The 243,793-nt window shown below is 35.7% G+C and overlaps 4 protein-coding genes and 1 pseudogene across 12 annotated transcripts; 2 read left to right on the forward strand and 3 right to left on the reverse strand.

Moving 5' to 3' along the window:
- Positions 1-56,894: 56,894 nt before the first annotated feature.
- On the reverse strand, positions 56,895-58,365 carry LOC124977583 (protein FAM220A-like; annotated as a pseudogene).
- A 61-nt stretch (positions 58,366-58,426) lies between these two features.
- Positions 58,427-58,637, reverse strand: LOC124977584 (small integral membrane protein 10-like protein 2A). The gene has a single exon (XM_047541221.1). The coding sequence runs from the start codon at positions 58,631-58,633 to the stop codon at positions 58,427-58,429; it is 207 nt and encodes a 68-aa protein (XP_047397177.1). The 5' UTR covers positions 58,634-58,637.
- Positions 58,638-82,607: 23,970 nt separating this feature from the next.
- On the forward strand, positions 82,608-91,083 carry C2H14orf28 (chromosome 2 C14orf28 homolog). Its single transcript, XM_047542417.1, has 5 exons — positions 82,608-82,966; positions 85,241-85,765; positions 87,536-87,625; positions 88,810-88,944; positions 90,615-91,083. The coding sequence occupies exons 2-5, from the start codon at positions 85,242-85,244 to the stop codon at positions 90,796-90,798; spliced, it is 933 nt and encodes a 310-aa protein (XP_047398373.1). The 5' UTR covers positions 82,608-82,966; position 85,241; the 3' UTR covers positions 90,799-91,083.
- A 28,352-nt stretch (positions 91,084-119,435) lies between these two features.
- Positions 119,436-152,503, reverse strand: Klhl28 (kelch like family member 28). 3 transcript variants are annotated; one of them, XM_047542103.1, is made up of 5 exons: positions 152,382-152,503; positions 134,081-134,979; positions 125,896-126,339; positions 123,437-123,645; positions 119,436-122,178 (listed from the first exon to the last, which is right to left on the reverse strand). In XM_047542103.1, the coding sequence occupies exons 2-5, from the start codon at positions 134,977-134,979 to the stop codon at positions 122,015-122,017; spliced, it is 1,716 nt and encodes a 571-aa protein (XP_047398059.1). In that variant the 5' UTR covers positions 152,382-152,503; the 3' UTR covers positions 119,436-122,014. The 3 variants fall into 3 exon arrangements, with proteins under 3 accessions (XP_047398059.1, XP_047398060.1, XP_047398058.1); XM_047542104.1 differs by having other exon boundaries at positions 152,402-152,462; XM_047542102.1 differs by having other exon boundaries at positions 152,303-152,414.
- A 230-nt stretch (positions 152,504-152,733) lies between these two features.
- On the forward strand, positions 152,734-240,831 carry Togaram1 (TOG array regulator of axonemal microtubules 1). 7 transcript variants are annotated; one of them, XM_047539628.1, is made up of 21 exons: positions 152,734-154,997; positions 186,959-187,109; positions 189,983-190,117; positions 193,431-193,745; positions 196,078-196,340; positions 198,958-199,190; positions 202,426-202,526; positions 207,455-207,604; positions 211,824-211,922; positions 213,080-213,255; positions 213,744-213,897; positions 218,113-218,266; positions 226,513-226,618; positions 226,904-227,139; positions 227,524-227,682; positions 231,567-231,693; positions 232,437-232,555; positions 233,862-234,051; positions 235,856-236,075; positions 238,745-238,831; positions 239,650-240,831. In XM_047539628.1, exons 1-21 carry the CDS (start codon positions 152,952-152,954, stop codon positions 239,913-239,915), a joined length of 5,487 nt encoding a protein of 1,828 aa, XP_047395584.1. In that variant the 5' UTR covers positions 152,734-152,951; the 3' UTR covers positions 239,916-240,831. The 7 variants fall into 7 exon arrangements, with proteins under 7 accessions (XP_047395584.1, XP_047395585.1, XP_047395589.1 ...); XM_047539629.1 differs by having other exon boundaries at positions 193,431-193,733; positions 239,650-240,830; XM_047539633.1 differs by having other exon boundaries at positions 152,734-154,082; positions 239,650-240,830.
- Positions 240,832-243,793: the final 2,962 nt, after the last annotated feature.

The raw sequence follows: 243,793 nt of genomic DNA on the forward strand, positions 1-243,793 counted from the left end.
TGATAAAATTATGGCATTTGTAGGCAAATGGTCGAAATTGGAGAATATCATGCTAAGTGAGATAAGCCAATCTCAAAAAACTAAAGGACGAATGATCTCGCTGATAAGCGGATGAGGACATATAATGGGGGGTGGGAGGGGCTAGCATTAGGTTTAGGGTTAGGTTTAGAGTTAGGCTAAGGAGAGCAGTAAGAATGAAGGAAAGAAGGACTGTGTAGAGGGAAAAGAGGGGTGGGAGGGGTGGGAGGGGTGGGAGGGGTGGGGGGGAGGGGAAAAATATAATAAACATCATTACCCTATGTAAACGTAAAAAAAATAAAATAAAAAAAAAAAAAAAAAAACAAATATGAGTCAAATGACTGGGAATACAAATATCTCATAATAATAACCCTGAATGTTAATGGCCTGAACTCATCAATCAAAAGACATAGACTGGCAGATTGGATTAAAAAGAAAAATCCAACAATATGCTGCCTGCAAGAGACTCATCTCATAGAAAGAGACACCCATAGTCTAAAGGTGAAAGGATGGGGAAAAACATACCATGCACACGGACACAGCAAAAAAGCTGGAGTATCCATCCTCATTTCAGATAATGTGGACTTCAAACCAAAACTAGTCAGAAGGGATAAAGAAGGACATTACATGCTGCTTAAGGGAAGCATAAATCAGCAAGACATAACAATCATAAATATCTATGCCCCGAACATTGGCTCATCCACGTACGTCAAACAAATCCTTCTCAATTCCAGAAATCAAATAGACCACAACACAATAATACTAGGCGATTTTAGCACACCTCTCTCACCACTGGATAGATCGTCCAAACAAAAATTGAATAAAGAAACTATAGATCTCAATAACACAATCAACAATTTAGACTTAACGGACATATATAGAATATACCCATCCAACAAAGAACGAATACACTTTCTTCTCAGCAGCACATGGATCCTTCTCTAAAATAGACCATATTTTATGCCACAAAGCTACTGTTAGCAAATACAAGAAGATAGAGATACTACCTTGTATTCTATCACATCATAATGGACTGAAATTAGAAATAAATGACAGAATAAAAAACAGAAACTTCTCCAATACCTGGAGATTAAACAATATGCTATTATATGATGAATGGATAACAGAAGATATTAGGAAGGAAATTAAAAAATTCTTAGAAGTAAACAAGAACAAAGACACATCACATCAAAATCTCTGGGACACTATGAAAGCAGTACTTAGAGGAAGATGTATTTCATGGGGCGCATTCAAAAAAAGAAGTAGAAATCAACAAATAAACGACTTAACACTACAGCTCAAAGCGCTAGAAAAAGAAGAGCAGACCAATACCAAAAGTAGTAGAAGACAGGAAATAGTTAAAATCAGAGCCGAAATCAACGAAATTGAAACAAAAGAAACAATTGGAAAAATGAACAAAATAAATAGTTGGTTCTTTGAAAAAATAAATAAAATTGATAAACCCTTAGCCACACTAACAAAGAGAAAGAGGGAGAAAACTCAAATTACTAAAATTCAGAATGAACAAGGAAACATCACAACAGACACGACTGAAATACAAAACATAATTAGAAGCTATTTTGAAAATCTATACTCCAACAAAACAGAAAACCTCGAAGACATCAACAAATTTCTAGAGACATATGAATTACCTAAACTGAACGAGGAGGACATACACAACTTAAATAAACCAGTTTCAAGCAATGAAATAGAAGAGGTCATCAAAAGCCTACCAACAAAGAAAAGTCCGGGACCAGATGGGTTCTCAGCTGAGTTCTACAAAACCTTTAAAGAAGAGCTCATTCCAATACTCCTCAAACTATTCCATGAAATAGAAGAGGAGGGAACCCTCCCAAACTCGTTCTATGAAGCCAATATCACCCTGATACCTAAACCAGACAGAGACACATCGAGGAAAGAAAATTTCAGACCAATATCCTTAATGAACATCGACACAAAAATTCTCAACAAAATTTTAGCAAATCGCATACAAATATATATTAAAAAGATAGTGCACCACAATCAAGTGGGTTTTATCCCAGGGATGCAAGGTTGGTTCAACATTCGGAAATCAATAAATGTCATTCACCATATCAACAGACTTAAAGTTAAGAATCACATGATTATTTCAATAGATGCAGAAAAAGCATTTGATAAAATACAGCATCCCTTCATGCTCAAAACACTAGAAAAAATTGGGGTAGTGGGAACGTTCCTTAACATTGTAAAGGCCATCTACGCTAAGCCCATGGCCAATATCATTCTAAACGGTGAAAAACTGAAAGCGTTCCCCCTAAAAACTGGAACAAGGCAGGGATGCCCTCTTTCACCACTTCTATTCAACATCGTCCTTGAGACTCTAGTCAGAGCAATTAGACAAACCAAAGAAATTAAAGGGATATGAATAGGAAAAGAAGAACTCAAACTATCCCTGTTCGCTGATGACATGATTACATATTTAGAGGAACCTGGAAATTCCACCAGAAAACTTTTAGAACTCATGAGTGAATTCAGTAAAGTAGAAGGTTACAAGATCAATGCTCATAAATCCAATGCATTTTTGTACATAAGTGATGAATCTTCAGAAAGAGAAGTTAGGAAAACTACCCCATTCACAATAGCATTGAAAAAAATAAAATACTTGGGAATCAATCTCACAAAAGAGGTGAAAGACCTCTACAATGAGAACTACAGAACACTAAAGAAAGAAATTCAAGAAAACCTTAGAAGATGGAAAGATCTCCCATGTTCCTGGATAGGCAGAATTAATATTGTCAAAATGGCTATACTACCTAAAGTGCTATACAGATTCAATGCAATTCCAATTAAAATCCCAATGATGTACCTTGCAGAAATAGAGCAAGCAATTATGAAATTCATCTGGAAGAATAAAAAACCTAGAATAGCTAAAGCAATCCTCAGTAGCAAGAGCGAAGCAGGGGGTATTGCAATACCAGATCTTCAACTCTACTACAAAGCAATAGTAACAAAAACAGCATGGTATTGGTACCAAAATAGAAAGGTAGATCAATGGTACAGAATAGAGGACATGGACACAAACCCAAATAAATATAATTTCCTCATACTAGACAAAGGGGCCAAAAATATGCAATGGAGAAAAGATACCTCTTCAACAAATGGTGCTGGGAAAACTGGAAAACCATATGCAACAGAATGAAATTAAACCCCTATCTCTCACCCTACACAAAACTCAACTCAAAATGAATCGAGGACCTCGGAATCAGACCAGAGACCCTGCATCTTATAGAAGAAAAGGTAGGTCCAAATCTTAAACTTGTTGGCTTAGGATCAGACTTCCTTAACAGGACTCCCATAGCACAAGAAATAAAAGCAAGAATCAACAACTGGTATAGATTCAAACTAAATAGCTTTCTCTCAGCAAAGGAAACTATCAGCAATGTGAAGAGAGAGCCTACAGAGTGGGAGAATATCTTTGCCAACCATACTTCAGATAGAGCGCTAATTTCCAGAATCTATAAAGAACTCAAAAAACTCTACACCAAGAATACAAATAATCCAATCAACAAATGGGCTAAGGTAATGAACAGATACTTCACAGAAGAAGATGTACAAGTAATCAACAGATATATGAAAAAATGTTCAACATCCCTAATAATAAGGGAAATGCAAATCAAAACTACCCTAACTTTTCATCTCACTCCAATTAGAATGGCGATTATCAAGAACACAAGCAACAATAGGTGTTGGCGAGGATGTGGTGAAAAAGGAACACTCATACATTGCTGGTGGGGTTGCAAATTAGTGCAGCCACTCTGGAAAGCAGTGTGGAGATTCCTCAGAAAGCTTGGAATAAAAACACCATTTGACCCAGCTATCCCACTCCTTGGCCTATACCCAAAGGACTTAAAATCAGCATATTACAGAGATACAGCCACATCAATGTTCATAGCTGCTCAGTTCACAATAGCCAGATTGTGGAACCAACCTAGATGCCCTTCAGTTGATGAATGGATAAAGAAACTGTGGCATATATATACAATGGAATATGACTCTGCAATGAAGAATGATAAAATTATGGCATTTACAGGCAAATGGATGAAATTGGAGAATATCATGCTAAGTGAGATAAGCCAATCTCAAAAAACTAAAGGACGAATGATCTCGCTGATAAGCGGATGAGGACATATAATGGGGGGTGGGAGGGGTTAGCATTAGGTTTAGGGTTAGGTTTAGGTTTAGGGATAAGGAGAGTGGTAAGAATTAAGGAAAGAAGGACTGTATAGAGGGAAAAGAGGGGTGGGAGGGGTGGGGGGGAAGGGAAAAAAAATAATCAAACATCATTGCCCTATGTAAATGTATGATTACACAAATGGTATGCCTTGACTCTATGTACAAATAGAGAAACAACATGTATCCCATTTGTATACAATAATAAAAAAAAGAAAAAAAAAGATGGTATTGAAGAGAAAATACAGGAAGTGTAAGATCACTTCAATAAAGAGGTGGAGATCATAAAAAGGAATCAAGCAGAAATCCTCTAAACAAAGGAAATAATAAACCAAACTAAAAATACAATGGAAAGTATCACCAACAGACTAGACCACTTAGAAGACAGAACCTTCAGACAATGAAGACAAAATATATACTCTTGAAAATAAAGTCAACCACACAGAGAAGATGGTAAGAAACTATGAACAGAACTTGCAAGAAATATGGGATAATATGAAAAGACCAAATTTAAGATTTATCAGAATAGATGAAGGTGTGGAGATACAAACCAAAAGAATGTACAATTTTTTCAATGATATAATATCAGAAAACTTCCCAAACCTAAAGAATGAAATGGAAAATCAACTACAAAAGGCTTACAGGACCCCAAATGTACAAAATTATAGCAGACCCTCATCAAGGCACATTATAATGAGAATGACTAAAATACAGATATGGAGAGAATTTTAAAGGCTGTGAGAGAAAAAACCAAATTACATATAAGGGGAAAACAATTCTGATTTCAGCTGATTTCTCAACCCAGAAACTCAACACCTGGAAGTCCTGGAATAACATATATCAAGCTCTGAAAGAAAATGGATGCCAACTGAAAATTTTATGTCAGCAAAATGAAGCTTCAGATTTGAAGATGACACAAAAACCTTCCATGATAAACAAAAGTTAAAAGAATTCAAAACTAGAAAGCCTGCACTACAGAATATTCTCAGCAAAATATTCCATGAGGAGGAAATGAGAAGAAAAAAAAAAAAAAAAACAATGAAAACAAGCAAAAGGAGGAACTACAATCATACACTAAAGGAAAGGTCAATCAAAGAAGAAAGTAAGTCAAGTTAAAAGCCAAAAATAAACCAAAATGACTTGGAATACAAATCGTATCTCAATAATAACCCTGAATGTGAATGGCCTAAACTCATCAACAAAAAGACTTAGACTGGCAGATTGGATTTAAAAAACAAAAGACCCCAAAATATGCTATTTTTAAGAGATATACCTCCTAGGAAAAGAAATTCACAGACTGAAGGTGAAAGGATGGGAATTCATATGGACTAAGTTAACAAACAGGGGTTTCTATCCTCATATCAGATAAAGTGGACTCCAAGCCAAAGTTAGTCAGAAGGGATAAAGTAGGACATTTTACACTGCTTAAAGGAATCATACATCAACAAGATATAACAATTGTAAGCATATATGTCCCAAATAATTGAGCATCTATGTACATCAAACAAACCCTTCTCAATTTTAAGATGAAAATAGACCACAACAAAATAATACTCGGTGACATTAACACATCTCTCTCACCACTGGATAGATCTGCCAAACAAAAATTAAACAAAGAAACTATAGAACTCAATAATACAATCAATAATTTAGACTTAATAGGCAAACATAGAGTATTTCATCCATCATCAAGTGAATACACCTTCTTCTCAGAAGCATATGGATCCTTTTTTAAAATAGACTATATGTTATGCCACAAAGCAATTCTTAGCAAATAAAAAAAGAGATATCACCCTTCATTCTATCATATCATAACAGAATGAAATTAAAAATCAATGATAAAATAAAAAATAAAAACTACTCCAACACCTGGAGACTAAATAGCATGCTATTGAATGATGAATAGAAAAAAGAAGAGAACAGGGAGGAAATAAAAAAAAATACTTAAGAAACCCAGAATAGCTAAAGCAATCCTTGGCAGAAAGAGTGAAGCAGGGGGTATTGCAATACCAGATCTTCAACTCTACTACAAAGCAATAGTAACAAAAACAGCATGGTATTTGTACCAAAATAGAAAGGCAGATCAATGGTACAGAATAGAGGACACGGACACAAACCCAAATAAATACAATTTTCTCATACTAGACAAAGGGGTCAAAAATATGCAATGGAGAAAAGATAGCCTCTTCAACAAATGGTGCTGGGAAAACTGGACATCCATATGCAACAGAATGAAAATAAACCCATATCTCTCACCGTGCACGAAACTAAACTCAAAATGGATTAAGGACCTCAGAATCAGACCAGAGACCCTGCAGATTATAGAAGAAAAAGTAGGTCCAGAGCTTCAACATGTCGGCTTAGGACCAGACTTCCTCAACAGGACTCCCATAGCACAAGAAATAAAAGCAAGAATCAATAACTGGGAGAGATTCAAACTAACAAGCTTTCTCTCAGCAAAGGAAACTATCAGCAATGTGAAGAAAGAGCCTACAGAGTGGGAGAATATCTTTGCCAATCATACTTCAGATAGAGCACTAATCTCCAGAATCTATAAAGAACTCAAAAAACTCTACACCAAGAATGCAAATAACCCAATCTACAAATGGGCTAAGGAAATGAACAGACACTTCACAGAAGAAGATCTACAAGCAATCAACAAACATATGGAAAAATGTTCAACATCTCTAGTAATAAGAGAAATGCAAATGAAAACTACCCTAAGATTCCATCTCACCCAATTAGAATGGCGATTATCAAGAATACAAGCAACAACAGGTGTTGGCGAGGATGTGGTGAAAAAGGAACACTCATACATTGCTGGTGGGGTTGCAAATTAGTGCAGCCACTCTGGAAAGCAGTGTGGAGACTCCTTAGAAAACTTGGAATGGAACCACCATTTGACCAGCTATCCCACTCCTTGGCCTATACCCAAAGGACTTAAAATCAGCATACTACAGAGATACAGCCACATCAATGTTCATAGCTGCTCAGTTCACAGTAGCCAGATTGTGGAACCAACCTAGATGTCCTTCAATTGACGAATGGATAAAGAAACTGTGGTATATATATACAATGGAATATTACTCAGCCATAAAGAATGATAAAATTATGGCATTTGCAGGCAAATGGATGAAACTGGAGAATATCATGCTAAGTGAGATAAGCCAATCTCAAAAAACCAAAGGACAAATGATATCACTAATAAGTGGATGATGACACATAATGGGGGGTGGGAGGGGTTAGTGTTAGGGTTAGAGTTAAGGTTAGGGAAGGGGGCAAGAATGGAGGAAGGAAGGACTGTATGGAGGGAAAAGAGGAGTGGGAGGGGTGGGGGGGAAGAGAAAAAAATAACAGAATGAATCAAACAACATTACCCTATGTAAATTTATGATTACACAAATGGTATGCCTTGACTCCATGTACAAATAGAGAAACAACATGTATCCCATTTGTTTACAATAATAAAAATAAATAATAAATAAATAAAAATTTTTTAAAAATATAGGAAAAAAGGTTTATCACTTGCAATTAGAGAAATGCAAATCAAAACTGCTCTAAGATTTCATCTCACTCCAGTCAGAATGGCAATTATCAAGAATACAAGCAACAATAAATATTAGCGAGAATGTGGGGGGAAAGGTACACTAACTCACACATCGCTGATGGGACTGCAAATTGGGGCAACCATTATGGAAAGCAGAATGGAGATTCCTCAGAAAACTTGGAATGGAACCACCATTTGACCAGCTATCCCACTCCTTGGTTTATACCAAAAGGACTTAAAATCAGCATACTACAGTGACACAGTCACATCAATGTTTATAGCAGCTCAATTTACGATAGCTAAACTATGGAACCAAACTAGATACCCTTCAACAGATGAATGGATAAAGAAAATGTGGTACATATACACAATGGAATATTATTCAGCCTTAAAGTAGAATGAAATTATGGCATTTGCAGGTAAATGGATGGAACTAGAGAATATCATGCTAAATGAAATAAATCAATCCCAAAAACCAAAGGGCAAATGTTTTCTCTGATAAGCAGATGCTGATCCATAGAGGGAGCTAGGTAGGGAAGAATGAAGGAACTTTGGATTATGCAGAGGGGAGTGAGCGGAGGGGTAGGGTGGTGGAGTATGTAATGATAGTAGAATGAAACAGACATTATTACCCTATATACAAGTATGATTACACTACTGGTGTGACTCAGTACCATGTACAGCCAGAGAAATGAGAAGTTATGCTCCATTTGTGTACAATGTGTGAAAATGCATTCTACAGTCTTGTATAATAAATTAAAACAAATTTTTTAAAAATTTTTTAAATAAATGTTTTAGCACAAAAATAAAAAAGAAGGTAGACAAGTTTGGATCCCAGAAAAGAGATCTGGGATGTGGTATGAATTTGGGAGTCATTCAAGAATAAGAAACTATCACCAATGTGAAGAGAGAGTCTACAGAGTGGGAGAATCTTTGCCACTCATACTTCAGATAGAGCATTAATTTCCAGAATTTATAAAGAACTCAAAAAACTCTACACCAAGAATACAAATAATCCAATCAAAAAAAATGGGCTAACGAAATGAATAGACACTTCACAGAAGAAGATCTACAAGCAATCAACAAACATATGGAAAAATGTTCAACATCTCTAGTAATAAGAGAAATGCAAATCAAAACTACCCTAAGATTCCATCTCGCCCCAATTAGAATGGTGATTATCAAGAACACAAGCAACAATAGTTGTTGGAGAGGATGTGGGGAAAAAAGTACACTCATACATTGCTGGTGGGATTGCAAATTAGTGCAGCCACTCTGGAAAGCAGTGTGGAGATTCCTCAGAAAGCTTGGAATGGAACCACCATTTGACCCAGCTATCCCATTCCTTGGCCTATACCCAAAGGACTTAAAATCAGCATACTACAGAGATACAGCCACATCAATGTTCATAGCTGCTCAGTTCACAATAGCCAGATTGTGGAAGCAACCTAGATGATGTCCTTCAATTGATGAATGGATAAAGAAACTGTGGTATATATATATATATATATATATATATATACAATGGAATATTACTCAGCCATAAAGAATGATAAAATTATGGCATTTGCAGGCAAATGGATGAAACTGGAGAATATCATGCTAAGTGAGATAAGCCAATCTCAAAAAACCAAAGGACAAATGATATCGCTAATAAGTGGATGATGACACATAATGGGGGGTGGGAGGGGTTAGTGTTAGGGTTAGAGTTGGGGTTAGGGAGGGGGGCAAGAATGGAGGAAGGAAGGACTGTATAGAGTGAAAAGAGGGGTGGGAGGGGTGGGGGGAAGGGAAAAAATAACAGAATAAATCAAACAACATTACCCTATGTAAATTTATGATTACACAAATGGTATGCCTTGACTCCATGTACAAATAGAGAAACAACATGTATCCCATTTGTTTAAAATAAAAAAAAAGAATGATAAACTTATGGCATTTGCAGGCAAATGAATGAAATTGGAGAATATCATGCTAAGTGAGATAAGCCAATCTCAAAAAACCAAAGGACAAATGATCTCGCTGATAAGCAGATGATGACACATAATGAGGGTGGGAGGTGGCAAGAATGTAGGAAAGAGGGACTGTATGGGGAAAAGAGGGGTGGTAGGGGTGGGGGGGAGGGAAAAAATAACACAATGAATCAAAAACTATTACCCTATGTAAATGTATGACTACACAAATGGTATGCCTTTACTCCATGTACAGAGAAACAACAGGTATCCCATTTGTTTACAATAAAAATAAATTTAAAAAAAGAATAAGTAATCAATGAAGCCAGAATGTTGATGTGAATATCTAGGAAATGAATATAAAGTCAAAAGAGTGGGGTCTAGAACCAGGTCCAAGGCCCTCCAAAGGCAAAGGACTGAACAGAGGGGTGAGGAAAAACATGAGTGTGGTGTTGTGGGATCTAAGGAAAGAGGGAAGCTATCACCAAAACAGAATGCTGCTGAGATGTGTGTTGAATGTGGATGGGTATGGAATGTGGAGAGTTATTTCTGGATTGAGCTGAGGGGTGAATGGGAAATACAATGATGAGAGAAATGAAAATGCACAAGTATTTTGAGATAATTTCCTAGGAGGGAAGTTGCGAGATTGGTATAGTATTTTAGGTTTTGTGAATGTTAAGGACTAAAGACTTAAGTCCCCCCAAAATTAGCATGATGATGCTCTAACCCCAAATGTGAAGGCATCAGGAGGTAAAGCCCTCAGGGGTGATTAGGTTTAGATGAGCTCTTGAGGGTGGAGCCCCCGTGATAGGATTACTGTCCTTAAAAAAGAGAAGAAAAGGGCATCAGAGTTCCCTCCCTCCACCATGTGAGACACATTGATACAAACCAGAAAGAGGCCCATCACCAAGAACCAAACCTGCAAGCACCTCAGTCTTGGAATTCTCAGCCTCCACAACTGTAAGAAATAAATGTTTAAGCTATCTGGCCTATGGTATTTTGTTAAGGTAGCTCAAGTAGACTGAGACAATGAGCCACTGCATGTTTTTATTATGTTTTATTTTGTTTGGTTTGATTTGGCTTAGTGGGAGGATATGGAAATATATTTTATAGCTAATGGAAATCATACCATCTCAAAAGACATTTTGGTCCATGTTATAGATCAAAAACCTAAGTGTCATAATGAGTGATTAGTCCTACATAATACAGCCAGTAAGTGGTTGAGTCAGGTTCCCAAGGTTAGGTTTGTCTGACTCCCAAGGTTAGGTTTGCTGTACTACATCTCAATAAATACTTATTGAAATCACCCAGAAACCACTCCAGATGCGAGAACTCCCACAAGAGATTTTATTAAGAGGACAGGCAGAATGTCTGCCTGCAGGGTGAGAGAGAGAGAGAGAAGGTGAGAGAGAGAGAGAGAGAGAGAGAGAGAGTGAAAGAGAGAGAGAGAGAGAGAATGGCAGTGGAGCTATTCTTAAGTAGTCGAATTTGGGGGCTAATAACAATGGACAAATGGCTGGCGAGGAGATAACAATCTGGGCTAACAATCTGGATCAATTACTGGCTAGGAAGTCCATGGGCTAACAATCTGGGTTGTAAAGTGGTGTGGGAGAGGGAAAATAATGGCAGCAGCAAAATAGCAGATCTGATGCCAACACTTATTCAAACCAATTTTAAGACAAGACAACATAATTCTAATCTAACTAGGGTTGGGGACAGTCTCCATACATAATGTGATGACAATACTCCACAGAAACAGAATCTGTTCTCACCTGTAGTACACCAGAAATTCTCTCTCGGCTTTAGAATCACGAGTCCATACAGTGACCAGAAAATTTAGAGTTGCCTAGAAATTTAAAACTGCCCAGAACAACCTGGAGTTGAAGAAAGTGGTGAACGAGATGGCATTTTAGAAAAGTTGGAAAGAGGGAATAAAGGCATGATCTTAGCCTTACTTATGGTTATTCCCTTCCTGGAAAGCCACAAAGAAAAAAAAACAAAAAACAAAAAAACGGAGTCACTCAATTATGTATGATCATACTGCTGTAATTCTGATAGCATCATCTCATTCCTAATCCATATGTCCTTCCTCTTATACAGATTTTTAATAGGTTGCACAAGAATGGTTACCAAGCCAGACTCAGAAAGTCAAGGGTTGAATGTTTTCTCTCATATTGGGAAGCTAGATGAAAATAAGTGGGCAGGGGAAATGGTGGGGGGAATCCCATGAAAATAGAAGGGAGATCGGCAGAGCAAAGGAAGGAGATTGAGGGGGAAGGAGGAAGGATAGGAAAAAAGAGGAATGTGGAATGAAATTGACCAAACCAATTCTATGTATATATGAATACGTCACAGTGAATTTTTACCTTTATTAGGGTTTTTTTCACTAATGTGAAAAAAAAAAACTATAAATAAATAGAGGGAGGGCCAGTAGAGTGGAGGAAGGGAAATGAGGAAAGAGGAGGGGAGGAAAAGACAGTACTAGGGACTGAAGTGGAGCAGATTATATTCCATGTTTGTATGATTATGTCAAAATGAGCCCTAATATTATGAATAACTATAAACCCTAATTAAAAAATGATCAAAATTCTCAAAATAATACACTCTCTTTGTTGTGATAATTCCTAACTGCTACTCAAATTTTAATAAGAAATATCCCAAAAAATATCTCACACATCAACTGTCCTTAAGACCCAACACCACTGGATATTTGCTCAGTGCTTTTTGTACTTCTCCAGGGAGTATTTTAAAAAGAAAAAGAACTGAAAGAATTCCATTACATGACTCTCAACCATAGCTACACATTATAATCACCTGAAAGGCTTTAAAAATGCCACTTTTAAAAGCACTGATGCCTGGGTCCTCCCCTCCAGAGAGTTGGATTCAATAGGCCTCAGGTATGGCCTATGCACTGGAATTTTTAAATTTCCCCCTGGTAGTTCAAATGTGTGGCCCTTGTCATCCACATAAGGACTCTCTGGAAGAGACCATTCTGGCAACAGTCAATATTCACCCTGAGGCAGACACCATGCTGGACACCAGAGTGCAGAGACGTAAGATCCCTATCCTAAAGGCAATTTCATTAATAAGTCTGTAAAAGAGATATACCTCAGATGACAGCACCACCAACACTCCTCTCCACTTTAACAGGATGCCATCTGTTCATTGTCAAGTTATTCAGAACAATTGGTCCTTTTTTGTCCTCAGCAGGTACATTTTTCTCCAGGATCTCCAGAGTCACAGCCCTCTACAATACACTGTCATTAAAACCTAACACCTATTGTTGCTTGTGTTCTTGATAATCGCCATTCTAATTGGGGTGAGATGGAATCTTAGGGTAGTTTTGATTTGCATTTCTCTTATTACTAGAGATGTTGAACATTTTTTCATATATCTGTTGATTGCTTGTACATCTTCTTCTGTGAAGTGTCTCTTTGTTTCCTTAGCCCATTTGTTGATTGGGTTATTTGTATTCTTGGTGTAGAGTTTTTTGAGTTCTTTATAGATTCTGGAAATTAGCGCTCTATCTGAGGTATGGTTGGCAAAAATATTCTCCCACTCTGTAGGCTCTCTCTTCACATTGCTGATAGTTTCCTTTGCTGAGAGAAAGCTATTTAGTTTGAATCTATACCAGTTATTGATTCTTGCTTTTATTTCTTGTGCTATGGGAGTCCTGTTAAGGAAGTCTGATCCTAAGCCAACAAGTTGAAGATGTGGACCTACTTTTTCTTCTATAAGATGCAGGGTCTCTGGTCTGATTTCAAGGTCCTTGATCCATTGTGAGTTGACTTTTGTGCAGGCGATTATCAAGAATACAAGCAACAATAGGTGTTGAAGAGGATGTGGGGAAAAAGGTACACTCATACATTGCTGGTGAGACTGCAAATTAGTGCAGCCACTCTGGAAAGTAGTGCGGAGATTCCTTAGAAAATTTGGAATAGACCTACCATTTGACCCAGCTATCCCACTCCTCAGCCTATACCCAAAGGACTTAAAATCAGCGTATTACAGAGATACAGCCACATCAATGTTCATAGCTGCTCAATTCACAATAGCCAGACTATGGAACCAACCTAGATGCCCTTCAATTGATGAATGGATAAAGAAACGGTGGTATATATATACAATGGAATATTACTCAGCTATAAAGAATAATAAAATTATGGCATTTGCAGGCAAATGGATGAAATTGGAGAATATCATGTTAAGTGAGATAAGCCAATCTCAAAAATCCAAAAGACGAATGATCTCACTGATAAGCAGATGATGACACATAATGGGGGTGGGAGGGGGGCAAGAATGGAGGAAGGAGGGACTGTATAGAGGGAAAAGAGAGGTGGGAGGGGTGGCGGGAAGGAAAAAAATAACAGAATGATTCAAACATCATTACTCTATGTAAATGTATGAATATGCAAATGATATGCTGTTACTCCATGTACAAACAGAAACAACATGTATCCCATTTGTTTACAATAAAAATAAATTAAAAAATAAAAAATTAAAAAATAAAGCTATGTTCTGCCACCAAGGGAAATGAAATTTAGCCTCTTAGCCAGTGGGAACATTGTGGAGGAGGGAGGATGGGGAGAAATCGGGAAGGAAGGGAGACAAAGACAGAAAGAGAAGGTGGGAGAAATCTCCAGGCCAGACACACAGATAACCATTTAATTAATTGCTTGCCAGGGATTTTGCTGGGTGTTTGGAATCAGGTCAGGAATATAAACAGTTCTTGGCTTCTCGAAGAAGATATATCTGATTATCTTCTGCCATGTCAAAGCAATTGTTCCGGTTTAAAAAAAAAAAAAAAACTAACAGGATTTCTCCATCACAATTCCCTCTAAAGGTGACTGGTCCCCTTTCCTCCTGGAACCAAGGAGGGAAGCAAGGAACAGCAAAATACCCTGTAGCAGATACTGTTCTGCCATACACTTCTCCCCACCAACCACCACTGTATTTTCTCTCCATTGAACTAGAACATGGATCTTGTGTTTGGGTGGTGTCACGGTTTGGATGTGAAAAAAAAAGCTCAAGTGTGAGACAATGCAAGAAGGTTTAGAGGAGAAATGGTTATGAGAGTCTTAACCCAATCAGTGGATTAATGCCCTGATGGGATTAACTGAGTGGTAACTGAAGGTGAGTAGGGTACAGCTTTAGGAGGTGGGTCATGGGGGCATGCCTTTGAGGGTATATATTATATGTGGCAAGTGGAGTCTTCCCTCTGCTTCCTGATTATCATGTAAGTCTTCCTGCTGCCATACTTCCGCCACGATGTTCTGCCTCATCTAGAGCCCCAAGGAATGGAGCCAGTTGGCTATGGACTAAGACCTCTGCAACCATGAACTCCCAAATAAACTTTTCCCCCTTTAAAATTGTTCTTCTCAGGTCTTTTAGTCACAGCAATGAAAAAGCTGACTAAAACAGGTGGATAGAAAGTTGAACTACCTCCTCAGGCCCAGGAATTGATCCTGATCGGTTTGAAACAGTTTATGATGATACCTTTCCACTTTGCCAGATAAGCTCTTTCACAGTCTCCACTTCAATTAAAGGTGCCATGCGACACCGTTTGGGTCAATAAATTAGAAGGGGAACTTTGAAAGTGGGCTTCAAGGAAGATTTCTCCATAATAGGAAAAAGATTTTGTCCCTTTTCTCCTTTTTCCTGCCTCAAAAGCAGATGTAGTACCTGATTCTGGGGCAGACATCCTGACACCACGAGGCAATAAGCATAAGCAGAAAAGTCACCATGTTGAAACTCGTAGAAAGAGCAAAAGAACCTGGGTCTGCATGAACAGGTTCCATTTCATCCTTAATACCCTCCATCCTACATCAATTCTTCTTCCCAAATCCTGACATTATTAACCACAAGCCCACTACCAAACATGTAGTTAGACTTACCAGAGGCCACAGCCACATAGAGACAAGCCCTGCCACAGACCTTCCCACGGGCTTCCCTTTTGCAGCCCCCCTTTGGAGGCTGGTCCCTACTGATTTCTCAAATGGAACATTAATTTAGCCATTATACAAAAGGGGTTTCTCAAGAAGTCATTCCTTTTCAGATCCTGCAATTCCCCTTGCACATCTTCATCGGCTCCTAACTTATTTAATGTATAATTCCTGTAAGTTCCTTATTTCATAACATTCATAGTGGCTCTGCTCTCCTGACTCAAAATGCTCACCTACTGCATTTCTCCCTACTCTACTTCATGGGCGAAAAGCCCTATTCTCAATTTCTTCCTCAGATCAGGTGATAAGCAGTAAGACTATCCCACCCTATTGCAGTTCATTAACCAGAGTGAACATGTGTCCCCCATTCTAGTTCCAGCTTCCCTCCTGTGATAGTGGCAAGCCTGCTGATTCCCCTACTAGGGGACCAATTAAATAAGCACTTTTCTCAGTGACAAACATTAGCTTTCCTTGGAGACAAATAAGTCTCCATGTAGAAGAAAGAACATTTTCCCAATATCAGTGCTCTGGCTTGCCGTGGAGAAATAATGGACCATCCGTTTTAGCTCAGATACACTGGAGTTCTACTCAGTTTGGCTGAGATCAGGCAGCGGCACAAAATGGTCACACAGCTGTGTCCTGTTTCCAGGTAATGTCCCAGCTCAAGTTGTTATCCTTTTGATCTAGACTCTCTCTCTCTGATGGAAAGGTTGGGGAAGGGGTGTTATTTGGCATTTCCTCCCACCATAGAGTGTGAACTGAGATCTGTGAAAATACTAAAGATTCAGTGATAAATGTAGCTGAAGAACATAAAAGATTTTGTGTTAGTTGGGACCTAAGGTTAGTAGAACCCCTATTGTGGGAAAAATATTTCCTCCTCCTCCAAGTTGAGTATCCGAATACACTCCATCCCCAAGACCACCCAATAAGAGCTATAACGAAAAGGAGAGAAAGAGCATTATCTGAGCCTATTCCAATCCCTTGACTTCAGACAAACTGGAACACAGCCCCTCCTTGCAAGGAAAAGAGAGAGAAAAGTTTTCACAGAAGTTAGAAAAATATCAACCTCATCTTACTACCAATAATTCTAGTCACAGGTTTTTAAGCACCAGAACCCAATGAATCATAACCCATAAGTCATTTTTGGTAAAATAATGAATGTTAGCACAGAAACCTCTTCATGACCATTTTGCTGAGGCAGAGCCAAGAATTGTCATTTAGATCTTTCTCAGTTATCAAAGTTGCCCAAAAATGAGTATACCTTGACCTGCTAGAATTAAAAAAAAAATGTCATCAGTAACACTCTTTAACCATAGTCTTTTCCAAAGGAACAATGATTTCTTAAAAGTTAAGCCGTAAATTTAGATATACTTAAGTACAGGTAACACTTTAACATATGAAAAAGATCATAAAGTTCAGTTGTAAAATTAACTTTTACCCCAGTGAACTTTTTGTAAGATGCTGAAATATTGCCATAAAAGGTCAAATCCTTGGTACTCCAGAGAATAAGATTGCTCAAATAAAGTTCAGGTAGAAATAGGCAAATAAATATGCTTACCTTTTGAGCAGGATGAGACTGGAATGAGTAGAAGTGGATGAAATACAGCTTGGAAAAGCATTTAAATATAACCAATATGAATCTCAGTCAACAAACTCATGTGAAATAAAAAAAAAATTGCTTCTATTTACTTTAAATTGATGTCATTTTTTTTTTTTTTTTTTTGTCCAGCAGAAAACTCAACTTGAGGCCTTCTTGGTGCTAACACACACATTTCCAAGGTTGAGATAGGATTCCCAGGTCTAACTTAACAATAATTTCCAGTGAACTACAGCTCTGGTACTAGTCTCTGCCCAAACAGGTCAGGCCTGTGAGTTGGTCTTCACCGTGTGCCTCACATCTAGCAACTTCTTCAGCTTTCTTACCACAAATGGGGATGTGAGGGTCTGCAAAGACTGGAAACCCAGTACTTGGGACATTGCCTTCAGGTTCACACAACCACCACTCTGTAATCTGGCCACCTCTTTAGGGATGTAGCCACAAGCAACACACCCTGCATACAGTACCCATTGATCTCCTTCTCCTTTCAGTCTTGTGTTGGTGTCTCCAAGCTCCTCCCAGCTTCTCCGGAACACTGCCTCCTCCCTCAAACCCTGCCACCCTTTTATTATAACAAAATCCATTTGTGGCTGATTAAACCCAGAGCCTAAGTCATTATCTAAAAGAGACTCTTCCCCCAGGGAACCTCCAATACTTCAACCTTCACACGCTACTTGCTTTATTTCTGTTACATTTTTTGAAGTCAGATAATTGTGGGTTTTAATTTTTTATTAACATGTATTAGTTACACATATTAATGAAGGACAGTGTGATATTTCAACACATGCATGTAATGTGTTCTCATTCAATCAAGACAATTAGCATTTCCCTTTCTTTTTTTAAATATTTTTTTAGTTGTCCATGGACCTTTATTTGTTGTCAATGAACCTATACTTTGTTTATATGTGGTGCTGAGAATCGAACCCAGTGTCTCACACATGCTCAGCAAGCACTCTAACACTGAGCTACAACCCTCGCCCACCTTTCCCTTTCTTTATCATTTCCTTACTTTTGAACCTTCAACCTTTTCTCTTCTAGATCTTCATGAAATACATGATAGGTTATTGGGAACTACAGTCACCTAAGCTGTAGAACTTATTCTTTCTGTGATTAAGTACCTGTTCATCCATCATTGGGTACCTAGACAGATATTTGTATTCCAAATATCTCTCCCTATAGGTCTCCCTATTCATTTACATAAAATGTAAACTAGCAGAATAATGTCAAATATATGATCAATACTAAACAAAGTTATTGAGTAAGTGTTGAACAGACAACTTAGCCTGAACATCTAGATTTCCTATCCTCTTAAAGAAGATGGTTTACTCATCCAACCCTGCCAGGAGGCAGGTGAAAATGTTTATCTGTCCACTGAATAAGAAAAGCAAAAACGTTGGTTTCCATTTTTCAAGCAGTCTGCGTGTTCTTTTCTTGCCATGTATGTTTTCAGGTTAAATGAGTTTCATGTTCCCCCCGGCTGCCGCGGAACACCCACACTCCATGTTCTGAAGCTAATTCATCCTAGGCCTGATGACCCGCAATGTTCTCCCAATGCAATACAGTGGGAGCAACGTGTAAAACCTGAGAAGAAGAAAAGGACAGGTGGTCACAAGGGGCTCCTGATCGTCGCTGTTTGTATTCTACCTCTGTTATATTTCAATCATTAAAATATATCATGGGGTTTTGGGAACTGTATGAAAACTTTCTTACTCAGAACAGTGAAAACTAGTCAATTAAAAAGGAAAAAATAGATAGGAATTAAATACAATATTGAAATTAACTCATGGGAAAGTAGTTGTTGAGAGAAAAATATCTGTTAAAAATATATCCTCATCAGTTTAGTTTTATCTAGACTAGAAAAGAAAAAAAGTAGAAATCTATTTTACAAAAAAGACAGGTGTCACATCTCTTTATTACTACGTGAGTTTACTTATAATGTATTATCAGACTTGTTGACTCAAGTTATTACTTTCTAATATAGGTTAGCTAAATTTTTGAAACAGATACCCACTCAAAGAGAATGTATTTTAAAATCCAATTGTGTATTACATTTCTTGATAAGTTTTACCGTGTTTGAAATCCATCCTCAAAGGGCATAGAATATTCTGTCCATTTGTATTTTATGTGACAAAAAACAACAGGTTCTCCACTTATTCCTAACTAAAATTGAACTGTCTAAGAATTGCAATAACTGTCAGCCTCTAAAGAGCTTATCTCGTGTTTCGCAGTTTAATTCGATTGTTTTCTGAGACAGCTTTTCCTTTTCAATTTCATAAAGATCATAAATGCTCATATTATCGTTCTTTTGTTCTCTTTCCTCAGAACTTTGTTCAATTTAATTTTTTGTCATAGTGGCCTAAAATGACCCTGTTCTTCCTTCTAACCCAAAATTCAGATGAACTGCAAGTATAGAACTATTTGACATCCTTCAGTGTATAATTACATTGATAAGATAAGAAGCACCTTAATAAGGAAAGCAATGAGTGAATCATTTATAATATTTGCAAGTGATCAAAATCATAAAAGAACAAAGTAGAGTTCATTCTCCAAATGAGTGATTCTTAAATTATGCACCCAGAGCTAGCCTAGTTATTTAAAAAAAAAAATCAAGCACAAAATGACAGAGGGCATTATTTCATCATATCAAATTCCCAGTTACAAGTGCTTTGGCCACAGATAGCCCTCAGGTAAAAAAAAAAATAAACTACTCAATAAAATTTAGAGTAAAGCAAATTTATATAACAATAAATACTTTTTGTTATTAAAACTAAAACAGTGGCTGCGGACGTAGCTCAGTGGTAAAGCCCTTGTCTTGTATGTGTGAAAAGTAGGTCCAGGGTTCAATCCCCAGCATTGCAGGAAAAAAAAAAAAAACCTAAAACAGGGATTATATGGGAAGGATGTCATCCATAATATATCACAATACATTGAAGTCTAATATTGTTATTAGGCACTACAGTAATAAAAAAAAATTTAATTGGGGCATGGGCTGGGGTTGTGGCTCTGTGTACTTGCTTAGCATGTATAAGGCACTGGGTTTGATTCTCAGCATCACATAAAAATACATTTAAAAAAAGAAAAAAATGAATAAAATAAAGGTCTATCAACAACTAAAAAATTTTTTTAACATTTTTAATTGGGGCTTAAAATTTAATTATAGCACAAATGTTAAAAAAAAAAGATACCTACAATCCAATGTTTACTGCAGCACTCTTCACAACAGTGAAGATGTGGAGTCAACCTAAGTGTCCATCAACAGATAAGTGAAAAAAGAAAATGTAGTATATATACATAATAGAATTGTTTGAGGCCATAAGAATGAAATCCTATCATTTGCAGCAAAAATGGATGAAATAGGAGAACAGTAAAGTGAAATAGGCAATCCAAGAAAGATACACTGCATTTTCTCTCTCATATGTGGAAGCTTTAAAAAAAAAAAAAAAAAAAAAAGTTGATCTGAATGTGAAACTGTGATGACTAGAATCTGAGAGATGTGGAGGGGAGGGAGATGGAAGCAGGATGGACACAGAGAAACTCAAAGAGAATAGAGAAATGCAAATCAAAACTACTGTAAGAGTTCATCTCACTCCAGTCAGAATGGCAATTATCAAGAATACAAGCAATAATAAATATTGGCGAGAATGTTGGGGGAAAGGTACACTAACTCACACATTGCTGGTAGGACTCAAATTGGGGCAACCACTATGGAAAGCAGTATAGAGATTCCTCAGAAAACTTGGAATGGAACCACCATTTGACCACTCCTCGATTTATATCCAAAGGACTTAAAAGTCAACATACTACAGTGATGCAGTCACATCAATGTTCATAGCAGCTCAATTCACAATAGATAGATTGTGGAACCAACTGAGATGCCCTTCAGTAGATGAATGGATAAAGAAATTGTGGTATATATACACAATGGAATATTACTCAGCCATAAAGAAGAATGAAATCATGGTATTTATTGGTGAATGAATGGAACTAGAGAATATCATGCTAAGTGAAATAAGCCAGTCCCAAAAAAACCAAAGGTGAAATGTTCTCTCTGATATGCAGATGCTAATTCACCATAGGGGTGGTGGGCAGGGCTAGTGAAAAATAGAGGTACTTTGGATTAGGCAGAGGGGATTGAAGGGAGGGGAGGGGGTAAGGGGGTAGGAAGGATAGTAAAATGAATCAGACATTATTACCCTATGTACATAGATGATTTACATGACCAATGTGATTCCACATCATGTACCACCAGAAGAATGAGAAGTTATACTCCATGTATACATGATGTGTCAAAATGCATTCTACCATCATGCATAACTAATTAGAACAAATTTTTAAAAACTCATCAAGAGAAAGGAAAACCTTTTTAAGGATTCTTTTACCATTAAAAAAGTGTGTCATAAAGAAGGAGATCCAGGTAGTATACCACTGCAACTTCTAGATTCAGACATAGCTATAAATGATTCACTATACACACACACGCACATCACACATAGCACATAAACACACACAGATTAACAATCTCTGAATGGTGAAATAATAATTATTTTTTTATTTTATTCTTTATTCCTTTGCATATTTACAAAATGTATTACAATGTAAAAATGTTTATTACAATAAAAAGTATTATAGTATATTACAATAACTGCATATTACCTTGGTAATAGCATCCTCCTTCTCAATCATAAACACAGAAGTATATTTTAAATCACCTTGATTCTTCAAATGATACCTACCTAATCCAATGTCTACATCTTGAAGTCTTTATTATATTTTCAGGAAAGATACCCTTAAGATTCCTCCAAGTTCACCATAGAGGACTACAGTTTAACAATCTACAGCCAGATTAGGCCCTTTTGAGACCTAAACACGTAAGAGACAAAATCCTTCAGAAGTAACTTCAAAATGACATACAAAAAAATCACATACTAAAATTGAAATAGCCTCCGTCTAAACATTCTACCTACAAAATTTTCGGGTTCAAAATTCTCTTTTCAGTAGTAAAGGCAAGTGGTTCTTAGCTGATACAGTAGGCAAGCCCATATTCCATACATTGCCTAACTCAGCTGTGTCCCTAAACAGCAGTCACCTCTGCTCTCCTACTCAGTACTACAGTAAAGACTGCAGGTTAGGGAAGTGCATTACCAGCATTCTTTATCTGTATAATTTCCTTACTTCACAAAGTCAAGTTTTCAAAATTAGTAATAACATAATCTGTAAACTGCTATTTTCTGCTTTTTAAAAATTAATTTTTTGTTCTTTGTCTGAAGCACACAAAACCATCTCCAAGACACCAGATACTATTTCATATGTAATTCCTCTTGTTTCTATCCCTTAAAAAAGCATTTCTCTATTCACAAAGCAAACCTAGATAAAAGACTGAATTCGGTGCAATTGGAATAATTTATCCAATCTAGCTACATAAACACATAAACAATAACAATTCAAATTTTTATGAATATAAACATTTTAAGACTTGACTTTGATTTAAGAAAGATACTATCAGTAGAGCGCTTGTGTGCCCCAGGAAGCAGTTTTGGCCAACACTCAGAACAAAAACAGAGACTGAATCCAGCTGTCTGAAGTAATCAGTTGTTAGCTGCTCAAGATGGGTTTGTGTTTCCATTATAAATTCACAAGTGTAGCTAACATCTAAAATGAAGGAGAGAGCTTTCAATGCTACCACATAAACTGAGTTGACAATAACAAGGAAAAAAGGAAAAGGAAGCTGTATTTGTAAACTGAAAGACCACACACACAAAAGAGAATATATCTCTGCTATTACTCTTTCATAGTGGCAGGAACTAAAGAACCCAGAACCAAACAGTTTGAGAACTCAAGAGTCTCTGGCCTCCCTGGCCTTTGAATGTAGGTGTTTATTACATATCCTATTTAATATGGGGTGAATAAGACTACTAATGCCCTAGGTCATCCAAAGTGCCATCAGTTATCACTTTCATTGTCATCTTAGCTATGAAGTATAAGTGACAATTTCTACTTTGTGGTTCTAAGAGATCTTCAAGCCATAACTCCAAAAGCAATAATTTCCTCCAATCTAATTCTCTTCATCACCCAATGTATTTCAAAATATAATTCAGGCTTTTCGTTTAATTCAAGAAAACTACTTACAGAAATGTATTAGCATACAATGTAAATGCTGCTTTATGAATGCATATTTGCATTAGCTCAGCCTTTCATGAATGTGTTCATATTGTGTTTATCACACTGAATCCATAAAGAGGTTGATTTCATACTTAGGTAAGATCTAGGGTTGTCATCTGGTATAATATGAAATGTGTGCTAAATGACTCAATCTTTCAAAATTGATCCCCCTGCCATGAGGTTTGGAAATTTCCACCATTGAAAGACTGTTGAATCTGAGAACCTCTTTGGAATCCCCTTGGAGGTTATTAAAATTAATGGATAACTAATTCTGATGAAATAGTATCAAACAATAAAAAGTCATTTATAAAAATAATTTCTCATGTAGAATAAGAATATCTAAATTTTTCTGTTTGATTAGATCACGAAACCACAACAGACCATATCTTAGAGGGTTACCACTATGGTTTAAATGTTTGTGTTCCCTCCAAAAATTCATGTTGAAACTTGATTGCTAATGCAACAGTATTAAGAAATGGTGCCTCTAGGAGGTAATTAAGCCATAAGGGCTCTGCCCTCGTGAATGGAATTAATACTTTATAAAAGGCCTGGAGGGAATGAGTTAGCCCTTCCAGGAGAGGCAGAGGTTGCACAGCTGGTTCATAGTCACTTTTCTTCTGACCCTGGATGCTGGCATCCCTACTGATCTGATCTGGTGCTGTTGCCATGTTTTACGGCAAGTTTGATGGTCTTTGAGCATCCTGCCTATCGATCTCTTATAACCTCTTAATGACAAGAGAAAGTCTGGGGTTTGTAATCCAAACTCCCAGTTAGTGATCTCCTCTACAGCTTCCAAGTGAGTTCTCTTCACCCTGTTTACAGCCTTGAAAGTAGCAAGCCAGTCTGCAACCACAGATAGTCTCTGGATCTGGTTCCAAACTTCAAGGAATCCTAAGAGTATCAGTTATGACAGGCTCAGCTCTGAAGGAAATTAAGGGTTAACTCTGCCTTCTTCTGACCGGATAGGACCTCTACTAATTTTCTTCTGCTCTCCTCTCAATTTCTATTGAGTATACCTATATGTTTCTTCCCTCAGCTCCAAACAAGATGCTGGCACCAGGGTCTGATTAAATATCACCAATTCTGAAAGTGAGTTTTTTGGAGGGTCCCTAACCTCAGGATAGGATGAGACAGGCAAAACATTCTCCTTTCTCTGCATGAGGTGGTGAAGAAAAGGCACAAAGCACCCAACACTGATGCTCCATAAACTCTTCCCTCTCACAGAAATTTCTCTCTTCCATCCTACTTGCCTTAGACTTCGCCTTTGGAATTACTCTACATTATTGTCTTCCACCAGGCAAGGTCTATATTCCATCTAGACATAGCCTTTGTTCTCAGGGATTCTGAGCAGAAAATGATTCTGAGAAATAAAAAACAAGCTGTGTATTTTAATGTCTAAAGTTATTGCCATGAATAGATATCTAATATATGACTTCCTTAGCCTATCATTTTTCACTGATCCTATGAGAAATATTTGTCTTATGGCCCCTGTTAAAGATTGCTACCACACTTAAAATCTGAAACCAAAAGCACAAAAATTAATTTAATGTTTAAGTAATGAAGAGCTATGTGAGTCAGAGAGAGTGAAATTCTGATTTTTTTTTTCAACCTAATCTTACAGAGCATTCTTGGGAAATTATTGATTCCAGAGGTGAGAGTGGGTTGAGATCAATATGAAAAGCTGTTTTGTGTTGAATGCAGAGGCAGATATTTAATGTCAGCCTTAGAAGTGTGTTCACTAAGTGAGGCAACTACCCATTATTGATAATTGTCGCTAATTAGACAGGTTTACGATCAGTTCTAACCCTAACACCAACCAAGGTTATATAATTGTCTGTTTTCCTTAGGAGTTTGGAGACTTTTATTTTTCACTCTCAATCTCCATTTTGGTCCTCTTGCAACCAATACTGCAGGAAAAATCATCGGGATTGCCTGAATTGTCACCATCCTCTTGGAAGTTAACCTTCATATGAAGAGGCTTTGAGTGTTTTCAGTTTGAGTGTTCCTCAGCATGATTTTAACCTCTATTAATTTTTTAATCATCTTTCATAATAATGGTATACAGAAGCATTTAAGACTGTATAACAAACATGACACATCTGTGAAGAAAACAAAAATAGTTAAAGTGTTATAAAGAAAGACTCTGGAACCATGACCTAAGATTTCCCAGACTGGATCAATAAAATGTGTATCGGGCTGGGGAGATAGCTCAGTCAGTAGAGTGCTTGCCTTGTAAGCACGAGGCCCTGAGTTCAATCCCCAGCACCGCGTAAAAATAAAATAAAAAATAAAATAAAATGTGTCTCTACAACTCCTGCAGTCTATCTTAGATATTCAGATTGCTTTCTATTTTTACTTAAATATAGATTATTTCACTATCATCACCTCTGATCTTAATCCAGGTTAAAAAATAGGCTTAGCAATGATAAAGATTTCCTCCTAGCTGGTCCAAATTCAAGACTATTATTCTATCTGTAGTAATCTGGAATAATTTAAATGTTTACTCTGATATATTCTTTAAAAATTTAGGGACAAAATTCAAAACCATCTGGGTTGTTCAGTTTTTATTAATGTGATTACTATCCCCCCAAAGCATCTCCTATTAGTTGCTATTCCAAATATTTTTTTCCTTTAAGATTTTTAAGAAGATATAATATATTGAAAGTATAAGAGAGTCATCCAATGGAAATAGTCTAATAGCCACATAAAATGATTAACCAAATAGCCAAGTCTTAGGTTGGCATCAAAAAACCTGATTCCACACAGAAAAAAAAAAAAAAACAGTAGCTGATGAGAGATTTATATCATTTCTTTAAATTGTCTTCACTAGCAATAGATTGGGAGAGCTAAGTTATGGAGTTATTGCAATAATCATCCCTAAACTAATGCACACTATTATTGTAGTAAGAGAACTATAATAAACTAAGTTAGAGATGTATACCTTTAAACCAGTAAAGAAGAAATATACTACAGAACTTATCAGATGAATGTAACAGTGGACATGCAAATGATTGGGCTGCTTCCACCCTTTGGCAATTTACATCATACTTAGCAAGAAAGGAGAAACAATTTGGAAAGCTCAAGTTACCAAATATTCAAAAGGCAGTGTAACTGACATCCTGAGACTACTACCCGCCCTGTAGCCATAAACTATGCAAACTCAAAATGGTTACCCTCACCTCAGATGTGAACAGAGGAAAGAGATAGCCCTACTGGTTGAGAGAATAAAGCTCTCTTCAAAGGCATCTGGGCTTGGCTCCAGACATAGCAAATACCAGGAATAAATGGAATGAATCAATGAGGTCAGTGAGTACTTTGTTTTTTGTGGGTGTATATATATATATATATATATGTGTGTGTGTGTGTGTGTGTGTGTGTGTGTGTGTGTGTGTGTGTGTGTTGCTGTAATTAGTTAGATAATTAGTTAGAAAGATGTTTATTTTGACTCATGGTTCTGGTCCAAGGTCAAGGGGTTGCATCTGGTGATGGCCTTGCTTGCAGAGTCCTGAGGCAACATATAGTGCCAAAGAGATCTAGCCAAACTGGCTTTTATAACATATCCACTCTCAGGACCGCCTATTCATCCATTAATTCACTAACTGTACAAGTAGACTAATCCATTCATAGGAGCAAAGACCTGATCTTTGAGTATTTTTAATACATCCTAACAAATAGTCTATGGAAACATTTTGGCCCTGTCTCAGAAATACCACTCCACTATTCATATCTGCATGGATCAGTTTCCTGCTCTCCAAACTCTTCTCCACACATGGCATCATTTAAGTAGAAGCTTAAAAAAATCTGCAAGTAAGATTTCAAATCATTCTGCTTAGACCATTGACTTAATTTTAGTCTAAAAATGCAATGTTTACAGCCTGTTTTTCTAGGCACCTATGTTCATCTCAGTGACCATGGAAGGGAAAAGTTCTTTAGGTAATAAGTAGAAGAACTTGATGGATAATCCCTGGGATGCATAGATTAATACTTTGAAACACCTTCCCTAACACACAAACTTCAACTAGGAATGAAGTCATTGGGCTTCACTTTCCATTTCCAATGCCATACTCAAATGCCTCTGTTTGAGGAAAATGACAAAGAACCAGAAGAGTTCTTACCCAAGCAGCTCTATAAGACAGCCACTGGGGCAGATCAACATAACTGAGAAAAAAATATGGCATCTAGGAGCAGAGTCAGTGACCGCAGACTGAAGATTGGGTCTTGCCATAGGATTAGATAAAATGAATTTGGTTACCAAACTAGGAACTGACATTTGGAGGTTCATCAGTCGCACTCCCTTTCAGTTTCCAAAGTATAGTCAAAAATGTGGGCAGGGGTGTCAAGGTGATGTTTTGCAATATCCTTCTTAACTTTTGTGAAGCTGATGTTAATGGTTGTACTCAATAAAATTGAGTTCTTGGTTTATTTAGCAAAGGGTACAAAAACTAAGCTGAGGCAAGATGATAAAGAAGGAACTCAACCACAACTTCTCAAACTCACCAAAGTTCCAAAATTGGGAGACAGAGCTCTATGTCCCTCAGTATCCAATATGAGATTAATTCATCTTCAGTAGACTGAATGTGTCCCTCTAAAATTCCCATGTGGAAGCCTAATCCCCAGTGTGATGGCATTTAGAGAAAGGGGTCTTTGGGAACTGATTAGATTACAAGGGTAGAGCTCTGTGATAAAAGAGACCCCAGAGAGCTCCCTTGCCCCTTCTGCCACATGAGTATACAGTAAGAACACAGTTGTCTGTGAACCAGTAATTTGGCCATCACCATACATCGAATCTGCCAGTACCTTGATCTTGGACTTCCCAGCTTCCATACAGTTATAAATTAAGAACTTGTTATTATACAGTCACATAGTTTATGATATTTTGTTATAGAAGGCCAAATGGACTAAGACAGTCATAATCTAAGGATGATCAAAATGTAACTCATAGTCAGGCATGGAAAGTAAATAGGAAAGGTTTATGAGAGCAGTAGACCCTTGGAAATGGGAGACCATGTCATTTTTGGAACTCTTCATAAAGAGATAGTAAGAACCCCTTTAGCAAAACTTAACGCAGCAGTATTTATAAACTGGACCAAGCCAAGAGTTGTTGGTGAAGAGCTAACTTTTACAAAGGGGAAAAGGGTACAGAAAGAGAACTTTCTGCCAAATTTTAAGATTCATTGGCCCCAGGCCTCCAAATAACTTACCTCAGATAAGAAGACACATTCTCTCTGCCACACTCTTACCTGTGTGTGGTGTATAATATATTGCTTCCACCTGAATTGAAAGTCTCCCTATATGGTTCCAGATATGCTTGATCAGCTATCAGCAAATCTATTTCTTACACAGCATATTACTCTTCTCTTCCCTGATGTGGAGGTGCTTCAGGGTCTTCATAGACAAGACACTAATACCCACAGCAAGCAATAACAAGAATGTGTCTTCACCCCTTAAAGACTTTAATATTAACAAGCTGCCTTTCTTCTCAAATGTTTTATAAGGTACATTTTTTCCCCATAACAATCAAAGAGAAAGTAAGCAGCTTGCTGAAGTCATATTTTTTTTTTAAATTCAGCAAACACTGAGCACCTACTTTTTTAAGCCCAGCATTTTTAGGAAACATCTTTTAAAAACAGCATAAATCTAAAAATCAGATGGTACTTAGCGCTAAAGTCTTCCAGAATTTTGTTGTTTTTGAAGCTGGAAGAGCTGGAGAATGTTAGGAACAGATGGTCTCAAAAGGATATCCGAAACAAGGTGCCCGGAGAATAAGAATATGATTGCTCTTACTATCTCTTGCCTAAAACATCTCAGTAAATTCCAGATTGGTGCCTCTACCTCCTATCCATTATTTCCTCTCAAATCTATTCTTCTCATGTTATCAGAGTCATCTTTCTAAAAACCAAGTCTTAGTATTTTACTTCTCCTTTTACCAGTAATCTTACATAACTTCCCAATTTCTTATCATGGGCTCCCAAGCCTTTTCTAATCTGACTCTGATCCATATTTTCAATCTCATCCCCCTTTTTTCCAGAGGCTGAAATATCTCCTCCACGCTATAAACTAGAAGTCTGAGAAATGCTATTAATTTTATTATAACTTCATATTGTCTATAGCAACTATAACAATAATATGGTAACTCATTCCTAGACCAGTCTTGCCAAAACCCCAAAAAACCAATGGCTGGACTCTGATTCAAAATTATAGCCTTAATTTAGGAACAGTGGGATTTTTAAGAAAGCTATTTAGAATGTTATTTGTGCTGCAATAAAGGAGATTTGAGCCAGTATTTTAATGAACATCACAAAATCTGCTGAGAATAAGCAGTGACCAAAAACCCTACCTAACCTACTACTACTCTGGGTTGTGGTAATGCAATGATTCAAAATGACCCCGGGGTCTTGTGCAGTCATTGCTCTCTATTTGCCAAGATAGCTATAAACAAAGTTGCAAAATAGGCAGCCTGGCTTAAGCTTAGAAAAAGGAGGTGAAAATGCTCCTTTCCTTTCTAGCATGCCCACCTCTGGCCTGGACCCTCTTTCTGCTTCTGTGCCAGACTTTCTGCATCATGCACCCGACATAATAGTTCACCTTCTCTCTTTAGCTGACTAGTGTAAATCACAGTCCCTCAATGCCCTGCTCCCAACTTGATTGGACTTTTGGTCTCAGACTTTTCCCTGTGGGTCATGCCTTTTGCTTTGGAATACCATCCGACTACAGGTGAAATATCCTCTCCTATCCCTTGATATTGGCCTTGCTTTGGACAATGAATGTTAGTGGATGTGACATGAGCAGAGACATTAAATGTGCCTTCACACTATGGCTTGTGTTTTTGTGCTCCTGTAATTTGTCATGAGAAAAATAATACAGGTAGCTGCCGGTTCGAGGAGAATGAGAAAATGGAGGTAAGCAGACATAAACACAACTGACCTCAGTCAAACCCAGCAGAGCCTCAGCTTATACACAGCACCATGAACAAAAATAAATAAATCTTTGTCTTTGTAAGACACTGAGTCTTTGAGATGGTTTGTTATACTGAATTATTAGCAATAACTGAATGTGTAATACATTAATAAATTAATTTTATTAAAGCAATAAGTCAATACTACCCTCTATATGCCGTTTTTTTTAATCTGTAAAATGGAAGAACAGCCTAACTCAATGGTTATAAAAAGAAATAAATGAGATAACAATTGTGAAGCCCTGAGGCAAGAAATTGCTCAAAGCAAAACACAATAATATAATTTTAAGGTTGTGGTCATTTTTTTAAGACATTATTTTCTTTTTTGGAACAGTTTTAGGTTTACAGCAAAATTGATAGAAAGATACAGATATAAGTAATATGTCCTCTTCCTCCCATAAATGCATAGCCTCCTCGATATCAACCTTCCCCTTAAGAATGGCATATTTGTTACAACTGATGAGGCTAACTTGGCACCTCACTATTGCCTAAAGTCCATCCTTTATGATAGGGTTCTCTCTTGGTGTTACGAAGTCTATGGGTTTGAGCAAATATACAATAACTATCTCCACAGTATCAAGAAAGTTGTGTTTTTGTTTTGTTTTGTTTTTACTATGCTAAAAATGCTCTGTGCTCCACTTATTTGTCTCTTCCTCCCCCTACCCCAAAACTCCACAGATCTTTTACTATCTCCATAGTTTTACCTTTTCCAGAATGTCATATAGATGAGGTCATATATTATGCAACCTTTTCAGATTAGCTTCTTCCACTTAGTAATATGCACTTGTTTCCTCCATGCCTTTCAAGACTGATAGCTATTTTCTTTTTAGCACTGACTAATATTCCATAGCCTGGATGTTCCTCAGATCCTCAGTTTATTCATTTACCTATTGAAAAACATCTTGGTTACTTCCAAGTTTTGGCAATTATGAATATAACTCTATTAACATCATGTATAGATTTTTGTGAGGATATAAGTCTTCAACTCTTTTGAATAAATACCAAGAGGCATGACTGCTGGTTCATATGGTAAGAATATGTTTAGCTTCATAAGAAAATCCCAAACTGTCTTCTAAAATAGATGTACTATTTCGCATCCCCAGGAGCAACCAAAGAGAGCTACTGTTGCTCCACATCTTCACCAGCATGCATTTGGTATTGTCAGTGTTCTGAATTGTGGGCATTCTAATGAATATGTAGTAATATCTCATTGTTATTTTTTTCCTAATGACATATGATGTGGAGTATTCTTTAATATGCATATTTGCCATCTGTATATCTTTGGTGAAGTGGCTTGGGTCTTTGGCCCAATGTTTAAATGTAATATTTGTTTTCTTATTATTGAGCTCTAAGAGTTCTTTTTGTATTTTGGATTTATCAAGTATATCTTTGCAAATATTTTCTCCAAACCTGTGGTTTGTCTTTTCATTTTTTGACAGTATGTTTCACAGAACAGAAATTTTTAATTTTAATTAAATTCAGTTCATAAATTCTTTCTTTTATAGATCATGTGTTTGATGCCATATCTAAAAGTCATTGCCAAAACAAGGTCATCTAAATTTTCTTCTGTTACCTTCTAGAAGTTTTGTAGTTTTGTGTTTTACATTTAGGTCTGTTAAATGTAACAGTTAATTTTTGTGGAGGATGTAAAATAGATCCCTTTTTGCATATGAATATCCAGTAGTCATTATTTAATTGTTTTACTTCCCAACCTTATTTGTGTTTTCAGATATTTTCCCAAAATAGTATGGACTTTCTAAGTACAGCTCCTAACTGAGAGACTTCTAGGTACTCTCTGCCCACTAATAAGCCACTATGCAGTGGTGCCTATTTGGGAAGGCCTGAAAGGGTAGAAAATTTATAAATGAATGGCTCAAAAGAAAGGAAACACAAGATCATTACCTTAGAGAATTTAGGAAGCAAAATACACCTGGGAGAAAATTCAGGCCAGATAGTCTCCAATAAGATTAGTAAGTAGTTTGACCAATATCTCAGAAACTAGTTGGGTTCCTTTTTAACCCTGCCCTAACTTAAAATGACCAAAATAAGCTTTAATACAGTCTTCCTAGCATTATGAATTGTCTTCCAACAAAACGTCTGATTTGAACTGCAACTCTTCAAAGTAGACCTTTGATTACTGTATCCTAGGAACTTATAAGGACTTAGAATTATCACTATTCTTCCAGGTTCCTCCCTAAAAAAATCTATTTATTTTATTAAATTCTGACTAAATATAACTGTCAAAGCCATAATGATTCCAAAATAGAGTTACCATATGATCTAGCAATCCTATTACTGGGCATATATCCAAAGGAAATGAAATCATTATTTCAAAGAGATACCTGCATTCCCATGTTTATTACAGCACTATTTGCAAAGCCAAGATATGGAACCAACCAAGGTCACCATCAACAGATGAATGGATAAGGAAAACATGATAAACACACACGATGGAATATTATTAATTCATAAAATTAGAATGAAATCCTGTCATTTATAAATGGAGGAACTGAAGGCCACTATGTTAAGTGAAATGAATCAGACACAAAAAAACAAATATCACATGTTCTTAATCATTTATGGAAACTGAAATGTTGATCTCATAGGACAGAATAAAGACATAATCACTAGAGACTGGAAAGGGAAGTGGGGAGGAATAGAAACAAGTTACTTAAGGGGTACTAAACAGGAGAAATTAGTTCTGGTTTTCTGTAGCACAATAAACTACTGGTATAGTTTACTATGATATATTTCAAAATAACTAGAAGAGTACAAAATTTCCAATCTATAAAAGTGATTCATGTTTGAGGAGATGGAAGTGCTTATTACCCTGATTTCATCATATTGTATACATGTATCAAATTATCACACCATATCCAATAATGATGTACAAATATTATGTTTCAATTAAAAACCTAAAAAGTAAAATAGGACAGAAAAAGAATGGATTTCTAATTAATTAAGAAGCACTGTGGCAAATGAAAATTGAAGAAAGATTTGAGAAGAAGTTTCAAAAGGCCCTGCAAATCACAACAAATATTCATCCCCTTATTTTATCTGTTGACCAAGCCAATCACTTTGGCTAAATCAAGACAAAAATGTGGAATGATTTAAACTGGTTTCTGAAGAACCTGAAAAGTTCTATTTCCTTTTATTAGAAAAAATGGTAGGTCAAATGTAAAGCAGTTTTCATCACTCCTTGGGCCTCAGTGTTCTGTCTCCTGCTCACAGGTATATCTACTCTGAAGGAATCTAATGTTTTTCTACAAGAAAAAAGAATGATGTGTATTAGTCATCTGTTAAGTACAATGCTAGAGGCTCACAACATCATGAAGAAAGTACAGGACCAGCTTCACGGCATGTGAAAAGTGCAGTCAGAGCACTGCATTCAGAAGTACGCTGTGCTTAGTAGAAAGGTCTACCTTAGAAATCTTGGAATTCTTAATAATTTTGTTATCTTTGAGTGTCTGTTTTGTAAATGAATTTAAATGGGACAGTTAAGCATGCATATAAACAGAGTAGAAAACTTTACATGCCCACTGTCACTTGCACCCACCATTTGCATAAAGCCTTCATGGCTTCCATAACATGCTTCTTTCACTTTGAGTCCCCCTAAAATCCAATCACAGTGAGTCCATCATAAATTTGTGCTCACGCTCCATACAACACATCTATAACCAGTGAGTGGTATTACAGGAATCGGAAGATTCACGTTTTCCTTTTGAACCAGGACTTGCTTAGAACACAGAAAGGAGGTAACCATGTTCTAGAAAACACAAAGAGCCAGGGAACCCTATTATATTCTTTTAACTCATTTTACTTCCAACACCACTAGCCCTGAATATGATGGCTTTAGAAAAAAAAAGGGAAAGATAAGAAAATATAGTTTCCTTTTCATTTCAATCCTTCCTTAGTCATCAGTAAGTTGATGAGAGTTTTAGGGAGAATATGCACATATAAAGAAGTAAAATAAAAAGTTTTGTGTAGTTCACACTGTTCTGTACAGCATGAAATATATTATGCATGTGTGAAACATGAAATTCCACTGATTCCACATGAGTTAAATGTACTTATATTTGCATTTACAATTATATATTGCAACTATATATTGGCATTAGACAATACAATGATAAATGGTAAATTCATGCAAATATTGCAGGTAGGTAAAGGTCCAAAGGAAAGGATAAGGTTGAGACTGAATCTGTTGCTTCAACTCCTGCCTACATAGTATTGTATGTTGAATTAAGACCCAACTCACGTACTACAAATTACTGTAAAGTTGGGAAAACTATTTTAGGAAACTAATTCTAGCATTCTTTTCATTAATCTGTGATCTAGTTTCTCAGCTTAACATGTCCATGAACTTGCAATTGTCAATTCAAATATAAGTTCATCGTGCCCAGTTGTCAAATAAGACTTTCAATTCTCTCAAACCCTCTTTTTTCTAAATCCCACATTCTAAGTTGCATACATTAAGTCATGTAAAATTATTAATTTTTATACTGTCATTATTATCAATCAGATGAACCAAGGAATTACGCTACTGTGAATGCAATCCCAATTCTTCTAATGACTTTTACCCTCTTTTTACCTAGTATTCCACAGCATACTATTCCCCATAGGACCTTGGCCTCCTCTAGCTTCAGCAGATGTTTTTCTGGATTCACAGTAACAACTTCTAGGCCTTCTCTCCCACCTTTCCCAGTCACATTTGCAAAGTCTGAGTCAGCAACCACATAAACTAAGAGTAAGAGGAACATAATTATTCTGCCACCAATAAATGGTCAATGAGAAAGCTATCTTCTTACCGTACCTACAGGAAAAATTGAGTTTCTAAAACCATAAAATAAAATTAGGACAAACAACCTTCTTTTTTACCTTCTGGAAGAGGAGTCACCACACACACACACACACACACACACACACACACACTTAAATATAAATTTGTATATCAAATAAATTTATATATAAACTCATTTGCTTTACCCCCTAGAATTATGAAATTGCTGCCACAGCTAGAAATGTGAAATATTTGTGTCAAAAATTTTATCACAGCAACTCTTCCTTTGAGATTTTCAGGGATGGAATATATTTTGTAGATATTTCCAGATACAGACATAAATACTACTGTCAAGAAAACTTCCTCTAAGAATGATACGGCAGAGATGTTACTGTCAGAAAAACAATGATTTCTTCAATGATAATAATCTCTGTAACATAGTCTTTAGAGCATAGGAATAACACTACATAAATATCCTTATCCAAACAACTTGAGAAGACATGCATAAACATAAACTGTATTTATAGATTTAAAATTATACTACATCAAGTCCTGAAAATATTCTTTTTGCTCTTTTAAATCCATGGAGTCTCATTGCTAACCATAGAGAGAATAAAAAGAAAAATGGAGGACACAGAGATATACAATCATGGGCTTTCTTTCAGACCAAACATAAATGTACTATATCATCACAAGGTATTTTTAAGTAGGCAGAGAAATTGTAATTCTACTTACACCAAAAATTTGTTCATCTGGTCTCCATAGCTTAAGAGTTAGAAAAAAATTCCCACATGGAAATAAATAGTAAAAATGATGGTTAATTTGGGGCATTATTATAGTTTGAATATGAGGATTTTGTTAATGCAAGAATATTCAGAGGTAAAATATTCTGAGTAGAATGGACTGACCGTGAGGTAACTGTAAGCTGGTGAGGTGTACCTAGAGGAAGCAGGCCACTGGGGGCATACTCTGGGAGGTTGCATCTTCTCTGCAGCCCCCTCCCTCTTTCTGCTCCCTGATCCTGCCATGAGCTGAGCAGATTTCCTCCACTAGGCCCTTCACACATGATGTGCTGCCTCATTTAGTGTCTAGAGCAATGGAGTCAGCCATCTATGAACTGAAACCTCTGAAACTGTGAGTCCCAAACAAACTTTTCATTCTCCAGATTGTTCTTGTCAGGTATTTTGGTCACAGCCATGAAAAGCTGACTAAAACAGGTATTAACGTGACTGTATTAAGGACTTCCTAGAGAACTGGAAAAGCATTATTTGGGGGGAATATCAGAATACTGCAGAAATAATAAAAGAACATTGCCACTTCTATCTTGCTCTGTTTGTAATTACTGATGATGAAAAGGTGCCAGTCTCCATATCATGTCACTCAAGAAGTCCCATTAAGGAGTTCAAGTGAAGCCAGGCGTGGTGGCACATGCCTGTAATCCCAGCAGCTTGGGAGGCTGAGGCAGGAGGATCTCAAGTTCAAAGCCAGCCTCAGCAAAATCGATGTGCTAAGCAAATCAGTGAGACCCTGTCTCTAAATAAAATACAAAATAGGGCTGGGGATGTGGCTCAGTGGCCAAGTACCCTTGAGTTCAATCCCTGGTACCCAAAAATAAAGAAGTTCAAGAGAGGAGAAATTAAGGCCTAAAACCATGATCCAGAACCAGCTTTCCAGTCACATGAAGAAGCAACCACTTTGGAAGCAAATCCCCAGCCTCCATCAAGCATTTGGATGACTGTAACCCTGGCTTACATCTTAACTGCAACTGAGACACCAAGCTAGAATTACCCAGGTAAACTGCTTCTGGTTTCTGACCCACAGGAACTTTAATAAGTGAACATTATTTAAAGTGATGAAGTTTTGAAGTGATTTGTTATACAGCAATAGATAACTAATACACTGACCTTCTAAGTCTGATAGGTGAAGGTTCTAACACAAGACATCTATGTCATGGTAAGGTCTGAAGTAATATACCTTTTGCTTTCCAAGTTAATAAACTAGTTTATCAGGTCACTACAAGGCGGTGAGTCTCTAGATCAATAATGCCAACTAGATATCAAACTCACAATAGCATTACTCTTAACCAAAAATAACAATTTTTTAAGTTAAAATCTTAACTTATAATGGGAAGTAGGCCAGACATTGCTTAGAATGTTAAGTACATTCATGAAATTGAGTTTAAATTCAATGGTTATTTTTTAAAGATAAAATCAGAAGGATCACTGGATAGTCTTATAGAATATGTCCACAAAGCTGTAAGAGCTGCAAATAAAATCTTTTCTCATTGTAGAGGTCTTTCACCCTCTTTCGTTAGATTAATTCCCAAGTTTTTTTTTTTTTTTGAGGCTACTGTGTATGGAGTGGTTTTCCTAATTTCTCTTTCAGAGGAATCATCACTTAAGAATAAAAATGTATTAGACTTACACGTATTGATTTTATATCCTGCTACTTTGCTGAATTCATTTATTAGTTCTAGAAGTTTTCTAGTGGAGTTTTTTGGATCTTCTAAATATAGGATCATGTCATCAGCAAATAGTGACAGCTTTAGTTCTTCTTTTCCTATTTGTATCCCTTTAATTTCTTTGGTCTGTCTAATTGCTCTGGCAAGTGTTTCAAGGACAATGTTGAATAGAAGTGGTGAAAGATGGCATCCTTGTCTTGTTCCAGTTTTTAGAGGAAATGCTTTCAGTTTTTCTTCATTAAGAATGATGTTGGCTGTGGGCTTAGCATAGATGCCTTTACAATGTTGACGTACATTCCTACTATTCCTATTTTTTCTAGTTTTTATGCATGAAGGGTTGCTGTATTTTATCAAATGCTTTCTCAGCATCAATTGAAATAATTATGTGATTCTTAACTTTAAGTCTATTGATGTGATGAATTACATTTATTGATTTCCGGATGTTGAACCAACCTTGCATCCCTGGGATAAACCCCACTTGATCATGGTGCACTATCTTTTTAATATATTTTTGTATGCGATTTGCCAGTATTTTGTTAAGGATTTTTGCATCTATGTTCATCAGAGATATTGGTCTAAAGTTTTCTTTCTTTGATGTGTCTTTGTCTACTTTTGGTATCAGAATGATATTAGCCTTGTAGAATGAATTTGAAAAGGTTTCCTCCTTTTCTATTTCCTGGAATACTTTGAGGAGTATTGGTATTAGTTCTTCTTTAAAGGTCTTGTAGAATTCAGCTGAGAATCCATCTGGTCCTGGGCTTTTCTTGGTTGGTAGGCTTTTGATGGCTTCTTCTATTTCAGTGCTTGAAATTGATCTATTTAGATTGTGTATGTCTTCCTGATTCAGTTTGGGAGGATCATATGTCTCTAAAAATTTGTCAATATCTTCGATATTTTCTATTTTGTTGGAATATAGATTTTCAAAGTAGCTTCTAATTATGTTATGTATTTCAATGGTGTCTGTCGTAATCTTTCCTTTTTCATCACGAATTCTAGTAATTTGAGTTTTTTCTCTCCTCTTTGTTAGTGTGGCTAGGGGTTTATCGATTTTGTTTAATTTTCAAAGAACCAACTTTTTGTTTTGTCAATTTTTTGAATTGTTTCTCTTGTTTCAATTTCATTGATTTCAGCTCTGATTTTAATTATTTCCTGTCTTCTACTATTTTTGTGTTGATCTGTTCTTCTTTTTCTAGGGCTTTGAGGTGTGATGTTAGGTCATTTAGTTGTTGACTTTATTTTTTTAATGTATGAGCTCAATGCAATGAACTTTCCTCTTAGTACTGTTTTCATAGTGTCCCAGAGGTTTTGATATGTTGTGTCATTGCTCTCATTTACTTCTAAGAATTTTTTTTATTTTTTCCCTGATGACTTCTGTTATCATTGCATCATTCAGTAGCATATTATTTAGTCTCCAGGTATATGAGCAGTTTTTGTTTGTTATTTTATCATTCATTTCTAATTGCATTCCACTATGGTCTGATAAGATACAGGGTAGGATCTCTATTTTTTTTGTATTTACTAATGGCTTTTTTGTGGCATAGCATATGGTCTATTTTGGAGAAGGATCCATGAGCTGCTGAGAAGAAAGTATATTCACTCGATGATGGATGAAATACTCTATAAATATCCATTAAGTCTATATCATTGATTGTATTATTCAGTCCTATGATTTCTTTGTTCAGTTTTTGTTTGGAGGATCTATCCAGTGGTGAGAGTGGTGTGTTAAAGTCCCCCACTATTAATGTGTTTTGGTCTATTTGATTCTTAAAATTGAGAAGCATTTGTTTGATATACATAGATGCTCCATTGTTTGCAGCATAAATATTTAAAAGTGTTATATCTTGCTGTTTTATGCTTCCCTTAAGCAGTATGAAATGACCTTCTTTTTCCCTTCTGACTAACTTAGGTTTGAAGTCCACTTTATCTGATATGAGGATGGAGACCCCTGATTTTTTACTCAGTCCATGTGCATATGTTTTTCCCCATCCTTTCACCTTTAGTCTGTGGATGTCTTTTTCTATGAGATGAGTCTCTTGAATGCAGTATATTGTTGGGTCTTTCTTTTTAATCCAATCTGCTAGTCTATGTCTTTTGATTATTGAATTTAGGCCATTGACATTCAAGGTTATTATTGAGATATGATTTGTATTCCTGCTTATTTTGGAATAAAATACTTGGGAATTAATCTAACAAAAGAGGTGAAAGACCTCTACAATGAAAACTACAGAACATTAAAGAAAGAAATTAAAGAAAACCTTAGAAGATGGAAAGATCTCCCATGTTCTTGGATAGGCAGAATTAACATTGTCAAAATGGCCATTCTACCAAAGGCACTATACAGATTCAATGCAATTCCAATTAAAATCCCAATGACATTCCTCATAGAAATAGAGAAAACAATCATGAACTTCACCTGGAAGAACAAGAGACCTCGAATAGCCAAAACAATCATGAATAGAAAAAGTGAAACAGGAGGTATCACAGTACCAGACATTAAACTATACTACAGAACAATAGTAACAAAAACAGCATGGTATTGGCACCAAAATAGACAGGCAGACCAATGGTACAGAATAGAAGACACAGAGACAAAACCACATAAATACAGTCACCTCATACTAGACAAAGGAGCCAAAAACATACAATGGAGAAAATATAGCCTGTTCAACAAATGGTGCTGGCAAAACTGGAAATCCATATGCAGTAAAATGAAATTAAACCTGTACCTCTCACCCTGCACAAAACTCAACTCAAAATGGATCAAAGACGTAGGAATTAGACCAGAGACCCTGCACCTAATAGAAGACAAAGTAGGCCCGAATCTTCATCATGTTGGCTTAGGATCAGACTTCCTTAACAAGACTCCCAAAGCACAAGAAATCAAAGCAAGAATCAATAAATGGGATGGACTCAAACTAAAAGCTTTTTCTCAGCAAAGGATACAATCAAGAATGTGAAGAGAGAGCCTACAGAGTGGGAGAAAATCTTTTCCACATGCACTTCAGATAGAGCACTTATCTCCAAAATTTATAAAGAACTTACAAAACTTTATACCAAAAATACAAAGAACCCAATCAATAATAAATGGGCTAAGGAACTGGACAGACACTTTACAGAAGAAGACACACAGGCAATTAATAAATATATGAAAAAGTGTTCAACATCTCTAGTAATTAGAGAAATGCAAATTAAAACAACTCTAAGATTTCATCTTACTCCAATTAGAATGACTTTTATCAAGAAAACAAACAATAATAGATGTTGGCGTGGATGTGGAGAAAAAGGCACACTTTTACATTGCTGGTAGAGTCACAAATTGGTGCAGCCACTCTGGAAAGCAGTATGGAGAATCCTAAGAAAACTTGGAATGGACCCACCTTTTGATCCAGTTATCCCACTCTTCGGTTTATACAGAAAGGACCTAAAATCAGCAAACTACAATAACACAGTCACATCAATGTTTATAGCTCAGTTCACAATAGCAAGATTGTGGAACCAACCTAGATGCCCTTCAACAGATGAATGGATAAAGAAACTCTGGTATATATACACAATGGAATACTATTGAGCCATAAATAAGAATAATATTATGGCATTTGCAAATAAATGAATGGAATTGGAGAATATCATGCTAAGTGAAATAAGCCAAGCCCAAAAAACCAAAGGTCGAATGTTTTCCCTGATAAGTGGAGGATGATATATAATGGGGGTGGAATGAGGAATGAGAGAATAATGGGGGAACTTTAGAATATGTAGAAGAAAATGAGAGGGAGGGGCATATGAAAAATGGTGGAATGAGACAGACATCATTACCCTATGTACATGTATGATTACACCAATTGTATGAATCTACATTGTGTACAACCATAGAAATGAAATTATGTATCCCATTTGTGTACAATGAATCAAAATGCAGTAAAAAAAAAAAATCTTTTCTTCAGTGTAGGAATATTTCTGTCAAAATAACTAGTCATGAGAATCAGAGCACCCTCTTCCTAGGCCATCAGAGATATATTGACAAATTGCCACCTGACTTCCCTGTTCTAATAATCATGATGCTGTGTAGTTTCTTTTGTGTTGGGCTAGCTCATTCTTGGGGTAAGGGCGCAGAGTCAAGACCCAGACTCTGGAAGTTGGGGGAAGCAGGCTTGTGGCGAGCAGCCTGCAAACTCGTTTATTGCAGGAACAGCTATACATTTTATAGGTTTCTTGCCTGATCACAATGCGCCATGGGGGATCAGACCACCAGGCTCCTATACGGCTTCTCTTGGTAACACTGAGTCAACTTGGGGCAGTTGTTTACTTTCCTAGGTAGGAGAAGTGGAATGCTTCTCCCTGCAAGTTTTCCTTACACACTTGAGACTTTCACTGCTGCCAGCCAAGAACTAGGATTTCTCCCAACAATGCTAGACTGGGGGAGGAGCTCAGTGGTAGAGTACTTGCCAAGCGTGGGCAAGGCCTTGGATTTGATAATAGTATTGCAAGAGAAAGAGAGAGAGAGAGAGAAATTAGGGATGGAGGGAGGGAAGAAAAAATCAAAGTGCCAACCAAAGTTTCAGTTATTGCAATTTTACTTCAAGCCAGATGTTGTAGTATGTCAGTTTGCAACTTACAATTTCTTCCTCATGAGATACTAGGTCAAATCCTTAAATTCCACTTCTTAGCCAAATCTTATGGTAAGAGTCTCTCAGATAATTGATTCCATGTATTTATTCTGATCTCTCTAACTTTAGAGGGGAATGTGCTCTGCTGACACAAAATATGAGCTCTGAGGATACTTCAAACCTCTCCCTCTGTCAACTCCCTGGTAATCACTGGCATGTTTCTCAAAGCCAAACAATATTATCTAGAGGACACCCTTTTAAGAGAGAGATTAGGAAGTGCTGCTTTCTGTAGATAGTGACATACTTTTGAAGCAGTTGCCCCTAAACTAGTAAAGCCTGAAAGCATAGTGGTTTCCAAGGGTATTTAATCAACAATAAAACTATAACATTTAAGAGACTCTAAGTAACGCTGAATGCATTCCTAAGTTTTTAGACAGCATTGATACGTGATCTCCCTACAATGTCTCTTCACTGCACAATCAGAAACAACCAGCTGATCTGCCCCAGCCACACCAGTAGCTTCTGCATCAACAGTGCTGCTGGAGCCCACCTATAAACAAAGCGCCCAATTTTCTTATCCCTCTAAATGCTTCCCTTCCCTCATATTAATATAAAACCACACCTATAGACCCAACCTGAAAAGTTCATACAACTTTGCTTTCCACTTTCTTTCTCCTTCTCCTCCCCCAAATTCTTTTCTCAGCTGCTTTTACCTCCAGAGAGCTAATTCATTTAGTGTCTGATAATCTGTTTAATGTGTAATCCTTCCCATTGGATTTGCATTTTTACCAGGTAAAATGTCTGACTGGACATATTTCAAGCTTCAGGGCCTCTGATAAGGTCATGGTTTTTAAACTTCAGTATGTATAAGAATCATTAAGAACTTATTTAAAATGCTATTCCCAATCTCACTCCTACAGACTTTTGATCCACAAATCTATATAGGTCCATAAACTTGCATACTCTTGGAAACAATCCAAAAACCACTTTGAGAAAGTGATTATAAAAGAAGATAACTTAGAACTTAAGAAGTCCCTGTAATCAGAAACTTCTATTGCTATAGGGCAGCAATAACTCCCTCTTTGTATCTCCAATTCCTTTCTTAAAACTATACCTGCAGTTATAGTTATTTCATTTTTTAAGAATTTTCAATAACCCCTCTGCACCCTGAAAATCCAGACCCACAATAATCCATTTTTTCAACAGGTATATAAGTTGCACCTTAGTTCAAATGGTCTCTATTTTAAAGTCAGGTTTTTATTCTCAAGTCTTGAGAGTTTTTCTAGTGACAATGAATCTGTACACCATGATTTCTGACTTGAGGCTCTTTCCTATTCTGTCTTCTCAATATTGCCTCCCAACATGAGAAGCCGTCCATCCCCAATGACCACAGACCTCTCTCACTGGTCATTCTGCCTTGATGCTAAGCATCCCTGAGTCACTATTTTTGCAAAGGTGATTAATGAATCTCTTGGACCTTTTATATTCTGAGTATTTGGACATGGAACCCAAAACACATGTTTAATAAGTTTCCCAATTGTACTTGATGTAAGAATCATTGGTATTGAGCAGTTTCTCAAAATTGTCTCACAAAAATCACCAAACACTGGGTGAAAATTAGTTTCCCAGACCTCACAGTCTGATTAATCTAATTGAGAAAGGTGAGTTTTATTTCTGACAAGTGTTCCAGGTAATTATCATAATCAGCAATTTAGGAAACCCTGGCCTAGAGTAATGATGTAAGTCTTCAACATCAAGATATCTTTCTTTCAGTTTTATACTACTTTGAACATTAAAACTAAGAGAATGAATTTAGCCACTACCAAGAAGTAATCTTCAGAAAATTAACAAGTAGGGCTGAGGAGTTAGCTCAGTTGATAGAGTGCTTGCATTGCAAGCACAAGGCCCTGGGTTCAATCCCCAGCACTGCAAAAGAAAATTAACAAGTAGCTTAAAAAAAACTTACACTTTTACTTTATTTCTCACACATGCAAATATCTTAAGTGGTGATGGATTTTTTAAAAAAATACTTGGGTTCTTAAAACTCATGTTGCAAGAATGAGATTTTTCAGTACCCTTAAAAAATTAATTACTCAAATTCTTTAAATCATGTTTCGAATTTAGGTTTACAAATACAAAATTATTTTAAACTATTCATCTTTGAAACACTATTCTAGATGCATAATTACTGCTGAAGTTTATTTTGAAAGATTCTAAGTTAAATATTAGTGGCCCAGGTCTTGCTCATGATTCCAATAAACCTCTCCCATAATAGTCCCAGAATATCTTTGGAATTTATTTTTAGTAGTACAAATCATAGATTCCCTAATAAGGTGAGATTTCATGGAGGGGTTCAACTTGGGGATTAATAAAATCAGCCACCTAGTGTCCCTCCTCTTACAATCTTACAATCCAAAAAAAATAATTTCATGGATTGCAACCATTATTACAAGATGTTTCAAATATTGAGGAATACAACTAGAAGTTGAAGGTGTAAAATTATCTCATTTATGCATGTAATTAATTAGAATTAGTCTCTCTGGTAGTGTCATTTTTGGGGAAATAATTCAAAGCACTAGTGATTTTTATAGTGTCCTCCTGAGACAGCCAGAGTACTGAAAAGAGCACTTAGTTTTGGAGAAATAAGGCCTAAGTTCAAACTTTGGCAGACATTTGCCAGCCATGTGACCTTGGGCAATGACAAAATATTTCTTCACCTGAGTTTTCTTAACCATTAAAAAGAAAGAAAGATTACAGTTCTTTTCTATTTCTGCCATGAAAAATCATTCTGAAAAATACTTTTAAATGAAACTATTAGATTGCTACACGAACTACCAACTGCTATATCATGTATTATTTTCCAGCTCTGCTTGATTCAATAGTTTAATTTCCCTTATTACAAAAAAACTATCTTTACAAAATGTTTTTTGTCCTTTTCCTATTGTGTTCTATTGCATTAATGAAAACTTTTTCACCAATATGTCTGCCAAATTCAGAGATGTTTAGCCCACTTGGCCTTTGACACTATTCAATGCTAATGCAAACTACTGATGAGGGGACTGAAAACAATTGAAAAACACAAAACTTGTGCTGACCAAGCTTCTGAAACTCTCCATCCAAAACAGCTCTGTTACTCCCAGTCTAGGCTTTATATAGCTATAGAACTTAATCCAGTAACTAAGCAGCCTTGGGCTGAGTGCTGTTACATCCTCTTCACACTTGCTGTACTAGCTTTCTATTGCTGAAACAAATTACCACAAACTGAATGACTTAAAACTACACTAATTTATTCTTTAAATTATAGAGTTTAGAAGCACTAAATGGAATTTTTACTCAGTGTCTGCTGACTAGGTTGCTTTTGGAAACCATAAAGGAAAATATTTTCTTACCTTTTCTAGCTTTGAGTAGCCACCTGCATTTCTTGGCTCATGGTGCCTTCCTCCATCTACAAAGTGAGCAGCATAGCATCTTCGAATATCTCTCTTTGGGAAGCTGTTATTCTCTACCACACTTGCTCTATCGACTCTATCAGTTGAGACAACCTTCTCAAGTTCAGTTGCAAAGCATAAATCTATCTGTCTAGATGCCCACTATATTTCTTCCAGTAAAAAATGGATATAGATGGGCACAGTGATACACGCCTGTAATCCCAGCGGCTTGGGAGTTAGAAGCAGGAGAACTGCAAGTTCAAACCCAGCCTCTGCAACTTAGCAAGGCCCTAAGCAACTTAGCAAGACCCTGTCTAAATAAAATATTAAAAAGGACTGGGAATGTGGCTCAGTGGTTACACAATCCTGGGTTCAGTGGTTACGCAATCCTGGGTTCAATTCCTAGTACCTCCCCACCAAAAAACGGATAAACACCTTTTGTTTTAATTTAAATTTTATTGCTCATCCATATGAATGAGTTAATGCCAATAAAACATTAAATGAGGGACATTATAAAGAGGTGAGAAAACACACAAAGTCAAAAATAAAAAACAAACTAAAAAGAACAAATTTTTTTAAATGAAAAACTAAAATAAAATAAAATAAACCACAACAGATGAGAGTTTAGACTTTAACCACCACAGGACCTGAATCAGACAGAGCCTGTTACCAGCTTATGAATTAATAATGTTTCAATGTGTTCATGTTGGTTATTACCACAGACTACCAGTCTGACTGTAGAACTGTTTCAGTCCAAATCAGTCTCCTCTGAAAGAAGAGAAGTAGACAGTTTTATCTCTGGGATTGAAAAGAAATGGTAAGAATATGTGGTGAGGATCTATAAAACTTTGGTTGGGACATGGTCTTTGAAGTCAGGCTCCCTAGCCAATTGCATAATCTCTCAGTGTGTGTAAAGCACTGTGACCTATGAAAGAACTGGTTTTACTGTGATGATGGGAATTTCCAACAGTCATCCAAGAATTAGTCACAATGGCTAATTTTAATGTTTCAACTTGACTGGGCTAAGGGATGCCCAGATAATGTTAAAGCAGTATTTCTGAGTGTGTCTGTGAGGGCATTTTCAGAAAAGACTAGCATTTGAATAAGTACATTGAGTAAAGAACATCCACCCTCATAATGTGTGTGGGTATCATCCAACCCACTGAGGGGGTAAACAGAAAAAAAAAAAAAAAGGCAAAGGAAGGGCAAATTCTTTCTCCCTCTATCTTCCTGAGCTGGGATATCCATTTCCTCCCACCCCTCAACAACAGATCCCCCAGTTCTCAAGACTTTGAACTCCACTGCAGTCTCCCTACACCCTTCCCCATTCCTAGGTCTTTGCATGAGAACTAGGAATTTGTAGATGGCAAAATCATAGGACTTCTTGATCTCCATAATCTCATGAGCATGAGCCAATTCCCAAAATAAAGAAATGTACATATATGTGTGTATATATATATATATATATATATATATATATATTCATTCATATACATATATGTATATATGCATATGAATATACATATACATATCCTATTGGTTATTTCTTCAGAAAATATTGACTAATACAATGGTATAAAAGAGAGCTAGGTCAGATTCTATTAACATAAAAACATAGAGTTGGGACAATTACAATGTGGATGGCAATGAAAGTCTTAGCCACATTTCAGGACTTACTGTCAGGTACCTTACTAATCAATGTATAAGATCTCATTTAATACATACAACATCCCTAGCAACTAGGTCTGCTATAATTCCTATTTCAATATGAGGTCTTTATAATCTTCTTTCCCATGCCCATACCCTACACAGTGTTGTTTCTTACCTTCCTGCCTATGTCCCACACTCTCCCCCTCCTCCCCGTACCCTCACCAACCATCCAATACATTCCCTTTGACTTTCCACTGGCCCATCTCTCCCCACAGCCTCCTGGGCTGGACTAGGAATGCTTTCTTTCTCTCTCCGTAATAGCCTGTTCATATTGCTATCACCACACATACAAAATAGTATCATACCATCTTTTAGGTATGCCTTGCCCCATTACACTGTAAGCTCTTAAGAGCCAGGCAGGGCCTTCTCTTTTTAATGCCTATATTATGTCTTCTTATATAGTAACTGGAAATATGGAAGGTTAGACAAAGGAAATTATCATAGAAACCTGCAAAAACAAGTGTGGTGTGGGTGTATGCATCTGTAGTCCCAGCTACCTGAGAGGCTGAGGTGGGAGGATTGCTTGAATCCAGCCTGGACAATGTAATAAGACACTGTCTCTAAAAACAAACACAAACAGAGACGCTTAGGAAACATAAAAATTTATTTCAAGAGCCTATACAAATCACATGTTGAAACTAATCTAGTTCCTCCACTATTTCTAAGATATTTATAGCCATGGAAGAATGCTACCTTAAATAAACAGGACACAAAATTGCACATATGTTATTGGAATTGTGTTTAGAAATCATCATAAATAGAAAACATACAAGGAAAAATATTAAAATATACTGATAGTTACATAGATGGGTAAATTGTGGGTAATTTTTATTTGTTTCTAAAACTTCTATTTTTCAAATTTTCTATTAGAAATTAGATTATTTTATATCAGATTTCATACACTGCATATCCATTTTTAAAATATAAGCAAAAATAAAAACTTAAATGACATATGTAATCTTATGAAAGATAGATGACTGATTGGTTGATTGATCTATTTTATTTAATGACTAAACCTGGCAGGAAACAATCAGGAAACAGCTCTATTTTTCCGTACCATCTCCTTTAAACTCATTCTTTCAGCTCTCTCCCCTTTCTTTGTGTATCCTAAGTGAATCTTATTGCTTTGCCAGTCACTTTTCAGCTACCTAAACATTTTATCTTCTCCGCCATCTCAGAACTGAACTAAGGATGAAAGTCCTGTGGAAGTGGGAAGGTAGAGCATGTGGCTTATTCTTTACATTCCTTGTGTCACCTTCTTCCGTTGCTCTGACTCTGACAAAGAAGTTGGACCCAATAAGAAGAAGGGATGAAAAGAAATGTCCTTTTTACCTACCTGATACTCTTGCATTAATTCCCCACTGTCAAGGCAAGCGACAAAATTCCAGTTCTCTCTTGGGATTAAGACATTATTTTCAGACCTTTTTAGAGACACCTCCCCAACTCCGTGGGTAGCTCCCACTTTACCATTCCCTGACACCAACTCCACTCCCAGTATCTGCTTCCTGGTGGTTCACCCACAGCCACTTTCTGCTGGAGCCCCTCCATCGGACAAGTAACCCTCTTGGGCGAGACGCTTTCAAGACTAGCAACACCCTCCTCAGCATCTACTTGGCTCACAGGACTTACAAATCTCTTCCCCCACCCATTTCCACTGTTGCCTTCTCTCAGGCAATTCCCCAAAGTCAGGATTTCCAAGCAAAAGATAGCCACCAGTTTTATTCTACATTTGGCCCCAAAATCCTGGCACCAGCATCCAGTTCTCACATAAAATCCCTCACATCCACACCTGTGAATTGATGCAATTCGGCAGACAAATAGCAGAAGAGTGAAATATCAATCTCCCCTTCTTACAAATTTCTCTGGAGCCCCACGGATAGGACCTCCTATGGCTCCCTTGACCTGTCTTATGGGGAACACTCAAATATCCTTCTATACAAGCTCCCTTCAAATAATTCCCCTCTCTAAAAATGTCCAGGCCTGACTTAAGTAGACTACTGATGATGACAGACCCTGGACCAGTATCTTATCTCAAGTCCTTTGGGAATGTACCAGCACTTCTCCTGAAAATAAGGGAGGCTGTGTGTCGGTGGTACATGCATGTGATCCCAGCAACTCAGGAATCTAAAGCAGGAGAGTTGCAAGTTTGAGGCCAGCCTCAGCAACTTAACAAAATTCTATCTGGGGATGTAGCTCAGTGGTAGAATGCCCCTAGGTTCAATCCCCAGTACCAAAAGGAGAAGAAAAAGAAGAAGAAGAAGAAGAAAAGAAGAAGAAGAAGAAGAAGAAGAAGAAGAAGAAGAAGAAGAAGAAGAAGAAGAAGAAGAAGAAGAAGAAGAAGGAGGAGGAGGAGGAGGAGGAAGAGGAGGAGGAGGGGGAGGGGGAGGGGGAGGGAGAGGGGGAGGGAGAGGGGGAGAGGGGAGGAGAAAGAAGGAGGAGTAGGAAGAAAGTAGGGGGAAAAAAGGGAGTACTTATTATCTATTGTCCTCAGCTTTGGGGACAAAGAATTTTATGGCAACAGAAATAGCCTGATTTAATATGTTATGCACATATGCTTTTACATAAAAGGGATTATATGTATGCATTAAAAAACATTGTGTCTCAAAATGTATTGCTGGTCTGTTGTGTCCTTGATATTGAGAGAAATAAAAATATGAATATGATAAAATCCCTGTCCTTTAAAAAGCCTGCAATCCAGTGGGGGAGATAGGACATATAAACAAATAACTGTAATAAAAAGCATTACAAATGCCATAAAAGTGACAAAAGCAAAGCATTATAGGTGATAAAGAAAGGGAGATTGCTTCTGGCACAGAGTATAGACAAACATTTATTAAGATAGGTTAAATTTCAGCCAGATTCTGAAGAATTGGTAAGATCTCTGTGAAATGAAGGTGGGACAGGAAATGGTGAGTAAAAGCACAGAGACTGAAAAGCCTTAACATTTCTTTAGAGAATACTGAGTAGTCAGTCCAGTCTTCTGCAGACTATAATATTCCACAGGGAGCCTGCAATTTTTATAACAACAATAAAGACAGTCTAGAATATTAAAAATCCCTGGCCAGATATCGACATATTATCAGGGCACTGTGAAAATGTCTCCGAACTACATCAAGAGAGATAGCTAGAGAGTCTGGACTGTTCATTTGACAATGGGGAGACATTGAAGAATTGTGAGTTAGAAAGAAACACAGAGCCATACAGGTAAAAAGGAAAGTAGCTAGGAGGCATGTGCAATGATCCCTGACTGAACTAGGATGGTGGCAGGGGGAATACAGAGGAACACACCAATTCAGGTGACAATCCACAACCTTTCAAGCATTCAGTCCATCAATCACCCTGGTAACAGCAGTAAAGCCTTGCTGGAACAAGGCTTTGGGTTGACTGTTCACTAGTGATGAAGGATTTGCTCTGAGAATAAAAATTCCCACTTCTTATCCCCCTCAAGGCCAGGGTTTTACATTTTCAAAGAGGCTGTCTAGTGTTAAGAGTCCAGGCTGAAGTCATAGAAAGAAGCAAAGTTAAGTAGCTCATAAGGGAATCCAACTCCCCAACAGAGGCAAAGGGTCAAAGGCTCATGTCAGGTTTAAATGGCTCGACAGTGTAAAGGGATGGAAAATTGACTAGCATCTTCTTGAACCTGCCTCAATAATAAGCCTACCCATCATAGGAAAGCATCAAAATGCTAAGGGGAAGTAAAGATCTATATTAATTAAGAAATAATAAATGCTACCTATGAATCGTGAATATTTAAACTTGTGATAATTTGAAATATTATTCAACACTCAATTTCTAATAATGTGTCAATCTATGAACAGGAATTCTTAATATTCTAATGTTTTTATTATCATAAAAATGCCATGCTAAGATTCTGCAGTACCATAGACCTGATCCAGCACCCCGTAGCTCCCTACAATTTCACTTTGATGTTAGATATAATTAGTGATCAAGTGTTTCAAGATTAGGTCAAAAGGGGAAATAATGAAAGGAAAAGACAGGATCACTGGCAGATGAAGGTCATCTTTGTAGAAACAGAAGCACCAACGTGCATTACCAGCAGAAAAACCCATCTATTTCTTTGACAGTACTGGACTGCCACCTGGAGGCTTAGCAGCATGACTACAACATTCAAAATACAATCAAAAACCAAAACACTCAGGTAGAATCCAGGTAAAATGGTGAAACGCAAGATTGATTGACTGATTGATTGGTTGAGTGATACTAGGTATTTAACCCAGAGGCACTTTGCCACTAAGATACAATTCCAGTTCTTTTTATGCTTTATTTTGAGGCAGGGTGTAGTTAAGTTGCTGAGGCTGGCCTTGAACCACCTCTGCCTCTACCTCCTGATCTCAGCATGAGCCACCACACCTGGCAAGAATATTTTTAGATAATTCCTACCTCAACAGGAAATATAATTAGTTTATGAATCAAAAATAAAGGTAGGGCACAAGGCCCTGGGTTCATCCCCAGCACCACCAAAAATAAAATAAAATAAAAATAAATAAATAAAGGTAGGGCGGGGGTTGTAGCTTAGTGGTAGAGTGCTTGCCTAGCATGCATGATACACTGGGTTCTATTCTCAGCAACACATATAAATAAAATAAAGGTCCACTGACAACTAAAAAAATTTTTTAAATAAATAAATAAAGGTAAAGGTGTTTTGAAATAAAGAATGTGCATTTTCCAAGAAATCTGAACTATAAGGGTTAGCAAATTAACTATGGAACTTTCAGGTGTTTAATGATCAAAATACAAATGGGGGTGGTGCTGGGACTGAAGTTCAGTGGTGGAGTGCTTTCCTAGCACGTGTGAGGTGATGGGTTCAATCCTTAGCACCACATAAAAAAAATAAACAAATAAAATAAAATCATGCTGTTCATTAAAAAAAAAAAAAGCTAACCTATAAAATGTTAATTAAGGGCTGAGGCTGGGGCTCAGTGGCTGAGCGCTTGCCTTGCATATGTGAGGCACTGTACCAGCATATGTGAGGCACTGTACCACATACAAAAATGAGCAAATAAAGGCATGCTGTCCATCTACAACTACAAAAAAAAATTTAATGTTTAAAAAATGTGAATAGAAGAAAAGATATAAATGGGTAAAAAACTGGGGGAAGAAAATAAAAGGAAGAGTCTGATGGGAAGGAAAGAGTCATTAATGACTTGAGTAGCAAAAGATGGTTCCAAATTTCTACAGAGGCAATAAATTTTCAGTAACAAGTAGCTTAGGTTGATCAAATTATAAATTATTTGCATTTTAAAACACTATTTGTAAAAATAATCCTTAATAAATTTTCATTTTAACATAAAACAATGATATAAATATAATCATGTCCCCTGATTAGCCCCCCAAAAAGAATGTATATAAATGCTAGTATTAGTTGGTAAAAGCTGAAAGGCCCTGACCCTCCCAATGGTCAGAGTTCTGAGCTTTAGGCTCCACTCACCTGTATTAGCTACTGTGTCAGAACTGAGAGGAGATTTAGAAAACTAGAAGGTAAGAAAGTGTCATCTGGATGTTGTTTGTGGTCATTCCAATCTCTAAAATGTGTAAGAACTATTCCAAATTCTTAGCCCAGGCTCAAAGGGAAGGCTAACTAAAGCCTCCCAGGATTATTGAGAATTCCTGGGGACTCAATCTCATAAATGCCTTGCACTCCATTCCATTTCTAAATCACTCAGTTCTCACCTCCTCCATCATTCCATAATAAGAAACTCTCCCTTTTCTTAATTTCTTCAAAATACCTTCACCACAAGAATGACAGAGAGTTGCTGCTGTTAATCAAGAGTTTGAGGGATACAGCACCCCAGAACTAAAAAACTAACGTCAATAGTAGATAACCCTGTTCTTTAAAAGTCTAATTTAGGGAAAACATATGCCGTTACCTCAGGGCAGGCATACAGAGGACAGGGATGACAAAGTGATCAGCTTCTTAAACCCGCCCCCATAATAAACCTATCCATTACAGAAAAACATCAGCCAGTTAGTTGCAGTTTTAAATAAATAATTTTTCTCATGATAAAGAGTCAACTCAGTTTTCTTCATGGCCCAAGAGCATGTCTTCCAGTTCTTTATTCGTACATTGGAAAAAATTACCTTATGTTTCTATAATGTCATATTTTTAAAATACTATTCTAGCTCACTGAAGTGATTTTTTAAAGTTATATGACCAAATCTTTTTATTACATACAAGTAATATGAATTGTCTTTCTATGCCTGATTTATTTCACCAAACACAATGTTCTCCAGATCCTTCTGTCTTCTCACAAGTGACAGAATTTCATGCTTTTTATGGCTGAATAGTATTCTACTGTGTGTATATACCACATTTTAAAAATCCATTTGTCTGCTCATGGACATTTAACAGTTGATCTCAAAGAAGTGGAGAGTAAAACAGTGTTCACCAGAGACCGGGGACAGTGGGTAGAAGGTGGTTGATGGGTACAATGTTACAGTTAAGATAGGAGGAATGAGTTCTGGTACCCTATAGCACATCAGAGTGAATATAATTAACAAGAATGTGCTCTATATTTAAAAATAATTATAAGAAAGTTTTTAAATGTACTCACCATAAAGAAATGATAAAAGTTCAGGCTGGGGATGTAGCTCAGTGATAAAGTACTTGCCTAAACCGACATAAATAACCTTCAATAGATGAATGGATAAAGAATGACAATGGAATATTACAGACACTTAAAGAATAAAATTATGGCATTTGAAGGTAAATGAATGGAGTTGGAGAACATTATGCTGAGTGAGATAAGCCAATCCCAAAAAGCCAAAGCCCAAATGTTTTCTCTAGTAAGTGGATGCTGATACTTTAGGGGAGTGGGGGGCAGTAAGGGAAGAATGGAGGAACTTTGGATTGGATAGAGAGGAATGAGGGGAGGGGAAGGATAGGGGGATGGGAAAGATGGTGGAATGAGATGGACATCATTGCCCTAAATACATGTATGATTGCATGAATGGTGTGACTCTACATCCTGTAGAACCAGAGAAATGAAAAGTTGTACTCCATTTGTGTACAATGAATCAAAATGCATTCTGCTGTTGTATAAAACTAAATGGAACAAATTTTAAAATGCTAGAAATTAGAAAAAAATAAATATGAATATGTACAAATGTCCATGTACCATAAAAATCACAAGAGAAAAATAATTAAAAAAAAAGATCTTAATGAAAAATTAAAGAATTTTTCCAATGCTGTTCAAAAAAAAAAAATACTTGCCTAGCATGCATAAGGCCCTGTGTTTAATCCCTAGTACCACAAAAGAGAAATGATAGCTGCTTAAGCTCATCAACATACTAATTATCCTGAGCTGATCATTACTGAATGTGCACATGAATCAAAGCAGCACATTGTACCTCATAACTATGTATAAATACTATGTGTTGATCCAAAAAATAATTTTTAAAAAGCAGTATGGAATGTAGAGTGGTTGTTGTTCATGCAACACCAATGCATCATAGAGTCTGTTTCTTTCTAAGCATTTTATAACTTTTTACACTGTACTCAACATTGACATTGCTGTCTTTCTTTTTAATTTATGCAACCTCAGCAAAACTGCAGAGCAGGGAGCACAAGGAATGTGAGAAAAAAATGTTTCCAGGGTAAAAGATGCTATGTTAAGTATGAATTAGTTATTCTAAGATTGAGAAATTAAAGTTTTTAAATCTAACAGATATGTAGTGAATTTTAAAAATTCTTTAGGCTCCTTCAGATATTACTCATATGTTCTCATTTTCTGTTCAGAGCTTGTGTACCTGTGACAAATTTCAAGTGTGGAGAGCTTCTAAAGGGGTGGGTCTGCTGTTTCTTATAGCTTCAGCTTCAAACTGAGTCACTTTTTTCTTGTTCTTTCTCCATTTCCTTCCTCCTTTTTTTAGGTAAGTATAGCTTACCTGGAAATTATATTTCTTAGCTTCAGTTTAAGGACTTATCTTGTGATGTCTGCCCTTACAAAACAAAAATAATCTTTATATGGGAGACAGAACAAGATATTTTGAATTCCAGGAACCTCTACACCTAGATTGTGGTCCCACCCGTCAAAGCTCCTATACCCATTAATATTGACATTACTGGTTCTATACAATCAACAACTGATAAATATTTTTCTATTACAGATTTCTGTTCAATGACTATTATTTTAACATCCCCTCAGCTAAAGTTTGCCCCTATCTCCAATGGGACATGAAACCTTTATTTAGCTATTTATAGAGTACCTCACAATCTTGGTAAGTGAAATTTTAACTACACTCAAGTTCCTCTAAGATCAGAAGTATGACATCACATTGATAGCATCCTCTTCCAAGGAGAGTCGCTGGAAGCACTCATTCGGAATATACAACCACTCACAAAAGAACTCAAAAAAAGAGGATGAGCTTTGTCCCACAAACAGTACAAGGCCCCCACCTCTGATTAAATTCCTGATAAACCATGACTGACATTGTCAAGAAATAGCCACAACATCTTTCAGTTCTTTATGAGTTCTAGAAACAAAATATTCATCATGGGACTGGGGTTGTAGCTCAGTGGTAGAGCACCTGCCTCGCATGTGTGAGGCACTGGGTTCAACACTTAGCATCACATAACAAAATAAAGGCACTCTGTGCATCTACAACTACAAAAAAAATTTTAATTCATCATTTAAAGGTTACTTAAGGTCATTTATGCTATTACTTGCAAATCAGTGTACTTTAAATGTTTTACCTCTGACAAAAGGCTTTAGCATCTGCACAAATTGCAATACAACAGGCATTCCCATTAGTGCCCCAGAGATTCCTTCACTGCAACCTCCCCTTTGACCTCCTAGAGTCTCTAGATAACCCCACGATGGCCTTTAGTTACCAGGGGTTTCCATACACAAAATTGCTCTCTTCAGTCCTGTGCTGTACTCCATTAGAGTAGAAACTGATGGCCACATAATGGGTTGTCCTGGAAATAGAGGGGTTTTTTTGTTTTGTTTGTTGGGTTTTTTTGGTATCAGGAATTTAACCCAGGGGCACTAAACCACTGAGCCACAACCCCAGCCCATTTGGTATTTTATTTAGAGACAAGATCTCACTGAGTTGCTTAGGACCTCACTAAGTTGCTGAGGCTAGCTTGGAACACTCGATCCTCTTTCCTCAGCCTCCCAATCCTCTGGGATTAAAGGCGTGCACCACCACGCCCAGCGGAAATAGAGGTTCTCATAGGCCCTACGTCCATTGCCCTCTGTACCCAGATGCCCATTATGTCTTTTTTTTTTTCACACGTAAAATAAGACATTTATTATGCTAAAGAACAGGTTTTATTCTCCATTTTCCCCAATACTAAAATAGCACATGGCACAGTAAAGTAGCACACAATATAAATTGATATATGCAATCAGTTATCCCCCAAATAGCTGTTTTAAGTCTCGCTTTGGGAGTCCTTAAAAACTTACACTTTTAAATGACCTTTATTAATAAAATCATCAATGAACAACAAAATGGGTCACTTTAGAAAAACCTTAGTGTAAAAGACCTCAACTCTTAGGACTTTTGTAAAGGAGATTCTTGATTTGCCTCTCTACATCTGAGCCAGAGCAGAGAGTCTCCAGTTCCTTTTCACTTAGGGTAACACTGCTAGGGTATCCTAGTTTGAGATGATTAAATTTAATATTGCAACTTTCACCATAGGGCCTCCATTTAAACAGCACTTCAAGTGGAAGGAGTGTGAGAAATCAAATTTTGCTGCAGACCAGAATTATTCTGTGAGATGCAGAAATGGCAACAGCTTGCCATGAGCTCAGCAAGGTTTAATAAAAATACAGTGGGTAGACTTTACAAATATTCACTTTCAGGAGGTGATCAGAGACAAGCTAAGGAGACAAGACAATGTCTGGGACAATAGCCCTTTGGAATGGGTAGAGATCTCAAGATACATAAAGAATTTCATGTTAAATCACCATATGCTCATCTGATATTAAACTGGATATATAAATAATCACCCGAAAGGGTTTCCCAATTCTAAGTGTCTTTTAAGCACAATTTAAAACATGCTAAAAAATTTTCTTCTGCATCCATCAGCTTTTGGTGAGTGAACTCAGTTTATTCTCTATCTGGTCACACGAACCAAAACAGGATCTGAGCAGCTGAGCTGTCTGCATCCAGACTTAATGGGAAAGAAATCATCCTAAGTCAACTTGTAAAATTAATCTACTATTTTTATTATTCTGCTTGTACCTTAACTATGGCATATGGGATCTGCTAACTGAAAAGGCTGTAGAGCCAGTAACCCCAGTGTTATCTGCAGACCATTTGAGGTACTTTTTACACATGAAAGCATTTTCTTATATTCTGTTGTTTGTTCTGAAAACATGGGCTTTAAATGGTCAAGGAAAACACATCTTGTCTCGTCGTCTAGGAGTACTTCAGGAATGGAGTGCAGTGTTGCAGGCAGCACAGAATGCAGGCAAGACAGTTCCAACTCAGAGCCTACTCCCTCGTGAAGAGCACTTGGTGGTTCACCCTTAAAAACTCCCATTTCCCACAGTTTTGGATGGACTGGCTGTCCTGACACCCAAGGCTCTCTTTTGGGGCACTGTCCTTTGTGGTTGTCTATGGCTCTGGGCCCGCTTCTTAGCCAGTCCCTCCCCAGAGCTTCCCTGACACGGAGGAACATCCCAGCAAGATGCTCTTCTGCCGAGAACAGACCCATGGCCTTGGTCGGAGCAGCTGCAGGAGCTGAATTTCTTCCCATTGATTTCTTCAAATATGGAAGCTCTTTGTTGTCATTTTGAAGCAAAAGACCAGTGTCACTCAGATCATTTTTCCTTTCCAATGATAACACCTTATTCTGTGAATTTCCATTTACGTCAGCCGCAAACTTATCCATCCAGAAAGGTACATCTGCTGGGCAAGGGCTCCCCTTCTGCGTTCTTTTTCTTAAGGCTGCATAATTGTTTGTCCCAGTCATCTCCTCCCTCCCCCTTTGCTTCTGTCAGGCAGGTGCTGAGGGTCCCTCCTCCGTCCCTCATGCTTTGTGTTCTTTGATGCAGTGAGCCTGGGGTGACACCTTTTTCAATCAGGGAAGGGCCTTCAGTGGATCTCAATATGAACCTGCAGGCGCACGTTGAGCATCATGGAAGCCACGATGTAGAGGTAGGGGAAGTTGATGCGCAGTCGCCAGGCCAGGTCGAAGAAGATAAGCAGTGTGCGGGTCAACCCCTTGCAGAAGACCCCATAGGAGCGGGCGGCGGCTGAGCGCGAGAGCCGGACAGCCAGGCCCGACAGAGCCGCCGCCATATAGAGACCGGCGCTCCCACTGCCCGCCCGCCCGCCGTCCCTCTCCGCGCCGCGTCGTCCTGGGCCTCCGCCCCCGCCGCTGGCCTGCGCCCGGCGCGCTCAGGGAACTAGGGAGGCGGCGGTAAGGCCGGCGGGCGGGCGGGCCACTGCGCCCATTATGTCTTGAGCCAAGGCAGCAGGACCCTGTAAGCTTAACAGAGCTATAGAGGACTCTGTGCTATAGAATGGAACCAAACCTGGACTATAGGGCATATTTCACCTGAAAAAGAGACTGACCTCCTCTGTTCTCTGTTTTCCCAGGTTCTGTGATGCTGAAGGAGACCAAATTTCTCGTAGGCCCCTAGATTACCTGAAAAAGCCTTTGGGATCAACTGAATAAGCAGCAATGGGAGCTCATACATTTTACAGTATTCCTCAGGTAAAAGGAAAGTGGTCCCAGATATAAAGACAAAGAGTTAGAAAACATAAAAAGCAATGAAAATGGTTAATATATGGGTGACTCAAAATGAATAATAACCATAAAAATCAATACTAATGATGATGATGATGATGATAATATCTTGTGAGGTTTTAAATATATAGAAAAAATAGCAATAAAGTTACAACAGCATATAATAAGCAAGAGGGGAAGTTAAAGTACTCCAAGTTTCTTTCATCACTTAGGAGGAAAGTAAAAGCATAAGCAACATTATACTTCAAAACGTCATAAATGCATGCTATAATTCCTAAGCTAAAGCATAAAGAATGTATACTTTCTAAACAATCATAGGGAAAATTGGAACAATAAATATAATAAGGAAGACAAAGAGATGTAGTCAAATGGTAAACTTAAAAATATATCATTATTCACGTTCTATGAAAGCTACTAAATGATCTTAATAAAGGACAAAATAAGACTGCACTCTGACTGATATAGATCAGTTGGTAAAGTGCATCCCTTGCATGTATAAGGCCCTGGGTTCAATCCCCAGCACCACACACACACACACACACACACACACACAAGAAATATAATAATAATAATAATAATAATTAGACTGCACTGATATAACAAAACCAAACTATGTGCTGTTTACAAGAAACACATCTCAAATATAAAATACAGAAAGATCAAAAGTATAACACACATAAAAAGATGTCCCATTAAACACTAACTGAAAACTGTAATATTAATTATATTACAGTTCTAAAAAACTTCAAAGCAAAAAGTATAACTAAGAGATATGGAAGGTCACTTTATCATCTTAAAAGATTCAATTCACCAGGAAGTTAAAGCAATTCTACATTTCTGTTCCCTTAGATTTTCCATCCCCTCTTTGTTAAGTTCACATGGAAAAATTAATGTCTCAATGAAATCAGAGCCACGATTCTTCCCCTTAAATTTCATATCCTATTCAATGTCAGCTGGAGGGTAACCACAGAGGCCTGGTTGAATCTATCTGCTTTCACAGCAGTGGACCTAGTAGTCCTCCCCCAAAACAGAGTGTTGTGCCTTCAGCACTACCATTGTTCAATTAATTCTACCCTGACCCCCTAGGTGTCTCATTTCTCAACTTCAAAATATCAGGAAGATAGATGAATATCAATGCCACTCCCACACCCTCAAAGTTTAGGACCAAATGTAATAGCTGCCCCTGTGGCACTTCCCAGAACAAAGCCAAGTCTTACTTGCAAACTGCAGATCTGCAGTTCAAGCTGTGGACTATAGTAAAGATACAGTGTTACCTGAGAGAGGATGTGTAGGGAAAAAAAGCGAGAGTAGAAACAAGAACTACTCTGTGGTTTCTATCTTGTAGTATGCCAGTCACTCCATGATAAACACTGGGGACTATAATTCACGAAATTAAATGTGACTGAATTCAGTTAAATCCAAGGCTTTCCGAAACTCATGGTGTTGGTTACCTGACAATCTGCTGTTGGCTTCTTTTATCCTCAGGGGCCCAAGGAGAAGAATCAAACTCTGCCAGTGTTTCTGACCAAAACTTTGTTTTCCTCTGCTTTTAATTCCCAAAACCTTGGTTAATCTTTATCCATCTAAGGGCAGCATCAAAAAATAAAAATACAGGGCTAAAGACGTAGCTCAGTGATAAGAGTATTTTCCTAGGATGCATGAGGTCCTGGGTTCAACTACCAGCACCACAAAAAATAAAATAAATAACAATTCCTTGTTATCATTTGGTTTCCTAGTACAACTGGTCCTTGTTATGGTTTAGATATGAGGTATCCCCCAAAAGCTCAAGTGTGAGACAATGCCAGAAAGCTCAGAGGTAAAATGATTGGGTTAAAGAGCCTTAACCGAATCAGTGCATTAATCCTCTGATAGGGATTAACTGGGTGAAAACTGTAGGCAGGTATGTTGTGGCTGGAGGAGGTATATCACTGGGGGCATGTCTTTGGGATATATGTTTTGTGAGGTGAGTTTGGTCTCTCTCTCTCTGCTTCTGGTGGCCATATCATAACCTGCTTTCCTCCACCATACTCTTCTACTATAATGTTCTGCATTACATGAGGCCCATAGTAGTGGAGCTGGCCTGAATACAGACTGAGACCTCTGAAACTGTGAGCTCCAAGTAAATTTTTCCTCCTTTAAAATTGTTCTTGTCAGATCTTCTGGTCACAGCAACGAAAAATCTGGCTAAAACAATCCTGATCATCTCTGGAAAACAAAACAATCCATTGGCCACTGATGAAAGACCAGAAATGCTAGGCATCCTGAATCCCAATGACTGGGAAGACTGAGGCAGGAAGAGCACAAGTTCCAGACCAGCCTTGGTAATCTAAGCCCTGTCTCAAAATTTAAAAAAAAAAGATTAAAAAGATCTGGGGTGTAGTTCAGCGATGGTGCATCCTTGAGTTCAATTCCCAATACTACAAGAAAAAAAATATATGCAAGGCATAGAAAAGAGGGGGTTAGTGCTACTAAACAGCAAAATGTAACTCTAAAACTCCTGAGCACCACAGCCCTGACGTTTTGAAGTTAGTTTTCTCTTGCCCCAACAAGAGTTTGCCCTATGTACTGTGCTCACACATTTGAAGCTGCCTCTGCAGGTTTACAACGAACTAAAGAAGTTCTCCTCACCTCAAGAAAATACTTCTCTCCCCGTCAAGACCAGACCCCTGCTTGCTCAGGCTGCAATCTCAGTCAAGTCTTCTCTGACCTCAAAATGAACCCTTTTTATTGCCAAACCCAGTCAGAGTTCTATTCCAGCAATACCATCTGCTGCAGCTGGCTGCCACAATTTAAGCCAGCTGCTACATGCTACACAAAAGCCAATGTCTTCCCACACAGCACTGTGAATCCAAAGTTCAGACTCTCTGTTTATACTCACTCAGCTCCACCTTCAACAGCGGTACTTAGGAATGTAAGGTGGAGATTAGATGTATTAAGCAAGTATTAAGTTCAAAACCTGCCCTACTACTCACCTCTCCTGCCTATACATTTTCATCTAAAAGAGTTGTAGTTAAACAACAGTAATAGATGAGGAAATTACCATTTTATTAACAAGAAAACCAACATCCAGTAATTCCCTATGCTAAGTTTGAAAGAAGCTGGATTGAAGAGTGAGCATTTAGCTCTGGAGGCCTAAGGAGGCTTCCCATCTCCTCCCCCAAAATCTAAAATGACTATATCTGCAGAAGAAACTCTACAATTATGTAACAACCCAATGGCAGACCTGGAAGGAGGAAAAAGAGAGAGATACAGACAGATCTTGTCTAGAGAGCACACACACAATCCAAAATACAGAAGAAACAAATAAAAGATGCCTACAAAGACAGGACCTACTAGGATGTGCTCAACACATTAAGGACAGAACAAAATTGGACACCACACATAATCAACAATATTTCAAGTCTTAATTTCAGCTGAGATAACATAGTACTATAGACTGGGAGACTTATAAACAATAGAAATTTATTTATCACAGGTCTGGAGGCTGGAAGTTCAAGACCAACAGTTAGTTGTGGTGAAGGCCCTCTTCTGGGTTGCAGACTGCTGACTTTTTACTGTATTTTCACATGGTAAGAAAGGCAAATGAGCTCCCTTGGGCTTATTTTTTAAGCACTATTCCCATTCATGAGGGCGCCTTCTTCGTGATCTAATCACCTCCCAAAAGAACCCACCTCCTGAAACCATCACCATGGGGCTTATGATTTCAACATATGAATTTGTAGGAACACAGATATTCAGTCCACAGTACCTTCCTACTCACAATGCACAGGACGCAGAGAATGCTGTGGGCCCTAACCAACCAGAGTTATCAACTTTTCCTCCCTTGGGAAGGGAACATTAAGTAAGGGATGAGCAGAGGGCAGAAGTATAGTAAATAGATTTAAAAAACACATGTGGACAAATGCATGTTGGATATCTACCTATGCTTGGATTTAGCAGGAAGCTTAATTCCTAGGGGAGCATTAGAATACTATCACAGGTAACTAGATAGTTTCATAAGAGTAGGAACTAAGACACAAAACCAAATCATTAAGCGAATTAGAGGATTAGGATGAGCTAAGTGAGGTGCTGAGGTTCATCTTTAAGTTTGTTCCCTAAGCTTCTCACTTACTTTACCCTAGTCTTGACCCAGTACTGAATTAACATAAGGGACAAGAAAGCAATATGACTCAGATAAATACTGAATACAAAGAAAGCACAGAAATTCAGGTCTAATAATAAAAAAGACTCATGGGAAACCATAAAAACTCAGCAATCATCACTGTTAACAAGACCCCAGGTCTAAGACAGCCTGGGCATTCCACCCAGGAGATATATCACTAAAATATCAAAATTTGTATCTTTCTTTTTTAATTTTTTAGTTGTCGATGGACACAATACCTTTATTTTTATTTATTTTTATGTGTTACTGAGGATTGAACCCAGTATCTCACGCATGCTAAGCAAGCACTTCCACTGAGCCACAATCACAGCCCAAAATTTGTATCTTAAGTCTCTCATTTTATTAGTTATCTATTCTTTACATAACAAATTACCCCAAAATTAGTGACTTAAAATAACAATTATCTCACTGTTTCATGAATTGGGTCTTGTTGCTCAGAATCACCTCACAGGATGCAGTCAAGATATCAAGTGGGGCTAAAATAATCTCAATGCTTTTCTGAGGAAAGATGTGTATCCAAGTTCACCTGCATGGTTATTGTCAAGGTTCGGTTGCTCACTGATGGTCACAATTCTTTGTTACTTGGGGTTCTTTAACATGCAAGTTACTGCATCAAAACAAGTAAGTCAAAAAGGCAACAGAAAAAGTGCCAATAAGATGGAAGTCATATAATTCAATCTTAGAAGTGACATTCCATCACTTTTGATACATTCTATTTATTAAAACCAAGGCATTTAGGTGTAGCCCATACACAAAAAGAGTGGATTACATAGGGTAACAAGACCAAGAAGTAAGGATGATTAGAAGTCATTTTAAAAGGCTGCCTACCAAACCCATGAAGATCAGAGGTGAGAGAAGGTAAATTTTACGAAGTTTAACAGGTATTCCTTGTATTGTAATCTAACCAGAAATTTCCCCGTTTGAAATTTGTGACCCTAGTAGTTTTGTACCAATTGATTAAATGCTTAATGCTAAAGAAGGTCCCAAGATAAATCACTGTACCACCAAGGTCTTATCATCAGATAGGTGAGCCTTTGAAGAGGGTATCTGTATTTTAATCTCCTCATAATACCTTTTTCTACTGGAAAATTGCCCCTTCTTTATCCTGTCTGATTCTCATGAAATAAGAATCCAGGTTAATCAATGGACCCTGTTTGGCCTCTGGTTAAGCATGTGCCTACCCTCCTTTTCACAGTGACTGACCAAAAGGGTGAGTACATGAGTCACCCAGGGCCACAGTCCATCTATGCAATTCAATATAAGGATACTGGGAAAAGGAAGGTCTCTTCCCTCTCTTTGTTTTGAAACATGAACAATAAAATCAAAAACTTACAACTGTCAGGAGACACCTTCCCTACCACATGAAAGGATTTGCTGGCAGAGTTGAGAGAAGGAAGAAAGGAGAGAGAGAAAGAGAGAGAGAGCGTGCATGCAAGCAAATAACATCATTTAAGCTGCTTTATTAGAGCAACAGGAAGCACACTTACTGGCTCTACTCTGAACTTCCCAGGTATATGATCCAGTAAATCCCATTTGACTCAAGTTGATTCAGTTTCTGACAATCTCTTATAACCAAAAATCCCAGACCAACACAAACTCATTTCAAATCAGCTTTTCTCACTAATACATACATTCCATCTCTGTGTGGTTCTCACATTGAGAAATATGACTAAGTTACAGATTTTAGGCCCCACCCAACTATACTATTTCAGAAATCTCTGGAGGTAGGATCTTCATATCAGTATTGTTTCAAATTCCACAAATGATTCTGAAGTCCAACCAGCATCTTAATCTAATCTCTCTTAATCTATACTGTTCAACTGTACACTGGCAGGTTTATAAACAACAGAAATGTATTTCTTACAGTCCTGAAACCTGGAAGTTCTAGTTGCCAGAATGGTTGGGTTCTGTTCCAGGCTATAAACTGACAACTTCTTGTTTTAGCCTCATATGATTTAAAAGGGCAAGAGAGTTCTCTGAGGTCTATTAAAAGGGTAATAATTACGGTTCCACTTGCATAATCTAATTGCCTCTGAAGGCCTTACCTTCTAATACCATCACCTTGAGGGTTAGGATTTCACATACGAATAGGGGTGGTGGGTGCAAGCATTCAGTACATAATGTTATTCTATGTACAGAAGACAAACTCCAAATTCTAAATGGGCTTTCTCTTACTTGAATTGTAGGCATGAAACTTTTCCTATGCTGACTATTACCCCAATAGACGTCAATGAACAATTTTTAAAATACTTCATAGCATTTATTGATTTTTTTTAAAATTCAGTGGATATAAAATCATTGTGGGAAGAATATTACAAACAAGTTAAAAATATGGTTTTAATGTGCTCTCCTTCTCTATCATAAAACTAGCACAAGAACCAGAGTGAGAGTAATGTGGCCTTGTAATGCAAATTTCTGTACAAAAGGCACAAAACAAATCCAAGCCCTGGTCCTACATATATTTTACATCTGTATCTGAACAAGTTACCAAACTAATCTTATATTCCAACATTTTAGTAAGAGAAACCAAAAAGCATCTTTTTAAAACAATGACATCAGAGATCCAAGATAGTGGACTAGAGGGAGGCTGCATTCCTTGTCACTCCGTAACTCGGATTTCAAGCACAGGAAAATCTGTTTCTCTATGGGGCAATCTTTGCTGCTCATCGATCCCCTGCTGTTTACCCCATTTGTCCACCTCGATAACCCGCAGTCTGCCAGCATATCGACTACTTTTTGAGTGCAGACTGCTCACTGACTGCCGCCTATCATCCACCATTTGCCCATTTGCCTGCCTCTTACCTGCCCATTGCCTGCCTTTCACCTACCCAATCACCCACCGTCTAAGGTCCACCCGCCAATCATCTGCTGGTAGCCTGCAGACTGCCTACAGACCGCCAGCAAATCACCAGCTGCCTGCTGTTGCCTGCAAGTCCACTGTCACAGTACCCCCAGGTTTGGTTACACACAGCTGCTGCCATTTTGGGAAAACGGCCAGGACCTGCAGGACCCCCGGCCCAACCAACCGCACCCCACCCAGACTCGGTACCCACACCCCACACAGCTCCCCATTTGCCAACACATTTGGAAGCCAGTGCAGTCATCTTGGATTATTCTGGAAGCAGAAGCTGCCATCTTTAGGTGGGGCCAATCCCATCCTAAGATGCCTGCTGGAGACTGGAAGCTCATTGTCAGGTACCTCTCATGCATCAGGCTACTGAAGACTGGGGGATTTGAATAGTATATGTTATAGTGTAGATCTTTTTTTCCTTTTTAAAAAGTTTTTAAGTTTTTATTTATTTTTCTCACTCTATTTTCCTTTTGTTTACCTGTTTCCTCAGAGTCTCTTTCTCCCTTTTCTCATGCTAACAATGAACTTTTGATTCCACTTTCACTCTTCCTACAATCTAGTACTTCTATATATTCTTTTCTTATTCCATTAACAGCTACATCCTATACCCCTCCCCAGCCTCTTTGTCCACCATTAGAAACTGTAGACCTCATTGCAAATCTGCTTGTTATACTTTAGATAATAATTGAACTCATCATCTCTGTTTATTATGACAATATTGTTAATGTCTTCATAGGGACTATTTGAATTAGCGCTGTGTATTGTCTGTACTTGGTGCTGCTAATATTGGTCTCCCCCTTAAAGAATAGGTTTTGGAAACCTGCAGGGTCACTACAAGTCAATAGGGGGAAATTGCAATACTCCAGATCTGCACTGCTAGAGGGGAAGATACATGAACAACATAAAAAACAAAAACCAAGGGAAGAAAGTGTTCCAAACAAACCAAGATTCTATATTAGATCATTCTATAATAGAATCCAATGATTGCATAATAGAACAAATGTCAGAAAAGGAGTTCAGAATATACTTAATTTAAATGATTCACGAAGCAAAGGATGAGATAAGAGAGCAAATGCAGGCAATGAACAATCACTCCAATAAACAGTTAAAAGAGCAACTGCAGGAAGCAAAAGATCATTTCAATGAAGAGATAGAGATTCTGAAAAAACAATCAGAAAGCTTGAAATGAAGGAAACAATAAACCAAATAACTCAATGGAAAGCATCACCAACAGACTAGATCACCTGGAAGACAGAACCTCAGACAATGAAGACAAAATATTTAATCTTGAAAATAAGGTTGATCAAACAGGGAAGATGGTAAGAAATCATGAATGGAAACTTCAAGAACTATGGGATATCATGAAAAGACCAAACTTAAGAATTATCGGGATTGAGGAAGGCATGGAGATACAAACCAAAGGAATGACCAACCTATTCAATGAAATAATTTAAGAAAATTTCCCAAACCTGAAGAATGAAGTGGAAAATCAACTACAAGAGCCTTACAGAACACCAAATGCACAAAATTACAACAGATCCACACCAAGGCACATTATAATGAAAATGGCTAACATCCGAAATAAAGACAGAATTTTAAAGGCTGTGAGAGAAAAGCATCAGATTATGTATAGGGGGAAACCAATACAAATATCAGCAGATTTTTCAGCTCATACCTGAAAAGCTAAAAGGGCCTGGAACAACATATTTCAAGCTCTGAAAGAACATGGTTGCCAACCAAGAATCCTATACCCAGCAAATCTAACCTTCAGATTTAAAGACAAAATAAAATCCTTCCATGATAAACAAAAATTAAAAGAATTTACAAATAGAAAGCCTGCACTACAGAACATTCTCAGCAAAATATTTCATGAGGAGGGAATGAAAAACAACAATGTAGGTCAGCAAAGGGAGAACTACCCTAAAGGAAAAGCCAATCAAAGGAGAAACCAAGACAAGTTAAAACCAAAAATAAGCCAAAATGACTGGGAATACAAATCGTATCTCAATAATAATCCTGAACATTAATGGCCTAAACTCATCAATCAAAAGACACAGACTGGAAGATTGAATTAAAAAGCAATACCCAACAATATGCTGCCTTCAAGAGACTCATCTCATAGAAAAAGACATCCACAGACTAAAGGTGAAAGGATGGGAAAAAGAAATACCATGCACATGAACTCAGTAAAAAAGCAGGAGTTTCCATCCTTATATCAGATAAAGTGGACTTCAACCCAAAGTTAGAAGGGATAAAGAAGGACATTTCATACTGCTTAAGGAAATCATGAATCAGAAGACACAGCGATCATAAATATTTATGCTCCAATCAACAGCACATTCATGTACATCAAACAAATCCTTCTCAATTCCAGGAATCAAATAGAACACAACACAATAATTCTGGGTGACTTTAACACATCACGGTCAGAATGCATGAGAAAATGCTTTCCCTTCCAGAGTCCTATCAATAGAGTACATTAGCTAAATTTGAGTTTTTGCCAATGGAGAGAGAGAAAATGATCTTACATCCACAGTTTTAATTTACCTTTCTCTTTTTTAATGAGTGACATTAACTATCTTGTTTACTAATAGCAAATTTTATTTCCTTTTTCCATTTTGAAATGGTTACGATTTTGTCAATTTACATGTTAGGAAGGATAGCTCTTTGTGATATGAGCTGTAAATATCTCCTTTAGTTGTCTCTTTTTTTTTTTAAAGCTTGTTTATGATGCTTCTTTCCATAAAAAATTGATATTTATATAACAAAAAGTACCAGTGAAATAATTTATGACTTGGGGATTTTGAGTCATGAAAGGTTAGATAGTTCTTGGTAACTCCAGATTTGTAAAGAAAAAATTTTCAAGTTTTGTTCTTATTATTTAATGATTGTGTTATTTAAAAAATATCTTTGATACATATGGAATTTATCATGGTATATGAGGTAAGGCAGGGATATTATTTACTATCCCTATAACATTTTGACTACTCCCTTTTCCCAGTACTTTGAGATGATGTCCTCTTTATACATTTAATTTCTATATGTATCTGAGTATACTTACATCTGGCATTCTGTTTTGCTAATAGACCAGTATGATACTTTTAAATTATTCAGCCTTTTAAAAATGCTTTAATGTGTTTTAGTGCTGGCTCCACTTCTGTCTTGGAAGAAATCCTAGTTCTTGGCTGGCAGCAGTGAACGTCTCAAGTGTGTAAGGAAAACTTGCGGGGTGGAGTGTTCCGCTTTGGCCGCCTAGGAAAGTAAACAACTGCCCCAAGTTGACTCAGTGTTACCAAGGGAACCTGTATAGGAACCTGGTGGTCTGATCCCCTGTGGCACATTGTGATTGGGCAAGAAACCTATAAAATGTATAGCCATTCCCACAATAAACGAGTTTGCAGGCTACTCACCACAAGCCTGCTTCCACCCAACTCCCAGAGTCTGGGTCTTGACTCCACGCCCTTATCCCGCATATGAGCTACCCTGGCACAAGAGAAACTACATTTCTGTTTATTTTTTTCACTAAACTTAGCATTAGGTGAAATAGCTTAAAACTGTTAAGTTTCCATTGAGATTTTGTTAACTTTACAAATTAATTTACAAAATAATATGGTCCTTCTCTTTGTAGAATGGTTATTTTTTGACTTCAGTGGTATTTTAATTTTTATTTTTAATACGTCTCATTTTTATTGACAAACATATTAATATGTTTTTGTTACTGTTATATATGAAATATTTTCTTCCATTAAATCCTCCAAAAGATTTTTTGAGTATATATAAACTACTGATTTTTGTATGTCAATTTTGTACTTGGTAATCTAATTGAGCTATCTTAATGTTTGTAGTATCTGTTAATAAAATATCTTGAATCTAAAAAGAAAACAATGACATCAAGGCTGAAATTCTGGCAATATAAAAAACCTCTGACCGAGAGACCCTTGGACAATCCAATGACACAGCCTGGTGAGGCTGCAGAGCATTTACCAGCCAAGTGCAGTATCACAACAGTTTCTTTAAATCTGGATATACTCACTGGGATACTGGTACTCTGACAGCATGGTACAGCAAAGCTCAGGCAAACTGTTTCCAGGGATCATTTATAAGTTATATCAAGAGAAAATAATAAAAACAAAAGATCTATAGTCTTTCCATCCTGAATTCTTTTTTTTTTTTTTTTTTTTTTTTTTTTTTTTTTTTTTTTTTTTTGCAGTGCTGGGGATCGAACCCAGGGCCTTGTGCTCGCAAGGCAAGCACTCTACCAACTGAGCTATATCTGCAGCCCCATCCTGAATTCTTGTGAGAACTATTACATGTTTGCTGTTTTGTGTTATCACCTCCTGGGAAAAAAACTGCTTTCAAGTTTCCTAATAAGAAGGAAAACTAGTGATCAAATGTCATCACTAACAATCATCTGGAGCATAAAATTAGAAGACAGGTCACCACAGAGGGCCCATGCAGTGATAAGATAACTTCCAGAGCTTGACAATGATCCTTCTCTCAGTCTACCTCTCCTAAGATGGAGACCAGTGAGAAGGTATTTCCAATTCTGCTTATACCTGTTTTAGTCAGCTTTTTCATTGCTGTGACTAAAAGACCTGACAAGAACAATTAAAGGAAGAAACGTTTATTTGGGGCTTACAGTTTCAGAGGTCTCAGTCTATAGACAGCTGGCTCCATTCCTCAGGGCTTGAGGTGAAGCAGAACATCATATTGCCAACTATGGTTGACAATAATTAACTGAATAATTCAAAATAACTAGCATAGAGGATTTGAATTGTTCCCAGGAATAAGGAAGTTACACAGAGAAAAAGGTGCAGAAATCGCATAGGGCCTGAGTCTTTTCCAAATACTGTGCTGTAAACAAAGAGACTCCACAAAGCTGCCCAAAGAACTACTACGGGGAAAGAACAATTACCAGGGAGCTATGAGCTGAACAACTGCTAGAGACCACCCAAGTCTAAAATACATCCTAGTTCTTGATCTGAAGAGTGGAGAGAGCTTGTTGAAAATCCTAGAGACCTCAGAAAGACCACATGTCAGAAGTAGAAGCTATCCAATCTTAAAAGATCACTTCACACTTCTTTCATAATACTTAAAAAACAAGCTTCATACTAATAATGAACATGTGGAAACTAAAAAAAACTACCATTTATGATTGCTACACAGAAAATGAAATACTTAAATATAAATCTAACAAGATGTGCACTAAACTAGTATACTGAAAATTACAAAATGATGACAAAAGAAAACCAAGAAGAGACCTTAATAAGTAAGAACCATATTGTGCTCATGGATTTGAAAATTCAATATAGTAAAGATATAAATTGTCCCCAAATAGGTCTGTAGGTTTAATGCAATTCCTGTCAATTTTTTTTTTAAGTTTCTACACCTATAGGCAAGCTTGTTCTAGATTTTTAGTAAAAACACTGGAGAAAAATATTTTTTTATATAAGCCCATGCAAAGAGTTATTAGACTTGACACAAAAAGCATAATCTATATCATAAAAAACTGATAATGTAAAACTTTTTACTGTGAAAAGCCCCTATGGGAAAAAAAATCTAAACATGGAGGAGAAAGAAAAGATTATCTAGTACTGAAAGAAAAAAAATTATCTAGAATTCTTTATGCAGAAAAAATAAAGATCATAAATGGAAGCAAAAATAAAGATATTTTCAAAAACACAAAAGCAGGAAGAATTCATTACCAATAAGTGTTCCAGAGCTGGGGATATAGCTCAATTGGTAGAGTACTTGCCTACATACACAAGGCCCTGGTTCAATTCCCAGCACCACCAAAAAAATAAATAAATAAATAAATATTCTAGTTGTGTAATGCTTGGCAACAAATTGCCCTAAAACTCCAGCATAACAAAGCAAATGTTATATTTCACAATATTATGAGTCAGACATTTGTTGGTCTTTTATTTTTCATGGCATCTGTGCATTCACTTGATAGTCTTCACTCATATATCTGTCTTCACATACATGGCTGCTCTCAGGTTAAGAGAATGTTAGCAGACATGGCCAGAGGAAGGTTTTATTAGGGATGTGGATCAAAGAGCATATGCAGTTTACCAACACGGGGCCTCAAGGTAACTGAACTCCTTACCTAGTTTCCAAGGCTTTAAGAGTGAAAAATCTGAAAGACAAAATCTACATGCCTTTTATGACCTAGACCCAGGAGTCACCAAGCATCACTTTTGCCATACCCCAATAGTTAAAGGAATCAGTGAGCTCACAAATTTTAAGGAGAGAGAACACAGCTCCCCCAACCTCAGGACAGCAGGAATTCCAATGAATATGAGAGTGAGTTTATGTTGTTACAATCTTCCGGCCAAAAATTGTTTGCATTTCTCTATCATACAATATATATTCACCCAAGACCCTCCAAAAGTCTCATGTCATCATAGCATTGGTACAGATTAAAGTACAGGTTCCCAACATCTGAATCAAGTCGAGATATAGATGAGGCTCCATGAATTTTTTGAGTCAGATACACTTGATCTGAAAACATGTACACTGGAGAGACAAGTTATCTTCCTTACACATACCCAACATACAGTAGTGGAACAGGCACAGAATAACCACAGTTAATATTTCCATTCAATAAAGGAGGAAAATAGTCACCAATTCACTGATACTCTAAAATCTAGTTGGGCATATTTACCAATTTGTAATTGGGACCACTTTCTAAGAATGATTTCTGAGAATTATTTTCCACAATTTTTGGCTCTTCCCACTGTAATCATGGTAATTCCAAGTCATTCCTAACTATAAAAACTACTCTAATTTTGCAAATGAGTAGCTTCCTCAGCCTGCTTCCTGTCCACAGAACTTTGGGAGTCTAAAAGTTTCTTTTTACTTTGTACAATATATTCCTTTCAATGCAAGCTTATTTTTTTATATTAACTTATAATTTATTCCATTAGATAAAAGTTACCTCCACAAATATCTTAGGTAGGTCCTTTCTACCTTAGGATTCCTATAATATTAGTGTGGAACAATGCCCTTAAGACACTTTGAAGTCAGGCTGGGGATGTAGCTCAGTTAGTAGAGTTGCCTTGCATGACCATGGCCCTGGATTCAGTCCCCAGCACCACGAAAAAAAAAAAAAAAAAAAGAAAGAAAGAAAGAAAAGAAAAGAAAGAGACTTATGTTGTTCAGTCCCTTAAGAAGCTTACAAGTCCTTTTATCTCTGAACCTTTAACAAAAGGTTTTACAATCACATCCATATCTTTATCTCTACCTTGAACCCATGCTTTTTTTAACAGAACCTTAGGATTTGATCATTGTCTTATAATACTTAGAGTATTTTCTGCTGGGGGAAACTAAAGATGAGAAAAACTTTCATTTTCAGATCTTATTCCTACATATCCTCTAAACTGTTTAGAGAATGTTTAAAAATTGAATAATTCTTTCTTTAGTACAGAATTTTCTATCTGCAACTTATGACACATAAAAAAAAAAACTAACAAACAAAAAAAACAAAAAAAAAAACAAAAAAAAAACCTAACAAAAGAGTTGACACTTTCAAAAGTCGACCTAGAACTTTTCTATGTCCAATTTAGTAGTTCATTAAATATATTTTCTATTCTCCATGTTATCACATTTGCTAAACCATCTGCCATGACATAACCAGGGCCTCCTTTCCTCTAGCTTTCAATAACATTTTCCTTACTTTCCTTTAAGCCTGAATTGACACCTTTCTTAATGCCTGCCAGAATTCCAGTAATTCTTGTCAGTATCCTTTCAAATTCTGCTTGACATCTTATCCCAAATCCAATGCCTATATTTTTGGTTTTTGTTACAAAAGCTCCCCAAATTCTGTTCCATTTATCTAATAAATTGTGACTACTTCAAAAGTAGTTGCTTAAGACAATAATGATATTATTATATCTTGTGAGTCACAAAATCAGGAATCAGGCTTCAATACACCTTTTTGTTCCTTGAGGTATCAAGAGAGGTCACTCAGTATTCACCTTGATGAATGGAAGGCCTGGAGGGTTCCAAACAGCTTCATTCACATATCAGACACCATGTTGGGGATGATTAGAAGGCCAGGCTTAGCTGGTTCTGTTGACCAAGACATGGCCTCCCAACATGATGGCCTTTCTCACATGATGGCTCTAAGAGCATGCAATCAAGTAATCAAGGTAAAAATGTCATGGTTTTTACAATCTAGCCTCAGAAGTCAGAGTTTCATTTTTGCTGTGCTCTACAGATCAATTTGCTGTGCTCTAGCCAGATCAGATTCAAGAGGAGGGGACAGAAAGACCAAATGTGGGAACAAAAATAGTGCCAAAGAATGTGCAACCATTTTTTAAAACTAACATGGCAGATCTGCATTACAGAAAAATGTTAGAAGGAAGTTCTTCCAATGGATGGAAACTTAGTTTTACACAAAGGAATGAAAAGCACCAGAAATGATAAACATGTACGTTAATGAAAATGAAAAGGATGCTTTTTCTTTTATTTCTTTAGGTCCCATGTAGCAGTAAAAATGAAAAAAAAAAAAAAAATCTAACAAGCACAGTACAAAAGACCTGGGTAAAATGGATCTGACCTTATGCAATTTCAGAAGCATTCTTTTATCAACCAGCATGGAAACTCTCAGTATCGCCAACCAATAAAAGGAAATGGAAAAAGTGTCATTTTCACACAGTGTGATAGAAGTAACGATAATACACCATGACATCAGAGGGGTAAGGAGAGTATATCAAGGTATTTATTCTCCCACGTCTCTCCTCAAGGGGTCACCATGGGCTGGTGACAAGCACAGCCTCTCCAAACAGGCTTTCCAACTACAAGTTCAGAAATCAATGGCCTCTTCTCACTCTTTCAGGCACTTGTATTCCAGAGAACTCACTGCAATATCCCTTGTGGTACACTTTGGACCTTTTGTAACATCTAACAACAAAGTAATAGAGTCAAAGCAAAAAATCAACTCTTATAAAAGAGTTTTGCTAATAATGTAAGTTCTCATTATAATTTGAATCCTAAAGAATACTTAGGACTAGGAGAGCAATATTTATATATGTCAAAGAAAAAAATTAGAGGCTGGGGATATAGCTAAGTTGGTAGAGTGCTTGCCTTGCAAGCACAAGGCCCTGGGTTCAATCCCCAGCACTGCAAAAAAAAAAAAAGAAAAGAAAGAGAGAGAAATTATTGTGAGAGAGAAAGAGAGAGAGAAATTATTGTGAGAGAGAGAAAGAAATTATTGTTTTGAAGTACTTGATGTGAAATTTTGAATGAAATGCAAACCCATTATCATTATTATAAGGTATTTCAATGCTACACCTGTCAGTGAAAGAGCTATTAAATTTAGAGTACAATCTCAAATGATCAAATTATCTAAATTCTGATTAATAACAATAAAAGATGATTTCCCAACTGAAGAAAACATAAATTCTATTATCTCTCATCATCTATTTATGTGTGCGAAGATTGTGCTAGACTCATAAAGTTAGGCCATAAAAAGGTATGCAGGAATCTGCCTTGCTCCCAAAATACTTGCTCTTAGACCAGCAGGCTGGAAAAACCACATTCTGTCCACAGAACCAGCAAAACCCTGCCTTCTGCCAATGGTAACATTCAAGAACTTAAAGAGAACATTGTTTACAGGTATTGAGTACAAAGCATGTTAGTCTTTTCAAGCATAAAATCTGGCAGTAAGAGATCATGATCATGATCACTCATTGCAAATGGCAGAGTTTAGAAAACTGTCAAACAATGTCTACTAAAGCATAACATAAAGACCCTGAGCTCGGTAATTTCTTTCCCTACATGAATTCTCTATATACATATATACACATGTGCATAAGCACCAAAAGACACATACTAGAATGGCAAATAAGAACTTCATATTAGCCCCAAACTGAACATTACTTAAATGCCTATCAACAATAAAGTAGACAACTAAATTAGGTGCAATTTACAGAACAAAATTCTAAAGAATAATAAAACAATTCACACAGAACAATATGAATGAATCTCACAATGTTAAGAAAAATAAGCTAGACAAAAAAGAGCATACATTTTATTATTTAATTTGTATAAAGTATTAAAACAGGCAACAACAATCTATGCTGTTAGAACTCAGGGTGATGGTTACTCATCTTGTCATGGGAGGTAATGACAAAAGAGAAGGCCAGGATGCTGGTAATATTTTGCTTGATGACCAGAGAGCGATTCATATGTGTGATGGCTTTAAAACATATCTACAATCTTTGAAATGCCTATCAAAAAGGAAAAGCTCACCTTCCTCTCCTTGTATATGGGATAGTCTTAGTGACTGACCTCTGGCAAAAAGGATGCTCTAGTGCTGGGAGTGTAACTCAGTAATAGAATGCTGGCCTAGCATTCGAGGCCATGTTTGATCCCAGCATCGTGCACACAAAATGCAGTGGAAATGACACTGCATGACTTTCAAAGCTAGGTTAAAAAAAAGATACTAGAGCTTCTGCATGACCCTTCTGCCTGTTTTTTGTTGTTGTTGTTGTTGTTGTTGTTTATTTGTTTGTTTTTTCCAGCAATGCTGGGGATCAAACCCAGGACTCTACCGACTGAGTTATCTCCCCAGCCTGCCTGTTTCTTGGGACACTAAACCTTAGTATTCAATCACCATGTAGTGAGAAAGTCAAGGAGCCACATGGAAAAGTCATGCATAAGTATTCTGCTCACAGACGTTAACTAAAGTTTTGGTCAATAAGCAGCATTAACAGCCAGACATGTGAGCAAAGGAGACTAAAGATGTTTCCAGTCTCCTGGCCTTCAAGCTACGCAATCTGAATTCTATCTAAAAGTGTAAATTCATGAACAAAAGAAATGCTATAATTTTAAGCCTCTATATTTTGAAGTGATTTGTTATCCAAATATGTTTAAATTGAACATACAACATGTGTACTGACTTTGTTAAAACTCACTGAGCTCTATCATTATATGTACTTTTCCTTATGTATATTATAATTAGGTTTGAGTAAAGGTCTAACATATCATGATAGAAAAAAGTGAAAGTTTCTATTCAATAAACTTTTAATACCTTATTGAGAAGTTTTACATAAACTCATTATTATATATTTCCCTAATGCTTTGCTCTATCCTTAAAATTACACAATACAATGAAAATGTAATGGATTTTTTTATCACACCTCATACAGACTCTTGCTAATATTCATCAATTTATACTCACAATCTGCTCAATTCTTATTGTTTATCATGTGTTGGTGTGGGGGAAAAAATGTTAAGAAGCACTGCTGTGGCAGACACCTAGTACCATTTCCTTTTCTTCTGTTGATAGGGCCTCATTATCCTTTGGAAAACTACCTACCCCCTTGTCAGTGAAAGTAGCCAACACCTGATTTTCAGCTTTTCCTTTAATTCTATTATACTTCATATCCTTCCAATAAGTGTACTATTTTATTTGAGTTGAAAATATTTGTCTCTAGTCTTTGCAATCAAAGAACACTTTAATGATATATATCTTCAGTGATAGCACATTGTCCAACATACAGTTGATGTTGAATAAATATAAAATGTTTATAAAATGGACAAACTAATTTTTGACAAAAGCACTAAGGCAACCCATTAGAAACCCAGTAGAAAAAGAATAGTTTTTCAACAAATATTTCTGGAATAATTATCAATTTGCAACAAATATAAAATTGAATCCATGCTTCAAATCATATACAAAAGTTAATTCAAAGTAAATCATAAACCAATGTACAGCCTAAAACATAGGAAGAAGTCTTTGTAATCTTAGTAGGCAAATACATCTTAGAGATCATATTAAAAACATAGTCCATAAAAGAATAAATTGGGCTTCATTAAAATTTAAAACTTCTCTTCACTATTAAGAAAATGAGGCTGGGGATATAGCTCAGTTGGTAGAGTGCTTGCCTTGTATGCATAAGGCTCTGGGTTCGATCCCCAGCACCAAAAAGAAAAAAAGAAAATGAAAAGACAAACTACATATTGGGAGAAAAAATTTATAAAGCATATATCTGACAAAGGCCTTATATCCAGAATATATTTTTTAAAACTTTCAAAATTTAAGAAAACAAGCAATCCATTTTTTTGAAAAATGAAGATCTGATTAGACTCTAAAGGAAATACAGATGGCATATAAGCACATGAGAAGATGCTATTATGGTTTGGCTATGAGGTGTCCCACAAAAGCTCCTATTAATGCAGGAATATTCCAAAGCAAAAATGACTGGGTTGTAGGAGCTATACTCTAATCAGTTCACCCTACTTTGAAAGGTCTGGATAGTAACTACAGGCACATGGTGGAGTGGTTGGAGGAGGAGGGTCATTGGAGGAGGCATGCCCTGGAACGGTTGTTCTTCCTGCAGTCCTTTCTCCCTCTTTGCTTCCTGAAAATACCATAAGCTAAGTAGCTCTTCTCTGCTGGGCCCTTCTCCCATGATGTGCTGCCTCACCTTAGGCCCAGAGCAGGGGAGTCAGCCATCTAGGGACTCAAACATCTGAAACCATGAGCCCTATGTTGCTTCTCTAAGTTGCTCTTTTTGGGTACTGTGGCCCCAGCAATACAAAAGTTAACTAAAACAAAAATTGGTTCCAAGAAGTGGGGTTGTTGCTATGACTAACCTGACAGTGTGATTCAGAAGTCTTCGGAACTGGTTGGAGGGAGAAATTTTGAAAAGTTTGTAAATGCAGGCTTGAAAAGCTTCATAATGTTGTAAGCTAAGCTTAAAGGTTAATTCCAGGAGGAGTTCAGAAGACCAAAATGGTGACAGAAATGCAGATTGTGCTCATGAGGTTTCAGAGGGACATGAGGACACCATTAGGAATGGGACTAGAAGCCACTTGTGTTATATTCTGGCAAAGAACTTGGTTACATTTCACCCATGTCCTGAAACTTTGTGTGAGGCTGAATTTAAAGGTAATATACTAATTAACCTGGCAGAAGAAATTTCAAAGAAGCACAGCATTCAGTCAGTGTCATGGATATTGCTGGCAGTTGTTAGGTTTACTATGAGAATTTGGAGAAGGAAAGAGACCTAAAGAAACTGGGGTCAAGAAAGTTGTGCTTCTTGAAGAGATTACAGCCCCTAAAGAGATGCTATGTACTTTGCATAGAGACAATAGGAATGATGCCTCTAGGGCATTTCAGGGCACAGAAAGGAAAATTCATTTGAGAAGAGATTTTTGGGGGGTGCCCAGATTCAGAGGAGCCTAGAAAGATGTTTCATCATGCTAAACTGTACAGGCACTCAAAGGCTACTGCAGCTAAGATTCCAGGGGGCCCAGGTAATGAATGAGCTGGCAGGATTCTTGGCAGCATCTACGTGGTGATGGTTCTGTAGAAATGTAGGATGCTGGAGTTAGGGGTCCTGGAGGCTTCCACTAAGATTTCAAGGGAAGGTTACTCTGCAGGCTACCCTGAGAGTGCAATGGGTGAAGCTATAAAAGTGAAGCCAAAGCAGAAATGGGGACATCGGGAATTAAGAGATACCAGTAACATGGACTGTCTGCCAAGAAAAGCTTCTGGCTGTGAATAGTGAAGAGAGAGGGTAAAAGAGAGTCCATGTAAGCTTCAACTGGCAAGGTCAAGGAGTGGGGCTGCCCAAGACCTTTGAAAATCACATTTTGCCGCCATGTATTCTAGATGCTGTACACAAAGTTACCGAACCTGTTTGCCCAGCTGGGTTTCAGTCTTCCTTTTTTCCTGTCCCTTCTTTCTGTGCCTTGTCCCTCCCTTTTGGAATGGAGATGTTTACTCTGTGTTACTGTATATTGAGTATGTTTAATTTGTTTTTTAGGTTCACAACTGAGAGTTTGCCTTGAGAATCAAAGAAGACTTTGGATTTGGACTTTTGGGTAATGCTGAAACTGTTAAGACTATGGGACTTCTAGAGATAGACTGTTCGTATTTTGCAATGTGAGATAGACATGAGCTTTTGGGGGCCAGGGGCAGAATGTTATGGTTTGGATATGAGATGCCCTTCCAAAAGCTCTTGTTGCAGGCATACTCAAAGGTAAAAATGACTGGGTTGTAAAAACTATAACCTAGTTTATTAACTAGCCAAATCCTACTTTGAATGGACTGAGTAAGTGGTAAATAGGTAGGGCATGGCTGGAGGACATGGATCAATGGGGCATATCTTAGAAGGGTTGTTCTTCCTGCAGCCCCTTTCTCCCTCTCTCTGCTTCCTAACTCTGCCATTTGCTGAATAGGTTCCTCCCCTTGGCCCTTTCTATGATGTGCTGTCTCACACTGGGTCCACAGCAATGGAATCAGTCATCTATGGACTGAGATCTCTGAAACTGTGAACACCAAATAAACTTTACCTCCTGTAAGTTGTTCTTTTTGGTGTTTTGGTCGTAGTAATACAAAAACTAAAACTGATGCTTAACATCATAAGTCTTTAGGAAAATGCAAATTAAAACCACAAGACAGTGCTACAAACCTATCTGAATGGCTAAATTAAAAAAACTAAAAGTACCAAATGTTGGTGAGGATGTAGATGAACTGGAGCTTTCCTGATGGAAACATAAAGAGGTATACCACTCTGGAAAATAAAAAAATTTCTTAGGAAGTTAAATATACACCTACTACAGGAAACAGCCATTCCACTTTTGGATAGTGATCCAAGTAAAAAAGAAAAATGTGTACATATACATTTCCTTGCACACAAATGTTCACAGCAGTTCCATGGGTAATAGCTTGAGACTAAACACAACCTAAATGTTCACCAAAAGATTAAGTGGATAAACTGTAGTACATTCACACAATGGAATACACTTCACAATAAAAGAATGAACAATTGTACGCAGATCATGAGTGAAAGAAACCAGACCAAAAAAAGGGTACTTTGATTTCAGTTATATAAAACTTTAGGAAATGCAGATGAATCTATACTAACAGAAAGTAGATCAGTGGCTGCTTAGGTGTGGGACATAGGGAGGAAGAAGTTACAAAGGGACAGAAAGAAACTTGATGGTGATGGACATATTCACTTAGTCATAGTGATGATTTTAGTGGGGAGGACATATGTCAAAACTTAGCAAATTGTACACTTTAAATGTGCTCCATATATTTTATGTCAATTATCCCTCATTAATATTATTTTTAAAATCTGCAATTAACTGTCATATTTGAAGGAGACTAAAGGGGAAAAGAATGGAAATCTCAGTTAAAGGCCTCAGTGAGGTTTGTGAATTACCCAAGCATGCAAAGAATCCATGCTTCTTCCACTCAGCTGAACTTTAACAGAGTTAATGAGTCATCTCATTAACATTGTCCAAAACTAGTGTCAACCACCACCATTATGTCTGTTATACAAAATCAGTAAAAAATGAACTCCATGGCTTAAGATACTGCAAACTGAACATATAATCCACATTTTAACATTTTTAAAAGACTTTTCTACTTGCAAGGAAAATTTAATAGTATGTGAACTTTTTTGCATGTGTTTGTATTTAATCTCTCAGAATTTTGGTATTTTCATCCATTAAATGCCATAAGAAATTAGAAATGCCATAAGAATTAGAAAACCAGGAAACTAAGACGTAGGCTTTGCCAGTTATTATACTTTTGGGGGCAGGGTTATATTCCCCCACCCCTGCTCTAAGACATCCATTTCTTTCCATTACTAATTATCTTAAGTTTTTCTCCCAGCTTCCATCCCTCTATCACTGGACCCCTTCAAAAAGGTTCATGAGTAAGGTCACTGCTACAGCCTTGCTGACCATTACACTGTTCAAAGAGGCATCCAATCTCCCTTCAGTCACCCTGTGACAAACACAATGCTCCTCTGGGCTGGTCTTCAGAGTTTTCCAGTCATTGTTCAATGGCTGGATGGGAAAAAAGGTCTCAACATCTCCATTTCTAATTACAGGTGGAGGGTAGCCCATGTTCTCCCAGCAAAGTCATGTGGAGCTTTGACTCTTTAACGGAGGGCTAACTTAAAAATAAAAATAAAAAAATAAAAATACCCGAAGGCCCAATAGAAAACAGTGGCTGAGCCCACAACTCTAGTAGTAAGCAAACTTAACTTTAATTTCCATCTCTGTCACTTACTGTGTGGAAATTTGCCATATCCAAAACTAATTTTTTCAACCCTAAAATGGGGGTTAAGATTATTCAATTTTTAAATGGTATTAACTTTCATTGTAAATTAGAGCATACTGGCTAATCTTGAACATTAATTTAGCATATGACACACCAATTTTTTTCCTAAATATATCATTAAACTGAAATCTTATATGGCCACAATTTACTGAGAAAATAGAACTTTCTCCTCCTCAGTAAAGAATTTAAAAGGAAACCAAGTAAAGCTCTAATATGGTACAAACCTCAAAGCCAATCGCCTTTGCCAATCAGCTCGGCCTCCGTGCAAACCCAGCCCTCTTCCGGCTGCCCCACCCACGCTCTCACGCTGGAGCCCCACCCTTCTCTGCGAAGTCCCGCCCCCATACTTGATCCTGGTTCCCATTGGGCAATTCTGGACGTTGTATACACACTCGATACACGCACGTTTGGCCAGGGCGTCTTCACGCCTGCGCAGGAGCGCTGTTAAGCAGCTGGACACTGGGGTCGGGGGGAGGGGGGCGGAGGTCGGGCCGAATCTTCCTCCGTAATAAGAAGCGACGTGTCCTGCTTCCCGCGGTCCTGGCTCCTTGGGTCCGGTCGGATCTGGCCTGGGCGCTGGAGCTGCTGTGGCTCCCACCGCGGCGGGTGCGATGGAGGCCGTGCCGGAGCCCAGCACTCACTCCGGGGGAGGCCGAGTCAACCCGCGGTGCTAGTAGATGAGACGGCGGCGGCGGCGGTGGCAGCCCAGGCTCTCCATGAGCAAGCGGCGGCGGCGACGGGTGCGGCGGCACCGGCGGTTTTCGGTCCCCGGGGAGGTACGAGGATTCAGTTTCCTAGTGGACGGAGACTGGCCGGTGTGGGAACGCCTTCCGCGACCTGGCCTTCCCGCCCATTTGCTCGCACCCCCAGGCGCTTGGCGGGGGCACTGACCGGATGGAGGTCGGGGCGCCCGGCAGTCTCACCCGCTGCAGGTTCCGGAACTCGCCCTCGATGCTCGGCCAGCCCTCGGTGGCAGGCCTCCAGGGAGTGCGGCCGGGTGGGCGTGGCCGGAGAAGAGCTTGAGAGGGGTGTCCATCGCGCGCGCCCCGCGGGTCTCTGCCTCGCAGCCCGCGGTGCTTCCAAGAGGAGCGCGTGCACGTTCTTTCAGAAGAGTATTTCGGGGGCGCTTATTCGAGGGGGTACTCTAGGATTCCTGAATTATTTGGAGGTATGGCATTCAGTGCCTTGGGCATGTGGTCTGATTCTCCCTGCCAGCTTGGGGTACAAATTGCCACCCTTGGGAATGACCGGAAAGAAAAGGTGGTGTTTTGCCAAGTAAATGGAGGTTTGGAGAGTTTTCCAGATTTATTCAACCTGGAGGCCCTGTTGAGACAGGAAAGTAAAGCCAGCTAAATACATCCTCCAGTGCTTCTTAATACATTGCCTAAAGGAACAACCTTTTCAACGAGGTGGCAAAACTTAAGGCAACTTAAAGAAAAGTTCTTTGCAGCCATCTCACCATCTGTTTTCTTCTTTTCCCTATTTTTATTGCAATTTACTTTTGAACATATCACCAAATTAATGCTAAAACTAGTTTAAGTGTCCTTTAGTTCTTTCAGTCTTCCCTGGCTAAAGTTAGGTTCATGCCATATGTGGCATTGTGGTTTAATTCTCTTAGATTATAACTATTGCTTTGAAGAGCTACAGTTACCCTTCATTTGGTCATGTTTGAGAGGTATTTGAAGACATACTGGAGGTTAATTCTTCCTTTCCAATGCAGTATTAGGAATCTTAACTCAAGCTTATTAACCAATCTTAAACCTTACTACAGGGTTCTTTAAAATTCAAGAAATATAACTCAAATCATGAAAAGGGTATTTTAATTTTTAAAATATTCAAATGCCTTATGATTTTTTAAAATCTCTGTAAATGAAAGTTGCTTTCTATTAAGAAATGAGTGTGTTCTCCTAAGCTTCACATTTGCCACACCCTCTTATTTCTAAGTGGTTGACCTCTGCCACCATGTTAGCAGACTATATATAAACATTTACACTTCAAACTAAATATAGTGTTGAATATTTTAGAGTTCACAATATCTTGCTTCAGATGGAAAACACTGCATGTGTGTATCCAATATATTGAAGAACCAAATTTTTGTTGGCTAATATTGCAAAATAGGTTTGAACTTAATTTTTCACACAAAACCCACAGGTCTGCACTATTATTGGGGATTGAGTTCATGTTGTGGTTGAGAGAATATAGCAATTAAAAAGATAGTAAATATAAGACACTGACTTCAGTCTCTCTTCTTATTCTTCAGATGCTTCCCTTTTTCATAAAAGTACACTTTTTGTAAAAGTGACATATTGGAAAACAATACAGTTTTAGTTTATATATTTATTTGTCCCAAGTAAAGTGAAGTAACTTTTTTTCAATACAATTTTAATAGGAACTTCTAAAAAATTTTTTTGACTTTATATAACATACTTAGGACATAAGCATGTTTATTAAAACAGTGTCAGTGGCTTTAAAAAGAAAGTACTTAGCTCTCCTTAAAGTAAGAGGAAGTTAAATGCCAGGATTGGTTTTTGTCTGTAGCAAAGGTGCTATACACAGATTTTTTAATACTCAGATAAAATGTGTAACATGATTAATACAAAGGCCACTAAATAACACCCCAAAACTAAGGATCCCACTATATCAGTTTTTTAAGGGAAACCACCAATATTAATAAGGAAATGGAAGCACAGCTTCAATTTTAAAGGAAAGAGGAGGTTTACTTTAGGAATATGTCTAAACAGATTTAGTTTGTATTTTTAAATACCTTTATTTTCATTTAGGACTTTTATTTCAGGGTTTTCCTATAACAGATAAAATCTGCAATATAGTTAATATATAGGCCTATCAAATGACTATTCTGTACTTCAGAAAAAGGTTCTGCCATCTTAAATGGTCTTTGCAGAGAGCATAAATATTGCCCCCAAAAATGTACATTTAATTTTTTGTTACATTGAAGGACCATCTAACAAAATTTAATTTGAATTATTCGGTAGGTTTATTTTTGTTTAAGCATGCATTTACATGTTCTGTTTTAAACTTTTCAAATGCAGGATGAAGACACTGTTTGAAGAGATCAAAGCATCAATTAAAAATAACTATAACCAAGATCGATCATTTTGGAGGCCTGTTCTTCCTTGGGGAGGTGTTTTTACTATCAAAGCTGGCCGCAAAGCAGTATCCTGTACACCACTCTATGTTGAAATAAGACTGAAAAACACCTGCACCATAGATGGATTCTTGATGTTATTATATGTCATTCTTAATGAAAATGAAAATTTTCCTAGGGAACTCTCTCTTCATTTTGGTAGAGAGTTTGTAGACTGTTTTCTTTATTTAATGGACACCTATAGTTTTACAACTGTGAAGCTACTTTGGATTTGGGACAAGATGGAAAAACAGCAATACAAATCTGAAGTTCATAAAGCTTCATTAATAATTGATTTGTTTGGGAACGAGCATGATAACTTTACAAAAAATCTTGAAAATCTCATGTCTACCATTCAAGAGAGTTACTGTTCCAACTGGCGATGCCCAACTCGAGTACAGGAAGATCAGCAGCGCACAATTAATATAAAGTAAGTTGCTCTGATATCTGTTACATGGCTCACGTTTTTAAATCAACAATATATATGTGTATGTATGTATAAACACATACAGAACCAACTAATCACCTTTCAGTAGCAAACTAATGAATTAAAGGGTACTTTACTGTTTTGGAATGTTTCACTCTTCAAATGGGTCTCTGTCAGAAAGGCCAGTTCCAGATGAACAAGAGAACTTTTTTAAAAAAGTCAAGGCCAGGGCATAATTATAGACAGAAAACATCTCTTACCTGTAAAGGATGTAGATGTGAGGAGTTTTTATACTGACTGGGAAAGGTGCTAGGAGACAGCAGTGTTTTTGGCTTTCAGAGAGAGGGCAGACATCCAAGCTGGTAAATGACAGAGAAGGAGGCCAAACTGGCAAGCCCTGGAGAAATGCTGGGAAATATTAAAGCCCCTAGGGAACATGAACTGAAAAAGGAATAATTGCCAGTGGAAGAGAAACAGACCCAAACATGTTGTCAGAAAGGATATTTGGCCCTGTGGTCCAGAAAAGCAGCCTAATAGATGTTCCCCTTTGGGAATGTACATCACATACCCTAATTTATTAAGCTCACATTTTCTGAAATATACTTTGTCTTTTCCCTTATATTGCTGATACAGTGGTGCTGGTTTAGAAATGTATCAGAGGAAAACAATGTTCTTACTTTACATCATAACGGACTAAGAAGTGTTTCATAAATTTATCTTGTTTTTTAAAAACTAGTGGGGCTGGGGATGTAGTTTATTCTGTAGAGCACTTGCTTAACATGTGCAGGGCCAGGTTCAGTCCCCAGCAGTGAAAAAGAAAAAGAAAAGAAAAAAAAAAGACTTTTTAAAAACTAGTATCTTGGGGCTGGGGAGATAGCTCAGTCGGTAGAGTGCTTGCCTTGTAAGCACAAGGCCCTGGGTTCGATCCCCAGCACCCAAAAAAAAAAAAAAAAAAACTAGTATTTTTCATCCATAAATGTTGTGAAGATATAATGAAATGTAATTCTGTAGCAATACTAACATTTTATACTTCTCTTAATAATACATGTTCATCATTATAAGTTTTAAGCTTCTACCTATTTTTTAAAATCTCATATTTAAAACAACTTTGAAGTATACAGGCAAAATTTTATTAATAGATCAGGTAACTGAGGCCAAGAATGTTTGTGACTTGCATTTAGTCAGGTAAATAATCAGCTCCTCTCTCCTGATTCTGGGTCCTAATTTCTACTCACCAGAGCATATTGCCTCTGATTTTCAGGGCAGGGAGGGCATTGTTTGTTTGGTTTTATTAATGAAAGTAACAACAACTGAATATTTCAAGACTGATTTACAGAAAACTTTGTTTCTTAGAAAACTTTATGCTTTAGCTGAGCACAGTGGCACACACATGTAATCCCCAGCAGCTCCAGAGGCTGAGACAGGAGGACCCCGAGTTCAAAGCCAGCCTCAGCAATTTAAAGCAATGCCCTAAACAACTCAGTGAGACCCTGTCTCTAAAAAAAAAAAAAAAAAAAAAAAAAAAATACAAAAAAGGGATGGGAATGTGGTTCACTGGCTAAGCACAGTTAAATCCCTAGTACCAAAAACAACAACAAAAAATATGTACAACTGATTTCTGTTTATCTGCAAGAAATACAAAGATGGATAACAGATTGTGTTTGTTATATACTTCATACTGCTAATAATGGGTCAACCTGTAGAATTTGTTATCTTAATAATGTATTCTAAAATGTTAAAGCAGTTCTTACATGCATTTTACAATTATTGTAGTCCTCCTCAAGAAATTCCACATGGAAACTTGATACGACTGGCTGTGGATGAGTTATTCTGTTCTAAGATTGAACTGTGTGAAGAGCGTGGGTGAGTATGTGATAGACATTTAAGATGAAAATATTTCTATTTTGTTAAGCTCACATTTCTCTGAAATATACTTCGTCTGTTTCCCTGTATTGCTGATTCAGTGATGTTGTTTTTGAAATATATCAGAGGAAGAAATTTCCTGGATTGATGTGCTATTTGAAGTTAATACATTATGAAATAGCATCTCATAAGTATTTAGGAAACCTAAAGCTTTTTGAATCTTAATAACATACCTAGTTTACTATGTTATCTTATGTTGTGTTTTCATTATCAAATATCACTATATAAAATATGGTACTACACCTCATTGATGAATACAAAGCAAATGCCTTTTCTTTTTTTCCCCATTGCTGAGTAGGTACAATAAAACCTTGGTTAACCGGAACCCAACTAATCTGGACCCTCAATTAACTGGATTTTTTTCTGCATTCCTCCTTTAGGATAAAGAGGTAAATGGCAACCAGAAAATTGAACTTAGTTAAAAAAAAAAAGTCCAGGGGCAGAACACACTTTTTTTTTTTTTTCCTCTTAGCAATTTCTATGTCTGCATTATTGAACAATAAAAATTAATATTTGGAAGAATGATTTTTATTACACTAATCATCCAAGAAGGGAAGATAAAAATACATTCAGTAAATTGTTCTTATTAAGTTCAAAATGTGAACTAACATAATTCTAAAATAAATGGTTTTCTGGCTAACTTGGTGTAGTCACTAATGTTTGTTAACCAGAAGACTCTCCCCTGAACATTCCGGTTAATTGAGATTTTACTGTATAATTATCTTTGTTGTATTCTGATCCTTTTTGCTTAAATACCTAATAATATTAAGAGAATTTGCTTAATACTAATAGAAGATCTTAAATGGAAAAAGAAAACAATTAGAGTCATATTATTCTCCTCCCAGCCTTTATTTGAAACCATATAATAGAAAAATATATCTACAAATAAAAGCTTTTAAAACAGTTCAACAGACAGTTCTTTTATAACCCTAGAAAAATATAGCTCACTTTTCCAGGAGTTTTAAGAGCATCTCTTCTAGTATGGAGAATATAGCCTCTAAACTTCTAGGAATAAGGTATTAATATAGCCATATTATTACCCATACTTACTATATTTACTTGAAAATTGAAGTCATAAAGACAACTCAAGAGGTAATAATGTTGATGCTCATTTTCCATTTTAGGTGTGGTGGCTTAAGAGAATTTTCCCAGCGAGTTTTCTGCCATGGCGCACCCCCTTTTGTTGTCCTAAATATGCAGCATTGGAAATCTGAAGATCTGGCATATGTACCATATTATTTGGATTTATCCGATCACAAGTAGGTGATTTGGGTTTGCTTGCTTTACAAAAATAGTAAAAAATAAATCTTTTGTTTATTCTGGTCTGTCATGATTTTAACTAGCCATTAAAAAGATAGATATTATTGGAGCCGGGTATAGTGGCCATGCCTGTAATCCCAGGGGCTGAGGAGGCTGAGGCAGTAGGATCACAAGTTCAAGGCCAGCCTCAGCAATGTCTCAAAAAAAAAAAGGCTGGAGATGTAGCTTAGTAGTAAAACTGCCTTGGGTTCAATCTTAGGAGCCAGCGTAGTACCTGTAATCCCAGTGAATCTGGAGGCTGAGACAGGAGGATTGCAAATTCGAAACCAATCTTGGCAACCCAGTAAGATGCTGTCTCAAAATTAAAAAAAAAAAGAAAGAAAAAAAGAAAAGGGCTGGGGATGCAGCTCAGTGATAAAGGTCTTCTGGTTTCAATTCCCAATACTAAAAAAATAAAATAAAATAAATTCACAGGAAATTAGTCACTAGCAGTGGCCCCAGTGATTAGAAACTTTGATTATGGAACAGATGGGGATTGAACATAGAAGTGCTCTACCACTGAGCTACATCCTCAGCCCCTTTTTCAAATTTTATTTTGAGACAGGGTCTCACTAAGTTGTCAACGTGGCCTAGAACTTGAGATCCTCCTGCTTTGGCTTCCTGAGTCCTGGAATTACAGGCACACACCACCATGCCAGGCCTACCCACCTCATTTTACAAGCTGCATAAGCTTTTGGCAAATTATTTAATCAGTGTACACATAAGTTTTCTTATCTATAAAATAGAGATGACAGTGTTTTCCTGGTGCCATTATTGGGAGAATTTGGTAAGGCAGCATATGCTAAGTGTTTAGGGTAGTGACTGACACTTAGTAAACAATAAAAAACCCTGGCTCTCCTTGGTATTTCAAGTCAAATTAGTATTTAGTTGTATTCAGAGGTCATTGTTTAAACATAAACTGTTATGTATTATTATAAATAAAAATATCTATACATATCAGGAAATAGAGGGTACTTACTAACTTTTGCCTTCAAAAGTTTTCTTGTGTGGTTTTTTTTTTTGGGGGGGGGGTTACTAGAACAACCAGGAGTGCTTAATCACTGAGCCACATCTTTTTTTTATATTTTATTTAGAGACAGGGTCTCGCTGAGTTGCTAAGTGCCTTGCTAAGTTGCAGAGCTGGTTTTGAACTCACAATCCTCCTGCTTCAGCTTCCTGAGCCCCTAGGATTCAGGCGTGTGCCACCGCACCTGGCTATTCTCTCATTTTTAATAGTATAGTACAGATTATGAGTTAGTCTGGTTTTTAAATATTTTACTTGAAAATCACCAATATCAAGGTTTTTAAATAGTTTCCTTGAAATCATCAATTATAGTTCATGATTTATACGGATAGATACCCTTTTCAGGAAGCAATGTCATTATTTCTTAGTTAAGAATTTAGGGGCTGGGGAGATAGCTCAGTCGGTAGAGTGCTTGCCTTGTAAGCACAAGGCCCTGGGTTCAATCCCCAGCACCAAAAAAAAGAATTTAATACAACTAGAGAAATGTTAGTTGTACTCCATTTGTGTACAATGAATAAAAACTAAAAAATTAAAAGAATTTAAGGATATTTATCTTAAAAACAAAGTATTATGATTTTCCACTATACTTTATCATTTAATTTACAGGTATTTGTTGGAAGGTGCCACATTATTTAATAAAGAAGAACATCATTATTCTGCAGCTTTCCAAATTGATGGACATTGGATGCACTATGATGGCCTCAGAAATGTGAATTTAATTTTGTTAAATAAACCCCCAGAGTTTCTCCTCTTGTCATCATTGGTTTATATTCGAGCAACAGAGAAATAAATATAGACTGATGCTAAATTAAATTGTTTTCCCGCCTGCCCATGCTCCCCTAGATGAAGGGCTTTTATTTTGTGTATACTTGGTATCCAAGGAAATAGTTCAACTATACTAGTTTCACAGGTGTATTTTCCAGTGTTTAACCCAGGTAAATGTTTTATATTGAAAATCTATGCAAAAATGTTTGTATTTCTTTTTTATAATTTCCTGGGTTATTTTTATACAAGCATATTTTATGTTAAAATAAAATATATATCTTGTGGCCTTTGTATTTTTTATTTATATGTATCTCAGAAGTTTTCAGTCTATCCTTAAATTCAAGAAAATACTTTGTCATTTGAATTATAAATTTTTCTTTTTAGTTATTCAAGCAAAAGCTGAGTAATAGTCAGTATTTAAGTTTACACAGATTTAAAAGTTCAAGATATATCTGACCATATTACTTTGCCCTACCTCACTATAATTCAAAGTGCACTATTGGGTTTAGTATGAATGTAAAACTTACGGATAGCTTAGTTTATTTTACCCATCGCTTTGCATAATTCCCCTCCAGCAATTGTTTTTTCCCTACAGCAATTTTAAAAATATATATATTTATATGAGAGGTTTCCTTTTCTGGGCTTAAACTTTTTTTTTATAATGGCAAATTACAGTTAACTACTTGCTAAAATATTACACATCTGCCAGTGGATTTCCAATTCTAATTAAAGTCATTACAAATAAATTATATGGGACTGAAGTTGTGGCTCAATGGTAGAGTGCTTGCCTAGCACATGTGAGGTACTGGGTTCGATTCCCAGCACCACATATAAATAAAGGTCCATCAACAATTTAAAAAAAAATTTTTTTAATTATATGTCATGATTAAATGTAATAGAAATTCCCCAATAAAAATTATTTTGCAAATAAGACAATTATAAAAAATATTAGCTAACTGGCTGTTTACTAGTATTGGACTAACAATAGAAATGTACTTTAAGTATATATTTAAGAGGAAAATGGGTACCCAGGGAATATTTGTTCTTTTTTGTGTGTGTGTTGGAGACTGACCCCAGGCCTCACACATGTTAGACAAATGCTACATCCCAGCCTGTACCTCTCTTTCTAGTTGTTTTATATTGGCACACGGGGAAAAAAAAAAAGAAAACTTCAATTTTTAAAGCCGACATCTGCTGGTTCCCTTGTAAATGATAATTGATAGTGTGAGGCTTTGATTTGCAGTATAAATCACTAAAATTTCATACTTAACTGAATATCATGTTTCATTGAAAGAATGCTGATTGTTCTTCCTTTTGCAATTAAAGGGAAAAAATAAAGTCAAAAAAATACTTTTTGAAATACTTTTGAAAATTATCACCATCCATTATGTTTACACTTCAGTAAATAGTCTGCTTTTAGGTTTTGGGTTGAGATTACGTGCCGTGTATTCAAAGACTTCTACATGACAGCAGTTCACTGCCATATACCAAATTGCTAAAGCTGCATTCAATAATCATTGCCTTGGTGCCATGTTGAGATAACTTATGAATGGATAGATGGATAGATGTGGGTAGAAAGTTGCAGAGAATGCCTCACTGTGAATGAACACTACAAAAATTGCTTTTTTAACATAAGATTAAAAATTATTAATTTTACCAAAAAAAATTTACTCCAGGGTTTAAACAGTCCCCCAAGTGTTATAAGATTTGATTTACAGTAAACTTACCTGGTAACATTACTGCATGAATCAAAATACACATAAGCAGATTTTAGACTATACATAAATGGTATAATTAACAAATTATTAATGACAAATTATTTCTAATGTAGATTTATTCTTTTAGGAATTGCACTTTATTTGAAATATTTCTTAATTATTAAACAATGATTTGCCTACCTCACAGGGTTGTTGTGAGGATTAAGATGTTTGTTAAAATCTTGACTACCTTGAACATGATAATAAAAAATATGTCTTTTTCTACCTCTTTCATGTAGAGGAAGTCTCCCAGATTCTCTCATTAACTTTTCAGATTTTTAATAAATATTTAGGCAGCAACTTATATCACTAATGTATTAATTGTGGAATGAGAGTTAAATATACGTTCTTGACTCCAGATGATTGGGGTTTAAGAAGAATAGGGCAGTTTATTGTAAATGGTAGTGTCTGGTTGGTAGAAAAGAAATTATCCCTGCTGACCAGTGAATGGAAAAGGGGTCAAAAAGAATGAACAATATAGATAGCTTAAACTAGTCTGTTTACAAAATGTGAAGGTGAAGGTATGAAAAAATTATTGTAACTCTGAACACCTTAGAGAAATCAGAATAATCTCTTGGGAAAAGAAAGCAAAAGACATGAAGGAATCAGAATATGCTTTTAATCAAAGTACTACAAACCACTACTATATGGGAAAGTAAAAATAAATCATGGACACCACCAGGTATAGTGACACATATCTGTAATCCAGCTACACCCATACCTGTGAAGCTGAGGCAGGAGGGTCACAAGGTCAAACAAAGCAATTTAGTGAGACCTGTCTCAAAATCTAAAGGAAAAAAAAAATAAATAAGAATTGGAAATGTAGCTCATTGGTAAAGTGTCCCTGTTTTCAATCCCCAGTACAGAGAAAAAAGCAAACAAGAACCATGGCCAAGCTCAGGATAAAGAATAAATAAAACAAATTTCAGAAGGAATCTCCGACTTGTTTTTCAACAAAGAAACCATTTCTCTCCAACTCATGCAAATAATCTTACCTGGATTAATCCTTGAAAGTAGCTTTTCATTATAAATTGCTTGATTTGTTTTGATAGCTGAGGTACTGATTGGATTTGATGTAACAAGGAAGAGAAACTAGTGATAACGCTGGTGAAGGCATGAATAAATAAGAACGAATCCCATATTCTATTTCTTACTGTATGAACAAACTGTATAAGCAGATAACTGTTAGGGTAACTGGCCAAATATCCGCAAGAGACACAGCTCTTGAGTTCAAGCAAAGGTTTATTGACAGAGTCTGCAGGCTGCCCCTCTGCAAGGAGCAGCAACCGAAAGGAAAAACTTCTAAACTACATAGTCGTGTACAATGGAGTAGTTAAAAAAAATAACCGGTCTGGCCCTGTGACTGTTACTTGATGTCTTTGCTGTGGTTTCGGTTATTGGGACTCTTATCGAGAAGTGCCGGGGTCCAGCCCTAGCAGCAGTCGGGGGTCCGAGGTGGATGAGAGGCGTTGGTGCAGTGGAGAAACAGCACAAAGAAACACCAAGTGTTCTGAGACTGAGTCTGAATCTTTATTGTTCACAGAGTCTTCTTGTATGTTTTTTCTTTGGTATTGATTACATCATTTCATGGTTAATACAAGGAAATGTTAAGTAAAAAATCTTCAAGAGTATAATTAATGATCTTATTCGATAAACATGTTTTTACTGTATGATAGCTTAAAAAGAAAAACAGTTCCCAGCAAAGTAGAGGGCACCATGCTCTGTTTAGTTTTAATTTCCCTGAAAGAATACAACATTAAGTTTCTGTAGAAGTTACCCCTTCCAAGAACTCTAATGTTAGTTATTAACAGTGGAATGTTTTTTGTTTTTACTAACAGAATAGAGGAATCAGCTTATAGTTAATATTTATTCTATTTCATGTACTCAGTGATGGACTAAAACTCTAACTAGACAAAGGAAGAATAGAAATCGTACTTATGATTAACCTATTTATTTATTAAGTGGGAAAAATATCCTTAAATTTAATCATAAATGCTAAGAAAGCAATGAAAACCAAACACCACATCAAAGCTCAGAGGAATACTCTCACATACTTATATATAACTTTTAGAGAATTTGTATACTAAAAGAAATCACAGACTCCTTATAAATTTGAGCAAATCATAATTGCTTATTTATAATTTCATCTAAGTATTAATATTAAACTGTATTGTATGTTATTTTGTGTCCCAGCACCATGAAATCTCCCCAGTATTCTCTATAATCTGAATCTAAGGATGTATTAATTAGTATTAAAAGCAACAGCACACGGAGACATGCTACGCAGTATGGCCCCCAAGAGGGAGGACGATCTTTCAACAGAACCGTGTCAAGTGTTGAATCCTCTACTCCAACAGAACCGTGTCAAGTGTTGGAGTGGGAGGAAATAGATGCATCAGAGAAGGTTATGCTTGGGTGGACAGGTGCTGTTTTTCAAAATGGAGTTACTTTGGCCTAAAAACCTAACATTATTGTGGCACAAAAGCTGTACATGTTAAGCATATGAACCATTGATAATTAAATTGCTTAATTACATAATTATTTGAAAGAAAAACTAAGGCACTATAAGTAGGCAGAAAGGGTAAGTTCATGTAAAATGTAAAATGACGGGGGCAAGAATGGAGGAAGGAAGGACTGTATAGAGGGAAAAGAAGGGTGGGAGGGGTGGGGGAAAGGGAAAAAATAACAGAATGAATCAAACAGCATTACCCTATGTAAATTTATGATTACACAAATGGTATGCCTTTATGCCATGTACAGAGAAACAACATGTATCCCATTTGTTTACAATAAAATAAAAAAAAATTTTTTTAAATGTAAAATTACTACTAAGCTCAGTAGTAGTGGAAAAGAATCCAGCTTTGCTGGCTGTGACCCTCAGAGTTGACACCAGCAGACATCCCTCTGCTATGATTAGCTGCTAACACTAAAACAGGCTTTCTCAGCTTGCAGAGTCCTGCAACTTATGCAGACCTACCCACTAGCAAAAGTAGAGAAACTGGTTTCATCTCAGTTTCAGTGGTATCCAAGATGCCAGGGTTCAAATTAGATGGATAGTAAAACAGGCAGTTAAAGACCTATCCCCTTCCCCCAAGAGACTTCTTTAATTATAAAGGCCAATCCATGTGATTAACCTGTAGAAGCATTCCAAACATTCCAGTCAACTCCTTTGTCCAGGAGTGGTGGGAAAAGGGAAGCTAAAGGAACCTGAGTGTAAGCTACAAACTGAAGGGCTAAAAAGGCTCAACCAATCAAAAGGTCACAGTCCAAACCAATAACCCTGGCACTTTTCCAATACCTGATGTGCATAGATATGAATCAATAGCCTTGGTACTTTTCTGGTACCTGATTAGCATGGTTATTGATCAGTGCCCCTGATCAATAGCAATGAAAGCTCCTAGCCTAGCACACTTATGTGGGGAATCTGCTATGGGTTTTCCTCTTACTTGGCAGGAGCTCTGCTTCTTCTCACTTGAATAAATCCTACTCCTTTATGCTCACTCCTCATTGCCTATGGACTTCATTCTTCAAATTCACAAGATAAGAAAGTAACGGGTTCACTTGATGCTTTGACTATATCCCTTGTCGCTTTCAAACTTACATGTTTTTTTCTTTTTCCCAACCTTTTCCCTGACCCTCTCCTTGATCTTCTTTTCCCTAAACTCCTCCCTGAGCTCTCCTCCCTAATCTTATTCTCTGAATCACCTCTATAAAAGCCCCCTGTTTCTGCTGATGGGCAGAATCACAGCCTTTGGGACAGGAATCCCCTGTGCTTCTCCTTTGCTAGCAAAGAAGTAAACCTTCTTTTTCTTTTTCCTCAAAACTGTGTCCTCATTATTGGATTGGCATTGGGGACAAGGACTGGGCTTTTGGCAACAAGAACCCAGAACGAAGTTACTTGCAGGCAGCTGGAATCTGCTGCAACAGTACAGCAGCAGAGGCTGGAAATCCAGTTTCAAGTTGGGTGGCAATATTCCAATGGTATAAATTGCCCCAAAACAAACATAACCAAATAGATTTCCTATAAATCTAACACAGGAATATAACAAAGAAAGAGACTGGTGATTTGGGGAAGGAATCATAAGGTTTTATGCTTCATCCTGTACCCCAAAAGCCCAACTGCCTTTAACATCCATCGGAACACTATAAATCTTGCAATTAAAATTTCTCAAACATCTTCAAATTTTAAAAGACAGTTATTGTAGCTAAAGTAATCAACATGATTAATAATCGCATGCTTTTCCTGTTTCTGACAGAAGAAATGAGAAGAAAGTGAAAGACACTTGGGATAAACCACCTTTAACTGCTAGGTGAAAAGGTGTCAGCTGGACTCATGGAGGAACAGTTGATTTCCAATTCCTGCAGCATTTTTTATAAACACTAGGTGGCAGATGCTCCTTGCTGTGGTATGTAGAGGACCCAGAAAGAGGACCACACCTGAACTTTCTGGGCATTCCATTTTATCGTTTGAGTGAAGCAAATTTAATTTTCCTTCTGTTCTGCGCTGCTTCATACACCCATAACTTGGGGAAAACATAGTCATGATGCCTTTGATAACGTTGATGATGCTCTCTCCCCAGCTGAAATGATTGTAAACTGACTGGTGGGGGTTTCTTCATCTGTTTCCTCCCAACCCTCATTTCAGAAGTCCTACCTTCTTCCTTCACCTCTTGTTTTAAGAAGCCTTAGAAATTCCTGTCCTTGGTGAGCTTTAGGAAATGCTTAATCACCTGATTCAGGTTTGACCTTTTCCACCCAGGAAAAAGAGTTGGAATTGCAAACTTTCTCAGTGTTTTAGTCAGCTTTTTCGCTGCTGTGACTAAATGATCTGACCAGCATAATTACAGAGGAGGAAAGGTTTATTTGAGGGCTCACAGTTTCAGAGGTCTTAGTCCATAGAAGGCCGGCTCCATTTCTTGGGGCTCAAGGTGAGGCAGAACTTCATGGAAGAAAAGTGCGGCAGAGGGAAGCGGTTGGCATCATCAGGAAGCAGAGAGAGAGAGAGAGAGAGCAACTCCACTCTCCAGATACAAAATATATATCCCCAAAGTCACACCCCAATTCCAATCTTCTCCAGTCACATCCTACCACTTCAATTAATCCCATCAGGGATTAATTCACTGATTGGGTTAAGACTCTTACAACCCAATCATTTCAACTCTGAACCTTCCTGCATTGTCTCACGTGTGAGCTTTTGGGGGACACCTCACATCCAAACCATAACACTCAGTGAATCCTGATATGTGATCATGTTGTCACTGGATTACCCCAATTTTTGTCAATTCGTTTTTTGGGTACCTGGGGCACTCAACCACTGAGCCACATCCTCAGGTCTTATTTTGTATTTTATTTAGGGTGAGGGTCTCACTGAGTTGCTTAGTGCCTCACTTTTGCTGAGGCTGGCTTTGAAATTGTGATCCTCCTGCCTCAGCCTCCTGAGCCACTGGGATTACAGGCATGTGCCACTGTGCCCAAAGAACTTTTGTCAATTCTCGATTACTGGTTTTCGTGCTGTTAAAGAAAGGCAAGGGTGTGGCAGTGAAATGACTTGACACTGAGGCCAGATTGCTAAATTCAAGTCCAGGCCCAGTCACTGGCTTGTGTGGCCTTGGGCCTATTACTTAACCTCTTTGTTCTTCAGTTTTTTCGCTATAAAATAGAGATAATAACAAAATATATCTCATAAGGTTGTGGTGAAGATTTAATGATTATGTACAACACTTAGTACCTGACACAATAAGCAACAAGAAAATATTGGTCATCATTATTGATTTCTCCAATATTTTATCAATAAATTAAATTAGTAGCTAATTTAATTAGTGCTGCTGCAGAAAATGAACTAAATTCCATGCAAGTATTTCAAAATCATTGGCTAATAATCATTGCTTGTATTTCTGTTGCAATTAAGCTCAGAGAACAAATTATAAAACAATAAAAAAGAGTCAATATATGAATGAGTTTGTGAAAGTGAATGGCTTAAATTTCTTTAGATAGCAAATGATCATGAAATAGCCCATCTTACTCCTGTTGTAATCATTCATCCACCAGATACTATTCAAAATCATTTATGTTCCTGCTACTGTCTGAGTGTTTATGTCCTCCTGCCTCCAAATTGATAGCTGGAATTTTTGCACCAAGGTGATTGTATTAGGAGTTGGGCTTTTTCAAGGTGATTAGTCCATGAGAACAAAACCCTCATGCATGAGATTAATGCCCTTATCAAAGAGATCCAAGTCAGGTGAGATGGATGTGTGTCTATAATCCCAGCAAATTGGGAGACTGAGGCTGGAGTATCATAATTTGAGGCTGGCCTCAGCAGTTTAGTGAGACCCTCAACAATTTAGCAACACCTTGTCTGAAAATAAGAAATAAAAGGGTTGGGGATGTGGCTCAGTAGTAGAATGCCTCTGGGCTCAATCCCCAGTACCACACACACACACACAGAAGAAGAGAGAAAGAGCATGAGACTCAAGAGAGATTCCTCATCACTTCCACCATGTTGAGAACATAGCAAAAAGCCTCCATCCATGAGCCAGAAAAGAGTCCATGTCAGACATCAAATCTGTCTTATCTTGAACTTCCCAGCCTCCAGAACTGTGATAAATAATGATGCTTACAAGCCATCCAAGTTATGGTATTTTGTTAGAGCAATCTGAACAAACTGAGACGCCACTGTGAATATAGATCTAGATGACATAGATGTAAATAATTTCAACAAATTTTAAAATCTGACTCTAAAACATTTTTAAATATATATTTCTAGTTGTCAATGAATCTTTTATTTATTTATATGTGGTGCTGAGTATCGAACCCAGGGCCTCATACATGCCAGGCAAGTGCTCTACCACTGAGCCACAACTCCAGCTCCTCAAATTTTTTGAGACATATTTCTCTCATCAGGGGGAAACATCTATTAACTTATAGGACCCTTGCCTATTTAAATTTTTCATTCCATCCATCCTTACTGGGGATTGAACCCAGGGGACATTCTACCACAAAGGTGAATCCCCAGCCTCCAGCTCCACCCCACCCCCCTTTTTAATTTTGAGACAGGTTCTGGTTAAATTGCCCAGGTTGACCATAAACTTGCTATCCTTCTGCCTCAGTTTCCCAGATTACTGGAATTATAGGTTTGGCTCCAAGCCCCACTTTTGTTTAAACTCTTAAATCTCCTCGGGGCACACAAAGGAATATATTTTCTAACACTTCCTGATCAACAAGACAAAAGGGAAGAGTTCCTCCTTGTTTTATTCTCTTAGTCAATAAGAGATTTAAACCAGCTTTTAATGTACACTAAAACATAGGAAATTTTCATATATTTAATTATATTTAAGGTTAGACATAAGCTAAAAAGAACCTAAGACCAAGTGTCACCTTTTAATGAGATCCTGAGAAGGTAGGATAATAAAAAGGGCCTCCAAAGGGTATGCAAAATGGTACAATCTCTTGGGAGAATTGGACTAGATTTGACAAAATTATTTATCATCTACCCTTACCCAGCAACTCCACTTCTAAAAATCTAGCCTAAAAACACAAAATGGTAAATGTACAAGGCTATTAATTGCAGCACTACTTGTAAAATAAAAAATCTGGAAACAATCCAAATGTCTATTAGCTGACTAGTTACAAGCCCCTGGTATATCTACACAGTAAAGTATTATGCAACTGTGGAAAAGGAAGAGCATGATTTACTTATAATGGTATGGCATAATCTCAGAAAAAAAGAAAACTCAAAAAACAATGTTCTTATAGTATGCTCTTTTTCTGTAAGGGAAATGGGAAAAGAAATATACTTGTAATTTTTAAATGAAATAATGGATCCAACATGTAATAAAATAGTTACTTATAGATGAATAAATTAAAAAGTGAAAGAGAAGGAATGCAGATAAAATTTATTTGGATGCACTTATATAATTTCTGTTCCAGAGTCAAATAAATATTTAATAAAATTTTAAAATTAAATAAAAAAGGATATCCATAAAGACTGAAATGTGAATTTAAATAACTATTGGAATAGGGATGTAACTCAGTGATAGTGTTTGCCTTACATGCACAACGTTCTCAGGGGCCCGGACCTACCTCCTGGGCCTGGGAGCCTCACCCTTCGCAGGCGAGTATCCTTAGGTTGCCCCTCCTCAGAGAATCTGCCCGCAGTCCTGGACCTTCGCTCCGCCCCTAGGCATGTCTCTGTGCGGCTCTTCCAGCAAGAAGCCACCTAGCTCCTGGGACCCTGCTCTGCACCTAATCGCCTGGCTATGCGGCCCCTCCTCTGAGCCACCACCTGGAGCCCCGTACAATAGCTCCGAGACCCAGAGACCCACCACACACCTCCTCCTCCGGACAGCCGCCCGGTTTCCGACGCAGTCACTAGGAGTTCAAGCAACTCACTTCGCGTCTCCTCCTCCCGCCAACCGCCCCTAGCCCTAGGCAGTCACTCCAAGTCCAAGTGACCCACCCTGTTCTTCCTCCTCCTCGGGGAAGCCCCCCGGGTGTTCAGGAGTGGTCGCTTTGAGTCCAAACAATTCACCACTTGCCTCCTCCTCTGGCAACCGCCTGTGGCTCTGATGCAGTCACTCCTAGACCAAGTGACCCGCCGCGCTTCTCCTCCACAAGGACGGTAAAACCAGAGACACAGGCACAAACAGGCCTTGCCTCAGCCTGCAGCCTAGTTCCCCTTTGGATGACCATTGGTCAACAAGTGGAGGCACCTCTGCCCACTATCAGGGAATATACCCCACCTGAGGGTCACCATCCCTAGAGAGGCAACTTCCTTGTGGAGCACCGCATTATCAACTTCCTCCAAGACTTCAGGCTACTGAAGGATAAGAGGGGATATACTAGCAATCTTCAGGGACATTATAAGTCAATAGAGGAAATCTGCAATATCTTAAGGACCCACTGATTCCTGAACAATATGAGAAAACAAGGGAAGAAAATGCCCCAACAAATCTACATGTTACATCAATAAAATCTAACGACAGCATGGCAGAAGAAATGACAGAAAGGAAGTTCAGAATGTACATAATTAAAATGATCAGGGAAGCAAACAAGGAGATGAAAGAGCAAATGCAGGCATTGAATGATGAGATGAAAGAGCAAATGCAGGCATTGAATGATGAGATGAAAGAGCAAATGCAGGCATTGAATGATTGCACCAATCGACAGTTAAAAGAGCAAATACAGGAAGCAAAAGATCATTTCAATAAAGAGTTAGAGATATTGAAAAAAAAACAAACAGAAATCCTTGAAATGAAGGAAACAATAAACCAAATTAAGAACTCCATAGAAAGCACAACCAATAGGATAGAACACCTGGAAGACAGAACCTCAGATACTGAAGACAAAATATTTAACCTTGAAAACAAAGTTGAACAAACAGAGAAGATGGTACAAAATCACGAACAGAATCTCCAAGAACTATGGGATATCATGAAAAGGCCAAATTTGAGAATTATTGGGATTGAGGAAGGCTGAGAGAAACAAACCAAAGGAATGAACAATCTATTCAATGAAATAATATCAGAAAATTTCCCAAATCTGAAGAATGAAATGGAAAATCAAGTTCAAGAGGCTTATAGGACTCCAAATACACAAAATTACAACAGACCCACACCAAGGCACATTATAATGAAAATACCTATCATACAAAATAAAGACAGAATTTTAAAGACAGAATTTTAAAAGAACCAAATTACATTCAGGGGGAAACCAATACGGATATCAGCAGATTTTTCAATCCAGACCCTAAAAGTTAGAAGGGCCTGGAACAACATTTTTCAAGCTCTGAAAGAAAATGGATGCCAACCAAGAATCTTATACCCAGCAAGACTTACCTTCAAATTTGATGATGAAATAAAATCATTCCATGATAAACAAAAGTTAAAAGAATTTACAAAAAGAAAGCCAGCATTACAGAACATTCTCAGCAAAGTTTTCCATGAGGAAGAGATAAAACACAAAGAAGCAAATCAGCAAAGGGAGGAATTATCCTAAAGGAACTGTCAAATAAAGGAGGAACCAAGTTGTGTCAAAAAAATAAATAAATAAATAAAATTTAAAAAATGAACCAAATGACCGGGAATACAAATCATATCTCAATAATAACCCTGAATGTTAATGGCCTGAATTCATCAATCAAAAGACATAGACTGGCAGATTGGATTAAAAAGAAAGATCCAACAATATGTTGCCTGCAAGAGACTCACCTCATAGAAAGAGATACCCATAGACTAAAGGTGAAAGGATGGGGAAAAACATACCATGCACATGGACTCAGCAAAAAAGCTGGAGTATCCATCCACATTTCAGATAATGTGGACTTCAAGCCAAAGTTAGTCAGAAGGGATAAAGAAGGACATTTCATACTGCTTAAGGGAAGCATAAATCAGCAAGATATAACAATCATAAACATCTATGCCCCAAACACTGGCTTATCCATGTATGTCAAACAAATCCTTCTCAATTTTAGAAACCAAATAGACCGTAACACAATAATACTAAGTGATTTTAACATGCCTCTCTCACCACTGGACAGATCTTCCAAACAAAAATTGAACAAAGAAACCATAGATCTCAATAACACAATCAGTAATTTAGACTTAACAGACATTTATAGAATATACCATCCAACCAAGAGCGAATACACTTTCTTCTCAGCAGCACATGGATCCTTCTCTAAAATAGACCATATATTATGCCACAAAGCTAATGTTAGCAAATACAAGAAGATAGAGACACTACCTTGTATTCTATCAGATCATAATGGATTGAAGTTACAAATTAATGAAAGAGTAAAAAACAGAAACTACTCCAACACCTGGAGATTAAACAATATGCTATTATATGATGAATGGATTACAGAAGATATTAGGAAGGAAATTAAAAAATTCTTAGAGGTAAATGAGAACAAAGAAACATCATATCAAAATCTCTGGGACACTATGAAAGCAGTACTTAAAGGAAAATTTATTTCATGGAGCGCATTTAATAAAAGAAGTAAAACTCAACAAATAAACAACCTAACACTACAGCTCAAAGTCCTAGAAAAAGAAGAACAGATCAACACCAAAAGTAGTAGAAGACAGGAAATAGTTAAACTGAGAGCTGAAATCAATGAAATTGAAACAAAAGAAACAATACAAAAAATTGACAAAATAAATAGTTGGTTCTTCGAAAAAATAAACAAAATTGATAAACCTTTAGCCACACTAACAAAAAGAAGACGAGAGAAAACCCAAATTACTAAAATTCAGAATGAACAAGGAAATATCACAACAGACATGACTGAAATACAAAACATAATTAGAAGATATTTTGAAAATCTATACTCCAACAAAATAGAAAATTTTGAAGACATCAACAGGTTTCTAGAGACATATGAATTGCCTAAACTGAACGAGGAGGACATACACAATTTAAATAGGCCAATTTCAAGTAATGAAATAAATGAAGTCATCAAAAGCCTACCAACAAAGAAAAGTCCAGGACCAGATGGGTTTTCAGCCGAGTTCTACAAAACCTTTAAAGAAGAGCTCATTCCAATACTTCTCAAAGTATTCCATAAAATAGAAGAGGAGGGAACCCTCCCAAACTCGTTCTATGAAGCCAATTTTACCCTGATACCTAAACCAGACAGAGACACATCGAGGAAAGAAAATTTCAGACCAATATCCTTAATGAACATCGACGCAAAAATTCTCAACAAAATTTTAGCAAATCGCATACAAAAACATATTAAAAAGATAGTGCACCATGATCAAGTGGGTTTGATCCCAGGGATGCAAGGTTGGTTCAACATCAGGAAATCAATAAATGTAATTTGCCATATCAATAGACTTAAAGTCAAGAATCACATGATTATTTCGATAGATGCAGAAAAAGCATCTGATAAAATACAGCACCCCTTCATGCTCAAAACACTAGAAAAAATAGGGATAGTGGGAACATTCCTTAACATTGTAAAGGCCATCTATGCTAAGCCCATGGCTAATGTCATTCTAAATGGTGAAAAACTGAAAGCATTCCCCCTAAAAACTGGAACAAGGCAGGGATGCCCTCTTTCACCACTTCTTTTCAATATTGTCCTTGAAACTCTAGCCAGAGCAATTAGACAGACCAAAGAAATTAAAGGGATACGAATAGGAAAGAAGAACTCGAACTATCCCTGTTTGCTGATGATATGATTATATACTTAGAGGAACCAGGAAATTCCACCAGAAAACTTTTAGATCTCATAAGTGAATTCAGTAAAGTAGCGGGATATAAGATCAATGCACATAAATCTAAGGCATTTTTATACATAAGCGATGAATCTTCAGAAAGAGAAATTAGGAAAACTACCCCATTCACAATAGCATCAAAAAAAATAAAATACTTGGGAATCAATCTCACAAAAGAGGTGAAAGACCTCTACAGTGAGAACTACAGAACACTAAAGAAAGAAATTAAAGAAAACCTCAGAAGATGGAAAGATCTCCCATGTTCTTGGATAGGAAGAATTAATATTGTCAAAATGGCCATACTACCAAAAGTTCTATACAGATTCAATGAAATTCTAATTAAAATCCCAATGATGTACCTTACAGAAATAGAGCAAGAAATTATGAATTTCATCTGGAAGAATAAAAAACCCAGAATAGCTAAAGCAATCCTTGGCAGAAAGAGCGAAGCAGGGGGTATCGCAATACCAGATCTTCAACTCTACTACAAAGCAATAGTAACAAAAACGGCATGGTATTGGTACCAAAATAGAAAGGTGGATCAATGGTACAGAATAGAGGACACGGACACAAACCCAAATAACTACAATTTTCTCATACTAGACAAAGGTTCCAACAATATGCAATGGAGAAAAGATAGCCTCTTCCAACAAATGGTGCTGGGAGAATTGGAAATCCATATGCAACAGAATGAAACTAAACCCATATCTCTCACCATGCACGAAACTAAACTCAAAATGGATTAAGGACCTCGGAATTAGACCAGAGACCGTGCATCTTATAGAAGAAAAAGTAGGTCCAGAGCTTCAACATGTCGGCTTAGGACCAGAATTCCTCAAGAGGACTCCCATAGCACAAGAAATAAAAGCAAGAATCAATAACTGGGATAGATTCAAACTAAAAAGCTTTCTCTCAGCAAAGGAAACTATCAGCAATGCAAAGAAAGAGCCTACAGAGTGGGAGAATATCTTTGCCAATCATACTTCAGATAGAGCACTAATCTCCAGAATCTATAAAGAACTCAAAAAACTCTACACCAAGAATGCAAATAATCCAATTGACAAATGGGCTAAGGAAATGAATAGACACTTCACAGAAGATCTACAAGCAATCAACAAACATATGGAAAAATGTTCAACATCTCTAGTAATAAGAGAAATGCAAATCAAAACCACCCTAAGATTCCATCTCACCCCATTTTGGAATGGCGATTATCAAGAATACAAGCAACAACAGGTGTTGGCGAGGATGTGGGGAGAAAGGTACACTCATACATTGCTGGTGGGGCTGCAAATTAGTGCAGCCACTCTGGAAAGCAGTGTGGAGATTCCTTAGAAAACTTGGAATGGAACCACCATTTGACCCAGCTATCCCATTCCTTGGCCTATACCCAAAGGACTTAAAATCAGCATATTACAGAGATACAGCCACATCAATGTTCATAGCTGCTCAGTTCACAATTGCCAGATTGTGGAACCAACCTAGATGTCCTTCAATTGATGAATGGATAAAGAAACTGTGGTATATATATATATATATATATATATATATATATATATATATATGGTGTATATGTGTGTATATATATATATATATATATATATATACACACAATGGAATACTACTCATCCATAAAGAATGATAAAATTATGGCATTTGCAGGCAAATGGATGAAATTGGAGAATATCATGCTAAGTGAGATAAGCCAATGTCAAAAAACCAAAGGTTGAATGATATCGCTAATAAGTGGATGATGACACATAATGGGGGGTGGGAGGGGTTAGTGTTAGGGTTAGAGTTAGGGTTAGGGAGGAGGGCAAGAATGGAGGAAGGAAGGACTGTATAGAGGGAAAAGAGGGGTGGGAGGGGTGGGGGGGAAGGGAAAAAAATAACAAAATGAATCAAACAGCATTACTCTATGTAAACGTATGATTACACAAATGGTATGCCTTTACGCCATGTACAAACAGAGAAACAACATGTATCCCATTTGTTTACAATAAAATAAAATAAAATAAAAAAAAGAGAGAAAAAAAAAAAAAAAGAAGGCATTTGGGGCTGGGATTGTGGCTCAGTGGTAGAGCATTTGCCGAGCATATGTGAGGCACTGGGTTTGATTCTCGGCACCACATATAAATAAATAAAATAAAAACAGATCAACAACTAAAAACTTAAATTAAAAAAAAAAGGCATTTCCTACCTTTCCCTTCTGAACAACTAGCAACCTTATGGGGATCTCTAAATACTTGGCAAAAGGTGCCACCGTCCCTTGGAGGAATGGGTGGTAGCATTGCTCGGGAAGAAAATGTAATAGAAAAGACAAAGCATAGGATACTTGAATCTGATATCTGATTGTGGTTAAATGACAAAAAAAAATCCTTGTTTTTAGGATTTTAGTACTAATGGATAAAAGGACATAATGTATGCAACCTACTTTCATATGACTTGAAAAAAGTAAGAAAGGATGATAAAAACAAATGGAGCGAAACATTAAAAATTGGCTAATTTTGAAAAAGGAATACAAGAACCCTATTAATCTTATACTTCTGTAACTTTGATAATATTTTTAAAATTTTAAATTAAGTTAATAATTTTTGTATGGTTTTTAAAAAGCAAAAAACTTTTTTTATAGCCTACATTTTAAAAGCAGAAATCTCAAATGAATGATCTAATATTACACCTCAAGGAAATAAAAGAACAAGATCAAACTAAAGATAAAATTAATAGAGGAAAAGAAATAATAAGAATCAGAGAAGAAATAAATGAAATGGAGGTTCAAAAAATACAAAAGATCAACAAAAACCGTTGCTCTTTTTTATTTTTATTTTTTATTTGGTACTGGAGATTGAACCCAGGGGTGCTTAATCACTTAACCACATCCAAGTCCTTTTTATTTTTTATTTTGAGACAGGGTCTTGCTAAGTTGCTTAGGGTCTTGCTGAGTTGCTAAGGCTGGCCTCAAATTTACAATCCTCCTGCCTCAGCTTCCTAGGCTGCTGGGATTACAGGCATAAACCACCATGCTCTTTTTAAAAGATAAAATTGTCAAACCCTTAGCTAGACTAAGAAAAAATAGAGAAGATGCAAATAATAAAATCAAAAATGAAAAAAATAGATTACAAATGACATCAGAGAAATAGGATCATTAGAAATTGTTATGAACAACTATCTATATATATCAGCAAATTTGGTAACCTAGAAGAAACAGATGGTGTCCTGGACACATATACCTTAGCGAGAATGAAGTATGAAGAAGTAGAAGACCAGAAAAAAACAATAACAAGGGCAAAATTTAATCAGTAATAAGAAGTCTCCTATCTAAGAAAAGCCTAGGACCAGAAGGCTCCAATGCTGAATCTCTCAAACAACTAAAGAAGAATCAGTTCCTACTCTTCTCAAATTATTTTGAAAAGAAAGAGGAGTAAATCTTCCAAACTTATTGTACACAGCCAGCATTACCCTGATACCAAAACCAAACACAGACACAACATAAAAATAAAACCAGGGCTGGGGAGATAGTTCAGTCGGTAGAGTGCTTGCCTTGCAAGCACAAGGCCCTGGGTTTGATCCCCAGCACCGCCAAAAAAAAAAAGAAAAAGAAAACCATAAGCCAATCTCCCTGATGAACATAGATGAAAAAAATCTCAACAAAATACCAGCAAATCAAGTCCAAACAGCACATCAAAAAGATTCACCACGATAGAGTGGGTTTCATTCCTGGAATGAAAAAATGGTTTGACATGTGAAAATCAATAACTGTCATACTCCACATAAATACACACAGAACAATCATTTGATAAAATTCAACATTTTTTCGTTTCTAAAAATTCTTTAAAATATTAGGAATAGAAGGAATGTACCTCAATGTAATACAGGCCACATATAACAAACCAACAGCTAACATCATACTTAATGGGGGAAAACTGAAAGTTTTCTTTTTAACACCTGAAACACGATAAAGATGCCCCCTACCTCAGTACTTGGGACTAAACCCAGGGACACTCCACCACTGAGCTACATCTCCAGTCCTTTTTTTATTTTTCATTTTGAAACAGGGTCTCACTAAGTGAGACAAAGTTGTTCTTCAACTTGTGATTCCCCTCCCTCGGCCTCCCAAGTTGCTAGGATTTCAGGCATGCGACACTGCTCTCAGCAAGATGCCCATTTTCTTTTCTTTTCTTTTTTTTTGATAGAATATTGATAGATTATTATTTACTATAATCCATACTATAGTTAGTTTTTTCGTTCTAATTAGTTATACATGACAGCAGAATGCATTTCAACTCACTGAACACAAATTCACTGAAGCACAACTTCTCATTTCTCTGGCTGTACAAGATGCAGGGTCGCACCCTTCATGCAATCATACATGTACATAGGGTAATAATGTCCATCTCATTCCACCATCTTTCTCACCCCTTCACCCCCTCCCCTCCCCTCACTCCCCTCTACCCAATCTGAAGTTCCTCCATTCTTCCTAGCTGCCCCACACACACCATTATGGATCAGCATCCATATGTCAGAGAAAACATTTGGTCTTGGGTTTTTTGGGATTGGCTTATTTCACTTAGCATGATATTCTCCAACTCCATCCATTTACCTGCAAATGCCATAATTCCAGTCTTCTTTGAGACTTGAGTAATATTCCATTGTGTATATATATTCCATTTTTTTTTATCCATTCATCTGCTGAAGGGCATCTAGGCTGGTTTCATAGTTTAGTTATTATGAATTGAGCTGCTATAAACATTGATGTGGCTGTGTCACTATAGTACACTGATTTTAAGTCTGTTGGGTATAAACAGAGAAGTGGGTTTCACCACACTTATTCAACATAATATACTAGCCAGAGCAAAGAGGCAGGAAAAAGAAATAAAGGGCACCAAAAGTGGAAGGAGTGAAGTGAAATTGTCACTGTTTGCAAATAACATGATCTTATATCTGGAAAACCCCAGAGTCAAACAAAAAAACTATTGAAACAAATAAATTCAGCAAAGTTGCAGAATACAAAAGTAACATAAAAATGGTAGTATTTCTATATGGCAATAGAAAGTTATCTAAAAAAAAATTGAGAAACCAATCTCATTTACAATAGTTACAAAAAATAACCCTAGGAATAAATTTAACCAAAGAGCTGAGAATCTCTGTAATGAAAACTATAAAGCACTGATGAAAGAAATTGAAGAGGACACCAAAACAAAAACAAAAACATAAAAAAACAAAAAACAAAAAAACGATAGGGAGTAGGAAGGAAAGACATACTGTGTTCTTGGATTGGAAGAATCAATATTGCTAAAATGTTTATAGTACCCAAAGCCCCAAGTGATCTACAGATTCAATGCAATCCCTACCAAATGACATTCTTCACAGAAGCACAAAATAAATCTAAAATTTGTATGGAAACACACACACACACACACACACACGCACACATCCCCCCACACAAAGAGCCAAAGTCATCTTGAGCAAAAAGAACAAAGAGGAAGATTTGTTCTGCCCTTCAGTCAGAAGGCTGACTTCAAAATACACTATAAAGAGGTAGCCACTAAGCCTGCACTACAGAATGTTCTCAACAAAATATTCCATGAGGAGGAAATGAAAAACAACAATGTAGGTCAGCAAAGGGAGGAACTACCTTAGAGAAAAACACTCAAAGGAGAAACCAAGCCAACTTAAAAAACAAAAATAAGCCAAATGACTGGGAATACAAATCATTTCTCAATAATAACCCTGAATGTTAATGGCCTAAACTCATCAATCAAAAGACATAGACTGGCAGAATGGATTAAAATGAAAGACCCAACAATATGCTGCCTGCAAGAGACTCATCTCATAGAAAAAGACATCCAGAGACTAAAGGTGAAAGGATGGGAAAAAACCTACCACGCACATGGACTCAGTAAAAAAGCGGGGGTTTCCATCCTTATATCAGATAAAGTGGTCTTCAAGCCAAAGTTAGTCAGAAGGGATAAAGAAGGACATTTCATGCTGCTTAAGGGAACCATAAATCAGGAAGACATAACAATAGTAAATATTTATGCCCCAAACAATGGTGCATCCCCTTACATCAAACAAATCCTTCTCAATTTCAAGAATCACATAGACCACAACACAATAATTCTGGGCGACTTTAATGCACTGCTGTCACCACTAGATAGATCTTCCAAACAAAAACCAACCAAAGAAACCACAGAACTCAATAACACAATCAATAACCTAGACTTAATAGACATATATAGAATATTCCATCCATCAACGAGCAGATTCACGTTCTTCTCAGCAGCACATGGAACCTTCTCGAAAATAGACCATGTGTTATGCCACAAAGCAGTCCTTAGGAAATGCAAAAAAATAGAGATACTGCCTTGTGTTCTATCAGATCATAATGAACTGAGAGTAGAAATCAATGACAAAATAAAAAACAGAAATTATTCCAACACCTGGAGACTAAATAATATGCTATTGAATGAAACATGGATAACAAAAAACATCAGGGAGGAGATTAAAAAATTCTTAGAGGTCAATAAGAATGATGATACAATATATCAAAATCTCTGGGACACTATGAAAGCAGTACTAAGAGGAAAATTCATGGGACACTATGAAAGCAGTACTAAGAGGAAAATTCATTGCATGGAGCGCATTCCAGAAAAGAATGAAAAGTCAACAACTAAATGACCTAACATTACAGCTCAAAGCCCTAGAAAAAGAAGAAGAGAATAATAGCAAAAGTAGTAGAAGACAGGAAATAATTAAAATCAGAGTTGAAATCAATGAAATTGAAACAAAAGAAACAATTCAAAAAAGTGACAAAACAAAAAGTTGGTTCTTTGAGAAAGTAAACAAAATAGATAAACCCTTAGCCACACTAACAAAGAGGAGAGAGAAGACTCAAATTACTAAAATACATGATGCAAAAGGAAATATCACGACAGACACCACTGAGATACAGAACATAATGAGAAGCTACTTTGAAAATCTGTATTCCAACAAAATAGAAACTACCGAGGACATTGAAAAATTTCTAGAGACATATGCTCCTCCCAAACTGAACCAGGAGGACATACACGGTTTAAACAGATCAATATCAAGCAATGAAATAGAAGAAGCCATTAAAAATCTACCATCCAAGAAAAGCCCAGGACCAGACGGATTCTCAGCCGAGTTCTATAAGACCTTCAAAGAAGAACTCATTCCAATACTTCTCAAAGTATTCCAGGAAATAGAATAGGAGGGTACCCTACCGAACTCATTCTATGAAGCTAATATCACACTCATACCCAAACCAGGAAAAGACACATCAATGAAAGAAAATTTTAGACCAATATCCTTGATGAATATATGTCGCCGCCCATGGCAATTTGTCACCGCCTGCAGCAACACTTTGTGCGGGTATAGAGAATAGAGGAACTGAGATTTGATTGCTTTAAGAGAAGAGAGAGAGAGAGAGAGAGAGAGGCTTTGCATAAGAGAGAAAGACTTCGCTTAAGAGAGAGACTACACTTTCAGAAATCCATGTCTTCTCAGTTTTGCTGCTGCTTCTTAAAGGTGTGTCCTGCATCCTGTGAACTAAGGGTCCGTCTACCTAAGGTGCTTTAGGGATGTGTCCCGCGTACTGCAATCTGTGATCTGCAACCTAAAGATGTGTTCTCAGTTCTCCGCTCTCCGCTCTATCTTCTGCCGCTGCCCCTACTTGCTGTTTGTATCTGCTTGCCGCTTCTTCTTCTTCCTTTCTGCTAATGGCTTCTCTGTTTCTTTCTGCTAGCTGCTCCTCTTACTGTCGCTCCTTACTCCTTGTCACTTTTCTCTGCATACTGCTGCTCCTTACTCCTTATCACTTTTCTCTGCCTGCTGCTGCTCTTTCTCTACTACCTACTGTCCGCTTATATTCCCTCCAAGAGGCAGAGGGCGGAGCCACGCCAGTTGAGATCAGACAAGGAGCCAGCTGCCCAATCATGAGCAGGCGCAAGCAGGAGCACTTGAGAACACCTGTGCACGCGTACCTTCAATGTGATCAAAACAGCTTCTGGCTAGCTGCCAGGCGCCATCTTCGGCGAGTTCGCATGGCATAACCCCCAACAAATATAGATGCAAAGATCCTTACAAAATATTGGCAAACTGTATTCAAAACATATTAAGAAAATTGTGCACCACGATCAAGTGGGGTTCATCCCTGGAATGCAAGGATGGTTCAACATTCGTAAATCAATAAACATAATCCATCATATCAATAGGCTTAAGGATAAGAATCATACGGTTATTTCAATTGACACAGAAAAATCGTTCAACAAAATACAACACCCTTTCATGCTCAAAACACTAGAAAAAAATAGGGATAGTAGGAACATACCTGAACATTGTAAAGGCTATTTATGCTAAGCCCATGGTCAACATCATTCTTAATGGAGAAAAACTGAAACCATTTCCTTTAAAAACGGGAACAAGATAGGGATGTCCTCTTTCACCACTTCTATTTAACATTGTACTCGAAACTCTAGCCAGAGCAATTAGGCAGACCAAAGAAATTAAAGGGATACAAATAGGAAAAGAGGAATTTAAGCTGTCACTATTTGCGGATGACATGATTCTATATTTAGAGGATCCAAAAACATCCTCCAGAAAACTTCTAGAACTCATCAATGAATTCAGCAAAATAGCAGGCTATAAAATCAACATGCATAAATCTAAAGCATTTTTATACGCAAGCGATGAAACAACTAAAGGGAAATGAGGAAAACAACTCCATTTGCAATAGCCTCAAAAAAAATAAAATACTTGGGAATCAATCTAACCAAAGTAAAAGATCTCTACAATGAAAACTACAAAACATTGAAGAAAGAAATTAAGGAAGACATTGGAAGATGGAAAGATCTCCCATGTTCTTGGATAGACAGAATTAATATTGTCAAAATGGCCATACTACCAAAAGTGCTATACAGATTCAATGCAATTCCAATTAAAATCCCAATGACATACCTTACAGAAATAGAGCAAGCAATCATGAAATTCATTTGGAAGAATAAGAAACCCAGAATAGCTAAAGCAATCCTTAGCAGGAAGAATGAAACAGGGGGTATCGCAATACCAGAACTTCAACTATACTACAAAACAATAGTAACAAAAACAGCATGGTATTGGCACCAAAATAGACAGGTAGATCAATGGTACAGAACAGAGGACACAGACACAAACCCAAATAAATACAATTTTCTCATACTAGACAAAGGGGCCAAAAATATGCAAGGGAGAAAAGATAGCCTCTTCAACAAATGGTACTGGGAAAACTGGAAATCCATATGCAACAGAATGAAACTAAACCCCTATCTCTCACGCTGCACAAAAATCAACTCACAATGGATCAAGGACATTGAAATCAGACCAGAGACGCTGCATCTTATCGAAGAAAAAGTAGGTCCAAATCTTCACCTTGTTGGATTAGGATCAGACTTCCTTAACAGGACTCCCATAGCACAAGAAATAAAAGCAAGAATTAATAACTGGGATAGATTCAAACTAAAAAGCTTTCTCTCAGCAAAGGAAACTATCAGCAATGTGAAGAGAAAGCCTACAGAGTGGGAGAATATCTTTGCCATTCATACTTCAGATAGAGCACTAATTTCCAGAATATATAAAGAACTCAAAAAACTCTACACCAAGAATACAAATATTCCAATCAACAAACGGGCTAAGGATATGAACAGACACTTCACAGAAGATCTACAAGCAATCAACAAACATATGAAAAAATGTTCACCATCTTCAGTAATAAGAGAAATGCAAATCAAAACTACACTAAGATTCCATCTCACCCCAATCAGAATGGCGATTATCAAGAATACAAGCAACAAAAGGTGTTGGAGAGGATGTGAGGAAAAAGGTACACTCATACATTGCTGGTGGAACTGCAAATTAGTGCAGCCACTCTGGAAAGCAGTGTGGATTCCTCAGAACTTGGAATGGACCTACCATTTGACCCAGCTATCCCACTCCTCGACCTATACCCAAAGGACTTAAAATCAGCATACTACAGAGAGCCACATCAATGTTCATAGCTGCTCAATTCACAATAGCCAGACTGTGGAACCAACCTCGATGCCCTTTGATTGATGAATGGATAAAGAAACTGTGGTATATATACACAATGGAATATTACTCAGCTATAAAGAATAATAAAATTATGGCATTTGCAGGCAAATGGATGAAATTGGAGAATATCATGTTAAGTGAGATAAGCCAATCTCAAAAATCCAAAAGGTGAATGATCTCATTGATAAGTGGATGATGACACGTAATGGGGGGTGGGTGGGGACAAGAATGGAGGAAGGAGGGACTGTATAGAGGGAAAAGAGAGGTGGGAGGGGTGGGGGGGAAAGAAAAAAATAATGGAATTAATCAAACATCATTACTCTATGTAAATGTATGAATATGCAAATGGTATGCTGTTACTCCATGTACAAACAGAAACAACATGTATTCCATTTGTTTACAATAAAAATAAATTAAAAAAAAAAAGAGGTAGCCACTAAAACAGCATAGTACTGGCATTAAAACAGACATACAGACCAATGGAACAGAAATAAGATCCTAGAATTAAACACATGCAACTATAACCCACCGATTATCAACAAAGGTGCTAAGAATATGCATTAGAGAAAGAACAGTCTGTTCAACAAATAGTGCTGGGAAAATTGGAGAGCCATATGTAGAAGAATGAAATGAGACCCCTATCTCTCACCAGTTACAAAAAGTCAAATCAAAATGGACCAGACTTAAATGTAAGACCTGAAACTATGAAACTTGTAGAAAGATAGGTGAAATGCTTCAGGACATTGGAGTGGGCAGGTAGTTTTTGGATAAAACTTCAAAGCATAGAAAAAAAGAAGAAACAATCTATAAAATGAAAGAAAATATTTGCAAACCATACATCTGACAAGGGACAAATATCCAAAATATAAAAGGAACTCAGAAGATTCACTACCAAAACAAACAAACAAACAAAACCCCCAAATAGTCCAACTGAAAAATAGGCCAGCCTGAGTAACTAAGCAAGACACTGTCACAAAATAAAAGGACTGTGAATGTAGCTCAATAGTAAAGTGACTCTGAGTTCAATCCCAACAATGCAAAACAAACAAACAAACAAACTCAGGGCCAGTAAGTAGAAGTAAGATTAGCAAATTTGCTAAACTAGTTGAAGCTGTGTGATGGGTACATGGAGGTTATGTTTCTATGAAAAAAAGAAAGAAAGAAAGAAAAACTTGGGAGACACATGGACACTCACTAGTACTCTCTTTATCGCAACAGTTTTATTCCTAGCCTTGAATTCTGGTTTGGAACAAGAAGGGCTTTTCTGTATTCACTCAGTTTTCTGAAGTTTCACTCCCATGACTGCTTCAAGCACAAGAACCATGAAGTTATTTTATGAAAGAACCCAAGGCACAGATGATGCTCTGCCAGAGTGGCACATTCTTCTAATTCTCCTTCCCTGAGTGGTGTCGGTTTAGAAAGGATGGATCAGAGGTGTCATTTTTCCACTTCCAGTGGAAATGTAGGATGTGGTTTACTTACCTTCCCTCATGTCTTTTTTTTTGGCGGGGGGGATCAGGGATTAAACCCAGGGGTGCTTAACCACTGAGCCACATCCCCATACCTTTTTATTATTTTTTTTATTTTGAGACAGGGTCTCGCTGAGTTCCGAGGCTGACTTTGAACTCTCAATCCTCCTACCTCAGTCTTCTGAGCTGCTGGAATCACAGGCATGTGCCACTGCACTCAGGCTTCCTTCATGTCTTGCATATACTAAGCTAATTGTCTACTGCCAGGTTTTACAATGATTTCTGGGTAATGTGAAATGCCTTACAATAAAAAAAGGCAAAACTGAAAAAGCAACCACTTTGCAAAGAAATTTTAATTTCAATATTTTATTATGTCTGCATCTCAAAATGCATATTCATATGCTTTATGACATCTATTATACATTTAAGGATGTATCTGTTAAGTTCTAACCTCAACTCTAGGCGTTGCCCTCATAAGGAATGCAGTTAAGACATAGTTTGCTGGCTTTCTAATTAGGAAACTCATACTCAAGGCAAGTACTAGTACGTGTTATTCATAATCTGACTGACAAGCAATTTTTGCTAATTAGCATATTAAAGGTCAGGACCATGTACAGGAAGTGGCTTATAGACTAACATAGTATCAGAAATTTGTTCTTTCTAGTGATAGTAAAGATAGATTCCATTCAGGCCTATAATTTACAACTTTCTTAAAGATGACACCTGGGTCTCAACCACAGTTTACAGCTCTTTCATTAGGGCTTGCTACTTGATGCTGATCATAAAAGGGAATTATCTGGGATACTGGCTTGTCTGCCTCAAGTAAACCTTCCTCATAAGGCTGGTTAGGGAATCTAAAAGGACAGAAAACTAAACTGCATTGAGCATATTTCTGTGCCTGTTTTGTTTAGTAAATGTATGAATGTGAGGCAGATTGTGGTCTAAGACATGTTTTATGGTAATCTGGTAATGAGGATGTAAATGAATTGCCACCCCACACCCATTTCAAATTCAAGGCTACTATCTATATACCAAAAAGAACCCAAGTTAAGCATGAAAAATTAGATTGGTCTAGTTCACAATAATTATATGATACACATTTAAATTTTTAAATTTTATTTTAAACACTTCACATTAAGTGAAATTTAATCATAACTATTACAGAGCATTACCACAATAATATTCACAAAGAATTTTTAAAATAAAAGACAAAAGAATATAATCTTCAACAAGTTAAATGCCACTTTACTATGTAAACAAAAATAAAATAAAACCCTGATGCTAAAAAGGTACATATTCAGAGGTAAAATAGATACAAAAACATTTAAACATTAACATTATCCACATTCTTTGCAAGAGAGTACAAATATTAGTACCCTACATCTACAAAATTTCAGAATCCTGTTAAAATTAAAACCATCTCTGGTTTATGATACAGCACAATTCATAAGGCAAAAATATAGGCATTATCATCCAGTTCTTTAATTTCACTTGTATTTTAAGGCAAACTTGGAACTTTTTGCTTAGTATTTTAAAATGAATGGGACTTTACACATGATAACTTGACAAAATTAACAATAAATTATCTCTAAATATGTGTAATATAAAAGACACATGGATAATAACAATTTTTCTCTCTGCAGAGATGTAAACTGGATTTTTATTTGACTCCATATTCACACTAGTAAGAAAATTTGTAAACCTATAATATTTAAAATGTATTTATTGTATTCCTCAGTCTCATCAAATGTGTCTCAAAATTGAAACAATATACTGTAAGTGAAAAGTCAATATATATCCAGTCACAGAATCATTATCTAATTAAATCATGTCTAATTAAAGTGCTGTTTACAAAGGGAAGAAAAGGTTAAGGAATAGAACTGGATGTTAACTTGACATGAGACATTTATAATTTCTTAACTTTCTGACTACAGAGGTTATAGAGGTTATCACAAGTTTATTGAACTTTAAGCAGTAAGTTTACTGTAGAATCTGATTTTCCTGAAAATGAGCACTTAGGTGACAATACCAGGAATCCAACACCAAAACTGAAAATTAACACAGCATGATACCTACATATTTTCTTCAGTGTTAGCCAGAGCTTTGATACTCTAGGAAATAGTTTTGGTTTTTTTTCCCCTATGGTTTTGTGTTTCTTCTAGGAAATACATTATCCAATTTCAGGAAATGTGGAATTCTATAAGCCTTAAGTTTTTCATAATTCTTTTTAATGCCATTAAAACCTAATCAGACTCTAAATAATTGTTTACACATAATCTAGATGTTTAGGAAGTTACGATGTTGGAGATAAGGAATTAGATTGATACTTTACCATAACAGTTACTGGGATATAGGACTCCTCCACTGTATTTTACTCTTCTGAGTGAGAAGACTGTATCTTATTCATATTTCTAACTACCACAGCATCTAACACAGTATCTCCTGCATATAGATCCTCTATATCTGTCCAACCATCAAAATTAACTTTCAAAACCTAATGCCATTTTGTATCACTTGCTGTTACTTCCTATAATTTATATTCATTCAGATTTCAAACAATATTAGCAATAACAAATGGAACTTGTAAATATCCTTTGGGTTACTTTAAAAATTAGTTAAATTAGCCAGGCGGGTGATGAACGCCTGTAATCCCAGGAACTAGGGAGTCTGAGGCAAGAGAATCACGAGTTCAAAGCCAGCCTCACCAAAAGAGAGGCACTAAGGAACTCAGTGAGACCCTGTCTCTGAATAAAATACAAAATAGGGTTGGGGATGTGGCTCAGTTGTCGAGGTCCCTGAGTTCAATCCCCAAAACCAAAAAAAGAAAAAAGAAAAAAAATTAGTTAAATTCTATTACTAAATCCAACCAAAATTAAATGGCCAAACATACCTAACAATCTTTATAATGTAATTATAAAAGGTAATTATTTTGCACTTGATTATATTAATTTCTGTTCCCCTCTGCTTTCTTATTCAAAATATTTCTGGGCAATCTGAAATTGCTTTAGCTTGCCTGAAGATATATAATCATTTTTAATACCATTAAACCTGGGGATTTATAACCAAACATTTGAGTCTTTTTAAGAAGAAACGTAAAAAAAAAAAAAAAAAAAAAAAAGAAGAAACGTGGCTTTAAATTCACAATTTGTTAGTGAAATATTCATGATGAAACTTCTCACAAATTTTTAAGAGAAAGCTCTACTGTAAACTTACCAGTTGTCAAGTCATATTAGTAGTTCCAGATGTTATGAACAGTACAATAGCAATCCTAAAATAAATATATTTCTAAATTTTGAATTTTTTTTCTTCACAGGTTTTCATAATTTGTTCACTGGTACATGGCTCCTACTATTGCCCAAAATGTTTCACATTTAGTCTTCACCAAATGAAATTTAGATTTTTCAAAAATAATTATCAGTATATGCTTTTGACCTAATTTACCAAAGGATTATATGTTTTATACTAACTTGATAGTGGAAAGAACACGAGTTAAACATTGTTAAAAATAAAGCAGTATAGCTGTATTTACAATTAAAATAATTTTCTAGTCTTCCAAATTCCCTTATCTTCTGGAAGAAGGGAATCAAAAATAGTATAATAATATGTATTTAATAATATGATTGATAAAAACAAAGACAACTGACTTAGGGGGTTAAAAGTAAGTATGTAATGGAATCTATTTTAAATTGCTTTTCTTTATATAAAGTTTAGACCAACCACAATAGTGCACCTTATTACTAGTCAACAGATTTATTCAAATTAATGAAAAAGTTATTGCTATATATTGTTATTCAAACAAGCAACATGGAAAATACTCATTTGATTTTATTAGTAGCTCCTGTTGAGTTCTAAGATAGAAGAGACTAAAAATCACTTGCAAGGTTTAATAATCTGTGCAAAGATTCCTAAAGCATGATACTACTTTTTTGATTAAAGATGATTTTACATAGTTTTGTAGTATATAGTCAACTCTACAACAGGTAGTTTATGGAAGAACAAGAAAAACTGCAAATTACCTGGTTATAGTTTTTAAGAAATAACATATATGCTAACAACTGAACCTATGTTTTATAATTACAAATGGCTTCTTAACAATAATTTAGAATATTATGGCACTTAAGAATGCTGTATGAATTATTTTCTTAGGAAAAATATACAGTGGTCTTGCAGAGACTTTATAAAGATATAGTGGGCAAGAAAAAAATTAAGAAAATAAAAACGAAATGACTACAGTACCTAAAACACAAGTACCAACATCATAAAAAAATGCAAGTTAATGTGTTAAAGACTTACAGACATTTACTAAAACATGCTAAAATAAAATAAGTTAACCATATCTTTTAAATAAGCGTTCACTGGCTAATGAGATTTTGTTTTAAAAGATCATCTCTTTAATCAAAGCAGAACCAAATTAGAACCATTACTCAAGTAAACATCGAGTTCCAGTTTTCCTCAATAACTTTAAAATATTTAGTTACCTAAGAAATGTACAAAGTAATGCATAACTGCCTAGTGCTTTATACTTAATGCATATATTTCTGTTTTTAAGAAGGATGTGATAATCCAGCACAAGAAGAAAGAAGACCAAAAGCGTATCTTTCTTTAAATCACTTTTCAGTAACCATGAAAAACATAACAGGCGGCCATCCTGATGATTTTTGGATGTTAACATTAATGTAATCACTAACATCTTTAATAAGCACAAACAAATCAAGCCAGTAAAATGAAAAAGACTATCAAAATATGTCATGCATATGTCACAGCAAACATCCAAAAGAACATCCATTATAGCCTTGTTATATAGATCCTACAGTTAGCACCATTTTTATATCTGAACACTTGGAAAATGCAAACAAAGATCTTAAAAAACTAAAATTATTGTAAGGATACATGAAAAAAATCAATAAGCACTAAGGGTGGTCCTAAATACTTTCAAATATTTACATCAACACTGGGAATCCTGTTGTACTACTAAAGAAAAACTGAAACAACTGGTATGATCAGCTCTTTCTATCCATGCTTATCATAGCATAGATGAGTAACAAAATTCATCCAGCATTAACCTGCCCATATATAAAAGGCATAAACAGTATCTGGCTTCTTAAAACAGGGCCCCAATATGACAATAAAACCAATTGTCTTGCAAATATATTATACAACTAGCCCTAAAACCATTTTAGCAGGAAGAATATTCAGATAACTCACTATGGCATGTTATTTACAACCCTTAAAAGTACCAAAAGTAAAAGCAGCCCTTTGTTTTAAAAATGTGAAGCATATGAATTTACACACAACAAGCAGTATAAACAATCTGTCCAATCATTCCATACACTTCAGAATCTAAAGCCTCTCTCATCCTCATAAATCATAATACCTATCAAGGAGGGAGAGCTAAAAATAAAAAAATTAAAAAGCAGCATGGTTTTCTCCACTTAGGAACATAAAACTAGTCTATCTCAGTCTTGGGGAAGAAGTGCACAATTCAATTGGCAAGATCTTTCCGTATTTTCTTCTTCTTTGATTATTGATTTACTGTGTTTCCAAGAGCAACCAAAACTACTTGACAATTCAAAGTATCCAACAAAACTTTGAGTTTTCATGCCACTTCAAGTTAAAAAGAAAGCAACGTAGCTTTTAGGTTTCAGAAAACTGGACATCCTTTTGGGTGGCACAAGTTTCACTACCACATGATTTCCAGGTGTTCACTCTTATCAAAGGGCAGTTAATCCAAAATTGCAGCGACAGTATATCATGCCAGCTGAATCCAGCCACGTATCTGAGATAGGGTCATATTTCTGCACTGTGTTCAGATAGGAAGACCCTGAGTGACCCCCGACTACGTAAAGGTAGTTATCAATTACGGCAGCACCAACTCCTAGGAAAGGTAGGTGAAAAGAAGATATGTTAGCTATGAAGTCTACTTTTTCTAAGAATCAATTTGTATTTTAATGTTTTCTTAAAATATATTTCAATAATCTATTATAATTAAAAAGCAATATAGAAATATACTTAATAGAAAAACACATCCTTAACATGAAAGAGACAAAGTCTTAAAAGATAAATGCTCTCTAATCCTATTCTCCATCTCCCCTCACAACAGGAAAGTACTATTTAAATTTTGATTTTTAATGAATTGTACACATTTACAGGGTACAGTACAACACTTCAATATATGTACATAATGTTTAATGATCAGATCAGGGCAAACTATGGCAGAAAAGTACTATTAAGTTATTTCTTTCTATATGCTTTACAATCCATTTATATTTATATATATTTTCTAGAAATCATGCACTTTATTAGGTTTCAAATATACTGAACTACATTTTATGCTTTTAAAAATTCTCTTTTATATATTATTATATAATTTGAAAAATGAACAAGTCTACACAAATTTTAAGTTCTCATTGTTTTTATGGCTTTCCCTTTCCAGGATGCTGTAAAAACTGATTACAGCAAACTGTGAAATGGTTAATTCCATTTTGTTCTGTTAATTTCCTTTTGATATTTATGTTTTGATATTTATGTTTCTTTAATCATAAATATAAGGAGTAGTCCTAAAGCGTTTCCATTGGTAACTTAAAACCTGCCCCTTAAAATAACATCATTTGAGTTTGGATTCAAAAATAACAAGTTTTCCTTACTCTCAATGATATATTTGTTTTTTCTCTAGGAACCCTGAAATACAACCCTTTTTCTTATCAACTATGCTCTTTGAGGAGGACAGAACATTCAAAAGTAAATGTATGAATCACTGATGTTCACAACAAAACAGAACAATACAAGAAGTGTGTTGTATGTATGTGTCTGAGAGAGAGAGAGGCATTATAAAACACAAAACGATGAGATCTATTATATGGACAAAAAGAGCTTCTAGAAAGATACACTCTATTACTAGCATTTCCCAGAATGTGTTCTCCAAGTTTGAGAAAATAATATACTCTCTGGTATATTAAAAACACAGTAAAGAAATATGTTGTTTCGCCTATCTAGTTGTCTTTCAAGTTTATCATAAAAAAACAGATTTTTTCTGAATAAGTAATACCCTTGTTCTTCTATGGCACTACTATTCCAAGATCATAACTACAGAAAACATTGTCCTATATTTTTATAAATTTATAAATTATTATTACCTGTTCTAGGTTCTTTCATTGGTCTACACACAGTCCACTGATTTTGATGGGGATCATATCTTTCAATGCTTGACAAATGTGAGACACCATTATGTCCACCCACCACAAAAATAAAGCCTAGCATGACACCCACGCCAAAGTGAATCCTTTTATCAGCCATGGATGCAACCATCTCCCAGGAGTCTTTACTTGGATCATACCGTTCCACACTGCAAAAATTCACATGACAAAAGAATTAATTCATAGATCCTTTGTGTCACTCTTCCTGCCAAAGCAAAACTAAAACCTGCCATAATTTTCAAAGTTTAATAAATGGTCAGATATAAAACAAGAGTAGTCTATCCCAAGTGTTGATTTTGCCAAATAAGTTTACAGGGTTAAAAGTTTACCTTGTGAACAGGGTTCAACAATAGCTGTTTGCTATTCTATATGTCATTCTTTGGTATTCATAAGGAATTGGTCCCAGAACCCATGTATACTCAATCCCTTATGTAAATGGTATAGCATTTACACCCAACCTCCCATATACTTTATCTCTAGAATACTTAGGCCCAATAGAATGTAATGTTATGTAAGTGGTTGTTGTGTTGTTTAGGGAATAAGGATAAGAAGAAAAAATCTGTACATGTTCAGTACAGATGCAATGTTTTTTCAAATATTTCTCATCCACAGTTGGTTAAACCCACAGATGCTGAACCTGAAGATACAGAGGGCCAACTATACTGTTTCAGCAACAAGGTATATTAAAGGCATAGAACTTGAACAGAAGACCTGGATTTAAGTACACATGCTGCATTTCTGGAGCTGGACTAGCCCTACCACTTTGGCTCTGTGTAAACTTGAATAAGCCATTTCCTCTCACCTGAAAAAAAAGCGTAACTCAAAGGGTCATGTAAGAATAAAATCAAACAAGCATGCATTTGAAAGTACTTGGAAAATTACAAATCAAACATAAACGTTTTTGCAAGAATACTAAGGATACACAGCTAAGGAAAAGCGAAGAGGAAGAGAAAGAAGGAAGAGCAGTGTTTTTCTTCACAGGATAATTCATGTGATTTCAGTACAGAGCACACCACAGATTCCATCATACAAACTGGCTAATCATAATTTCTGATTGATTTAGGAGAATTTAGGATTGAAGTTAGGAATGCATCTGGAGAACCTGTGGTATTTCCAAGTTCATTATGGAAATCCATATCAAATTAGAATTTCCAAAAAGTTTCAGAAGCCCTTTAAGCCTGTTTGCCCGGAAGGGGCACAAAGGCACAAAAGTAAACTTATTGAGCTTGTTCTCTTCTGACCTAACTTTCTGAAAAAGGCTTAAGCATTTCAGAGGCTGTAAGATCATTCTGGAAATCGTAATAGAGACTAGATAACAGTGTTTGTGAAAGGATATCATAATAAAGTCATTGAACCAAAATCATAGGACAAGAAGAGTTGATAAACTCCAGCAAGATTTTAAAAAATCCAAGAACATTATCTCAAAATTAAAATACTTAATCTTTTATTTTAGAAATGTTTGCTAGAAAACAACAACAAAAACAAACAAAAAAAAAGGAAAGAAATTTTTGTCAGAACATTTTTAAAGAATAGAAAGGCATGTAGCCCAAATACTTTTTGTTCAACTAAAGAATCAAAAAAGGGAGAATAGTATAGATTAGTTAAGCCAAAATAATGCAGTTTAAACTAAGAAATACTATTTTGCCAGTCACTTTGCCAAGTCAGTTAAACATGATCATTAAAATGTTAAAAAAAAATCAATAAAACACAGACCACTCCAATTATTAAAGATGAAAATCTTTAGAACATCAGTTTTCAACAAAGGTATAGGATTATGATTAATATTATATATAAGCAGTAACTTTTATTTTCTCATACATATTTCTCCTTTATTCAGAGAATTTACTACAGAACACAGAGATTTCTAAATCAGATTTTAGCACAACCCAGATACATGTGTCATGTAACATGAAAATATATGTCTCCTCATAGAATAAGAATCCACCAAGGAATGTTTAAGTAAGACTTTAAATTTATGGTATATTATAATATCACACTGGCATACAGGAATTATATTTCCACATCTTTATTCTATTAAGCAATGCAATAAAGATCTTACACACATTTTACACATGCACATACATACACCCACACAAAATCTAAAAATTGCCTAAATCTTATTTTCGCATTTCTGAGTTTTAAAATGTAGCCCATTTAAATAGAATGACTTGATGCAAAATTTAATACACAGGATTTGAATCTTACATTTGTATTAAATTCCCCTATAAACAATTATATTTAGGAGGCAGGTTAAATTCTCAAATGCCTATCAAGATTACTTAAATTTTTTTAAAAAGGAAGTTCATTGATAAAAATTATTTAAAACTCAGAAATCATTATTAATGATCCCTTTTAAAAATCTCCCAATACGTATGCAATTTAATCATAGAGTTAAATACCTGTTCATGTGAGCAGGACCATACCCACCGATGGCATATATCATTCCATCCAACACGGCTGCAGCAAAACAACTTCTTGTCGTAGTCATTGGTGCCACAGGTTGCCATTTTCTTATTTTGGGAATATATTTCTCTACAGATTGTAAATAAGATTGTCCATCATATCCACCTAAAGCATAAAGTTCTCCTGCAAGTACTACTACTCCAAGGGTACTTCGGCTCTCATTCATTCTCTCTAGAGAAGTCCAGGTATTTGTATCAGGATTCCAGCATTCTACTGAATTTTCATGTTTTCTGATAGTGACACCAGGACGCACATTAGTTTCAATACCACCTATAACATACACTTTTTGGTCTAAAACACATATTCCAAATTCATAGCGAGGAATGTTTAGGGGTGCCAAACCAATCCAAGAGTCATTTTGAGGAAAGTACATCTCCACACTAAAGAATAAGCAGAAAAAAAATAGATTTTAAAAACCAAAATTGCTTATAAATAAAAATATGTTCAATCTCATTAGTAACCAGGGACGTGCAAATTAAAACCACAACAAACCAAGATACATCTTCCAGACTGGCAAATGTGAAGTAACATAAAAGCTCTTGGCAAGAATGTAGAGGAAGGAATGCATATTGTTAGTGAGAGTGTTAACAGGTACTAACTAATCTGGAAAACAATTCTACATTATCCAGTGAAGTTCAAGATACACATGTGCCTTCACTCATTGATTTCATTCCTATGTACCTACTCTGTTGAACATCTACTGTAGTCAGTTTTGCACTAGGAAACATATACAGAAAATACAGAAATGTTCTTTGGAGCACAACGCAATAATCCATCAGAATAATAGTTAGATAAAGTGTGGTATATCTGTCCCGTGACTGAGCTAGTCTACTCATAAATTTATGTACACAAGAGAAATACATATATCTGTACAAGGATATTCACAGTATTATTTGTAATCACCAAATATTGGAAGCGATCCAAATGTTCACCAACCATAAACAGCAATGAAAATGAATTGTCTACAGTCACATGTACCTGGGGTGAATGTTACACATATTTTGCGGGAAAGATGCCAAACTCAAAAAGAATATATTTTGCATAATTTCATTTATATTGCATCAAAAACATGTAAACTAATCTCTGGATTAGAAATGCAGATAGTGATTATCACTGGGGCACAACAGAGTTCACCGATGGCTTCTAGGTGCTATTACATTGTTTTCTGAACTGGTTTGTACTGTTCACTTTATGGTAATTCACTGAGCTGTACAAGTAGGATTTACACACTTTTCTGTATATATGTAAGACTTTAGTATTTAAAATAAGAAATTTCATTATAAAAGAAAAAATTGTGTTATACTAATACCCCATGTCAATGAAAGTAAGTGAACTATTTCCTTATGCAATTGTACAAGTGAATTTCATAAATTTACTATTCAGTTAAAAAACATCTCCAAACACATATAGCACTTTCATTTATATAAAAATGTATAAAACCCAATAGTATATTGGGATTCATCTGACAAGTGGCAAATTTATAATGAAAAGCAGAAGACTAATACATAGAAAATTTAGAATAATGTTTACTTCTTGGGGAGGGCGGGAGATGGCAAAGAGACACATGGGGTCTTCAAAGGTATTTTTAACAGTCTATTAAGCTTGTTGATAGGTATCTGTCATAGACTTTTTTTGCTGGAAACACAATATCACAGATTAGATAAGTTATGAAAAAAAGAGGATAATTTTGGCTAGTGGTTCTGGGCCAAGGTCAAGGGGCCTCATCTCTTGATGGCTTTTTTGTTGGCAGTCTGACCCATGTGTGTGTGTGTGTGTGTGTGTGTGTGTGTGTGTGTGTGTCCCCACACTCTGGTCATTTCCCACTTCTTCACCAGTATTCCATCAGGTGACTCACCCTGAAAACCTTATCTAATCCTAAGCACGTCCACCAAAGGCTCTATCTCTAAAAATTATAGACAATTTAGTTCCCCCTTCTTATCATTTCACAATAGGGACTAATCTTTCAGACCATGAACTTTGGGAACACACTCAAATCATATCATTCTACCCTGGGCTCCCAAGGTTAATGTCCTTCTCAAAAATGCAATATGCAATCATTCTATTCCCTCTAGTCCCTAAGTTTTAACTCATTCTAGCATTAATTCAAAAGTCCAAAATCTCATCTCCTTTCAGCTATGAGTCTATTAAAAAAAAAAAAAAAAAAAGGAACAGGATCCACTTCTAAGTTATAATGGTAGGACTAGAATAGGGTAAACATTCCTACTTCTAAAAGGGATAAACAGGTTAAGTAGAAAGGCATAATTGAGCCAAAGTAAGACCAAATCCAGCAGGAAAGACATTAAAACCCTAAAGTCCCAAGTCCAGAATCTTGTGCATACTGTAACACAGGGCCCATGGTTTAGGGCAGCCCTATCCCCATGGCTTTGCTGATTATAGGTTAGCCACATGTCTCCAAACTCAATAATGCAATAGTATGAGAATATATATTCTCTTTCCAGTATGATCAAAGTACTTTGATTCATTCAATAATTATTGAATGCCTAATTATAGTCCATTTTATTATACTGCTTGATTTTGTACCAGTGATATAACAGGAAATAATTTGAGTTTAACAAGACCAGTTTCATTTAGGAAATAGGGATAAACCTTAAGTGGAGAAATTCAAGAAAGAATATGAGGAAATAAAAACAGTGAGTGTAGACAATTTTCCAATTACTATCTTTTAACAAGAAGAATAAAACAGACATGAGGAGGCAGTTACAAAGTGAAGCATAGCAAAATCATGGATGCCAGAAAAATTAATCTGGGAGTTTAAATCATAAAGTCTTTGTATGTTGATGGCAAAGATATGGTACACTGGAAGGTGAAAGATGGGTTAAGTGGAAGAGCATAATATTTGCATAAGAAGAAGGAATGGGCCAGGTATGGTGGTACCAGCACACCTGTAATCCCAGCAGCTTGGGAGGTTAACCTGATGCAGGAAGACTGCAAGTTCAAAGCCAGCCTCAGCAACTTAGTGAAGCCCTACACAACCCATTGAGACCATCTCAAAATTTAAAAAATAAGGACTAGGGATGTAGCTCAGTAGTTAAGTACCCCTGGGTTCAATCCCTGGTACCAAAAAGAAAAGAATGAAAGAAAAGGAATGGAATCTAGTGAATATGAGAAATAGAAGGGTTAGCCTTAGATAAAAATAACTTAGTAGATTTAGTGATGGGAAGAGAGATAGTTTTCTGATTGCTTCTATCTTCTCAATAGAAAAAGGAAAAAGGTAATTAGTTAAGAGCTGGAAGTATTTGGGATGTTTTTAAAGAGAAAACAGGTGATGTGAGACAGTCCTAGGAAGTAAAAAATAAGTTGAGGAAATTAAGAGTAGTTGCTAAGGAATGCCAAAGTCCCTAAGTGAGATCAGTTAAGATGGGCATGTGTATTTTTTTAAAATATTTTTTTAGTTGTAGATGGACATAATAATTTTATTAATTTATTTTTTCTATGTGGTGCTGAGGATCAAACCTAGTGCCCCACAGGCGCTAGGGAAGTGCTTCACCACTGAGCCACAATCCCAGCCCCAGGCATGTGTATTTCTCCAGCTACATTCCAATGCTTAAGTATAACTATAGCACAAGTGTACATGTGATTTTAACTAGATGAGAACACAAGGGTTAGGGAGCCATGGGTATATTCAAAAGCTATGATGACAATGATGTTTCTGGACCCTAAGCTGGGAAAGCATAAAGATGAGAACATGTATTGGGTGATGAGCAATCAATTCTATTAACTCAATATAGGGCCAATGGATCAAAAATACTTCAGGGGAAAAACAATAACTGGAGTGTGTCTCAGTCCATTTCCTGTTGTAATAAGAGAATACCACCACACTACATAAATTACAAATAATAGAAGTTTATTTGGCTCACAGTTCTGGGGGCTGGAAGTCCAAGATCGAGGGGCTGTACCTGAAGGCCTTCTTGCTGCATCACGGAAGGCATCACATGGTGAGAGAGCACACAAGGAGAGGAAGACAGGGAGAGGGAGGAAAAGAGAGAGAGAAAAAGGAACCAAATTTCCCCCTCTTATATCTAACCCATTCCTGGCCTTATTCCATTCATGAGGGCAATGACCTAGTCACCACTTAAAGGTCCCACTTCTCAACATTGTTGCATTATGGATTAAGTTTTCGACATACAAATTTGGGGAAGATAGGTTAAAACCATAACATTTAACTCTTGACTTCCAAAAGTCATGTCTTTCTCATGATGCAAAATACTTTCTTTCCATCTCAATAGTTCCAAGAGTCTTAACTCATTCCAGGATCAATTAAAAAGTCTAAAATATAGAGTCATCTTTAATCCAGATATGGATAAATCTCAAGGTATGAATTCTTCCACCTGCTCATCTATGAAATCAAAACAAATTGCATTTTTCCAAAATACAATGGTGGCTCAGGTGTTCCCATTCCAAAAGGGACAAACACACGAGAAAGAAGTAACTGGTACCAAGTAACCCCAAATCCCAATAAATAAAACAACAGGAAGTCTTAAAACTTGGAGAATAATCTCCCTGAGTTCATTTTCTGTACCCTATGTACACTGTGGCAGGAATTGGGACCCCTAAGGCCTTAGAAGCCCAACCAAATGGCTTTGCTGCATTCAGTCCACCTGGTACTTCTCATGGTTGGAGGCTGGAGTTTTGTGCCTGTACCTTGCTCATGCTGGTGTTGCATGTTGGTAGTTCTACAGTTGTGGGGTCTTGGTAGTAATCCCACTCTCATGCTTCCATTAGGGACTTCCCTAGTACTAATACTCTATGGTGGTCTAGTTAAAATAGCTTCACTAGGTATAATCCTGGTGGGGGTTCTGCAGTAGCTTCACCTCCAACACTTTATTTCCACTCAGAATTGCCCTAATAGGAACTGTCTGCAATGGATCCACTCCTGCCATAAGTCTCTGTCTGGAACCCCAAACAGTCCACATTCTTTGAAATGAAAGTAAGAAGGTCATGTCCCACAGCTCTTACATTCTGAATTTGTGCAGAACTAACACTATGTGGACACTTCCAAGATTTACCACTTGCAACAACCACAGCAGTGGGTTGAGATACTGCTGGCTCTGCTTGAGTCAAAACTGGGGTAGTCAGTGAGGGCTCTGCTGGAATGATGGGAGCACTTATCTGAGCTGGCTGTAGGACAGTGGGCTGTCCTCGCATATCCCACAAAATACTCTGGGCCTGTGATAGAAGAAGCTTCATATCTCTGAAATGACTTCCAGGTCTTTCTCCCCTTGTCTTGATGAATAGTATCTGGCTCCCTTCTAATGCTAATCTCTTTAACTAGCAAGGTCATCACTAGGCCACAGCTTTGGTTTGCTCTTTTAAACATACCTTTTCAATTCTTGGTATACAATCAAGCCAATCATTTGTTTAAGAAATCTCATTCACCTTTTATTCCTCCCTTTCCTGACTATCCTTCTCCTTTATCCATCCAAACTCTGTCCTGTCAATTTACTCTCTTAAAACAGGTCTTAAATTATCTTTACTACTTCTACCCTAATTTGGGACCTCAGAATCTCTTGACTGTGTTTCTACAATAGCCTCTGATCTAATCACTCTCGTGCTAATCCTGATCCCTCAATCTTTCTCTGCAATGTAGAAAGAATGACTTAACTACTAAAAATCTTTTTATCACGGCATATAATAACTTCTTTGATTTGGTTCATATTGGCCACTGCTTGACATGTCGATTAGAACTATATACTTTCAACACCAAATAAGTTTGTATTTCCTGCATAACTCATTCTATTTCATGCCATTGTCTTTACACATTTCTTTCCCCTTTCTTCACTTGGCTCTTACTTCAACACTCACCTTGGACATGAACTTCTCTATAAAATTTTTCCTAAATTCGTTTGATCATTCATTCATTCATTCATTCAGTCATTCATTTATTGGTGCTAGGGATTCAACCCAGGGGCACTGCCACATGCCCAAGCCCCCCCTTTTTTTTTTATTTTGAGAAAGCATCTCTTAATTTGCTTAGGGCCTCACTAAATTGCTGAGGTTGGCTTTGAATTTGTAATCCTCCTGCTTCAGCCTCCCAAGCAGCTGGGATTTACAGGCGTATGCCATCGCGCCTGGCTCCTAAATTCCTCAGATAGGAGAAACACCTCTCCCTAATACTTCCACAGAATTATCTTTATCACTGCATTAACATTATGTATTATAATTATCTATGTAAATATTTTCTCCCTTACTAAATTATGAGCTTGTTTAAGGCCCATAATCTAGCAGTGTTTTCTGAAGAATTAAATTGAATGATCATTCAGGCTGGTTCCAATTTTTCCAGTTATAAATTATGCTGCAATAAACAGCTTTGTGCAAATGATATTTTTAATTTTTAAATTTTATTATGATAGATTGGAAGACAAAAATATTATCGGGTCTAAAGATATGAACAGTTTTTATGACTCTTCAGTAACTTATGTTCATTATTTTTAGTATTTGAGAAACCAAGAGGCAAACACTCAATACTTTTTAAAATATACATTCATATTGGAATTTTTCCCATGATATTAGTCATTTATTTCATGCCAATAATTCATGCCTTTTAAGAACAAGAACTAAACAATTAATATGTGTAGCTATCCTAACTAATGCTTTACCTGTAGCCCAATCTAAACAATAGTAGTTGGTTTTTTGTTTGTTGGTTTTTTGTGGTGCTTGGGATCAAACCCAGGGCTTTGTGAATGCAAGGCAAGCACTCTACCAAGTGAGCTATATCCCCAATCCCTAGTTGTTGTTTGTTTTGTTTTGTTTTGTTTTTGGGTACTGAAGATTGAATCCAGGGGCACTTGACCACTCAGTCACATCCCCAGCCCTATTCTGTATTTCATTTAGAGACAGGGTCTCACTAAGTTCCTTAGGATCTCTCTAAGTTGCTGAGGCTGGCTTTGAACTCTTAATACTCCAGCCTCAGCCTCCCGAGCCACTGGGATTATAGGCATGTGCCACCATACCCGGCAACAATGCCAGTTTTAAGACTATGGTTAAAATGTACAGTGAGAATTTTTTTTAAAAGATTCAGAATATGAGTTGCAACTGATAAAACATCAAGTTTCCTACCATTGGAGAAGGAAAAGGAATCTACCAAAATTTTGGAAATTGCCAAAAAGAAATGCACAGTATTAAAGAAAAATATCAAACAAAAGTTTGCTTGGAAAAAAAAAAAAAAGTTTGACTGAAATAAATTCTACCCAAGGAAAAAGCAAAGATAACATCAAAGTCTAAAAGTTACTTGCATCAAGGGTTGGTAAACCTAAAGGTAAAGTTGGAAAGATGTGATAAACATCATACCACCATGAAGTCTGTAATATCTGCTATTTGACACTTTATAGAAAACGTCTGGCAGCTCCTGCTCTAAGTCAATAGAAAAGAAAGCACTTACACTATTGTTTTGAAAAAATGCTTACAGTGAAAAACATAAATGGCACATAAAGTACCCCCCTTCTTTTTTTTTTTTTTTTTTTTTTGGTACTGGGGAGTGATAGAGATCCTGGGTGCTCTGACACTGAGCTACACCCCCAGGTCTTTTCCTTTTTATTTTATTTTTTGTTCTGAGACAGGATCTTGCTAAATTGCTACAGCTGGGCTAGAACTTTTGATTCTTCTGCCTTAGTTTCCTAAGTAGCTGGGATTAAAGGTGTGTGCCACCACGCCCAGTCTTTTTCACTCTTTGATGGTTCTCCTAAGGAACTATTTCATTCAAACCCATCCTGTCCCCAGTTTGCCCTCCGCACAGGCTCTTAGCTCTCTTCTTTAGTATATTCTTATACAGTTAACGATACTAAATCTCTCCTCCATGTTGGTCTGACCCAAATAAAGATGTAAATGGTTGGGGGGGGGGGAGACATAAAATGGAAGAAAAGTTAGCAAGTAATCAAGATGGATAAAGGTGCACACTTGGGAGGGAGAGTTAATAATTGAGAGTATTGTAGAGAATGGATGACAATGTGATTAAAATGACCACATAAATATTCTGTGAGAAAAAAAAAGCAGCAAACAAAAGTAAAAAGTAAAACCAAATTATTTTTAAAATACAGAAAATTAGCACATTTTAAAAGCATAAAATCTATAAACATCACTGCTTTAACAAAGCCTTCTATTTACCTATCCAAACAGGCAAAGAGTCCAGATTTTCCTCCTACGGCACAAAGTACTTTGGGAGCACAGCGAGGTCGAGTCATCAAGACTGTCTGATGAGAGAGTCTATGTTCAGGCATAAAGTGGTACTTTAGAGCTTCATTCAAAAGATGTTTACAAGTGCGATCATCACGAATAAGATGATTTGCTTCATACAGCCTAGTGAGAAACTTAACACTCAGCAATGGTAATCGTACACTGTTTAGTAGCTGTGCTAAGTATTTCTGGCGTTCTTGTACATCATACTTGATCCAAGACTCTAATGCATAAAAAACAGTCTCTTCAGTAGCTACATTCAAACAGTCATTGGAGACAATTTCATCCAAATCAGCATGTGTAAGCTCAAAAAACTCTTCTGTCTGGCACACAGCTTCAAAATTCTGGCATATGTACTTAGTGGCTGCCAAATAAAGGTCATGACAACCATATGTCTCTGCAAAACGAGATATTCCAATACAGTTCCCAGGATCAAGTTGGCTTTCAAGAAATGCACAACATTCTTTCAGGACAAGTTTTATCTGAAGTAGGTTTGCTGCTGGAAGGAGAGATTCAACTGTATCCTGAGAAATAAAAACAGTCCCTGTATAGGCATATTCCACAATGGCCTGGAGAGCGGTTTCATCAATGGACTGAAACTCAACTTCACTGTTCTCTTTTTCAGAAAGGTTTCCAGTGAACATAGCTTTGAAATATGGGCTGATGCTGGCAAGTACCACTTTGTGAGCATGAATTTTAACATCACCTACACGAAGAATGACGTCACAGAGTTCGTGATGCTGACGGAGAAGATTCAAGCCCTGAAGAAGTTGTTCAGAATGTAAGTGGGTTAAGTTAGCAAGCATGTAGGTCGGGGATGTGTGGTCCATCTACAGAAGAACAAAAAGCATGGACAGTTATTTCAAAATAATCATGCCAGTATGATTCTGTTTCAAATGGTACAATACAAATCAGATTTGTTGTTCATTTGCCTATGTATTTTTTTGTTTTAAAATACTAAATATTAGAACAGAAGCTTTTAAGAGTTAGAAGGGATTTAGTAGTCATGCAATTCAACTCCTATATTGCAGGTATTAGGAGATGGAGACCCAAAATGTTAGATAATATGTTGCAAACCATAAATGCATCTGGACAATGGACTTTTAAATCAAAACTCTGTCAAATCTTTTGCTGTTTCCCTTCAACAAATTCAAATATGAGCTACAAGGGAAACAAATTGCTAATGTAGGGGTGGGGAACCTTGCTTCAAGCAAAATTAGCTATTTGGCTATTTTCTCAATAACATTAATGACTTTAATTGGAAAGAAATTAAAGAAATTCATGCTAATTCAAAAACTTTACAACAAACTTCAATACTTTAAGAAAGGTATCATATTGTCAATTAATTCAACAACAAAATTATTATGAACAGGACCCAAAGTTCTATATTGAGGGAAATTTAGGTGAACCTTCTAATCAACACTATAGCCACTCAACTCTTAATTATAAATTCAGATTATGTACAATCTGTTTACAGTTTTGGAACACAAAGGGTAAAAAAAACAGGAGATCAGAAAAAGGAATGAAAAAGAAGAAAAAGTATAAAGACAATAAGTACTGTGTTAACCTAAAAAAAGCTCTCTTTTAAAAGCCATTACATCCTAATCCCTAAAATCTATGAATGGTAAAAAAGGACTGTATAGATGCTATTAAGGATTTTGAAACGGGGAGACTATCCCGAATTATCCCAGAGGGCCCTAAAAGCAAACAACATGTACTTTCATAAGAAGGCAGAGTGGGAGATTTGACACAGACAAGGAAAAAGTTTTATGACCATGGAGGCAGAGAATGGAATGCTGCAGAAACATATTCTGGCAGTCACCAGAATTCTGAAGACCTCTAACACTAACTTCAGACTTCTGGGATCCAGAACTATGAAAAAATAAATTTCTGTTGTTTTAAGCAACTGTGTTTGTGGTAATTTGTTACAGTAATCATAAGAAATTAATACATAGATATTTCAGAATGGATTATAACAGCTGCTTAGAAAAGATAAAAGGAACATTAAGACATCTATATAACATGAGCTATTCCCTATTTCTTTCGCTTATACCTCAAAACACAAGTTATGCCAAGAAAAGTAGATTTGGTTCCAATTTTATTTGCTTACTATAATACTAGGAATTGAATCCAGGGGTGTGCTGCCACTGAGCTACCCTTTTTATTTTTTATTTTGAGTCAATACTAAGTTAAGTCTCTCTAAGTTATGCAGGCTGGCCTTGAACTTGTGATCCTTTTACTTTAGCCAACCAAGTAGCTGGGATTACACGCGTGCATCACCATACCTGCCTTTTTTCCTATTAGCATCACCAAATTAATCACACTATTCAATAATAATGCACTATTAAGTCACACTATTCAATAATATAGATACTGGTAGGACTCACAAGGTATTAGTACAGCCCTTCATGGCTGTATGTTTTTAAGCAGAAAAATCCAAATATTGAAATTTTTATCTTGGTCAAGAACTTCATTATTTCAAATCTCCCAATGAATTTTAAGTGAATTAACAAGGTATGTTAATATGGCCACTTTACAGATGATGGCATCCTTCCCATCTGATCTCTCCAAGTAATACTAAAACACATCTACCAAAATAATTCTCAAAGCATTATTTCAATCATGCTATGAAAAATTCTGAAGAAACTTCTTGGTAGTGACTTACTTTCAGAACAAAATACTGGTACTGTAAGGTATTACATTTAGATCTGGATATATTCTATTATTGACTACAGTGTTGACCTTTCCAAGTTTCCTTTAGCCTCAATATTATGGGAAAGTTAATATCTAGACTGAAAAGTGAAGAATGAACAATAGGAAAGACAAGAAATTAAGTGGTGGGATAAAGAAAGCAATCCTACCTATTTATATGCAGTTAATTTTACCTTCCTCTATTCTTCAATTTCTTCATCTCCAAAATGAGATCACAACAATAACCCAAGGTTTTGAGGATCAAATCAAATAATGAAAACACAATAAAATGTGAGAGTTAAAAGTATACTATGAGTTAAAGGGTACTATAGTAAGGCAACTAGAGATAAAGGATAACAAATTTCCATCCTAACTGGGTCATGTATTATTATGTGGAATGGGCACATTTCTTAATCTATTAATTTTTTTCATTTATAAAATAATACCCCTAACCCATCTCAGAAGGTTACATGTAAGTGATCTAGTAAAACAAAGTTCCATACAATTTGAGGTACTAGGAAGAGAGCACTCAAGTCTTACTTTCTTTCCATGATCTCTTCTCTTACTAATTCCTATCCTTCCCATAATGCTCTTTCATTCTATAATGCTTATATAATTATTATAGATCTATTTAAAACTTGCTATCTCCCAAATATTATCTTACCACATGCTAAATTTTGTCTATAACCTTTTCCCCCTTTCATCCTCCTTACCTTAAATCCAATTCTCAAAAGTATAGGCCAAAGTTAATTTTGCCTAAAAGTTTATTCCTGTACATGTACTTAATTATGTGTTGTTTTGTAAAGCATACTCCTTTAACTCTCATTTGTCTGATTTAACAAGTAGAATAATATTTAGACTGAAAAGTGAAGAATGAACAACAGAAAGCTGAACTGATATGGAAAATAAGAGGGGTACAAAAAGAAAATCTAGCTACTTTGTGAGTTCATCGTTCTCTCTGATTAAACAATTATGTTCCAAAATATTTAAAAAACCTGTAAGAGGCATAGTGGCATACACCTGTAATATCAGCAACTAAGGAGACTGAGGCAGGAGGATCACAAGTTCAATGCCACATGGGAACCTTAACCAGAACCTGTCGATCAATCAATCATTCAATCTATCAATAGGACTGGGGATGTAGCTCAGTGGTAAAGTACCCTTTGGTTCAATTCCCAGCACTAGGTACTGGAGATTATTTTCAAAAATAGGATGGTAAATTCTATAATCTGGTAATATTGAAGTTAACTTCAGATAACATTCTAAAACTATTTAAGAATCTGATCTGTGAATAGATCTCTAAGACCAGTATAGATGGGTTAATAATAATAGGACATGTCACAGGCTAACCTTGTTTCTTTTTTCAATGTGCTTGAACTTGTAGATCAGGAAAGTATCTTAAATGTTTTAACTAAATGTCAGTAAAGATTTTTTTTTTTAAGTACTGTGGATTTAACCCAAAAGCAATTTACCATTGAGCTACATCTCTAGCCCTTTTCGTTTTTTATTTTGAGACAGGGTCTCATCAAGTTGCCTAGGTCCTCGCTAAGTTGCTGAAGCTGGTCTTGAACTTTGATCCTGTCTCAGTCTCCGAAGCTGCTGGGATTATAGGTATACACCACCAAACATGCTGGGCTAGTAAAGAATTTTATAAGGACTTTCATGATTTTCTTGAGAATAAAACTAAAAAATATAAACATAGTTCACTTAGCTAAATTAGCAACTGGTTGAACAACCACACCAAGAGTATACTGCATAATGGAATAAAGACTAGAGGAATGTTTCTAGTGATATGCTGTAATAAATAAAACTTCAGAAGGAGATATTTTCACTTTGTTCTGCAAATGTCATGCTACATCTGAAGAACAGGTTTAAGCAATCATCTTTTAAAGGGATCTGAATTCAATACCTAGAAAGAGAAGAAATTCAAATCATATCTTATGAGTAATGGAACTGAGGTTGCTAAGTCTGGAGAAAGAGAGATCTGAGGATTAGCGTGTGAAAAATGAAGGGATGAAAATTACATCCTCTTTATATAGGGTTAAATGAGTTTGTACATACAGCATGCTTAGAATACTACCTATCACTTAGTAAAACCTTGATAAATATTAGTTATCTTAGTACTAGTGATTTTTTCAAATTGTTTGCTTGAGTGGTATTCAGATTTCTATGTTGCATTATCTCTCACTACTAAATTTCTGGGCTGCAGATAGAGTTCAGTAGTACAGCACTTGCTTAGCAGGTGTAAGGCCGTAGGTTCAATCTCCAGCAATACAAAAGAGAAAGAAAAAAGAAATCCATTCTGTGCCACTGATGTAACACAAACTATTATAGAATTGTTGGTTCTCAAATCAAGTTAATGAGTTGGCAATTTTAGTAGACAGTAACAGATCTTTAATAAACTAGTTTTAGTTTGTTCAATTTAAAACTGGTAAATTAATATTTACATATGATATGGAAGCATGACACAATATAGATTTTTAAATATACATAGACATATCTACACATACCACACATAAACACACACAGGTATATACATATCACACAGATCTATGCAGGGTAATATAATTTTAAGATACTGAGCTCTAGAATCAGGATGCCCAGATTTCAGTATTGTCTGGACTGTTTTAATAGTTATGTGATCTTAGGAAAGTTTCTCTCTCTCTCTCTCTTTTTTTTTTTTTGCAGTACTGGGAACTGAACCCAGGAGTGCTCTACCACTGAGCTGCATCCCCAGCCCTTTATACTTATTTATTTTAAATTTTGAGAGAAGGCCTTGCTAAGTAGCCAAAGTTGGCCTCAAACTTGTGAACCTCCTGCTTCAGCTTCCCGAGTCACTGGGGTCACAGGTGTGTGCCACCACACCTGCCTGGAAAGCCGTCTTAAAGTCTCAGTTTTCCCAGCTGCAAAAAAAATTTTTTTTTTCCAGAAAGTAAACATGCTTTTTAATGTGCTAGACATAACTACTCTGTAATTTTCTGTAGTTATTAAAGACTTTATTATTATCAATATTATCTTTAAAGAAAGTTTTTGTCAACTAAACCCATTTGACTCCCTTCCATGTAAACTAAAGAAGGAAGGAAGTTGGCTTAATATAAAGTAAACAAATACAACCAAGGCAAGGCCAAAGCCTAATTCTACCAGTAAAGATACAATGAACCATTTTTAGATTTAGACAGTTTATTAGATTTAGATAGTATATTACTTAGTGAAAAGAAGAGTAGCCAAACAATAAACTGCTGGATCCTTGTCCCACATACCAAAAAGGAAATGCCAAACAAAGGGGACTTTCTGTCTGACCACCTATAAATTGTTAAGGAGACCAATCTAGACTGTGGCTAAGCAGTTTTATATTCTGCATCTCTATTCTAAGGGGTTGGGAGTAAAAGCCCCATCTTCACCACAACCAAGGATGTTCATAGAAATTATCTTCTGACAGACTTCCAGGAGAGAGAGAGAGAGAGGTATTTGGGAGATAGCTTCATAGCAGTTGCTTAGGAGTCCTCCCAACTCCTTGTGTTTTAGGCTAATCACAAGGCAGCCAAGACTCAGATAAGCTGCTGTCCTGCAGGTCAAGCCTTTGCTATATGGAGATATGTTACCAGGGTGCCATGACAAAGCTGTTTTCCAACATTTATACCCTGCTAGTATTTCTCCTTTGTCTCACTTTTCGATATCTCTGCTGTTAAAATCTTCTAAATATTTCCTGACCATTCCAACAAGTGAGTGAAATATTCTATTCATTTGAAACATCATAGTTTATTTTCCTCCAAAATAATAAAAATTATAAAAAATTTTAAAACAGGTCAAAAAATGGTAATGGTAAAGATAACTTTACAAAAGAGCACCTATGCATTCTCCTTCCTTATACTAGATGGGAATAACGTAATGTTCATTCCTTTTTAGAACAATTAAGAATAGAGTTAAAGAAATTATACTTTTAATGCTCGAACAAAATAATTCCAACTAAAACTTTAAAAAGGGAAGGTCAAAATAGGGAACATAAAATGAATTATACCAAGTTTGTCATAATGGATTCTTAAAATTTTTAATTTGACCACTTTCCTATCTCAAGAAATGAGACTCAGAAATTCACAGAACTTAAACTTTTTCAAATGCAGAGCTTTAATACACCTGTCCTCAAAATGTGGTCCTATTGAGAGTATCAGCATCATTTTGGGGACCTGCTAGAAATGTAAATTCTTGAGCCCCACCACAGATTTAGAGAATCAGAACGTATATGGAGTTGGGGGGACATCGGACAAACTTAAGTTCTCCATGTGATTCTTACACATGCTAATGTTTGAATCCAGATAAACTATTTTCAGCACAAATGTAATTGCTTAAATATTATTGTAAATTATAATCGTAATACAACCAAAATTATTAATTAAAACTGCCCCTCTGAACACTGATTCCAGTACCTTATTCTAAATTTGATAGGTTCACCTCTATGAACCTAACATGGTTTACATTTTCTGTCATCCTTTTCCTGCACTTCAATTTTGTTTTTACAGACATTCTATTGTATATATTCCTTAGCCACTGAAGATTGTTATGGATGTGATGATCCATGTTGATTGTCTAGGAAGAGGCCTTACCAGGGACTAACCCTTCACATTTGACTAGTCTATACTGGTCAAACCTCAAAAATAAACTAAAACTAATTCTCTTACAATGGAGTATATTAATTTCTAATAATGGGCTCTTTTGCTTCCCCTTCATACCAGAATATCTTGTGTATGTGTATGGTTTCCAAGAAACTTGCTTAATCAGACTTTTGCAGGATTCTGGAAACCTGCATTTTCTAATTAGCCTTTGATTAAAAGTGTGATTTGGGGAAGCAGTTTTAACCTTCATTTTGTGTCAAATCACATAAAACAATAAAACTAAGTCATTTAATTAAAAAAAAACTGTGACTATATTTGGTTCTTGGCTACACATTCATTAATGACTAAAAGTAACTCAAAGAAGCAATAATTTCTCATCGTCAAAACAAAACCCACCTTTATCAAATAGCTTTACACTGATGGTTTCATTTATCTCAGTAACAACCGTGTACAGAAGGAAGGGCAAGCAAGGAAGAACAGTGAGTGAAAGTATGAAGTTTAGAGCCATAGAGAACTGGGTTCAGATTTACATTTGAGTAATTAATAGCTGCATTAGTTTGGGCAGATTAATTATTCTATACTTGAACTTTCTTATTTATAAAATTTCTTGTGGATGAAACAGAATTAAATATGAACATATGTAAGAAAAACAGATTAACAGAAATAGATAAATTAGATCCCTCCATATACTTATACCAGGATAAATTCCAAATGTATCAGAGGTATAAATGGAAAAAATGAAATTATCCAAGTAGTAGAATAAAATGAGAATTAATTCTTCCATACCTGGTATTAGGGCACAGTTTCCTCACCATGACACAAAACCCAGAAACAATAAATGAAAAGATAATTGATTAAACAACTCTGAATATAAATGAGACTGAGAAGAAAGAATGTGATTTTGCTAGATTTTGTCAGACTTATCTTTTGAGTTCCTTTACTATTTTACATTCTCACAGTAATGAGTGAGAGTAACAGTTTATTAACCTAACTGTATATTGTAAAGAGAGACTGTTAACTCCATATAGTTTAAATTTATTTGATTATAAGTGAAGTTGAGCAAATTTTCATGTGGTTAAAAGTCATTTGCATTATTAATCATATGTTCATTTATTTAGTCATTCCCTCATTCCTATGAGGGAATCTTAGAAATATTTTATGATATATAAAATACTGATATATGTTTACTGATATATGTTTTATATACACTGTAAATATTGTTCGGCCCCATTTATATCCAGAATTTTTAATGTGATCATTTTTTTCTTTTCATTTATTGTTTTCTGGGTTTTGTTTTCATATAATGAATAACTGCAATTAACTAACACACATCAGATATATTAAATCCATAAAGTCAAAATAATTTCTTAAAACCCTTATCCGTCACCAAAGGAGGATGCTAATTAATCAACACTAACTGGCACTTAGAAATAAAAGGAAAGAATCAAGCATTTATCATGTCTTCCCTATGCTAACTGTATCACTAAGTTTCTCTTTATAAAAGTATTCCAGGGTTGGGGTTGTGGCTCAGTGGTAGAGCACTTGCCTAGCAAGTGTGAGGCCCTGGGTTTGAGAATCAAAATTTATTTATTTACAAATAAATAAATGTCCATTCACAACTAAAAAATACTTTAAAAAGGAAAAGAAAAAAGTATTCCAGTTACAAAATTAAGAAGGAATGATAGAATCTTACCATTTTGTACCCTTAGTGAATTAATAGAGGTCAGCATTGATTATGAGGGCTGCTAAAAATCACAAAAAGAGAGACTACCCAATATTAGGGCCTTCTGATAGAACATACCACCACCTATAAGTATTCTACTATTCCCCCCAACACACACACAAATAAAACAAATCCAACCACAGTCAAATCCTCTTTTATCTGACCACTGATTTACAAAAAATACAGAGAATAGAAAAAAGCATGTTAAACCAGAAAGATACAATTAGCAAAAACATTCTGTGAAAAATTTTGTCAAGTAATCTGAATGCTTCAACAAATAAACTCCAAGAAAATAAACATGCAAATGAGAATAAACTTAAAAGACATATCAACAAGTACAACCTATAATCTATTCACGTACATGTGCACATACATTTAGAATACAAGTAGAAATTTATAAATTGACCAAATTACTGATTATAATCATTATTTATTTTGTTGTTGAAAACTGTAGTTATGCTTTTAAGACTTTTATCTTTTACAAATAATCCTGAAATATTTGCACGTGAAATGATGTCAGAGATTTGCTTCAAAATAATATAGGATGAGGAAATGGATGGAGATATGGATGATGTCATGAGTTGACAACTACTGAAACCAGATGATTGGTACATGGAAATTCATCATATTCTACTTTTACATGATTTTGAAAATTTTGCATAGTTAAAAAAAATTAACACAAAAGGAGAATGTAAGGCACTAAACTCTGAGTAAGATTTAGACATGAAGAACATGAAGTTCAAAGGGTTTAAATGACTTAATGTGATCATAGCTGGGTTTGATGAAGTATGCCTGTAGTCCCAGCACTGGAGAGGTTTCGGTGGGAGGATCCCTGGAACACAGGCATTTAAGACCAGTCTAGGCAAAACAATGAGACCCTGTCTCAAAAACCAAAAGTCCTGAGTTCTATTTCTAGTATTGCAAAAACAAACCAAGATCACAAGATTAGTAAAACACATTACTGTGACTAGAATGTTATCTTCATCTTAGAACAATGTTTCCTGCACATTAAGTTCAAGAAATTACAATGTTAAACAGTGTTACACTGCTTAAAGTATTTACAGAAACAAATTATAATTATTGGCACTTCTAACAAGACTAAATGATTCTATAAAAGAGTATCTGGAATACAACCTTGTCACACTGTCATAATGTACCAGGTACTATTCCAAACTTTCTACTTTTAACTCCCTTTGTCAATATGAGATGGGAACAGTTATTACTATTCCTATTTTAAACCTACAGAATAAATACATAAAATGCACAGATCAGACACAAAAATACATAAGGGTTTTAAAATAAAGAGGGATGCATGGAATAACTATTTCTTTCTCCTATTTGTATAATAGCAAATTTGATAGAGCAGGCGCCCACAAATACCTGTCATCATCTTTTTGGTACCATAACATTTATATCTAAGATTCAGATACTTAAAGTACTCTAAATCTAAGTAAGTAGATTAGTCAATATTGAACAAACAATATTTATTTGAAAAAATTTAAGAAGGAATAGTATTATACTTTACTTAATTATGTTCTTATATAAACATATACAATGTTAGATAAAATTAAAATAAAATCAAACTTTTCATCATCTATAATAATTTCACAATTTTAGGTTCTGAAACCAAGATTATAAAGCCAAGCTGTGAGTTTAGCATCCATCTACTTAAGTGACATGTAAGCCACAAAGCAGTGGTGCTGAAATCATTTGGGAGGCAATTATCTGCTACCATATAAATATAGATCACAACTAGAGAAAAGAAATGAGGATTGCTTAAACAAAACCCAAACATGTTTTATGTAAAGAACGTGATTTATGAAGTTAGGAGAATATTTTATCACAACTGCTCTCTTCTTAAATATCTTTCCCATAGTTCAACTTCCCTCAGAGCAGATTCAACTAATGATATTATATAATTTTATAAGTGAACCTATGGAACAAATTGGCATCTTTCCTTTTTCACTCTATTTTTTGTTTTGTTTTGGTACAGGGATTGAACCCAGGGGCACTCAATTTGAGCCACATCCCCAGTCCTTTTAATTTTTATTTTTATTTTGAGACAGGGTCTTGCTAAATTGCTGAGGTTCACCTAAAACTTGCAATGTTCCTGCCTCAGGCTCTCCAGGATTACATGCATTCACCACCACACCCAGCTCCACGAGAATGATTTTTATATATCTGGAGAAACAACTGTAAATTTAGAAGTCTGTCATAACAGGAATCCTTATATCATGGATGCAGAAATAACATAGAAGAAAGCAAGTTCCCAAAGGCATTACTACATTCAGCAAAAGCTCCTAGTTACATAATTAACCCATTCATTGAAAATGGTTGCAACAGATCTTAAATGATGTTAATTTATACAGATTAGGGCTTGAAATGCAATACAAATTGTATTTTCACTCTAAGTTGTAGTTCTGACTCAAGACCGAAATGTACAAAGACTCTGGAACATAATACAAAGTAGATAAAAATATATTGGTAATTGAATCCTACAGGTATAAAGAGTCATAATTTCTTAATCTTATTAAAGCTTTGACTCAAGAACGTAAACAACATTGAGAATAGAAATCCAAAAACAATAGATTAAAATATATAACCAAATATTACAAAGTTCTAAGCAAATAATTAAATATACTAATTTGAGTCTACTTTTTTACTCTGACCAATTACCAGGAGAAATATATTTCAGATGTGCCACAGTACAAATGTAGAATATACAACCTCCAAAAGTAGTTAAATCAGTTAATATTTGTTAAGTACCTACCAAAGTGCATGGCATGTAGCAAACACAATAAAATGGTATCATTATAATTATTTGTTAATATTCATCTTATTTTAAATTTTAATTTATTTTTATTGTAAACAAATGGGATACATGCTGTTTCTGTTTGTACATGGAGTAACAGCATACCATTTGCGTAATCATACATTTACATAGGGTAATGATGTTTGATTCATTCTGTTATTTTTTCCTCCCCCCCACCCCTCCCATCCCTCTATTCCCTCTATACAGTCCCTCCTTCCTCCATTCTTGCCCCCTCCCACCCTCCATTATGTCATTGTATATATATATATATATATATATACACACACACACATATACATGCAATGGAATATTACTCAGCTATAAAGAATGATAAAATTATGGCATCTGCAGGCAAATGGATGAAATTGGAGAATATCATGCTAAGTGAGATAAGCCAATCTCAAAAATCCAAAAGGCAAATGATCTCACTGATAAGCGGATGATGACACATAATAGTCATCTTTTATTTGCACACTTCTTAAACAATACAAATACATTTACAGAATTCACACTGATTTCCAATATTCCTAGATGTCTGTAAAATTTAAGAACACAGAAAATTATAATGATTCATCCAACAAATTATCTGACTGAAAATAATGTTTCTAGTGCAGTTGTGTTTACCCTGCTTAACTTCAGTTAAAGAAAAAAAAAAGTATGTAGCACATATTCCTGTAATTTAATTATTTTGAAATTGAAAATTTTAATATTTAACTCAAATTTGCGATTTTCAAAGTATTTTTAACTACCTTTCAATTTTCCTAGGTATATTATTAATAAAACAACTAAAACATTTCACTACTCTGAAGTTTGATAAAAATCTGTTCCCTTTCTATGCCTATGTTTCAAAATAAAGGTTTTTATACTTCATACACATAAAACTTATGGAATTCAAGAATAAGATTTTTTTTTAAGTTTAACATTGTTAGCAATCAGGGAAATGCAAATCAAAACAACACTGAGATTTTGTCTCACTCCAGTTGAAACAACAATCATCAAAAACACAAATAATAAATGCTATAGAGGACGTGGGATTGTACATTAGAACAACCACTGTGGATATCAGTATGGAGATTTCCCAAAGGATGAGAAATGGAACAATCACAGTACCCAGGTGTACTACTCCTCAGTATTTTTCCAAAGGAATTAAAGTCAGCATACTGTAGCGATGCATGCATACGCATGATCATAGATGCTCAATTCTCAATAGTCAAGTTACAGAACCAGCCTACAATCCATCAACAAATGAATGAAAATAGAGTGTATATATGTAATTGACCCATAAAGAACAATGAAATTACGTCATTTGTAGGAAAATGGATGAAACTGAAGCATCATGATGAACCAGTATGCCAGACTCAAAAAGGGTCATATGTACACCACCAGTATAACTCCACCTCATGTCCAACCATAAGGATGGGATCTTAGTTGGATTAAGTTATACTCCATGTATGTATAATATGTCAAAATACATTCTACTGTTATGTGTATCTAAGGAGAACAAATAAAAAAATGAAAAAAGGGTCATAATATATTCTCTCATATGCAGAAACTAGAAAGAAAAAAAATTCTTAAAGTGACCTCATAAAACCATAGGGGAGACCAGTAAGGTTGAGGAAGGGGGAGAGGGAAAGGGAAGGTACTGGGGAATGAAATTGATCAAGTAATGTTATGTGCATGTATGAATGTCACAATGAATCCCACTATTACGTATAATCATAATACATCAATAAAATGGATTTTTAAACTCTACCAGAAAACTTCTAGACCTAATAAATGAATTGAGTAAAATAGCAGGATATAAAATCAACACACATAAATCTAAAGCATTTTTATTCATAAGTGATGAATCATCTGAAAGGGAAATGAGGAAAACAACTCCATTCACAATAGCCTCAAAAAAAAAAAATGGGAATCAATCTAAAAAAGAGGTGAAAGACCTCTACAATGAAAACTACAGAACACTAAAGAAAGAAATTGAAGAACACCTTAGAAGATGAAAAGATCTCCGATGTTCTTGGATAGGCAGAATTAATATTATCAAAATGGCCATACTTTCAAAGGCACTGTACAGATTTAACACAATTCCATTAAAATCCCAATGACATTTCTCATAAAAATAGAGAAAGCAATCTGAAATTTATCTGGAAGAACAAAAGACCCAGAATAGCCAAAGCAATCCTAAGCAGGAAGAGTGATGCAGGAGGTATCATAATACCAGATCTTAAACTCTATTATAAAGCAATAGTAACAAAAACGGCATGGTATTGCATGGTAGATGGCATGGTAGACCAATGGCACAGGATAGAAGACACAGAGACATACTCATAAACGTACAGTTATCTCATACTAGACAAGGGTGCCAAAAACTTACAATGGAGAAAAGATAGCCTGTTCAACAAATAGTGCTGGAAAAACCGGAAATCCACATGCAGTAAAATGAAATTAAACCCCCATCTCTCACCCTGGTCAAAACTCAAGTCAAAATGGATCAAGGCTAGAGGAATTAGACCTGAGACCCTTCACCAAATAGAAGAAAAAGCAGGCCCGAATCTCCATCACGTTGGCTTAGGACCAGACTTCCTTAACAAGACCCCCATAGTGCAAGAAATAAATGCAAGAATCAATAAATGGGATAGATTCAAACTAAAAAACTTTTTCTCAGCAAAGGAAACAATAATGTGAAAAGAGAGCTGATAGAGTGGGAGAAAATCTTTCCCATACATACTTCAGGCAGAGCACTCATCTCCAAAATTTATAAAGAACTTAAAAAACTTTACACCAAAAATACAAAAAACCCAATCAATAATTGAGATAAGGAACTGAGCAGACACTTCACAGAAGAAGATATACAGGTGATCAACAAATACATGAAAAAGTACTCATCATCTCTAGTAATTAGAGAAATGCAAATTAAAACCACCCTAAGATTTCATCTAACTCCAATTAGAATGGCTATTATCAAGAACACAAGCAATAATAAGTGTTGACGTGGATGTGAAGAAAAAGGCACACTCATACATTGGTAGAATTGCAAATTGGTGCAGCCGCTCTGGAAAAGAGTATGGAGATTCCTCAGAAAACTTGGAATGGACTCACCATTTGACCCAGATATCCCACTCCTCGGTTTATACCCAACCGACTTAAAATCAGCATACCACAATGACACAGCCACATCAATGTTCATAGCGGCTCAATTCACAATAGCTAAATTGTGGAACCAATCAAGGTGCTCTTCAATTGATGAATGGATAAGAAATTGTGGTACATATACACCGTGGAATATTACTCAGCCATAAAGAAGAATAAAATTATAGCATTTGCAGACAAATGGATGAAATTGGAGAATACCATGCTAAGTGAAATAGGCCAAGCCCACAAAACCAAAGGTCGAATGTTTTCTCTGATAAGTGGATGACAATACATAATGAGGGAAGGTGGTGGGGGTAAGAGGGAGAAGAGAAGAATGAAGGAACTTTAGATGGGGTAGAGGAAAATGGGGTGGGAGGGGGTGGGGGAAGAAAAGATAGTAGAATGAGACAGACAGTACTACCCTATGTACATGTATGATTACATGAATGGTGTGAATCTACATTGTATACAACTATAGAAATGAAAAGTTGTACCCCATTTGTGTACAATGAATCAAAATGCAGTCTGTAAAAATACAAATTTAAATAAAAAAACTCCTTTGTACCTGTAATAGATATAAATAGAACATAACTTAAATGGATAAGATTCACATTCCACAAGATAACCATAAAAGATAATCAGTGAGATACATGATGATAATGAATTCTCATTTCCTAAATATCCACCATGAAGACTAATGCATTTTCCAAGTCTTCATCAAGGAGACAAACTACAACAGATATAAAATAAACTGCAATTTGTAACAGTGATCTACAGGGATCTGAGAAAAAGAAGAATCAAAACTCCTCTTGGGTCTGGGGTTGTGGCTTAGTGGTAGAGCGCCCACCCAGCATGCATGAGGCCCTAGGTTCGATACTCAGCACCATATAAAAATAAAATAAGGGGCTGGGGAGATAGCTCAGTCGGTAGAGTGGTTGCCTTGCAAGCACAAGGCCCTGGGTTCGATCCCCACAACCGCCTCCCCTCCAAAAAAAACTATTTAAAGAAATTGGGCTGGGGAGATAGCTCAGTTGGTAGAGTACTTGACTAGCAAGCACAAGGCCCTGGGTTCAATCCCCAGCACTGCAAAAAAAAAAAAAAAAAAAAAAAAAAAAAAGTAAATAAATAAATAAAATAAAATAAAGGTTAAAAAAGTATTAGAAAAAGATAATCCACCAAGGAGAGGAAAAAATGTAAAAAAAAAAAAAAAAAAAAGACTCCTCTTGATTTGTTCCCAAGAAAAGGACATGATAACTGCTTGATTTAAATGTCCAGGTCCTCTAAAAAGTATTCTTTATTGAAGGAAGGGGTAATTTGGGGGGAGGGATCAGGGGGTACTGGGGATTGAACTCAAGAACACTTTATAACTGAGTTACATCCCCAGTCCATTTTTTTATTTTTTATGTTGAGACAGGATCTTACTAAGTTGCTGAGGCTGGCTTTGAACCTATGATCCTCCTCCCTCAGTTTCCCAATATGCTGGGATTACAGGTATGTGCCACCATACCTAACAAGGGGGAGTATTTATTTTATTTTATTTTATTGATTTATATGCAGTGCTGAGAATTGAACCCAGTGCCTCATACATGCTAGGCAAGTGCTCTGCCACTAAGTCACAATCCCAGCCCTGAGGAGTAATTCTTAAGCTTCTACCATACTGATGATGAAATATCATTCAAGAGTTTCCAATTTCTTTGTCTTTGATTCTGTGACTATTGCAAAACATCTCGTTATTAACCTGGCTTTACAAAGTCTTGGATATAGTAGAGTGCACTGGATTATCAACCCTAAAATTCTCATCAGTGAAAAGGGTTATATTCTATTCCAACATAAACTGGCATTCTACTGTGTACATTCTAACTTGCCCTCATTCTCCTTTCCCTTCACTTGAACAAGTTTCCTGAAGTCTGAACATACAAGAATAAAAAGATATATTTGAGTTCTTAGAATAGAAACATGAAAACCAGACACTATCATTGACAACTGCTACAATCAAATCTTGGTTTTCACTGCATTCCAACTCTGTGCCTGAAAATGGAAAAGGGCAGGAGGATTCTTTTTGTTAACTAAAATATGCTAGCCAAACCAAATCTAGGCAGATTCATTTTGATGTATACAACAAAATGACTAAGGAAGAAACCACTCTGAATTTAAACCAACACATAGAGGATACAAATTTACATGGCCTCTATTCCCAAAGGGAAAAAAAACCCTATGATATGCAAATTGTTATAAGGCAAAATTCAGAAATAATTTTTGAACTTGCATCAGCCAGAAACATTACAAAAGGGTTTAGCATATATGACCAAATTATTCCAGGATTTTAAAAATTATTTGAGACATCCCATCCAATACAGAACAAGGCAGTAATATTTGCATTTGAAGTGTGTAAATGTGGGACTTCAATTTATAACTTTGAATCTTTTCACTGGGTTAAAGCAATTGCATTATTCCTTTTAAAATATCGCTCTTCCGCACTCTGAAATATTCAGCCTCATACTAAGATATTCCAGCTCTTCAATCCATTTGTTTCATTTGCAAGGAGAAAATGCATATCGAATTCTCAGTTCGCCTAAAACAAAGAAACATCTACCAACCCTACATCCACAGGGCAGAATTCTCTTAGGACCGTAATGCCAAGAACTTCCATCGCTACTGAAATTGTCTTTGCAATCTCTGTCTCTAGGAAACTAAAAGGCTGCAGAGAGGCTTGAGGATCCTGCTGGGAGGTCGGGTGGCAGAGAGAGGAGGCGGGGAAAAGGGTGAGTCCCACAGAGGAACTGCATTAGGAAAGACTGAGAACGTCTAGGGGGAGGCGGTTAGTTATAGGGGAAACATTCATTTCCAGATTACGCACGTTTTAAAGAGAACTTAAAAGTGATGGCGGTAAGAAAAAGTGACAGAAAACCCTTGACCTTCCACAGCTAGAGGGTTAAGGGAAGTACCAAAAGGGGACAAGGGAGGAAAGCGGGGTAAATAAGGTCTCCGAAGATCGAGAATTGAAAAAAAAAAGTACCCCGTCTATGAGCCTAGCTTTGGTCGGAACCTCCTGTATGGATAAGCGGATAGGAAAAGGAAAGGATCACACTTATTCAGGGTTGTATAAAGTAACGCGTTTGCAACGGTAACGAGCCCTGCACAAGAAGATGTCGCCTCTCCCTGTCTGCTCCCGTCCATTCCTTTACCTCTCTCACTAGCTCCAGTGCCATTCGGGTAAAACTTTGCCAAATGCTGCGCCGCCGGAGGACAGCAAAATGAAAATACCTGAGTCCCAGGAATCACACCTGCAGCGACAGGAGGAGGAGCCGTGGACAATTGAAGCCGGGACAGGATCCTCACTCGCTGTGGTCAAACCTCAACTCTTACGGGTGGGGCGGGGAACTTCCGCCCGGAGCAAGGATAGCGTCACTTCCGCCTAATGCCTCACCCCCTCCTCTCCGCTCTAGTTACGTTCCAACGTTCTGACTTCCTCTTCCAGAAGACTTCAGCCTTGTCTTAACACCTGACGTGGACTACATGACCCAGCATTCATCTCGGCGGGTCGATTTCCGGGTCAAGAGGTCCACTCCGAGTACATCACCATGGAAGCGATCGGTTTGGTCACGTGGTGCTCCTGGTTACGCCCGGTGGCAGCTGTGGGGTCCGGGACTCTAGCGGGGGCCATTTTGCCAAAGGCTGCCTCCGGGAGTAGGAGGCGGCCTGGCAGCTGGCTCAAGCGGTTCCTTTTCCTCCTCAGCAGTTTGGGGCTTGGAGAGAAAGTGGAGGGCTGGGCTTCATCAAGCCCTTCGGAGATGGCAATGGTTCCCTCCAGCCTTCGCTACCTGACCACCCTCCATGGCGGCTGCGCCATCCGCGTTGCTTCTGCTGCCGCCCCTCTCATCCGTATATACTTGTCGCCTCCAGAGCTGCAGTCGCCCTTCCGCCCCAGAGACTGATGATAGTCGAGTTGAGAGCACCATGAGAGGAGAGAAAAATTACTACTGCCGTGGAGCTGCCGGGGACCACGGCTCATGTCCCCCTACACCTTCGCCTCTGGCCTCGACTCTCTTGTTGCCCGCAGAGGCAGTCTCCAGTAGTTGGTCTGGACCTGGAGGTGGTGTGTCAGGGGGAGATGAAGAGGAGACTCGGCTTCTTCAGCTCTTGCGCACCGCCCCAGATCCTTCTGAGGCCTTCCAGGCTTTGCAGGCTGCTTTGCCACGGCGGGGCGGTCGACTTGGCTTCCCCCGACGCAAGGAAGCATTGTATCGGGCCCTGGGCCGAGTGCTTGTGGAAGGAGGTAGTGATGAGAAACGACTCTGCTTGCAGCTTCTCTCGGATGTTCTCCGAGGTCAGGGGGAGGCAGGCCAGCTGGAAGAAGCCTTTAGTTTAGCACTTCTGCCTCAACTAGTTGTCTCCTTACGAGAAGAGAATCCAGCTTTGCGGAAAGATGCGCTGCAGATCCTGCACATATGTCTGAAACGTAGTTCTGGACAGGTGCTGAGAACGCTAATACATCAGGGTCTGGAAAGTACCGATGGCCGACTTAGAGCTTCTACTGCACTACTGCTCCCCATCTTGCTCACTCCTGAGGATTTGTTGCTCGGCCTGGATCTCACCGAGGTAATAATATCTCTGGCCCGAAAACTTGGTGATCAGGAGATAGAAGAAGAATCAGATACAGCTTTTTCTGCCCTTCAACAAATCGGGGAGAGACTTGGCCAAGAGAGGTTTCAATCCTATATCTCTCGTCTGCCGTCTGCACTGAGGAGACACTACAATCGCCGATTGGAGACCCAGTTTGGAAGTCAAGTTCCTTATTATTTGGAACTTGAAGCCTCTGGATTTCCTGAAGACTCCGTCCCTTGTGCAGTGACTCTTTGCAATAGCAATCTTAAATTTGGGATTATTCCTCAGGAGCTGCATTCAAGATTATTGGATCAGGAAGACTATAAGAACCGAACTCAGGCCGTTGAAGAACTAAAGCAGGTGCTGGGAAAATTTAACCCTAGCTCTACCCCTTATTCTAGTCTTGTTGGTTTCATTAGCTTATTGTATAATTTGTTAGACGATTCTAACTTCAAAGTGGTCCATAGCACTCTTCAGGTCCTGCATTTACTAGTCATTCGCCTTGGAGAGCAGGTCCAACAATTCTTAGGACCAGTTATAGCAGCTTCTGTCAAAGTACTAGCAGACAACAAGTTGGTGATCAAACAGGAATACATGAAAATCTTCCTCAAACTAATGAAAGAAGTAGGTCCTCAACAGGTGCTTTGTTTACTCCTGGAACATCTTAAACATAAGCATTCCAGAGTAAGAGAGGAGGTGGTGAACATCTGCATCTGCTCCCTCCTGACTTATCCCAGTGAGGATTTCGATTTACCCAAACTGTCTTTTGATCTTGCCCCAGCTCTTGTAGATAGCAAACGCAGGGTACGCCAAGCAGCTCTAGAAGCCTTTGCTGTGTTGGCATCATCAATGGGCTCAGGTAAAACCAGCATCCTTTTTAAAGCTGTAGATACTATTGAACTGCAAGATAATGGAGATGGAGTGATGAATGCTGTGCAGGCCAGATTGGCTAGAAAAACCCTACCAAGGCTAACAGAACAAGGATTTGTGGAATATGCAATACTCATGCCATCTTCTGCTCAGGGTAGGTCAAACCATTTGGCACATGGAGCAGATACAGACTGGCTTTTGGCTGGTAACAGAACTCAGAGTGCACACTGTCTCTGTGGTGATCACACCAGGGATAGCATGCAAATGTATGGATCTTACAGTCCAACTGTCTGTACCCGGAGGGTATTAAGTGCAGGAAAAGGAAAAAATAAATTACCATGGGAAAATGAGCAGCCTGGAGTTCTGGGAGAAAACCAGGCCTCCAACTCCAAGGATATAGAGCAGGTATGCTTGTCTAATTTTCTTAATTTGAACTGAAAGAAATTAAAATGAAAATACGCCTGTGATGACTTAAGAGTGAGGCTGCTTGAGTATTGTTATACTTTGTTTTAATTAAAATGCTGATGTATCCATTATAGTGGTACCAGTCAAGTATAAGACTACGTAATAGGCTTCCCACTTAATTGATTGATCTATCGATTGATTGATTAAATTTTAGGCCCAGTGTGAGATGGGCAATACCAAGTTTGACTTATTATTTTGTTATGTCAGTTACTGCATTCATACAATAAACACCGAATCCCTAGTGGGCACCAGATAAAGAACTAGGTTCTGGAAATGAGGATGAAACCACTTACACACAGTTTTGGGAAAAGGTGTTAACAAAATTTAAGTACTGGAATAGTATATAAAGAGTCCTGTGGTAATACTGAAGATAGAAAAAACAATAATTCGGCTAGAAAAGTAGAAAAAACTGTAGAGAAGATAGTGACATTTGAACTGCGATTTCCCACAAAACTTTTATTTTAAAAATTCCAAATCTCTGGGCTGGGGTTGTGGCTCAGTGAAGAGTTCTTGCCTAGCAAGTGTGAGGCACTGGGTTCAATCCTCAGCACTAAATAAAAATCAACAAATAAAATAAAGGTATTGTGTCCTTCTACAACTAAAAAAAATATTTTTTAAAAAAATTCCAAATCTACAGATAAGAGTATGAGTATCCAGTATTTACCAGTTGTTAACACCTTGCTGTATTTGCTAAACAATTTGAAAGTTGAATACATCTTGATATTTCAGTCCTAAATGTCTACAAAAATATTTCCTAAGAATAACATTCTTCTAATAACCATAATATTAATATTTGGTCTCAAAATATTAAATGCAATTCAGTAACATCCAATAACCTGCATTTAAATTTCTTCATTTGTCCCCAAAGTGTGTTTTATATTTTTTGTTTTACTTTTGTCATCCAGGATCCAGTTCATGTGGCTAATATGTCTTCTTTATCTAGCATTCTGTACTACATATTTGTGTTTGTTTTTTTCACGACATTGACTTTTTAACAAGAGTCTAGGATAGTTTTATAGAATGTCTTACCTTTTAAATCTGTTTCCTTATGGTTAGATTCAAGATAAACAGTTTTAATAAAAATATTACATAGGAGATATGTCATATGAACTTCATAGTACATCACATTACAAGGCAAATTTTTATCAGCTTGTTCCCCTATTATCAATGCTTAATTTAATCATTCAGTTAAGGTGGTGATAACCAAATCCATTGTAAATATTATTTTTAATTTTATAATTAGTGTATAATCTGTAGGATGATATTTTTTAGACCCTGTGAATACCCCCACAACTTTTTACTCACTGGTTTTAGCATCCACTAAAGGATTCTACACCTGCATCATTTCTTGCAGTGAGAGGCTGCAAAAAGGGTAATTAAAGAAAAAATTCTAACATTTCTTCTGTTTGTTACCTGAAATTATCTTTTCTTATATGTGTAATAAATAATTATGTACATCCTGATTTCTCATTACCAAAAAAAAAAATTTAGCTTTTTGATCCTAAAATTGCTCCTTATTTGACCAGTGACTGGCTCCTATGTCCTTGGGGCTTGACTCTAGTCTTTGAGCACTTTCTTAACATTTTTTAACATGATGCCCGGGCTTACTTTGTACTTTTCCTGCTTCATACCTGGAATCAGCTATTTTTTCAAGTGGCCTAATACTGCTTTACTGGAGAGTGGTATTTAAAAACCAAAGCATGGTATAGATTTGCTCATTGCTATTTCTTTCCATTATGGACTGAATCTTTCAGTGAACAGAATCTTTATTTTTTAAAAAAATTACGTTAATGCCTCCAATTCAAATCCATCAGTACAGGGATGTTCCTCATCTTTTTTTATTCCATATTCGAATCTCTCATCTCCCATAATAAAACTGTAGTTCCCAATAAGTTATATTTATTCATATGGTGTTTCCTGCAATACGTAAAAAAATTACTGGGGACTGATAACTAACTACACTCTCAAGTTCAAGATTTCTTTACAGTTCTTTTTATAGTTAGAATTATCCCAGAGTTTTATGTTCAAATTTTTCATAAATTCTTTCTTTTGTCTGGGTAGTTTTGATTGGTACAGCGGGATGAAAGATGAGTAAGAGTTTTCTAAATGTGGCTGGGTCCAGGTGAATTTCAGACTTGAGAAGCAGCATGTTCTGATTTATGAGAAGACAGCAAATTAATGAGAATAGGTAATAGAAAATTGATAGCCCAGAAAAACATCAAGATTGAAAATATGGTTTCTACTGAATACATTGATTTTGCACCATCATACAGTTGAAAAATCGGAATCAGAGTCTGTCTGTATGTAGTTTGGACTTTTTTACAGTAGACCTCAAGCAAAAATGAAATATTAGTGGTCTTTCCTGTTCCAAAATTTGTAGATTTTTTGGAAATATTTTTCAAATTTATGTAGTCTGGTTGTATGATTATTCTCATATACTGTAAACAGCATCTGGCAGTTGATGATTTGTTGTAAGCATTAATCTTAAAACTGATGTGTCAAGTTCAGGATGTCAGTGGGTACATTAAGATTCTGGTGCTGACCCAGTTTACAAGAATCAGAAAGCAAGTTTATATCTGAAATGCTTGTGTAGATGTATTTTATATTTGAAAGATGCTGTATAAAACTAAAACTTGTCCCAGAAATCAAGTTATAGTTCCTTTCTTAGAAATGGTCCATAGAACTACATTGGAAATTATCTTAGTTGAAAGAGCAGAGACTAAATATACAAATATTTTTATATGTGCAGTTTTTTTAAAGTACATATACATATGTTAAAATTAACAAATTTTATTTTTTAAAACAATTTTTACAGCAACATTTTAAATGGAAAGTATATATAGCTCCCATGTGCCCCTGTCCACACACATAAACAACCTACCCCACTCTGTCCTGTACACAATGGTATATTTGTTATAATCAATGAATCCAAATTAGCATATCTTTATCATTGGAAGTTTATAGTTTATATTAGGTTTCATTCTTGTGTTGTATGTTCTAAGGGATTTGACAAATGTGCCTGAGTGGTATCTACCACTGTAGTAACATAAAGAATAGTTTCACTGCCCTAAAAATCCTTTGTACTATGAATGTTCATTCTTTTTCCTTCCTCCATCCCCTGGCCACCCCTGGTCTTTTTACTGTTGCCATAGTTTTTACCTTTTTCTGAATTCCATATAGTTGAGATCATATAGTTCATATGCTGGCCTCTTAAAATGAAGTAGAAGTATTCCCTCTGCTTCTATCTTCTGAATGATATTGTAGAAGATCTGTATAATTTCTTCCTTAAGTGTTTAGTAGAATTCACTAGTAAACTCAGCTGACCCTGGTGCTTTCTGGTTTGGAAGGTGATTATTTATGTAGTGTGTTTAAAATCACAGTCCTGGTATTTCATTCTGCCTGTGTGAGTTTTGTCATTTCAAGAAATTGATCCATTCCATTTGGATTATCAAATTTGTGAGCACAGATTTGTTCATAATATTCCTGTAACATCTGTGTATGCTGTACTGATATTTTTGCTTTCATTTTTGATATTAGTAATTTATGTCTCTTTTTTCTTAGACTTACTGAAGGTTTATTAGTTTTATTAATCTTTTCAAAACAACTTTTAGTCTTGTTGATTTTCTTTTTTGACTACTTATTTTTATGCTAATTTTTAAATTTATTTTTTCCACTTATTTTGTATTTAATTTAGTCATCTTCTAGTCCTAAGGTATAAGCTCAATTGATTTTAGGTCTTTTTTTTTTTTTAATACATGCATTCTGTGCTTTACTTTTTCTAAGCACTGCTTTCACTGTACCCTACAAATTTTGAGAAGTTGTATTTTCATTTTCATTTAATTTATTTTAAAATTTTTCAAATGAGATTTCTTCTTTGACCCATGTGTAATTTACAAGTGTGTGTTGTATTGGGGGATTTTCTAGCTCTTCTCTCTTATTGATTTCTAGCTTAATTCATTTGTGATCTAAGAACAGATATTATATCATTTCTATTTTAAATTTGTTAAAATGTGTTTCATGGCCTAGAATGTGCTATATTCTTGACAAATAGTCAATGTGAGTTTAAGAAGAATATGTAAACTGCTGTTGGATAAAGTCATCTATAGAAATCAGTTATATCCAGTTCATTGATGGTGTTATTGAGTTTAAGTGTGTCCTTACTGAATTTTCTGCCTGGTGTATTTGTCCATTTTTGATAGAATAGTAGTAACTCCAATTATAATAGTGGGTTCATCTATATCTCCTTGCACTTCTGTGTTTCCCTCATGTAATTTGTGACTTCTGTTGTTAGGTACATACACCTTACAGATTGTCTTTTTCCATCCCATTACTTTTAGTCTTTATCATTTAAAGTTGTTTTCTTCTAAACAACTTATAGTTGTTTTTTTTTTTAACTCTGCAATCTCTGGTATATTTTAAATCATTATCATTCAAAATGATTATTAATGTAGTTAGATTAATGTCCGCCATATTTGTTGTTTTCTGTTTATTGCTCATGTTCTTTGTTCCTGTTTTTTTCAATATTTTTTTGCCTTTTTATGTTTTTGTTTGTTTTTTGTTTTTTGTTTTTTTTAACTTATTTTTATTGTAAACAAATGGGATACATGTTGTTTCTGTTTGTACATGGAGTAACAGCATACCATTTGCATATTCATACATTTATATAGAGTAATGAAGTTTGATTCATTCCATTATTTTTTTCCTCCCCCCCACCCCTCCCACCTCTCTTTTCCCTCTATACAGTCCCTCCTTCCTCCATTCTTGCCACCCTCCCATCCCCCATTATGTGTCATCATCCACTTATCAGTGAGATCATTCGTCTTTTGGATTTTTGAGATTGGCTTATCTCACTTAACATGATATTCTCCAATTTCATCCATTTGCCTGCAAATGCCATAATTTTATTATTCTTTATAGCTGAGTAATATTCCATTGTGTATATATACCACAGTTTCTTTATCCATTCATCAATCAAAGGGCATCTAGGTTGGTTCCACAGTCTGGCTATTGTGAATTGAGCAGCTATGAACATTGATGTGGCTCTCTGTAGTATGCTGATTTTAAGTCCTTTGGGTATAGGTCGAGGAGTGGGATAGCTGGGTCAAATGGTAGGTCCATTCCAAGTTCTGAGGAATCTCCACACTGCTTTCCAGAGTGGCTGCACTAATTTGCATCCCCACCAGCAATGTATGAGTGTACCTTTTTCCCCACATCCTCTCCAACACCTATTGTTGCTTGTATTCTTGATAATCGCCATTCTGATTGGGGTGAGATGGAATCTTAGTGTAGTTTTGATTTGCATTTCTCTTATTACTGAAGATGGTGAACATTTTTTCATATGTTTGTTGATTGCTTGTAGATCTTCTTCTGTGAAGTGTCTGTTCATATCCTTAGCCCGTTTGTTGATTGGGTTATTTGTATTCTTGGTGTAGAGTTTTTTGAGTTCTTTATATATTCTGGAAATTAGTGCTCTATCTGAAGTATGAGTGGCAAAGATATTCTCCCACTCTGTAGGCTCTCTCTTCACATTGCTGATAGTTTCCTTTGCTGAGAGAAAGCTATTTAGTTGTTTGTTTTTACTGGAGATTCAACCCAGGAGCTCTCTGCCACTGAGCTACATCCCCAGTTCTTTTTTCCTTTTTTGATTTTTAGATGAAGAAATTCTCTCTAAAATTGCTGAGACTGGTCTGGAACTTTCCATCCTCCTGTCTCAGCCTTCTAACTCATTGGGATTATAGGTGTCTTTTATGGTTTTAATAGAGATTTTTCTTTTTTCTTTTTTGGCCTTGCTGAGGATAAAACCCAAGGAATTGAACATGCTCTACCACTGAGCTACATCCCATCCCTTTTAATTGAGAATTTTATATGATTCCATTTTTTTGTCTCTCTTAGCATACTTCCATTTTTTCCTTTTTTTTTTTTTTTGCGATTGCCCTAGAGTTTGCAATGTGCGTTTACATGTGCTCACACACACATGTAAGTATATTTAATCAAATATATTGTTGCTATTATTTTGAACTCTTGGTAGATCAATTAAGAATAAGGAGTTGAACAAAGAAAAAATGGTAAAACATGAGAATCTACTTTCCACTTTTTAATGTTTCTTTTTTTGTATTTTTATTGGTACATTATAATTAAACATAATAGTGGGATTCATTATGCCATATTTGTATCAACATAGCATAAGTTTGATCAATCTCCTTCTAAGCTTGGTAGCTGAATCCTTATGATGGTCCTTAGTGTATTTCTTTATGAAAAATTTTAAAAGTCACTTGTTCCTATTTGAAAGAAGAGTCTGTCAGTCATGAAAACTTCCACTAGGTCAACTTTTTCTTTCCATGGGAAATTGTCTTTAAGTTCTATTTGTGTGCTATAAGCCAGTCAAGTATTTTGCAAAGCCTTTTGTTTTTAGAATCTTGCTCTCTGAGTCCACCATCTGGATGTACTGAAAATTATGTTTCCCCAAAGCAAATCTGGTTTTCCAACTTCTTGACTGAAAAACCTTGATGGACTTCCCACTGCCCTCAGTATAAAAATCTAAATTTCTTCTGCCCAAATTGTGACACTTAAATCCTCAATCGGCCGTATTCCTCTTCACTATAAATTTGTCTATTCTGGGCATTTCATATAAATGAAATCCTATACCATGTGGCTTTTTGTTTTTGTTTTTCTTCACTTAGCACATTTTTTTGAAGTTTATCTGCATTGTAGCATGTGTCATACTTCATTCCTTTTTATGACTGACCACTGTTCCATTGTATGGATATGAGACCTTTTGGTTTTCCATTCTTCAGTTGATGGACATTTGGCTTATTTCCACCTTTTAGATATTATTATTAGAGCTGCTGTGAACATTTGTGTGCAAGTTTTTATTTGAACTTGTTTTTCATCCTTGGGGTATATCGTAGGAGTGGCATTGCTGGATCATATGATAACTCTGTTTTACCTTTTGAGGAACCACCAAATTCAGTATCTGTTTTTGTAAATAAAGTTTTTTTTCATACACAAAATAGGAAAAGTAAAAGTCTTCAGTTTTGCCTTCAATTCTTCCTTCCCCAGGACACTTCATTTATTTAAATAGAGCCATATTTCTCACCTGTATAATTTTTCTTGTATCCGAAGAACTCTTTTAACATGTCTTGCAAGGCAGGTTTTATTGGCAGATGCTCTCAGTTTCTGTTGTGAATGTCTTTACTTGTCCTTCACCTTTTTTTTTTTTTTTAAACTAGATGGACACAATACCTTTATTTTACTTATTTACATGGTACTAAGGCTCAAACCCAGTGCCTCACACATGCTAGGCAAGCACTCTGCCACTGAGCTATGACCCAGCGCTGTCCTTCACTTTTGAAGATTGTTTCCCAGGGTACAGAATTCTAAAGTTGGTGGTTTGGTTTGGTTTTTTCTTTTTTCTTTTTTTTTTTTCTCTCAACACTGTAATTTACTCCATTCTTGATTGCCTGGTTTCTGAGACTTTTGCTTCTCTGTATGTAAGGGCAGTTTTCCTTCTTTGGCTGCTTTTTTTTTTTCTTCTTCTTCTTAGAATTCATCTTTATCTTTGATTTTCTGTAGTTTGAAAATAATATGCATACATGTAGTTTTTCACGCATTCCAATTATTGTTCCTTAAGTTTTTGGACATGTGGTTGGTTTCTGATATTAATTTAGGAAAATTCTTAGTCATTATTCCTCAAATATTTTTTCTTTTTTTCCCCCACTTATTCTTCTTCCAGACTTCCCACTTATATGTATATTATACCTTTTATAGTTTTCTCATGGTTCTTTCATATCTTTCATATCATCTTATATTATAGATAATTTCTTAATCTTAATTTCATTATAGATAGTTTCTTAACTATAATTATTATTTTATAGTCTTTTCCTCTTTGCTTTTCAAATTTGGATATTTCTATTGTCATATCCTTAAGCTCAGAGATTCTTTCCTTAGTCATATCCAGACTGTATCACTGATATGAGACCATCAAAAACTTTCCTTAATTATATTATAATGTTTTTGATCTCTAGCTTTATGTTGGGCATTTTCATAGAATGTTCAACTCTCAGTTTCCATTATTCATCTGTTCTTGCATGTTGTCTGCTTTTTCCATTATTATAGCCCTTAGCATATTAATTATAGGTTTTTTAAAAATTCCTTGTCTGATAATTACAAACTTCCTACCATGTTTGACATTGGTTCTAATATTTGTTCATTTTCTACAAACTATTTTATTTGCCTTTTAGTATGCCTTGTAATTTTTTGTTGAAAGGCAAATATGATATGTTAGACAAAATTGTGGCAAATGGGTCTTAGGGTCATGTGGTGTTAAGGTGTGGGGAGGAAGGTAAGTATTCTTTAGTTTTATGTTAGTTGTCAGTTTTTTGATGTGTCTCTGTCCCTGTGAACTTCACCAGTTTCTTTCCCTACTTATTCTTCCAGATTTTATCAGTGCTTTTGAGCTCCCTCCCCTGCCTTCCATAGCAAAGATGTCTAGAAAGAACTGGAGTTGGAGTTGGATGTTTCCTATCCTCCAAGTCAGTACAGCTTTGATAAAACCCCAGCAGGTCAGGGCCTTTGTTAAGAATAGAATGCTGGGCTGGGGTTGTGACTCAGTGGCAGAGTACTTGCCTCCCATATGTAAGGCACTGGAATCAATTCTCAGCACCACATATAAATAAAATAATAAATAAATAAAGGTCCATCAACAACTGAATAAATATTTTTTAAAAAGGACAATGCATTTTTATATTTCAAGATGATTACATTTCCTCTACCTCTGCCAGAAGCTTAGGGGATTTTTCTCCTTTATTCAATGTGAATTCATGGTAGAAATCCTGCAGGTAAACTCAAAAAAAAGTGGGGACTCTCCTATAACTTGCCTGAGCCTCAGTTTTTAACTTTCACACTTGTTAGTGTTCAGCCTCCTGTAGTTTATCCTTTACAGCTTAAGTTTTCCTACTCCAGTACTGGTTTCCTACAGGTTTCTGTGCACAGCATTCTTCACTAAATTGTGATTCTATGCATCTACCTGTTTGTCTGATTTGAGGGGCAAGGTTTGGCCTTTGACCTCACTTCTCTGATGAACCTAAGAGGATTTATTGATTGAATTTTCAGTTTGTTGTCTGCTTGTTTTGGATGGTGTGATGACTACTAAGCTCCTTACATGGTAGAGTAGAAATCAGAAGACTCCTTAAGCATATACTTTATGTGTGTGACTTTCTTTTTTTATTTTCTTTGATTTTTTTAATTATCTTTTTAATTTTGACAGTGGTAAATATTTTAAAAAATTTTTTTCCATACATATATATATATAATGTCTGTCAATCTACCATCCTTCCCATCCCCACTGTTCCATCCTACTCCTCACTCCCCTCTGTTACAATCCAAAATTCCTTCATTCTTCTCTACCCAACCCCCACTATGGATCAGCATCTGATTATTAGAGAAAACATTTGGTCTTTGGTTTTTTGGAATTGACTTATTTCACTTAGTATGATAGTACCCAGCTCCATCCATTTACCTGCAAATGCTATAGTTTCATTCTAATTTAAGGCTGAGTAATATTTCATTGTTTATATATGCCACAGTTTCTTTATCCATTCATCTGTTGAAAGGCATCTAGGTTGGTTGCATAGTTTAGCTATCGTGAATTGAGCTATTATAAACATTGATGTGGCTGCATCACTGTAGTATGCTGATTTTAAGTTCTTTGGGTATAAACCCAGGAGTGGGATGGCTGGGTCAAAGGGTGGTTCCATTCAAATTATTCTGAGGAATCTCCATACTGCTTTCCAAAGTGGTTGCACCAATCTGCAGTCCCATCAACAATGTATGAATTTACCTTTTCCCCCACATCCTTGCCAACACTTACTATTGTTTGTATTCTTGATAATTGCCATTCTGACAATGAAATCTTAGAGCAATTTTGATTTGCATTTCTCTAATTGCAAGAGATGATGACCATTTTTTCATGTTTGTTGATTGATTATATTTCATCTGTGAAGTGTCTGTTCAGTTCCTTAGCACATTTATTGATTGGGTTATGTTTTTTTGGTGTTAAGTTTTTTGAGTTCTTTATATAACTTGGAGATTAGTGTTCTATCTGAGGTACATGGGTAAAGATTTTCTCCCATTCTAAATCCTCTCTTTTCATGTTATTGATTGTTTCTTTACAATCAATGAGAAGATTTTTAGTTTGAATCCATCCCATTTATTTATTCTTAATTTTACTTCTTGAGCTTTAGGACTCTTGTCAAGGAAGTCAGATCTGAGGCTGACATGATGAAGATTTGAGCCTACTTTTTCTTCTATTAAGAGCAGGGTCTCTGTTTTAGTGCCTAAGTCTTTGATCCACTTTGAGACGATTTTTGTGCAGGGTGAGAGATAGAGGTTTAATTTCATTTTGTTACATATGGATTTCCACTTTTCCCAGCACCATTGGTTGAAGAGGCTATCTTTTCTCCAATGTATATATTTGGCACCTTTGTCTAGTACGAGATAACCATATTTATGTGGGTTTGTGTCTGTGTCTTCTGTTTTGTACCATTGGTCTACATGTCCATTTTGGTGCCAATACCATGCCATTTTTGTTACTATATCTCTGTAGTATAGTTTAAGGTCTGATATTGTGATGCCTCCTGCTTCACTCTTCTTGCTAAGGATTGCCTTGCCTATTCTGGGTCACTTAGTTTTCCAAATGAATTTCATGATTGCTTTTTCTAGTTCTATGAAGACAGTCATTGGGATTTTAGTAGGAATTGCATTAAATCTGTATAACACCTTTTGTAGTATGACCATTTGAGATATTTTTTGTCTATCCTTTAGCCTGGGAGACTTTTCCGTCATCTAAGGTCTTCTTCAATTTCTTTCTTTAGTGTTCTGTAGTTTTCATTGTAGAGGTCTTTCACCTCTTTTGTTAGACTGATTCCCAAATATTTTGTTTTTGTTGAGGCTACTGTGAATGAGGTATTTTTCCTAACTTCTCTTGCAGTAGATTTGTTGCTTATGTATAGAAATGCATTTGATTTATGTGTATTGATTTTATATCCTGCTACTTTGCTGAATTCATTTATGACTTCTAGAAGTTTTCTGGTAGAATTTTTTGAATCTTCTAAATATAGAATCATTTCATTGGCAAATCGTTTGAGTGCTTTTCCTATTCATATCTCTTTAATTTCTTCTGTCTGTCTGAATGCTCTGGCTCGAGTTTCAAGGACGATATTGAATAGAAGTGGTGAAAGGGCATCCTGTCTTGTTCCAGTTTTTAGGGGGAATGCTTTCACTTTTTCTCCATTTAGAATGATGTTGGCCATGGGCTTAGCATAGATAGCTTTTACAATGTTAAGGCATGTTCTTACTGTCCCTAAGTTTTTCTAGCATTTTGAATATGAAGAGGTGCTATATTTTGTCAAATGCATTCTCCATGTCTATTGAGATGATCTTACGATTCTTGTCTTTAACTCTATCGATGTGATGTTTTACATTTATTAATTTCCGTATGTTGAACCAACCTTGCATCCCAGGGATGAATCCCATTTGATTGTGGTGCACTTTTTTATATGCAATTTACCAGAATTTTGAGAATTTTTGCATCTAAGTTCATGAGGGATATTGGTCTGAAGTTTTCTTTCCTTGATATGTCTTTGTCTGGTTTTGGTACAAGGATGATACTAGCCTCATAGAATGAGTTTGGAAGGGTTTTTTCCTGTTGGGAGAAATCCTAGTTCTTGGCTCACAGCAGTTAATGTCTCAAGTGTGTAAACTTGCAGAGAGGAGCATTCAGCTTGGACCACTTAGGAAAGTAAACAACAGCCCCCAAATTGACCTAGTGTTACCAAGGGAACCTGTATAGGGGCCTAGTGGTCTGATCCCCCTTGGCACATTGTGATTGAGCTAAAAGTCTATAAAATGTATGGTTTTTCCTGCAATAAACGTGTTTGCAGGCAGCTTGCCACAAGCCTGCTCCTACCCAACTCCCAGGGTCTGGATCTTGACTCCGCGGCTCTTAACTGTGCCTCAGTTAGCCTGGCACCCCGACACTTTCCTTTTGTATTTCATGAAATCATTTGAGGAATATTGGTGTTAATTCTTTTTTGAAGGTCTTGTAGAACTCAGCTGAGAATTCATCTGGTCCTGGACTTTTCTCTGTTGATAGGCTATTTTGTTTCTTGAAATTGATCTGTTTAAATTGTGTATGTCCTCCTGTATCAGTTGGGTGGATCATATGTCTCTAGAAATTTATCATTGTCTTCAAGTTTTTGTATTTTTTTTGGAGTATAAATTTTCAAAATAGTTTCTAATAATCTTCTGCATTTCAGTAATAATCTGTTGTGATATTTCATTTTTCATCACAAATTATAGTAATTTGAGCTTTCTCTCTTTGTTAGTGTGTCTAAGGGTTTATCAATTCTATTTTTTTTTTTTTGTACATGGAGTAACAGCATACCATTTGCGTAATCATACATTTACATAGGGTAATGATGTTTGATTCATTCTGTTATTTTTCCCTTCCCCCACTCCTTCCACCACTCTTTTCCCTCTACACAGTCCCTCCTTCCTCCATTCTTGCCACCCTCCCACCCCCCATTATGTGTCATCATCCACTTATCAGTGAGATCATTTGTCTTTTGGATTTTTGAGATTGGCTTATCTCACTTAACATGATATTCTCCAATTTCATCCATTTGCCTGCAAATGCCATAATTTTATTATTCTTTATAGCTGAGTAATATTCCATTGTGTATATATATATATATATATATATATATATATATATATATATATCACAGTTTCTTTATCCATTCATCAATCAAAGGACATCTAGGTTGGTTCCACAGTCTGGCTATTGTGAATTGAGCAGCTATGAACATTGATGTGGCTATATCTCTGTAGTATGCTGATTTTAAGTCCTTTGGGTATAGGTCGAGGAGTGGGATAGCTGGGTCAAATGGGGGTCCATTCCAAGTGTTCTAAGGAATCTCCACACTGCTTTCCAGAGTGGCTGCACTAATTTGCAGTTCCACCAGCAATGTATGAGTGTACCTTTTTCCCCACATCCTCTCCAACACCTATTGTTGCTTGTATTCTTGATAATCGCCATTCTGATTGGGGTGAGATGGAATCTTAGTGTAGTTTTGATTTGCATTTCTCTTATTACTGAAGATGGTGAACATTTTTTCATATGTTTGTTGATTGCTTGTAGATCTTCTTCTGTGAAGTGTCTGTTCATATCCTTAGCCCGTTTGTTGATTGGGTTATTTGTATTCTTGGTGTAGAGTTTTTTGAGTTCTTTGTATATTCTGGAAATTAGTGCTCTATCTGAAGTATGAGTGGCAAAGATATTCTCCCACTCTGTAGGCTCTCTCTTCACATTGCTGATAGTTTCCTTTGCTGAGAGAAAGCTATTTAGTTTGAATCTATCCCAGTTATTGATTCTTGCTTTTATTTCTTGTGCTATGGGAGTCCTGTTAAGGAAGTCTGATCCTTATCCAACAAGGTGAAGATTTGGACCTACTTTTTCTTCGATAAGATGCAGGGTCTCTGGTCTGATTTCAAGGTCCTTGATCCATTGTGAGTTGAGTTTTGTGCAGGGTGAGAGATAGGGGTTTAGTTTCATTCTGTTGCATATGGATTTCCAGTTTTCCCAGCACCGTTTGTTGAAGAGGCTATCTTTTCTCCCTTGCATATTTTTGGCCCCTTTGTCTAGTATGAGAAAATTGTATTTATTTGGGTTTGTGTCTGTGTCCTCTGTTCTGTACCATTGATCTACCTGTCTATTTTGGTGCCAATACCATGCTGTTTTTGTTACTATTGCTTTGTAGTATAGTTGAAGTTCTGGTATTGCGATACCCCCCGTTTCATTCTTCCTGCTAAGGATTGCTTTAGCTATTCTGGGTTCCTTATTCTTCCAGATGAATTTCATGATTGCTTGCTCTATTTCTGTAAGGTATGTCATTGGGATTTTAATTGGAATTGCGTTGAATCTGTATAGCACTTTTGGTAGTATGGCCATTTGGACAATATTAATTCTGCCTATCCAAGAACATGGGAGATCTTTCCATCTTCTAATGTCTTCCTTAATTTCTTTCTTCAATGTTTTGTAGTTTTCATTGTGGAGATCTTTTACCTCTTTGGTTAGATTGATTTCCAAGTATTTTTTTTTTTTGAGGCTATTGCAAATGGAGCTGTTTTCCTCATTTCCCATTAGCTGTTTTGTCGCTTGCGTATAAAAATGCTTTAGATTTATGCGTGTTGATTTTATAGCCTGCTATTTTGCTGAATTCATTGATGAGGTCTAGAAGTTTTCTGGAGGAGGTTTTTGGATCCTCTAAATATAGAATCATGTCATCCGCAAATAGTGACAGCTTAAGTTCCTCTTTTCCTATTCGTATCACCTTAATTTCTTTGGTCTGCCTAATTGCTCTGGCCTGATGCATGAGAGGTACCTGACAGTGAGCTTCAAGCCTCCAGCAGGCGTCTCAGGATGGGATTTGCCCCACCCAAAGATCGGAACTGTGGCTTCCAGGATTATCCAAGATGGCCGCTCTGGCTTCGCAATGTGTTGGCAAATGGGGAGCTGCAGCTCAGGGTGTGGACGTGGTCAGCTGGAGGTCCTGGAGGCGGGATGCGGTTGGTCCGGCAGGGGTCCTGGAGGTCCAGTGTGTTTGGTGTTGTTGTGGGATCCAGGATATCGGGTGCAATCAGTCGGTCTGGGGTCCTGGTGATAGGGCGCAGTCAGTTGGTCTGGGGGTCCTGGCGGCAGGGAGCAGTCAGTTGATCTGAGGGCCCCAGAGGCAGGGAGTGATCGGTTGGGCTGAGGGATCCTGGAGATGGTGCTCAGTCAGTCAGGCCAGGGGTCCTACGGGGCCTGGCTGTTGTCTCAAAATGGCAGCATCCACGTGTAATCAAACCTGCAGGTACTGTAACAGTGAACTTCCAGGCAACAGCAGGCAGCTGGTGCTCCATTGGCAGTCGGCGATCAGTTTGCTGACTGTAGTCAGATGATTGGGAGGTGAACCTCGTGCGTTGGGTGATGGATAGGTGTAAGGCAGGCGATGGACCAGCCAGAGGTAGGCAAATGGCGGATGATAGACGCCTGACCTCTATTTATTTTTTTAAAGAACCAACTTTTTATTCATTTTTTAAAATTCTTTTGTTTCAATTTCATTGATTTCAGCTCTGATTTAATTACTTTCTGTCTTCTGCTGCTATTGGTGTTGATTTGTTCTTCTTTTTCTAGGGCTTTGAGATGTAATTTCTTTGTTGACTTTTCATTCTTTTAATGTATGAGCTCAGTGCAATGAACTTTTCTCTGAGCACTGTCTTCATAGCGTTCCAGAGATTTTGATATGTTGTTTCGGTGTTCTCATTTATCTCTAAGTATTTTTTTGCATGCTATTTAGTCTCCAGGTGTTGGAGTAGCTTCTGTTTTTTATTTTATCATTGATTTCTAGTTTCATTCCATTATGATCTGATAGAATGCAGGGTAGTATTTCTATTTTTTTGTACTTGCCGAGAGTTGCTCTGTGGCATAACATATGATCTATTTTAGAGAAGGATCCCTGTGCTCCTGAGAAGAAAGTGTATTTGCTCAATGACGGATGAAATACTGTATATATGTCGGCTAAGTATAAATCATTCATTGTATCATTTCATTCTGTAGTTTCTTTGTTTAGTTTTTGTTTGGAAGATATATCCAGTGATAAGAGAGGCATGTTAAAATCACCTAGTATTATTGTGTTGTGGTCTCTTTGATTCTTAAAATTGAGGAAGGTTTGTTTGATGTATGTAGATGCTCCATTGTGTGGGACATAAATATTTACAATTGTTATGTCTTGTAATGTATGATTACCTTAAGCAGTATGAATCATCCTTCTTTATCCCTTCTGACTAACTTTGGTTTGAAGTCCACTTTGTCTGATATGAGGATGGAAACCCCTGCTTGTTTACACAGTCCATGTGAGTGATATGGTTTTTTCCCAGCCTTTCACCTTCAGTCTGTGCATGCCTTTTCCTAAGGGGCGAATCTCTTGAAGACAGCATATTGTTGGGTCATTTTTTTTTAAATCCAATCTGCCACTCTATGTCTTTTGATTGATGAGTGTAGGCCATCAACATTCAGGGTTATTATTGAGATACAATTTGTATTCCTGTTCATTTTGGTTTATTTTTGGTTTTTAACTTGACTTAGTTTCTCTTTTGATTGACCTTTCCTTTAGTGTAGTTCCTCCCTTTGCTGGTTTTCTTTCTTTTTTTTTTTCCATTTCTTCCTCATGGAATATTTTGCTGAGAATGTTCTGTAGTGCAGGCTTTCTAGTTGTGAATTCTTTTAACTTTTGTTTATCATGAAAGGTTTTTGTTACATCTTCAAATCTGAAGCTTAGTTTTGCTGGATATAAAATTCTCTGTTGGCATCCATTTTCTTTCAGAGTTTGATATATGTTATTTCAGGACCTCATGGTGTTGAGGGTCTGGGTTGAGAAATTAGCTGAGATCTGAATTGGTTTCCCCCTATATGAAATTTGATTTTTTTTTTTTTTTTCTCTCACAGCCTTTAAAATTCTATCCTTACTCTTTGTGTTAGACATTCTCATTATATTGCGCCTTGGTGGGGTCTGCTATAATTTTGTACATTTGGGGTCCTATAAACCTCTTGTAGTTGATTTTCCATTTCATTCTTTAGATTTAGTAAGTTTTCTGATATTATTAAAGATTGTGCATTCCTTCGGTTTGTGTCTCCACGCCTTTGTCTATTCCAATAAATCTTAAATTTGGTCTTTTCATATTATCCCATTTTTCTTGGAAGTTCTGATCATGGTTTCTTACCATGTTCTCTGTGTGGTCAACTTTATTTTCAAGAGTATATATTTTGTCTTCATTGTCTGAAGTTCTGTCTGTTTAGTGGTGTAGTCTTTTGGTGATACTTTCAAATGAATTTTTAATTTGGTTCATTGTTTCCTTCATTTCAAGGATTTCTGCTTGATTCCTTTTATAATCTCTGCCTCTTTATTGAAGTGATCTTTCACTTCCTGTATTTACTCTTTAATACTATCCTTTATTTTGAAGATCAAACTATGTATTTTTAAAACTCCATCTCTGACATTTCTTCTACTGTGTTGTCTGTGAATTCTTTTGTTGGAACACCTTGATTTGTGTGACACAGTTTGTTCCCATGTTTTTTCATGGTTTTTTTTGTGCCTTCTCATCTAGCTGTATGGAACTGAGTCAGTACAGATTCTACCCTGTAGTCTTTTTGTGTCCCTGAAGACTTCTAGGACCTCACCTACAGGTGACAATGGACTGTGACAATGGACTTCCAGGCAATAGCTGGCAGCAGGAGATCCACTGGCAGTCTACAGGTAGTCTGCAGGCTAAGGGTGGACAATCAGCTGATGGATGTTGGGCAGTGGGTGATGGGTAGGTGAAAGATGGGCTGTGGGTAGGCAAGAGGCAGGCAAACGGTTGATGATAGGTGGCAGTCAGTAAGCAGTCCACACTCAAAATGCAGGTGATATGCTGGCAGACGGGGGGTTATTGTGGTGGTCGAATGGGGCAAACAGCAAGGGATTGGTGGGCAGCCACAAGTCCCTCTCAGAGAAACGGTATTTTCTCTGCTTGAATCCCAGGTTATGGAGAGACGAGGAATGCAGCCTCCCGCTAGTCCTCCATTTTGGATCTAAGCATATTTTTAAGTTTATATTTTTCCTTCCATTTTTTTTTCCTGTGCTCGGTATTGAACCCAGAGCCTTGTACATGCTAGGCAAGTGCTCTGCCCGAAGCTATACCCTTACCACTCCTTCCATGTTTTAAGGCCATTCTTTATGCTAAAATCATTTCCAGGGTCTCCTCAGATTTTTCAGGAGAGAAAGGATTTATCTCCAGGAATGAACTTATAAAGTTCAAAGTCACATCAAATTCCGTTATTACTTTAATATGAAATGGATGCAGGCGGGATGTGGTAGCACTGACCTGCAACCCCAGTGGTTCAGGAGTGTGAGGCAAAGGATCACAAGTGCAAAGCCAGCCTCAGCGAAAGCAAGTTGCTAAAGCAACCCAGTGAGATCCTGTCTCTAAATAAAATACAAAATAGGGCTGGGGATGTGGCTCAGTGGTTGAGTGCTTCTAAGTTCAATCTCTGGTACAAAAACAAAAACAAAAAACCACATGTAGTACTGCTCCAAATCAAAAATGGAATTAATTTAAGTTGTAAATCTTAGTATACCTGTAATCAGACAGTAAAAGCTGGAACATATTTTCTAGAACCATTGTTGTTTATTATGTGCCCTAATTATAACTGCCCTTGCACTTAATAGCTGCCCTTCAGATGTGATTATTTACTTGACAAGTCTTTACTTAACTCTTTTTAATATGGTAGGCATTATCCTAGGTTCTAAATAGAATTTTCAACTGAGTGTTTTATAGTAATAATAGTAACTTAAAAAAAAAAGTCATTTTATAATAAGCCCTATTAAGCTGTCTGCATATTTTATCCCATAATTCTCACATACACCATATAAGGGAAGGACTATTATCCCATTTACAGTTGGGAAACTGAAGTACAAAAAGTTTATATATTAACTTCCTGTAGGTTGCCGTGGTAGAAAACAATGGAGCAAAGATTCAAACGCAGTAAATCTGATGTCTAGCCCAAATTCTTTTATAATTTATCATTTATTTATCTTAAAGCTCCTGTGTATCTGAGTTAATCTCTTTACTAACATTTTTTTCTATTAGCAACTCAGCTACTTTTGTATCTTTTAAAATGTTGCAGTTTGTAATCTTAACTACCCTTAGCATTTAAACAAAGTAACTGCTGATGCCTTCTTCCTTTTTGTCTAAAGTATGTAATTCTGGGGCAAAATGTGTTCACTCAAAACCTCTCCCACACCAATCAACTAAAAATATTCAGTTGCTAACTTATATTGGATTTCATAAACTCAGTGTATGTCCTATCAGGTTCTATCATGTTTTGTCATACCAGACAAAACATAATACAGAAATAAATAATAAATAAGTTTCATTTGCTGTCACAGGGAATAACTCTGCCTAATGTAAGTTAATAGAAATGAATTCTAGGGCTGGGTTGTGGCTCGGTGGTAGAGCGCTTGCCTAGCATGTATGAGGCACTGGGTTCGATTCTCAGCACCACATAAAAATAAACCAATAAAGTGTTCTGTCCATCTATTAAAAAAAAATCTTAAAAAAAAAAAGAAATGAATTCTAATGTCTTTATAGAGAGGTGTGCATTTTGCTAATGGACGTAGGTTCTACATTCTTTATGTCCTAACTCTCTAACCAGCACCCCCTTTATTTTAATGTGGTGAGATTGAACCATTTTTCTTTCAAAAGTGATACAGAATAAGGCATGTTAATAAAACTCCTTTGTTAACAATATAGGAATACTTTATATAATGTTTTGGTAGTATTGAAAATGTCATGACTTAGCTTAGTGAAGTTAATTGGGGACTATATTTAGTAGTTTTGTAGTGCAGTTTATACATTTTAAAATATTCCTTGTGATGTATGGTGAGGGTGAAATAATCCCAGATCAACATATTGCCTTCAGAGTTGATCTTTCTATGAGCAAATCAGATCTTGTAATCCTACTCTTCAAATTTCCCTCCACATCTCACCCCATTTACACATATTTTGTTTAAAATCCTTCATTGGCTCCAACAGCTATTAAGATAAAATTATTCAGATTATTCATTAATGGCTCTTTCTCTGGAGCACTCCGAGTCCCCTCACTACTTCCACAAAAATCTCTGTATCCTTATACTTTATCCACCTCCTTTTAACTTATTGAGTCTTCTGGTCTTTATATATGTTGGTGACTGCCTGATCAACCTTCCACCTCCATCCCCTGCTCTTTCTTCCTTTCTTTTTTCTTTTTCTTTTTCTTTTAGGTCTTCTTTTAGTGCCTAGCCCATCTCATCTTAAACTTCCTGTTTATTACATTGAATTGAAATTGATTGTTCACAAGTCTTTTCTGTTTCATCACTGTACTGTGAGTTCATTGAGAACAGAGATGATGTATTTTTAGGTATTCAGGGGTTAGCACAATGCTTGGCACATAGGAAACTCTTAAAGACATTTGTTAAGTGAATAAAAGTCATCTCGAGTATAAGTCATTTTTAAATCAAGTGTTAGCTTTCTAAAAGAACGACTTTTAAAATAATACCTAAATATAATTTATTAAGTATTATAAGCTTTTTGTTACTAGTTATCATATATGTAATTAATAAAACTAGCACAAAATACGGAGTTTATGTCTTATGTGAAAATCAATAGTGAAGATTTTTTTCTTAATAGTAAATTTAAAAATTTGAAGGTGCTTGGTCCTATCATAACAATTTCTTTGGAAACAGTTTGAATATCAGTTACTATTTTAGTCAACCTTTTTGCTGCTGTGACTAATAGATCGGATCAGAATAATTTTAGGAGGAAAAGTTTATTTGAGGTCTCAGGTTTCAGAGGTCTCCATCCATAGAAAGCCGGCTCCATTCCTAGGGGCTCAAGGTGAGGCAGAACATCATGGCAGAGAGTATGACAGCAGAGGGAGGTGGCTTACTTGACAATCAGGAAGCCAAGACAGATTCCCCTGGCTAGATATAAAGTATATACCCCATAGCCCCGCCGTCAATGAAACACTTCCTTTGGCCACACCCCACTTGCCTCCAGTTACTTATTAATTCCACAGAATTAATTCACTAATTAGATTAAGGCTATAACCCAATCATTTCTCCATCAAACCTTCTTACATTGTCTCATGAGCTTTTGGGGAACACCTCATATCCAAACCATAACAGTTACTTACAAAAGTATTTCTCCCTGTTAACTAAAGATTGGTTATACTAGTCCTGTATATCTAAGCCTAGAAATCAGAGATTTTTTTTTAATACCAGAAAGCAATACTTTTCATAAAATTGCTAGATGGTTAAAAATAAAACATTAAATATACAGTATGGTTTACTTTTATTTTCAGTAATAGAGTGAAATTATGTGGTTTTCTTTCTTTGCTGGGGGTTGAACCCAAGGCCCAGTACCAATGAGCTACATTCATTCCCCAGATCACTTTTTATTTTGAAGTTCTCACTCAGTTGCTGAGATTGGTGTCAAACTTGTGCCTCAGCATCCCAAATTGCTGGGATTATAGTCATGGGCCATTGCTCACAGCTGTGTGGATTTATTTATAAACATATTTTTCTTTCCTTCTTTCTTTCTTTCCTTCTTTCCTTCTTTCTTTCCTTCTTTCCTTCTTTCTTTCTTTTTTCTTTCCTTCTTTCTTTCCTTCCTTCTTTCCTTCCTTCTTTTTTCCTTTTCTTTCTTTCCTTCTTTCTTTCTTTTTCTTTCCTTCTTTCTTTTTTCTTTCCTTCTTTCCTTCCTTCTTTCTTTCCTTCTTTCTTTCTTTCCTTCCTTCCTTCCTCTTCCCTTTCCCCTTCCCCTTCCTTCCTTCCTTCCTTCTTCCTTCCTTCTTCCTTCCTTCCTTCCCTTCCCTTCCTCTTCCCCTTCCCCTTCCTCTTCCTCTTCCCCTTCCTTCCTTCCTTCCTTCCTTCCTTCCTTCCTTCCTTCCTTCCTTTTCTTCATACCAGGGATTGAACCCAGGAGCACTTAATCACTGAGCCACATCCCCAGCCCTATTTTGTATTTTATTTTATTTAGACACAGGGTCTCACTGAGTTGCTTAGTGTCTCACTTATTGCCAAGGCTGACTTTGACCTCGTGATCCTTCTGTCTCAGCCTCCCGAGCTGCTGGGATTACCGTTGTGCACCACTGTGCCTGGCTATAAACATATTTTCCTAGAAGGGCTAAAATAATAATGGCCAAAGTGATCAAATTGACCATTAAATGCATCTAACTCAAATGCTACCACCAGGATGTGCAGAACTCCACAATTCCTACCCTCAAGCCAAAACTCAAAGACTGAGCCACTGGAAGTACATTAGCCAGGCAGCTATCACTGCCTCTATTACTCTTCCTCTAATCTCAGGCAGTAGAGGGAAAGACAGTTCTACCCACTGGGGAACAGGCTATGAAACTAGCATAGGACTTCATCTCAGAGCTCAGTGCTAAGTTCACCACAGTGTGATCCAAACACCAGGCAAAAACCAGAGGGCACATACCAAGAGTAGAGCTCACAGAGGAGCCTCTAGACCTGTCCTGGCACTAGGCAGAGACCTGTGACCCAGAAGGATGGACTCATGTGTTGACCTGTATTATCACCAGCTATAATGGGCCTAGGACTGCAAAGGTTATTGTGGTTGAAACCTAGGATCATCCAGCTTACTGTTAGCCTTGGTGGCTAAGGAACTAACTTAACAAATACCACCCCAACCACAAGCAGTATAGTGTGGAGTAAGACCTTATTTGCTTAGGGTAGGACAGGGTAATTAATTACCACAGGACTTTGCCTTGGAATTAAAGTTTTTAGCTTGAGTGCCCTAATACTGGGCATAAGCTAGTGGCCCACATTCCCAGGCCGGTGTCAATAGGCAGCCCCACCAGGGGAGGAGACACAGCCTCTCAGATTGTCAGATTTCTCTTTTGACCAACATCACCTGTGACTGGTTCATCAGTCTTGAACCACAAGTCCATCTTAGTAGTAGGCAGCTCATAGCAGTCAGCCTTGGTTCTACCCCAGTGCTTTTCTAGTCCTGATAGACTATGGACTTAGGTCATGACACAAGTTTGTAGTATTAGTGTCCACATATGTGGCATAGGAACCTGGAACTGTTCCTCTCATGACGATTCTGCTTCTGAGCCTGTTCTTTCCCCATGGAGAGGCTTGTGATAGAATATCTGTTTTAAGCCCTCACCGGGTTTACAGGGGGAGAATATATCTCCCCCTGACTTTCTATAAGAAATGCTGTAGGGAGTTCTCCAAACTGAAAAAAAGAGATATTACTAAGAGGAAAACATCAGAAGGTATAAAACTCACTAGTAAGAGTAACATTTACAAATTCAGGATAGTCTTGAACAGCATAGCAACTGCAGATTTGGAGAAAATTTGGACTTGGGTTGCCTGTTAGTGTTAACAGTGACAACACACAAACAGCACACTTCCACAAACCTGGACTTGGGGTACTATCAAGTATTGGAATAGCAGAAATTATTTCAGGCTAAGAAAAAATAGATAGTCTTTTCAGAATTTCTAGAAAGAAGCACAAACAAAACCAGATGAGAAAAATTGGAATAAATTCCTAATCCTTCAATGCCCAGATGACTTTGCATAGAAAGCATCAAGAGCTTTCAGGAAACCATGACCTCAATTAATGGTGAAAATAAAGTACCAGAGGGACTGAAGTTGTGATAAAGCACTTGCCTGGCTCGTGCAATACACTGGGTTTGATTCTCATTACCACATAAAGATATTTTTTAAAAAGTGTCAGAAACTGAGCAGATAGTGATCAATATGGGCAAACTCCCCAATGGAAAATTTAAGACAGCTGTTTTTAAGGCAACTCAGTGGGCTTCTAGATAACACAGAGAATTCAATACTCTTACCTGAGTAAGTAAACAGAGATGGAAGCAACTTTAACAAAAATTTCTTCATCTGAAAAATATACTAAATGAAGTGAAAAATGCCATAGAAGGCATCAATAGCAGAATAGATCAATCAGAAAAGAAAAGATTAGTTAGCTTGAAGACAGGCTATTTGAAAATACTGTTGGAGAAGATAAAAGGGGGAAAATGGAGGGGAATAAAGAAGGTTTAGGGGAACTTTAGGACAGCATTAAAGAGGAAATATTTAGTCAGATTTAATTCAACCAAGTCTACCTCAAGACATCTTTTAATTAAGCTTTCAAAGGTCAATGATAAAGAGAAAATTCTTAAGATTGCAAGAGAAAAAAGACATTAAGAATGTCCTAATACCTGATAGCGGGCTTTTTAGCAGAAACCTTACAATCTAAGAGAAAATGGCATGAGATTTTTCAGAGTACTGAAGGGAAAATACTTAGAGAATACTGTACCCAGCAAAGAAGCTCCGTTTGCACCAAAAAAATAAAAGCTGAGAGAATATATCTCACCCTGACTTTCTGTAAGAAATGCTATAGTAAGTTCCCCAAACTGAAAAAAAGTGACATTACTAAGAGGAAGACATCAGAAGGTATAAAACTCACTGGTAAGAGTAACTATTACAAATTCAAGATAGTCTTGTATTATAAATATGGTACATAAACCATTCATATAAGGGTATTCCATATAAAAACTAAAAAGCAAAACAAATTAATAACTACATTAGTATGTTAAAAGAGGTAATAAAGTTATAAAACAGGACACCAAAAATCCAATTGTAGGAAGAATGGAGCGCAAGTGTGGAGTTTTTTTAATTTATATATTTCCAGTTGCTTTTTGTTTGTTTTGTGTCTTTATAATCATGTTAAACTACTATCATTTCACAATAAGTTTATGATCATCAAAAAGTTTGTTTTAGGCCTCATGAGAACCACAAAGCAAAAATCTGTAAAAGACAAACCAAAAATAATAAGAAATGAAAACACACTACTGTAGTAAATCGCTTAGACTCTAAGAGAGGGAGAAAGAAACTACAATAAAGTTAGAAAACAAGTTCAAAATGGCCTACCCATCAATAATTACCTTAAATGTGAAAGGACAAAAAAAAAAAAACAACCTATTTTTTGCTTACAAGAGACTCACCTTACCTTTTGATGATATACATGGACTGAAAGTAAAGAAATAGAATAATACATTTCATGCAAATGGAATCCAAAAGAAGGCAGGAGTAGCCATACTATTATATTTTGGGGTGGGGTACTGTGGATTGAACCCAGGAGGACTTAACCACTGAATCACATCCCTAGCCCTTTTTATTTTTTATTTTGAGACAGGATCTTACTAAGTTGCTTACGGCCTCACTGAATTAGTGAGGCTGGCCTTGAACTTGTGATCTTCCTGCCTCAGCCTCCCGAGTCTCTGGAATTACAGTCATGTGCTAGTCAGTATGCCAGGTTTCCGTACTTAATTCAGATGAAATAGATGAAATAGACTAGGTTAAAAACAACAAAAAGAGACAAGGAAAGTCATTATATTATGATAAAGGGTTTGAAAAATGAAAAAAAATGCACCTAAGTTCATATTCTGAGATTATATATAGATATGAGATTGATTAAAAAGACAAAAATACTTTGTGCCTTCTTAAGCCATAGGGAAAAAATTAAAATTAACATCTGGATAGGAAGATTAAAAGTTCTTCCTAATTCTTTAATCAACCTGAGACCCCCACATAGAGAAATTTTTGATATGTTGGTTTCTTGAAGTTGCTAAAATATATGACATGCTTTAGTCTCTTTTTAAAAAATATAAAGGGCTGGTACCACATGTGCTGGTTTAAAAGAATATAAGTGATTTCAGTTTTTATAATTCCTAACATAAGATTTGAGGATAATTCAGGTGCTTTAAAACTGAAATGGCTGTATCAGTGACTTTTATCCACAAAATCATTATTTTTACATGTATATTCAGAACAAAAGTCAAGTTATAACTTTTTAAAGATGGTGTGTATGAGCATGTGCTTTATATAAGAAAATATGGTACTAATAAAAAAATAATTTAAGAACTATAAAGTTAGATTACCTTATATAACAAAATCTGAGAGGTAGTTTTTTCTTTCCCATCCTGCCCCTACCCTCCATAAAAGGGGAGCAGATTACAAAAGACAATTGGCTATGGGTAAAGAAAAAAAAAATGTTAGGCTAATATTGTTAATCATCCTTCCTTAATGGATACTATTATATAGGGTACCTTGCATATATGACATAGATATTAAAATGAGACTTTTGTGCTTAAAGACTTAGTGTTTTCTTAAGGAAACAAGGTATTAAGATTAAAACAATAACAACTAGAAGAGTTAAATGACAAATTATTAATAGAAGTAATTCTTACTAAAAGGTCAGAGGAAAAAATAAAATCAATTTTGATATACCCATTAGGAATCAGGATACTAGTTCTAGAACCAGTTTAGTTGTGTAATTGTGGACTTGACATAAAATTTTAATCCCTGATAATAATATTAATGGCATCTTAGTCCACTCCTGATGTATAACAAAATACCTTAGAATGAGTAATTTATTAAAACATGACAAAACAAATAAACCTTATTGCTCACAGTTTTGAAGGCTGGGAAATCCATGATCAAGACATTGGCAGATTCATTGTCTGGTGAGGATTCTCTGCTTCATACATGGTGTCTTCTTGCTGTGTTAACATGGTTAAAGGGACAAGCGAGTTCCTTCAGGCCTATTTTACATGGACACTAATCCCATTCATGAAAATGGAGCACTCACAACCTAATCACCTCTCAAAGGCACCACCTGTTAATACTGTCACCATGGAATAGATTTCAACATATGAATTTGGGGAAGACACATGCATTCCATCCATAGCAGAAGCTACCTCTTGATAACATTTACTGTGTATCAGACACTGTTCTACACACAAAGGTAAAATAACTGGTTTAAGATCTCTTAGTGAGTAGCAGAGCTGATTTGAACCTAAGCAGTATGGATCCAGGGTTGGTGCTCTTAATCAGCACACTGTCAAATAAGGAGATTAACTCACCTCTTTATTTCAGCACCTTGGGAAATTGACAAAGGGTTGCTTAACAGGGGAATTTAGCCTATTCCTTGACAAAAGCTAAGACTTTAAGGGAACAGGAGGGTGAAATACATTTCTAGCAAGGGGAATAACTTGAACAACAAAAATAAGTTAATGAACCACTGAGTCCCAGAACAAAATATAATGTTAGGGGCTGGGGAGATAGCTCAGCTGGTAGAGTGCTTGCCTCGCAAGCACAAGGCCCTGAGTTCGATCCCCAGTACCGCAAAAAAATAAAAAATAAAAAATAATGTTAGTACTGTAATACTGAATAAACAAATGTCCTATAAGGATAGCCTTATATAAATGACTGAAGTTGGCTCTCTCTATAACCTAAAGGTAATACATAGTAGATCGCAGTGTTTCATTGTATGTAGTTCACATACTCATCTGTCTGTCATCCTTAGATCCTTAGTCTCAGACCTGTCCCCCCATCTAATTTGGGCTGGCCTTTGCCCAGATTCTACTTTAACATTTGCAGTCCTCTGTTTATCTTATATTTCCGTGTTGTCCACATGACTAATTTGTTAGTGACATTAAATAGTAAAAGTTCTCCCCAAATCATGAATATTTGAATCCATGCTCCTATAGCTCATTTTGAAGATAAATAGAAGAGTTTGGTTGGAAGGATGGTTTTCGTGTAGAGTTTTGGGGAAAAAAGGTTACAAGAGAGAAGTAGGGACTGGACTGGAAATCCTTGAATACCAGACTAAGGAGTTTTGTGTAGTGTTTTGATAGTGATGTGAAATTGCAGGAGGGTTTATTTTTTTTTTTTCCCAAGGAGATAGGATGCTGTTTAAAATCAGTGTTTCAGGAAACTCATTCACAACCATAGTACTGTGAATATTTTATAAAAGAAGCTAGAGATAGAAGATCAGAAGACCAATTAGACACTTATTACACTGCTTCAGGTGTGAGGTGTTGAGTTTCATGAGAATTAGCACAGTGCCAGAATTAGACTAAAAAGGGATGAATGCAAGAGACATTTCAAGAACTACTAGTGGCCAGGCGTGGCGGCGTACGCCTGTAATTCCAGCAGTTTGGGAGACTGAGGCAGGAGGATTGTGAGTTCAAAGCCAGCCTCAGCAACAATGAGGCACTAAGCAGCTGACTGAGACCCTGACTCTAAATAAAATACAAAATAGGGCTAGGGAAGTATCTCAGTGGTCGAGTACTCCTGAGTTTATTCCCCAGTACCAAAAAAAAAAAAAAAAAAAAGTTAATTTCAAAGACTACTAGTGAAGAAAAGAGGGCTAATTGTGTATTTGAACAAAATGACTAAATGTATCATAGATTCATGAATAGTCATGGGAAGGTCTCAAAGCCAGAAGTTTATGGGGGAAACTAAATTCTTGGTGAAGAAAAAAATATTCCAGGTGAGTTAAATACTACTTTTCAAGAGACATGAGAACTAGAGATGCAGCTTCTAGAAGTCGTGTGCTGAGAAATAATTGCTGAAACTGAGAATGGATATGCTCTCTAATGAACAATATGTAGAGTAAGACAAAGTGATTAAGACCAAATTTTGGTATACAGCCTTATTTAGGGAATAGCTGTAGAAAATCACCAAATTTGGCAAAGAGAAGGTGACCTGAGAACTGAAAGAGAACCAAGAATGAACAAGGGTCTTGAAACAAAATGGCAAGAGAGTTTCAAGGATTGATCAGTACTGTTAAATGCATCTTAGAATATGAAGAGAATAAAAACCAAAAAACATGATTCATTCTTATACGTTACATCCTATTGCTTGTAAAATAATTTTTGAAGGTATTCTTAATTTTATTGTTTTTTAGGGCCTTCTTAAATCTTCTGGTTATAGAAAAATTATATATGCTCATATGGAAAACTTGGGAAACACAAAAAAGCTCAAAGAAAAAATTAAAAATTTTCCAAAATCCCACTACTGAGAGAGATCTACTGTCAAAGTTTTATCACTTGTATTTCCAGTATCATTTCCATTGATGTATACAGGTATAGATTATTTTTTCTGTAAGTGAAAGTGTCCCTTTTTCACTTACTTTATCATGCACATTTTATTCTATAGAGCCATAGTAACAAAAACAGCATGATATTGGCACCAAAACAGACATGTAAGACTAATGGTACAGAATAGCAGACATAGAGTCAAACCCACATAAATACAGTTAAATCACACTAGACAAAGATGCCAAAAACATACACTGGAGAAAAAATGACCTCTTTAACAAATGGTGCTGGGAAAACTGGAAATCCATAGATCACAAAATGAAATTAAATCCCTATTTTTCACCCTGCACAAAACTGAGTTCAAAGTGGATCAAAGACAGGCACTAGAACAGAGACCCTTTACCTAATAGAAGAAGTAGACCCAAATCCACCTTGTTGGCCTAGGAACTGACTTCCTTAACAAGACTCCTAAAATGCAAGAAGTAAAATCAAGAATTAATAAGTGGGATGGATTCAAACTAAAAAGCTGAATGTGAAGAGAAAGCCTATAGAATGGGAAACAAATCTTTACCACGTGCACCTCAGATAGAACATTAATCTCCAGGATATATAAAGAACTCAAAAAACTTAACCCCCAAAAAACAAATAACCCAATCAATAAATGAGCAAAGGAACTGAACAGACACTTCACAGAAGAAGAAATAATCAATCAACAAATACATGAAAAAATGTTCAACAACTCTAGCAATTAGAGAAATACAAATCATCTCACTTCAGTCAGAATGGCAGTTATAAAGAATACAAGCAACAATAAATGTTGGCGAGGATGTTGCTGTTAGAACTGCAGATTGGTGCAACCATTATGGAAAGCAACATGGAAATTCCTCAGAAAACCTGGAATGGAATCACCATTTGACCCAGCTATCCCACTCCTTAGTTTATACCCAAAGGACTTAAAATCAGCATAGTGCAGTGATGCAGCCACATCTATGTTTATAGCAGCTCAATTCACAATAGATAAACTATGGAACCAACCTAGATGCCCTTCAACAGAAGAATGGATATATATACACAATGGAATGTTAGCCTTTAAGAAGAATGAAATTATGGCATTTGCAGGTAAATGGATGGAGCTGGACAATATACTAAGCAAAATAAGCCAATCTCAAAAAACCAAAAGCTGAATGTTTTCTCTGATATGTAGATGCTAATTCACAAGAAGGGGGCTGACTATGGAAGAATGGAGGAACTTTGGATTGGGCAGAGAGGAGTGAAAGGAGGGGAGGGAATATGCAGGTAGGAAGAATAGAAGAATGAATTGGACATTATTACCCTATGTACACAACCAGTGTGATTCTACATCACATACAACCAGAAGAATGAGAAGTTATACTCCATTTGTGTATGATGTGTTAAAATACATTCTATTGTCAGTGTCCATGTTGCATGTTGGGTTGTTTCCAATAAGTAGTAATAAATTTAAAAACTTTTTTTTCAGCTGCCTGAAGAATTTGAAAAACTTATTTTTAATGCTTGTAAAACTTAAAAACCTTATGTTAAGTGAAATAAGCCAGATACTGTGAAACAAGTACCACATGTTCTTTCATATGTGGAAGTTAAAAAAAAAAAAGTCATCTTGAATGTGTAGTAGTGATTACTGGAGGTTGGGAAGGGTGAGAGGATAAAGACACTCTAGATTTGATTAGTGCACACTGTATGCATGTGTTAAAATATCACAGCAAACCCTATTGACATGCAAAATTACTATACATTTATCAAAAATAAAATGTTTAAAAAACATGAACTACCCAAAAGCATATCTACTCCCAGTGTTGAGTCTACTTATCTCAGAGCTAAGAATGAACAGAGTGTTTTATAACAAAATTTTGAAGGTATGGTAAAAGCACACCTTGATTCTCATTTCAGATTTGAACAATTAATCAGTAATGTTTTGATAGGTTATAAAAGTTGAACATCTGAATGAAGCAAGTTTAGAGTTTGAATGCTTTTAGACATTCATGAGAATCATCTTTATTAATGGGAAAATAATCTGTGTTGTCCTAGGTACAAAAATTACAGGGAAACAGGGTATATACAAGGTAATGGATATGTTTTGTTCATTTATTAAGGAAACTGTTAACAGCTTTTTTAAAATAATAAAAGTCATATAGTATATACTCAATTCTATGTTGATAGGCATTTGTCAGAACTTTTCACTATTATAAACAACCTTGCAATGAACATTGGTATGCAGATATTCCTGTTTATTATATTTCCATAAAACAAAAATCTTAAGTTTAATGTTGGCTGAACACTAGTAATCAAGTGACTAAAAAACTTTCAAATAGACATAAATTCGTTTTTGCAAATGAATGTATCTTTAATTTTACCGTATCATTGCTATCTGCTACTCCCAAAGTTCACAAAGAAGCACATTTACAAGAATTTTAGTTCACTGTGTGTCTACATTTGATTGTTTCTGTAAGTTCCAAATATATATGTAGGTAGTATAATTTTTCAATTCACTCACTTTTCTGAATGTTTTATAGTCATGTTTAATGTGAAATGATCCAGAAGAATGGGGGTTGTCACTGTGAAGAATTCTGAATACTTGAAACATGCTCTCTTTAAGATTAGATAGAACTTCAAAATTATATCCTGGCACTTTTGTACCTTAAAGATCATACGGGATTTATAAGAAAGGACTTGGAAACCACAAAGTACTAGACATATATGAAGAATTATACTTGGATTTTTTGTTTCTTTCTATGGTGCTAGAGATTGAACCCAAGGCCTCATGCATGCTATGTCACTGAACTACACCTTTAGCCCCTAGGTACTTGTTTTTAACCCAAGAGACTTTTAAGAAGTTCTCCTAAAAGAACCATGACAAAGGTTACCATGTCCTTTTTATTTACATTTGAGCTGCAGAATATGGATAATGAATTTGCTTCAGTGAGAACAGGAGAGTGAGTTGCTTCTTTTTCAGTGGCCTTCAGTTTGACATATGTTGTTTAATCCTCAAAGATGGCATAGTTTGAGGAGTTTTGCTGCAGAGCAAGGTAACTCCTGTCTTCATTCAAGTTGTCATTTCACCCTTTTCATCATTTGTGTTCTTTCTAGTTGCCAGATATATATGATAGGAAAGTAAAGTACAGAAAGGCATTGAAGTGAAGTAGTAAGAAAGAGAAAAAATTCACTAGAATGAAAAGTTTTGTTGTATCTACTATATGTAAATGTTTATTTGTATCATTGTATATTTAATAACATTTTTCTTATCTGAATTTAATAATTGGGTCTAAATTATGTTGTCATATTTTAAAAGTAAATGCAAATTTGCTAATTTATTATTCTGTTCTCATAGTTTTCACCATATGACCTCATCCCATCTCCAAAATTAAAGCCCTCCCAAGGAATGCCAGTCAATGATGATTTATGTTTTAGCAGAAAAAGAGTATCAAGAAATTTGTTTCAGAATAGTCGGGATTTTAACCTAGATTCCTTATGTGCAGCTGGTAAGTAAAAGTTGCAGGTAATAAACATGTTCAAGTTAAAGACTTCTGTAAACTTCATACTCCATTCAAAAAGTCAAAGAATTTATAATCTAGTAGGCAATTCAGATTCAATAAGTATTTATTAAAAACCTGATAAAAATGTTCATTTTGAAATGATTGTCTCATGAGACCATGAAAGGTTTTCTCACTGAATCCTGTTAAGTAACAAAGTAGGACAATATTCACTTAATGAACCATTCATATTTATTGAATATTTTCTATGTCAAAAACTTTTCTAAATACTGGGGATATAGCAGTCAACAAGAGAGGAGAAACTTTCTACCTAATGAAGTTGGCATTCAAGTTGGGAAGGGAAGCAGATATTATTAAATAAATGGAAGACATGGTAGATTAGACGATGCTATGAATGAAAATAAAACAGAGGGTTGGGACTGTAGTTCAGTGGTAGAGCACTTTCCTAAGTGTGAGGAACTGGGTTCAATCCTCAGCACCACATAAAAATAAATAAAGGTATTGTGTCCATGTACAACTAAAATATATATATATATTTTAAAAAATAAATAAAACAAGAGAAGTGGAATATGGACTAGGGACTGTTTTTAAGTAATACAGTGAAAGGTAGCCATACTCTGATGAGAATATATGAGGCAAGCTACTAGGTATCAGGAGAGAATAAGTGATTTTGGGAAGAAAGAACAGTCGGTGCAGAGTTACTGAGGTAGAAGTGTATGGGACATGTTTGAGAAAGATTAATGAGTCTAGTATGCCTGGAATGAAATGAGTAAGAGGAAGACAAGTAAAAATTAAAGAAATGATAGGGGTCCTTTTTTTTTTTTTTTTTTTTGTGGTGCTGGGGATTGAACCTAGGGCCTTTATGCTTACAAGGCAAGCATGCTACCAACTGAGCTATATCCCCAACCCTAAAATTTACTCTTAATGAGAGGCATTTTAAAGAAAGAAGTGACATCACTTGCTTTTTTGTTTTCCAAGCTCAGTTTGGATGTTATATTTTAAATAAATGTAATGAGGACACAGGCAAAAATGGAGAACTGACTAAGAGTCCCTTGTCATGATCCTGGTTAGAGTTGATGGAAACTTTCACCAGGATAGCAATGAATGCAGTGAAAAATGATTGGCTTCTGATTATATGTCAGAGGTAGAGTTGACATGATTTGCTAGTGGATTGGATATGGAGTGTGAGGAAGAAGAATCAAAAATGTTTTAAGAATGTTCTGCTAGAGCAACTGGAAAGATGTTTAATTGCCTAAGTGTTGCAGAAAGTAAATATTACCATGGTAGTTCAGAGGACATGGTCACATCTATGGGCCATATCAGATAGAAAAGTCATTTGTGATTCATATGGTACAAGTAGTTAGAAGAAAGCTATGAGGAGCATGAAGATTTATGTTAGGAATGGACTTAAGATATTCTGAGAGCTGGGGATATAGCACAGTTTGTAGAGTGCTTGCCTCACATACCAAGACCCTGGGTTCAATCCCCAGCACCACACACACACACACACACAAAAAGAATAATATTCTTGGAGTTGTCAAGGCAAGATTCATTTTAGATGGTGAAAGATAAATTGGGATATGAGGAACCCTTGAATGCTCAAAAATTTGAACTTATATTTGTAACATTTATGTTTATATTGAACTGATATTTGTAGGACTTAAGGAACAATGGAGATTTTCTTTTATTATTAAGAAAAAGAAACTAGAGCAGCAAGGCTGTAAGCAGTATAGGAAAGAATAACTAGGAAGATATGATATTTTAATATAAAAGATAAAGAAGGAGAATAGAAAAGGGTTTCAAGATTTAGTCTCCAGGGCCTGGGATTAATGCTTAGCGGTAGAGCACTTGCCTAGCATGTGTGAGTCACAGGGTTTGATCCTCAGTACCACATTAAAAAAAAAAAAAAAAAAAAAAGAATAAATAAAATAAAGGTATTATTTCCATCTACAACTAAAAATATATTTAAAAAGAAAAGTCTATAAAGATATCCAGAAGGAAAGAATACTTTCCCTTGGAAAAAGAACAATTAAAAAAACAAAGATTTAGTCTTACAAAAATGAGACATTAGGGTAATCACACTGCTATGATTTTTCCTGTGTATGTTAATAAATTTGTATTCTTTTTTCTATCAAAAAAAGAAAAATGGAAGTGTGTTGACAAAATGATACCAGAGGGAAGGTAAAATGGTGTAGAAGGTAAAATAACATTTATTCAGTATCCAAATTCTATCATTTCTGGAAATTTCGGACAAAGTTCACACATAGTATTCAGTATCTTGGAGAATGTATAGACCTTTATGCAATAAAATCCCATAGTATTTTCAAACAGAAATAAAATGTCTGGATGAATTTAGAAACTATACGAATGCTATGTGTTATATTAGGAAAGAAAACGAGAGTTCTGCGGTAGGAACATTTTTGGGTAGTAAGCATACTTAAGATACCAGGAGGAAGTGGAGGCAGGTCTCGAGAAACATGCCATGGTGAGAAAAGGGAGAGATTAGGAAGAAATTGCCTTTGTGTATGTTCTTCAAAATACTTTTCCTATGTAAATTTACGATTACACAAATGGTATGCCTTTACTCCATGTACAAACAGATAAACAACATGTATCCCATTTGTTTACAATTAAAAAAAAAAACTTTTTCTTTTTCTGTTCTGTCCTTTTAAACCCCTGCCACTACTCAAGATTTGCCCATACCAAAAGCTTTCTCCCTTTTTTGCTTGCCTTGATTCACTGTACTTTTCACTATTTTTTTCTCACAGAAGTACACCAACATTTGATGTATTCATGAAATAAAGCTTACTTTTTTTTTTTTTTTTAAACTTTTGTGTTTATTCACCTCTTTCCTTCAAAAGGTACTACTGGGACTCATCAGACAAATCTTCCTGGGAAATGTGGACAACTTGGATTTTCACAGATATGTGGTAAAACTGGCAGTGTGGATTCTGACTTACAGTTCCTGGGGACAAATAACACTCATCCAGATAAAGGTAAAGTTCCAGATTTATTTGGAAACAAATAATCTATAAATATTAATGATTTCCAATACTAGCTTATGTTATTTTGTATAATTTTACTCATTACAAAAAAGGAAAGATATGTTATATTTTAATAACAATTTTTAATGATTCTTACCTAAAATATTAGATTTTGTTATAACTAATAACTGATTAAAATAAAAAATTTAGGCCAAGCACAGTGGCTCATGCCTATAATCCCAGCGACTCGGGAGGCTGAGACAGGAGGATTGGGAGTTCAAAGCCAGCCTCAGCAAAAGTGAGATGCTAAGCAACTTAGTGAGACCCTATTTCTAAATTAAATATAAAATAGGGCTGCAGATGTGGCTTAGTGGTCAAGTGCCCCTGAGTTCAATCCCCAGTGCCCTCCTAAAATAAATAAATAAATAAACAGCTTAGAAACTTATAATGGAAAAGAGCATTTTAATGCCAAGTAACTGAAAATAACATTATTCATTAAATAGTACTAGATTAAGATAATTATTTCCACAACAGCTTTAAAATTTAAGGTTATTAGAAATTATTATGTATACTGTTAGGAACTATATCTTCCTAACAAGCTATTATTTCAGCAAAGAAACAAGATACAGAAGAAAAGGAAGGATTTGAGACTGGTTGTGTCAATCATATGAATTTTGAGATAACATATTTTAAAGTTCCTTGCTAATTAATAGCTTTAACAATTATTCTGTAGAGATAGGATCAAATTAAATATTTCTAGAAAAATTTTTTTTCTTTTTCGGGGTGATTGAGAATATATCATGGCCTACACATAAGCTGGTAAGTGCTCTACCACTTAGTGATTACCCTCAACCCTCTAGAAGTGTTCCACCCCCATATCCCTGGTACTAGGAATTGAACCCAAGGGTACTCTACCATTGAGCCCTTTATACTTTTTAGCTTTGAGACTGGTTTTGCTAGGTTGCCCAAATTGACCTTGAACTTGCTGTCCTCCTATGTCAGCCTCCCAAGTACCTGGGATTATAGACATGCACCACTGTGCCAGCTCAAATATTTTAAATTTTGTTGAATGTCTTCTAGTAAAACTTTTTGAGTCAGAACAATATGCTTCTATATTTGTTATGGAAAATAAATGATCATATGAAATCAATAAGAAGATTTAGTTAATAAAGGACTTATATTTTAGCGTACTTCTCACCATACACCCCAAAGAGCTAGATGACTTCATAAATTTTTTTTCTTTTTTTTTTTTTTTTTTTTTGTGTGGTGCTGGGGATTGAACCCAGGGCCCGCAAGCACTCTACCAACTGAGCTATATCCCCAGCCCGACTTATTAAATTTTTTCTTTGTTATGTTAATTCACACAACAATAGATTAGTTCATCCTTCTTAATGATACTAAATCTAACTCTGAAATATTTCTGAGACTCCTGTTTAGTAGAAGCCAAGAGGATTTGCTGTGTTGTTTCTGTTTAGGCCATAGATACCTCCACTCTTAGTGTTTTGTCAGATCTGTGTAGCAACTCTGGTTTTCTATAACCTTTCAATATATATTTGAGCAGGAAGTACAAAGGGATATCATGTTACTTCTCAGTGTAATAGAATTTAACTTAACTAAACATTCTCTCAGGACTGCTACATCTTGACTGATGTTCCCCATAGGATCTCTGAAGGACCTGGGGAATGGATGCCAAATCATATACATGTTCTCATCCCAATTTTAAATGTTGTAATGCTCCCAATATTGGTGTATGTTACATGGTATATTTATAGACATAAAAAAGATCTGGGGCTGGGGAGATAGCTCAGCTGGTAGAGTACTTGTCTCGCAAGCACAAAGCCCTGAGTTCGATCCCCAGTACCACAAAAAAAAAAAAAAAGGTAAAAAAGATCTGGGGGCCATGGCTGTAGTTCAGTGGTAGAGCACTTGTCTAGCATGTGTAGCATGTGTGAGGCATTGGGTTCAATCCTCAGCACCACATAAATATAAATAAATGTGTCCATGTACAGTAAAAATTTTTTAAAAATCTGATGTTTGATTTATTTGTAAGAAAATATTTTTTTAATTGTAAGAAATATTTTTAAATCACCTAAAATGTGTAATGAAACACTGCCCCAAGAGCATCAGGAACTATTAATAAAGTACTATAATGGAAATCAGGGAACTGAAAGTTTTTATTTTATATGTAAATCTAAAACTACCTAAGTCTCCATTTCCACCCAAATAAGGTTTTGATAGAAGTAGAGGTCTTAACCATGACAGATTTGAATTAAAAATTGAATGATATATAGTCATGATATATCTTGATATAGGTCTTCAAAATTATTTGTTTCATTTACAGTGTATGCAGTATAAGGCTAGGTCTTTTGTCACGTAAAATCATCTTTAAAACATTAAGGGAAAATTGAAGGGAGCCCTTAAAAGATTACAAATGGTAGTTTATATTCATTGAGGAGCAAGAAGAAAATACTAATAAAAGGGAAGAAAAAAATAATAAACAAATAAAGAACAAAAAAGAAGATAGTAGAATTAAAACCAAACATTAATAATTACTCTAAATATGAATGGATAGGATTTACCATTTAAATTATGGAGATCAGAAATGATTGATTGATTGTGGTACTAGGAAGTGAACCCAGGGGTGTTTTGCCAGTGAGGTACATCCATAATCCTTTTTATTTTTTATTTTGGGACAGGGTCTTGCTAAATTGCCCAGGCTGATCTCAAACTTGTGATTCTTCTGCCTCACCCTCCCAACTTGCTGGGATTACAGGTGTGCACCACCACGCCTGGCCAGATTTTTATTTTTTATTGAAATGCCATTTTTAAGAGCCACATCTAAAATACATCAATATAGACTGGGAAAAGGTAAATCATGGGAAATAGTCTCAAAGAAAAGCAGACGTAAATGTTGATGATAGGGAGAATATGCACACTAAACCTAAAACCATTTTTAGCACTAGAGTATCCTTGCAATGAGAAAAAGAACAATTGCCTAAGAAGACAGAACTTTTCTGTGTGTGTGTGTGTGTGTGTGTGTGTGTGTGTGCACGCACACGCAACATATATATGTGTGTGTGTATGTATATATAATTTGACAAGGAGAAAATAAATATGCAAAGGGTAGACAGTTTTAATACCATAAGGAAATTTGGAATTAAAGATTCAAAATAGTTGAACACAAATTAAATTAGATCTTTACCTCATACCGTACAAAAATACAAATACCTGAGTGGGCTGAAAATCTTAATGCAAAAAGAAAAAAAAAATTTAAACCCTGAGATGTGTATGTATAAATAACACATTTTCTTTTGCTTTGTTACAGTATATGTTAGCCTAAATTTTGGCAGTAAGACCCAGCAAACATTCAGTAGTCAAACAGAGCGTACTTCATCATACTCTGGTCCTGGTCCAAATCCAAATCCAGGAGGCTTCATCCTTCCATCCTATCCTCTCTCATCACCTCGAACTAGTCCTAAGCACACATCTCCTCTTACTGTATCTCCGAAGAGGTCTCAAGATAATTCTGTTAATTTCTCAAATTCCTGGCCTCTTAAAACCTTTGAAGGACTATCAAAGCCAAGTCCACAGAAAAAACTCATCAGCCAAAAACCATCTGACCCTACAGGTAGATTTGATGGTAAAAATCAGTACTTTGTTTAAATTTATTTGTGTGTTTAAATTAGTACTTTGGTGTTAATATATAAGGTTATTAGATCTTTAAGAGCTGATAAATTATGTTTTCTCTGAATTAGTTAATATTTTGGAAAATAATTACAGTGTATTTAATAGATCAAATATATGTAATATCAAATTCAGTTGGAATGATCATTTCTTTTCTTATTGTCACTTAAAAAATCCCTTCTTAGAACCAGGCAGTTAATAATGAATAATGTATATTGCCTCAGAGCCTACTAATAAATTTTAGCATCAACTATAAAATATCATTCATATTATTCACTATAATTAATATTCATCATTCATTTTTCAACATTTATTGGATGCTTATTATATACCAAAATTATTTTGAATAGTTGTTTTCTTTTAATTGTTAGAAACTAAAAAATTCTTTTTTTTAATTTTTAAATTTATTTATTTATTTATTTTTATTGTAAACAAATGGGATACATCTTGTTTCTGTTTGTACATGGAATAAAGGCATACCATTTGTGTAATCATAAATTTACATAGGGTAATGTTGTTTGATTCATTCTGTTATTTTTTCCCTTCCCCCTCACCCTTCCCACCCCTCTTTTCCCTCTGTACAGTCCTTCCTTCCTCCATTCTTGCCACCCTCCCTAACCCTAACCCTAAACCTAACCCTAACCCTAACCCTAAACCTAACACTAACCCCTCCAACCCCCCATTATGTGTCATCATCCGCTTATCAGCAAGATCATTCGTCCTTTGATTTTTTTGAGATTGGCTTATCTCACTTAGCATGATATTCTCCAATTTCATCCATTTGCCTGCAAATGCCATAATCTTATCATTCTTTATGATGGAGTAATGTTCCATTGTATATATATATGCCACAATTTCTTTATCCATTCATCAATTGAAGGACATCTAGGGTTTTTTTTAGTAATATCCCACTTTGTAATCTTGAAATTAGCATATAAATTCATTCAAGACAAATCTAGTCTCAAAAAATCAGTTAAAGGTATACCCTATACCCTATATGCTTTTCTGTCTCAAGCCACTGAGGTAAAGTGATCTACCTTTACCCCATAACACCAATGTTCCAGTTTATAACCATAGTCAATTTATTGCATAATTTAGTTAATTGTATCACTTTTTCTTAACACTGAACCTTCATTCCCTTCTAGTAATTTTTTGTCTTCTCTGTAAAGTCAAATATTATATTAAAATTTTGTTCCATAAGCCAGGCATGGTGGTACATGCTATAATCCCAGTAGTGTAGGAGACAGACAGAATTGCAAGTTCAAAGCCAGCCTCAGTAACTTAGTGAGGCCCTAAGCAATTTAGCAACACCCTGTCTCAAAATAAAATATAAAAAGGGCTAGAGATGTGTCTCAGAGGTGAAGCACCCCTGGGTTCAATTGCTGGTACAAAAAAAAAAAAGTGTGTTTAATAAATCAAATGTATATAATATAAAATTCAGTTGAAATGATCATTTCTTTTCTTATATTACCACTTCATAATTCTTTTTCAGAACCAGGCAAACAATGGTGCTTTGTAATGGACATGACCAGCCTATGTTGCCTAACTTTGGTCTTCTGGTGTAGCTCTGATACAGGGCTTGCCAAGCATGTGGAAAGCCCTGAATTTGATTCCTGAACAACACTAGTGAATCTTTCTACAGCTTATTCTCCCAGTGCCCAGTATTACTGCTTTACGGATACTAATCATTCAGATATTGCTTATATAATTAGATCATACCAGAAAAGCAGCCCTTCTAGCTTATTTTGAACTTTATCATAACAGATACTAGTCATGACTTGTGTGAACATAAATGACAATTTAACATGGTTTGTTTAATTATTTTTATGTAATATAAAAAATTTCAAGTGGCTCATTTTTGTTATATTCATTAAGGGATGGTACAGTGATAATTTTATTTCATCTCATTTTATTTATTTTGGTTCCATCCACTTACTGGCAGATACCATAATTTCATTATTTTTTATAGCTGAATAATATTCCATTGTGTATATATACCAAGTTTTCTTTATCCAGTCATCTGTTGAAGGGCACTAGGTTGGTTCCCTAGCTTGGCTACTGTGAATTGAACTGCTATTAACTTTGATGTGGCTACATCACTGTAGTGTGCTCATTTTAAGTACTTTGGGTATAAGCATCAGTGTGCTTATTTTAAGTACTTTGGGTATAAGGAGTGGTATAACTGGGTCAAATGGTGAGGTGCCATTTTGTTTAAAAACACTGTATTCCAATCATTTGTGACTATAACTCCTTTTCTGGAAAAAATAAAATACATATTTTTCATGCAGGAGAAAATTCTCAAGAAAAATCTACTCCAGTTCAACTTATACCTGCCTTGGTGAGATCACCGTCTTCCCGACGAGGCCTAAATGGGACAAAGCCTGTCCCTCCTATACCAAGAGGAATAAACATTTTGCCTGATAAAGCTGATTTAAGCACAGTGGGACACAAAAAAAAGGAACCTGATGATATCTGGAAGAATGAGAAAGATAGTCTTACAATTGATCTTTCGGAATTAAATTTCAGGGATAAAGATTTGGATCAAGAAGAGGTTAGAACCATGTATCATTTTTAATAATTTAAAAATATTTACAATTTATATAGTGTTATAGTTGCAGGAAAAATATTAAGTACTTTTTATCCCACACTCTTTCTTATTTGTAAAAATATTTCATTTTCTTACTGAAAATGTGAAGATACAGTGAATTATTAGGAAGAAAATTCATCACACCAGATGACTACCCAGAATAATTTATTGTTCACACTAATGTATTTCCTACCAGTACTTTTTCTATGCATACGTTACTCCTTTTGCATTAAAATTATGAATAATATAGCAATACATTACTGATTATTCTCAATGAACAATTTATCATATTTCTTTCCTGTTTTTGAATGAATAAAATAAAACATAGTTCCCTTCCCAATCCAATTTCTCCCTCTTCTTCACCAGAGGCAATTACTATTACCATTAATTCATGTTTTATGTGTTTTTGTAGTTTTCATATATTTATTGATGGTACATTAATATAATTAATTTTGTCCTATTAATAGTCTTTGGCTATGGCAAACAATGCTGCAGTCGATATCTTTTTTTTTGGTAGTGTGGAATTAAACCCACGACCTTATGCATGCAAGGCAGGTACCCTACCAACTGAGCTATATCCCCAGCCCCAGTGGATATTCTTGAGCCTCAACTTTGTGCATATGCACAAATTTTTGTCATTATTAAATTGAGATCATATTATATATTCATCTTGAATTTTAGTTCAGTCCATTTATGCTATAAAAATGTTGCCCATATGTTAACATGCTAAGTATGTCAGAAGGAATGTGATTGCTGTATTTCTTTGGATTCAGAGTATTATTTTGATAGATATCTCCTTTTTATCATTTTAGTTTGCCTGATTTCATGTCAAAATATGAAATGGTTTTGCATTGTATATATAAAAAGAAACTCTTAAGTTATGATTTCATGATATTATTTTAGTCTGTTTATAAGATGTAAGCATCATATACTGATAGTTTGCTTAATAATAAAACAGTAAATTTGTATGCATATTCATTTTAAAAATATGTCATGTTAAGAATGCATGAAATTAATGTCTAAAGTGCCCCAACTCATTGTATTTCAGTAGTGCTAGGAGGGAATTTATTTGAAGGAAGAAACATGTTAAAGGCATTGTCTTACATGGCTTATGAATTTCACCTGAATCCTATATATCCTTGCATTGTTTTTGTGTATATTAAAATTAACCCTTTTTCTTTTAGTGGATAATTGAAAGGTAAATTTTTTGTATGTAATTATTAGTAAACACAGGATGACACTATTTTTAGACAATCTTTCAAGCTTTTAGTAGGGAGGCAGCCCTACTGATGAATCAAGTAGTGTAATTGCTTAAAGTGACCTATCCTGCCCATTAGTTGCTAATATGGCACTTATCTATTGTTTTGAATGGGTCACTGTTTATCTTGTTTGATGTAAGTTGACTTTTAAAAAAGGCATTAAGCATTTTATGGATTAGAATAGTATTCTTGTGTCACAAAAGAAAGTATATCAAGCAACTTTTACTTCTATATGCATTTGTATATTGAAATTGATATTTTATAGTATGTTATATATATTGATATATTTTATAGTATTTAATATATCAAACACTTTCACTTTTATTACTTCACTTAATCTTCACAGTATCTCCCTGAGTTAAGCAAAGCGCCATCTATTTTGGTTTTATTTGTGTGTATTTGTTACTGTTTGGTTTTTGGAAGAGGCTCAGAGATGTTTTGTGTCTATACTTTGTATAGGTCAAGGTTTAAGTGATAGGGCTAGAATTCAAGTCCAGGTCACTTAACTCCAAATTCATTGTTTTTTGTTTTGTTTTGTTTTATTTTGTTTTTGTTTCTCACCATTCTGTACTGCAGTAAGTTCATTAAGTGATTTGTTGAACCTAACATTCAAGTGTGAATAATAATTCAAATGTTAATAAGTATATGGACATTTTCATTACTTGAAGGCAGAACTTTTCATTAAATGCTTAACCTTGTGAATTAAAATATAAAAGCGGTTACGTACTTCTGGATTTCTTAATTGGTTCAGTTCTATTCTTAGCCTTAATGTGTTAGGTTTTTTATCATTTCTGTCCTGCATTTCTAAAAATGTTAGCTTTAGAAGTTCTGTACTATGATTTGTTTTCTAAACTCTTAACACGTATAAGCTAGATATAAACATCAGACTTTAGAAAACTGCTTACCTTTTGTTAACCTTCTTCTGGAATTTGTAAGTAGCTACATCAGCATACCAGTGAGCTAAGATTAGCTGTATCTCTCTAACTTTAACTCAAATATCTACCTTCTGATTCAGTGATTTGTTAAGTAATTGAATTAACACCATACATTTAGACTTGTGCTGGCTGGCAAAAAAATCATGGTGAATAATAACAAATTCTTCCTCTCAAGGAACTTACAACTTAGGAGGATGTTTATTAATATCCAAATGACGAACTCTGTTTTTATACTGTGCATATGTAGTAGCATTCATCTCATTAGTATGAGATTGAAGGGTGTCTAGCTAGGTATAATTAATGGAATTTAAAATCTAAGGATAACTATTACTAACATAAGGGGTTCATACTAATCTTGCAAAGTTAATTGGTTTTGTTTTCTCTTAGATGCAGAACTCTCTTAGGTCTCTTCGTAATAGTGCAGCTAAGAAAAGAGCAAAATTGAGTGGTAGCACTTCTGATATTGAAAGTCCTGATTCTGCAATGAAGCTTGATTTGAACATGGACTCCCCATCTCGATCTTCCTCTCCAAACATCAGCTCTTACAGTGAAAGTGGAGTTTACAGCCAAGAATCCTTGACTTCTTCTCTGTCTACAACTCCCCAGGGAAAGAGAATAATGTACATATGTTAAACAATATTCATCTGTGATTTGTGATCTAGATCCCCTAACATTATGTTTGCAAAAAATTTAAAAATATTTTTTCTTTTTTGTTTTTAAGATACTTCTAAAATCCAGTGGGAAAGTCTACCTTCATAGCTTTCATTTGGAGTGTGTGTGAAAAAGAAACACAACTCCAGCTGTAATCTGGAGTACATAAATTATATAGGCCTATTCCCAAAGCCCCAGTTGTTCTTCCTAACATTTATCTTACTACTCTTTATACTTCTGTATCATTTTTTTTCTTTTGCCCGTTAAATGACTGCTTTCATTTTAAACTCAGCACCAATTTCCTCTAATTTGTGAATGAGATCTGCCCAGCTGAATCTCACTGTTTTCTTATTTTGTTATTTCCCTTTTCTTTTTTCCTCAGGACTCCATACCATCCTTTCCATAACTTTGTCAGAAGTCTCTCTATTTATAACAGTAGTGCTAGAATTAGAGTCCTGGTTACCCACAAAAGTAGTAGTATTATTTTGAGCATAACAATTGAACCAACTTTTCCATATCATCTCTACAACCTGAGACTTAAACAGTAATCCTTTCCTGATTTCTGGCATCTTGGTGATCCTATTGTAAAATTTGAGAGAATGCCTTCTCTATTTATTTTAGACAAAAAAAAAAAAAAAAAAAAAAAAAGAGTAGAATTGCTACAGCATAGGTAGATATATTTTTAACATGAGTAACTACAAAACAGTTTTCTGGGCTGGGGAGATAGCTCAGCTGGTGGAGTGCTTACCTCACAAGCACAAGGCCCTGAGTTCAATCCCCAGTACTGCAAAAAAAAAAAAAAAAAAAAACAGTTTTCCAAAATGGTTGTATGATTTTAGCGTCAGCAATGTGTGAGAGTTATACTTGTTTCACATTATTACTAACATTTTATGTTGTCAGTTCTTTATTTTATTTCAATTTTAACCTGAATCTTGTTTATATACAGCTATTAGAAGTAAATATTTGAAATTAAATTAAAATTATTTTCACGTCAGTGAACTGGAGCCTCTGACAAATATAGGTAGAGATTGCATAATCAAAGAAGAGATGGTGTTTTAATAACTTTAATACAAATAGGAATTATTTTTCAGCAATTCAAAGAATTAAACTGAAATTTTGTGTCCTAGTCTTAGAAATATCTTCTCTCATGAATTTCTCCTTCACAGTTTAAACTTAAATAAAGAAATACTTGTGCTTAGAAATTTTTTTTCTAACTGGAAATATTTAACTTTTAGACCTAAAGTCCTTCCTTTATCTTCCATGAAGATGAAACTAAATATTGTGTACTTATGCAGTTGCAATATCATGTAAATAATTTGAAACCTATTTGGGAAATAAAGTTGACTTTATAAAATTGCACCACTTAAAATTCAGTATTTCCTACATTGTCTCAAAGAGTTATTCTCTTCAAATGTTAAATTATGTAAGAAGGAAGTTCACCACATCCTCATTTATGGACTGAATTTTTTTTTCCTGGAACCAGGGATTGAAACCAGGGGTGCTTAACCATTGCACACCTCCCTGCCCTTTTTATTTTTTATTTGAGATAGGATTTCACCAGGTTGCTTAGGGCCTCATTAAATTGCTAAGGCTGACTTTGAATTTGAGATCTTCTTGCTTCTACCTCCTCAGCCACTGGGATTACAGGTGCATGCCACGGCGTCTGGCTGACTGAATTACTTTTTATGAATTTAGGATTTCCACATCTATCTGACTTAGAATAATTATTCTTAACCAGCGTGCAGCCTTCATTAAGAGACATGGCCAAAAGCCAGGTGCACAGCTGTACCCCTGTGATGCCAGTGATTCAAGGCTGAGGCAGGAGGATCAAAAGTTTGAGACCAGCCTCAACAATTTATTGAGACCCTGTATCAAAATAAAAAGAGAAAAAAAAAAAAAAAAAAGAGTCATGACCAAAGAAAACCACTACTAACTAATGCAAGACTTTTATCACTACTAACTAATGCAAGACTTTTATCTTTAGGTGAACTGTGAAGGAAAAGTTGTTGAATGCACTCAATAAAATGTATATTTCAAATTTATACTAGAGAATTTACTCTTTCAAAATATTTAACACTGATTTCTCACCAAGCCCCATGATATTTCAATCCCCAGCACAAGGCCCTGGGTTCAATCCCCAGCACTGCAAAAAAAAAAAAAAAAAAAAACCCAAGCCCCATGATAAATATGCCTACTCAACTACTAATTGAAATTCTTTGTAAAATCTCTTGATTATAATATCCATTACTGGTGTATGATATTATAATTATTCTTGAGTTAATATCCTTTAATAGTGAAAGTTTGATTTCTTTATTAAATAAAACAAATATCAGGAAAGTATAGCAATAAATAGTCTTAAAGATATATCAAAGTGCCTACATGCATTCTGCTGTCATGTATAACTAATTGAAACAAATCTTTAAAAATTAGAAAAATATATAATCTTTAAAAAGTAATATTTGGGCTGGGTGTGGTCATGCACACCTGTAATCCCAGCCACTTGGGAGGCTGAGGTAGGAGGATGGAGAGTTCAAAGACATCCTCAGTAAAAGTGAGGCGCTAAGCAACTCAGTGAGACCCTGTCTCTAAATAAAATACAAAACAGAATGTGACTCAGTGGTTGAGAGCCCCTGAGTTCAATCCCCAGTAAGCCTTCCCCTACAATACAAAAAAAAAAAAAAAAAAAAAAAAACAGTAATAATTGCAAGCTCACTTGTTGCTGATCTCTTGTTTATAAGATAGTCAATTCTCTATTTTTGCCCTAGGTAGGATGGTAGATAGTGTGTTAGATAATTAGGAGACAATTTGATTTGGTTTTGGAATAGATTAATGGATCAGTTTTTTTAGACTTAGCCAGTGATAATGCAGTACAATTCGATGAGTCATTTCCTGTGACAGTCTTCTCATGAATGAAGAATGAGCCATGTGTTAAAAAGGTTGGCAGTTTAGAACTGGAGATATAGCTCAGTTGGTAGAGTGCTCATAAATACAAGGCCCTGGGTTCAATCTCCAGCACTGCAAAAAAAAAAAAAAAAGGTGGAAGTTTAAAAGATGAACTAATGGTAGTAGCCATTATTTTTCATACTCCTTTACTGCCTAATTATCTAAAAGTTTATTGAGTTAATAAAAGAATAGAAAATATGTTATCTGAGTATTGGACAACTATAAATCAAATGTTTATGGAATTATTTTGTTTCATTGTAGGTCAGACATATTTCCAACATTTGGATCAAAACCTTGTCCAACAAGACTTTCTTCTGCAAAGAATAAAAACTCTCATATTGCTGAACAAAGCCCCAGTGCAGGTATTCTATGAATGTTTTATAAACATGATTTATAAAATGTATGATTTTTAAATGATGTCAAAAATGATAGCAAGTAATTTCAGATTTAGAATTTTTGTTGTTATCAATTACAAGTAAATTATTTAAAACTCCTTAAAAGGCTATTTAGGCAAGGGTAAATGTTATATTATTTTTGAAAGAAAAATATTTATCTATCTGAATCATTAATTTCTTTCTAAGTCCATAGATATACCTATGCCTGGCTCCCCCACCCAGACACTTGAAAATTTAGTTGTTATGAATTGATACCTGACTGTCAGAATTTTGAGCGCTTTTAGATGATTCTAATGCACAACATAGAAAACCACCGGCCATCACAAAATAAAATTTCCTTTAAAAACAGTATTTACCTAGTTACTAGTTATTACAAGTAAATTTTTTTTTTTTTTTTTTTTTGTTTTGTTTTTTGTTCTTGTTTTTGTTTGTACTTGGGAGTGAGCCCATGGGTGTTATACCACTGAGCTACATCCCTAGTCCTTTTTATTTTTTTATTTTGAGACTGGGTCTTGTTAAGTTTCCAGGTTGGCATCAAACTTATAGTCCTCCTGCCTCAGCCTCCCAAGTCACTGGGATTACAGGCATGTGCCACTGTATCTGGCTAAAATTTATTTTTAAAATGAACTTGTGGTTCATGTGGATACACATGAACTAGGTATGTTCATATATGTGTTTTGTTAAGAATTTTGTGAACTAACTTGGAAATCTCTAACTTTTTATAATATCACTTTTCAGGAAAAAAATTAACAATTAGTTATCAGTTTAAAAAATATTTGGACTCTGATCTATCTGGAGTGGAATCTGCATTTGATTCTTTATGATTAAAAAAACCATTGAATTATAAATGAATTTTAACAAATTATATTTATTTTCATACAATCTCAGTGCTAAAATGCTAAAATGTTTAACTTTGAAGATACTTCTCCTTTAATTACCTTTCTAAAGAGCTGTACATAAATATGATCATTTACTAAGATTTTTAACTTCTTGCCCTTAAATATGTCCTGATTTTATCTCCTTTTCTTCTGTCTTACTATGGCTTTAGTTAATACTTGTCCTCATTCCTTAACATACTTAGCCTCCTAAGTTTTCTCCCTAGTTTCAGTTTAATTCACTTATAGTCCATTCCCCACAATGCAGAACTGACTATATTGGCCAACCAAAAGTCCGTTAGGACATTCTTCAGTGAACTGGTTCCTGCACACCTATCCTATCTCATTTTTCACTTTCCTCTCTGTATCTCATGCTCCAGATAAATCAGACTACCTTCAGTTGTGTTTCCCATCTTTTGCTCTTGCACATATTATTTCTTCTGCATGATATGTGGAATCTACACCACACCCTTTTCAGCAGTGAAAGAAGTTCATTTGTTTTTACTCTGGGAAGTCTTCCCTAATTTATAAACAAGATTGACTATTACCTCTTTTGTGATACATTTTGCACTGACATCTTTTATAATGGTTTTGGAATTATTTTATTTTCCTTCTACTCTCAGATTCATGATTCCCAGAGAGTAGTTCCCTCTGATTACTTACCTCAGACCTGTCATATCATGAATGCCGGACTTAGCCAAGTGTGCTTAGTTTACTGGTTTGCACAAAGCTAGTGGTTAGCAAAGAGGTAACTACTCTACACATAAGATCAGTGTATATGTTTGAAAGACCACAGCTAAATCCCAAATTGATATTTAATAATAATAATATTCACACTTTATATAAAAAAAGATTTGAAACTTGTCCTCATTTTAAATATATTTAAGATCAAAGAGACATCTGATTGCTTTATTATATCTAATTTGCAAAAATGGAACTATCTTTTGGAAGAGTAACTTTGAATTTGGAAAAGAGTACATTTAAAACCTGGATTTGGGCTGCAGCTGTAGCTCAGAGGTAGAACATTTGCCTAGCATGTGTGAATCACTGGGTTTGATCCTCAGCACCATATAAAAATAAATAAATAAAATAAAAGACCACTGACCACTACAACTAAAAAATATTTTAAACAATAAAAAATTTATAAAGTAAAAAAAAAAAAAAAAAAAACCCTGAATTTGAGTTCCCCTCTGATGCTAATTGTAGGACCCTGGGATTCATTTAATAGAATGATTGGTTCTATAGTAGTATATACTTCTAATGTAGTATTCAGGGTTCCCCAAACTTGCCTAATATTTAGTGTTTTTCAAACTTGTTTAATCTTAGGAATCACCAGGGTACATGCAACACATGTAGATTCTGAGACCTCATCTCATACCTAATCTTGTTTAGAAATCTGTGCTTTTAACAAGTAATAGAAATTTCTAGGATCATATTTTGGAAGCATTGCCATCATTGAATTCACTGAGATATTCTTAAATTTAACATTCTCTCAAACTGTTAAATTGCTAGTAGTTTAAAATTTTATAAATTTGGGTTTGTTGTTTTCTGTAAACAAGTGATTCCTACAAGTTTATTTTGGCTTCAGTAGCAAAACATAAAAATAATAATGCCCAGAATAAAGACCATTTGAAGATTGTTGTAGTCAATTTTTTTACTGCTGTGACTAAATGATCTGACCAGCACAGTTATAGAGGAGGAAAGGTTTATTTGAGAGCTCACTGTTTCAAAGGTCTTAGTCTATAGAAGGCTGGTTCCATTCCTTAGGGCTCAAGGTGAGGCAGAAGATCATGATGAAAGAGTGTGGCAGAGGGAAGCAGCTGGCATCATTAGGAATCAGAGACTCCACTCTCCAGATACAAAATATATACCCCAAAGCCACGTTCCAATTCCCACCTTCTCCAGCTACACCCTATCACATCAGTTAATCCCATCAGGGATTAATTCACTGATTGTGTTAAGACTCTTACAACCCAATCATTTCTCCTCTGAACCTTCCTGCATTGTCTCACATGTGAGCTGTTGGGGGACACCTCACATTCAAAGCATAACAAAGGTAAAAATGAAAACATCAATTATGTAAAAATTCTAAATCCAGTCTGTCTTTACAACAGTGTTTCTACCAAAGACTTCCACACATATTATACAAAAATTTACTGTAAATTATGATAAATTTTCTGAATGATGTTAGAGTAAACTTTTCCCAAACTGGTAATATAGTCTATTAATAGAAAGCATTTCCACCCAAAACCAGAATCTTTATAAGTCTTGCTTTATGGGCTGTCAAAATTAAGAATTTAGAGATATCTATATTAATTCTAGAAGTTATCTATTATTTAATATCAGATATTTTTGAAGCTTATTTTTGTGAACTGACCTGATACCTTCTAATTCCACAGTTCTTTCTAGTCCAGCTGCCATCAGTTACCTCTTCTCTCCACCATCCTGTTTTTTGTTTTAAAATACATTTTAGTTATTGATGGCTGTTATTTATTTATTTATATATGGTGCTAAAAATGGAACCCAGTGCTTCACAGATGCCAGGCAAGCACTTTATAACTGAACCACACCCTCAGCCCCACTATCCTGTTTTTTAAAAAATAACATTTTAAAAAATAATCTTTTATTATTGCTCAATGATTTATGGACAAGCTACATATAAAAATGTGACTCAAGAAATATTGCTCAGGGCTGGGGAGATAGCTCAGTCGGTAGAGTGCTTGCAAGGCCCTGGGTTCGATCCCCAGCATCGAAAAAAAAAATATTGCTCAGACAGTTTGTGGTTGTAAGAGCTGAAAAGCATTAATGTAGAGTGGTTAGTTTAAACAAACGTAGATTTAAAGTGTTGTTATTTTTTAGAAGGAATAGAAGAGAGTTTTGTTTTAATTTTTAATTAGGGATATAATAATACTTAGGTATTTATAATATTCTAGGTAGGTACTATGCTGTTTTCTTACTTTAATCCAGATGACAGCTCTAGAAAAGTTTTACTGTTATCTCCATTTCACATAGAAGGTTAAGTGTCTTGTCTAGGTTCCCTCGGCAGTTTTATTTTTTTATTTTATTTTATTTATTTATTTTTTTTGGTGCTGGGGATCGAACCCAGGGCTTTGTGTTTGCAAGGCAAGCACTCTACCAACTGAGCTATCTGCCCAGCACACCCCCCCACCCCCCCCACCACCACCCCACCCCCCGGCAGTTTTAAGTGGCAGGGCTATGATTTAAAACCAGGAAGCCAGGGCTGGAGAGATAGCTCAGTCAGTAGAGTGCTTGCCTTGTAAATACAAGGCCCTGGGTTCGATCCCTAGCACCCAAAAAAGTAAAATAAAAAAATAAAACAAGGAAGCCATTATTCCAGATACTGAATTCTTAATCACTATGTATTTCCCTGCCTCACAAACCAGACCAATACAGACCCATTACATGGAAATAGGAGAAAAGAAAGGAATGAAGAATACTTTTTCAGGTCACTGTTTTAAAATTCTGGATAACAAAACAAATTTTAATGTAAAGTTAAATGGATTTTTTTGGTAGTACTGGGGATTAAAAACAGTGGCACTGTACCACTGAGCTACATCCCCAACTCTTTTAAGTTTTATTTTGGAACAGGGATTCATGAAGTTGCTGAGGCTGGTCTTTAACTTGTGATCCTTTTGCCTTAGCTTCCTCTGTCACTGGGATTACAGTCATGCACCACCATGCCCAGTAAAAGTGTCTTTTAAGTATTAAATGCTTGCATATTTTTAAACATATATATTATCAAGTATAACATTTTATATTTCATTGCAATTTTTAAAACATTTTAAGAAATATTGTAGTATAACTTATAATAGTTTTATCTCTCAGTAAGATTAAAAAGTATTACATGATTTAGAATGTGATAAATTTTTTAATTATTATAATTTCTAGTATGTTACTAGCCTTTTTAAAAGGTTAAAGGCAAGATAGATTTAGAGAGATTTGTACCTATTATATAACATTACCTAAATTATTTAAATAAATAATTATTTTATTTCATAGGGATTACAACATCCAGTGTAAGCATAATTGGCCAACGTATGAACTATGGGCTTATATGTGGTGATTTCGAGGATGATAGGTCACATGACATTTTACCTAGTGCTTTAAAAATACAAAATAAGGAAAACCCAAGACATAAGCATACAAAAGGTTAGTAAATTTCATGACGAATTAATTTTTTAAAATATGATATCGCTACATCAGAATTCTCCCTAACCATGCCAATAAAGAAAAAATTAACTGAGAATTCTCACTTTTGAGGTTTTCATTTTACTCTTCTGCTGATGCACTGCTTAAGTAATTTTGAAGACTAGAAGAATTCACAGGTTTGTGTTGGTTTATGAACTTGCCTAAGGTACTAGTGAAGGGACTGCCCATGAGTTAAAACTAGGGAATCCTTCCTGACTTCTATGCCAAGTACCCACACGTCCTCTCTCTCTCACACACACATAATTTTTTATAAGACATTTTTCCACTCAAATAAGGTGGAGGCAATCATGTGAGTAAATTACTCCCAAATGTCTAGTTAGGTTGTAACCATGGAGTAAAACTGTGGCAACAAGAATGTAATTTCCCTGTGGTCGAACCTGGGAAAGATCTTCTTTGTTACCACTAACCATTTGTTAGCAATTGTGTTTTTAAATTAATGACTAGTACATCCAGGACTACTTTATCCATTTCTTAAGAGATTCTGATACAAACTGCATGTTAAAAATTACCTTTAGGGCTGGGGAGATAGCTCAGTTGGTAGAGTGCTTGCATTGTAAGCACAAGGCCATGGGTTCAATCCCCAGCACCGCAAAAGAAAAAAAAAAAATTACCTTTAGGGGACAAAAGAAGTGATTTTAAGGTTGTAAATATTTTAATAGAGTAATTAGAAATCCTCTGTATTTAAACCTAGTAATCTAAAATAAATAAGTACTGGACTGTCATTTTTTTCTGTAGTAACTGTGGTCATGATAAGATCAACTTCTGTACTTTATCAGAAACAATCTTTAATCATTTACATGCAGGTAATCAGGCATGTTAGGACATATTTTTTTTTGTGTGTGTGGCATATTGTATGAGAACTTGATTATAAACTCTTCCTTTTTTTGTAAATTTCTTAAAATTTAAGATATAATTTAGCATTTGTTGTGTGTGGCAGCAAAAAGTTGTTTATTATTTTTATAGAAGAGTTATAGGATTTTTCATATTTACTTACATATTTTATTTTTCATGTAAATAAAATCAAAGACAAAAATACTTAACTCATACTAAAAAAAATACTCATTAATTTTTTTAATAGCAAACATGTTCAAAACCAAACTTCTAGACCAGTTCTTCTTCCATAGCATTGCTGATTTCTTAGTTGTGGAGACAAAACTTTATAGTCATAGTTGTCTATTTCTCCTTACCTCTATGTTTAGGCAGTAGTCCATCCTACCGTTTCTTCTCAGCCTAATTTTATCTCAACCATGGTGTGATTTGGCCATCTGCTACCTCTTCCTATAAAATTACAGTACCTCTGAGTCAGTTTTGTCTCTAATTTTTACCCCTTTTTAATTCAGACTGCATATGCTTCCAGAATCATCTTTCTAAAATACAGTGATCATCTCTTCCATATTGAAAATCTTGAGTGGTTCCCTGTTAACCATAGAATATAGTTCCTATTCTATAGCACAACTTTTAAGACTCATAATAAGATGGGCACAGTGGCATATGCCTGTAATTCCAGCAGCTCAGGAGTCTGAGACAGGAGAATGGTTAATTAGTGAGCCCTCAGCAACCCAGTGAGACCCTGTCTCTAAATAAAATATAAAAAGGGATAGGGATATGACTTGGTGGTTTAGTGCCCCTGCATTCAATCCCTGGTACCAAAAGAAAAAAAAAAAAAAAAAAAAAAGACCTATAATCATGTTGCCTCTGTTTAACTTTTTTGCTTTTCCTTACCATTCCTCTTTGCATGCCCTATACTCTAGCACTCTTAATACTATAGCTTTTCTTACTTTGGAATTGCAAAGCCTATATGCCCTATCCAACTCTTAATGTGTTCAGTTCATGTCTACTATTGACTATTGGCTTAAAAGCTACTTCTTTAGAAACTTTTGCTTACTTTTTTAGTCTGAAATAGTCTTCTTTCCTCTCTTCACTCACATTACCTTCTAATTAATTATTTATGTATAGTTTATATCTTCCACATTAAATTATGTTTCTTATGAGTAATAATATTATCCTTATATTTTCAATATGCTTTGCATAGAAATCTGTTCATTTGCCATTTATGAAATGAATGAAATGGTGATTAGCCAGTTAAAACCAATAGTGTAGAAGTGGGCAAAATCACTCAAAAAGTACATGCTCAAATAATCAGGTAAAAGTAAATAATGAATACAGTGTTGAACAGAATACAAAGATTTCCAAAAGAAATATTGGCAATATGTAGCCAAATAATTTTTTTTATGGTATTGGAGATTAAACTCAGGGCACTTTACCACTAAGTTATACCTGCTGCCCTTTCTATTTTTTTATTCTGAGACAGGGTCTTGCTAAGTTGCTGAGTCTGGCCCAGTACTTGTGATCCTACTCACTCATCCTTCAGAGTCACTGGGATTACAGGCAGGTGCTACTGCACCTGGCTTCAAATGGAAGAAACCTCAGGCCAGGTGTGGTGGCACACACCTGTAATTCCATCAGCTTGGGAGGCTGAGGCAGGAGGATTGAGAGTTCAAAGCCACCCTCAGCGAAACTGAGGTGACAGTGAGACCCTGTCTCTAAACAAAATACAAAATAGGGCTGGGGATGTGGCTCAGTGGTCAGGTGCCCCTTGTCAAATCATGAGTTCAACCCCTGGTACCCACTCCCCCAAAAATAAAGAAACCTCAGACTTTTTTAAGGTTAGCTCTTAGAACCACCTTTTCCTTTTCCCATTCCTTTCCTCTATTGGCATTCGCTTTGAACGTGCCCATTTTCTACATAATATCCTGGAGTCCAGTTAATGACTTGAGAAAGTAATTAGTGATGGATGCTTAGAGTATTAGCAACCATGAGTTAATATGTTCTCTTTCTGTATTTGAATGAATTAGAAATGACAAAAGATTATATGAGGATATTTGTGTGCAAAGAAGCCTTTAAACACATTTTTCTTTACCTTTGGAATTGAGACAATAAGCAATATTTCTTTTAAAATCTCTTTTTAGAAGAAAATATAGTGTAAAAAAAAGCACATTAAAATTGTCAGCTTATCTTAGAAATGAAGTTCTTAATGTGTCCTTATTTTCTCCTTATGAGACTTGTCTAATTATTCAATTATTTCTTGACAATATATGTGTGTGTGAACACATATATTGTATTAGTGGACTATTGAGCAAATTGTTTCATTTACTATGATTTTTGCATCCCTTTGTCACAGAACATTTGTGTGTATGTGTGTGTGTGTGTGTGTGTGTATGCTAGTCAATGTTTCTGTTAGCTGGTATGTGGTATAAGAGTGCACACTCATTGGTTATTCCAAATTACTTAAGAAGAAATATGTGAGACTGGGGATGTAGCTCAGTGGTAGAGCACTTGACTAGCTGTGTAAAGTCTTCGGTTAGATTCCCCAGCACCATGGAAAAAAAAAAAGAATATGTGGAAAATGATTACCTACATGGGTTTCTTTCTTTAATCTCTGCTATGTTCATACAAAACCAGAGCAAGCCTATTAGACTTAGCAGATTAGCAAAACAGTTTATGAACCTAAGTTTTAAAAAATCAGTTATTTGGTTACATTTACCAATTAAATATATCAAAAACAGTTAACTGCTTTTCTTACCTAGACCCTAAATTAATTTTATTTTGCTTTTCATTTTTTTCTGCTTTGATACATATATCTAATTTATATTTATTGAATACTTACTCTGTGACAAGCACTATACAAGGCTTCAGGAAAGAATGATAATCAAAACTGGACATAGGTCCTATCCCATGGAGCTTACAATTTAGTAGGAGAAAGAATAATTAAGTAAATAATGAGAAACTGAGATAATAAAAGTTAACCTAGAAAAGTACAGATTGCTGTGAGATTGAGTTGCTCTGCTTTAGGATATTAAATTATTTCCTTCATGATTATTCTCTCATACTGTGATTATTTGCATGTTTTCTCCCACTGTTAAACCTGCTATGTGTAAATTCCTTAAGGGAAGAAGGATTTCTTTTCTTTCTAGTGGCTAGTGCATACTAGATATTCTAATTATAAATATTTATTGAATTAACATTATGATTAAATAAATTATAAATTTTTTGTATGTAATAAGTTTTCAATTTTAAAAGATCATGTTATAATATCCTAAAATACTATGTACTAAGTAAGCCTTTTTTTTTTTTTCATTGTTTTTTCTTTCTTTTTTAGGATTTTCAAGGTCATCAGCAAATTTACAGCAAATTTCCACTTTTGACTTCACATCCACAAATACCTTATCAGAAGATTCAGTAGTAGTTGTTGGAAAAGGTATTTCAGAGTTATTTAGCTTTTTAATAGTTTGTGTTCTTCAGACATAAGGAAAGCATGTCAATGAACAATAGAGAGTAATTCAAGTATTAAATAGAACTTTTTAAGTTATTAAATTGAGGATTGGGTTTGTGGCTCAGTGGTTAAGTGTTTGTCTGTCACATGAAGGACCCTGGGTTCAACCCCCAGCACTGCAAAACAAAAACAAACAAAACAAGAGTTATTAAATGGAAAGAATTTAAAGTCAGTACTTTCCTTCTCATTTCTATTCTCTTACCAAATTATAGTAAATTCATGTCAAAATTTTCAGAAAGATATATTATGTGACAGCTGTAGACAAGGTACTTCTAAGACAGTTTTAGGGTAGCTATGAGAATTTTGGCATAATTTAAATTCAGATGGCAGTCTTTATCAGCTTAGTGAACGGTATAATTTATCTCCCATAGAGTCTAGACAAATCAAAATTAAATCCTGTTGTATTTTTTATGGGGCTAGGAGAACTTTGAACAACATAATTGCCAATATCTTTTTTAAATTAATTTATTTTAAACTGAAAAATGTGTCATATGCTTTGGGGGCATATGTCTTTTTGTTCAACATAATGAAATAGAATTAAAGAATAAAATTCTTGGAAATATTTTCTCATTTCTTTGCTTGATAGTCTCATAAGAATAATTTAAGACCCCTCTCAGATCATCTGCAACCTATTCTTGCAGACTTACTTCCTGTTATTCCTCTGTTTGCCTTGTACCATGCACAAAGTTCAGCTCTGCATCTAAATATTCCCATCTCATAGCATTTCCTATCTTCTTATTTGTGTCCCCAAATCCAGTACGTCTTCCAATCCCAGCTTAAATCCACGCTTCTTGAAATTGTTGTAAATACCCAGCTCACACCAACTTTCCTGTGAACCTTCCTAAGAATTCTGCACTTGGCAGTATGCAGTTCTCATTTGATAGTATCATGAACTATTTTCTGTCACCTCTTATATTATTGTCCTGTTAGGATATTTATTTATTTGTATATTTATAATTGTTTAACATGTCTTTCTTACTATATTGTTTGCTTGTTGAATGCAAGAATCTTGTCTCAAACTTTGTTATCCAGAGTGCCATTACATAAATACTTAATGATATTCAATGGTTGGTTGATTGCAGGTGTATTTGGAAGTCCAAATTCAGCACCAGCAACGTGCAGCCAGCCAGTAATATCTTCTGTGGAAAATGGGGATACATTTTCAATTAAACAAAGTATTGATCCACCATCAGGGATATATGGAAGAGCAGTCCAACAAAGTATTCCATCATATCTTGATATTGAAAATGACAAAGATGTAAGGTTATTTACTAATCATGAGGATTCCTTAGCGTGTGTTTCTTTCTACAGTTTGTCATTGTTTTGTGCATATCAGCTATGGGGCAGTATAAGTATTTAATTAGAAATTTTTAAATCTTGGTGTAATTGAGATTTCTGATCCTTAATCATTTATATACTAGATTGTTCTCCTTTCCTACTAAGTAAATGTGTTCTCATTCTAGTGATAAAGTATACTATAACATACTTTATATACATATAAAATGTATGTATATATTTAACATTTTTCTGATATATTCAAGTAGCAACAGACTGATATCCTTAGGCACAAATGTATTTGGATATTATCACTATGTTAGATATCAGGATTCCTAAAATAAAGACTGAGAAATATATAGTTAATTTTGTAGAAATATTTAATGTACATGTATATAGTTATCTGAGATGAAGATATTTTAAATGTCAAACTCCCTGAATACTTCCAGATATTTCAACTTTTTCATGCAGACTAAAGTTTCTATTTCAAAATCTACTTATGACAAAATGAGACCAAAGAGAAAAGAAGAAAAAGAACTTTTTGACATTAAAGATTGTGAAAAGAAGGACCAGAATCCCTGGGAACGAATGAAACATATAGGAACTGAGAAAATAGCATCTGAAAGTAAGTGGAATTTGCTTTTTGGAGTGTTTTTGTCTCTAGTAATACTCTAAAGCTGCTATAATACAGTTTTAACTAAGGATGCTTTATGAGTAAGAATGGCCTTTATTGACCCATAACACTGAAATTTGTAAGACCCAGTAACTTCTATTATAATAAAAGCTAGTCCTTTCTCATGAAAAAAAAAAAAAATCATTTTGTTTCCCTTCTAGACTTAAATATTTTTGGAGATGAAGTGAGAATATCAAAATAGAGTTCCCCTTTAGAAAATTTTGCCTCAGTCCTCCATAGAAGGGAGGGTCCAGTTTAAAATTGTCACCGTGTTTAGTGTTTTCAGATTAGGGTAGGTTACTTATTTAAATATAAAGAGTAATATTGTTAATGCTTGTTAACATGAAGAGACCACATGTGATCCAGGGCATCTGTGAGAGAAAGAGCACTGAACCAAAAGTCAGTTGACAGATCTAGATTCCTAACTATCAGTTCTGCCTCTGATTATGAGATCAGGAAACAGACCTTAATTTTCTGTACCTATAAATATCTGAATTAGCTCAAAGGTCCAGATTATCTCAAGGAAATATTTCTTTTTTACTAAAGAGTGGTATCCAACTTTATAAAAGTAATTGAGATAGTGACTCTGCTGGTATACTAGAGCATCATCAAAAAAGGCATTGTATTTATCGTATATTCAGGCTGTCATTGAGTCCCACTATGTTTTGTGCTTAGGTAAGAGTAATCTCCACATTTCCTGTACTGTTTTTAAAACCACTGAATAGATCTTAAATATAATAACAACTAGGAAAAAAAAATCATAGATTGGGCTGAGGTTGTGGCTTAGTGATGAAGTACTTGCCTACCACATGTGAAGTACTGGTTTTGATACTCAGCACAATGTAAAAATAAATAGATAAAGATATTGTGTCCCTCTACAACTAAAAAAAAAAAGAATTAAAAAAATTTAAAAATATTAAAATGAAAAATTCTATGAACTGTAGTAAATATTAAGGATTAGTGCTTAGTTGTTATTTTGTTAAATATTAAAGAATAAACTGTGTGAACTATAACAAACATTCTTAAATTTATGTTGGTTCTGAAGCCTCAATAGCAATAACAATACAGGAAAAAGTAAGTATGTAAATGAAATAGAAGACATATTTTTAAGATAAAAATAAGAGATTTATACAAGATGAGTGTCTGAGGTGCTTCCTTAGCGTGTGTTTCTTTTATAATGCAAGAAGCATAGAAAACTTTTTGAAATTCTGCATTCTCAGTGCTAATCATTGTTGAAACTATGCTCAGTGAGAGGTTTTGGTGGCGATTAAATATGGACATACAATGTTAAATGTAGGCATTTGTGAAATTAAGCCTGTTAGCATTCTTAGATAATCTCATTGTTTGCTAATCTCATAAAACCCAGGGAGAGAAAAGTTTTTAAAAACATCTTACCCATCTAAGCCTATGTTAAGAGTATGGGTGGAGGTACTAGTAGTAGGAGTAGTACAAGTAGTAATACATCATAAATTTGGGAGTAATCATTTTTACTAGAGACAGCAACTACTTTTGTGATTTTTGGCCATAATGTAAACTGCTTTACAAGTTAGATTTCTGAGAAGTATCAGAAGAATGCTTTCTTGGAGTCACTCTTATATTATTTAAACATAAGATTATACTTACAAAATTTTTGTGTAGATAACCCAAATTTAAATGTTAAACTCTATTTATAGTTATAAACATATTGGCAAAAATAAATTCTAAGAGCAAAATTGTAAACGTAGATGTCTTCATTTAAGAAGCTTCCTAGCTATAGATTAGTACTACTCACCAAAGTGTAGTCCATAAAAATGAATTGTTTATTATTCATCTGTGACAAGCTAAAAAAAAAACCTATTTAGTTTTTAAAACTATTTTAACTATTGGGACATTGTCACAGTGCTTTTATTATATAAAAGTATCAGTTTCAGGCTGAAGATGTAGCTCAGTTGGTAAAGTGCTTGCCTCACATGCACAAGGCCCTGGGTTCAATCCCCAGCACCACAAAAAAAAAAAAAAAAAGGTATCAGTCTGCAACAGAGTGGAAGTTTAAAAAAAATAGTTAGCTTGAGTAGCACTGCTTTAGATTGATATTCTTTGTGCCTTCCTTTTCTGGAATAATATTTGTTTTGTTTCACTTTTTTCAGGTGAAAATGAAGTAAACATAGATAATAGTACTTGATGTTGATATAACCAAAAGATTGAAAATTGGGTATTTGTCTGCATCTCTGCCTAATAAGTTATTCTCTCATGAGAATGGGAGTGGAGTAGAAATAGGAAAGGAATTCTTAAAACTTTAGCATTAGTTTCTTCTCCTATAATGTAGGATTAATAATAAATATTACATAGAATTCTTTAATGAATTAAATGAAGTTATATAAATGAAGCACTTAGCATAGTACCAAGCAAGATTTCATAAATGATGGTTAGTAGTACTATTTGTATTTGCTATTCTTTCAGGGCAGTGATATACCAAAGCTGGAGGATTTTATTTATACATATCAATCTTATATATGAGGCCTAATGAGGGTACATCTGAACCATCAGCAAACGAAATGGGTCTATTTATTATATTCTTTAATGGACACACCATCTTGCTCATATGCGATTTACTCTAGGAAAGACTGGTACTAATTTTAATCTCTATAGCAATCCAAAACATCATATTTATCCTTTTTATCAGGTGTGTTATCAATATTTTGAAAGCAGTCTGTCATAGACCGCATTATATAAAACCATAAGGAATAATGGACCTCAGTCTAAGTCTTGCCATTGCAGTTGTTAGCATTGAGGCCTCAATCAAACTTCTTAGCCTATAGAAAACTCAATTATTTTCTTAGCTGTAAAATAAAGATAATGAGTGTGTCCTCTTCAGCTTTATTGAGATAATTAAATGCAGTAAAGTTTGTAAACATTTATCACAAGGTCTGGAACCAAAGTACTTAATAAATGTTAGCTAATATCATTAATGTTGCCTTTGGATTTTAAATGACTGATAGAAACTTTGAATGTATAATTAGTATACAACATTAAATGAAATTTCTTATGTTTGTGATTTCGTTTAACATTTTCTCACAAATAATATGGTTAAATTGTCTTTTATGATAGCCATTTTAGCCTAATATTTCTTCTTTAAAAATATCTCAACATGAAAAAAGAACCAGTAAATCTTTACCCACTGACAAAAAACCATGCTACTTGATTTTTTTTTCTAATACATCCACTGCACATGTCTTACATTGGGCAGTGCTCTCTGGGTATTACCTTGAGCACTGACACATCTAGAACATTGCATTACATTTGGAAAAAGCTTGGCGAATGTCTGAAGTGAAAGATGATTTATGATTTGTTATAGACCATTAATACTATACCAATAGAGAAAAATAAAATTCTAAATATAGATGCCAAGTAACTTATTTTCTAATGATCAGTTGTATAGCAAAACAGGTATATAGACACATTTTTACAAAATGATATCATATTTATTCTTTTAGCTCTTAAAGCTAGACTATTATGACCCATGATTGAAAACTACTTATTTATTTACATTAAATGGAATTTATTAGTAATTTTCAATATTAAAAAAGTTTTAAATAGCTTTGCTTTCTGGGTATTACAATTTTATTAAAGAATAAACTAGTAGTACTAGTTTTTTCTTTTCTTTCTTTCTTTTTTTTTTTTTTTTTTTTTTTTTTCCCAGTACCAGGAATTGAACCCAGGGTGCTCTACCACATCTCCAGGCCTTTTTAAAATTTTATTTTGAGACAGGGTCTTACTAAGTTGTAGAGGCTGACCTTGAACTTGTTATCCTTCTACCTCAGACTTCTGAGTAGCTGGGATTTTAGGTATGTACCACCACATCTGGCTAGTGCTACTAGTTTCTGTAAGAAATATTTATAACATCTGGTATACATCTATAATCCCAACTGCTTGGGAGATTGAGACAGGAGGATCACAAGTCTGAGGTTAGCCAGAGCAAATTAGGGAGACCCTGCCTCAAAATTAAAACATAAAAACTAGACTGGGATATAGCTCAGTGGTAGAGCACCCTAGGTTTAATTCCCAGTACCAAAAAAAAGAAAGAGAAAGAAAAAAAGATAACTCCATAACATCTGTGGTAAGAATACCATTTGATTTGTGTCCTATGTATCAAGCTTCTCTTATACTTTATTTAATGTTTTGTTTTAGTTGAAGCATCTCCTGGAGCTATTCCACAGTATAAAGAAAGGATGCCTTCTGTTACTCATAGTCCAGAAATAATGGATTCATCAGAACTACGGCCATTTTCCAAACCAGAAATAGCCCTGACAGAAGCCCTAAGGCTTTTAGCCGATGAGGATTGGTAGGTTAATCATCCTTAACTTAAAACTAAGTTCCAAAAGGTTTTTGTAAATTTTTATTTAAAACCTCAAAACATATTTCTTATTTACATAGTCTTAGAAAGTATTATTTTAACTTCTGGGTCTCTGAGTCTTCTGAATTTATTAATATAACTGAACTCTGGCCCTAATATAACTGTATTACCAATTACATTAAAACTTATATCAGGGACATAGGTTGGTTTTATTATGTATTACACAAACCCTTTGATATTGGATTATAAATCTCACCATTTCTCAATTTATTTCTTTGTGAAATATAAACTGTAACAATCCTGAAAATACTTATGTGCTCTTACCACAGTTGCCACCCGGCCAGCTCAGCCATTAACTCAAAGGAGGCAAAAAGATAATAGCAATATATAATCCCACTTGTTCAGGTAGAGCATCCACTAGCGACTGCCTTTGTCTTGTTTTCTCCCCTATCCTTCAGTATCTCTCACAGTCCCATCCTATACCTCATCATTAGTTTTGCCTTTGCTAGATCATATTTATCAACATAAAAAGGTGCTATAGGTAGGACAGGACTATAGTTCAGTGGTAGAGCATGGGCAAGGCCCTAGGTTTGATATCCCTAGTACCAAAAAAAGAAAAAGAAAGTGTGCTATATATTTATATCTCCTATTGAAAAACAAACTACCTTTATCCCATTTCTCCCCCCAGCCCACACTTTTTTAAACTAAAAGTCCTCAAAAGAACTGACTCTTTGTCTCTACTTTTTCACTTCCTTTTCTCTTCTCAGTCCATAATTGACTTTTCACCACCCCCACCATGACCACCACTTCTCTAAGATGGGAAAAGTGACCATTTTGCTGAATCTATTCTGTTAATTAATTGGTCTTCCTCTTACTTCACCTTTCAGCAACATTTCACACAGTTAACATTCCCTTTTTCTTGACATACTTTCCTTCATGTTGTCTTGTAAAAATCAGTCTTCTGATTCTTTTCCTGTTTTAGTGCTTTCATTTATTTATTTTTGTTTGTTGTTTTTAGATATACATGAAAGTAGGGTGTATTTAGACATATTTATAATTCATGAGATGCAACCCATTATGATTTTGATTCCATTCTTGTGGTTGAACATGATGTGGAGTTACAGTGGTTATGAGCATAGGAAAGTTATGTCCGATTCATTCTACTGTCATTCCTATTCCCTTCTCCCCTCCCTTCCCTTCATTCCCCTTTTCTAACCCAATAAACTTCTGTACTTCCTTTTTTTTTGTTTGTTTGTTTGACTTCAAAATTTACGCATGCCAAAATTCACACATTATCAGTGGAATTCAATCCACTGGTGTTCTCAAGTCTACGTTCATAGTGTGTATCAGGGACAGTCTTTTACTGGCAATCATTTTTCTTAAAGAGTACTTAGTAAATATATTAGATATCAGATGTCTCTGTTGTGAGTTGTCAACTCTGTTGTAGTGCAAAAATAGCCTTAGGCAATATGAAAACAAATGAGCATGTAATGTGTTCCGATAAAACTTACAAAAATTTTACTCATAAAAACTTATTTTAAAAAGCATACTAGAACTAGATTTGATCCATGAAATTATTTTATTGAGTCCAATAGCTTTAAATTCCATCCATTCTCTTATTTCTTATAAATGTGCATCTAGATCCCTGGTATCTTCCTGAACTGTACACTCAAGAAGTAACCCAGGCCAGGCTTGGTGATTCAGGCCTTTAATATCAGCAACTGAGGAGACTGAGGCAAGAGGATTGCAAGTTTAAGGCCAACTTCAGCAAGTTAGGAAGACTGTCTCAAAAATTTAAAAGGGGGGTGGTTCTGGGGAATATAGCTGGTAGTAGATCATCCTTAGGTTCAAACCCCAATACAGCTGGAAAAAAGAAAGAAAGAAAGAGAGAGAAGTAGTAACTGCCTGTTTTGACACTCTCGCTTGGATGCCAGTGTATATCTTCAACTTAATTTATCCGTAAAAGAACTTCTGAAGTTTACTTCCTGCCAAGATGGATTAGCAGGTAGTAGATTTACCCTCGGAATTGAAAGAACTTTAAAATGAAAAACATACAAAATATATGCAACAGTGGTTTTCAAGGTATTGTTCACAAGGCAATGAAAGTTATCCCTGAGAGATAGGAAGTAAGCAAGATGGCCCTATTTTTGTTCCAGCTTACTTCCTGGAGAAAGTTTTCAGGTCACTACTCAAAATGGGGAAAAACAGACAAATACCAATAGAGGTGGAGATGGAACTGGGAAATTTGGGAATCTTAGGTGACTAGAGTTTGCCGAACAGAATATCAGAGATAAGAGAGGCCAGGACACAAACCGCTCAAAAAATTATAAGGAATAATCCCTGGAGCATGTACAAGACCAAGAATATATCTATTCCCACAAACAAAATAGAAAATTTCATAATTCACAGGCTATTGAGTAGAATATTCAGGAAGGTTTGCTTTATTAGTGCAATAAACCCTGTACTAAAGTTCTATTTGGTCCCACCTAACAAAACTTAAAAATAAGACCTGAGATCAAATTGTGTCCAGTTTCAGAAAAAAAGCTCAAGAATATTTTAGGGGCTGGGGAGATAGCTCAGTCGGTAGAGTGCTTGCTTTGCAAGCACAAGTCCCTGGGTTCGATCCCCAGCACCACCAAAAAAAAAAAAAAAAAAGAATATTTGAGAAGTATAAAAATAAATAAAGTGAAATTTACACTGTCTGACATCCAATAAAAAACTTCCAAACTTGCAAAGAATCAGGCAAATCCAACCCATAGTAAGAAGACAAAAAACTAACAAAACAAATCTAAAAATGGCACAGATAATAGATTTAAGACAAATACATTATAACTAAAGCTCTATTCCAAATGTTAAGCTAAAGGAAAGACTGAGGAAATAAAGACATATAAAATGTTTAAGAAACTCAAACCTAATATCTTCAGTTAAAAACAACGTCTGAAATAAAAAGTGACCTACATACATTAATGGAAGATTAGATACTGTAGAAAAAAGATTGGTGAATATGAAAGCATAGTCATGGAAATTAACCAAAGTGAAGTAAAATAAAAAAGACTAAAAAGAAAGAAACAACAACAACAATAACAAAAAAAAAATCAGTGAACTGTGGAACAACTTAAAGCAGCCTAATGTAAGTATATCCAGAGTCGCCAGATAGAATAGAAAAGACTGCTTGAGCTAGGCATGGTGGTACACACCTACAATCCCAGCTTCTTGGGTTGGGGATGTAGCTCATTGGTAGAGCTCCCCTGGGTTGAATACCCAATCCTGGAAAAAAAAAAAAAAAAATTTTTTTTTTTTTTTTGAAGGAAAAAACTGGTCAAAATGTGTCCAAATTTGATGAAAACTTTTAACCCAGAGATCAAAGAAGTTCAAGTAGAAGAACATGGAAAGAACTATATCCTATGACATATATCAATCAAATTACTCAAAATGATTGATGGAGAATATGTTAAAAGCAGTCGGAAAGAAAAGACACATAGAGAAACAAACATAGCAGACTACTAATAAATATCCTTACACACATACAAAAAAAGAAAAACAAAAAACCAAGGGAATGAGATCTTTACAGAGAGGAAAAAACTGACAACTTAGGTTATCATTACTAGTAAAAATATCTTCCAAAAATAAAAGTACTAAAATATAGGAATTTTTAGACCTATGGAAGTATTTTATCACCAACAAGACCTGCACGATAAGAAAGGTTGAAGGAAGGTCACTGGGAAAAAGGAAAATAATGTCAGATGGAAATCTGAGTTAATACTAAGCAAGGAATAGCATGGGAATGAGACCTTATATGGATAAATATAGAAGTCTTTTCTTATAATTTAAATGTATTTAAAAGGTAGTTGACTTTAAATAAAAGTTGTGGGGCTTATAACACATAGAAATAAAACGGATAACAGTAATACAAAGGTCTAAAAGGGAGAAATGGAAGTATTGTTCTAAGTTTCATACATGTGAAATAATATATCACTTCAAAGTAGATGGTGGTCTAAGTTAGAACATGTACTGTATACTCATAAGCAACCCCTACACTGTCACAGCAGTTGTAGTTGGTATGGCAACAAAAGAGGTAAAATGTAATTTTAAAAATATTCAAAAGTATCAGGCAAAAAGGGCAAAAGGATCAAAGATGAGAGAAATTAAAAAAAAAAAAAGGCAAGATAGTAGAGTTAAAGGAAACCATATAACTATGATCACATTAAATGTAAATGAACTAGCCAGGTGCTGTTGCGGGTCTGTAATCCCAGTGGTGTGGGAGGATCATGAGTTCAACTCAGTGAGACCCTGTCTCTAAATAAAATACAAAATACAAATACAAAATGTGGCTGGGGATGTGGCTCAGTGGTGAAGTGCCCGTAAGTTCAATCTCCGGTACCCCCTCCAAAAAAAAACAAAAAACAAAAAATGAACTAAATGCTGTAATGAGATTGAATTTTTAAAATAAAAGCAGGACTCAACTATATGCTACTTGTAAAAAATTTACTTTAAATACATAGGATAGATACAAACAGGTTAATAAGAGAGACACAAAGGACTGGGGATATAACTCAAGTGGCAGAGTGCTTGCCTTTCATGCTACAAGGTCCTGGGTTCAATCCCCAGCACCACCACCAAAAAAAAAAAAAAAAAAAACGCACACACACACACACACCAAGCCCTACATTATGCTAACACAAAAACATAGTTTACATTTCTGTGCTAATATCAATGTATATTTTAAAGCAAAGAACATTAACAGCCATATTTTATAGTGTTTGTAACAAATTGCCATAAACTCAGAAGCTTCAAACAACACAAACATTTTATTATTATTATTATTATTATTATTATTTAACAAATTTATTATCTCACAGCTTCCAGGGTCAAGAGTTCAGACATGAGTTAACTGAATCCTCTGCTCAGGTCTTCACTAGACTGAAATCAAGGTTTTTACCTGGGGTTGCAATATCATCTCCCAGTCCTCTTCTGAGCTAAAGTTCATTGGTTGGAGAATTCACTCCTATGGCTGTGAGACTGAGGTCCTCATTTTTTAGCTAGCTATTCGCCATGAACTCTCCCAGTCTCTAGAGGTCAACCTTACATACTTATCATATAAAGCATATGCTCTCAATGTGGCAGTTTACTTGTTTGATTCTATTGATTGATTGATACCAGAGATTGAATCCAGGAGTTATTGACCACTGAGCCATATCCCTAACCCTTTTTATTTTTTATTTTGAGCCGGGGTCTCACTAAGTTGCTAAGGGCCCTGCTAAGTTGCTGAGGCTGACCTTAAACTTGCAATGCTCCTGCCTCAGCCTCCCAAAAACTTCCCAAAAACCAGTGGAATTACAGGCATATACTACCATACCCAATAGCACTGTAATTGTTGAAAGCCAGGAGGAGAATCTTTGCTTCCACCTCTTATCTTTTTTAAGAGATCACTTGATAAAGTAAAGCCTATCCTGAATAATTTCCCTTTTGATTATTTCCACGTCAACTGATTAGAGACCTTAATTACATCTGCAAATCCCTTTTTCCATCTAACTTAGTATAACTATGAGAGGTGATATTCCACTGTATTTACCCTCACAGAGAAGGTATTATATAGTGTACATATTGGGGGCAGAAATTATGGGTACATCTTAGAATTCTAATTGTCTAGCCACATCCAGACTAAAGCGGGTCATTTTATAATGATGAAGGGGTTAATACATCAAGGACATAACAGCCCTGAACATTTGTATACCAAATAAAAGAGCTTCGAAATACATTAAGTAAAAATTGACAGAAATACAAGGAGAAACAAATCCACAGTTATAGTTAGAACCTTTAACAACTTATTAATTGATAGAATAGTAGACAGAAAATCATTAAGCATGTAGAAAACTTGGACACTTTTGACCAATTTGACATAATCAACATTTGTAGAACACTCTACCTAAAACAACAAAATTCAGCAACTCTGTTGTTCTTGCTGGTCACAAATCACCAGTTTAAGTGATCCTCCCAAGTATTGGGACTGTAGGCACACGCCACTTTGCCAAACTAAACACATACTTTAAAAAGAATTATACAAATTTTGTTTTCTGGGATTAAATTAGAAATTAGTACCAGATACCTGGATAATCCCCACATATTTGGGAACTAAGATTCATGAATAACCTGTGGGTAGGAGAGAAATCAAAACAAAAATAGAAAGTATTTTAAATTTAACAAAATAAAGAATGATGCAAATCAAAATTCATAGGATCCAACTAAATTAGAAGAGTTCTGTATCAATAACCTTAGCTTTCACTCTAAGACACTTGAAACAGAAGAGCAAATGACATCCAAATTATGCAAAGAAGGGAAATAATAAAAATCAATAAGATAGAAAATAGTTTAAAAATAGAGGAAATTGGAGTCAAATGCAGATTCTTGGAGAAGATAAATAAAATTGGTAAGTTTCTGTTCAATCTAATCAAGAAAAAAATGGGAAGAAACAAATTTCCAACATCAGAAAAGAAAGAACATTGCACTGGGCACGGTAGCACACACTTGTTAAGACTCAGGAGGCTGAGGCAGGAAGATGGCAAGTTCAAAGCCAGCCTCAGCAACTTAGCAAGGCCCTGAGCAACTTAGTGAGACCCTATCTCAAAATAAAAATAAAAAGTTCTAGGGGCTGGGGATATAGCTCAGTTGGTAGAGTGCTTCCCTTGCATGCACAAGACCCTGGGTTCAATCCCCAGTACCACCCAAATAAATAAAATGTTCTGGGGATGTGGCTCAGTGGTAAACCCCTCTGGGTTACATCCTTGATGGTACCAAAAAAAAAAAAAAAAAAAAGAGAGAGAAAATCAATACTGATTATATAGCTGCTAAAAAAAGATAAAAGGACTATGTTAAATAGCTCTATGCTTATAAATTCATCAACTTAGGTGAATGGAAAATTTCCTTGAAAGACACTACCAAAACTCAAGCAAAAATGAATAGTTTGTATAACTCATATCTATGAAGGAAATTGAATTTTAGTTTAAAATATTTTGACAAGGAAGACTCTAGGTTCAGATGGTTTTACTGGTAAATTATACCAAATTTTTTTTTGAATTTTTCAGCCACCAATTATTTATTTGCTATCTGATTCCTTCTTGATTCCACTTTCTATTTTCTGATTATGTGTATAGAATTGGGTCGTTTCTGCATCTAAACAGTTACCTGTTTTATGCTTATCTAAAATATGATATATTTGAGACAGAGAGCAACTACATAGGTTTATTCCTACCACCTTTGATTCTTGGTCTTTTCTCTCCATTCTCCATAATGTGTTCAGAGAATTTAAATGCTTTTTAAAATGACCACAAGCATTATTACCAAGAAAACTCTTCTTAGCTCATATTCTTCAAGCACACAAGATAGAATATATCACAGTATAAATATTATACCTAAATCACAGCTGAATCCACACCTTCTTGTTGGTATCCACCTACTGTTCCTCTGGCTGGTTAGGTTACATAATGAAAAACAAATATAAGTTATAGAGGGCTGAGGATATAGCTCAGTTGGTAGAGCACTTGTCTCACAAGCACAAAGCCCTGGGTTCAATTCCCAGCACCACAAAAACAAACAAATAAGTTGTAGAAACAACAAACAGTGGTTTTTGTGCTCTGGAGTCATATATTCAGCAATGAGCTATCAGGTGCTAAATTTTCGTGTGTGTGTGTGTGTGTGTGTGTGTGTGTGTGTGTTTGTGTGTGTGTTTTTCTCTCTCTCTCTCTCCAAGGATTGAACCCAGGGACGCTCAACTGCTGAGCCACACCCAACACTTTTTTCTTATTTTTAATTTTGAGACAGTGTCTCACTAAATTGCAAAGCTGGCCTTGAATTTGTGATCCTCCTGCATCAGCTCCAAAATCTCTGGGATTATTGGCATGCACCACCACACCATGTCCAACTCTTCTTTCATTCTCATTTTACAGCTTCTTTCAACTTTTGTTTGTCATTCCTTTCTCTCTCTCTATTTTTCATAAGGAATATGACATTCATGCTAGGGGAGAAATGTTCCTTTATGAGTTATCAGTAGTGGTTTGGCGTCTTCAAAGATCCTTGCATGTTTTTTTATTGAGATCCCTAAATAGTAAGGGAAAACAGATAAATGCTCCTTACTGTCAACATTCCATACATTAAAAACAAAAAAAAGAAGATATTTGAGATCCTTTTACCATTGAACCCCATTTAATAAATGATTCTGTCATTTCTTTTTCACACAGGGAGAAGAAAATTGAGGGACTGAATTTTATTAGATGCTTAGCTGCTTTTCATTCCGAGATATTGAACACAAAGTTGCATGAAACAAATTTTGCTGTAGTTCAAGAGGTAAACACTTTTCAGATAAGGATGGTATAAATAACAAAGAATAAATGTATCATACTTACTTGACCTTTAAAATTTTTAACAACTCTGTACTGAGTAGGCTTGTCTGTAAACTAGTCCATGACTAACTTTGCAACATTTAAAAGAAACTGATTAGATTCTTTTAGGATGTAAGATAATGCATACTAAAATGCTACTACTTTCATACTAAAATTCATTTCAAAGTCATTATTGCTCATTTTCTTACAGAATATTTATTTTTTCCAAAATATTTTGAAAAAAATTTAGGTGAAAAATTTACGCTCTGGAGTTTCTCGTGCTGCTGTGGTTTGTTTAAGTGATCTTTTCACTTATCTGAAAAAGAGTATGGATCAAGAACTAGATACTACAGTAAAAGTTTTGTTGCACAAAGCTGGAGAATCAAATACATTTATAAGAGAAGATGTGGACAAAGCATTGAGAGCTATGGTTAATAATGTAACTCCTACACGTGCAGTTATTTCTCTTATCAATGGAGGACAAAGGTAATGCAATAATCTTGACATGTCCTTAAACTAAAAATGAAAATATTTGCAATTCTGGATGTAGGGAGGAAAAAAGCAAATTTCAGTATTATTTCAGTCAAAAACCTTTGAATAATTCCTACCGGCTAAAAATCATACTACATGCTAAGCATAAAAATAATCATAATGTACTTACTTATTCTAATAATGTTATTTATATTCATAGATTTGGAACTAAATATTGTTTGTTTTTGACTTATTGGGAAGGGTTAACTAATGCTAAAAGTTGTCATTTCAGACCTCCAGGGTGATTACTAGGAATGGTTTAATCATTTAACTTTAAGATGTATCTTTGGAAAATAGTTTATGTTCAACTTAGTTTTAATTGGTTATGTTTTCTTGTAGCCATTTACACATTGCAGTAAGAAGATGTACGGCCCAGCATTTATCAGATGTAGTAGAATTTATGGAACCAGAACGTATTTTATCTGGAACAAAAGATATGGCTGAACGGTTGTTACCAGCTGCTGCCAAGTTTGCTCAAGACAGCTCACAAGAAACCAGGTGAATACCTACTAATAATATCCACTATACCTGTTAATATAAGGGCTGAGATGTAGGAAACAAAGGTTAAAAAAGAATGAACATTTATCTAAATGGAGAAATGGGGACCCAGGGATTGGTGCTGGGGGATGGTCTTATTTAACCAGTTTGTAAATGATCTTGAGGGAGTGCACAGTGAATTCTCCAAATTTACAGATGACACTACATCTGGGTAGTGAGATGCCAAGTCACAGGGATGAACTTCATGAAAACGAGACAAGACTATGAGTGGGCAGAAAAATGGCAGAAGAGCTTCATTGTGGGCAAATGTAAGTTAATGCATCTAGGGGAAAGTGATATTTTTCCAACCAATCAGGTAAAAATCAAGTAAATAGGTACACATGAAAAATACAGGAATGATGCATAACAACATATAATCCTCTGAAAAATGAAGTATTTGTACTTAAAAAACTTCATGAATTTCTGATGGTTGTACTTGAAGAGCAGTTTTTTTTTTTAAATACTTTTTTAGATGTTGCTAGACCTTTATTTTATTCATTTATTTATATGTGATGCTGAGAATTGAACCCAGTGCCTCACATATGCTAGGCAAGCGCTCTACCACTGAGCCACAACCCCAGCCCGAAGATCAGTTTTATGAACCATAAGAACAATCAGCAAAAGATGACAAAAAAAATTAGGATGTGGGATAGTATAATACCTTTGGTGGCTAAAGAAATTTTGGATTTAGTCAGAGTCCTCGGTTAAATTTGTAGTCTACATCACTGTTTACCCTTGAGCAAGTTACTCAACTTTTGTTAATCTATTTCTTTTCTGTAAAATTAGGAAGGTTGGACCAAGTGATCAATAATGTCCCATTAAAAAATCTAAAAAATTATGGCAATAATATATGAAGATAATTTAAAAAGGAGAGAGGATCCTGAGTTCTCATAAAGATTAAAGAAGACTGCAAAATGTTTAACATTTTTAAGACAAAGTACTCCATTACTTTAAGTAACTGGAGTTAACCTTATGAGATTCCTTATACCAAAAGCTAATAAAAAAGTAGATATGTTAATTCTCTATTGCTACATAACAAGTTACCACAAATTTTGCAGCTTACACCAATATAAATTATTTAGTGTACAGTTCTTTAGGTCAGAAGTCTGGCATGACTCAACAGAGTTTCCTGCCTAAAGTGCCACAAGACCAAAGTGAAGGTGATGGCAGTTCTGAACTCTTATCTACAGGCTCTGTGGAAGTATTCTCTTCCACATTTATTCACATCATTGGCCAAATTCCATTTCATGTGATTATAGTACTAAGGTCCCCTTTCCTTTTGGCTATCAGGGAGGGTCTTCTCTAAGCTCCTTAAGACCACCCACATTCCTTCTCACACTGCTGTCCTCCATCTTCAAGCCAGCAACAAGATGTTGAGTTCTCATGCATAGAATCTCTCTGTCTTCCTCTTCTGCAGCCATCATCAGGTATCTCTCTGCTTTAAGGGCTCATTTGTTTAGATGCGATCCATCCAGATCATATTTCTATTTTTCTTTTTCTTTTCTTTTTTTTGTGGGGTGAGGGTTGTACCAGAGATTGAACTCAGGGACACTCAACCACTGAACCACATCCCCAGCCCTATTTTGTATTTTATTTAGAGACAGGGTCTCACTGGGTTGCTTAGTGCCTCACTTTTGCTGAGACTGGGTTTGAACTCTTGATCCTCCTGCCTCAGCCTCCCAAGCCTCTGGGATTACAAGCCTGCACCACCATGCCCAGCTCATATTTCTATTTTAAGGTCAACTGTATCATATTAGTATAGCAAAAGTCCAGCAGTGATATCTCATCATATTCATAAATTCTAGGGATTCAAGTAAGGCATATTTGGGGAACCACTTAAGAAGTTCTTCATGCCACATTAATCTTCAATAAAATTTGAGAAAATTAGATCATTGGCTAGTTAGTAACAACAATAACAAAAGACTGTTAGTGTTGATTTCTGTGCATCTTTGGTAAACCTTCCTTTTTTTGGTACTGGGGATTGAACATAGGACCTAGTACATACCACTAAACTAAACCACCAGCCCATACTGAACATGTCTTTAATGGCATAGTAACTCTTCTAATCAGTACTGTCATTTATTAGATCTTATTTAAACTTTTAACGTTATAAGGTGGTTACAATTAATTTTTGAGTTAACCACATCATATGTAACCACATGAATAGGAAGTTATAGTCCATGCATGTATAATATGTCAAAATACCTTCTGTCACGTATAACTAAAAAGAACAAATAAAATTTTTTAAAAAATTTTAGTTAATATTTCTCATATTTTTTGCCCACATTGTTTGCTAACTCATTTGTTGTAGTCTTTCCTGTATTGTTGGGTCCTTCATTGTCCTTAATATTCCAGACTAAATGTCAGAAATGTCCTTAAAACTATAATTATAGATGTACTATATCATATAATTATATTACTATTATGATTAAGAGCTACTTATCTGACTAGTTGTAGACCTTATTCTGGTCATAGGGAAAGTTAATGTTTATTCTCTAATATAATTTCCTTTCTGTAATTTTATTACATTTGAAGGGATCTGGCTGATACAGATAATCCTAAAAGCAGCTTATACTTTGCTCCCACAAAAAAACCTGTCTTCTCATTGTTCTAGTTCCATATATTCCAAATGATAAGCAAAAGTACAACTGTAATTTATTTTACCTTGAAGAGTAATAATGTGGTGTTTTTGTGTGAGGTACTATATAAAATATTTCTGTCCTAAAGTATCCCTAATGTGCACTTCCATGATATCTTCTTTTTTTTTTTTAATATATTTTTTAGTTGTAGATGGACATAATACCTTTATTTTGTTTCTTTATGTGGTGCTGAAGATCGAATCCAGGGTCTCACGCATGCTAGGAGAGCATGCTACCACTGAGCTACAACCCCAGCCCACTTCCAGGATATCTTAATTTCAATTATTAGAATGATATTTTGCTTCAAGGTGTTATCCTAAGAGGATTGTGTGTGTGTGTGTGTGTGTGTATGTGTGTGTGTGTGTTGCTGGGGATTGAACCCAGGGACTTGTGTGAGCAAGGCAAGCACTTTACTAAGTGAGCTATATCCCCAACCCTAAGAGGATTATTTTTAAACTCATATAGTATTTAAAAACCTAGTTTTGGGCTGGGGAGATAGCTCAGCTGGTAGAGTGCTTGCCTTGCAAGCACAGGGCCCTGAGTTCGATCCTCAGTACCGAAAAAAAAAAACAACAAAACCTAGTTTGGAAATTATTATATCATTTAATAACATATCAACCACAATTTTCATGTAACCTTGGGTATATTTTAAGTAGCCGAGAAAAGGGTTTTCAAGAATGGAACTCAGGTAAGTTTTAGCTAGAGAAGAGAGAGGTTCAGAAATATAGGGCATAGAAAAGGTTGACTCAAGCCAGAACATCTGGCCAGCAGGAGAGCAATAGAAGGTCAATGGGTAAGTAGCCTAGGGCACAAACACAACTTCTCCTAACTCACAGTTCTGCCAAATGCTAGCCTTGAGTATAGACCCTGGGATGCCTGAATAATACTCAGGCTTTTTGCTCTCCATCTGACATACACCTGAAAGATTTAAGCTATAATGATATTTATATTAAATATATATACTTATTTATATATAAAAACATATTTATGTAATGATTTATAAGAGTGGAGCAAGAGAATATTATACAATATAGTACAGTTAGTATATCCACATTTCAGTGACTTACTTAAAGTAGGAGTGGTAATCTTGAAGTTTATGGGGGGTTTTCCCTATTGAAAAAAATGTATATCTAAGACTAGAACTTGATTATTTATGTAAAATTATTTACGTAAATTTATTATTTACCTAAATCTCAATATCCATAGGTATTATGGTCGAAAGATGCTTTTCCTCATGATGTGTCATCCTAACTTTGAGAAAATGCTTGAAAAATATGTTCCATCTAAAGATTTGCCTTATATTAAGGAATCTGTTAAAAACTTACGACAAAAGGTATGTGGAAAAAGTTTGTTTTATTAAAAAAACTTTAAAAGCAAAGTTTATTTTCCCGTGCAGATAAAAGACAGAAATAATTACTTGTTGGATTATTTCTTTGCTAATCATCATTTGGAATATATCTTCCATAGTACTACTGCAATAATAAATAGTCATATGTAGTGTCAGGCCTTGAGAGTAAATATTTATTGCAGTGCTAGGGATCAAACCCGGGGCCTTACACATGTTAGATAAGCACTTTGCTACTGATTTACATTTCCAGCACCCAAAACAACTTTTAAGCAATTTGTTTTAACAAGCGTAGAATTTCCTATTAGTGAACCAGGCACAGTGACACACAGTCCCAGCGACTTGGGGGGATGAGGCAGGAGGATAGAGAATTTAAAGCCAGCCTCAGCAAATTTGTGAGGCCCTAAGCAATTCATTAAGATTCTGTCTCTAAATGAAATGCAAGAAAAGGCTGGGGATGTAGCTCAGTGGTTAAGGGCCCCTGGGGGTTTAATCCCTGGCACCAAAAAAAAAAAAAAAAAAAAAAAAAAAACAAATTTAATGTTAGTCACATATTTGCTAATTTTCTACCAATTACAAGGTGTTTTATGTATCCTATACTCTAAAATATAGCAGAGTATGAAAATGCTTAAAATATTTTATCAGGGATACTTTGAAAATTACTATGTATAAATTATTTCACTGTTAATTTTAAGACTTCTCACACTGCCTTTCTTTATGTTTACTTGCAGGGTTTAGGAGAGGTACCACTAGATACTCCTTCAGCAAAAGGAAGGCGATCTCACACTGGTAGTGTTGGAAATGCAAGATCATCATCTGTTTCTAGAGATGCTTTCAGTTCAGCTGAAAGGTAGGATCATTTGACAGTCCAGATCATCAAAGAAATTACTCTCTAGTTAAAGGAATCACATTTGGGTGCTTTCTTGAACAATATGAACTATACCAGGATATTTGTCAAAATTTAATGATTTTTTTTTGGGGGGTTGGGTTTTTGTTTGTTTGTTTTTATTTTTGTTTTTTGTATCAGGGATTGAACACAGGAGCACTCAACCACTAAGCCACATCTCCAGCCCTGTTCTGTATATTATTTAGAGACAGGGCCTCACTGAGTTGCTTAGTGCCTTGCTGATTTGCTGAGGCTTACAGAACTCACGATCCTCCTGCCTCAGCCTCCCCAGCCTCTGGGATTACAGGTGTTCACCACCACACCTGGCTTTAATGGGGTTTTAAAAGTTTGTAAAGGACCTAGAAAACATGAGGTAATTATATTTAATAAGAAAATTTATTCCCAGAAAATTGTTTTTACATGCACATTAATGAAGTTTTTAGTGTTATTGAACTTATCAATGTTAGGCCTATGTTCGACAACTATGATTAATTTTGTTTTAAATTTTTACTTTCCCCCCCAATTATAAAAGTGATGTACAATGATTGTTAAAGAAAAAAAATTTAGAAAACATTAAAAGAAAAATTTTAATCAATCATCCATAATGCTGTCAACCAAAAACAAAAAATCTAGTCTTAAAATTTTTATATTATTGTATATGCAATTTTGTAACATGTTTAAACCATTTAAGAGCTTTGATATACTGATTATAAAATGTTTAAAAATCTTTCATAATATTATGATCCTTTTAGTTTGTTTTTAATTTTAAACATTATTTTGAAACTGGGCTGGGCATGGTGGTGCATACCTGTAAATCCTATCTATTCAGAAGGAAAAGTAGGAGACTAAAAGTTACAGGCCAGCCTGGTCAATTTAGTGAGAACCTGTGTCAAAATGAAATACAATAAAAAAGGCCGAGGTATAACTGAGTGGTAGAGCGCCCCTGGATTCAGTCTCCGTACCATAAAACAAATAGTAACAACAAAAAAGCCTGTATGACATCTTTCATACTTTTCTTTAGTTTCCTTGTTTTAGAATTGCTATACTAAATCTTAGCCATGAGTAAAACTATATGCTGACTTCTTTGAGTCCTCCCAGTAAATCACCAAACCTAGGGAAGATCTTGAGGACCCTCAAAATAGATATTATGGCCATTAGTTACATCATTTTGTGAACTTTTGACAAATAAACATATGATGAGATTTTTAAATTAAGTTTGTTTTTATGGGAAAGTAAAAAGGAAATTAAATTTACCTTCCTTTCACTTTAGAGAGGTAACTGAAGTTCGTGAAGTCTCCAGAAAATCAGTTCCTCGTAATTCCTTAGACAGTGCCGAGTACGTTAAAGTTATAACAAGTTTATTAAATGCAAAGGACTTTCGTGATCGTATTAATGGGATTAAACAACTTTTATCAGATGCTGAAAATAATCAAGAACTTGTTGTTGGAAATATTGTGAAGGTAAGGACCTGCCAAAATTAATTTTCATTTCCATTTGAAATCTGTGGCTAATTAAAAAGTTCATTCAGACTAGGGTTATAGCTCAGTGGTAGAGCACTTTCCTAGCATGTGTAAGGCACTAGGTTAGATTCTGAGCACCACATAAAAATAAATTAAAAAAAAAAATGTCCATCGACAACTATAAAATTAAAAAACAGAAGTTCATTCATATTAATAAATTGCCCTGAGCCTCAGAACTTTATATGTATTATCTTAAACTGTTAAAATAAATTCAGTGAAAAGACTGAATTGCCTAGGGTTTTACTACATTAAAAACATACTGGAGGTGGACTGGGGATATAGCTCAGTTGGTAGAGTGCTTGCCCTGGGTTCAATCCCCAGCACCGCAAAAAAAAAAAAAAAAAAAAAAAAAACATACTGGAGGATTCCACCTTTGGGTCCCCTTCTCCCACCTGGAAGAAGTTTGCTTTTACTTTTCTTTAATAAAGCTTCTTACTTTCTACTCTTAAAAAAAAAAAAAAAAAGCATACTGGAATAACTCAAAGTAACCAGAAAAACAATATGTAAGAAAATAGTCATGTATTCTGAATCCTTCCACAAGATGCTCCTGTATGTTCAGAGCTCACAGAACCTGGCATTCAGGAAATATATGTCCAGTGAATCAATAAAAATTAGAAAACAAAAATTGAGATTTAAGAGACTTGCTGTTGCTTTAGAGTAGATATTAAAACTTTTCGTATGTCAGTTAGAAAGCTCTTTTCACCCATATAAATCTATCTCAAAGAAGACAATAAGCAAAAGAAATGGAAATATTAATAAATGTTCATGGTACCAGAGTATAGCGTATGCTCCATCAGAATTTAGTTCAGGTAATTCTATTAGTAATTTATTAACTAAATCCCATTTTAAGTTGTTACAGTGTACATTAAACTTGGCAGACATACTGTAGCTCCTTTTTAATTCCAATGAACCAGAAAGTTACACTTTTTAATATCTGTTGAGTAAATCTCTTGGTTAGACTGTCCTTAACATGAAAAATAGTAAACAAATAAGTTTCAGGAATTATTAATTGATTTCTTAGCCTCTTAGAGTAGCTCTTCACTCACCTCACATAATTAAAGAATTATTTAGCATTTGCCTTACTATATCCTGAGATCATGAAAGTTAAGAATTCTGAAGAGCACTGTGTAATGAAAACAGTTTAAGAAGTAACAATAAAAATGTAATTTTTGGTCTGAGGGTATAGCTTAGTGATAGAATGCTTGCCTAGCATGCCCAAAGGCCTGGATTCAATCCTCAGCATTACCAAAAACAAAACAAAATAAAACAAAATTAACTATAAAAAAGTCTCATAACAAACCTAAACTGAAACTCAGTCAAATCTCTATACTAAAAAAGAAATCTCTATAATAAAACTAACATGTCTACTTCTGTTAGAAATAGAGATAAAATAGAAGCATAAGTTCTTAGAGTTAACCAAGCTAACCTGAACCTCCCGGGAAGCAGCATGTTTGTCATATTTACAGGAAGGCAGTCATCTGCCTACTAAGCCACACTTGCAACCTTCATTTTTTAGGATGCCTTTTGGTTTTTGAAATCCTTTTGATTTTTGAAATGTGGTCAACACTTAAATTTAGTACCCAAATTTTTATAAAGTTTCTATTAGTCGAATTTAGGTTATATAGGATGTTTTTTTCATGTGTTTAAACAAAATAATTGAGAGAAATACCATGAAATGCTGAGAGAATTTAAATATAATGGAAACATTATTTTACTTTAAATAACTTAGCCAATTTATTTTCAGATCTTTGATGCTTTTAAATCCCGACTTCATGATTCCAATAGTAAAGTAAATCTGGTGGCTCTAGAAACAATGCACAAAATGATTCCTTTACTTAGAGACAACTTGTCTCCTATTATCAACATGCTAATTCCAGCAATAGTGGATAATAATCTGAATTCCAAGAATCCAGGCATCTATGCTGCTGCAACAAATGTTATTCAGGCACTAAGTCGGCATGTAGGTAAGAAATTTTACTTCAGCACTCTAATTATTTTTACTTTACTTTCACACTTTCTGATCCCATGTATTTTTTATAATGCTGAAATCCTACTCAACTTTTTAAATTTAATAATGTCATAAGTTTTTTATTTTCTCTACAGTATTTTGAATTATTTTTATTGATTAAGTATCATCCCATTAAATTGACTTTCTCTTCCTTGAGTTTTTAATTTTTTTTAACACCTAAGCCTCATAACTGATATAAGATTAACGCAAAATGGAGCATAGATTTCAATGTAAAATGTAACTGTAAAACTTTTATGATATAACATCAGAAAATCTTCAAGATTTTAAGGCTTGGTGAAGTTTCAGGCATGATACTAAAAGCATGATCCATGAAAGTAAGTAAATTGGATTTAATTGAAATTTTTAAAAATTTACTCTGCAGAAGACCCTATTGAGTATATAAAGAAAAAAGCTACACACTGAGAGAAAATATTTGCAGGCCATATATCTGACAAAGAACTCATATCTAGAATATGTAAAGAACTCTCAAAACTCAACACTGAAAAAACAATCTAATTAGAAAGTAGGCAAAAGACACAAACATTTCATCACCAAGGCTATAAGTATTACAAATAAGCACATGAAAAGATGTTCAACATCACTTTTCATTACGGAAATGAAAATTAAGACCGTGATCACTACATCAATATTAGAATAGCTAAAAAATTGTGACAATACCAAGTACTGACAAGGTTGCAGAGAAACTGAATCTCTCATATAGGGTTGGTGAGAATGTAAACAAAATGACAGCCACTCTAGGAAACTAAACATACATGTTACCCATCAATTGCATTCCTAGGCATTTATCCCAAAGAAAAAAAATCTAAGACCATACAAAAACCTGTATACAATTATTCATAATATCTAAAAGTTGAAAATAGCCCAGATGTCATTAAAGGGGTGAATGGTGAAACAAATGGCAGTACTTCCTGAATTAGTCCATTTTCTTATATATAATGAAATACCTGAGGCTGGGTAACTTAGAAAGAAAATAAGATAGGCTGAGGGTGTTTAGTGATAGAGCACTTGTCTAGCATGCTCAAGTCCTTAGTTTTGATCCTCACCAGTGGAAGAAGAAAGAAGAAAAGAAGAGAAGACAAGAGAGGAGAGGGAGAGGGAGAGGGACAGGGAGAGGGAGAGGGAGAAGGGAGGAGGGAGGAGGGAGGAGGGAGGAGGGAGAGGGACATTAAGACGAGATTTAGCTCATAGGTTTTAGAGGCACATAATCCAAGTAACCTGGCGCTGGCACATGTAGATGTTATCCTGGCAGGATCACATGAGAAAGGGAAAAATCACATGGTAAGACAGGAAGCCAGGGCCAGTAATGACCTCCCTAGGCACCACCCCTTAAAGGTCCCACCACCTTTTAAAATCACCACTCTGGGAACCAAGCTTAAAACATTTGAGCCTTTGGGGGATGTACTTAAACCATATCTGAATCATAGTGTATCCATACCATAGAATACTATTCAGTAATAAAATGGAACCAACTTTTGATTGTGCAGTAATTTGGATGGATCTTACAGGCACATGAACAGGTCATATCCCATTGGATTCCATTTGTACAACATTCTCAAAATGACAAAATCACTGAGATGGTAAACAGTTTAGTAGTAGCCAAGTTTTAAGGGTATTGGTGAGGTGAGGATGGATGTCTTTATAATTTGGATCTTTAATGCCCCCCAAAGCCCCATGTGTTGAAGCCTCAGTCCCCAGGGTAGCACTGTTGGGAGATGGTCAGGCCTTTACAAGGGAGAGTCTATGGAAGGAAGTTATGGCATTGGGCATGCCGTTTAAGGGTATATTAGGACCCCAGCCCCTTCTCTCTCTGCTACCTGGCTGCCATGAGCTAAGCACCTCCAACATACACTCCCACCATGATGTAGCATGCTGCCATAGTCCCAAAGCAACAGGGCCAAGTGATCATGAACTGAAACCTCTAAAAGTTTGAGTCTCCTTTTAAGTTTACTCTCTCAGGTATCTTGTCACAGTATTGAAACACGAACTAACACCAATAAAAAAAGTAAAAAAATAAAGAAAGAAATAGCATTAGGGCAATCTTAGTAGTAAAAGAATAGTTGTTATCTTAATTGTAGTGATACACAAATCTACATACATGATAAAATGAGGTAGAACCATACACACATATTTCTTGTTTTGATACTATAATATAATAATGTAAGATGTAATCTTTGGATGAAATGTACACAGGACCTCTTTGTATTATCTTTACAACTTCCTGTGAATCTGATTATTTCAAAATTAAAAGCCTAATAATCAGCAATGTAAAAACTATCCACTAATAATAATTCTTTTTCTAATTTTTAATAAACCTATACTATCATTGGAATTAGATACCTAGGAGATAAGCAATTTTTTTTCTTTATATATACCACATGGTAGCTCCTTAATGTTTTGTGAAGTATTTTTATTTTTTATTTGCTATAAGAATATTATTCTTAAAGTTATAGAGAATTGTAAATAGTTATTAACTGTAGATTTTTAAAAAGTTAACACATTGCCATTCTTAAAATGATCTCATTTTTCCTTTCAATGCTAGATAATGGAAAATAACTACGATCTCATTACTCTTAAACATGCATCTGTGTTGTTCTTTTTCTTTAGATAATTACTTGCTTCTACAACCATTTTGCACAAAAGCTCAATTTTTAAATGGAAAGGCAAAGCAAGATATGACAGAAAAGCTTGCTGGTAAATATTTTTAAATTGTGATTTCAAAGAAATATTTTATTAACTAAGGCTAAACTAATGAGTATTTCAATTTAATTTTAGGGTAGCTACCAATTTAATACTTCACCTGTAAGGTACAAATAAGTAATAAATAATAGTGATCTACAGGATGGTGTTTTAAGACTTTTACCTAAATTTTTCTTCAAAAAAATTCCAGAAAGACCGGGATGTAGTTCAGTAGTAGAATGCTTGCCTAGCAGTTGCAAGGCCCTGGGCTCAATCCCTAGTACTGCAAAAAATACGAAGAGTTCTGGGGCTGGATAGTATAGTTTGGTGGTAGAGCACTTGCCTAGCATGCATAGGGGCTTAAGTTTTATCTCAAATCTCAAAAAAGAAAGAAATTCTATTCTTTCTATTCTTCTTTTCCAGTAAGTGTTTTGTCTTCCTTTTAGGAGAAATGATACAGAAAAAATAAAAGGGCATTAAAATTCAATATTGATGCTTAGAGGAAAGTGCTGTTTCAAATTTTAGTCAATAAAAAGTCTATACATAAAAATTAGAGAAATTTTTACTTAACTACATTTGGAAAACAGTGAAACTGATTTTTGGTTTGATTTCTCTCTCTACCACTTTTGCCCCAACTAATTGTCGTACATGGAATTCTAATCCTTGGTCTCAATCTTTGGGAAGAGAGTTTCTGTTCTTCTATTAAGAAGCCTAAGTTTTTAGGACAAATAGCATACAGACAAAGCTTGGTATATTTCAGATGCTTTTTAATTAGCAAACCTTGAATTTATTTTTTAAAAAACCTCACTGTTTACCATACTTTTGTGTTTCAGATATTGTTATGGAACTTTATCAAAGGAAGCCTCACGCCACAGAACAGAAAGTGTTGGTTGTTTTATGGCACCTTTTAGGAAACATGACACACAGTGGCTCTCTGCCTGGAGCTGGAGGAAATATTCGAATGGCCACAGCTAAATTATCAAAAGCACTTTTTGCACAGATGGGTGAGAATCTCTTAAATCAGGCTGCATCCCAACCACCACATATCAAAAAGAGTTTAGAGGAATTGCTTGATATGACGGTTTTAAATGAATTATGAATCTTTGATGAAATATGATATGATGAACAAAAACCATTTATGTGATGACAGATGAAACTTTTTTAAAGTTACATTCTGAGTACCTGCACTTCACATCCAGTAAATTAAGTCAATGACTATTTTTATTTGCAGCCTGTGAGTACACATCTGTCCTATATCAACCCTACCACTTGTGCCCATTACAAGGTTATTTTAATTTTAGAAAACTAATAATTAATATAACCCAATATTCATGAAATCTGTGGCATGTGGAATGAATGCCATTTAAATATTTTTGAGAAAAGTTCTGCTCATTTGCACTATTCTATAGAAACCGCAATGTGTTGTCCTATATGTACAATTAGATTTATAATTAAAAATATACTTTTTCTTATGTAATCATGTTCTGCTATGTCTCATTACTCAGCCTTATTTTATGACATGGAAGAAAAGTCATTGAACTATGTTGTCACAAACTAACTTTTATGTACTATTTGTGAAAAACGTATTTCTGAATCAGTCTGCTAATATGATTATGCAGTATTAGCTTGCTATTGCTGCTGTGTTAATGTGATATATTTGCTTACCTTTTGGATTTAATCATCTGCATAATTGTGAAATTTAACAAGTTATAATAAAGCATGATGACCAAAGTTTTAGAAAACATTAAACATTTAAATACTCGTTTAAAAAAACGTGCTGAATGTAACCTCCCTATTTTTGTGTGCAAACACTAAATTTTATTTCTGTATGTCCTGACATTTATAAAGGTGTTATTTTGCTGCCCAGTTGTGTAATTCTCAAAATAGTGCCAGGTCTCCTATAGTTTTTCTCAGAATTCTTGGGCTTACCAGTACTGTATGCATCTTTAAAAAAGAAAAGGAATGTTATAAAATAAAAGGATTTATTTCTGTAAATGTGTGACAGGTGTCCTATTTTTCTAATTTCCACGTATGTTAAAATGGAAAAACTGTATTATGATATTGACCTATCACTTTAATTTGATCTATCTGATATAGTATTGACCTATTACTGTTAACTTATCAGTAGAAGTGGATCTACTTTTGTCTTTATAGGAAATTATCTGTGTTACCTTGGGTAAGTCATTTTCCAGGTCTGGGCCTCAATTTTCTCATCTCTAAATATAAGGGCTGGTCTGGATGATTTTGTTTGTTTTGTAGGGGGGATAGATGATTTTTTAAGGTCTTTTCCTGTTCTAAAATTCTTTGATTCTATGTTCATCTCTTTTTCCTTTTTGTGTTACTAATTTTCTAATCTATTTGGCTCCTTCCTTTCTCTCTTTTTTGCCTGGGGAGGTAGGGGTGCTGGGAAAGAGTCCAGGGCCTCCCAGATGCTAATCATATGCTCTCCCGTTGAATTACATCTGCAACTCTTATTTGGTTGTTTTTATTTTATTCATTTATTTTTATGTGGTGCTTAGGATTGAACCCAGTGCTTCACATGTGCTAGGCAAGCGCTCTATCAATGAACTAAAACCCCAGCCCCTTGGCTGTTTCTAAAAGTGATTTTTTTTTTTTTTTTTTAAATTCATCCACAATTTCTAAGGGGGAGAAAAAAAAAAAAAAAAAAAACAGAAAAGGAGAGTAAAGAGTTGGCTACTTCTTCTACTTTTTTATGCTATTTTATAAATATATACATGCTTTTTAAATACCATAAGTGTTTTCTTCTTAGTGTATTTTATTCTATAGTTGACATAGGATAAACAATAGTCCTGCATTTGAATCTGGAAGTGGCAGACTAGAAGGGCTAGAAATATTTTTGGCTTGGTAAGCCACAGATTATGACATATTCAGGGTGTTTTACACTTTAAGAATGTAAAAATCATTCTTAGGCCATACAAAAATAAGCATCTAGCATAGTTTGCCAACACCTGTTTTAGACTCAATTATAATTCTTAAAGCCATCATTACATTTTGTTTCAATTCTTTTTTTTTTTTTTTTGAACTAGAGATTGAACCCAATGGTGTTTAACCACTGAGTCACATCCATCTTAAATTCTTTTTATTTTTTTGATATGCGTCATTGAAACAATAGGTACCGATTCCAACTTTTTCTAATTATTGCCCCTATGTCATTGCTAAATTTGCATTGATTAATTGTTGGATATTGAAAGTAAATTTTAAATATTAAAGGCAAAAGAAAGCCATTACTTTATGTGTAAATTTAACCCTTATTTTGAGTAGAGGTAGTTTGAATTTTGCATTGAAAAATGTACAATAAACACAACCACTATTAACAATTTGGAAACTTTTCTTTGGGTAATACTGTCTTTTATTATGAAGAAGATTGTACCAGGTGTGATAGCACATGCATGTAATCACAGCTACTCAGTAGACGTAGGAGGATCAAAAATTTTAGGCCAGATTCAGTATTTAGCAAGTCTCTGTCTCAAAATAAAAATAAAAAGGGCTGGGATGTAGCTCAGTGGTAAAGTACCCCTGGGTTCAATCCCCAGTAGCAAAAAAGAAAGAAAATAGCCATTAATGTAACAGTATTCCAAGCTTTAAAATGTTTTGTCTTAGTAACTTTTTTTTTCCCTAAATTTTGTTTAGTTGTAGATGAACACATACCATTATTTGTTTATTTTTACATGGTGCTGAGGATTGAACCCAGTGCCCCACACTTGCTAGGCAAGCATTCTTATCACTGAGCCACAACCCCAGCCCTTAGTAACTTCTTGATATTGCACACTCAGAATCTACCTCTCTGTTATTCGTTCTGTGGGCAAAACAATGAGATAAACTAAGAAAGTTTGAAATTTATCCTGCAAATAGGAAGCAATGTTTTCAAGGGTGAAAGTAATATATTTAAAAAATTAACCAGTAGTATAGGGATAGTTGAATGGAGCAGGAAAAGAATGAAAATAATGAAATGCATTTGCAAACACTGGTCTAGAGCCTGTCTGTGGCAAATGGATTTCATCAAATGTGCTAGCCTAGTGGATTGATGATGTCTGCTTGTGTAATGTGCTAAAAAGATTGAGATTATGTCAAGTTTCAATAAGTAGTGATCTGTACATGCAGAGCTCAAAACCAGATTCTAGATCACCATGCTATACAATAGATAAAGGTCTGAACTACATAGCATCTTTGAGAATTGGAAGTATGCATCTGAGAAGTATTCTGATGGTAAGATTGATGAAGCTGATGACATGCTTAGATGTGGAGAATAAAGGAGTCACAAGTAGTAGAGGTTCTAACTCTATTGACTGGTGTAGGATGATGATGACTTTAACAAAACTGGAGAATACTGGAGAAGTTGGTCATGTGGATAAGATGAATATAATGTGTTTAAGATGCTATGAAGGAACTCTGACTCTAAAGACAAGAGTTTCTAGATTGAACTCACAGTTTTACATGTCATTAACTCTGACCAAGAGATAATTTTTTTTAAGAAAATGCATCTGGTATGAGAAAAAAAAGTATTATGTATCCTTATGGGCTTCAACTTGAGCTTTCATATCCATATACATTGTGGGGTGATTAATTCAAGATGATTAACATATAGCACATTACATGTTAAAACATTTTTTTTGTGGTAAGAGCATTTATCATTTCTCTTAGAAGTTTGCAAATATACATTATTAACCATATCACCATGTTATACAACAGATTTTTCAGAATGTATTTCTCCTAAGTAAAATTTCATCTTTTGATACAATTCCCCCCAACAACTCCTGCTAACCACCCACTTCTTTGAGATTGACCTTTTTCGATTCCACATGTAAGTGAGATCATGCAATGTTTGTCTTTCTGTGCCTGGTTTATTTCACTTGACATAATGTCCTCCAGATTCATTCATGTTGATGCAGATGACAGGATTTCTTTTTGTGACTGAATAGTATTCCATTGTATATTTATGCTACATTTTCTCTATTT

This window comes from Sciurus carolinensis, chromosome 2 (genome assembly GCF_902686445.1).
Source record: "Sciurus carolinensis chromosome 2, mSciCar1.2, whole genome shotgun sequence".
NCBI lineage: Eukaryota > Metazoa > Chordata > Mammalia > Rodentia > Sciuridae > Sciurus > Sciurus carolinensis.

Excerpts from the sequence above, each read along its gene's own strand:
- LOC124977584 (XM_047541221.1), bottom strand. The coding sequence starts at position 58,633 with ATGGCGGCGGCTCTGTCGGGCCTGGCTGTCCGGCTCTCGCGCTCAGCC.
- C2H14orf28 (XM_047542417.1), top strand. The coding sequence starts at position 85,242 with ATGAAGACACTGTTTGAAGAGATCAAAGCATCAATTAAAAATAACTAT. Across the intron at positions 85,766-87,535 it reads CAGCGCACAATTAATATAAA|TCCTCCTCAAGAAATTCCAC; the intron begins GTAAGTTGCTCT and ends CAATTATTGTAG. Across the intron at positions 88,945-90,614 it reads TTGGATTTATCCGATCACAA|GTATTTGTTGGAAGGTGCCA; the intron begins GTAGGTGATTTG and ends TTTAATTTACAG.
- Klhl28 (XM_047542102.1), bottom strand. The coding sequence starts at position 152,326 with ATGGCACTGGAGCTAGTGAGAGAG. Across the intron at positions 134,980-152,302 it reads CACTGGAGCTAGTGAGAGAG|ATGGACCACACATCCCCGAC; the intron begins GTAAAGGAATGG and ends GTTCTTCTGTAG. Across the intron at positions 126,340-134,080 it reads CTCTTTGCCTGTTTGGATAG|TGTGGAGATGTACTTTCCTC; the intron begins GTAAATAGAAGG and ends CTTATTCTTTAG.
- Togaram1 (XM_047539628.1), top strand. The coding sequence starts at position 152,952 with ATGGCGGCTGCGCCATCCGCGTTGCTTCTGCTGCCGCCCCTCTCATCC. Across the intron at positions 226,619-226,903 it reads ATTTTGCTGTAGTTCAAGAG|GTGAAAAATTTACGCTCTGG; the intron begins GTAAACACTTTT and ends AAAAAAATTTAG. Across the intron at positions 227,140-227,523 it reads CTTATCAATGGAGGACAAAG|CCATTTACACATTGCAGTAA; the intron begins GTAATGCAATAA and ends GTTTTCTTGTAG.